Below are 288,358 nucleotides of genomic sequence, written 5' to 3'. Positions count from 1 at the left end.
CTTTAAAATCTGTCCTGAATCTGTCTACCTGTCTTCACTTTCACCGTGTTACCAATACAGATACTACATCTCTCATCTACACCATTGCAAGGGGCTCTTAACTACCTTCCCTGGCCAATTCTTCCCCTACTGTCTGTCCTCCATAGATCAGAAGTCTGGAAGAGAACAAGCTTTGAAGTAGAGATAACCAGCCTAGGATGCACTTCCCTTTACTCGTAAAGGCTTTGCCAAGTCCTCTGAGCATTTCTCGTTGCCTCAGTCTGGCCCAGAGAGATGGATGGTCATTGGACCCTCCGCTTCATAAGGCAGTTAGATAGAGGGCTGGCCATTACTGAAATGGGACTGTCCCTCAGGTTCTAAGCTACCTGAGCACAAGCAATCTGTCGATCCTATTAAAATACGTGACTTAGGAGCTCCTGGTTGGCTCCGTTGGTAGAGCATGGGACTCTTGATCTCAGGGTTGTAAGTTCGAGGCCCATGTTGGGTGTAGTGATCACTTCAAAATAAAATCTTTAAAAATAAAATGCATGACTTACATTCAAGTGTACCATTACATTCCAAACACAGAATTATCTTCTAAATTCAAACTGCCCTATTATAGTCAAGTTTTATAAGTCTGGTTTTGAAGAGAAGCTCATGACCAAAAATGTTATCATGAAGTAACATGGGATTAGAAAGTCTCTGTCTCTACAGAGCAAACTGTCCTGGCAATCCTTCACCAAGGTAGCCTTCTAGTTCATTCTATAGTTCAAGAACTTGGCTCACATTGACCATTTTGCCTTTTTCACCCTGATCACTTCAGATAGGATGCTCAGACAGGGCTCTCCATGGCCCCAGGGACCCAACCCCTAGTTCTGGTTCACCTCTTTGCCCCACTTGCCCAACCCAACATGAGCAGTAAGAGAAAAACCATTTGATTAATTTTCACAAATTAATTTCTCCAAGTTTGACCAAATGAATAAGCACTGATGGCCCTTTAACTCCTTCCAGATACATTCACATTTGTTAAAATGATGATCTTTACAATTAGCTGGACCTTAGAAAACATGACAACCCTTCCGACCATGTATAGAAACCTGTCTGGCCAAAGAGACTAAGACCCAGACAGCTTAGCTCTGCTTAGAAGTCTGGCCCTGAAGTTAGATCTGCTGTGCTGTTTTCTGCTTTATCTTCTGAATCCAGAGTACATGATGCCTGTAATTCACTTCATCATAAGGTTTTGGGTGCGGATTAGTTTAAGCTGTAACTTTGGGCACAATCACTTGCCTTCCTTAGCTATTTACCTAATAGTGGTGAGGTAGTGTTTCATTTAAAAGGCTGAACTTCATAGAAAATTATTGCCGGTAGCTCAGCTATCATTATTGTCCATTAATGTCAAAAGTTCTGCTGATTAGTACAATAAATTCTAAAAAATTTTTAACGTTTACTTATTTTGAGAGAGAGAGAGACAAACAGAGAGAGAGAGAGCAAGGGAGGGGCAGAGAGAGAGGGAGACCGAGAATCCAAGGCAGGCTCCAGGCTCTGAGCTGTCAGTACAGAGCCCGACGTGGGGCTCGAACCCACGAACTGTGAGATCATGACTTGGGCTGAAGTCAGACGCTTAACTCACTGAGCCACCCAAGTGTAATAAATTCTAGAAACAGATTTTAATTGGTGAAATATGAGATTTCAGTTAGCTTAACAGATGTTAGTAATAGGTTGCTATTGGTGAAAGTGGCGCTCCAAACATCTGGATTGTCTGTAATATTCTGAAGATACTCCCCCCTCACTTGTATGAAGTAAAATATAAGGATCTAGTGAGACCTGTAGCCTGTGTGCCCTAGATAGTCCTGTGTTGAGCTATTTGTTTGGAAAATTCTGGTTGCCTGATGCCAACTATAATCCTGCCTCCAGAATATTGTTGTTGTGGTCAAATCATCTGAAAGAACAGAGGCTGGATCTTGAATGGGATTACAGAGTAGGTTTTATGAACCATTGCACCTGCTTGCTAATAGATGTTTACTTAATACAATAAACGTGTACATTCACAGTAGAATTTGGTCTACTTGTTCGCTTCCCTTGTGATCTAGCGGCAAGATTATTGGGACAGAGGTAACCTCAACTCTCTCTAATGATGAATGCCCACTATTCATGACCCAATCGGCTTAGATGAGTAAGCAACATAGAAAGCTTGTGAATATTTGATGTGAGTCCTCACACCCCAGCCTCACGACAGCAAAGCACATCCGGGCAGCAGCAAGAGTTCAGGAAACACAGCCCACTCATGGTAGTGGGCTGGAGGGTCATACGATAATTTGTTAGTCAGGGATTGTCATAAGGGGAGAAGTTAGTGAAGGGCGGGGAGAGGATGGGCTGGCTAAAGCTGATGGTAGAGCAGAGGCAGAAAGGAGGAAAATGTGGGGAATAAAGCTCGAGGTAGCCCTCTTTCTATATGTTCTGGGAACAGGGGCTGCTGCTCAGCTGGGGGGGTTAAGTATATCAGAAGGGTCTCGTTAAAAGGGTACATCCCAGTCACACACAGCACTTGTTCAATCAGCCATCCCTGAGGTGGGGGTCTCAATGATACCCATGCAGGCAGTGGCTGTTCCATTCAGAAAAGCAATAATATGGGATGTGTTGTGTTTTCCAAAGTGTAAAGAGCAGGTACAGATGTGCACATGCATGCACACGCGTGCACGCGCGCGCGCACACACACACACACACACACACACACACACTACTGATGCTGACATTGTCAGAGTATGTGCATGGGTCTGTGCAAGTAAAGTTTTTTGGAAGCCTGGAGACCCCTTCCCGCTGAAGACTTAAAACACAACAAAGAGCTTCACCAAGACCTTAAACTGATGAATCAATTCCATCTGCATTCCCTGCCCCTGCCCCCGTCATAGCAAGATTCTCATATCCTGAGATATTCGAGATGATAGAGCAGGGTTTTTGGTTAGCAGGTGCAATTATCCCTGTATTTCACCCTCCGCTACACAATCAGTCTCCATGGCAGCCTCGAATCAGAATCTCGTAGGGGTAAGGTGGGAAATGGGAATTCATAAAAACTCCCCCAAATGATTCAACACGATAAAGTTTAAGAGCTGGGGTTTCTGTGTATGCCTGGGGCATGGTCTTGGGTTCTCTTCTGAAAGTCTTGGGGGTGGAGTCAATCAACCTTCTCTCTCTTAGGCCCTTCCCTCCACAGAGAGAAAACAGAGCTGTGCATGGATTGCCGTGTTCATAGGAGCCCCAAGGGGTGTTTGCAGCCAGGTCCGTCCACTTGCTCTGGCAGAATCAGAGCAGCCACCGAGGAGCTCCTGCTGCCAGACAGATGAAAAGATGTGCATTAGGGAAGAAGTACGAGAACGGGTGTGAATGGAGTTTGGCAGTAGAGAGAAAAGAGAATCTGTGAAAAGCTGAAAACATTTCTGCTTCCATAAAGTGAGGAACCGAATCCACCTCTTATCGGCACTCTGTTCCTTTGTAGAGGAGAATAACCCAAAGGGGCCCTTTAGGTGTATGAGTTGAACTGGAAATGTGACTATATAGTAAGGATGATGTCTGGAAAATACTGCTGACTATTAGTGGCTGGGTTTTTTAGTGGATTCCAACATACATATTGGACATCAAGTATTTAGACAATGTTTTAAGCATGCAAAACTTAACTTCATATTTTATAAAGTCAACCTCAAACATGCCCCAAGCTTTTATCCCTGGTCAAGTGGAGGGTATTTTTTATTTAAGTGGAAGGGAGAAGCATACAGATTTTGCATTAAGACCCATCGCTACTGCAAGCTCCTCACAGTGTATTCCCCAGGCTTTCACAGATCAAGGTGGAATACACGGGAGAGAAACTCCTTAGTAATCGATCAGAGCTTCAGATGTGGTTAGAGATAGTCTGTGTATTTCAAAATGGTCCCTACTGAAATTGGAAGATGAACGAGGCAGAACTTTAATGGGGGGGGGGGGGGGCGGCGTGAAGGGAAGAATAGGGAGGAGAAGGGGAGGGAGGAGAAAGAGGTCTTTTGGTGTCTTGATTACTAACGTACAAAATTATAAATTGTAGACTAAATTAGAAAGTAACAGGACCAATCTGGAGAGTGTTGCACATCATACTCAGAAATCTGAATATTGCTGGGTGGAGGGGGGCGGTTATCAAAATGGTTTCAAATAGGGACATATGACAGATCAGATTTATGGTTTGGGTTGATCACATGGCTTGCCATGTAGAGGACATCTCAATTCATGAGAAAAACATTTGGGTCATAAGAACTATTATAGTCTATTTACTGTTTAATTAATGACACAATTATGTGTGTAAGCACACCCACGTGTTTGTGTTTGTAAAATTTACTGTGTCGTATAAGTACTTTGCGGTTTGTTAACATCGATTAGCACAAGGAGTCTGTGATGTAGGCAGGCCTTATTATCTCCATTTGACAGATAAGAAAACTAAACCTGAAGAGATTAACAACTTGCCAGAGATCACATAAACAACGAGGGCTGAAGTCAGGTCTCTAGACCAGATCTCTTCACTCCCCGTCTTATATTTTTCTATGACTCTATATTTTCAAGAGTGCAGTCTTCCAATATGTTCTACTAAATCCTTTAAAATTTCACAGGATCAGAAGCATGATAGGGAATTGCTTTGTTTCATCACAGGGAAAAATGGTTGGGAAACATATCAAGTTTTCCTGGCTACCTGGGCAGAATGAGCAGGGACCTCCAAACCTCCATGCTTTGAATGCGCTGTTCCTCTGCCTGGAACACCTTCCTTCCTCAATTCTTTTCCTGTCCTCCCTCCATTTCCACACCACACGGTCGTCCCTTCCTCTGGAAAGCCTTCCCAGATTCCCAATGCTGGGAACATGCTCTTCCTCTGCGTTCTAATACAATTCAAGGGTCACTATCACAGCGTGTACACCATATTTAGTCTTATTCACTGCTTTGTCTTTCCTACTAGGACCGTGAGCTCCCAAACATAAGAAATGTTCCTCTTTCACTCCTGTATCTCCAATTCCTGGCACAAGGCCTTGACAGGCACACTCTTGGTACTCAAAAACCGGTTGTTGGTTTCAATTGGCTGAATAACGTTTGCTGAAAGAGCCACATGCAACCCACCAAGGTTAGAAATAGAATCTATTCCCCCCCCACACACACAATTCCCTGCGCCTTGCACCAATCCTATCTCTTCCAAGCTCTAATCTCCCCTGCACGATTTATCACCAGAGCAACTGTCTGAAAATGCTTTTTCCTTATCTCACAGGGCCATAATAAAAGCTCATTTACTTTAAGCAAATGACATTTTTTTTAACTCCTGTTCTTTTTTTTCTTGCTCTTTGATCCCCTTCTATTTACTTATCTCCTGGCGGCAAGAAAAGAAAAATGACTCTGATCTCTATTTAGATATTTGATATACAAAGTGTTTAGATAGGGATAGCTAAAAAATGCTAGCTAGGCACAGTGTGAATATCTCGAAACTGTTTGTTCTATTTTGGATTCCATGATGCCAGAGAAAAGAAGGGGGAAAACACACACACACACACACACACACACACACACACACACACCACATAGGAGTAGACTTAAGGGTCCAAATGTTTATTATTTCCAAAGCAATGGGTGAGTTCCTGGTCAGTATCAACCACTGAAAGAAATGCATCTTCCCCCCAAGAAAACTGGAAATCAGCAGCCATCTTCAGAATTCAACCTAATTAGCTTTGGTTGAGCACTCGTTCATCTCAGCCACTAAGTGGCTTTGCGAGCCTAGGCCAGCTGCTCTCTGTGCCTCAGTTTTGACACTTGTAGGAGGAGTTGGGTCTAAATAAGACCTTGAAAGATCTAATTCCATCGATTTCTCGCAGAATTCATCCCAGCATGTCTATACAGTCTGCTGTGTCATGACGTGATTTTCTGGAACCACACGTTGAGTGACCGGGCACATCCGATCTCTCTCTGCCAGAGACATATGTCCTCCTTACCTGGAAAGACTCTGTCACTGTTCCCAACATGAATGTGCCTGCTTCCATCTTTGCCTTTTTTTTTTCTTAATAAAGTTGAATATTGGCGTCTTATAAATAACCTAATCTATTCTGCATCAACTACTTCCTAATCACAGAAGAGCACATCTTAAGAAATGCCTTTCCAGGGGCACCTGGGTGACTCAGTCGGTTGAGCGTCCAACGTCAGTCATGATCTAGTGCTTGGGGGTTCAAGCCCCACATCAGGCTCTGTGCTGATAGCTCAGAGCCTGGAGCCTGCTTCCGATTCTGTGTCTCCCTCTCTCTCTGCCTCTCCCCGCTCACACTCTGCCTCTGTCTCTCAGAATTGGATAAATGCTAAAAAAAACATTTTTTTAAAGAAATTCCTTTCCAAAGTTGTAAATCAAATTGGTTATTGCTTTAAAAAAAAATTCTTGGGGCGCCTGGATGGCGCAGTCGGTTAAGCGTCCGACTTCAGCCAGGTCACAATCTCGCGGTCCGGGAGTTCGAGCCCCGCGTCGGGCTCTGGGCTGATGGCTCAGAGCCTGGAGCCTGTTTCCGATTCTGTGTCTCCCTCTCCCTCTCTCTCTGCCCCTCCCCCGTTCATGCTCTGTCTCTCTCTGTCCCAAAAATAAATAAATGTTGAAAAAAAAATTTTTTTTTTAAAATTCTTTGAAACAACAGTCTCTCTCAGTGCATTTAAAACATTTGATTTTAAAAAGCTGTTTGACTTGAGACATTTGGTTTTCACACTTCCCCAGAAACACAGGCGATGCAGTCTAACACTGACTTCGCCGAGTCCTCCAAGATTTCCGTTCCCAAAAGATAAATAGGTTCTGGAGAGCTGAACAGATATTAAGCAGTTCCAAAGCTTTTCTCCACGCCCTCACTTAGTCATTCAAAAACGTTCCTTGACCTTCCATTATCAGTAGAATGAAGGCCAACTCCTTAGCTCTCCTCTACCATCTGGCCTTAACTTACTTTCCAGATACATCTTCCCCCAATGCCTTCTCCTTCTAATTAACCCGTGTGCCTCAGTTTCTTTGTGTACTTGTTCCTTCCCATCTCCCATTTTGCCTACATACCGTTCCTGCCAGTCCCTGTCCCCAGTTCCGCAGACATAGAAATGACATAATGCGTATGCCCCGTGTCAGCCCAGTGCTTGGGCTAACGTAAGAGGCTCTCAGCACGTGATGGTCCTGAATGCACACATTCATTCATCCTTGATGCATTGATGCGTGGTTTGCCTACATTGTAGACCAAGCTGGGCCCCGGTTACACTAGGATAGATAAGAACAGAACTGACGACATCAATTGTTATGCTGTTAAGAGTGAGGCCTTTGCTTTAAAATTATGAAGAATCTCAAGACAGGGACCACAGTGTATTAGAAGCGTAGGGTCCTTCCGAGTCTGGAGCCCTGTATGGCCAAACAGGTTGCAAACCCATAGGCTGGCCCTGAATAAGACACAGCCTCTTGGGGCACCTGGATGGCTCAGTTGGTTAAGCGTCCAGCTCTTGGTTTCAGCTCGGATCATGGTCATACAATCTGTGACTTGGAGCCCCGTGTGGGGCTCTGTGTTGACAGCTTGCTAGGGATTCTTTCTCTCTCTCTCTCCCCCTCTGTCTGCCCCTCCCCTGCACCCTCAGGCTCCCTCACTAATAAATAAATGGGCCTCTGGCCCCAAGAAGCTCATTAGGATAGAAAGTGACAGGTGACTAAAAACAATTCTATCTGATGGTAAGTGCTGTGAAATGCGGAAGCACTGAGGGCCGTGGTAGGGGGTGGAGCTCTCAACCCACACTAGCTAGGAGATGGAGAGTAAGTAGGAGGGGGTCAGGAAAGTCTTATGGAAAGAGGCAGTGCCTAGACGGAGTTCTGCAGCTCAAATCAGTGTTGGGAAGGCAAGAAAGAGAGGATAGTAACAGAAGAGTGGCTCAAGACATGAAAATAGCTCAGTGCAAAGGACAAAAAAACCATATTCAAATCCACTCATCTCTTAAGGCAAGGACTTTCAGACTTCTTTTGACCATGAACCACAATAAGAAATGCATGTTTTGACCTAGTGCACGCATTGAAACAAAAATTGAAACAAAAAGAATACTTAATTCTTTCTTACTAGGTACAGTTTCTTGTTTCTTTCCCATTCTTAATAAATTGACAACCCACAATCCGAAGGACTTGCGTTAAGGACTATCTCCAATGTTCCCTTCTTGGCAAAGCTCCCTAAGCCATCCAGCCCTGTGCCACCCGAACTCCTACACTGCTTCCCTTTGGCATTTTGCTTTCTCGTGCCTGTGATGTGCCCACATCTCCTGTTAGCCCATAACTTGAAGGCAACTTCAAATGCCTTGTCCCTAATACATATTTGTTAAGGTCCAATAAATGCTTATTGAGTGACAATGCAAACAACCCATTCTCTTCCTCAGTCCTGACCTGACATCCTCCTTGGGACCGTCCGTGCTTTGTCTTGACCTCATTTCCCACCAGTTTAACTAACTTTTTCTTGTGCAAGAATGAAAGACGAATCCCTGGGCTCAAGTCATTGCTTGGTCCACTTGGTGATTGACATCAAACCTGTCTCATCTGTGCCTTCCATTGCTTTTTGGTTAATCTAATACTGAATCCCATTCTATGGAATCCTGACTTCATGGTGCCCACACAGTCTCTGTGACAGGCCCTCTTTACTTTAAGAGTAATGGCTCTTGACTTGAGAGGTTTGTAACTATTCCAATGATGGTACAGAATTTAACCCTGATTTTTGGTAACCACCAAGTTCCACAAACTTTCACGTATATTTTATTATGAAATCCTTAAATCAACCTCTGAAAACAGTATCATTAGGAGTAGTTTCTACTTTACAAATTCACACAGACGTAAGGGTTGATACCTTGTGTGGTCCAAAAACCACATTCTCTGCACGATGCTAATCAAATTAAAACAGTGACAAAGTTATCAACGGATTCACCTTTGGCCAACAAAACCAACTGAACACAGCAGCCAGAAGTGCGATTCCAGGCAGAATGTAAATTTGCCAGAAGTCTGTGGCAAAACCACAGCTTCTTACTGTCTGTGTTCCGTGTGCGACACAACTTCCTGCCTTCCCCCCAGAGCTTCGCACTGGTGGCCTGGCCCTCCTGTGGGTCGTGAGCACCGGGCTCTTTCCAAGCCTACAGTGGTTCTGTCATGTCAGATTCTAAAGGTTAGCATTCTATTTCTGTCACCCCGGTCTGTTGCTTTGTGGAGTTGGTTTTCTTGTTGTTTTATTTCCCCTTTGGCGACAGGAGCAAGAAAGTACTGTACTTCCTTATTTTCCTACAAGGTATGCAGAGGATTTAACGTGAGTTACAGCTGAATCCGGGGTGCCTGGGGGGCTCAGTCGGTTGAGCCTCCGATTTCAGCTTAGGTCATGATCTCACAGTTCGTGGGTTCGAGCCCCGAGTCGGGTTCTGTGCTGACAGCTCGGAGCCTGGAGCCTGCTTCAGATTCTGTGTGTGTCTCTCTCTCAAAAATAAATAATAAAACATTAAAAATAAATAAATAAGTAAATAAGCATTTAAAAATTAAAAAAAATAATAAAGCAAGGGGGTGCCTGGGTGGCTTAGTTGGTTGGGCATCTGACCAGCTCAGGTCATGATCTCACACTCTGTGAGTTCGAACCCCGTGTCGGCTCTGTGCTGACAGCTCAGAGCCTGGGGCCTGCTTCAGATTCTGTGTCTCCCTCTCTCTCTGCCCCTCCCCTGCTCATGCTCTCTGTCTCAAAAATAAATTAAAAAAAAAATTAAAAAGAAGAACAACAACAACAAAAACAACTGAGTCCAAATAACAACAACAACTGAGTCCAAATGTGCTCAGGGATGTCCCCTGGCGCACTGACTTACACCTGCTTCTAGGGAAAGGAGGATCACTTCCCATCCCAGAGGTCAAGTCACTCGCTGCCTGGGCCTGCAGAAGCAGGGACACCTCTTGGATGTCTCCGCCCCACCTAGACACTCGCAAAAGGTGTATCCCAGAGAGTAAACCCAGCTCGAGAAACAATCCCAAGCTGGTTTGTGATTGGTAGTGAACCTCACTTCCCATCTGTAAATAAGGAAATCTGTGCCAGAACGCAGCGTGGGGAAGTGGAAGGAGCCTGAACCGGAAGCAGAAGCCTGGTTTCAACAGCTACAGAATGAAGCATCATGTGTGAAGGTAACACCACCAGAATCATGGCTTCTTTTTGACTCTTGATACTGAAAGGTAACTGGGGGAATCAGCTGGTTTGACTGTCTCTTTGGGAAGCTGGGACTAGGAGAAGGGTGCCCAGAGGGTCATAGGTGCCCAAGGCCAAGGCAGAATTGCAGCACAGACCTTCTGGGTAGGCTTCCCACGATGCCCATTGTCCGTTGCACGTTACTCACGCGCAGCTCACATCTCCCAGGTCACATCCGTTGCTATTCAACTAAGGAACTCATGTTAAATTGAAAACTGCACTGAATTCAAGCCACTGTACAGATATTTGGGACTCTAATCCTAAGAGAACTTGATGTTAGGGGCACCTGGGTGACTCAACTGGTGAAGCGTCTCTTGATTCTGGTTCAGGTCATGGACTCACAGTTTGTGAGATTGAGCCCCACTTCAGGCTCTGTGCTGGGCATGGGGCCTGCTTAAGACTCTCTCCCTCTCCCTCTGCCCCTCTCCCCCACTCGTGTTCTCTCTCTCTCTCTCATTAGAGAGCTTGATGTTGGCAAGGTCATTCCCAAGCTCTCAGGTGAGAGTCATGTCTACCTCCTCTGTAGGCAAAGGACCACAAAGACCCATGTATTTTCTAGGCACCACAGAGTCCTCGGGTCCTCCCTGCCGATGCCCCCATGATGCCAACAGCTCCATATCTCTTCCCAGTGCCCTGCCTCAGCAAATACCAGCTCCGGTGGGAAGAACCCCAGGATTATTCTCCATGTTACAACCTACAGGATGACCAAAAGCAGCTTTTTTTCTTCCACAGTGAGTGCTTCCTCCACAGAATAACTGAAACTAAGCCAGGAGGATCACAGTGGCCAACCTCACATGGAACCCAGGCGGGCTTCATGGACGCAACACCCGCACCCGCCCTCAGAGGACCCTGTGCCTGGCTTCATGCTCTGCTGTTGCCATCTTGAAATCCTTGATACTTTTTCAACAAGGGGCCCTGCCTTTTCTTTTTGCGCCAGACTCCTCAAATTACATAGGTGGTCTTCGTGGAGCTAAGACTATAAAGTATTCTTTTTTTAAGGATTTAAGGATTTAAGGATTTGAGAGAGAGAGAGAGAGGGAGAACAAGTGGGGGAGGGGGGAGAGAGAGGAAGAGAGAGAATCCCAGCCAGGCTCCACGCCATCAGCACAGAGCCTGAGGCGGGGCTCAAGTTCCGGAACCATGAGATCATGAGCTGAATGGAGATGAAGAGTCAGATGCTTAACTTACTGAGCCACCCAGGCGCCCCAGAAACAATCCTGTATTCCGAAAATGCCACACACACAAACTCTGGCTTCCCTCTGTTCCCCCATTGCCTGCATTTGCCTCCTGAAAACAACTTCATGCGTGTGGATTGAGGTGGGGGTGGAGATAACCACACGAAGCTCTCACATTCTTTCTTCTGTGTCTTGGGAACTTTCAGACAAATGAGCATCATTAATGGAAAATATGCAGAGAGGACACCAAGTATTCATCCTGGATTAAATATGAATTATTAATGTTGCATTTTCTAAATAATTCATTACATTCACTAACTCATGGATTGTAATTCAGACAGAGTGCACGAGTGTCCACTATCTGTCTGGTCTTTTGCATGAATTTCTTCTTCTCCAGAATTACTAAAGTTCCAGTTATAAACACCATCGTTTTAGTCATTCAACAATTACCAGTGCCGGGGATTTTTCTGGGTTTCTGCAGATATAGCAATGAACAAGAGGGACAAAATCATTAACAGATGTTATGTAAAGACCCTTGTTAGGCATATGAGTACAAAATAAAAAAGATACAGCTTCTATCCTCAAGGAGGCACAGATTCTTACAGGTGAAACTGATGAAAATTATGTAAAATGTACAGATTCATAAGTACCCAAAATCAGAGATGACAAAGGGGGTGGGTTTCAGGGGAGAAAGAAAGTCACTAACCTGTTTCTTATTGGATAGAAAAACAATCGATCCCTGCATACACGTTTGATATTGAAGATCTCCACAACTGATACAGAAAGATGCCAATTAAAATGGGAGCCGGATCAAAGTTTCAGATATGGAATTTGCCATAAGCATTTGAATCATGAAAACACACCCTTACGGAAGTTTAGGTTGGAAATGCTGCTCTCCAAAGACAATCTATGGGGTCCGTTAAACAGGTGGATAATTCAAGAGATGGCAATCCTGGGAACAGGCAAACAGAAAACACTGGATTATAAACAAATTATCAGCCCTGTTTTGAGAAAACAACTCATCCGTATGAGTGAGATGTTGGAGATTTGACACTGGAAAGTACGCAGAACTCCGATGTAAACTTCATTTGTCATGAGGCTGTACCAGCTGGGTGTCCCACAATTCAACTCAATTTGGGCACTGCCTACCCACAGACAGCATCAGATTCCACAGGTTAGGGGTTCAGATGCCACTTCAGATGCCAGTGACACCCCACGCTGTACGTTGTTCTTATAACTGACTGGCTGTAAATCAGAGGCTCCTACGACCTCTTCCAGTTCAGAAGTCCAGCTTGTACTCCTTACTTCTGACCAACTGGCTGGGCTCCAAAGACACCCCCACCCCACCTCGGGTTCAATTAATTTCTCAGGGTGGCTCACAGAACTCAGAGAAACATTTCCCTTACTCGATCACTGGTTTATTACAAAAGGCTATACCTCAAGAATAGCCAGGTAGAAGAGACTCACGGGGCAAGGCATGGGGGAAGTGCGCCGAGCTTTCCTGCCCCCTCCAGGCAGGCCACCCTCCCTGCACCTCCACGTGTTCACCAACCTGGAAGCTTTTCTGACCTCGTCCTTTTGGGTTTTCTTGGAGCCTCCATCGCACAGTCATGATTGATTAAATCGTTGACCGTCATATCCTCAGCTGAAAAATGGGGAGGGAGATAATTAAGCCTTATTTCCAGGAGTTTGTGGGGAAATTTTAATTAGAGGATGTCTGTAAAGTGCTGAGCAGGAAGCAGGGAATTAGACAATCGGTCTTGGGAAGGCAAGCTGCTCTGTCCTCGCTCTGGATGTGGCCAATTTGTTCTTCATTGGCACCTCGGTCTATACAAATGTGGTGTTCCCGAAGGAAAGAGAACACTTATTCTATGTGCAGTTGTTGCAAATTTATAAGTCACCATCAATTATTTATTCTCAGCTCCAACTGCTACCATTCTAAAGCTCAGGATCATGCAAATCAAGAACTTCTAGAAGATAATCTCCCAACAAAATATAATCTCAGAAATTGCCTACTGTAATTTTTTAGTTTTTGTGTCGGTTGGTTTCTGTTTTTATGACTTGGGCATGATTATAACAATCCATCTTTGAATGAGTGCTGAGTAAATTTCCCCTGAACAGAATTTTTTTTTAAGTTTTTTTCTTTATTTATTTTGAGAGAGAGAGAGTGCAGTGAGGGGCAATGAGAGGGAGAGAGAGAATCCCAAGCAGGCTCCACACTGTCAGCACGGAGTCCAACACTCCCCTTATGTCAAGCAGTGATGTAGCTTCTCGAATTTATATCTGTAGACACAGACATGGGGTCTTTGATGGGATAAATCTGAGTGGCTTTCTTTAAAACATCATTAGAATGTTCTAGCAATAAGCAAACAAGAAGGGAAAGTAAGAACCCATGAACCCTGAGATCATGACCTGAGCTGAAATCAAGAGTCAGATGCTTAACCAACTGAGCCATCCAGGTGTCCCTTCCCTGAATAGGAATTTTAAACCTAACAACTCCTTGCTGTAGAGGAACCCAGAACTTTCGCTATTGAACACAGTTAAGTCCACTCACAGGTAGTATTCAGAAATGCTCTGTAAACTCTAAAGTGTTTTATTACTATTAGTGTTATTAGTAGTAACCAAAATCTAGTCAAAAATGGTTTGGCGGGGCGCCTGGGTGGCTCAGTCGGTTGAGCAACTGACTTCGGCTCAAGTCATGATCTCACAGTTCGTGGGTTCAAGCCCCATGTCAGACTCTGTACAGCTCAGAGCCTGGCGCCTGCTTTGGATTCTGTGTCTCCCTCTCTCTCTCCACCCCTCCCCTTCTCATGCTCTCTTTCTCTCTCCAAAATAAGTAAACGTTAAAAAAATTTTTTAAAATGGTTTGGCATGTCTTGAGGACATATGAATAGATGAGAACACACACACACACACACACACACACACACACACACACACCCCAGAAAGAAATCACAGGGTAGAAGCATTTCTCAAAGAGAACAAGGAAAAAATGCAAGACTTCTTTCCAGAGGGTGAAGTTTGTGCAAGAGGGAATGACAGGAAATGTCAAAATAAAAGGGCAACACAGTGAGGAGGTCAGAGTGGGGTCGCAGGAAGATGGCTCATGGTCCACTTGGGGAACCTTCCGCTAGGATGGCACATGGGCTCAGAAGCTACATCACATGGCGAGTGACAAAGACTTTACACAGGAGTTGATCCCTCATGAAAGAAAAGCTCCCTCTGGCAGCCAGAAGGTGCGACACTGGGACCGGTGTTGCTTGCAGACATGAGGGATGTCCTATGTGCCCTGGACTTGGAGGGGAGGTAAGGGCATCAAAGAGAGGAAGGAGGTCACTAAAGGCCATGATTTAAATCAAAAGGAAGCATACAGTAAACCCAGAAGGAAGTCTTACTACTTTGAGGGGGTCTAAGTCGAAATGTCAGTGTCTTTCTGAACCAGGAACTGAAGCAAAAGTTTGTGGCATGGCCTTTTTAACTGTTGTGTATGTGCACACACACAATGCCAGCCTCGTGAAACAGTACTTGAAGCTGGTGCTATTGAATTACAAGGCCTTCTTTTCTTCATTCTCCCATTTACCTTCTGAGAGAGTCTGGCTTACCCACTGCGACCTACATGCCCATTACACATGCCTCTTGCAGAAAAGAGGCTACATCCGTCCACTACCCTGGTGTCCATGGCATGAACTAAGCTAACCGCCACCTCCCTGCCTTCCATTAGGCCTTCAACAACCGCCACAAGTAAACAAACCCAAAATAATTCTACGGGCTTCGGCAGGCATTTTGTCACTGTCTTTTGTTGTACCTGGAACAGGGGTCCTTGTGCCGGGTCCTTCTGGGGCCTGTTCCTACTCAAGGTAGACACACAAAGAGGGCTGCTATAGAGAGCCAACCTGGAGAATTCTGTTTACAAATTCAATAGACGGTGTCCTGGGTTTATCCCATCAGTATATAGCCTAGAGCAAATAGCCTTTTCTTTAGACAGAATTTGAGTCATTGTATGTGCACCCAAGAGCCATAAAGATTTGACCCAAGGAGACCAGAATTTAACTGCCTCTTGCTAAAAGACACATTTTCATTCTTTGTAAGCAGCTTCCTTCCTTCTTGTGAGTGAATCACAGTTATTTCAAAGAGAATTTGGCAGTTGGCCCAGTAACGATTTTGGATTGGCACCCAGGACTTGGTTGCTCTCGCTTTCTGCCTAACCCACCTTGGGTAGGCACATCTTAAAAAAAAAAAAAAAGTGATGTGGTCTATAGAAAAAATGGGGTCATCATAACCAGATGGACTTAAGTCCTCCTTTCTCCACTGGCCAGTGGGTGCCTTTGGGCAAGTTACTTAATCTCTTGGCCTCAAGTTCTCATCTGTGAAATGGGGATGAAAGAAAAATGCAGCACTGTGATGGGTATTGCTTGCAGACACGAGGGAGGTCCTGTATGTCCTGACTTGGAGGGAAGTTAAGAACATCAAATAAGGGAAAAGGTTACTAAAGGATCTTTGGGAGGATTCTAAATAATCTAATTAAAGATACAGTGGCTAAGAATTTTAATCTGCCAAATGAAGAGTGTTTGAATGCAACTTTTTCTATAATTCAATCTAAAATCTACAGATGCATCCCTAATCTGCAAAGAGGCAGAGACTTTAGCTCAGTTTGGTGACCAGCATCCTCCCACCTCCACCAACCAATATCCTCAGGGTTTGATTTCCTGGGAGATAGTACATTGGGCTGAACAAGGGTTTAGGGGGGCAGATCAGGTTCAAGGGGAAGTCAGAGGAGCACCTAGTCTGGGCTGCTACCCTTCTAGACAGGCACCTGCCTCCTGGTTTTGTTCCTAACCAGTCTTTAGTTCCATGGGGGTCACTGCTGAATCACCCATCATTCTCAACCCAAGATCCACTTTGTTGGTGTCCTCTCAGAGAGCTCCAATGTCCCACTCTGGGACTGATGTACTGTTGTTTCCATGTCACATGGGTTGCCCATCATCCTGCACCAAATACATGCTCCTCTCGGGCTTTTTGGCTCCCACATCACAATGAACAGTGCAGGCTGTTAGACCCTCCCAGGCCTAGCACACTAGACGTTCCATATACCTCCTTCTGTTCTGGAGTATCGCTGCCTCACTGGCACCCATCCAAGAAGAAAGGAACTGTGAGTCCTCTCTGCAGCTGGATCTCCAAATTCATCTTATAAACCAACATATCTACTTATTTCGAGCTTCTTCTGTGACGTTCACCTCCTTCATTCCAGCCCACTGCCCCATCTACTCCAGTAAACCTTAAATCTTTGGGGAAAATGAGAAACGGATCTGATTCATTTTGCATTTTCTTTTCTCTGTGTCTTCTCAGAGCCCAGGCTTCTGAAATTTCAAACCCCCTTTCTGCTTCTAGTGTCTATGTGTTAAGGTACATGATCTAACTACCTAAATGAGGGAAGAATGCTAAGATGATTGGAAACACTGAGAGAAAAGAACACCGTATTTCAGAATACTATTCCATTGTATTACTTATTATAATAACAATATAACACTAATAATATTCATATTAATAATGCTCACCAGAATTCCTAAGAAGGAACAGTGTTTGGATGACTTCAGGCTCTGGCAAGAAGAGAATAAGAAATTGAGGGGGGGAAATGTACAAACGTTAAATGGGAAAGATCTTAGAGATCATCGGTTGACACTTTGGTTCCAAACTTTTCATCACCAAGAATTCCTCAGAAGTCTTTTCTATGAAGTAGACACTTTGTTCTGAAAAGTCCTATGTGTCCAGTATTATGTGCTATCAGTTGCTTGATTTCCTCATTCTTGATTGATCAGAAAGTCTGTCTGGCCTATTGGTCTCTTGATTCATTGTGAGACAGCCTTTTAGGGCTAGACTCAGACCCCACATGAACGGGATACTAGTTGGGGTGCCTGGGTGGCTCAATCAGTTGAGTGTCTGACTTTTTTTTTTGTTTATTTATTTTGAGAAAGAGAGAAAGAGCGTGAGTGGGAGAGGAGGAGAGAGAGAGAGAGAGAGAGAGGGAGAGAATCCCAAGCAGGCTCTACACTGTCTACAGATCCTGATGAGGGGCTCGATCTCACAAATCATGAGATGATGACCTGAGCCAAAACCAAGTCAGATGCTCAACCGAGTGAACCACTCAGGTGCCCCAAGGGTCCAACTCTTGATTTCAGTTCAGGTCATGATCCCAATGTCATGGGATTGAGCTGCATGCCGAATGTGGATTCTCTCTTTCTCTCTCTGTCCCTCCCTGAATCATGAGCGCTCTCTCTCAGGAAGGAAGGAAGGAAGGAAGGAAGGATGGATAGAGAATACAAGTCAGAGCTGATGGTCTAAGAGAGACAGATGCTGTTCTCATCCCCACTCACGCCATACATGGCCCCATTTCCATATCAACTACTCTGTACATCTTTGCAGATCCCTACCTGCCCAGCCCATCCAGCATTAGCATTGAGTTTTTCTGCTCTTTGGTGTATAGTTTGAGACCTTCCTCTGGCAGGTGCAGTAGATCTTCCTGTAAGCATCTTCGTGGCTGGGGCCCTATGCCCTCTCTTCCCTGACTAGCTGTCTTGGGCTGATTCACTCTTCTCTCTGGCCTGGGCCCCTGAGCCAAGGCCCAGCTCTGTGTCTCTCTTCAACGAGAGTTGATACTTCAGTAGAACATGGTAGGCGATTCTCAGCTTCAGAATAACTGGCTCACTTAATATCTCTCCAGTAATGCTGTACAGGTTCCCAGTTGCATAGCTTTGCTTCCTGCATCCAATTTTCTCAGAATCCTCTTACCTGTGCTCTCAACATCCTCCGTGAACTCTTGTACTTGAACTCGGTGTCTCTTGTACTCAGGAGATATTTTTGCCTTCCAATGAACTGTCACACCACCAAATGCTACTCACCTGGCACCTGTCGTTGAGTCTATCAGGAGGACTTGTGGTGCAGGAGGGCGTGACTGTGGAGTCCAGCAAGTCTGCATTCGTATGTCAAAGTCACCCCACCCTAGGACTGTGATTGCCAGCAAGATACTGAACCACTCTGTATGGACATCTCTTTATCTGCAAAACGTTGATAATAACGCTTATTGCACAACGTTGTGGTGAGGAGAATTTGAGAATCTTGTCTGTCGTGGCCTCTCTGATGCTTGCTCTCTATAATGGAGACACTGTGACATTTTCAAAATTAGCTCTTTATTGGTGAGAACAGAATTGTATAGTGGCAAACCAAAGTCCTCTACCCTCGTCCCAGCTCTGCTTTAACTGGTTTTACTAACTTGGGTAAACCTTCCCTGTTAGAGGATTGGGTGGTAGTAAGACACTTCCCCCTCGACACACACATTCTTGATGTTTTTTTTCTGGGTGCAGGGAGGGTAAGAGGCATAACCTTCTTGGCTTCCTTCCCACCCACTCGTTCATCCTTATCCATGGAGAGTGAAGGTTGGTCTGCCCATCCCTTTACTCTTCCATTCCTTTTTTAAATTTTTTTTTTACTTTTTTTTTTAAATTTTCTTCATGTTTATTTATTTTTGAGAGAGAGAGAGAGACAAAGTGCGGGCGAGGGGCAGAGAGAGACTGCTGATAGCACAGAGCCCAACGTGGGGCTCGAACTCATGAACCAGGAGATCTTGACCTGAGCCAACGTTGGATGCTTAACCGACTAAGCCCCCCAGGCGCCCCGTGCTCTTCCACTTGTTTTATGAGCTACTGTCCACAGGGAACGTGTTCTGCTCTACTCCTGTGCAGGGGGACTCTTCCCATGAGGACGGCTTCCTTCACTTCAGCGTAGCTGAGTGAGTTGATCGACTTAAACACTGAGGTTCAGTATCGAGATTATTTGTTCACAGATAAAAACCACATGATCCAGGAACACGGCGTATCAGCAATATAGGTAATATTTAGGCTGTATCTAATTTATTGCCTTTTTTTTTTTTAATTGAGAGGGGTATAGAGTTCACTGGTGCCCCTGCATTCCAGCATCTTCACCTTTCTGGACCTCAGATTACTCATCCATAAATTGAGCCAGGTGCTTGCCATGGTCACTTCCAGTTCTGAAAATCTGCGATCTGGGGGAGATGACGGTATCTCCCACAATGTATGGCACATAGTAAGTTTGCAACAAATGGTAATGTTTTCAGCTTATGCGTAGCGATACGGAGATGAGTTCAAGGCTAAAAGTCTTCTTTGCTTGTATAAGAGGACGGATGCATGCGTGGTGCACGGCCTCTCAAACACCTCGGTCTGTGCAGAACTTCAAAAACCAGCGAAAGCGGTGTTTCTAGCCCACTCACATTGTCAGCATTTCCCAAGGTCCTAAAAGAGCAAGCCTCGGAAAAAAAAATTAACCTAGTTCCAGGATATTCCCCGTAAAGGCCATCGGGACTTTAATGGGATAGTTAACTAGGGAATAGTTATCTATGTATTTATCCATATTTTATGAAGCTTTCAAAATAGCAACGTCTGGGGTGTGTATGTGGCAGGGAGAGGGGTGTCTTGTCCTGGCGAAGGTGACTACTAGCCTGGAAATCCCACAGATGCCTTTTGACTTCGGACGGGTGGCCACACTGGGGTTTTGATGGCTAAACAGCACTGCATTTAGCCCTCCCCTCCCCCACTTGCCGCTGACGGCCGATGCATACAAGGGATTATAACAAGAGACAGAATAAAATACTGGCTTAGTTGACCTGGGAAGGGCTTAATATTCCAATGCAAACTTTTTTGGTCAAAGCTAGCCTAGAGCGTGTAGCTAGGAGACCTAAAGTGTCTTCCTTCGCCCCCACAAGACCTCTGCCTACTTTATTCCTGAGTCCCAGAGAGTGGTTCTAGACAGCATAGCTTAGAAATAGTAGAGCGAGGATTAGAACAGGGGAACTCTGGCTGCAGAGTCCTTGAGTTTGACAACTTTTCAACAGAGGATGTTCTACGATACTCCAAATAATATAATATGAATTCCCACTTATTACTAAGGTCCAATATAGAAATTAGAATTCAAAATTGAAAAAAGTTAAAATTAAATTGACTTTCCTTCCCTGGGTAAAAAAAAAAAAAAAAATACTGATGGGGGCAGCTGTCTGGCTAAGCTGGTAGAGCATGGGACTCTTGGTCCCAGGGTTGTGAGTTCAAGCCCCACATTGGACACAGAGATATTTTAAAATGCTGATGGTATCTAAAAAAAAAAATAAAGTCTAAAATTCTCCATTCAGGGGCACCTGGGTGGCTCAATTGGTTAAGCATCTGACTTCAACTCAGGTCACGATCTCATGGTTTCATGGGTTCAAGCCCATCGTCAGGCTCTGCACTGACAGCTCAGAGCCTGGAGCCTGCGTCGGATTCTGTGTCTCCCCCTGTCTCTGCCCCTCCCCTGCTCATCCTCTGTCTCTCACCCCAAAATAAATAAAGATTAAAAAAAATTGTTTTAGATTCTCCATTCATTCATTTCTTATTCTGTTTGGTCTTAGCCACAACTGTATGAATTTCTCCTCTCTCCCCAGCCCTCCAAGTGTTTTTGCATTTCACTTTGACCTTCTTCCCTGTGGCCCTTTCTCCACTCTCCTCACTCCTCCAGCTCTGCTCTTCCTAATGCGGACAATCCCATGTGCATTGCCCAAATCTTCAACGGAATGTATTTCAAATATGTAGAAATATAAATTGTGTGACAATACTAGCAAAAAGGAGTAGGAATGGAATGGAGCTATGTATAGTGTATACTGTTGTAATTAAATTGGTAAAGTAGAATATGAGAAATTAAATTGTTCATGGAAATCCCAGGACAATCACTTAAGAAAACAACTCAAAAAATCAGTAAGACAAGTGACAAGGAAATTAAAATGGTACCTGAAAAAGCATCTATTTAACAGAAAAGAAGCTATAATGGAGGAATAGAGGAAGGAAAAAAAAGACATGTAGAAAACAATTACATAATGGCAGAATGAGCCTTATTTTACCAGTAATTACATTAAGCCATCATTCCAATGAAGAGACAGAGATTGGCATAATGGATTTTTTTTTTAAGCGTTTCAACTATATATTGTCTACAAAACATGCTTTAGACTCAAAGACACAAATGGATTGAAAGTTAAAGGCTGGAAAAAGATGTGCCATGCTGACAATAACCGAGAGAGACTGGAGTGCAGCCACAAACACCAGACAAAACAGACTTTACGACAAAAATTGTTACTAGAGACAAAAAAGGACACCTGACTTGGGGGCAATTCAACAAGAGATAACAATTATAAACATATATGCAACATCAGAGGCCCAAAATACATGAAGCAAAAGCTGACTGAATTGAAGGGACAAACAGGAAATTCAACGATAATAATGGAGCTTTGACTACTCGCTGTGAGTAATGGAGAGAGCAAGTAGACATGAGATCAACAAGGAAAGAAAAGGCTCGGACAGCAATATAAACCAACGTCCAGCAACGGCAGAGTACATATCCTTCTCAAGTGTGCACGGAACATTATTCAGGGTGGCCCACGGACCATACGTATATTGGGCCATAAAACAAGTCTCAACAAACTTAAAAGTACTGAAATCATACGAAGCATCTTCTCTGACCACACAGAATGAAATTATAAATCATGCGAGGCTTGGAGGTGTATTTATTCCAAAAGACCATCCAGAGTTTACAGATTATGTTATCGCGGGGAATAAGGGGACAGATCTTGTGGGGACACGTCTCCATCTGTGCCAAATAGGGCTGTTGTGGGGAACATAGAGAATGATACAGGAGCAAGACTTTTGTCATTCATAAACCGTTATACAGTGAGTCATCGTTCTTGCTCCCTGGTCAGGTTGGCAGGGATGCCAGGCACCTCCAAGGCTGACTCAACCTGTCACTGAACAAACATTTAAAAAAAAAATAGTTGTTTTATTGAATTCAGCATTTACTGGCCAAGACTGCAGACTCTCAGGGCAGGTACCGAGGAGTTTTTCTCCACAAAGTTTAATAGGGGATAGCTTCTTGCTGCCAATAAGCTACGCTGAAACCCAGGTCCTGTGGCCACTGGCTTCCTGGGAGCGGGGACTCAACCTATAACAGGTACCGTTGTGGGGACTGCCAAGCCCTTGGCAATTTGAATAGTCCCTAGATGCTTTTTCTCTCTGCTGACCTTATTCTTACTGAACACAGTCATGATTTCTGATTTCACTTTGTGTGAAAGAGAAGCAGGGACTACAGTGATGGAACTGAATGAACCCAAGTCCCCAGGCTCTTGAGTTGCAGAGATTGGAACATATCCTCAGGCTCTCATCTTAGACCCAGGCCATCAGACTTGAGTCAACTAGTGATAAAACACTCCTTTCTCCCCATTCTGGCATCCACCCATCTCTGTTCACAGAGGGGCTAAAACAACCTCATGGCAATATCACAGTCTAAAACACTTCCTGTATGTTGGAGAAGGGATACAAAATAAATATCGTGCTCCCTCCCAGAATTATCCCATTCGGGCATTCTGTATTAAAGTAAATCATAATACAGGAGTGCCTGGGTAGCTCAGTTGGTTAACGTCCAACTCGAGCTCAGGTCATGATCGGTTGAGTTCAGGCCCCTCATCAGACTTGCTGCTGTCAGCACAGAGCCTGCTTTGGATCCTCTGTCTCTCCCTCTCTCTGCTCCTCCCCACTCGTATTCTCTCTCTCTCGCTCTTGCTCTCTCTCTGTATAAAAAAATAAGTAAACATTTAGGGAAACTTGGGTGGCTCAGTTGGTTAAGCCTCTGACTTCAGCTCAGGTCATGATCTCACGGTTCATGGGTTCGAGCTCCACCTCGGGCTCTGTGCTGACAGGTCACAGCCTGGAGCCTGCTTTGGATTCTGTGTCTCCCCTTCTCTCTGCCCCTTCCCTGCTCATGCCCTCCATCTCTCTCTCTCTCTCAAAAATTAATAAACATTAAAAAAAATTTTTTTTAAAGATTCATGTTGAAATACTTAAAAGTTTTGCCTAAAGACAGAATCATGGGGCACTCCCACCAGGGCCTTGTGCTGATTATCTGGGAGAGAGCACATCTCATTCATCCATTTTGTTCACTAATGTGTCCCAAGTGCCTGGCACAGTGCTGAACACACGGTAGATACCACATGATTATTTTGGGTGTGATTAATATCTTTGAGGGATCTCATTTGTCAGATCTTTTTATTCCAGCCAATAATGTGTCTGATATCACAAAATAAAATATTTAATGAGAGCTCTCATTGATTGAGTACCTATCTTGTGCTGGGCATATAAATATATTTCAACTCTAAGAGATTGGGCGGGGGGGACATCTATCTTTTACAGAGAATGAAAATGGGTTCAGAGGATTAAGTAACTCACTCCAGGTTACATAATTAGGAGGAAGCCTGTCCAAAACAAATGCTTTCCACTAGACCTCACTGACTCCCACTCTCAGAAGGCATCGCTCTAGGGGCGCCTGGGTGACTCCGTCGGTTCAGCATCCAACTCTTGATTTCAACTTACGTCATGATCTCACAGTTCATGAGATCGGACCTTGAGTCAGGCTCTATGCTGAAAGCACAGAGTCTGCTTGGGATTCTCTCTCTTCCTCTCATCTGCCCCTCCCCCATACACATGAGCTCGCTCGCTCTCACACTCTCTCAAAATAAATAAATAAACAGTAAAAAAAAGAAGAAGAAGAAGAAGAGGAAGGCTCCACTTGAAAGGCCAGTGACACAGAGATCCTTTGCCCATGTGAGATATATTGAGAATTATATACATGGCTTGATCCAAACTGGTTTTGGAATTTGGGTGGCTAATACCTGGTCTGGTCTCCCTGGGACTCATCCTTAGTTTCATTAATATCGTTCTACACTATCCAGTGCAGTAACCACTAACCCATGCATGGCTACAGAGCACCTAAAATGTGGCTAATCCCAATCGAGATATACTATAAATGTGAAACACCCATCAGATTTTTTGAAGACTTGGTATGAAAAGAGTAATGCCAAATATTTCGATATATTTTATATCGATTACACGTGGAAATGACAATATATTATTAAGATCAGTTTTTTCACTGTTTCTTCTCCCTTGTTGTAATGTAGCTCCTAGAAAATTCAGAAAAGTTAGATGGGTGGCTTGCGTTATGTTTCCACTGGATAGCGCTGGTATGGTTTCCCGGATACAAACTGAACCACTTCGGGAGAGACTGAAGAAAAAGGCGGGTCACTGCCAGCTCAACGTGGCAGGTTTAATGAGCAAGGGAACTTGTGCAGGAGGCTGGTCTTGTGCGGAGGCAAACCCGAACGTGTCTGCACCCACCTGCCAAATCTCAAAAGTTTCTATAGAAGCCACAGCTGGGTCTCAGAATGTGTCAACACCAAGTCACTATCTCGAGGCTGTGTCCTTGGGGCAACTGCTGGGAGCAGGAAAGACAAGCACAATGCACGTTCCAAGGACAGGGGAGGTGGGAGGAGCCTCACGGTTTCCACTGGCGGTCACGTTCCTTCGATGACGTCCCCCTGCAGACAGCTGGCTGTTCGGCTCAGTTCCCACCACGCTAGACATGAGGAGTGCGTGAAAAACAGGTGAGCACAATCCCTGCTTCTCAGGAACCGGCTGTCAGGTCAGAGAAATGGGCACACACACACCCCCAGCGGTGACCAGGGAGGCCCCAGAAGCTGCCACCGCGAGATAGACCAGCGATGCCCTGAGAGCCCTGCCCCCTTCTCCGGTGAGTGCTCTCTCCCTTCGACACATGAAACAGCATCACTGGGGCTCAGAGTGTGTGATTTAGAACCACAAAACCAGGATCCAAATCCTGGCCCCTACTCACTAGCTTGGTGGCTTTGGCTCAGTGGTTCTCAGATGTGATTTTAAAATACAAACAAAAATAACTGCTCTACCTACCTCACGGGGTTGTTACAAAGGTGGGATGGCCTAGGGGGACCAATCTCACAGGACCTGTTAAAGATTAAATGAGTTAACGCAGGTAAAGCCCTTAGCATGCCCTGGCACACAGGAGACACTGTTTCTAAACAAGTACTCCTGGGGGCACCTGGGGAGGCTCAGCCCTTGAGCGGCTGACTTTGGCTCAAGTCATGATCTCACGGTTTGTGAGTTCGAGCCCTGCTCAGGACCTGGAGCCTGCTTCCAATTCGGTGCCTCCTTCTCTCTCTATCCCTCCCCCACTTGTTCTCTCTCTCGCTCTCTCTCTCAAAAATAAACATTTTTTTTTAATTTTTAATAAATAAATAAGTATTCCAGTGTTTTTTTCCTAGGCGGAGTTTATCACAATCCCTTACTACCTCACGAATTTACTTGCTACTTGTTTGTTGTTGATTTCCTCCCCACCCCCAGAAGGTAAGTTCCACAGAGATAAGGAACACCACGAAATTTTCTACACCTAGTCAAGAGTACACGCGGTAGGCTTTCAATAAATATTTGTTGAATGATTCATTGCCCTTAAAAGCTGTAAACACAGGATGGAGATTCTAACAAGGACAGAAAACGGCAAATTGAACACCAGAGTGAGTTTGAGATTTTAACAAAATCCTGTTTTCGCAGTAGTGGATTATCCACTGCCTGCCCCCAAGAAGAGAACTGTTTGGGGGATGATTATTTTGGCAAGTGGGGCTGGATTCTGCTTTGCTCTCTTTCTCTGAAGGCAGAGGTTCTAAACTGAATAGGTTAGAGGCAGTGGAGAAATTTAAAAAATGGAATGAGAGGGCGCCTGGGTGGCTCAGTCAGTTAGGTGTCTGCCTCTTGCTTTTGGCTCAGGTCGAGTTCTCATGGTTCATGGGATCGACCCCCGCATCAGGCCCCACACTGACATCAAGGAGCCTGCTTGGGATTCTTTCTCCCTCTCTCCCTCTCTCTCTGCCCCTCCCATGCTTGTGCTCAGTCTCTCGCTCTCTCTCTCTCAAAAGAAAGAAAGAAACTTTTAAAAAATGGGATGAGACAGGTGTCATCCAGAAATGATTTGGGGCCCAAAGTAACATCTAAGCAGAATATTTAGAACGCCTCATTGTACAGTGCACAGGTAGATATTCTTTATAACATCCGACGTAGCTCCACTAAAGCCATGGTGAACTCATTCCTTGCTAACGCAGAATGGCTCGGGCTGTTTTCAAGAATATGATGAACCCCTGGGTCTATCCTCAAGATGGAAATGCAGTGGGGCAGGGTCCCACCGGACAACTGGGGGGGGGCTCAACTGGAATTTTTCCCTCGTTGAGAGGACAAGGAGACGGCGTTCCTCAAATCAGACAAAAGGGAAAGAAACAGAGCCCCCGATGCCCATGAGGTAAAAGAGAGGGCACGTAGGTGTCTCACTGGGGTGGAAGCAATATCCCAATAAGGGGGCAGAACAGTGACCAGGGATCCATCCGAGCAGCTGTGGCCCTAATGAGCTGCCTGGTTGACAGTGAGGCTGCTGTCCCGACCAAAGACAGAGAACAAGATTGGATCCCGACCTAGGTCTCTAGGAAGATACACACAAGCCCAGGCCAGCTGGTTCAACAATGGAATTGGTGGGGGCTCAGGCAGAGATCACTGGGAGTTTCTTGCAAATACAGGTTAAAATTTGGCCAAAAGTGAGAATCTTGAACATCTCCCCAAAGTAACTCCTTTCCTCTAGGCTGAGGTTGGGCACGAGGTACAACATCAGACCACAGCAGGACCGTAGGGTTTCAGGGCCTGCTTGCAGGGGTGGCCAGCTCACGCTGGAAAGAAAGGAGGTGACTATGGCCTCACTGCTCTTGGCCACAAAGAAACAGTTGGTGTTTGCCCAACACACCAGGCTGTGGCTGCTTTAACCCTTCATGGCTTTGTACTTGCCTAAAATGTTCTTCTTGGGCTTGACCACCTGCCCTGACCTCCAGGGAGGCCTCACTCTCTGTCCTGTCATGCCCACGGTCTCCCTTAGCCTCTCTCCATTTTAGCCTCTGATACACCATTTGTCTCTTCTTTTTGAGTCTGTCTCTGCCAACATGGTGAGCCACTTGAGGACAGGGATGTGTCTCACCGTATTAAGAGCTCCTGGCCTAAGGCCTGACTCATATTTGTTAAACTTAATGAAATCATATTGGGAGTTGACGCAGCCTTTCCGGGAATATTCCGTGACTCCCATTTCTTCCCCTCATCGCTCCCTCCCCAAAAGCTCAGTTCCTGTACCTTCCCTTACACAGATATCAGGTATTTTGAGGAATCCCCAAAGCACAAGAACTTCTCCGAACTGAAAAATTCCCAGTTGTAAGGTAATCAAGGGCCACTAGAGAGAGCCAGCCCTGATGGAGGGTGACAGGAAAACTGGTTTCCAGTCCCCAGGCAGCCCTCATGGGCTGTGACACAGAGCAAGTCACTTCACTCTCCTCTGCAAACTGAAGTGAGGTCACCAGAATTTCTGAATTTACTAAAGAATAAAAATCCACTTTCGATCAATGAGCCAAAAATGACCTCTACCATGCGCGTTAAGATGGTCTTGAGCAAAATATTCTTTGTGAGGGGCACCTGGGTGGCTCAGTCGGTTAAGCATCCGACTTCGGCTCAGGTCATGATCTCACAGTTCGTGGGTTCGAACCCCGCATCGGGGCTCTGTGCTGACAGTTTGGAGCCCAGAGCCCACTTCAGATTCTGGGTCTCCCTCTCTCTCTGCCCCTCCCCTGCTCACACTCTGTCTCTATATATCAAAATAAATTAATATTTAAAAAGTTGTTAAAATACTTTTTGTGAATAAAATCTCAGTAAGCACAGAAATACTCAACGAAACAACAAACGCCACGTCAGAGTAACTGTTTCCAGAGAAGAACAAAGAGGGAACTCATCTAAAAGGAAATATAAAAAGCAGGTGACAGCCCTTTGCATAGACCAGTGATGACAATTTCCGTAAATTAAGGTGTATCTACCCCTCTGCACGTGAAGTCAAAAGTGGGGGGGTGGTTATCGTGTATAAGAATTACTTGGGCCACATTGACTAAAGAAGGAACAGGCTGGGAGCAGGGATTGTGACATGTGGGCAACAGGTGGGGTCAGGAAGGCACACAACTCATCTCCAGAAAATTACAGGATGAGGAACATGAGGCACAAGGAAGGGAAAAGTCCCGCTCAGTCTATTCTATTGTCTCCAGACTATCGGTCCAGCCCCCTTTTCCCCAGTCCTTGCTAAAAGGCAAAAGGACCCTTCTAGAAAGCTTTCTCCGACTTTACATAATGAGACATTATGTAAAGGGTGAACTGAATTTAGACACTGGTTGACCAGAACAAACAGCAATCGAGCAGAAATGATTAAAAACACGTCCATCACATTTATCCCGCAGAACTCACAGTGTGTACACAGCCTCTCGATCCGCTATGTTACCCCAGCCACCAGACCCGCCAACCTGGCCTCTTGCTGTCGGAAAACAGCATAAGGTCTAAGGAGCCTCTGGATCTCTGAAGGAACTTCTGTCACCACACTACCATGTGCCTCCGATATCTGTTCGTTTTGCAGGTCATGAAAGAACGATAATGAACAATTACCCTGACATGCTTCTGCCGATGAGCCCTGCTCTGGACCGAAGTGTGTTCCCCGCCCCCTCCCAAAATTCATAGATTGAGTCTCAGGCTCCAGTCCATCAGAATGTGACCAGATTTGGAAATGCCATTTGTGCAGATGGAATTCGTTAAGATGAGGTCATACTGGAGTTGGGTGGGTTCCTAAGACAGTAAGACTAGTGTGCTTATGAAAAGGGGGGATTTGGACACACACACACAGAAAGAACACCACATGAAGATAAAGGCTGAGGCTGGGGTGATGTTTCTACAGACCAGGGAACACCATAGATTATCAGAAGCTGGGGAGAGACATGGAACGAATTCTCCCTCACAGCCTCTGAAGGAACCAACACAGACAGCACCTTGATCTCAGACCTCTAGCCTCCAGACTGTGACACTATACAATTCCGTGGTTTAAGCCACTTGCTTTGTGGTACTTTGTTGCAGAAGCCCTAGCAAACAAGCCCATGATTCAATGAATAAAAAATAACACGTGACACTGGCTGCAATGTATAATGACCAGAGCTTGGGCTCTCTGCTTAAGAACCAGGCTGTGTTTATTTCCCTTACCTCTGGAGACATGTCAAGTAAGAAGTTGCTGCGGCCAAGGTCATAGAGGTTTTTGTCTGCTTTCTCCTCCAGGATTTTGATGGCTTCCTGTCTTACATTGAGGTCTTTCATCCATTTTGAGTTTGTTTTTGTGTCTGGTGTAAGAAAGTGGTCCGGGTTCATTCTTCTGCATGTCGCTGTCCAGTTTTCCCAGCACCACTTGCTGAAGAGACTGTCTTTATTCCACTGGATATTCTTTCCTGCTTTGTCAAAGATTAGTTGGCCATACATTTGTGGGTCCATTTCTGGGTTCTCTATTCTGTTCCATTGATCTGAGTGTCCGTTCTTGTGCCAGTACCATACTGTCTTGATGATTACAGCTTTGTAGTATAGCTTGAAGTCTGGGATTGTGATGCCTGCTTTGGTTTTCTTTTTCAAGATCGCTTTGGCTATTCAGGGTCTTTTCTGGTTCCATACAAATTTTAGGATTATTTGTTATAGCTCTGTGCAGAATGATGGTGTTATTTTGATAGGGATTGCATTGAATATGTAGATTGCTTTGGGTAGTATCGACATTTTAACAATATTTGTTCTTCCTATCCAGAAGCATGGAATCTTTTTCCATTTTTTTTTTTTTTGTGTCTTCTTCAATTTCTTTCATAAGCTTTCTATAGTTTTCAGTGTATAGATTTTTCACCTCTTTGGTTAGATTTATTCCTGGGTATTTTACAGGTGTGTGTGTGTGTGCAACTGTAAATGGGATCTGTAAAAGGGGGGGAAGGGGGGAAGGGGAGGAAGGGGGGAAGGGGGGAAGGGGGGAAGGGGAGGAAGGGGGAAGGGGAGGAAGGGGGGAAGGGGAGGAGGGGGGAAGGGGGGAGGGGGAAGGGGAGGAGGGGAGGAGGGGGAAGGGGAGGAGGGGGGGAAGGGGGGGAAGGGGAAGGGGAGGAAGGGAGAAGTCCACTGCAAATCAACTGGCCATCAAGGGATTCATTGGTTTCCTCAAGAAATGGTGCCACATCAGGGGCTCAGCTTGCTCTCAATTTTCTCCGGTCCTCTGCAACCCTTATAATTAAGTCCTGAACCTTATTCTCTGTTCTTTCTATAACAAGGAAGATCCTCTGTCTTTCATAATTGACTTTAAATTGGTGATTGGTTGCCTTCAGCCTTTCAATCTTTCTCCCGTGCATTAAAGACACCCAAAGTAGTCAACTGATTCCATAGTGTTTATAATTACTATTTCTCCCCGAATCACTCAAAAACCTGAAATCAGACCCCTCTCAGGGCATCATTCCCTGTCAAATGGTCTGATCAGGAACTCAGCTGCCCTTTCTAGACTGGCAGGTACCTTAGTGGAAAATGGGGGCTTATTCCTCCACAACTCCATATTCTCCCAAATCTTGCCTGGGAGATTCAATACTTGATAAGTCTTCCTACTATATTTACATAGATTTTCTACCTAAAGCAAGATAGTGAGTCTAAGTACCTAGCCTGCTATTACCAAAAACATAAATCCCATTTTTCTAATGCATAGGTCATCTCTTATTTTCTTAATGATTTAGATGGTGTCCTTGTAAATTACGAATATTAGTTAGCTGTCATATGTGCTACAAATATTTTTCTCTTGGTCTGTGGTTTGACGTTTGACATTATTTGAAGCATTTCTTTTTGCCAGATAGATTTTTTTTAAATTTCTTTGGCAGTCAAATTTATCTCTCATTTTCTATGTGACTTCTGGATTTTCTCTCTTGATTAGAGGCATTCCAGGATTTCCAATTTATCAGCTGGCACTTTCATTTGCAAATTTTATGAGTTATTTTTATGTTTAAATCTTTAAACCATCTGTAATGCCAATTTTATTTTCCACAGGAAGAATAAGGGAGAATGTTGGAAAAGATTCTGAAAATATTTTGCATTTCATTACATCGGAAAGTACCAGATACACTTTCTACTTTTTCCATTTTTTACATAATATTTTCTTTTTTAAAGTTTACTTATTTATTTGTTTAGAGAGAGAGAAAGAGAGAGCACACGTGCGTGCACGTGTTGGGGAGGGGCAGAGAGGGAGGGAGAGAGAGAACCCCAAGCAGACCCTGCACTGTTAGCACAGAACCTGACATGGGACTTGAACCCACAAACCATAATAAGATCATGACCTGAGCCAAAATCAAAAGTTGGACACATCCAGGCTCCCTCATGATATTTTCTAATTAGAAAACAAACACATCTTTTGTGGTAGAAAACATGGAAAATGCAGAAAAGTAAAAGAAAGAAAATAAAAACATCAATAGTAAACCAGTAGTCACAGATCATCCTTGTTAGTATTTTGGTTTATTTATTTTAGGCATTTGAAGCACAGCCAACATTTTTATAAAACTGATCATACATTATAGACTTAGATCTATATAGATTTAGATTTGATTCCCGATTTTGAATTTAATATTGAACCATCAGATTTTAGCTCTGTATCATTAGATAGTCTTCAAAAACATCATGAATGTGAAATTAATTAGTTGGAGACTTGTACATGCTAGAAATATTTTCCAGTGACTCTTCTGATAAGTAATACTGACTTCTACTTCTGCCCCCTGTGTTTAAGAGCACTCACCTTTGCATTGGATATTTTATTTGGAAGGTGACAGATGGTTTGTTTATTTTTAAATGTTTATTTAATCTTGAGATAGAGACAGAACATGAATGGGGAGGGGCAGAGAGAGAGGGAGACACAGAATCCAAAGCAGGCTCCAGGCTCTGAACTGTCAGCACAGAGCCTGATGCAGGGCTGGAACCCATGAACTGTGAGATCATGACCTGAGCTGAAGTCAAATACTTAACCAACTGAGCCACCCAGGCTCCCCAGTGACAGACGGTTTATTGTTAGGGGCCTTTTATATACTATGTGACTTTCTGGAAATGCAGTCTGCACAGAAGGAATGTCCTAGGACAAATTAAAGGAGAGCCCTGAAAGTCCTCAAGTCCTCACCTGTTCCAATTCTGAGGAATGTAAAACTCTCCTCCCAAATTCCCATGTGAACCCAGAACCCAAAGCAGGAAGTCACTGCCTCCCCTCTCGACAGGACTAAAGCCTCATCCAGCACAAAAGGCCCATCACTGGTTGGGCTGCTGGGACTCAGAGAAGTCATATATTCCTTAGTCCTGTCTCCTGACTAGAGAACCTACCTTAGATCCAGACAAAGGTGGGATCTCCAGGGTAAATCAGGAGGAAAGGAAAGAATAAAAGGGAGGAAGAAAAGGAGAAGAAAATGTTTGCTGGGCCTCACCTCTGACTATCGTTTGTCCAGATACGTTTGTGGAAACCCAATGGCAGATGCTTGCCCTGGGCCCCACATGAAATCCTAAGGCATGGGATCTCAGTAAGGGAGTGGCTGTTTGTCAAGGAGTCATATGGTGTCTCCACTGTGAATAGCAGCAAGGGAACAGCCATGAGGCTCAGTGGACGGGATAGAGGAGGGACACCAAGCCTGTTTCCAGGCCTTCCCAGTGAGTGCATTCTTGCTGTAAGCTGTTGGAGAAGCTACTGAGCATCGCCCGTCTCAGAGGCTTTCTTTGTAAGCAAACTGGAAGAGAGACAGGGGAAGGCAACAAAAACAGCATTTGACAATGACTTTGTTCAAAAAAAACAAGGGCTTTGTATACGTGAATCACTGTTCTCTTATTTGATCTTCACAACAACCCTATTGGATGTTTTTCATTCTCATTTTACGGTTGAAAAACCGAGGCACAGAGAAGTTCCAAACCCGAGGTGGTTACGCATCTGGGAAGTCAGTGGTAGAGCCAGGACTTCAATGCCAATGTCTGATTCCAGGGCACGTGCTCAGGCCACAGAATTCTGGCTCTATCCTGAGCAGAGCACTTGCCTTCTGAAAACGTGACCATCCTCTTTTTAATGTGGAAGAAGCAGAAGTAATCATGCAAAGTTATCAGAGGCAGGCACGTCCTACCGTGACCTAAAACATACGAAGTTATCTGTAAATCTGATCACAGGATGCTTATGTGTTTGCAGCCTCAACATGAGAGAGTCTGTGACTCAACATTTAATTTATTCCTACGATAACCTATTTATATCACAGGCAGTCAGCATGCTCTATAAATAGAGAGTAATGAAATCTTATTTTTAAAATTCATAAATTTAAATTTAATCATTGCCTAAATATGCTCATGTCCCCATCAACGATCAACTATTTAGTTAAAAACTATGCAAGTCTGATCCAGCACCAGAGGTAGACCCACCGCAAAATTCTCACGAGGGCAAAGAAAGCTGACAGTGTCCCCCTTTGCTGTCTCTGCCCTCTTGCCATGTGTCCACTGAGCTCTCTCTTTTCCTCTATTCCTCAAAACCCACTCTCAAGAGTCCTAGCATCAGGTATCTACAATTTAAGATAAACTTTAAGCATTGTGCTGCTGGGTATTTAAATTATTCATTGCTTAGCTTAGCTGCAGGAGGTACAGGAGCAGAGGAGAGGGGCAGGTGGGCAAGAGAGAGGATGTCAGGCTCAGTCCTTCATGCTGAGAGGGACACTGTCATCACATCAGCCCCCGGTACTGAGAAAGAGACGGAAAGAGGGGGGAAAGACAAGCATTTCTTCTCTCTCTACACAGTGATCACAGACATTGTTCAGTAATGTGGGCACAGGGTCACCTGGGTGGCTCAGTCGGTTAATCTTCCAACTCTTGATTTAGGCTCAGGTCATGATCTCACAGTTTCATGGGTTCGAGCCCCACATCGGGCTCTGTGCTGACAGCTCAGAGCCTGGAGCCTGCTTCGGATTCTGTGTCTCCCTCTTTCCTGCCCCTCCCCACCCCCGCCCCCCCCACGCTCTGTCTCTGTCTCTGAAAAGTGAATAAACCTTTAAAAAAAAAGTTGTTTTAATTTATAAACAAGAAAAATGTGGATGGAAACAATGCATGAAATGGGAAAAACACTGGCCTTCAAGCCCTCAGGCCTGAGATTTAGCTTCCCTGCCACTCTCCAGCATCAAACTTCAGGTGGATCACTCTTCCTCTCTGGACCTCTATTTCTCCAACTACAAATTTAGAAGCTTGAAGTATCCACTCCTAAGGACCTTTTGACATTGAGTTTCTATGATGCTAATAGTTGAGCATTCTTGAAATCACAACATGTGGGTTAATGACCACAATGCTTAAAGTTTACAAATAAGCAGGTTTACACAAGAAGATTCTCATCCCCAAACTCCAAAAGCATACTTCCCCTCCCCTGGTACAGGGAATAAGTCCCCACATGCTGAGATCGAATCATCATTGGTTTTCACCCAAACTCCTACCAGCACGTGCCATTTCCACCACAACTTGGGACCCCTCCTGCTGCCCACATGGCCCCCTTCCCCCCATCCCAGGACCACCCTCCTCTCTCCACTGAGCCCAGACCTCTTGGCTACCCTGTAGTGTGTGCTAATCCCCAGGCAAACCATGTAGGAAGAAATAAGCCTCCTTCAGGCTGAGAAACCCAAAGCATCACCCTCTTCGCGACACATGGTCACAAACAGTCCCTGCCAGCCCTCAAAGTGCCCTAACTCCTTCTGAGAAATCCCTCCTCTGAATTCCCCTTCTTCCCCATACCCCTCCCAGGCCTCCCCTCTCTTTCTCCCCCACTCATTCTCCTCCCTGCCGTGTCCAGGATGCCCCCCACCACAGCTGGGAAAGTACAGGCTGCTGAGGACAGGGCATGACTTGGCTCCTCTCCCAAAGCAAACAATTAGGAAGCATTAACTTCCCTTAATGGGCAAAGCAACATTAAGCAGATGGAAGTCAGACCCGGGTCACTTTGCACGGAGCCCAGGCTGTGATGGGGCCGCCAGTGTTCGTATGTGACCTCTAAATTGAAACTTAATCGGCCATTAATGGAATTCATCCAATTAAAAACACTTGTAATTAAGCATGAATAAGAAAAACAGCATGAATAAGAAAAACAGCCTGAATTGGGGACTTGGAGAAAGCAGAACTACATTTGATATGGTCAATAAACCCATACTTAAGAGCATATTCAATTGTTTCCTGTCTCCTCTCATGCAGTGCGTGATTATACCACGTAAGAAAGCCCACGATAGTGCCGTCCGCTCCCTGGCTTCACCCCTCACAATCCAGAAACTTCAGGACAGTTGGCAATAGGAGGTGTGGTAGCTCTGTGGTGTCCCCCAGCATGGAAGACAGGAACAATACGGAAAAACTTTAGAAACTGTAAGAAACTACGGCAATACTTTGGAACAGATCGATGTGCCCCGTTTGGAACCCCAGAGTTTAAGAGGTCCTCCAAGATAAGAACAGAGTTTCACAAACTTATTTTTTGTGCATTTCAAAAATGCAAATATAAATAGCACATTGACCTCCAAGGAGGAGGCAAACCGAAGAAAATAGATTCTCAGAGAGGTTAAGTCACTTGCCCGATGTCACAGATCAGAACATAGCAGAGCGAAGGCTTTCTAGTCATCCTTCCTTCCCTCTCTCAGGGAAGGCTGGGTCATCAGAAGGCTGCAGTGAGGTTACATATGTGAAACCTATATAACCTGTAAGTATCGGGTAGGGAACTAGTAGGTCCAATTGTACCTACTTGGAAAGAAACAATGGCGGCCCAAGCCCATAACATCCCAATACAACCCCTGATGTGTACTCAGAACACTTAGCCCGGGGCATGTAGAACAAGGTCACCAGTAGCTCCTCTCCCAGCTCAAGCAGAGAGCCAAGATGCTCGTATAATCCCAGGAGGGGGGGAGGGGTAGAAGGCTCCAACGCTGCCCCGGATGCCAGAACAAGCCATCTCTGCGCTGCTCTTCCTGCAAGAGCGGCCACTCAAAGCCGGTGGCCTCGCGCTACCCCGGGCTGGCCTATCTGAACCACCCATTCCGTGCCTTGTGACATCGGAGGAGAGAAGACTGCTCCCTCCGGACCGCACCATCCCAAGCACAGCCTGAACTCATGGAACCTCATCCCCCCCACTGGATGAGGGAAGCCATTCTGAGACCCCCAGTGAATGCCTGAAACTGTGGATGTACCAAACCCCGTATATACTATGCTCTGTCCTACACACGCACACCTATGCTCGAGTTTAATTTATACTTTAGGCACCGTAAGAGATGAGCAATGATAACTAACAACTAATAATAAAATGGAACGATTACAACAACACACTGGGATAGAAGTTATGTGAATGTGGTCTCTCTCTCTCTCAAAATACGTCACTATGCTGGACTCACCCTTCCTCTGCTGAGGACGGGAGATGATAAAATGCCCACGTCATGAGACGAGAGCAGGGGAATGATGAAGGCATCGTGACACAGCTTTAGGCTACTATTGATGCTACATCAGAAGGAGGAACCTCTGGGGCGCCTGGGTGGCTTAGTCGGTTAATCATCAGATTCTTGATTTCAGCTCAGATCCTGATCTCACAGTCATGGGATCGAGCCCTGCATCAGGCTCTGCTTCCAGATAGTGGTTGAGCACGAGTAACTGAAACCTTGGAAGGCAAACCCACAGATAAGAGGCACAACTATAACATAAGCTTAGACCTGCACGAGAGTCCCTTAGTGGACTCAGCCTGTCTTTGTCAGCCTACCACGCGGTGGGAGCCAGTACAGGCTTCGTGATACCCTAGCATCCGGGTCTTGTCTACTTCTGGCCCAGATGGAGGCCTATTCCCATCTGAAGACTAAACCCTGCCAGGACCAACTTCACTGGCATGTGACTGATGCAGAAGGGCTCCGTGCTTGGGGCTCTGTGGTGACCATCTTGAAATTCTTAATAATTTTATCTTTGAATTTATGTTATATAAGTGAAGTCCAACAAGACTATGGAGCATGTGCTGTGACCTCCCCAGCTCCATGGGACAAGCTCTTAGCCTCCCTCTCCTCACCCCTTGCCCCATGACTGCTATTGTCCTCTGCTCGGGATGACTGCTTCATCTAGATGGGGGTGGGGTGGTCCTGGGTATGATGTCATCTGAATGAGGGTGGGGTGGTCCGAATATGACATCATCTGGATGAGGGTGGGGTGGTCGTAGGTATGACGTCATCTGGATGGGGGTGGGGTGGTCCTAGGTATGACGTCACCTGGATGGGGGTGGGGTGGTCGTAGGTATGACGTCATCTGAATGGGGATGGGGTGGTCCTAGGTATGACATCATCTGGATGGGGATGGGGTGGTCCTAGGTATGACGTCACCTGGATGGGGGTGGGGTGGTCGTAGGTATGACGTCATCTGGATGGGGGTGAGGGTGGTCGTGGGTACGACAGGAGAGTAGGGGCAGGTGTCCCAGCCAGGGCAATAGGCATCCCTCCATACCAGGCTGGCAGCACCAAAGAGCATTTGGCAGCAAAAAGGAGTGACAGGCAGGGCCTTGGTGGGGAGCTCTTGCCAAGTGTCTGCACCAATGTTGCGATCCCTTGACATCCTCCTGTCCGCCAGGGTTTGGGGCAGTGGGGGCCGTGGAAAGGGCGGACTGATTGCCCCATCCCTGCCCAGGGCCCACATTTTCATTCTGCACAGGTCAGCAAATTATGCTGTGAGCCCCAACGCTTTGTAGGATGTTTGGCCATGTAATACCAATCACCTTTCTGGAAAACCCCATTTCTTCCACAGAAATATGGTCAGACTCCATGACCCCAACAAGCCAGGGTTCTTAGATGTTATCTGTGATTACTTATAACAGATACCATGCCAATATGAAATCACGCTATACCACAGGATTTTGTGCATTATTAAATTCCAAAACGTTGCCCTAAAGGTGTCCATCCTTTCAGGGCTCCTTTGGGATAATAATAGTAATGGTAGGCAGACCTGAGACCCATGAACGGTCTTGATTTGCTACACAATTGGAAGCAATGAGAGGAAATATTTGTTCAGGAATGTTCTAATGAAAGCAAGGGCTGAGAATACCAAGGTAGGACTTGGTAATGTAACAAATCACACAGAGCCTTAGGAAAACAGGAGAATCATTTTCTAAACACAAAATTAACTTCATCAAAGCCAACTTAGGGAGTCATTTCTTTGGCCATAATGTGTCAGAAGCAGCTGGTAGAGCCACGGGGGCATCACCTTCTATTCAGGAAAATAAACATGACTCAAGACCGTGTCTCATCTCACCTAACTCCCCAAAGCTCCCCTGTAGATATTAAGGCTCCTGTTGCCACATGGGACACCTCCATCTAAAAATGTCCGTGGCGGGGGGCACCTGGGTGGCTCGGTCAGTTGAGCATCCCAGTTTGGCTCAGGTGATGATCTCATAGTTTGTGAGTTCAAGCCCCACATCGGGCTCTGTGCTGACAGAGCAGAACCTGCTTGGGATTCTCTCTCTCCCCCCCCCCCCACTTGTGCTCACTCTCTCTCTCTCTCTCTCTCTCTCAAAATAAGTAAATAAACTTTAAAAAAAAAAATGAAAATGTCTGTGAACAAAGGTAGCCGTCCCCAACAGGAGGGGACAATTGGAGAGGTTTCTAAGGAATCTTGTGCTTTCCTAAGAGAATTGTGACTCAAACCAGACCATCTCATCCCACTTGTTCCCACTCACCCAAGAGGTAAATATTATTACTGGTTACGCAGAAGCAAATAACTCCCATGATGCTTGCAATGGTCTTTAATCTAGCTATCCCAGTGTTTATACGTTGTCCCTTTTACATAATTGTCAAGTCTTTGATGAGGTGAAGTGGCCACCTGCATTATTTATCCACTTTTTCGGTAGCTCTTGGCCACCCCTGAATTTCCTACGGACCAACCATGTGACTCGGGCAGAAAGGCAATGGCTGAATGGTGAGAACGCTGTCAGGAGCTGGGACAAACAGCAAGGACATTGGTGAGTAGACCTAAATGGTGGCTTTTCCTGTTCTACCGTGGCCACCCCTCCAAAAAAAGGTTCCCAAATTCCACCTAGAAAGCAGCTGAAGTCCTAATCTTCCTCAAGAGATTGTGGTTCCGATTCACCTGTGGGCCCAACTATGTGCCCTTCAAGGGTAGGAAGTGCATCTGGTCCACGTCTTAATCTCCAGGATGTGGCCCAGTGTTGACATACATTAGGTGCGGGGAACATGTGGAAGGAAGGAACGATCACACCAGCCATCATAAGACAGTAAAGAATGTGGGGTTTTTCCTCCGCTACTTGTGTGGAATCCTCTGGAAATGTATTTTGAGCACAGAGATAAGCATGGTAATAACTGAAAGCTGTGAACCTCTTCAGGTCCAGCATGTTTAGAATTTCACTGCTGAGTGTGGTGCCAGATATGTAGGGGAGTCAAGAATCACTTGTAAATTGAAAATGTGCCACTTTCTGTGACTGCACTGCGTCAGGTCAGGCCACCAGCCCCTCTTACTTTTTTACATATATAAACTTTAAGTTTATTAATATTTTTTGAGAGAGAGAGAGGGGAAGGGGCAGAGAGAGAGAATCCCAAGCAGGCTCCATACTATCAGTGCAGAGTCTGACTTGGGGCTCGAACTTTGAACCATGAGATCATGACCTGAGCTGAAATCAAGAGTTGGATGCTTAACCGACTGAGCCACCTAGGCACCCCCCACCAGCCCCTCTTTTTTTTTTTAATTTTTTTAACGTTTTATTTATTTTTGAGACAGAGAGAGACAGAGCATGAATGGGGGAGGGGCAGAGATAGAGGGAGACACAGAATCAGAAGCAGGCTCCAGGCTCTGAGCCATCAGCCCAGAGCCCGACGCGGGGCTCGAACTCACGGACCGCGAGATCGTGACCTGAGCTGAAGTCGGACGCTTAACCGACTGAGCCACCCAGGCGCCCCCCACCAGCCCCTTTATCACAACTGGACTTCATTGTTTGTCCACAATTTTGGATGCAGGACAAAGACCAAATCACAGAGCTTTCATGAAGGTCAGAGACTGGGGGGCTCCGTCTGCCTACCCCATCTGGAACTCCACAGGGCTCCCCACGTTGGGGAACCTTGCAGACCCCTCCCCTTCTTGCCAGCTGAATGACAGCGAGAAGTGCTCACAAACCAGTCAGGACTCACCTGTGTGGAGCAGGGGCCAGAGAACCCAGCAATCTCCCTCAACCACTTACTTCCCACTCTCTCCTTGCCCTGGGGCCTGAATTGCAAGGTCAGAGGAAGTTAAACAACATAATGATGTGCTGTGCACAGCATGAAGGACACCTGGCAACCGTTCATCTCTGCAAATCCCTAATCAGGAAAGGCTCTATTGATCAAGCTGGTTAGCTTGGCCCAGCGGATGCCTGTTTGCAGAAACTCTCCCGATCTGAACCCACGAAGGGCAGCTGCCTGGTAGAATTTCGTTCTGGCCTGTTGGAGAAAAACACAGAGCTGCCCCCCCCCCCCAACATTTGGGGCTGGATCATTCCTATCACCAGCAGGCCAAGATTGGAAGATGGATACGATCAGTCTGACCTGCTCTGTTTGCAAGAAATACCAAAATAGAAACAAGAAAAGAGCAGGGTCCAGGTGAACCCGAATCCCTCCCCCACACGATTCTGGCACCGGAACAGAACTGTTGTGGTTAAACTTCCATTAGACCCTGATGGATGGCTCCCTCCACCCACCACCACTGAGAGAGAGAAACACGGCTCCCACCCAGGAAAAATCCAGCCATAAAACATTTCAAGGTTCCAGAAAACATAACAAGACATCTAGTTTTAGAAAATACGAACATTTTCCTCAGCACAGACGCATCATTGTTGTGTAAGGGGCAATAAACCGGGTGTTGGAAACACCAGCCTGGAACACCGACACTTGACAGATCTCTTGCCTCTAGGGGAAAATGCGCCCGAGATGGAAAAGCTCATTTCTAAGTTTTTCAATGTCATGTTTTTCCTTTAAGGGGCATGTGTACTTGTTACTGCCTCACGGATATAGAATAGGTAAGAGGTATGACTAATTGGTTTTGTTTTTGCAAAAATATTCACCAGGCAAAAGGCATAAGGATCAAAAGGCATCAATTCAAGGCAGGGCTCGTTCATCAACTTCTGATAACAACAATGTTAGAAACAACAAGGGCCATTGCTTTTGATGTACAGAGTAGCTCAGTGGTCCTCAAATTGTGGCCCCCAGATCAAAATCAGTATCACCTGAGAGCTTGTTAGAAATGCAAATTTCTGGGGACACCTGGGTGGCTCAGCAGGTTAAGCGTCCCAGTCTTGATTTCAGCTCAGGTCATGGTCTCACAGTTTGAGTTCGAGCCCTGCATCGGACACTGCGCTGATAGCGTGCAGCCTGCTTGGGATATTCTCTCTCTCCTTCTCTCTCTGCCCCTCCTCTGCTCTCTCTCTCTCTCTCAAATATAAATAAACTTTAAAAAAATGCAGATTTCTGGGCCTTGCCCCAAACCCACTGAATTAGAAATTCTGAGGGTGAGACTCAGCCATCCGTGTTTGAACAATCCCTCTAGGGGGATACCCCTAGGGATATTCAATTTAATTGGTATAGGCTGTGATGGGGAGTTTTTAAAACTCCCCAGGTGATCCCAATGTGTGGCAAAGTGTGGGAACCACCAAGCTAAAAGTCGAAAATCGATCCCTACCCAGTCTCTGAGAATTCCTCTGTGTCTGGCATTTACAGCCACTTCAGTTTTGAAGAAGAACTTTTCAAGGAGTTACTCGCCTTTCAAAACGTTGATGGAAAAACCTAGATAGGTAGGCTGCCACCAGGTGAGAGCACTTTCCCATGGTCCCACGTTCCTCGACAGCCTCACTTACTGAGTCTGGTGCGCCCCTGTGTTCAAACGCTGCAGTTAGGTTCCCGTGAACCTTTTTAAAAAATAAAAACACGTTTATCAAACCAGGTAAAATCAACAAAGATTAAGCACCCATCAGTTTTAAAAGCAATGGTTTAGAACAAAGTTTACAAGTGTTTGGTATGCAACAGTAACTTTCCCAATGATATTTCACTCTTGTCAACTCATCCCATATCATTGTAGGATTGACAACTGTCTTAGTAATTTAACTTTAGCTTCCAGGTAGCTCAGCCTGAAAGTGACCACCCTGTTGCTTGTTTCTAAGGATACTTGTATACCTGGCTTCAGTGAGAGGCAATCCAGTTCGTGGCTTATATGCCTTGAGTTCCAGAAGGGATGTCCCACTTGGGCATGGGTAGTGGCAAAATGGAAACCTCTAGGAGACACTGGACCTGGGAGTTAGATGGCCCCAGAGGAGTAGAGGGTCACAGGATGAGTGCAGAGGCAGAAGGCAACACAGAGCCAGTAAGTCTGGATCAGGATATGGGGAACCATGCAGGGCCAGTCAGTGATATGAACCAGGGATCTAGATTATACACTAAATTGGAGAAAATGTAAACAGTGGATGGGAGCACAGGCATCCGCAGAGTAACAGGAGTCAAGAACTTAGAAACAGGCCAAATCCAAACACCGAATGACAGCAAGACATAAATGTTTGTAGTATAAATGCCCCTGATCCTGATTCTGTTTGAAACCAGATGCGGCTTATACCAGGACAAGGAGACGGCAGGGAACCAAGTTCCAGAGCCCAGTCCACCAGGGTAGCAGAGGACCGCAAACAATAGATATTCAATCAGGTTTATCGAGTGAATAGAGTTGCAAACTCATTCCTGGTTGTATTTGCATAGTTTTCTCTACCAGTGACCGTGTGTGCCTACCACAGCCTGCCCTCACTCTCTGTTAGAAATGAATCTATCAAGGGGCACCTGGGCAGCTCAGTAGGTTAGGTCCAACTCTTGATTTCAGCTCAGGTCATGATCTCACAGCAGTTCGTGATTTCGAACCCCGGCATCGAGCTCTGCGTTGACAGCACAGAGCCTGCTTGGGATTCTGTCTCCTTCCCTCTCTACCCCTCCCCCTCTCGCTCTTGCTCTCTCTCTCTCTCTCTCAAAATAAACAAAAATAAACTTAAAAAAAAAAAAAGAAATGAATCTATCATGGCCGCTGGAGGGCAGAACGTAAGTTTAGGTGTGCTTTGGGTAGAAAACACCAAGCTATGGGCTAGGAAATCTAGATTTGGACCCTAGCTCTGCTTCTAACTGTGTGGCTTCAGGCAAGTTGTTTTCTGCCTCTGCATCTCAGATCCCCTCGTAGACAATGAGGCAAGGAGGAAGGAAATATCTACTCCATGATCTCTAAAGCATGTCTCAACCCTCAAAACCTGTGGCCCCGCACAGCAGCGACATTCCTAAAAACCCATATCGAGACTGATCTGCCAGGTCAGCTTACATAGGGCACCTGCCTCTTACTGGCTCCCCATGGCTGGTGATCTTCCGGACATTCTCAAGGCCTCCACAGTCAACGGGAAGTAAATCTGACCTTTCGGGGGTGTTCATGCGGCCAAAGGGCAACCCTGTGGATATACTGATGCCAGCCTTAGAGGGCTTTTCTTGGCTCCGTTTAACTGGAAGTTCTGCAGGGTTTCCCTGAGGAAAGCCCTTGTATTCAGGGCAGGGAAGCAGAAATCAGAGGCGCGGAACCAGACATCTGGTATTAGCTCTGGTCTTTGTGCGCTGGGGTCAGAGGTCGGGGTGGGAACCAGCAGGGCAGTGGAGAAAAGTATCCCAGACACATGGAGAGTGTTCTTCCCCCCTTCACATCCTCCGGAGGGCCCGGCCCGCACCCGGGGCCGCTACGTGCTCCGCAGCACTCTTAGTCAGATGCGGGTTGGCCCGAAGGCCAGCCATCTGGACTGGAAAGCCAATTATAGCCATAACAGGCAGCTGATGCTAGTTATACACGACAGCCTCTCCCAGCCTGCATGTCTCAAGCTGGAAATCACACATTTAGGAAGCATCTGCTTGGGACACGAGACACCGCTCCCATGGGGACAGAGGGAGAAGAATGTGGGGCCATGGACACAGGCTCACAGGCTGCTGGTAGAAGCAGGTTCTGAGCAAGGTGTACAGGCTCCTTCCTGCCATCCCAGCCCTGATCTGTTATCTTCTCTCACCTCCCTGGAAGGAGCACGTACGTCCAGGACTGTCCAGCAAAGAGCACTGGGAATAGTCACATCCACAGACCGTCCAAGCCTTAGACAAGAGGAGGCTCTGCTGTGGGGCTGCTGAGGCCCTCGGTGGGGCCACCCAGAAAACCCGGTGCTTACCTCCACAACCCTTTCTCCACGAACCTCCGGAGGACCCCATGCGGTGTCCAAAGGCTGATGGCCATTCAGAAGGTGGGACGCACAACAGCAAATCCCACCTTCCTCTGCTCAGGTGCCCTGATGCCCTAATGTGCCTCCCTTCCCCAGGATGGGTCAGGGTCCCCCCTCAGCCCGTCAGCCTGATGTCCAAACTAGAAGACCAGAGCAGATGTCCTGAGAAGTCCTGAGAGCCCCAAGCCCCGGCCTCCCATGCCTGGCTGTGTCCCACCACAGCTAACTGGGCTTTTGTGAAGACCACCCCTCCCCCACCCTGTGTTCTCCTGCCTCCATGACCGCACAGCCTGAGCTCTCTTTCTGGAATGTCGTCCTGCTCCACCCCACCTCTTCAACATACAGGAAGCAGAAGAGGGGGCAAGAACACCACCTCTGAGTGCCAGCTGTCCTGGGTTCAGAACCTAGCTGGGCCACCCTTAGTAGATGCCTCCCTGGCCTCTCTGTCCCTTACTTTCCTTTCCCAGAGCGTGAGGATGACGACTACCCAGTAGTTACTTCACATGGCTGCTTTGACAATTAATCGAGCCAGGGCACCTGGCCGACTCAGTGGGTGGAGCGTGTGACTCTTGATCTCAGGGTTGGGATTTCGAGTCCCACATTGGGTGTAGCGATTAAAATAAATCTTTAAAAAAAGATTAAAAAAATAAATCTTAAAAAAAAACAGATTTAAATAAGCTAATACTTATAAAAGATTTTTTTTAGTTTATTTATTTATTTTTGAAAGAGAGAGAGAGAGCACATGCTAGCAGAGGAGTGGCAGAGAGAGAGAGAGAGAGAGAGAGAGAGAGAGAGCGCGAGCATGCGCAGGCTCCACATTGTCAGTGCAGAGTGCAATGCAGGGCTCAATCTCAGGAACCATGAGATCATGACCTGAGCTGAAATCAAGAGCCGGATGCTTAGCCAACAGAACCACCCAGGCACCCCCTGGGAAAGGTTTAAAACAACACCTGCTCCATAGGAAACACAGGATGGCTGCTGGTCTTTTTCCAGGAACACCCTCCTGACTCTCCCCGTCCTCTCTCACTGCTTTCCCCAACGATTCCTAAGTAGAGCGCTCACACTGTTTCTCCATTATTAGTTCGGATGCCTATCTGCTGCTCTAGGAGTTTCTCAAGGAAAGAGATGGGGACTTATTTGTATTCCCATCTCCAGGACGAAGTGATGGGCATCAGGCAGGGATTTGAAAGGACGCGTCTTGAGTTAAATTGGATGGGAAACTACTAGTAATGCCTTTCATTCAATGGGCGGAACCCACACGCAGGACGTGTTGCTAAGGAGTTTATTTGTATTAATAAGTAGTTTCTTTCAATTCCATTTCTCAAGTTCTCAGAGCTCACAAGTTGGGCTTTAAGAAGCGTGACGACACATTGCTACTATAAACCAAAATTTGAGGACTTAAGGGAAAAGAACTGGAGAAGTAGAGATAAAGACATGGGGCACCCGGGTGGCTCAGTTGGTGAAGCAACTGACTTCAGCTCAGGTCATGATCTCCCAGTTTGTGAGTTCGAGTCCCGCGTCGGGCTCTGTGCTGACAGCTTGGAGACTGGAGCCTGCTTCGGATTCTGTGTCTCCCTCTCTCTGCCCCTCCCCCACTCACACTTTGTCTCTGTCTCAAAAATAAACATTAAAAAAATTAAAAAAAAAAAACCAGACAGACACACAGTGACCTCTTCGGAGAGAGATACAGCAGAACTGTCACCTTGGAGTCTTCAGCACAAAAAAGGAGATCCTCTGTGGCCAAATGAGCTCTCAGGAAAGCAGACTTAAGTCCAGAAAAAACAAATATATAATCAGACATATGTCTAAAAATATATAACAGAAAATTACATAGAAATAATTCAAAATAATAGAAAAATGGGGCACCTGGGTGGCTCAGTCGGTTAAGAGTCCGACTTCAGCTCAGGTCATGATCTCGTGGTCCATGAGTTTGAGCCTCACATCGGGCTCTGTGCTGACAGCTCAGAGCCTGGGAGCTGCTTCAGATTCTGTGTCTCCCTCTCTTTCTGCCCCTCCCCTGCTCATGTTGTCTCTCTCTGTCCCCAAAATAAATAAAAACAAAAACAAAACAAAACAAATAATAGAAAAGTAAGTTCAGGGGATCTGCATAAAGCAAACCAAAGTAGATGAATGGGAGGTTCTCTATATTATACACACACACACACACACACACACACACAACACGTCCTTGTATATATTATATGCATGGCTATATATTATGTAATATACATTATATTAATTGTTGTAGTGCTACAATAATATATATTATATAATCTTAATTATACCAATATGCTATGTAGTAAATAGAAATAGAATGATATATTATACACACATAAAATAATAATATAAAATAAGGAGCCACAAAATGGAAGTAGCTCAGTCTGCACCCACTGAGGGTGGCCTGGGGCTGTGAGGACAGGTGTCAGAGAGGCAAACTTCTGGAGTGAACCGGGCAGGAGAAAAAGGCTTAGAGAACAAAGGAGATTCTTCTCTGAGGTGGAACAGGTGCTCAGCCAGTGTTCAGATGAACAGAAAAGAGGGAGCCGCCTCTTAGGAAGGGCGCTGTCTGGGTGGATGATGGGGACTGTGTGCATCCCTCTCCTGGGAGGACAAGCATCGGCCAGTTAGGAACTGGGGAAGAAATGATGACCAAAATAAGTGAAATGATAATAACAAAGTCCTCAGCGATGCAAAAGAACCTCTTGCCCAGGCAAAATTTTATAATGACAATCATCATTTTATGGTTTTTAAAAAGTCCTTTCTGCTATTTGATGAATTTAACTTCAAAATGGCTTAGGTGCTTCAGGATGAAGAGTTGATGTGGTTCTTTGGGCAGGGCCCTGCAAAATAATTCTTGGACGCAGAAGAGTCGTCTTAATTTCACTCACACCAAAGATGGAATCAACTCACGTGGCATAGTTTTACCATTTAAAAAAAGGTATTTTGGGGGCGCCTGGTTGGCCCAGTCGGTTGAGCGTCCGACTTCGGCTCAGGTCATGATCTCACCGTTTGTGAGTTCGAGCCCCGCGTCGGGCTCTGTGCTGACAGCTCAGAGCCTGGAGCCTGCTTCAGATTCTGTGTCTCCCTCTCTCTCTGCCCCTTCCCTGCTCTTGCTCTGTCTCTCAAAAACGAATAAACGTTAAAAAAATTTTTTTAGTAAATAAATAATAAAAAAAGGTATTTTTTAAATGTATCCCAAATTCTATCGTGAAAAAAACATTGCCGCAGCATAAGTCCCATTAAAAGAATAACCCCCCTCCCCGCCAAAAAAAAAATGAAAACCCCATTTCACAAAACGGGATCTGGAGGACTGGAAGACCGGCAAATGTTCAATGTGAGGAAAAGGCAGAGGGAGGGTCCCCTTGTTGGTGGAAACCCGGCTCAGCCCCCCTCTCACCTCCACCCCCCCCCTCCCGCCTGCATTTCCCGCTCCCAGTGCAGCGCAGAGGCCTGAACGCCAAGCAAGTGGTTTAGCAGCGCCACCCGGTGCCAGATTCACAAACCACAACAAGTTTTCACCTGAAAGGCTGTAACTGGAGGCCTCCTTCTGAAATTCGGCGCAGGCACAAACTTCTTGCCTGGGGTTATTTCTGGAGCCCAAGAAACCTAATTCCAGCACACTTTTAAGAGTTCTATACAGGAGAGGAGCCAAGATGGAGGAACATCATGGAAGTTTTTTGTGTGTCTCCCGTCCGTGAAATGCAGCCAGACCGACACGAAACCATCCTACACACCTAGACAACTGATCGGAGGATGAACACAACAATCTGCACAACCCGAACCACAGCATTCAGCAGGTACGTGGCGCAGAAAGGTGAATTTGGGGAGCGAGAAGCCGCTGAGGATAGGGAACCGCTTTTGCGGGCGGAGAGAGGACGGAGACTGGGGAGGGGGGGAGAATTCGGGAAAAGCACCCCTCCCCAAAAGCAGCTGGAGAGAAAGTGGAAAATTGGAAACGGCCACAGGGACTAAACTAAGAGGGGAGAAAGGAGAGGGTTTCAATTCCATTAAGACCGTAAACAAGGGGAGCCAAAGGCTGCAACTCCGCAGCTCCCTACCTGGCGGTGCTCTGGTGGGAAGGGCGAATCCCCAGGAGCAGAGTGGGGGCCGGGAGGTTCTCGGGCCACAAGGGGAGAAGCGGTTCCACTGCCGGAGGGACATTTGGTGGAGACTGTTGAAGCCACCTGGTCCCGGCAGCCCCCAGAAAACGGCCACATTCGCTGGTGCTGGAAGAGGGTCGTTGGGGGTGGACCCTGGTGCCAGATGTGTTGTGATTTCCCATCATCCCTGAAACGCTGCTGCTGCACTAGCTCGCGAAGTTTTTCTGGGCCGGGCTGGCACCTCGGCGCAGTCTCGGGGCACCAGCAGCAGCAGCAGGGTCCAGCGGGCGTCCCTGGGTGCAGCCGACATTCGGCCATTGATCATTTGGCCATTGCTCCGGGAGACCCTCCGCAGAGGGGCGGAGCGGGTCAAGGCCGCAGTCCTTCGGCAGTAAGGGGCCGGGGAAAACAGCCGCGTCTGAGACAAAACTCGGGAGAGAGCTGCTGCCTGGGGCCTGGTCACGGAGAGCGAAGAAGCGGGGAGTGGACGAGAGCTGAAGACGGAGGACGGGTGCGCGACTGCTGATCTGGGAGAACAGACCAGGTGACGCCATTTTTACCGCTCCCGCGCAGGCGCATACGCACCTATGAGCGCCGCAACACTCCACCCCAGTAGGCTAGCAGCGCCATCTAGTGGAGACGGGAGCCATTACACTGACCCCCTCCCAACTGGGTCAACCTCGCTCTTCAAGGACACAAATCGCACCGCCGGCTTAGTTTATGGACTATAAAGAGCTTCATGATCTGACTTCTAGGGGAAAACGAAGTAATTTCAGTCGTATTTCAGTCTGTTAGCAGGTCCATCTATTCAATTTTCTTTCTTTTTTCTCTCTTTTACACTACTTTTTCTTGAATACAGAAAGAAAAAATTCATTTTTATTTTCAATTTTTATTAAAATATTTTTCGTTAATTTTTTTTACCATATTTTTTACTTTTGTGTAAATTTTTTCAAACTCCATCCTACTTCCATCATTTTATTTTAGTCTACCTCACTGTACTCACCTTTTCAAATTTTCAAACAATTTCCTTTTTTTTCTTTTTTCTCTTTTTCATTTCTTTTCTTTTTCTTGAATGCAGAAAGAGAAAAACTTCATTTTTACTTTCAATTCCTATTAAAAATATTTTCTTTAATTTTTCTACTATATTTTTTGCTTTTGTATAAATTTTTTCAAATTCTATTTTACTTCCATCATTATGTTAGTCTACTACAGTGTATTCACTTTTTCAAATTTTCAATTTCTTTTTTCTCTTTTTCCTCTTTTTTGTTTCTTTTCTTTTTCCTGAATACAGAAAGAGAAAAATTCATTTTTATTTTTAATTTTTATTAAAAATATTTTTCTTTAATTTTTTTCTACTATATTCTTTACTTTTGTGTAAATTTTTTCAAATTCTACTTTACTCCCATCATCTCACTTTAGTCTACTTCAGTGTATTCATTTTTTCAAATTCTCAAACGATTTCCTTCCCCCCCACTTTTTTTGTCTAATCTGGCAAACCACTTTCAACACCCAGACCAAAACACACCTAGGATCTAGCATCATTTATTAGATTTTGTGTGTGTTGTGTGTAATTTTTAATTTTAATATTTTTTTATTTTAATTTTTTTTAATTTTAATATTTCTACCTCATTAATTCCTTTTCTACCTTCAAAATGACAAAACAAATGAATTCAGCCCAAAAGAAAGACCACAAAGAAACGACAGCCAGGGATTTAACCAACACAGATACAATCAAGATGTCTGAACCAGAATTTAGAATCACAATAATAAGAATACTAGCTGGATGGGGTGTCTGAGTGACTCAGTCGGTTGAGCGTCCGACTTCGGCTCAGGTCATGATCTCGCAGGCTGTGAGTTCGAGCCCTGCATCAGGCTCTGTGCTGACAGCTCACAGCCTGGAGCCTGCTTCAGATTCTGTGTCTTCCTCTCTCTCTCTGCCCCTCCCCCACTCATGCTCGCTCTCTCTCTCTCTCTTTCTCTGTCAAAAATAAATAAACATTGGGGCGCCTGGGTAGCACAGTAGGTTAAGCGTCCGACTTCAGCCAGGTCACGATCTTGCGGTCCGGGAGTTCGAGCCCCGCGTCAGGCTCTGGGCTGATGGCTGAGAGCCTGGAGCCTGTTTCTGATTCTGTGTCTCCCTCTCTCTCTCTGCCCCTCCCCCGTTCATGCTCTGTCTCTCTCTGTCCCAAAAATAAATAAACTTTGAAAAAAAAATTAAAAAAAATAATAATAAAATAAATAAATAAACATTAAAAAAAATACTAGCTGGAGTCAAAAATAGATTAGAATCCCTTTCTGCAGAGATACAATAAGTAAAAAATAGAATGAAATTAAAAATGCTATGACTGAGCTGCAGTCACGGGTGGATGCAGCAGCAGCAAGGATGGATGAGGCAGAACAGAGAATCAGCCATATAGAGGACAAACTTATAGAGAATAATGGAGCAGAAAAAAAAGAGGGAGATTAAGGCAAAAGAGCACAATTTAAGAATTAGAGAAATCTGTGACTCATTAAAAAGGAACATCAGAATCTTAGGGGTTCCAGAAGAGGAAGAGAGAGAAATAGGGGTAGAAGGGTTATGTGAGCAAAGCATAGCGGAAAACTTTCCTAACCTGGGGAAAGACACAGACATCAAGATCCAGGAAGCACAGAGGACCCCCATTAGATTCAACAAAAACCGACCATCAACAAGGCATGTCATAGTCAATTTCACAAAATACTCAGGCAAGGAGAGAATCATGAAAGCAGCAAGGGGGAAAAAAGTCCCTAACCTACAAGGGAAGACAGATCGGGTCTGCAGCAGACCTGTCCACAGAAACTTGGCAGGCCAGAAAGGAGTGACAGGATATATTCAGTGTGCTGAATCAGAAAAATATGCAGCCAAGAATTATTTAGCCAGCAAGGCTGTCATTCAAAATAGAAGGAGAGATAAAAAGTTTCCCAGACCAACAAAAACTAAAGGAGTTTGTGACCACTAAACCAGCCCTTCAAGAAATTTTAAGGGGACTCTCTGAGGGAAGAAAAGATGAAATATATATATATATATATATATCAAAGGCAACAACGATTAGAAAGGACCAGAAAACGCCACCAGAAACTCCAACTCTACAAGCATGATAATGGCAATAAATTCATATCTTTCAGTACTCACTCTAAATGTCAATGGACTCAGTGCTCCAATCAAAAGACACAGGGTAACAGAATGGATGAGAAAACAAGATCCATCTATATACTGTTTACAAGAGACCCACTTTAGACCTAAAGACACCTTCAGATTGAGAATAAGGGGATGGAGAAACATCTATCATGCTAATGGTCAACAAAAGAAAGCCGGAGTAGCCATACTTATATCAGACAATCTAGACTTTAAAACAAAGACTGTATCAAGAGATGCAGAAGGGCATTATATCATAATCAAAGGGTCTATCCACCAAGAAGACCTAACAATTGTAAACATTTATGTGCCAAATGTGGAACAGCCAAGTATATAAATCAATTAATCACAAACATAAAGAAACTCATCGATAGTAATACCATAATAGTAGGAGACTTCAACACCCTGCTCATAGCAATGGACAGATCATCTAATCAAAAAATCAACGAGGACACAATGGCTTTGAATAACACACTGGACCAGATGGACTTAACAGATATATTCAGAACATTTCACCCTAAAGCAGCAGAATATACATTCTTCTCCAGTGCACTTGGAACGTTCTCCAGAATAGACCATATACTGGGACACAAATCAGCCCTAAGTAAATACAAAAATATCGAGATCATACCGTGCATATTTTTAGATCACAACACTATGAAACTCGAAATCAACCACAAGAAAAAAATCGGAAAAGTAACAAATACTTGGAGACTGAAGAACATCCTATTAAAGAATAAATGGGCTAACCAAGCAGTTAAAGAGGACATTAAAAAGTATATGGAAGTCAATGAAAATGATAACACCACAACCCAAAACCTCTGGGACACAGCAAAGGTGGTCATAAGAGGAAAGAATATAGCAATCCAGGCCTTCCTAAAGAAGGAAGAAACATCTCAGATACACAACCTAACCTTGCGCCTTAAGGAACTGGAAAAACAACAGCAAATAAAACCCAAAACCAGCAGAGGACAGGACATAATAAAGATTAGAGCAGAAAGTAATGCTATCAAAACAAAACAGACAAAACAAAACAGGAGAACAGATCAGTGAAACCAGAAGCTGGTTCTTTGAAAGTATTAACAAAATTGATAAACCACTAGCCAGTTTGATCAAAAAGAAAAAGCAAAGGACCCAAATAAATAAAATCAAAAATGGAAGAGAAGAGATCACAACCAACACAGCAGAAATAAAAACAATAATAGGAGAATATTATGAGCAATTATATGCCAATAAAATGGGCAATCTGGAAGAAATGGACAAACTCCTAGAAACATATACACTACCAAAACTGAAACAGGAAGAAATAGAAAAGAACAGACCCATAACCGGTAAGGAAATTGAATTAGTAATCAAAAATCTGCCAAAAAACAAGAGTCCAGGGCCAGATGGCTTTCCAGGGGAATTCTACCAAACATTGAAGGGAAGAGTTAACACCTATTCTCTTGAAGCTGTTCCAAAAAATAGAAATGGAAGGAAAACTTCCAAACTCTTTCCATAGAGCCAACATTACCCTGATTCCAAAACCAGACAGAGACCCCACTAAAAAGGAGAACTATAGACCAATTTCCCTGATGAACATGGATGCAAAAATCCTCAACAAGATATTAGCCAACCGGATCCAATAATACATTAAAAAAAATATTCACCACGACCAAGTGGGATTTATACCTGGGATGCAGGATTGGTTCAATATCTGCAAAACAATTAACGTGATTCATCACATCAATAAAAGAAAGGACAAGAACCATATGATCCTCTCAATAGATGCAGAGAAAGCATTGGACAAAATACAGCATCCTTTCTTGATAAAAACCCTCCAGAAAGTAGGGATAGAAGGAACATACCTCGAGATCATAAAAGCCATATATGAACAACCCAAAGCTAATATCATCCTCAATGGGGAAAAATTGAGAGCTTTCCCCCTAAGGTCAGGAACAAGACAGGGATGTCCACTCTTGCCACTGTTATTCAACACAGTATTGCAAGTCTTAGCCTCTGCAATCAGACAACACAAAAGAATAAAAGGCATCCAAACCAGCCAGAAGGAGGTCACACTTTCACTCTTCGCAGATGACATGATACTCTATATGGAAAACCCAAAAGATTCCACCAAAAACCCGCTAGAATTGATTCATGAATTCAGCAAAGTTGCAGGATATAAAATCAATGCACAGAAATCAGTTGCATTCCTATACAACAGCAATGAAGTCACAGAAAGAGAAATCAAGGAATCGATCCCATTTACAGTTGCACACACACACACACACACACACACACACCTGTAAAATACCCAGGAATAAATCTAACCAAAGAGGTGAAAAATCTATACACTGAAAACTATAGAAAGCTTATGAAAGAAATTGAAGAAGACACACAAAAAAAAAAATGGAAAAAGATTCCATGCTTCTGGATAGGAAGAACAAATATTGTTAAAATGTCGATACTACCCAAAGCAATCTACATATTCAATGCAATCCCTATCAAAATAACACCATCATTCTGCACAGAGCTATAACAAATAATCCTAATATTTGTATGGAACCAGAAAAGACCCTGAATAGCCAAAGCGATCTTGAAAAAGAAAACCAAAGCAGGCATCACAATCCCAGACTTCAAGCTATACTACAAAGCTGTAATCATCAAGACAGTATGGTACTGGCACAAGAACGGACACTCAGATCAATGGAACAGAATAGAGAACCCAGAAATGGACCCACAAATGTATGGCCAACTAATCTTTGACAAAGCAGGAAAGAATATCCAGTGGAATAAAGACAGTCTCTTCAGCAAGTGGTGCTGGGAAAACTGGACAGCGACATGCGGAAGAATGAACCCGGACCACTTTCTTACACCAGACACAAAAATAAACTCAAAATGGATGAAAGACCTCAATGTAAGACAGGAAGCCATCAAAATCCTGGAGGAGACAGCAGGCAAAAACCTCTTTGATCTTGGCCGCAGCAACTTCTTACTCAACACGTCTCCGGAGGCAAGGGAAACAAAAGCAAAAATGAATTACTGGGACCTCTTCAAAATAAAAAGCTTCTGCACAGCAAAGGAAACAATCAGCAAAACGAAAAGGCAACTGACAGAATGGGAGAAGATATTTGCAAATGACATATCAGATAAAGGGTTAGTATCCAATATCTATAAAGAACTTATCAAACACAACACCCAAAAACAATACAGTGAAGAAATGGGAAAAAGACATGAATAGACACTTCTCCAAAGAAGACATCCAGGTGGCCAACCGACGCATGAAAAAATGCTCAACTTCATTCATCATCAGGGAAATGCAAATCAAAACCACAAAGAGGTACCACCTTACACCTGTCAGAATGGCTAACATTAACAACTCAGGCAACAACAGATGTTGGCGAGGATTCGGAGAAAGAGGATCTCTTTTGCATTGTTGGTGGGAATGCAAGCTGGTGCAGCCACTCTGGAAAACAGTATGGAGGTTCTTCAGAAAACTAAAAATAGAACCGCCCTATGACTCAGCAATTGCACTACTAGGCTTTTATCCAAGGGACACAGGTGTGCTGTTTTGAAGGGGCACATGCACCCCAATGTTTATAGCAGCACTATCAACAATAGCCAAAGTATGGAAAGAGCCCAAATGATGTCCATCAATGGATGAATGGATAAAGAAAATGTATATATATATATGTATATGTATATATATATGTATATGTATATATATGTATATATGTGTATATATATACATGTATATATATAAATGTATATATATACACATTTGTATATATGTATATATGTATAAATGTATATATATATACACACACACACACACACACAATGGAGTATTACTGTGCAATCAAAAAGAATGAAATCTTGCCATTTGCAACTACGTGGATGGAACTGGAGGGTATTATGCTAAGTGAAATTAGTCAGAGAAAGACAAAAATCACATGACTTCACTCATATGAAGACTTTAAGAGACAAAACAGATGAACATAAGGGAAGGGAAACAAAAATAATATAAAAACAGGAAGGGGGACAAAACAGAAGAGACTCATAAATCTGGAGAACAAACTGAGGGTTACAGGAGGGGTTGAGGAAGGGGGGTTGGGCTAAATGGGTAAGGGGCTCTAAGGAATCTACTCCTGAAATCATTGTTGCACTATATGCTAACTAATTTGGATGTAAATTTAAAACAAGTTTAAAAAAAAAGAGTTCTATATAGGATGATTCACGCACTGTCTGAAGGCCAAATAGGGACCGGATATATATCATCACCATCATCGTCACTGATCACTAAGTACTCCCTTGACCATGTGGGCACGTGCCCTAAAGATTCAGGTGTTTCCAAGTGGAAGCCCTCCCCTTTGCTGAGTGTGTTAATGCCCTTGAGTCTCTTCTTCAAACCGCCCCACCTTTACACCCTACACCTGAGGGAATAACCAAGCCTCACCCCAAACCCTTCTTGTGTCTTGAAAATTCTGCCACCTCAGACATCAGTTCAATCTCCAAGACGTTCTTTTTGGTCCAAATTTTGCTGAATTTGGAATCAGGAAAGGATGTGCCTTGGTTTTAGGGATGGAAAAAGGAAGTAGAAAATGGATTAGGGCATGTGGGTGGGCAGGTGGGCCGGGGCACGGGGCAGGTGGGACAGAGCCTGGAGAGAAAAACAGGTGCTTTAGCTTCAAGGCACCCCTCCATCGTATTCCCCCCCTAATTCACCTACAATGTTAACACACTTGGTGCCTCAGAACTTAATTTTCTCCCAATGATCATATAGATCAACCTATACATTCCTTGTAAAAACAAAAAGTCCTTAGCTCTACTTGCAAAATAGTAACCCTGACCTCATTGTGTTAAAAGTAAATCTGACTTCTTCTTTTCTTGGTTTTAATTAGCAATGGTCCCCACATTAACTCAGATGCTTCTGCTGATTCCAGAACAGATGGCCTTTTATTGAAGTCATTTCTCTCTGGTCGTAATTTTCCCAAACATGTGACCTGTTTTTGTACAGACAATACCTTAAAAAGGGGAACAAACTCAATTTTGGAATCTCTTCATCTTTCTACCCACTAGTTCCCCTCAACCTGCTTTTCACTTCCTCGAAGCAAGAATTATTTTTACCTTCTCCACAGCTCTCCAACTACTGAGCACAGCGTAACTCTCAGTGCACGTGTGTGTTGAACTCACCCGCAAAGAATGACAGTTGATGTGGAGGAAACTTCTTGATAGTGGCAGTGACAGAATTTCAGAATGGGCGGCCATGGGCAGGAACAGAATCCCTGGCTCTGGGGCTCCTTAAGAAGGGAGTGGATGTGAGGGCAAGAAGCTCCAAATCTCAAGAAAGGACTCTAGCTTCTCAAACAGTAACCGCTTTGGATAAATAACCCAGCCTGTGAACCGCCATCCAGTGCAAAGATGGAGGAAATGAGGAGGGGATGGGAGTAGAGGGAGAGACGTACAGGGAAGAGCCTGAAAGGAATGTCCGTCTTCTGCATGTGAGGAGACACTGATACTCTTCCGTGGTCGTTTCCACTCTCCTCCGGGAGCTTCCAGTTCAATTGTTTGCATCCGCGAAGCCATTCCCAGGTTTCTCTTCTTAATGAAGGGGAAGTCGAATGGATCTTGGAAGCCAAGGGTGTCTTTAATTTGTCCATTTCAGGGACGAGGTCAGATGGGATCATACAAAGAGGGACATCAGCCTCTCTGCACGGGTAGTTGAGTTCAAAGTGGAACTCGTCTTCCTAGAAGCAAGAAGGCAGGTCAGAATGTTCAGAGATGCCTGTGGGTCTCCATGGAGAGTGGCCAGAACCGTCCTCTCTCGTGCTCTTGCCCCCCACTCTTGAAGATCTCCTCTGGGAAGGTTCCCCGGGTGCTGCTGGTTTGCAATCGCCTTACTTCCTTTCTCTCCAGCAGGTGGCGCAATAAGATTCAAGATGCTTTGGAAAATCCTCAAGACCCCAATTCCTCTGAAGCTTGGTTTGGGGAGAAGAAGCCTCAACTCAGCTCCTAGACATAAGAAAAGAACGTGTGGAAAACATTGAACATGGAATAAGCATGTATTGGCTAAGTTAAAATAGTCTGAGACTGAAGAGGTAGGGATAATAAGAGGGGTAAGGAGGTCTGTGGTGGCCTGGAGAGAGACTACACATTCATTAGACATTCATTAAACCGCCCTCATTAGACACTTTTCCTCCTTAAAGACTAGACAGAAGCATTTCAAAATGTTAATAGGTTGATGAGCCCACAGAACGTTTTTCCACTATTTTACCGACAAAATTTTCCAAATTTTCTGCACAAAGTAGATCTTCATTTCATACCTACCAAGTATTAAATATTATTACAAAAATCTCTTTTATATCAATATTCAATATCTAAGTTATACTGGTTCTATTATCTCTGTTTGTAAGTAGTGAGTGACAAAATCTGACTTCTCTTGGATGATTGGGCATGTTGGAGATCATTGTGCTCGTTGCTGTGGATATTATGTGTCCTGATGCCATATCGGTAAGACATACAGAACATGAACCCTTCTATCACCCACGCTATAGAGTTGTTTCCATGTCAAGCTTCCAGTTCTCCCAAGTTAAAGCATTTCTCTCATTCACCAAAGACATATTCTAGAAAAGTTTTAAACAATGGGGTTACATGAGTACTAATCCAATGGTATGAGGAGAGACCAAGGTTGGGAAATCAGTTAGGAGTCCGTTATCATGGTTTAGGAGTCAAAAGCATGATGGCAGTATTAAGGAAGAAATGGAAGCAAGAGGTATTCTAATGGATGGGTACAGAGGGTTTAGTAATGGATAAGCAGTTCAAGGGGAAAAGAGGAATCAGTAATGGGGACAAGGCCAAGCATCTGGAAACATTCGAGTACTGGTGACAGAAATAAGTAAGTCAAATGGCGAAGATGGTGCATTAAGACGTGTCATGTTACTGGAAGTTTTGAAATAGACTGGGGCGCCTGGGTGGCTCAGTCGGTTAAGTGTCTGACTTCGGCTCAGGTTACGATCTCCTGGCTCAGGAGTTCGAGCCCCGCGTCGGGCTCTGTGCTGACAGCTCAGAGCCTGGAGCCTGCTTAGGATTCTGTGTCTCCTCTCTCTGCCCCTCCCCTGCTTGTGCTCTGTCTCACTCTGTCTCTCAAAAATAAATAAATGTAAAAAAATTTTTTTAATAGATTAACAGGATATGTTGGGTCATTAAAATAGCGTAACACCTATTAGTGAATATAGTAAATGTTAATATTACAGCAATTTTGGGGGGCGCCTTGGTGGCTCAGTCGGTTAAGCATCTGACTGGCTCAGGTCATGATCTCACGGCTCATGAGTTCAAGCCCTGCATCAGGCTCTGTGCTGACAGCTGGGAGGCCAGAGCCTGCTTTGGATTCTGTCGCCCTCTCTCTCTCTGCCCCTCCCTCGCTCACACTTTGTCTCTCTCTCCTTCAAAAATAAACATTAAACAAAAATTTTTTAATGACAGCAATGCCTTTATTTTAAAAAACATAAAGGGCACCTGGATGGCTCAGTTGGTTAAGCGTCTGACTCTTGATTTCACCTCAGCTCATGATCTCACCATTCATGAGTTCGAGCCCACATCAGGCTCTGCAGTGACAACACAGGTCCTGCTTGGGATTCTCTGTCTCTATCTCTCTGCCTCTCTATCTCTCTCTCAAAAATAAATAAATAAACATTTTAAAACTATACATATACAAATTATCTATTTGCAAAAATTAGAACTAAAAAATTAAGGGAACTCAAAAGAAAGGGTTCCATAGGATTTCCCTGGTCCCTGTGAATGTGACCTTACTTCAAAATAGGGTCTCTGCAGACGTAATCAATTTAAAATGATGAGTTCACACAGAATCAGGTGGGCCCTAATCCATTGTGACCAGAGTCCTTTTAAGACAAGAAAAAACATCGGGGCACCTGGGTGGCTCAGTCAGTCAAGTGTCCGGCTTCGGCTCAGGTCGTGATCTCACACTCTGTGAGTTCGAGCCCTGGGTATAGGGCTCTGTGCTGACAGCTCGGAGCCTGGAGCCTGCTTCGGGTTCTGTGTCTCCCTCTCTCTCTGCCCCTGCCCTGCTCATGCTCTGTCTCTCTCTGTCTCAAAAATAAGTAGTCCTTTAAAAAAGAATACAAAAAGACAAGAACAGACATAAAAACAGACACAGAAGGGAGACAGCCAGGAGAGGATGGAGGCAGAGAGCAGCAGCATGCTGCCACAAGTCAAGTCCAGAGCTACCAGAAGCTGGGAGACTCCTCCTCCAGAAGCATAGGAGACAACACGTCCTGTCTACACCTTGATTTCAGACTTGTAGCCTCCAGAGCTACGAGGGAATACATTTCTGTTGTTTTAAACTGCCCACTTTGCTATGGCAGGACTGGAGACTAATACAGTCCCTCTTGAACACTCAGAGCACACGAGGAGAGGTAGATGTTTAGTTTTGAAGGTGGGGTGGATATTACAGGATTATGTCACTATGGAGAGCCACACGCCATGTAAAGTTACCCATGAAACAGATGGGGAGATTAGGAGCCTGTTGGTCCAATAACTCTGTGTACTTTTTCCTTGATAAGGGTGGCTGCTGCCCTTATCACTGTGTGATGAAGGCTGAAGCCTCGTCACCAGAAACAAAGAGGTGTTTGGCCAGCCCACTGTCCTAGCACACCCCATCCCCACCAAAGAAACACGTCCTAGGCACCTCAGTGTACCCCTTCCTCCCTGGTGAAGGCTGCTGGTGCTTGGAAGGCCAACAAGCTCACAGAATGTTCGAACATAACACGGGAAAACAAAAGACAAGAAGCTCATCTATAAATTGAGAATGAGCCAGCTGTGGAGACAAAAGGGGAAAAGGAATCAAGTTTTAATAATATGAGATAACCATGACAAGCACGGATGTGCCCCGTAGGCTACAGTCTTCCCCACTCGAAATGCTAGTGAGACATTTGGCATTCTCTTACAAAAAAACACTCTCCCCTTTTCAGTGTGGTAAGAGAAGCCCCAACATCCTCTTGGTTATTAATTAACAGGAAAATTTGAAGGTTGAGTTGTGTAAGTTTCCAGGGGAGATTAACTTGCTGAGTATTTTTTTCCTAAGGAAGTTTTAATTCAGCAAACACGCATTGAACACTTACCTGCTGAAGAGACCAAGAACTTTTTTCAAGTCTCTTCTCTCAAGGAGTATGCACACGAGTGGGAGAGACAGACAAAGAAATAAATAGCTAGAGGATACTGACGTTTTAAAAAATTGCAGTACAATAACGGTCCCTGTTGGGGGTTGTGATAATAATAACATAGTGGTAATAATGTCGAATGTACTATATGTTTTACATACGTTAAGGGAGCAGAGAGAAAAGTGTGCCCAGCTCCCTCTGGGGTGATAAGGGTGCCCGTCTGTCCCATTGGCAAGCTCCTATTCCTCCAAAGAGCCAAGGGAGGGAGAAAAGGGCCAGCAAGAGACCTGGAGCCTTAGGAATTCATGTAGTCTTTGCAGAAATGCCAACAGCCCAGGAGAGATGTGGGAGAGCGGGACACGAGGCCGGGGCCGTATCTTGAAAATCTGTGTGTGAGCCTCATTCCCTGACCCAGGTGTTTCCAGACTGGTGTCCATAAACACATGGAGGGATTTTGAACTTCTCTGTAAGAACGCATGCATGCATGTGATGGTGCCTTGTTTCAAATATCATCTAAAAAACATCATATTAACATATTCTGACCATCTGGATAAACCACCTTGTAAGAGAGCACTGCCAGTGATTTTAGGCTTTGCATTTGCATTTAGAACAACGTTTGCCCCAAGCAGTGCTTATTTGATTGTAGCTTGTCACATACTAAGTGTGGTGAACATTCAGGAACTCTTAGCTGTCTGTGTCTGTGTACTAGTAGGATCTGGGGCAGAGACTACTGGTTGTCTCCTAATACAAGTTTCTCCTTTTTTCAAAGTCATGAAACCCCAAAGACTTAGGCAGGCACATAGCTGTCCAGAAAAAAACAAAACAAAACAAAACAAAACAAAACAAACCCCAGACAGACAAAAGCCACATTGCCCAGTCTTTTTTGAAGCTAGCTCAAGTTCAAGTCAACAAGTCAGGTATAAGCAGAAGTACCTTGTGACAGCTTCCAGGAAATTTTCTTTAAAAAAAAAAAAAAAAGATGTCTTTATGTGTTTATTTATTTTGAGACAGAAAGCGCGAGCCACTGGGGGAGGGGCAAAGAGAGAAGGAGAGAGAGAATCCCAGGCAGGCTTTGCAGTGACAGCACAGAGCCTGACGTGGGGCTCAATCCCACGAACGAAGAGATCATGACCTGAGCCAAAATCAAGAGTCAGATGCTTTACTCACTGGTCCACCCAGGCACCCCAGGGAACCTTTCTTAACAGCAAGGTGATTTTCTCTATATGTTCATAAGGTGAAGTTTACCACTGTGTTGTTCAAATGCCCCATGTCCTTATTGATTCTTAACTGATTCTGTTAATTACTGATACAGGCGAATTAACCTTTTCCACTGTGATTCCGGGTGTCTGTTTTTTTCTTATACCTATTTCAATTTTCACCTTATAAGTATCAAGTTCATGTTCGGGGGAACAATATGAAAATATTTGGATCATCTTAGTAACCATCATTTAATAGAGAAATTTCACATGATTTCCTCATTTCCATTTCTAGATTTATAACCATTTCCGTGCCAGTAGTGTTCTTTAAAAAAAAAACAAAAACAAAACTCAGTCTTTTAATTAGAGCATTTAGTCATTTGTATACACAATTCCTGATATATGTTTGGACTTAAATTTCCACCTTATTTTATACATTCTTCTTTCCCCATCTTTCTCTCTCCCTTTTTAGACTGTTTTTTTCCACTGGCATTCTTATCCTGTACCGGTTTGTAAATCATACTCTCTTATTTAATCCTTTTAGTAGTTATCCCAGACATGGTAACATGAATCTTAGTTTACAGGTATGTAATGTTAATAAGTGTTTTTATTCTTCTCTTGGACAATGGAAGAAATTCAGGACATGTCACCACCCTCCTCCTTTGAAAGCCCCATACTTTACTACTGCACATATCTTATTTTCCAAATCTCAGGTTTATAGAGCCTGCATTCATTTAGATGTACCCACATATTCATACTCTGCCCTTCATTCCTTCCTGAATCTTGGCCCTACATCTAGGAACATTTCCTTCTGCCTCAAGTATATCCTTTAGAATCTTATTTAGTGCAGAACAAATTCTCTGTTTTGTTCGTCTGAAAATATCTTACTGTGTATAGAATTTTAGGCTGAGGGTGCCTGGGTGGCTCAGTCGTTAAGCATCTGACTTTGGCTCAGGTCATGATCTCACAGTTGGTGAGTTCGAGTCCCACATCGGGTGAGCACGATCCCCGCTTTGAGTAAAAACACGAGACCCAGGTGAGCCCCGCCTCTCTCTCTCTCTCTCTCTCTCTCTCTCTCTCTCTCTCTCTCTCTATCCCCAGCTCACTTGTGCCCTCTCTCTTAAAAAAAAAATAATAATTTCAGATTGATAATGTTCTCTTTCAGGATATTGAAGATATCCCACGGTTTTCTGATTTCCGTTATTGCTGTTTAAAACTCAGCTAAAAGTGTACCTATCACTCCTTTGAATATAGTCAGTCTTCCCCTCAATCTGGCTGCCTCAAAAAAAAAAAAATGTAACTACTTGTTATGGAAATTTTAAAACATGTTCATAGTTAGAAAGACTCATCTAATAAACCCTTTCATGCCCACATCCCAGCTTCAATAATTATCAACATTTTTGCCACTTTTGTGTTAGCTCTTCCCACATATGCACACACTTAGGCACTAGTTTTAGGATTTTATTTTTACTGGTGTATTTTAGAACAGATACAAAATATTATCTCATGTCTTTTCATCTGTAAAGCCTTCAATATGCACCTCGAACTGATAAGGACTTTATTAACATAAGAGCCAAGCCATTATCACAACCAGTCAAATCAGCAAAACCCCTTAACTCTTCTAATACCCATTTTCTGTTCACATTTCCTGCTTGTCCCACAGGGGCTTTTCACAGCTGGTTGGTGGGAATCAGGATCTAAAGAAGTCCACATATCGCCTTGGTTGTTATTTCCCTTAAGATGATTTTGTTAGAAGCGGCCCTTTCTTGATTTTTTCTCCCCTTGCTATACGTTTGTCAGAAAAACAAAACAAAACAGGTAATTCTTTAGAAAGACCCACATTCTAGAGATTTGGTTTTCTCTAGTTGTTGGTTAATTTCTTCACATTGCTATGAATTGTCAGTCAGACCTAGAGGTTTGATTGGGTTTGAGTTCAGAATATTTGAGGCAAGTGAATTTTTTCAGCGTATTCATGATGAATAAAAGGTTTGCTTTTCCCTGTTTAGCAGCTCTAAGATTAAACAATGGTTTCAAAGTGTGTCAGCTGATGCCTCCATTATGAAGTCCCCCCTCGACCTTCCACCCAAGGTTTTAGAACCACTGAGGACTGTTGCCTAGATTTGTGACTTCAACAGAGACTTAAAAGCAATGGTTTTCTTACTGCTCCCATTCCTTCTGAGCAAGTAGCTGCAAACCTTCTAGAAAACCTCTCCTCCATCTACTCTTTCAGTGTCCTAAAAATACAGTTTGTACAGGAAAGACAGCATAGATGCTGGATCCTTTCCCTCTTAATTTTCAGGACAGAAAATTAAGGTGCTTAAGCCACCTCCAAACACAGTTGGTCCATAGAGCCTTTTCAGAAGGATTCTTGTGGCTTTCTTCTTCTTCTTCTTCTTCTTTTTGGAAAAATCAGCTTTACTTGAATGTTCATCCAATAAAATTCACCTATGTTGAGTATACAGTTTGAGGAGTTCTGATGAATGAAATATTTATGCAAACACATCACAGTCAGGATTAGAACATCTCGGGATGCTGGCGGTTAAGCATCTGACTCTTGATTTCGACTCAGGTCATGGTCTCACGGTTCGTGGGATCGAGCCCCGTGTCAGGATCCATAGGGACAGCACAGAGGCTGCTTGGGATTCTCTTTCTCCCTCTCTCTCTGCCCCTCCCCCGCTCTCTCTCTTTTTAAATCAATCAATCAATATTTTTTAAAAGATTAGAACATCTCCAGGACCCCCCAAAAACTTTTCTCTTGTCCTTTCAAGTCAATCTGTGCTCCCCACCCTGTCTCCAAGCAGCCTCTGTCTGCTTTCTATCACATTGTCTACATTTCCTAGAATGTTCTATAAGTGAAATCACCCAGATTTAGTCTTTTCTATGGGCGTCTTTCTCTTAGCATAATGTTTTTGAGATTAATCTATGCTGTTTCATGTGTTGGTAGTTCTTTTTATATGAATATACCCCATTTTATTTATTAATCCACAGTTTTGTTGGACATTTTATCCTTGCATAAGTAGATCAATACTCTGCCAAAGACTCGAAGGGACCCCTCTGCAGATTTCTGGACCTCCTACCCCCTCCCGTGTATTTACGTCCTGTTTGGTACTCTGTTCTGTACCTTCACCCTCTGCAGCCTGCCCAAACCCCATTGTCTGGATGCTCAACTCAAAGGGACAGTTGGGCTCTGTCTTGGTTGCCCCTTCCTGCACCACAGCCTGAAAACTTCTTCTAGGCACTAATTTAGGGCAGGTACAGAGCTCACCTTGTTTGTATCTTATCTCAGGGGGATCACAAACATGCATTGTCTGTCCAATGTCTGAAAACAGTCACTTTATATATTTTGTTCAGTCTTCCAGGTTTTTAAGGGAGAAGGGCAATTCCTGTAGAATTCAACCCTTCATGGTGGAAGCAGAAGCCTCCTGAATCTTTTTGACAAGTTGAAATTCGTTATTTTTTCAATCAACTTTACTGAGGTATAATCTATATACTTTAAAATTCACAGTTGATGTCTCCAGGTTGTTGATTTTGACAAATGCATGCAGCATATACTCACCTCTATCTCCCCCGGAAAGTTCCCTCATTCCTTTTGGCCATCAGTCTTCATCCACACCTCTCAACCTGGGCAACCACTTATCTACTCTCTGTCACTACAGAGTAATTGCATCTGTCCTGATATTTTAAATATATAGAATCATTTTGTCTTTTGTAACTGGCTTCCTTCACCAGTATCATGTCTGAAGATTTATTCACGTCATTGTATATAACAATGTTTCGGCTTTTTTATTTCTGGGTACACGCTTTCATTCCTTTTGGTTAAATACCTAGGAGTAGAATTGCTGGCTCTTATGTAAGTATATGCTAAATTTTATGAGAAATTGCCAAACTCTTTTCCAAAATGGTTACACAATTTTACATTTCCAGCAGCAAGGCCTAAAAGTTTCAATTGCTCTGTATTATCACCAAGAATGGTTTTGCCGCTTTTTAAAACTTCAATTTAATCTAAATACTGAATATAAGTGGTGAAGGTAGACATCTTTGCTTGGTCTGTGATCTTATGAGAAAGAATTCAATCTTTCACAATTAAGCACGATTGCTAGCTATCAGCTTTTCATAGCTATCCTTTATGAGACTGAATAAGTTCCCTCTCAGTCTTGGTTTGCTAACAGATTTTACCAAGAAGGAATTTTGGATTTTGTCATCCTTTTTCTTTATTGAGGGAGCTAATTATATACTTTTCTTTATTCGTCTGTTAATATGATGATTCACATTGATTTATTTTCCAATGTTAATCACCCTTCCATTCTTGGGATAACCACATTTGGTCATAATGAATTATCCTTTTTATATATTTGATATATTTGATAAGACAGACCTTTACATTTATGATCACAAAGAATGTTGGGGCACCTGGGTGGCTCAGTCAGTTAGGTGTCCAACTTCAACTCAGGCCAGGATCTCACACTCCGTGAGTTCGAGCCCCACGTCAGGCTCTGTGCTGACAGCTCGGAGCCTGGAGCCTGCTTCAGATTCTGTGTCTCCCTCTCTCTCTGCCCCTCCCCTGCTCATGCTCTGTGCCTCTCTCTCTCTCTCTCCCTCTCTCTCTCTCTCTCTCTCTCTCTCAAAAAAGGAATAAACAATTAAAAAAATTTTTTTAAAGAATGTTGTTCTATAGTATTCATTTTTCTTGTAATGTCTTTTTCTGGTTGTGGTATCCAGGTTAGGCTAACCTCATAAAAATAATGCCTCCTTTTCAATTTTCTGGGAGAGTTTCTGTAAAATTGGTATTAGTTTCTCCTCAAATGTTTGGTAGAATTGCCCAGTTTACTGTGCGGGAAGGTTTAAACTACAAATTCTGTTTGTTTCATCTGTATGAGGGTATTTAGTTGATCAATGTCTTTGAATGATCTTTGGCATTTTATGTCTTTCAAGGAAGTTGTCTTTTTCATCTAGTTTGTCAGGTTGTTGGTGTAAACTTACTTATAATACTCTAATAGCTTTTTACTATCTATCGAGTCTGTAGTGATGTCCCCTCTGTTATTTCTGATATTGGTAAATGTTGTCTTCTCTCTTTCTTTATTACTTTTTTTTTTTTTAGCAGTTAGATTTTGCATATTTTGGAGTCATTCTATTCGTGTTTCTTTTGCTTGGGATTCATTGAGCTTCTTGAATTTGGTACTCCTCCCTGCTGATCCTAGCTGCCTTGCTTTACTGGACTTCTAGCTCTGTCTCCTCAACTCAGGGAATCCACTGCCTGTCTGCCCATTCCTATGATGTGGCCTACAAACTCTTTCCAGCAGTAAGCTTGGCAATAATAAAGATCCCTGGCTTGTTTCTGCTCTCTCAGGGACTGCCATCCTATCTGTCTGATGTCCAATGGAACAAAAAAATCATTTCATGAATTTTGTCTGATTTTTACATTGTTTCATAGAGAAGAGTAAATCTAGTTCCTGCTACTCCATCTTTGCTGGAAACCAGGAACTAACTTCTACTGAATATCTACTATGCACAAACACTTTTCATTTCTTCTTTCAATCAATTCTATTAGAAGTCCTATGATGAACGTACACTATTAATCCTTTTCACAGATGAGGAAACCAGGGAATATGACAAATTAATGAACAAAGTCATACATTGTATTAAATGACAGAACTAGGGGCAACTGGATGCCTTGGTAAGTTAAGCATCTGACTCTTAATTTCAGTTCAGGTCATGATCTCATGATTCGTGTGACTGAGCCCCGTGTCGGACTCTGAGCTGACAGCACAGAGCCTGCTTGGAATTCTCTCTCTCCTTCTCTCTTGGCACCTCCCCTGCTTGTGATTTCTCTCCCTCTCAAAATAAATACATAAACTTATAAATAAATAAATAAATAAATAAATAAATAAATAAATAAATAAATAACAGAATTATTTGATCACAGATGTATTTTACTACAAAAGGATGCTACCTCCACATAAAGCAGAGAGATAGAAAAGTGCATGAATGCAAATAAATAAAATCCACTCTGTAAAATTTATTTTAATCATAACTATTTAAATGATCAGTTGAAACTGCTCCTTTTTCTAGTGGTGATAGCAAGATGTGATCTGGGAACGACAATTTTACATTTCCAATGACTATCTTTGTTGATTTTCCTTTCTTGCCCTTTAATGGTATCATGAGCAGATTCTCCACATTTCTGGCCACTTTGGCTATAAAAGGTCCAGTCCACTTTGAAGTTCCAATCCCATATGCAATCTAAACCCTTCCCTCACTAGACTCCAAGGGACTTGGAGAGAATTTACCAGTCTTCCTTCTCCAACCCCTGGGGTGGCACGAGGAACATGGTCTTGTTTTGTATACTTCCCCTCCCTGTCTTCTCAATATCTGACCCCTCTGAGGTTGAGGGGTCAAAGGGGAACAGAAGAGGCAGAGCTCTTCCTGTATAACTGCTGCTTGGGTGGTGCTGAGGCACTACTAGTCTTTTCCTGACCTGTGAGGTTCCTCTTTTCCTGCTGTGCTCTGCTCTTAAGATGTATTTTCATGAGGAAGCCACCTTCAGTCAGCTCTCTCTGTCCCTGCTCCTTTGGCCCTGCGTGTGGTTCTATACCTGCTCTAGTGAAGTATTACCTTATTTAACCTAGAGTCTTCCATGGTTTCTGCCTCCTTCTATAACCCCTCTGCCCCTTCACGTGGAGCCAGGAAGCTGCCGAGGGGCACTCTCAAAGGACCAAGGGGAGCTAGGATCGGTTTGGCCACCATTCCCTTCCACACTCACCACACTAAGGCTCATTCCTGTCCTCCAGCCTTGGATTATCTCTCCAAGCCTCCCTTCTCAGCTCTCTCTCAAGATGACATGGAGTAACCAGCTTTTCTACGAAATCCCTCACCATCATCAGCCCTGGCGGCAGGGAAGGGGAATATTTCTGAGGTTCTGTGGGTCATCGAGTCCCTCTGGGGAGCGAGCTGCCAGTCTCTTCCCCTGTTGGCACTCTAAGCTCTAGGTTGGTATTCTTGGAACCCCCAGCGCCTTCATTTAAATTCTGGAGGTGAGAGAATTACCTCATGGGAAGGGATGGGAAGGGAATTACCTCCTGCTGAGAGAATAATGCCTTTCCCCTTTCCCTCCCCCTGTCCCCAGTAATCTCTTCATAATAGCTTGTTTGCTAGGTGATGACTGTGGGTAATAGGGCTGTTTTCGTTCCTTTCAGCAAGCTCTGGGGGGGTGGGGAGGGGGGGAAGGGGGGATGGACAGGTCCCAGGACTGGCAGTCCTCTTTAGACTGACACAGGAGTGCCTCTTGTTTTCCAGCAAAGCCCCCCCCCCCAACAGTAAAAATCCCACTTAATATCCTGTTCTACAACCCATAGTTCAACTGGCCTTCTGCCACAGCTCTCCAAACTCTGATGACAAAAGTCAACTTCGAGTTCAGTTTGCCTAATTCTGTGGTCACAGCTGAAAATCTCAAGAAGCTATGAAGTACACAAGACGGGTAGAAGCCCGAGAAAAGTCAGCAGGGTGTGCAACAATGCAGAAAGAAACAATTTGCGACCCTCCCCACAAAATGTGCACAATCTGACCAAGGCAAAAGCCAAAACCAAAACCGGGTGCCTTCTCTGGGAGCGTGATTCCCAAGAGGCAGGAAGCAGTGTAGTGGGTGGGGGGAGGGGAGGGTATGGCAAACCAGGAGGAAAAAGAGAGGGGGGGCGGGGAAGGAGAGAGACTGTGAGTACAGCAAGACACTCTCTGCTTTCATTCTTGGTTCCCATAGACACAACCCAGAGGAGCGCTGTGGGCCCCGCTCTGGGAGGGCTGGAAGCTGGCAGGCTTCCTTAACTCACAGAGCTATTTAGAGCACTGGGATTGGTGCCCGTGTCCAGGGAGTTAGCATGCCTGTGTAGGGGAGGTGGCATGGGAGAGAGCTTAAAGCGTATTCAAACATTCTCCCCCCCCCCCCCCCGGCCTCTCCCTCCTCGCTCCTCAACACCAAACTCCTAAATTTTCTGAAGGAAAACAAGTGCATTAACCCAGTCTCAGCCTGACGCCGCAAAAGATACAAGCAGCATTCTCCCGGTGAGCAACCTGGCTTTGTAGGTAAGTGCCACTCACCTGTCCTTTGTTTAAAGTTCAGTCTACACTTAGACTATAAAGCGAGCTGTCTTAACGCGTCCTTCCTGGGCCCTGGCCTTATCCTCCCTTTCAACACCAAGCTTTCTCCTGCATTATTACCACCAAAGCTCCATTGATAGCGATGCATTTATATCCTGGGCACATATTGTGCTCTTAGCGCTGAATATGTTATTGCAAAGGACTCCAAGACCAGGAAGGCGTGTCCAGCCTGTGTGTGCGATAGAGTTCCCCAGAGGACGAAGCCAGCTTGGGCTTGGGGATCGGGGGACAAGAAGGGCAGAGACCACGGGGCTCTGAAAAGACGGGTGAGGGCGTCCCACCCAAGCTGTCTCACCAGTGCCGCCCAGACTGCTGGTCTGGGATGCCTGCACCGTTTTGTGACCAGTAGGTCCCGACCCTTCCATATTCGAAATGTTGATTGTTCAGATTTGGTGTGGATCCTTGGATTCCACAGCCACAAGTCTGAAAGCCCCCTTGGGAGTAGACACTGTGACTCAGTCACCACCACCCTCAGCACTTAGAATAGCACCTAGCACCTGGTAGGCTAACAGGCTGCGTGGACCCATGCATGTGTGAATGAATGAACAGAAGGGGCCCCAGAATGTCTCCGCCTAAGTCCCAGATCCTCTCTAGACCCCTGAGCAGGCTTTTTGGGGAGGCTTCAAGGAATAGAAGGATCTCTTTTATTGGGTGCATCATGCCTTAGAGATGTAAAGTGTTTCTATTTTTTTCCCAAAGAGTTACTCGTATGCTTGATCTTCACGGCAGTGTGACTGGGGCCCTGGGGGACCCTATCATCTATCGCTATCTTATTGACAAGGACACTGAGCCTCAGAGCAATGATTTTGCCCTCAATCTGGGAATCCATTAGGATAGGGCAAAATTTCCCAATGGTGTGACTTCATCAAACGCTGAAACCTGATTGAAAGCCAGGGGTCTGGGTCCCCATCTTGCTCTATCGGGTGAATCGCGGGGCCTGGGAGAATCTTGTTTTACTGCCCCTAGATCGGGAAGAGGATGGAGAGGCACATGGTCGGGGGGCCTCTGCATAAGCACTTCGATTTGGAGAGGAAGAACGCCAGGCAGGCCGACGCCAGGCTCAGCCAAAGACTGCAGAGACTGGAGCGGGTCTGCCTCTACCACATGAAGTTGCTGACCCGCCAGCAGAGACAGCTCCAGAAAGAACTGAAGAGGCTGCAGGAAGGTGAGGCCTCCGGCTCTGGGGAAAGGCAGGGCGGCGAGCCATCGGGCTGAGGCCAGAGTGACACCGTCACCTCCTAGGAGGGCTCTCTCAGAGGCCTGAATTCCAAGGAAGCAAGACCCTGACCCGACCTGGATTTCAGGCTGCCCTCCCTTCCACAGCCCTCCTTCCTCATGTACACAGCTCGCTGGAGAGGCTCACACAACAAGCCTTTTTGAGCTAATACCTCTCAGGCTTCCAGTCACTTCTGTGTTTCAGATGAGCTCTGCCTCGCTTAAGTTCTTCATTTCCTTCTTTCTTATGTCTCCTTCCGCTGTCCTTTCACTACATCTGGGTGGATTTGGTTTCACCTCTTTTTTTTTTTTTTTTTTTACACCTGGTCAACAACCATGGATTGAGCAACTGTTAATGCGCAAGCCGCCTTAGGAAAGGGAAGTGAAAACAGCCAAAAAAAGACCCCCGGGCTTAGCGAACACAGAGCAGTTATCCTCGAACTGATGGCCACCCTCCGAGACGGCTGAGGACAGAGCATTCCGCCATTTTCAACACTCTCCAATGTTGGAGACACGGAGGGCCTCCTTGCCTTCTGGGCAAAAGGAACTTCTCGACCACCCTTCTTGGGCTTTAACGTGTGTTCCCACTAGAGCCTCCAGATCTGGCTTCGATTAGAAAATTTCAAATAAGCCATCGTCGTGTATTGGTACTGTGTTTTCTTTGACTCCATAAGCCAAGGGGCAAATATTTCTGTCATTTTCCCAAAGAGGCCTCTTTACCTATAAGCTGTGTGCTCCCATTCTTGATAACATTGTTCTTCCAAAACACCCCCAGTCTCCACAGAATAACCCTTTCCAAATATATACGTCACTTAGAAGGCTATCTGGTTCCCAGAGACTATAGCGTTAAGTAGTGATAACAAAAATAATGTAACTAACTTCAAAAACTAGTTTCTAGTTCGTAGCTACTGGTCATCCCAGAACGAAGGACTACACAGTGGTGTCCAGAATCTCGGACTTTCCAAAGCTGTCTATACCATTCAGTAAAAATTGAGAAGGAGAACTCCCTTCTCAATGATCCCATTAAAACATGGTGGCTTGGGGCATCTGGGTGGCTCAGTCAGTTAAGCGTCTGACTCTTGATTTTGGCTCAGGTCACGATCTCACAGTTTGTGAGTTTGGGCCCCCCCTTGGGCTCTGTGCTGACAGCACAGAGCCTGTTTGGGATTCTGTCTCCCTCTTTCTGCCCCTCCCCCTCTTGTTCTTTCTCTCTCTCTCAAAATAAATAAAAATAAATTAAAAAAAAAAAACATGGTGGCTAAGAACATAGACTCTGGACCCAGACTGTCAGGGTTGAAACACTGACTCTGTCACTTACTAGCAGTGAGGCCTTGGGTGGCCTGCTGGACCTGTCTGTGCCTCAGTTTCCTCACATGTAAAATGGGAAAGATGTTCCCTACCTTGTGAAGTTATCTGAGGATTCAGCAAGCACTTGGAACAGCACCTAAACACACAATCAGTGTCATATAAGTGTTTTCTCCTAGGCCTTAATCAATCAGTCAATAAAAGATGATTACAGGATTAAACCTTGCTACTGCTTTGTTGAAAATTGCCACCGTTGTGTAGTTTATACAAATCGCATCCATCCTTGAAATAATTAGGTTGTGATATTACTTCAAAATTCAGCATGCATGGGGGAGGGGAAGGAAAAAAAAAGTTAGAGAGGGAGGGAGCCAAACCATAAGAGACTCTTAAAAAAAACCTGAGAATAAACTGAAGGTTGATGGGGGGGGGGGGGAGGGAGGGGAAAGGGGATGATGGGCATTGAGGAGGGCACCTGGGGGGATGAGCACTGGGGGTTGTATGGAAACCAATTTGACAATAAATTTCATTAAAAAAAAAAATTCAGCACGGAAAGGATCCACCCCAGCTCAGCAAAACTACGGCCCTTCTCACTGAAGGCAGGTGCCGGAACTCAGAAGCTCTGAAAATGCTGCAGCATGTTCCAGAGGAAAACCTGGCATCGTGAATCAATGTAAACGTGTTTAGGTCTACACAGCTAATATGTGGACATAGGAGTGAAGAGCAATGTCCAAACACCTGGTCTGGGGATTATTTCTAACCCAGGTTGGGTCTGAAAGATGACTCAGAGCAAGTAGCTGAACTTCTCTGCTTTCCATTTCCCTGTCTTAAATGGTTACAACAAACTAGACTAAGAGCTCACACGCTGGCAAAGAATCTTCGAAGCCATCTGGCTGAATCCCACTTCCATTCTCAGAAAGGACACTGAAGGCCATATACCTATTTTCAGGGAGGGGGCGCTGGTCATGCAAAAGGCCAGGCCCCGAGGTAGGTGGCTGTGCTGGCTGAGTAGAGAGTTTGCCCCAGCGGCAGGGGGTGTGGGGAAAATCTGGACCAGGAGGCAGAAAACTGATTCAGGGGCCTCCAACTCTACGTCCTTCAGAAAGTTATATCCTCTCTAACCCTCAGACTTTTAGATGGTAAAGTTAAGGGAAAGGGGAAGAAATAATATATATTAAGTCTCAGTATTTATCAGGCACTGTACTAGGCGGTGTTTTCCCATGATTCACTCACCAAAATTGTTACTGAGATTCAACTATATGCCAGGTGATGGACTGTCTAAAGTGCATATTCCCAGCCCTCATCTGTAGAGATTTGGATCGGCAGGTTGGGAATCAGGCTCAAAAATCTACATTCGCAACTGAGGTGGTACTAAGGCAGATTATTCTGGGACAGGTATTTCGTGGACCGGACTTTACAAAGCACTGTGACAGCTACTCCCATAGATGAAGGAATGGAAATGTGAAAAAAACAAAACAAAACAAAAAACCATGGTCTGTGCCCCCTTCGATGGTCACATTTGATTTGGAAGGTAGCGGAGCTTGTGAAAAAATTATGATACAAGATACTAATTACTAAATTAGAGTTATTTGCATAGTAGGGCACGAGTATAAGAAGATTCCTGTGTCTGTCAAAGGAACTGAGGTGAGATCTCCCCCAAAGAGGCAGAGTGTAAGCAGAATCTTAGAGGAGGGGAAGAATGAAGGGGTGGGGGGGGGTGTGGTTTGTCATGAGCACATGTGGAGTGAGGCTGCTCCTGCGAGAAGGAAGAGCACGTACAAACGCGTGTGCATGAGTGCACAAGGCTTGCTACAAACAGCCCGGTACTGAGGAGGCTAAGGGGCGAGGAGAAGATGAGGGAGGCGCTGTGTAGATGCAAAGCGGTGTAGACAGTGTCTCTGATCATGAAGAGGGTGATGGGTCTTCCAAAAGAGTTTAGATTTCACCCTATCGCGAGTGGGGAGATGACACATTCCCTCTGGCTGCAATGTTTAGGAGAATTCCAAAGCCCAGGCCTAAACTAGGGAATCAGCCAAGTGAGGAAAAGAAGTATTTTGCGATATCCAGAAAGTGGAATTGTCAGAGCTTTGTGATTAATTATGCGTCCAGGAGGAACTAAAACCAGAGTCAAGAGTCTATTGCCTGGCACAGGGCAGGCATCCAAACAGCCTTGTGAGTTGGATAGCTGGATGCGTACAGGTGGCATGCCTCCCCAGGAGAACCCTGGAGAAAGATCAAGTTTTGGAGAAAAGATACATTCATTTCTGAGCCTGTTGGCCCAACAGGGCTAAACTGCAGACGAATGGCCTGGGCGGGAGAAGTAGCTTAAAATCTCCTGGCTTATAGGAAATAGATGCAGTTCTTACATGGTTCAGACCTACACACATACAGGCAGGCACGCACACACTCAAGCAGGTGACGGAGGAAGAAGGGCTCACAAAAGACTGTCTCTTGTCTCGACTACCTTCTAAGGCAATGATCGGATGAAACAGTGTTAGGAGATGAATGTGAATTCTAGTCCCCTCATCTGGACATGTTCCCTCTGCCCGGTGCCTGCTAACCCCAGTGCAGGTTCAGGGAACCCACTCCCATTAAAGCAAACCAGTGCAAGACTTCCAACCCCAAGTGAGCGACTCATGAGGTGTCTTGAAAACTAACTGGGTCCTCCACAGCGACCATGACTACAAGATGCCGAAACATTTACTGCAAGAGTGAAAAACCCACTTAATCATAGCCAGCAGTTGCCGCTCGTGGTTTGGGCGAGAAGGAGGTCACATAATTGAGGTGAATGAAACAATAGGGCGCCATCTCTGGGTATCGCTCACACCTAGTTATTTTGCCTTGAAAACACCAGGCTTGCCAAATACAACATTCAAAAGCAAACCCTCCACGGGCCTCACAGCCGGTTTAAACCTCTGATCTCAGTGTTTCTAAATCCTTATTAACATGTTGTAGGTCACGCCACACTGGGGAATAGCTGTAAGGTTTTCTGTCTTCATCCATCATGGCAGATCAGCCTTATGTGTATGTGGTCAGAGGGTATTCACGTGCTCCTTCTTTGCCCAGAGACCAGCATCCTTTCCCTTCTTCTCTTATTAGATTAGTTTTTAGGGCTTCCATAAGAGAGAACCACTAACTGGGTGACTTATTTATTGTCACATGGTTCTGGAGGCTACAAGTCCAAGATCAAGGTGTCTGGAAGGTTGATTCCTTCTGAGGCTGTGTGGGAAGGACTTCTTCTAGGCCTCTCTCCTTACAGTGTCGATGGCTGTCTTTCCCCTACATCTCTTCACACTGTCTTCCCTCTGTCTGTGTCTGTGTCCAAATTTCCCCTTTTTATAAGGCTACCAGTCCTATGGATTAGGGCTCCCCCTAATGACCTCATCTTAACTTGACTATCTCTGCAAAGGCCCTATTTCCAAATAAGATCACATTCTGAGGTGCTGTGGGGATTAGGACTTCAACATGTGACATTTGGGGAAGACACAATCAACCCATAACACTTATTCATTAACTCAAAGCAGATATTGTCAAGAAAAAGCTCTCCTCTGATTTGCGGAATGGAATTCAGAAGAGACCAGAAGACATCCTTGTGTCCTCACCACCAAGAGGGAAGAAGCATGGAGGTCCACACACTAATAACGTTAGGTAAGAAAATGCTTGCTAAACTCATGGAGACGTCATTGAATCCCTCTTCCCAACTGACCTCCCAAAGTGATCCTCTCCCTGAGAAAATGCTGCCTTTTCTCCTTAAGCAACAAGACACTTCCCCATTCTGTGACCACCCCCTTCTCAGCCACTTCATTACCTCAGCCGATACCAACTGAAGGGGACCATGGTCTGACAACTGGAAAACTCAAAATATAGGCCTTCTTGTTGTTTTTCACAGACCTTTCTTCTTTTTACCTCCTTCCCCAGAGTGCTGGCCACCAACATGACCCAAGAAATGTACAGAACTAAGTCCCAGATGCCTCTTTTCCATCACGCTGGCTTCAAAGACGCCACGAAAAGCAAAGAGCAGTCGCTATCTCAAAATTACAGAGCTTCTCACTTCACAGCCGAGAAGCCACAAGCCCAAGAAAAAGATTTTATGAGCCCACCAAAAGGCAAAGACTCCAACAAGGGCATCTCTATTCTGTGTCAACGTCAAGGTGTCTCCATCAACACCCTAGACCAAGGCCCTGGTTCCAGCCCAGTTTGTGAAAGTGGAACAGCACACATGGATGAGACCAGACCAAAGGATGCCAGCCTAAAGCCAGACCCCAATGCTGGGAAACAAAGTCCCTTGAATCCCATGGAATGTGCAAGAAACTTGAAAGGCGAGTCCATAACACCTACCTTCTTAGAGCTGTTTGCTAAGGTCAGAAATGCCCACTACCTCCGGCACAGGGTCCCCCCGGAGTCTGAGAGATTGCTTAGCATTGGGGAGATATTCGGGCACAAGGAATCCTTACAGCCCAGAACAGGACAGGAGTGTAAGAACAGGGTGAGCATCTAATTTCCTTCCTCTCTAACCACCTAGTGTAACCTCACAATAACTTGCTAAAAAGATGTATTCCTCAAGTAATTGTATATATACATACACATATATAGGTACGTACACACACACACACACACACACACACACATATACATACATGTCAATTTTATTTTAAACCCTCAGGTTTTTCTTTTTTTTCCTTTTACAGGGATATAATCTCTCACTGAATGAGCAATACAAGTATACAAAAAAGGAGGGGAGAGATGAATCTTCTGACAACACTTTAAGGGATGCGCATATGTTGCGGATGTCATCAAAAATATGAATCTACATCGACGACTAGACTTTTTTCGAAAGGAAAAATATGAAGGGTCCTGCTTACGTTGGCCACCCTTTTCTTATAGGAAGTTCTTATGGTGCCACCTTCTGGCACAATGACATAGCTCTTCTCTTCCAGTTCACATCTAACATCCATGCGGCGAGAGGGACTCAGTTGGAAACAGTTACCATCACGCGGTCTATAATTAAAACCTGCTCTCTCCTGCCACAGCCCTGGGCTCATGGAAAGTCCTTGCCTCACCTCTTTCCTTTCCACGTGGCTCCATTTTAGCTTTCTCATTCTCGTTTCCACGTGCTCATATCACGCTTTCTGGATCCTAATAACAGAATAATACACAATTTACAACATTTCCTCTAACATCTGACGTCTCTCTCAAGAAGCAAAGCAACAGAGGAAGGCGGGCCGGGGCGACAAAACCGATTCATGGATACTGAATGTATTCACACTGGCCCGTGACCAAGCTAGCAGGTACAGGGTCACATAGTTTACAGAACCCCTCTGCAAAGTGCCCCCAGCCCTTTCTTTCACGTCCTTCCTTCGTTCTTCCTCCTTGTCTTCTGCTTAAACCCCATCTGTCTCCATTACAATCACCCTCCAAGGGTGAATTTCCAAAAATGATTTACCCTACTTCTACGTGAGCCTTTTCTCTGGCTCAGCCACTGGAGGACGGGCCATCACCAAGGCAGCCGGGACCGTGGCCCCAGCCTGAGCCTCTGCTCCACATGCCATCAAATCCTCCACTCCAAGGACACCTCCGTCTTGTGAGCTCGAGAAATAAACATTCTGCACATGCCTCCTCCTAACTGTGCTTGTGTCTTCATAGACCTGACGGGCCTGGATCTGTCTGTGCTTCTAACGCCAGTATTTTGGACACGCTACTTTGAATGACATGTGATGCATTGCCACAAAATTGTGCATTTCCAGGGTGGCTTAGTTGGTTAAGCGTCCCACTTCGGCTCAGGTCATGATCTCACGATTTGTGAGTTCCAGCCCCACATCGGGCTCTGTGCTGACAGCTCAGAGCCTGGAGCCCGCTTCGGATTCTGTGTCTCCCTCTCTCTCTCTGACCCTCCCCTGCTTGTACTCTGTGTCTCTCTCTCTCTCAAAAATAAATAAAAAACATTTTTTAAGAAAAGAAGGAGGAGGAGGAAGAGAAGGGGAAGAGCAGTTGAAATCCCTGGGCTTCACAAGGCACATCAAGCTCCAGGATGGCTTGTACCCAGTCATCCTGAAGTCACTCATTCATACCCTGGTCTCAGCTGGGGATACACGTGCTCCCCAAAAGACATTCGGCAGTGTCCAGAGACAATTCTAGTTGTCACAACCCAGGCAAGGGGTTTAAGAAACGCCAATCTATATACCGTTGCATTAAATCTTTGCAAAACCCTCTGAAGGGTAGGAAATCCGTGAGATGACTGCTTCTGTTTTACAGAAAAGAAAATCGAGCCTCATGATAAGCCAAGCGACTCTCTCCGTTCCAGAGTGTGACTGAGGCACAAAGGTCAGGACGCTGCTCCTGTCCTAAGTTCTCTCTCAAAAAGGGGGTGGCGGGGGGAGGGTCGTGGCACAGTTGTCCAATGGCTTGTGTCCTCATTTTCACTTTGAAATACTTTCTCCCTATAAATAAAAATCTTAAACAATCAAATTAGAAAGAAATGGTGAAAAGGAAAACTGAGTACTTCAATTTTGAGGGAATATGACACTTTTTACTACATCCATTCATGTATTTAGAGATATATTGAGGAGAATGTCTTCTCCATTTAGCCCCCCTGCCCATGAGGAAAAGGGGGCTTTCACCTTGATACATGAACCCATCCAATGGGCAGGGGATCCATGCTTCACCTGTAGGCAGAGGCACCTGGAAACTCTGAGGTGATTGCTCAGCCTCTTACCCAGGGTCCCGAAGTTCTGGAGGCTGTTGAGAGGGACCCCAAAGGTTCCCACAACCTGCAGTGATTAGGTAAATTGCTACCAGTAACTCTGGAGCAGCAGCCCCCCTGAGGGTGAAAGCCCCAAAGGCAAGGCGAAGGGAGGAGAACTTGGAGGGCGTCGCCCCCACACCAAGAACCCCAGGAGAGCAGAGGCTCAGTCCAACCAAACAGAAGTCAATGGTCCCACATCACCAGCAACAGCCACCAGCATAGCAAGAACTGCTGAAAAACAAAGGAAAGCCAGGACGCCTGGGTGGCTCAGTCGGTTGAGCATCTGACTCTTGATTTCGGTTCAGGTCATGATCCCGGGGTCATTGGATCGAGCCCTGCCTCAGGCTCCACGCTGAGCATGGAGCTTGCTTGAGATTCTCCCTTTCCCCCACTCATGAGCGCGCTCTCTCTCTCTCTAAAATACATTTTTTAAAAAATTAAAAAACAAAGGGAAGACAGGGATGTGTGAGCCAAGTCCTTCCCTCGCCCGACCCGACCCGACCCCAGCCCTGTGCAGGCGTTGGGACACTGAGGGCAGAAGGAGGGAGACAGAGGAGGTCCAACCTCACACTTGTGCTGAGCCCAAGCTGCACTGGGGTGGGGAAGAAAGACTTTAAACCGGACGAGGACCCAAAGTGATAATATCTAATGTGGTCGAAGAATGTCTACCAGAGATGAAACTTGTAAACCAGAAGTGACCGGAAGTTGTCAGATCAGACTGAGGTCGGATTAAGCCAAGCTGGTAGCAGTTACCGGGAGAAGAGCCCCCCCACCCCACCCCATCCCGTGGTTACACATCATCGAGCTGGGATTTCTCAGTCTACTCTACGTGGAACAGCATCGTGCTGAGACACATTCAGCAAGGAACACACGTGCTTATTACACAACCTCGTCTCAGATGGGGCTGGGGATGTGGCTCACCTGAGACTTATAGGAGAAAATTTCCTTAATTAGATGTTGTATGAACTAGGCACCCCTAGTCCTCCCATCGTCCTGCCCCTGCTGTGAACGTGCTCTGGGTCCCAACAGCTGCGTCACTTAGAAACTGTGGATGAGATGTAATGTAATCAGTTCAATTACTTTGAATTGCTCAAGTTTGATTCCCTTCGAGTTGCACCACGAAGCTGGGCCAGGAAGAACCCTTCCCAGGAAAAGGAAAGCACGTGCAACTATACACATAAAGACTCCAAACACACTCAACACACGTTGCTTGGAATCAAACCCAACGTTAGCATGGGGCTTCTCAACTCAAAACTATTTGTAATAAAATATTATTCCAAAAGTGTGTGACAAAGAGAAAATGTAGGCAAGCTATCGATAAACATGTCTAATTCTGCAATTCACTGCTGGGAATTTGTTTTCATGTTTATTTAGTCTTGAGAGAGAGGAGGAGGAGGAGGAGGGGCAGAGAGCAAGGAGGACAGGGGATCCGAAGAGAGCTCTGCGCTGACAGCAGCGAGCCCGATGTGGGGCTCGAACTCACGAACCGTGAGGTCATGACCTGAGCCAAAGTTGGAAACTCAACCGGATGGGCCACCCAGGCGCCCCACTACTCGGAAATTTTGAACACTCTTGCTGAGGACTATTTGTGCATGTTGAGGCAAAAGAAATGAGACAACAGACAGTATGTTCAAAAGCAAAGGATAAAAGCTAAGACTGCAGGAGGAGGTCTGACAGTGCGGGAGAAGCCACCGGAAGTGGGAAGTAGGCTCCTACATGGCCATCATTGGGGCCTCAGCCTATTCCCCACTTCCGGCTAAGCCCTAGCAAATAGGATGGTATGAGCAGAACAATGAGCGATTCCAACAGTTGTCTTAACATCATTACGTAAAACGTTAGGTCGAATGTTGTAGAATATGTGCAAGCATTCATATTTGAAAGATAATTTCCCTAAAGACTTTTCCTTCATTTTCTTAGGGGGTACGCACTCACACAAACACTCACACACAACACTCTTCTAACCTGGCCGTGAAAGCCAGGTGCCCCATGGTCTCAGGGCGCCTGGGCTGGTTCACTACAAATGCTCCCACTAACAACATGGCAGCTCTCGGCATGTGGGTGGGAGGTGGTGGTGTTTCAGGGGGCTTCATCCTCAGTTTCAGATATGAGATGTGAACAGTCGACCTAATACGCGTTTCACATTCTAGCAAATTTGGTAAAAATTTTCAGCAGTGTCTTCATCCAGGTCCATCTGGAAGCGAAAGCAAAAATAGATATAATTTGGTCTTAAAATTAAAGGAAAACGAGATTAATAGAATTTGGATTAAAATGGGTGGTATTTAACATGTATAGGAAGGGTGGAAAGCTATAAATTGGAAAGAGACCAGCGAGTTGGGCTCCTCTAGGAATTACTGGCAGACTGAAGACATGTGATCTCCTGGTCCCAACCCTGTCCCTTACCAGGTCAGCTGGGACCCTCAGGAGCAGCAAAGCTGACAGATCTGAGCTTTGCTGCCCATAACGCCCTTGTTTTGGGGCAGAAGCTAACTACTGGTGCCACGACCCAAGAAGAGACAAGCCCCTATATTAAAAACACAACAGGGACCTCAATTCTGAACTCAAGACTCATTCATAATTATCTGAGCAACTAAAAGTATAAACTTTTTTCCTATTACAACTGATTCTCAACAGACATTCCTTCAGTATAGAAAATAAGCAATAATCGTTGGGGTACCTGGGTGGCTCAGTTGGTTACGTGTCTGACTCTTGATTTTGGCTCAGGTCATGATCTCACTCTTGGATCTCATGGTTTGTGAGTTTGAGCCCCATGTCGGGCTCTGGGCTGACAGGGAGGGACTTGCTTGGGATTCTCTCTCTCCCCCTCTCTCTGCCCCTCCCCCACTCATCCCCCCCTCCTCAAAACAAATAAATAAACATTAAAAAACAGAGAACAAGCAATAATTGTTCAACCATATCTACTATACTTTTGCCCCAGAGGCAGCCCAGCAGAGGCTGTAAATGATCCACACTCAGGAAATAATTCACACTCTCTGAAATCCGACTTAGAGTGATCAGAACCCCTAGGGTGAAGGGTCCTACAGCTCACCCCCACGTTACTGTTTAAACCTAAATATCACTAAAAAAAAAAGAAAGAAAGAAAAGAAGGCTATGTTTGATAAAATAGAAATAACCATCTTATTTATACTCATCTTGGAGTTTTTCATAGGATATTGGGGTTGGGAAAGGCTTTGGGCATGAAGCAGTTCAAGCTCAGTTCCATGGCGTAAGATGACTTCTTCAAAACAAACAGAAAATGAAAATACTCGCCTTCAGTGACTCTCCCACCAATAACCTGGGTCTAGAGTTGTTCTAGAGTTTTGGCCTGGAGTCTGGTCTAGAGTCTAAAGAGTCTAGACTCCATGTACACCAATGACCTTCCCTCGTGAGGAAGATGGGAGGTCTGAGCACCTAACCTTGAGAACCAGGGGTTTAGTTATTAGACTGATATGATTCCCTAGAAGGCATTCCCAGAGATGTTGCTGAGTGCCAGAGGAAAAAAAAGACTCTGGGCTAAAATAAGTTTGGGGGGATACGGGTTAAACAATAAAGACAAGAGTCTCTCTCCAAAGGGACCTAAGTCTCTAACGTGCTAACGTTATGATGAATGTCTGAGGGGAAATTATGTTCCCCTAAATGACACAATCGTGAAATTTTTTGTGCATAAATCATCTTCGGGTGCTGTGGTAATTTGCTAGCTGCACTTTAGAAACATTGTCTTGGAATAAAAACTAGATTAGGAGAGGTTTTTTTTTTCCTCAGGTCAGTCTAAGAGTCAACCAAGAGCTTACAAATTCCAGACGACAGTAGCACGAATGACACTTTTTGTAGAAACTATTTTCCTTTCAGGTGTCCCTGCTTGCGCACGCGCGCACACACACACGCACACAAACGTGACAATGGCCTCACTCAAAAAATGTCTTCGGGCAAAATGACAAAAATGGTAAGAAGGCGAGGCAATATTTGTGGCTGTTTCAGCCACTTTATATAGGTTACATGTGTTGGGCAGTAATCTTTGCTTCATTTCACAGGTGAGAAATCTGAATTCTGGATCCTGCATAGGCAGTAAACACAGAACCGGGATCAAGCCTCTTGATCATTCAGGAAAGGGCATGTGACTCGATCCTTGCCAATCAGACATGAGGAGAAGTCAGCCAAGGGCTCTGGAACAGGTCTCCCCAGTCCCAAGAAAGCAACACGGAGAAAACAGTTGTGCTCGTCTTTTAGACACTGTCGTACCTGCATGTGATTCCCTGAACGGCTGCAATCGTCCTGCTTGAGACTGAGGAGGCAGCCCAGGCAGTGAGGAGCAGAAGGCAGAGCTGGGCAAGTGGGTGGGAGGCAGATCATACAAGGCTTTATGTGTTGGGTGACTATATAATTTACCACCCAACCCAGAGCACTTCTGAGAGTGCGCTCGGGGATGCTACTAATAAATATGCTGAGCTAACAGGCACAAAAGGGACAGATCTTCTTGCATCCGATGCCAAGGAGTGTGGGCTTTGCCTGGGTCTGGGCACTTCCCAGCTTTTAAGGAAAGGAAGGCAGCTTAGTTACACCTTTCTGGCCACAGTGGGGAGAAGAGGTTCACGGAACAGGCCAAGAATTGGGATAAGGCTGGAGGCATGGTCCATAGTAGAGAGGTGGAAGGACTGACCATGGGCATGTCGTCGAGATGAAAAGGATGAAAAGTGTTTAGAAGGAACATAACTGGGAGAACCTGGAGGCTGAGTAGCTCTGAAGGAAGAAGATGGGATTCTGAGGATGGAATCCAGTTCCTGGCATGGACGTCTACATGAAAGATGGTGTCACTTCCCAGGACTGGGGCCACATGAAGGCCACAGTCCTCACCTCACCCTGGGGAAGGCCTCAGTGACCAAACTCTGAAGACTGGGGTAGGCTGAGCTCCCCTGGACCCGCTGAAGAGGCTTGTGTGTGAGATGGCATCTTGAAGGGATTCGTAGAAAGTAAATTAGGGGTGGGGGGAAATTGTTTGTTCTGACAAAGATTAAGAATGAGAGAAAAATGTGAGGGACAAGAATCAGTTAGTGGCTCATCTATCAGACTGTCAACAAGAAAAGACTGAGGGCAACATATTGTGACGTGTTTGAGGCCCAGGACACATCAAGGAGACAAAGTCTCACTTCGTGCCTGGATTTTAGATCACATGCATGCTGTGACTCTGTTCAAATCATTCCCTTTCTCCCCCAGATCAATCTGTCTCTCCCTCATTTCCTCTCCTTGTTGTCTTATCAGTTTTACTACCACTAGGGGGCCCAACTTTTATTACGCATTCCAATGCCCGGCCGAGGCAATGTACGCAATGTGGTGTTACTGGCCGGGGGGATAAAATGCCCACTGCCTTATTGCTTGGGAATTCATTAACTCATTCATTTAACAAATACCTCTACTGAACACCATTATGTGATAGGTCTGTCCTTTCATCACAGAGAACAGAAAACAAGGCATGATCAGTGCATGTCCGGCCAACTTCCAGGCTGTTTGTTCATGCCTGTAATCTAATCCAATAAGGACATCTGATAGGCTGGTGTTTGTCCAGAAAACACGCCGCTCTCTCTCCTCCCAATTTCCCTTCCAAATCGATGACCTTACGACGCACTCTACAAGAGCCACAGAGAAAAACATAAAGAGGCTAACTGAAGTTGGCCTTGAGTGTGACCACGATCAAATAATACACAGTTTCTGTAGGCCAACGATGAGTTTTCTCTTTTCCTATTATAGCTCATCTTGCAAAAAGACCCTTCGGAGCCTAAGAAGACCTTCCCTCTTTCTGTATTCTGTCGTCAGTGCCTTCAAAACCACAGCGTCTATCGCCAACCCTCATGGTTGGTGGTGCTCAAAGCGAGAGCGGCCTTAGGATGACTCAAAAATTGTTCACCTCTTAAGGGAAAACTCCTTTCAGTTAATGAGAGCTCCCCTATTTGGTCATTCATTCAGTGTGTTTTCTATTGGCTTCTCTCTATAAAGTCCCCGTCCCAGGTGTTGGGGACACAGAAAACACCCATAAATAACCCTCCCTCTTGGAGCTTTTACTCTGGCAGGGACATCAAACAGTAAGACAGTAATTATTCAATTAATGTTTTAATCACGATTATGATGAGTGCTAGGAAGGAGTACAGGGGCTAAGAAAGCCTGGAACAGGGGACCTGACCTCATCCGGAGAGATAAGGAAGACTTCCCAGAGGGAAAGGAGATGTCGCCAAGGGAAAAGGGGAGGTGAGTTTCTAGAAGGAAGATGAACCTGAGATAAGGGCCTTAGATGAGAAGAAGCATGGGGTTAGGGGGTCCCGAAGGAAGAGCAGTGTGGCTGGCACTTAGAGAGAAGAAGCAGAGAAAGGTCTGGAAAAGTTGTAGAGGAGGCAGTTTTCAGTTAAACAATGTTCACGTGACTTACAGTTGACCCTCGAACCGCACAGGTTTGAATTGCGTAGGTCCACCTATAAGGGGATTTTCTGCGATAAATAAGGTACAGTACTGTACATGGATTTTCTCTTCCTTTTGATTTTCTTAACGTTTCCTTTTCTCTAGCTTGCTTTATTGTAGGAAGACAGCATGTAATACATATAACATACCAAATGTGTGTTAATCTACTGTTTATTTTATGGGTAGGGCTTCCGGCCAACAGTAGGCTATTAGTGGTTAAGTTTTGGAGGGAGTCTAAAGTTAAATGTGGAATTTCAACTGCTTGAGGGGTCAATGCCCCAACCCCCGCGTCGTTGCTCAAGGGTCAACAGTACTTTGGGGAGATTCATACCACTGCTTCGAAGGCCTGCGATAATGGTGAGTGGACCAGGAGACTCAGACTTTTGCTGGAACGGGCACAACCAGAAAAGAAACAGGAATGTGTATGACTCATTCCTACTGAAGCCAAGGGAGGGAGTCTCTGGTGCTGCTCACCTAGTACCTGACAGTGAACAACCTCACAAGACCCTTATTCTTATATTTGTCATCTCTCTGGTGATTGCATGTACCTGGAAAATAAGCCAGAGGAAGGAAGTAGGACCAACTGATGAGCAGTGTCCTCGCAAGTTACTTCAGGGGAAAAAAGTTCCATCACGGCTGTCTCCTGCCCTCGGGCTTATGGAATATAACTTAGCACAGCCTGTGTCAACACAAGACACAAATCCCTAATCTCCTGGGACTTGAAAATGGGCTGGGAAGACATGGATCTAAACAGACCCCTCAACCATAACTAATTCAACATGTGTTATAGACACCGCTTAGCATAATTATTCTGCTAGTTTTCCGAGTAAAAATGGAGACCAGTCACATCCAAAAGGCAGGTTAGACAGATAATAAAGGGCTAAGCCTCATGCCTACTAGAGCACCTCATCCTTTCCAAATTACCAGAGGACAGCAAACTACATCCCTAACACAAGCTCAAACGTTGATGTGAGTAGAGATATACATATGCACAAGCATGTACATTTATACATATGGAAATAGGCACATAAATATTCATTGCCATATTTCATCTGACCCAGGATACCATATTTTATGACATGAACCATTATTTTCTAGTAAGAAAGAAAAAAAATGCTGCCAATTAAACTGACATCCTGTTGACTGGAAGACCCATCACAATTTCCAAGAAGTTAAAACATGAAAATGTAAGTGTTAGAATTGAAGAAACGAGGTCTATCTGAGGGTGTATATTGGGTGCGTGGCACACACCTAGTTTTTTTCAGGTCTGTGAACCTGTCCACAACCAAACATCATGTTAGAACATAGTCTTGGGTGATTGTCTCCTGTTGCCCAAATCATAAGAGATCGGAAAAAGATCACATCGGCACATTTCGATTGTGCTGACATCCCTTTATTCCCGCTGAAGTCCCACCGGATGCATGAAGCCTTTCCCGACGGATGGCCCTTCCCATCACTGCTGGAAGACCTGCGTTCGTGCTACGCGATCCCAAACTCGATATAGAAAGTCTGATTTTCACCTCTCACCATTTCTGTTTCCAATGGTGTTCCGGCATCAGGAATAAAGGTTCTTGCAAGTGTGTGTGTGTGTGTGTGTGTGTGTGTGTGTGTGTGTGTGTGTGTGTGTTGTGTGTACGAGGGGGAGGGATTACTGGGGACCACACTTTCTATCTATCCCAAGGAGTTTTAGCAAGTACATCCGTAAATCCCCATGCTCTTGACTTGTTCTCCCCCCAGCACTCTAAAATGCAAAGTGTGAACGCTCCCACTAGGTTGCTTATTAGCGTTACTGGCTCTTTTCAAAAAGAGAAAGCCTCATAAGAAAATCGATGCAAGGTTTGTCACTCGGACGACAAATCTCCCCTTTGGTAAATCCTTTACTTGGTTTGAATCCAGCCACCAATTATGTTTTTATTTATTTTTGAGACAGAGAGAGACAGAGCATGAGCAGGGGAGGGGCAGAGAGAGAGGGAGACAGAATCGGAAGCAGGCTCCGGGCTCCGAGCTGTCAGCCCAGAGCCCAACGTGGGGCTCGAACTCACGGACCGTGAGATGATGACCTGAGCCGAAGTCGGACGCTTAACCGACTGAGCCACCCGGGCGCCCCTCCAGCCACCAGCTATGAAGTATTAGTTAGGAGTAGGCACTACCGAGGTAATGGCAGAGATGCAAAGAGAAGAGTGACACTGCTCTTGGACCCCCTCCCCGGGCCAGATGAGGGCTGGAGGCTGCTCACAGAGAGGCTGTGGGGGGCAGACACCCCAACGTGCAAGCATAATGCCCTGTGATACAAGACACATATGTCACAATGCACGTGACCCAAGAAAGGTTTGGGCCATAATGGTAGCTGCTTCGGGGTGACGGTGTTGAAAAGGGTTCTGAGGCCCTAGAACTCACCCACCGATCTGTGCCACCGGAAGGCATGGCTGGGAAGGAATTCACAAACAGCACAGCTGAGCAAAGAGTGACAGGTCACTTATTAACAACTTGCAACATTTTGGTCGTTGGGCCAGGGTCACGGAGAGGCAACACGGTTACTATGCTAGCGTGTTTCTTGCCAGTTTGTTTGTAAGCATCCTCAAAAAGGAGAAACAGTACGACAACAATAAATATACAGGAAGGACAGCAGTCTCCAGAGTGTATTCACAGGGCATTCTCGCCACAAGATGCTCTCAAAAAGGGGATCTGCGATCAAATGCATTTGGGGTGCACCGCATCGTGGGGTGGGGGGAGGGACCGCCGTAACATGGGATTAGCATAACAAAGATCCTGGAGGTTTCACGGTAAAGAATTCCCATGGAAATTTCCCTTTTTTTGTTACTGTCTACCTTCCCTCCTTCCTTCCTTCCTTCCTTCTTTCCTTCCTTCCTCCCTCCCTCCCTTCCTTCTTTCCTTCCTTCCTTCCTCCCTTCCTTCCTTCCTTCCTCCCTCCCTTCCTTCCTTCTTCCATCCCTTCCTTCCTTCCTCCCTTCCTTCCTTCCTTCTTTCCTTCCCTCCTTCCTCCCTTCCTTCCTTCCTCCCTCCCTTCCTTCCTTCTTCCATCCCTTCCTTCCTTCCTCCCTCCCTTCCTTCCTTCTTTCCTTCCTTCCTTCTTTCCTTCTTTCCTTCTTTCCTCCCTCCCTCCCTTCCTTCTTCCATCCCTTCCTTCCTTCCTCCCTTCCTTCCTTTCTTCCTTCTTTCCTTCCTTCCTCCCTCCCTCCCTTCCTTCCTTCTTCCATCCCTTCCTTCCTTCCTCCCTTCCTTCCTCCCTTCCTTTCTTCCTTCCTTCCTTCCTCCCTTCCTTCCTTCCTCCCTCCCTCCCTTCCTTCTTCCATCCCTTCCTCCCTTCCTTCTTTCCTTCCTTCCTTCCTCCCTTCCTTCCTTCCTTCCTCCCTCCCTTCCTTCCTTCTTCCATCCCTTCCTTCCTTCCTCCCTTCCTTCCTTCCTTCTTTCCTTCCTTCCTTCCTCCCTTCCTTCCTTCCTCCCTCCCTTCCTTCCTTCTTCCATCCCTTCCTTCCTTCCTCCCTTCCTTCCTTCCTTCTTTCCTTCTTTCCTTCCTTCCTTCTTTCCTTCTTTCCTTCCTCCCTCCCTCCCTTCCTTCCTTCTTCCATCCCTTCCTTCCTTCCTCCCTCCCTTCCTTCCTTCTTCCATCCCTTCCTTCCTTCCTCCCTTCCTTCCTTCCTTCTTTCCTTCTTTCCTTCCTTCCTTCTTTCCTTCTTTCCTTCCTCCCTCCCTCCCTTCCTTCCTTCTTCCATCCCTTCCTTCCTTCCTCCCTTCCTTCCTTCCTTCTTTCCTTCTTTCCTTCCTTCCTCCCTCCCTCCCTCCCTCCCTTCCTTCTTCCATCCCTTCCTTTCTTCCTTCCTTCCTTAGTTCCTTCCTTCCTTCCTTCCTTCCTCCCTCCCTCCCTTCCCTCCTTCCTTCCTTCCTTCCCTCCTTCCTTCTTCCCACCCTCTCCCTCTCCTCTCTCCTCTCCTTCCTTTCTTTCCGCCCTACTTGCTTTTATTACCAGCCAGCATTTTGCAGCAGAGTAACATTCCTACAGGACACGCTGGGGAAATAGTTTCTCCGTTGATGTTCCCTCATCCCCACATTTATATGTTCCCCTGAGCCAAGCAACCAACATGAGGGAAGCAGGCCGTTCTCGTAAGTGCTAAGTGCTTGCGACGGTAAATGCTAAGAGGCTCGCGTCGCGCGTGGAATGCTAGCTTGGAAAATCCTGCGTGGGTGGGACTAGACTGTCAGACAAAACCCTACTGGGCAGGACCCACTGGAATGGGTAGGAGAAAGGCAAAGTAAACTCTGAAAACTCTTAAAACTTTCAAGTTACATAAATATCCGCTATCTTCATTTCCCAGACCTGAAATGCATCTTCTATGATCCACAGTGAATGCACTTTTATACGTAAAACATACTCCTTATTTGCCAACAGTATGATGGGCCCCAGCAGCAGCCGCATGAAAGGAAACTGGACTCCAAATGTGGACCCCTGCACCACGGGAATAAAGGCCCTGAGGGCAGGGGGGCAGGCGCTGTGAGCATCTGGAGTCATCGGATACCCACTAAGTCATCAATATCTGCAAGTTACCGCCCTAAGGAAACGTTCTCTTATTGCTCCTCGGCCTTTTGGCTAAGATCAAGTGTAGGAAACGTTCTCTTAATTTTCTGTGAAACCGAACGTCGGGTTTGACCACCACGTACTGCGTGTCCACTCTGTGAAGGGAGGCTGCAAATTGAAAGAAAGGCTCTAATCCCCGGAATCTTCTAGTATGAAAACACTGGCAGCTATCCGGTGCCTTTACCTAGGAAATGGCTGGGGGATGGGCCGTGTCCCCAGAAGGGGGAACTTCTGGCCCCAGAGAAGCCTCAAAGTGAGACGCTTAGCCAAGGTCCCCTCGCTCCAGAAAATTCTGCCCCTATAATGAAGAGCATAGCATTTTGTGTGCATAGCCACTTACTGTATTTCATATAAAGGCTTGATCTTCAGTGATACCCACAGCCAAATTGCTCTACTGTTTTATCTAGTTTAATCGTGGGTGGTTTATCTTCATTACTGATCATGTATCTTTGAAACTTATGTACTACTTGTCACCTTGGTTTCCATTCATTTTAAACCTAAATTTTGATCTATTTTTCATAAGCACGATAATAATCCTGTTACATAATTACAGACCATATGGTTATACATAATTACGTGATATGATTATAACTATCATATATAACCTTACCGTAATTATTTTCAGTAACAAAGTATGCTAGTCTTCATCGTCTTAACCTTAATTCTTTTCCTTGAAGTGAGGAATAGAAAATGCTGACGTTTGTGAGCTAGCCCGTGTTTGGCCTCCGCCCCGAATAAAAGAAGTCCGAGGCCTTTCTTCTTCCCTAGTCAGCGGGACAGAAGTCTGTGATCCCTTAAAGCACAACCCCTATTGAGTTCCTTGGGTTGTTTTGTTTTTTTTTGTTTTTTGGGGTTTTTTTTTTGGCTTTCAGGCTATCACAATGTCCCCATCAGGGCAGAATTCATAAAGGAAATCTAGTTCCTTCTGTGGTTAAATGAGAAGCCCCTAATATCCTCTGGGGAAGGTCAGGTAAATAGCCTTAGACTCACCATCACGGCCCTTGGCAACTCATTATTTATTTTTTACTTATTTATTTTAATAAACACTAATATAGCAGTAGCTGCTGTATGCCAGATACTGTTCTAAGCATTTTATAAATACTGACCCAGAACTTCCCCCCAAAAGAGTAATGAGCCCCACCTCAAGGAGCGCTCAGAAGAGCTGAGAGAGCTATGTTGCCATCTTATTTTTAGAACATGCGCTAAGTCCCTCGGCAAGGAAATCTCAGAACAAAAACTCAGAGTCCCCAACACATAAATCAGTATTAGAAAAAGAACAAGAGCAGAAAGTCACAGCCTCGCGGGCCCCTCCCTCATTATAATTTCATTGCACTCGCTGTTCTGACCCCTTCCAGAACTTTCTGGGAGCAAAAGTTTACCTGATGAACCCAGGGGAAACACCAAGAAGCAGTAGTTGGTGCTGGAACAATGGTTCCTGAAGTGTGATCCAGGAAACTCGGGCAGAGGGCCCACGAGGTCAAAACTACTTCCACAGCAATACATTACTGCCTTTCCACTCTTTTCTCTCACAAGTATATATAGACCCAAAGTTTCCAAAAGCTCCATGACGTGTGGCTCCACGACATCGCCCAGAAGCTGCCGGACCTCCGGCCACCTCTGCCGGTCCGCCCTGTGGGATGCCGGGTGACTCACACATGACATGAAACAAAGGGAATGAGCGGACACACTGAGCTCACCCAGAGCTGGCCTGCCCCCAGGCCGTGCAAATTCTCTTTCCTGCGCCCGTAAGGCAGGCTCTGCCACCAGAGCGAAGGCTGACGACATGCATCCGTGCAGGGTGATCTCAGTTCACAGAGAAAGGACTAGCAAAATCTACTCTGAGCCTCAGGCCCAGCTTGCCGGAAATAAAGCCTATCCGGTAATCCCTGTGTGACATGACTCAAATAGTGCCCACGTGGGAAGGGAAAGGGTAGCAGTGGGTTATTTATTGACCTTAGGTAAGTAGAGTCTCCTCTGTACCTTAGTCACCCCCTCTGGAATATGGAGACATCACAGGTGCCTCGCAGGCTTGTGAGCTAATACAGATAGTCTGGTACAGTGCCAGAACAGATAGCCGCTGCTTTATTACCATTCGTTAGATACATGAGAGGCCCCAGCGAGCTTCAGAGTGTGCAAGAATGAGCTCCCTGTCAGTGGAAGGCCACGAACCCCCATTCACCGCTCTAGAATGTTCCCTCATGCCACCTAGCAACACTCGGGTTCTACCTCGTCCTCCCGGCAATCTTGCTCAAGTGGCTGCAATGTACTTTGTGAAACGATGGTGGTTATCGGGTGGTCAGTCTCATCATCAGGAATTAAATGGTAATAAAGAGACTCTTTTGCTGCGATTTCCACATCACCGAAACAGGCCTCCCCTGTGGGCTGAAGCCACACTCAGAAAGTCAGCGGAGTATATGGAAGAGCTGGAAGGTTCCTGGCCTATGCTGCGCTGCCTGTCCTCAAGACTGAAATGAGATTTTGAGGCACCGCAGGATGACGTCCAGATGAGCTGAGGTGGATGGTCAGAGTGACAAAGGGCACACAAGAAACAAAACTTTTCTTTTAATGTTTATTTTTGAGAGAGAGAGACAGACAGAGTGCAAGCAGGGGAAGGGCAAGAAGAGACGGGGACACAGATCTGAAGCAGGCTCCAGGCCCTGAGCTGTCAGCACAGAGTCCAATGCAGGACTCGAACTCACGAACCTGACCCGAAGGCAGATGCTTAACCTACTAAGCCATCCAGGCGCCCCCAGAACTGGACCTTGAAAACCAGCTCACTTTTTGGACATGTTATGGTGATACTGTGATTAATAATAAGAAATACACATTTGGTCTTCGTCCCCCATTCCTGGCACAGAGCTCCTAAAATCCTCAGAATTTCCTAAGTGAAAGGCAAAAAGAAACAAGAGACGCCAGAATCCAAAGAGAGCTGTGGCTGTGGCTGTAGCTATAAGAGGGCACCTGCTGAGGCTGTGGCCTTCAGTAAAACATAGCCTCTTCCCAACTTTGGCCCAGCAGGGAGGGACCCAAGGAAGTAAATACTCCAATCCTCCTTTTCTCCCATCTTGCCATCTCACCTCCTCCTTCCAATGGCTAAAACCAACTGGAAGCCAGATGGCGGGGGGCTCTGGTAGATCGTTTATAATGACAGCATCTCTAGCCACACAGCAGCGTGGACCAAGGGGCCGGGTGGATCTGGAGGTGTATACAAAGAACAAGGACGAAGAACTGCACCCCAGAGAACCCCAACATTTAGACGTCAAAGGGAAAAGGAACTTGTGAAGGAATCACTGGCAAGGTAGAAGGACCATCAGGAAAGCACCGAGTCCTGGAAGCTAAGTGAGAAAGGGTTTTGCTAAAGTAGAAGTGATCCACGGAGTCAAACGCTGCGGAAGGCTCCAGAAGATAGACTCCATGCCAAGACGCAGTGAAGGTCATTGTTGAGGTGGTTAAGAGCTGTTTGGGTAGAGGGGTGAGAGTGAAAGTCTGAAGTGGATTTAAGAGAGGAAGGGAGGAGAGGCATTGAAGACAGACATTCAAGACAGGTCTTCTGAATGTTGCTACAAGAAGAGCAAAACACTGGAGTAGTAAGTTGCCTGGGTGAATGGAGTAAAGAGGTTTTGGTTTGACTGATTTTTGTAAAGAAGGAAAATGCTGACACATTGATTCATTCGTTCCAAGTATTACTAATTGCCTATTCCAGCCTGAAAAAAATCCAACTTTTGTAGTATCCTGAGACTTTGAATCCTATTAAAACATCCATGCCCAGCAGCATTTCTCATCATAGAAATGTTCCTTTCATAATATGCAATACCCATTCCTCCCCCATTCACCCTATTCCACCTCCCCTCGTGTTTTGCCACCACGATTTCGTACTTCAAGGACAAAACGAGGCAGAAAAGTGAAGACTTTCACTCCAAGGATACATCTAGACTATAGAAGTTACCTTGAAAAGAGGCCAGAGAAAAATGCTTTCCTGTCCAGCGGAGGATCAAGCAGGATTCCAGCATTTAGTTGCGCATAGTGTAATCTCCAAGTCGTAAATGGAGCACAAACGTGGTATTGTTAGCTGCAACTAGTAACATTAGGCCCCTCCTCCCAAACAAGGGAAACGCACTATTCTTTTCCAAGGAAAAGTAGAGGGCGTGGTGTCCAGTATCCCCAGGTTCAACTGTCTACCTTCTATGCAGATACATTTGCTCTATCTTGCGGAAGGGACCTCCCCTGAAGGGAAATTGCGTATAGCGTGCTGCCCTGAGAGATTTAATGTAGGAGTTAGAAGTACAGAATCTGGAAACTAGACTGGCCGGGGTGGAACCCTGACTCTATTGCTTACCAGCTCTATACCTTGGGCAAGTTACCCTCTGCCTCGTGCGTAATACGTGAATAATGATGGTGCCTACCCCATAGCGTTAAAATCACCAGAAAAATACACATCGCATACTTAGAGCTGTACCCAGTACCTGGTTAATGTTATTTAATTGTTTAACATAGCTTTCTCCAAGACTGTCTCTGAGCTTATGGGCACCATTTAGGGGCCGCTGGGTGGAAGGCAGTGTTTCTTCCCGGAGGTTGGGGTGCCTGGAAGGCTGAGGATTCACTGGGTGTGGCCAAGGTGCTCTCAAGCACTAAAGAGCTGTTCTAGTTAATACAGAGTATAGGGAAATACTGTCAGTGCTGTGTAATTTTAATTAAACCCGTTAAATCTAGCACCAGCATAGACTGTAAGTGCCGGCTTCCAAAAGTAACAAAATGTATCGGTTAATGTCTAAAGCCTTGCCTCTTCGTGGGCCTGCGCTGGAAAGGCAAATGAGCCAAACATCCAGAAACAGAGTCAACAGGATGAGGCACTGGAGTTCTGGTGGTTTGATCCCGTCCATATTCGAAAGGTAAATGATTCTTCCCTCCAATCGGTTAGTCGCCCAGCAAGAACTGACAGAAGCCAGCCAGTGCGCTCCACAAGCTCCCTCCCCCCAGTTCCTGTCCCACTTGATCATTAGATCTAAATAGAAGATAATCAGATCTTCTCTCCGCGGAGAGAAGGGTACACGGCACACAACTGGAAACCATCCCGGATCCCCGGGGTCAGGACCGCCGGCTCCCGTTCTGAGCGGGGTCAGAGCTGGTCGTGCCCATCACGCCTGGATCACTGCTTGGATCTGCGTGGCGGCGGGACTCCGGTTGCTACTGAATCTGGTTGATTCAACTGCACGTTCGCTGAGCCCTCTCCCCCCACCCCCCGCGGGGCGCCATGGGGCGGGGAGGGGGGGGTGCGGCGAGCTTAGGGGATCGGGTCGCCACCGCCCCGGGTGGAGCCGGCAGGTGCCTCCGGTGGGGTCCGCGGGAGGGCGCTCACCCGCTCGCCCCTTGACCAAGACCACCCTCCTCCTCCGCGCGGCGGGCAGAAGAGCGAGCACCCAGCGGGGGGACCACAGATTCCCAGAGTTGATTTCCACCCGCGACGACCCCTGTGGCCCGGCCCACCGCGCAGCCCCGGGTCCCCGGCACGCTCGCTCTCCGTGCCCCGCGCCACTCCCGGCGGGAGGGCGACCCCTACTGGCCGAGACGCACGGCGGGGCCCCTTGGGCCACCAGGCTCCCGGGCTGCACCTGTGCGTCCCCCCCACCCCCAACAGGCTCCAGCTGTTCCAGAGCTTCCCCCCCCCCCCCCCCGAGCTAACATTTTGAATCGTTGTTTCACTTGTTCTTTCGCTTCCTTTTGAATGTAAAAATCGAGCCTGTGTATCATTTTCGAGTTCATGTTCCAATCCCTCCATTGCCACGACACTCCTAATTTCAGTTGCCTTCCAGAAAACTCTCCATTTGTCTTTCTTTGTTTCCAGGCGGAAGGGGCAAGTAATCTGGGTTTTGGTAAGGAATTATATGTACTATGACAGGATATGTAATTTCATGATGTAGAAGAGGTGATCCCCTTCTACCGCCTGTGGTTAAAACTGAACGTCTATAAAATATTTCAATTTCTTCCCGTCAATTTTTCTCTGCTACTCAGGGCCGTCTTCCCAAATATCCACTCTCAGAGAGGTGGCAAGGGCCGTGTTGGATACCTGGGGACAGAGAAATCTGAGCCAACCATTTAATATCCTCGAGATTTTTTTTTCTTTTTGAGTAATACATGTTGGCAATTAAAGATAAAATATATAAACTACAAAGTCAGTGCAAGAGAAATGCAGAGAAAAGCCCGTCTAGTTCAACTTCCCAGAAAAACCAGTCACTGTCACAAAATCCTGGTTTCTTTCTGTCCTTCGAGATTCTGTGTGTGTGTGTGCATGTGTGTGTGTGCGCGTGCGTGTAACACAAATGGAAGCAAAATATACACACTTCACAGCATCTTTTTATTCACTTAATAACATCAACCCATATATACCTCCTTACAGTCTTTTTACTTGAGGATTTTTAATAATTTTATTACTTTAAATATTTTCATTACATTTTTATGGCTATGACATCGTTCTTTACCCAGTACCCTCGTGGCTAGATAAAGATGTTTAAGTTGTTTCTACTCTTTTGCTGTTACAGGACCAAAAAAAATATGCTGCAATGAATGTTCTTGTCTAAAATCCTTGTCTGCAATTCCGAAGCCCGAACAGCTTTAAAAAATGCAAGTCTCTTCAAATTTTTGGCACACTCATTTGGCAGCTAAACTATAGCTTGAACCAATGTAAGCCTATTTATACTCTTTATACTACTTAATGTGAATTCATATATCTTTTTGCTGACATGTTACTGGGTTTCATTACAGGTTGTTATCCCAACTCCCACTGGAGTTGTTGCAAAAAAAAAATACTGTGTTGTATGCACAGACTTATCTTTCTAAAATGCAGGCAATTTTAAGTTCTAAAGCACATTCAGCACTAACAGTTTTAGAGCGGTGATGGTAGCCCTGTATAGATATCTTGGTACATACTTATGAGTTTGTATCTTCAGGATACATTTGCAAAAGTAGACTTGCTAATGATATGTGCATTTGAAATTTTGACTGACTGTCAAATTGTTCTTCAAAGGAGCAAACGATTTACATCACAAACAGGATTAAATAAAAATGCCTGTTCTTTCACCCCCATACAAAACCTTTCCGATATTTGCTAATGTGATCAGTGAAAAGATAGTAACTTGCATAGTTTTGAGTTCATTTTATTATGGGTGAGATTAAGCATCTTTAGAATTCACCCTGATTTTATGTACATTCTTTAAGTATTAGGTTAATTACACCATTGACTCTCAACCTGTGTGCCAAATATTTTTTTCCCAGTTTGTGTTTTCGTTTGGTTTTATGATAACTTATTGTACAGATGTAATTTATTTTGTAATTATATTTACTCATCACTGCTCCAACTGGAATTTAATTTGATGTAAGGAATTGTTTACATGCCATAACAAATTGTCACAAAGTTAGCAGTTTAAGAAATGTATTGTCTCTCGATTGTGTAGACCAGAAGTCCAGCATGGCTGATATTAGAATCAGCACAGCCTGGGGGCACCTGGGTGGCTCAGTCGGTTAGGCAACCAACTTCAGCTCAGGTTATGATCTTGCAGTTCGTGAGTTCGAGCCCTGCGTCGGGCTCTGTGCTGACAGCTCAAAGCCTGGAGCCTGCTTCAGATTCTGTGTCTCCCTCTCTCTCAAAAATAAATGAATATTTTTAAAAAATTTAAAAAAACCCAGCACAGCCTGATTCAGAGTCTCACTGGGATGAAATCAAAGTATTGGCAGGCAGGATTCTAGCTCCTTGCACAGGAGGTCTGAAGTCCTTCTTTTCCTGGTGTTTGTCCGGTAGGGGACCAACCTCGGCTTCTACAAGACACCTATCCTCTCCGGTCACATGGCCCTTCCCACAATATGATGGTTTGTTTCTTGAGCAGCCACAGACTCCCATCTACTCTAGCTTCGGTCTGACTTGAGCTCTATTTCTCTTCTGCTTATAAAGGCTCGTGTGTTTACACTGGGCCCACTTCAAAATTCTGGGATCATCTCCCTATCTGAAGGTCAACTGTGCCCAAAGACAACACAACCATGAGAGTCACTCTGGGCAAAGATCATGGGGCACATTTTGAATTCTGCCTACCACAAGCAATGCAGAACTCCAAAACAACTCCAACTTCTTTCGATTGTTAGGCAGTTGTCCCCAGATTATCTTGAAGAAACCACCGACACCAATTTGTTTGGTTGTTCGAAATTCGGAGGTCTGGACAATTCAGGAATTCGATGATCTGAGTGGAACTCAGCCCATACCTTTCGGCCACCTCAACTCCTCTAGGAGCAAGAGATCAGTGTTTGTCAATTCTAAAACTCCCGGAAGTCAGAATAGTCCCATTCTGGGGCCAGTCCCGCAGACTCCAGATGAAAGGTCCAGGGCTCAGTGGTGCCACGTGAGGGAAGAAAGAGTGGAAACTCAGGTGTGTGGCTGTTCCATGAAGAGCTCACCCCTGTAGAGATGAGGGAAGGGTCTGGATCTTGTAGGTTCAGTGCTCATTAGACTCTGGGAGTGACAGCCAGAGAAAATTGAGCCCCGGGGGCTTCAAGGCATTGGAGCACTGCTGGCAGCCCCCCCCCGCCCCCCCCCATCTACCCCCCCACCCCGCACCCTGCGGGAAAGACCTAGTTGCCTGTATTTCCAGAGACTTGGCTTCAACTTCAACTTGGCCTCCACTGAAAAAGTGACCTTCAAGCGGCTGCAGACTTTGAACGGCTGAGCAGTTAAAAATGACAGAGAAGCCAGGACAGCATTTGGGAGGATCGCAATGTCATTTACTCAAGCTGTTAAATTGTTGTATTTTGTAAAGGATAGTTGTCATCACATCGTCCTTCTGTCCACATCTCCATGTGTGCTTCCAAGAACTCCAGTGCTCTAGGCTTGGCTTTTGTTTTGTTGTGGTGGATAGTTTGGTTTCTGGACACTCGGCAGGACAGCCTGGTCGTGATAACCCTATTCCTGTACAGTCTTTGATCCAGTCCCTTACTAACAATCTGCCAGCTCTCTCCCTGGCTGGCTATTTGCTATTTTCCTCATCCATGTCTACTCTGAACTTTAAAATCCAGCTCTGATCCCCTCCTTGTGCCGGAATTGTCGTAGATGACCAAGAATGAAACGACTTGCCCTTAACTCGTTATAACAGATTTCTCTGTAAATCTCTCTGGAATGAGCTTGCCTCCAGTTGTAAGCAGGGAAAAAATAAGTACTGTCTTGAAATCAAATACTCCCTCCTTTCTTTTCCTTCCCTCCTATTCCTCGTAGCTATTCTTTTCAAATCCCCACGCATCCAGCCAGGCTCAGAACTAAAGCATGTGATGGGATTTTTTGTATTGTTTTTTATTTATTGGGTTTTTTAAAATATCTTATAATCTTACTCATAGGCCACAAATAAAAAACCATTTTCCCTTTCTAAAAGTCTCAGAAATGAGAAAATACATGCTTGTGAATATGCTTTCTTTTCAATTACAGAATGTAAATGTTAGTTACAAATGGAGATCCTTTTGTAATCAAAGACATAGAGAATATAGCATCAGTCCACTTGTTAAATAGAATGGGATAGAGTTACTTCCTAGCCTAAGGAAGAAAGAAATCTGTGTATAGCCTATATCTAAAGTTGTACCTATGACACCTATCCACAGGTAAACTCATTTATGAATCACTACAACAACAACAAATGTGGTTCTTAAACATCAAGAGTCTCTGGGACTTTTCTTTCCCACTACAAACCCTCTATAAAACTTCCCAGAATTCCTGTCCTTGAAGCAGGAGTCAAACTGGATAGCAAGGAATAACCCCCAGGGAGACTGAGATGGGCCCTCTCTAATCCAGTATTCTACGGGCCATCATCAACAGACCCTTGTCTGTATTTCATAGCGATAAAAAACATGATTTATCAGATAATGGAAATAACTCAGATTTTCAGGTGCCAGATAAGAAACATGCATTTTGGGGGGTAGGGGAGGTGGGGTGGGGTTTCATTACTAGGAATAGAGCTCACTCTGCACTCAAGTTGTTCTTACTACTTTTTAATTCTTTTGCACAAAAAGGAATCATATCGCACAAAGTGATTTTGAAGGTGGCAGTAACAGCAGAGAGAACCTCCGTAAATTCTGGCTTGGTACTCCCAACACCATTCCACAGTAAAAGAGTGAAACCAAGGAGCGCCTGGGTGGCTCAGGCAGTTAAACGTCCGATTCTTGATTTCGGCTCAGGTCATGATCTCGCGCCTGGTGGGATCACCCCGTGTCAGGCTCCTTGCTGACAGCATTAAGCCCGCTTGGGATTCTCTCTCCCTCTCTCTGCCAGTCCCCCACTCACGCTCTTTCACTCTCTCTCAAAATAAATAAAAAACATTTAAAAAATCTTTAAAGAAGAAAAGAGTGTGAAATTGTCATATAGTTCGTTTCTTTTTTAATATGGCTACAATAAAACAGTTGATTAAGGCTATAACACAGAAATAGCAAGGAGCAGGATATTTTTATCCAAATAAATGTTTGTTTAATCAATTGTTTATATATTTACTTATGTGACAAGTACTTATCAAGAGCCCACTATGTGCCAGGCACTGATTTAGTGTTGGGCATACAACAAGGAACAAGAACAAAAAGTCCCCCAACCCTCCTGGAGCTTATACTTTGATAGGGTTAAAAGGCAACAAACAAGACAAATAAGTAAAATACATATGATAGGTAGTAATGAGTGGTAAAGAAGAAAAAAGGGGAAGGTGAGAAAACTTGTCAGGCATGATGAGATTTCAGACGAGATCAGAAAGGAGCCCACTGAGAATCAGGGCAGAAAACAAAATGACAAGCAAAACCCATGAACTAAGCACCCCAATTACCTCCCTCCCCCGCACAACCCCAAGGAAACAACTGCAGGAGAGGAGCACACACAATACACAACCTTGAACTATGTACATGTGCACACAATCTAGTTTAGGAAATATATAGACACCGATGCAAAACCCATGCTGTGCTCACTTTCAAAAGTAACCAGTATCCTTAACTTGATGTAACATTCGCTTTCTACATATGAACGTGTTCTTAAACTATGAGTGGAACCAAACTGTATACATCCTTCCGAAGTTTGTCTTTATTCAATATTACATATTTGTAGATGTATCCCTTTTGACACAAATATCTGCAGGTCATTAGCTTTGAAGTGCTCTGCAGAATTTTATCGTCTAACTACTCTCTTGCTAATAGTCATGTAACTTTCTGACGAGCAGGAATGCAAGTGGCTTTTTAAAAAAATTAATTTGTACCCCTCTTTTGTTGATCCTTTTGATTTCTACGTCTGCAAAGATGTGGCTACTTTGCTTCTTGCTTTCTGATCCTTACACATTATTTCTTTGTCTTATTTTATAGTCTGGCTCAAACTTCCAGTACCGCGTTGAAAAGAAATGGGCAGAGTAGACATATGTACTTTGTGCCTGTCTTTTAAAAAAATGCTCTCCATTATTTCATTGGATGTGGCATTATGGGTACTTGCCATGTCCGGATATGAAAGTTCCTTTCTTATTACTGATCTCTTCAGATGTTTTTATTATGCATGAGTGTTGACATATTAAATCTATTTCTGCATCTACCAAGAGGAGCATATTACTTTTCCTCCTTATTCTTTTAACATCATAAATTATTAACTCTTCTGGTGCTCAGCTATCCTGTATTTTCGTGTAAAGACAACTTGGTCACATTTAGTTTTGTTTATTAATATATTGCTGTATTCAGTTACAACATCTTTGTAACCATGTTAAATGAATTCAGCCTACGATTTTCCTTCAAAGTATTGCACTTGTCTGGGTTTAGTAAAGGTGTTCTGCTGGCTTCATAAAATGGTCTTGGAAACAAGAGTTAAAGTGAACCACAATCTCTTCTTCTGAACGGTATCTTGAATATCTGTAATTGATTCTTGCAGCTCGCCAATTTCTACCTAGACTTCTTTCCTCCTGAAACTAGCCAGTTTTATTATTGTTTGATAACGTCGGTGTTTAAGGCTTTATCTACATGCTTGCAAATATCTTCACTCATTACTCCTTGGCGCATCTCACTTTTGCCTTGTGGGATTCAATTTTCTGCCTCAAATACACCTTTTAGGAATCTTTTCCAAAAACGGGATGTTAGAGGTAAAGGCTTTCGTGAAGGGTTAGAGATCAACTTGCAACTTTTGTCTTCAAATTTTATTTCAGCCTCACTCCTGAGTTACAGTTCAGATGGGTCTAATGTCACTCAGTGCTTACTATTTTCCTGTCTTCTCGAACATAACCCTGGAAGAAATCTGCTGTCAGTCTCATGAACTCTCATTGGTAATCTCTTTTCTCTGATTGGCAAGCCAGCTTCTCGGGGTCTCTCCGGTTTACTGTGTCTAAGTTTGTTTGGGTTTGAGACTTGTCATTTCCCCCCAGTCTCCTGTGATCACGGCTGCCATCAATTCTGACGAATGCTCAGCTCTTCTCTCTTCAAATATTGCCTTTTTCCCATTTCTCAATTCCTTCTGTTGGGAACACCTATTAAATGCATTTGGGAATCCCCATTCTATCGCCCACATGCTCACTTTACATCCTCAAAACCCAACAGGGCCTGGGGCAGAGCCAGCGCCCCAAACATACCTGCACCATGAATGAACTACTCATGTTGAACCCGTCATGGAAATCGGAATAAATGCACCAGTCCACAGAAATCTGATCAGCCATTTAGAAGAGGAAGCTCAGGCATCTCCTGGAGCCCAACTTCCCAGTAGTTGAATCTTCTTCAATCTAGTAGCCACGTTCAGATACAGAGACAGTGAAATCTGAGACGATTTAATGACAAGAACCAATTGTTGAGGTATGCCACTTGGGGTATGTACTTGGTGGGGGCCAGGGGAGCCGTGATTTGTTCTCTGTTTCAAAGAAACCTGATAAAATGGCTCAGAAAATATGCAGAGCCCCAACCCACTGACGCATCATAAATGGCAGGATACCGGGATTTAGTTCATATTTCAAGTCTCCTCTGGGGCACTTCCTGTAGAACAGAAATAAATAATAGTTTGTGCTGACTGTGCATCTACTAGGATATAGTCTGACAATCCTTCGAGGTCACACTGGTAGCAATATTAAATATTTTGTAGTTAAATCCAGGTATAAATGGAAGAGATTTGCCCTAAGTCGTTAAGTTAGCTAATGACTGAACCCAAATTTGATCCAGTGTCCGCCCAGCCCCAGAATCCACACTCTTCCCCTGGTACCATCCTGCTGGTCTGGATGCTGCCAACCAATTCTCAGTCAGATGGGACACGGACAGTCATCACGGTACGCGGCACCATTTGAACCAGGATGTTCCGGCCTGTTCATCTCTGATAAAAACTGTATGGTTGGGGCGCCCGGGTGGCTCAGTCGGTTGAGCATCCGACTCTTGATTCTGGCTCAGGTCATGACCTCACAGTTTGAGTTCGAGCCCCACGTGGAGGCTGCCTGGGATTCTCCCTCCCCTCTCCCCTTCTCCTCCGCTCACATTCTTTCTCCATCTCTCTCTCTCTCAAAATAAACATTAAAAAAAAACATACTGTCACCATTCTCAAAAAATGCTCTTTATTCATTCCCATGTGTTATTGCATTTAATGTCCCTCCACACCCGTGACCACAGGAAGCAGGACGCTAACTACTCCACTTCCCTGATGTGGAGCCCGAGATCCACAATAAAGTGCTTCCTGCAAACTTGCAGTGGGAGTGGCTGCGAGAGTTCAACCCAGCCTGCCCTCCACTCTCCAACCCCAAAGACACTGGGGGGCGGGCAGAACCATTCGGTCCTTCTCTTCACGCACAGAATGTTCAACGGCATCAACGGCATCTCTAGCAACAAAATTAGAGAAACCATAACCAAAATCCGTACTGAGAATGTATAGAAATGACATTTCTAGAACCTGTTTTGCTTTTATTAAGTCATTCAAACTTTTGCTCGCTATATTACAATCCAGGTAGGGTGCTGGTTGTATTCGGGGCAAAAACACCTAGGCGTCTCATAGCATTTTGTCTTCACATCACGCAAACTTGAGTCCTAACTACTTCCAGCTGCTGCTGACACCAGCAGATAGCTCACCGGCAATTATTCAATTGGAAAATTTGAAACAACTTGAGTAAATCACGTTTTGCTGCAAGTGTGCCTACGCTAAAATATAAGCACGAACACAGGTTGGTCAGTAATGAACCAATTTGCAAATGGTGCTAAGGGTCGGGCGCGGTATTAACACAGGCCACCTCAACATCAGTAAAAGACACTTTCAAAAGAAGACAGGATTCAAGTGGTGCAAACACAAAGACACTTCTGTTCCTGCGATGAACCACATGGGTATCTGTATTAGGACTGTTAGGATTCTAACGACGTCAGGATTTTTAGAAGCAGCATGTGGAGGAAGAAATCGGGTACAAGACCTAAGAAAACTATTCACAAGAAAAGGGACAGAGCTCAGATTACCGCTCAGAGGGTGACCAGTACTTTCTCCTGCTCGAGCAGGCCAAGTGGAAGACCAGCGAGTGCCTGTGTCACGGCTACTCGGGTCCACACCTCATCCCACGCCATGGGCCTTGGGCTCCAGTTGGCAGAACCAATGAGCACATACTTGGTTGGGTGACCCTCGCACAATTTTGCTGTGACACCATCCTGGAGACTATCTAACTGATATTTTACTTACCCATCTTTTTCTCATGGGTACACACACACGCACACACGCGCGCACGCACACACACACACACACACACACACACACACACACAGTCTTAGAATCCTGAAAGGAAGGAAAAGAGACCCTTCTAGTTCATGGTCTCCCAAAAGTGCACATCATCCAACTCAACGGAAGTCCAGAATGCACAGAAGGCACACAGTGTTTCTGAGGGGATAACGGTCAGCTCTGATGATTTCTTTTTTGAATGGTGGCCCTAACGTGCTTTTCCAGTTCCAGTAAGTTTTGGTAAAATTTTTCAGCGGTGTCTTCATCTAGGTCCATCTAGAAAAGAAGCGAAGACAGCGATGACCAGAGAGGAAAAATGAAACACATGGGCTCTGTGTAAAAGGAAGGCCTTTAACATACATTAGAGAACCGGAAACAAGAGAACAGGGCCGGGAGGACAGGGCTGGGGTTTCCGACTCTGAGATCCTGAGGACGTGTTAAGACCAAACTCCAACACGCACCAAACCTACCGACGCTGCCCTTGCCCAGCAAGACTGAAAGGTCTGGTTTTTCTCTCCCCGCTAACCCCTGTGCATCCAGTAACAGAAGACATCAACCGACTATCATATAAGGACAAAACAGAAAGATCAAAAGATTTTTTTTGAACTCAAACCGCCATCTACCCAATGTCCACCTTCTTTCATACGGAGCCCGAGTTTCAGCTGCGTGCACTGCCCTCCAGATAAAAGCCCACATGTCCAGGCTCCATTGAAGACGCTGGGTGCCATGCATTCACGCTTTGGCCAGCGAGGTCTGAGTGGAAGCATGTCGTACTGCCCAGGAGTCTCCTTTACAGGCATGGGCATCCCTTCCTTTCTCCCTGCTTCTGTACTGCTCTCTTGAGCCATAAGAATGAACGTCACACCTTATGGACGGTAGAGGGGTGACGGAAGGACCCTGGGGACCTGACAGTTTGGGGGGTGCCATACCGGCCCAACACTACCTCTCTCCAAAACTGCTTTTACGCGCAAGAAATCTAAGCTTTCATCTTGTTTAACCTGCTGTTATTTCACACTCTTCTGTTTTAAGTGATACACTGTATGTAAAAGCAAGCTTTCACCCCCTATAAAATAAAGTGGTGTCTCTTTTCAGGTCAACACCGAGCCTAAACTTCGGAAAAAAAAACAGTCTCTTTCTTCCCAGAGCTGAGAGGCTGAAAATCAAAGAAAACCTAACATTCTGGAAATAACATTTACATTCATTTTAAACCCTGTCAAGCATTTTTCCATATTGGAACTGTTAGAGGTGTTCGAGATCTCCTTCAACCCCACCTCTGAACAGAGGAGAAAGCTGACTTCTCTGAATTAATCAACATTTAAAACACTTTCTTCAATGCATTTCAATGAAATGCCAGTAAAATATTTTGGTGTATGGAATTAAACATTTTCTCCCCGTTCATAAACAAGGCATTCCCTCTAAGGGCCTTTTTAAAAGGAAGCTTATTGGAGCGCCTGGGTGGCTCGGTCGGTTAAGCATCCAACTTCAGCTCAGGTCATGATCTCGTGGCTCGTGGGTTCGAGCCCCGTGTGGGGCACTGAAGCTGACAACTCGGAGCCTGGAGCCTGCTTTGGACTCTGTGTCTCCCTCTCTCTCTCTGCTCCTCCCCTGCTCATGTTCTGCCTCTCAAAACTGAACAAATGTTAAAGAAAACAAAAATTTGTAAACAAGGAAGCTTACTAACTTACAATAGAATTCCCAAGGATTTCTTCTTCAGGATACTATGAAGTGTTACATAAAATTTGAAGGGAAAAATAAGTCATAGAGTCAGGAAACAGAAACAGCAGGATGAGACATCACACACACACACACACACACACACACACACACGAACTGCAGCAACTTCTCAGAGCCTGTCCTGGGCCAGTGTGCATCGTGGAGGCCTCGGAAAAGGGGGAATAAAATACAAGGCATTTCTCAAACTTGGCTGACAAACTGCTTTTTGCAAATCTTCTCAAGGAACCAGAATCCCACAGGGCATATTTTGGAAAACGCTGGAGGTTCAGAGGTTCATTGTTAGTAAACAGACACCATGGGAAGCGAGAGCACAGTCCCCTCAGGCCTCATGTTCCTCACACAGACAAGACCACTGCCGATTATGCGACGTCGTCGCTGGGGTAACTGGTTTGCCTCCATCTCATTTTATTTTATGCCAATGCCTCCCACGTAAATGAGGCAGTGGGAAATGGGAGGCTGGAATAAACCTTGCTAACAGGGACAAAAATACAACAAAAATAGTTCTGTAAGTTCAGAAGAAATTTCCCTATTTTCTCATATGTCACTCCATGTGTGACTTCTTTCTGGAAGACTATACGGAGTCTAAAAAACAGCACTCTGGGTTTTTTTTCCCACAGTTCATCCCGTGCCTCCTGAAAATACCAATGCACGGAAGCCAGTAACTGTCGCGAGCAGAACTGAACACCCAAAGGGAAGTTAACTTCACTCAGACGCTTCATGTTTCACCCAAGTTGCAGCACATCTATTGAGCACCTATCACATGCGAGGCAACGTGCTCGAAAAGGGGGTATAATCCTCCTGCTCACAGAGCTTACAGTTGGACAGAGAAGTCCGACGTTGAATGAATCCTACACAGAAGAGGTATGAGATGTCAAGAGAGCCTACGACGGAGGCACTGGACCTGGTCTACCGGGTCACACAGGGCTGAGGGACAAGCCGAGGTCTCAAGCGTAAGCAGAAATTGTCCGTCAGTTGAAAGAAGAGGTAGACATTCAGGCAGAGGACATGCAAAGGCCCGGAGGCAGGAGGCAGGAGGCAGGAGGGAGCAGATGGAAAGGAAAACAGGCCAGTGAGATGCCAGTGACCAGAACGGGAAACGAGGGAAGGGAAGCCGGGACGCCGTGAGGGCCAGTTCGGCAGCCGAGCCACAGTGTAAACACATTTACCTTCTGGGTCATTACGTAATTGCTTCCAAAGCCAGTGGTGGCGCTCAGGTATTTGGTCAGGGGATTGAGAGACTCGGGCTTTTGGTGGAAAAGCCATACCTAGGAAGGAAGAGGGTGTCCATGATTCTTTTCTTCTTCTGCCCGACATGAGTGAGGCTGGTGGGGATTGATAATCAGCACTTTACCAAGCTCCAAACAAACTCTAAACCTTCTCTTGAATATCATCAGCGAACTGTAACGTCTTCATGAACCACTACTGTACCCTGAAGGAAGTAGGGCCATCTGCTTAATGGTCCTCTTTGAAAATTTATTTAAAGCAAAAACCCCTTGTGTTTTAGCCATCTCTCCCCTTAATCCCAAATTGAAGTTCACAGCATAGAGACAGGCTTTTTCAGAGTTGATACTCGGCTCATGCCACGGTAAGTACACGATATATTGTTACGTTATTTCACGTTCTTAATAGGCCTGAACGTGAACACCACTCAGGAGATGTACTGGTAAAAAGTAAGTCTCCCTACCTTCACAATTTTCCAGCCACCTAGCTCTCCCCTCTGGAAGCAAGCTAGTATCTTACATATTCCTCCAAAGAAAAGGTATTTGCTTAAAAGCTTGTATATTCTTTTCCCTTACTCAAATGGAAGCCAAATGTATACTATTCGATACTTTGCCATTTTGATTTGAACAATAGGCCCTTTGAGATATTTTCAACTCGGTAAATAGAGAGCTGTTTCATTCTTTTTTAAAGAAACAGTGTTCTATCTCATGGATGGAAATTGACACAATCAATCAAGGATGTAATGTACACAATCAATTTCCAAAGGATGGACATACACGCGGTCTCCAGCCTCTGCTAGTACAAACCACGCTGTAGCGAATGATCTAAGTCTGAGAACATCTGTAAGATAAATACCAATGATGGAATTTCTGGGTCAAGGGGACGTGCGTGTGTTATTTTGAATGATCTTGCCCAACAGTCCTTGATCCAGGCTACGTCAGTCAACCCTCCCCCTGGCTAGATGGGACAACGCTCTCTCTCTACGCCCCTGACAGGACAGTGCGGTACCAAACTTTCTAATCTTTGCTGATCAGAGTTGAGAAACCATCTCATTACAGCCTTAAGGGGGCTGCCTCCTAGTATGAGTAAGGTCGAGCACCTTTCCGTGCGATTAAGACAGTTTAAGAACTCTCTGTTTACACCTTTTGCCCACTGTTCCAATAGGTTGTTGTTTCTCTGGACTGTTGAAGCTCCTTAACCAGGAAGAAACTTAACCTGTTACTGTGATATGAGTGCCAGGTACCTTTTCTTGGGCATCGTGGTTAGTCTTTGGAGTAGATTTACAGTGAGGATTTGGGTCACACAAAATTTGGTTACTTTTATTTAATCAAAATGTTCAGTCTGTTCCTGGGAGTAAGGACGCCCCCACACTCTTAGACGATTTAGAAACGTCCCCCATATTTCCTTCTAGTCATTATATATTTTAACTCCGTCGTGTGTAAATCTTTGAATTTATCTAGAGTTTTATTTGGGTGTGAGGTATGAAGATCCTATTCTATTTTTTGGCACAATTTCCAGAATAACCCCTCTCTCCCACTAATTTGGAAGGCCATCGTTGCCATATACTAGATGCCTGTGTGCTGGGGGCCTGTCCTGAATTTCCTATTCTACTCCACTGACCTGTCCATGCACCTGCCAGAACTATACTGTTTTCATTAGGACAGTTTTCTTTGAAATCGTTAACGCTGAAACACACAAAACCCTTTATAGTAAAGCGTCCTCTCGTCCGTGCCTGGAATTCCTGTTTTGCAGATAATGATAAAAGCAAATGAAAACATGTGCCCCGGCGTTCGCAGCCAGAAACCGGAGACGTGGGATCTGAAGAGAATCCGTAGAATTCCAGAGTCCATGCCCTCAACCACTGTGCTTTCGGCCACTCCGGCTTAGCCCACGTAAGGAGGTGAATCTCACCTGAGATCCTTCCTGCACGTGCGCTGTACCCAAATCCCCATCCATCCACATCCACCAGCATCTACAACCATCACTAAATGGCAGTCAGGGGGATAGTGACTCATCCATCGACATTTTAGGAAAAAACAGCAGGGTCACAACAGATTTCTTTAAACTGTGACGTGGGTCACGCTGTCCTATCCAGAGCCAACTTATCCCTCAGAGCCCAGACCAAGGAAGCAAAGCCTGCTTCAACCAGCCTGGCTCCCACTGATCCCCCGGTGATTAGTCCGAGGACTTACCACCCGATGACAGAACGTCTTATTTTCTCGCCTATTTTTATTTTCGACATTCTCTTTTTTTCCAAATACGACTCTAAGTGCCTTAGTACCTGGAGGTTTTGTCTTCTAAGTGTTCCTTGCACCGCCGACGCTCAGTATATACTTGACCGCCACACCTGATTTTCAGTATCTGGGATGTGAATGAGTAATCACATTGTCTCTAATGCTTTGGCAAATATATTAAGGACTCATTAAAAGTGGCTTAAAAGCACTTGCTTCTACAATCAACTTGCGTCCCTATAATAAATGCATTCATTTCTGCAACGTTTACCAAAACAAGGGTGGCAACCAATTTCTTTCATGTTTTCCTTGGTTAATTTCAACTCAGCCAAGATTTAAGAGGCTGCTAAGTACAAGCACTACAGTGACAGAGGACAGATAAGCTTCATCTCGTGTGACAATTCGGATCCGTTAGCAGAGGGCACCCTTGGGCCCTGGGTTGACACACCCTCAGAGACAGCACTTGCGTAGTTAATCATGTCTCCCACACGGGATCCACTTGTCACGTGTGATTTAAGGAAATGCACTGGTTTTCTAACAAGCAACAAACCGATTCTCTAATATTTAAACAGAGGAAAGAGAATCTTCGTATAAGGAAACGGGAGTTGGACTGTGTCGCCTGTACTCTTGGCCTGCAAGATGACCTTCTCCATGGAACCGAGGGCCCAGCGACCATCCTGCTCTGCCTGCCCCTGTAGTATTCCGCTGCTCTGCTCTCTAGCTGTTGGCGGACTTTGCTTGCTGTCCCCACAACCATGGTATCCAGGGCTACGGTGGATACTAAACTTAAACTTCACTCCTAATACTCTGCACTCGGCCTTATGGTCCCCCTTAGTCCAAAACAGGACGCTGATGATTTACACAGCCTGTCGTTCCTGTTGAGATTGTTTCCACTATCAGTGAGCTGCAATTTATATCCGCTCTGGGGCACCTGAGTGGCTCAGTCGGTTGAACATCCGACTTTGGCTCAGGCCGCGATCTCACGGTGCGTGAGTTCGAGCCCCACATCGGGCTCTCTGCTGTCAGCACGGAACCCGCTTCGGATCCTCTGTCCCTCCTCTCTCTGCTCCTCCCCCGCTCGCACTCCTTCTCTCTTAAAAATAAGTAAACATTTAAAACACGTACGTAAATACATTTGTATCTGCTTAGCGACTGTCCAAGTCCAAGCTACTGCAACTCTAGTGACCTACCAGGGCTTCTGTTCCATTGTACGGTGTCAGAGTGAAAGCATTTGCAAAAAAGCGAAGCTGAGGAAAAGAAAACGACAGTCATTTTGTGGTGGTTTAGAAGAGTCACCAAAGCATTATTCATTCACATACTGAAAAAGGTTAACTTGCATTTCGTACCACTGAACACTTAAGTATCACAAGTCTAGAAGAGAAATATCACATAATCGCCATCACTCTGAGCCAGCCGCTTTTAACACGGAGGCGTAGTTCCTTCTCATCTTTTCCCCTTGCCTGCCACAACAGAGGGACGTTTTCTGCCAGAGCTCTGCGAGAGAGAAACCTTTCCTGTAAGCAAGCATTTTCTAACGTGAGCTGTGGAAGCTCTGGTCCTGCCACATGCCCAAAGCACAAAACAAAAACAAATGAGCAAAAACGTGGTTCCGTGGTCACACAATGCACAGCCATTCCCTTCTTGTGGGAACTTTCAATGCATTGACGGCTCAGAGAAATCCACTTTAACGTCACCTAACACAGATTTCCCCAAATTATGCCATCCCAGAACTCTTGGGAGCTACGATGCATGATCAAGGGCTCATTCCCTTAAAGACAAGGGGCCATTCAGATGGGTGGTGCTGCGGGAGACGTAGAGCTTCCTTACTAAGGAACCTCCGACGACGTGAAACCCTGCCACCTTCCGGTTCAACTGCTTAGATCATTTCCCAACCCTTAAACACACCTTTTGGGTCCCAAGTCGAAGGGAAAGTAGGAGCAGAAGCGTCTGTCACTCACCAGCCATATGATTGGCGTCAGCAGTGTCCACACACAGGGAGGGAGAATTCCACACGTCATATTGGTCACCATGGTACCCGGGCACACCACACTGGAATACAGACCCTGGGAGCAGAGACAGGAGCAGTCGTAAGACTCAAATTCCGTGCATACCAACGCAGCCCATCTACATGCTCCTGAATCAGGAGAGACACCAATGAGCCAGGAAGCCAGGGCGCGGAGGGTTTGTGCTCTGAGCTGCCCTCGAAGGTGGGCAAGCCATTCCGGCGTAAGAATCACGTGCGGAGAGCTCGCTACGGAGAGGCACTTCTCTGCTCTCAAGAAACTCCCAGTACAAAGAACAGCCACACTAGAGGCCATTACCCGAGAAAAGCAGGATCTGGTTACCCGAGTCTGTGACGTGTTGGCGTCATCGAAGGCCAGTTTATTGATCGTAGTAAGTCCTGAAGATGAAGACATTTCCAGTACGGTGTCTGCCTTCAAGAAGTTTCTGATCTACACGTCACAGACAGCCAAACCTAAAAGCCTGGGTCTGCCCCCCGCAGGCACAGAAGAAGCACACCTCTAGCTCGAGGGGGGAGCTCGTGCCGTGAGAGGGGAATGGAGGGTTGCGTGTGGCGCCACAAAGACACCCCTCGCACAGCCAGCCCTCCATCAGCTCCCTAGCCCGGCACCTGTCATTTTAGAAAGATCTGCCCTAAGAAGAGAGCCCAGCTACCAGGAAGGGCCCTGTGCGGCCTTTACTAATCCCTGGAGCACTGGGATTCGTCTTGCTAGTTTATTCAGGTCAATTTTTACTACATTTTACCTCACGTAGCTGCTGACCATTTTAACTCCTACTTTTCTCGCTTGTAATTTTATGTTTTCTTTTAAAAGGAAATAGGACACATCAGTGTACCACCAGCTGGTCAGTGGACAGAAAGCGCCCTGGGTAACAGAAGCTAGAGTTTTGCTTTCTTTATTCAGAGCGGCAGAGGTCTGATGGCGCCTGACACAGACAATCCAATGCCCGGGGATCCTGTGGTCCACCAAAGGTCCCCTGAAAACAGTTAAGAGTCTGGACTCATCAGCGACCCTAAATTCTTCCCAGGAAAGTAACATAGCTTCCCCCCCCCCCGCAGATAGCTGAGGAGGATTTCTTATTCTGGCAACTAGCTAGGAAGTCAGGGCCTACTCAGTCCTAAGCGAAGAAACCTGTGAACTGAAACCCAAGGTCCCTGAGACACGTGATGTTCTAACGTTGAGCAACAAAAGAAACAAACAAGGAGGCAGCCTCGTCCAAGAACACGGTCCCCCCACACATCACAGGGAATCAGCTGTGAGGACCTGAGTGGTTCGCAGACTCGTGTGACGGGTCATTAATGAACGATTAAACTCTACCAGGTAGCCTGCACGAACCCGCCAGCATTTCCAGTGCTACAAGCCTTTAAAAGGATGGAGTTCTTCCGGGGCGCCTGGGTGGCTCCGTCGGTCAAGCGTCCGACTTCGGCTCAGGTCATGATCTCGCGGTCCGTGGGTTCGAGCCACGCATCGGGCTCTGTGCTGACAGCTCGGAGCATGGAGCCTGCTTCAGATTCTGGGTCTCCCCTCTCTCTGCCCCTCCCCCACTTATGCTCTGTCTCTCTCTGTCTCTCAAAAATAAATAAATGTATATATAAAAAAAAAGGAAAACCAATCATACAGACGTTAGAAGGCAGCAGCATTAGCCAAAACTCCCTTTCTTGTAAAAGATGAAATCCCAAAGCTTACTGGACAATTAAAACATACGCAAAATCCCAGAGCCTTTTACGAAAAGAGCAGCTAATCCACTCTGACCTTGTCCCCAAAAGGGGCTGCCAGAAACAAGCAGTTGTGACAACTTTTTAAACACCTCAAGGAACCTCAGAAGGGGGCCAACAACTAGACCAACACACGAACTCAAGAAATAAGAATAACAATAATAATCCTGATGATGATGGCCACACAAACACGTACCAGCACAGGTGCACACACATAGACCACACGCCTTCTGTACACCCGGGGCACCTCCACACGTGCACACACCACCTACACGATCACATTCACATCTGCACACACCTGCAAACCCGACAGGTGCGTGTGGGCAGGCACACCCTCGTGTGCACACACGTGCAGACGCGCGCACGCACAAGCGCATTCAGAGACCACAGCTGCGACTGCATCACATCCGGCCCCTCTTCAACCCTCCTAACGAATCTGTGAAGCAGGCACTGTTTTTCAGATGAGGAAACTGAGGCACGGGGAGATGAGATAATTTGTCCAAGGATTCCAATCCAGTTCTAGGGGAATGTTCTCAGCTTCGACTCTTCACTGAGAGGCACGGTTCTAGGACCCGGACCACAGAAGAGAGAGCTCCACCTGACAAGGTGTCCATTCCAGAATAAACCAGGTCTAGACTATCACAGAAGGCCCAGACTATGGGGGCGCCTGGGTGGCTCAGTCGGTTAACTGGCTGACTCTTGATTTCGGCTCAGGTCACGATCTCAGAGTTCACGAGTTCGAGCCCTGCATCAGGCTCTGCGCTGACGGTGCGGAGCCTGCTTCGGATCCTGTCTCCCTCTCTCTGCCTCTCTCCTGCGTGTGCTCTCTCTCAGAAATAAATAAATTAAAAAAAAAAAAAAGTCTTAGACTATTTCTGACGTATCATCAGAGAAGGTCCGGCAAGGGCAGACAGCTCCTTGGTTATCTTTTTCTCTCTCCTTTCTCTGCAACCCTAAGCCTGGCCCAGTGCCCTACACGCGGTAGGTCTTTTGTAAATATTAGTGGAATTAAATTTCCCCACAGTCCCACACTCAAACAGCAGAGTCAAAGCAAACAAAGGAAAATGCCATGGGAAAGACTGGAGATTTTCAGTTAAGATTTTAGACCCGAACAAGAGAGACATTCAGAGCAGCAGTGAGTTCCAGACCACAGAGGCCACAAGGAGCCAGCGAGACTGACAAGGGTTGCCTTCTGCAAAGACACACCCCCTAAACCCAGCGTCCTCATAAAGACAGAGCTCTGGAGCGTCACCCAAGCCCACTGTGCAGAAGGCTTTGTCACCCCTGGCTGTCCTGTAGCACCTGATATGGCAGACACTGGGACACAGCATGGTTTAGTGGGAAAATTCCACCCTACAGTCACACGGCCCTGGGCTCAACTCTGAGCTCTACCATTAGTAACGAGTTGTGCGTGACGGCTGGGGGCAATCACCTAACCCTCATCTGAAGATGGGGATACTCAGACCTACTGTCCGCACTGTCCCTGGGACAGGAAAGGCATTGAATGACACACACAGGTAAAGATACACCACCTGAAACGCAGCAGGTGCTTCATAGTAGGTACTCGCATCATTCGTGGGTCCCGCTCTGCTGCGGAAGCCAGAGCTGCTGAGGAGCTACGGGACGGCGAATGAATGCCCGTGTACCCAAGGCCAGGAGCTAATTATCTCTGCCCTAAAACTTTGACACGCACCACCTGTCACTCCTATTCATGTCTTCTCTTGTCTTCACGGCAATCCTGCTCAAGAAACAGTACCGCATCTTCTAACAGAAAGCCAAGGTGACCAGAAAATCAACTGTAGTTCAGAAATCGCCACCCTGCCATTTCTGCGTCACGGAGACAGGACTCACCCGCGAGTTGAAGTTCCTGTTCACAGCCACGCTGAGCAGGTCAACCGCGTACTTGGAGGAGCTGTAGGGCTCCTGGCCTCTGCTGTGTTGGATGTCCTCGAGGCAGAAATTCGATTTCCTCGCATTGCGAGACGATGTCCAGATAAGCTGGGAAGGACTGTCACTGTGACAGAGGAGAGGTGCCAGTTCCTGAATCTGAAGGAGATTTAAAAAAGAACAAAAAAGGAACAAAAAATGGATCAAAATCTACCGGAGGCATACAGGGTAACAACCGGGAAACTACTATAAATGTATGCTGCGACTGAACAGGTAGGTCGTTGCCGGGGCGGCTCTTACAGACACGCGAGAGAGGAGGCCAGAATGATCCATGTGGAAATGAGTTCGAGACATCAGATGAACTGATGTTTAGCTTCATAAAGACACAGATGGTTACATATAAAAATATTTATAACATATACTATAACATCACTATAATATATACTAACATATACATGGGTTACTATGCACGGATTCTCTCCCTGCTCCATCAGCCTAGAAGCTACTGATGCATCAATAGCAACGAGCCCTCGAATCTTGGTTTCTAATACCAGTGTCCAGCAAGAGGAACCAGATCTCCTTAGAGAAAAGGCGGATTCTAGGTCTGGGGCAGAAAATGTACCCGATGAGCCCACAGCATCGTGTAGTGCCAGAACGGGCATGCTCAAAACATAAACGGGAAACCATGACAATGAGGCTACGTCAAAGACATGCAGGATCCAACAGAGAGCACCCCCAATGGCCCAAAGGGACACAACTTGAGCAAATCATTTTTTTTGCACAAAATACGGTATTTACAACTCAAAGTAGGAAATGAGTATCCGCAAGCCCACGTGAATATAATGAATGATTTTTTTTAGCTTTTTTGAGATCAAATCGACCAAGAAATGATTGAATAAAGAATTAAATGGGGCGGGGGGCACCCGGATGGCTCAGTTGGTGAAGCATCCAACTTCAGCTCAGGTCATGATCTCATGATTCATGAGTTCAAGCCTCGCATCAGGCTCTGTGCTGACAGCTCAGAGCCTGAAGCCTGCTTCAAATTCTGTGTCTCCCTCTCTCTCTCTCTGCCCCGACCCTACTCACTCTCTCTCAAAACTAAATAAATGTTTAAAAAAAAAAATTAAAAAAAAAAAAGAATTAAACGGGGAACAGACAAATCTTTCTTGCAGAAAGCTTCCAGATAATTTAGGTAGCTAATCGACCCTTCAGGGGGTCAAACACAACCTCTTAAGTGTGAGCTACACACACTAACTCTCTTCCAAAGAGTACAATATGGAAAAGGAGAGAAAAACCAGAGAGGAACTTGACAATGAGAAACCTGACCGACACTACCTTGAGCCAGGGGATTGAAGAGAACATCAATGCTGATAAGCCACGTTGACAGTTCACACCCTTGATATTATGTGACGAGAATGGTACTTAACCTCTGTGGTCCTCCTCCCACACATGACTCAAGTCTAACCACGAGAAAAACTTCAGACAAATCCCAACTGAGGGCTGCCTACAAAATACCTCAGCAGTGATCCTCAAAACTGTCAAGGTCACCAAAACCAAGGGCAGTCTGAACAACTGTCACAACCAAGGGGAACCTAAGGGGACAGCTACTAAATGTACTGTGGTATCCAAGATGGGATCTTAGAAAATTGAAGAAATCTGAATGAAGTTTGGACTCCCGCTAATAACAAGGTTGGTTCTCAGATTGCAACAAATGTACTACATCAAGGAAAGGTGTTAAATGAGACAGAAAACTGGGGGTCCAGGAACTCTCTGTACTATATTTGCAGTAATTCTGTAAATCAAACTATTGGAAAACAAACAAAAAACTTACTAAAGAAAAACCTAGGAAAGTTTCCAGATGCACTCCATCCACATTTGTGATGAATAAATCAAATGCAAGCAAGAAAACTCAAAAACACGAGATTAAATCAAGTTAACTGGTACCACTCTGTGCTTGGAACTTCACGGAAATTGCCTCTATGTAACGATCCTAAAAGTTTGGTCATGTTGCATATGGATCAAACTTGGGATGGATCCATTTATAAAAGGCACTGACACCTGGAACCTAGAATGCAAGTTTGTGTTCCATAGAAAGTGGTAAGATTCTTAAACCTATTTGAAGAGAGTGGGAAGCATTCTAAGCCTCCTGATTATTTTATTAGACAAATCAATTCCCAAACTCCAGCTGCCTTGCCCACCTGTCAAAGGATCCACAGGCTGGGTTGTGTCACCAGGACACCTATGCTAACTCTGCCCACGGCCACCACTCTCCTCACCCAGATGACCCCAATGCTTGATCTTCGGAACAACCTAATTTTTAAACACTAGATTCATCAAAAAACTCACAGAGTCGTAATAGCAATAATTATCTTCTATCATTATCGATTAATTTAATAATTCAAGAAGAGGGCAAAGAACGAGTATTATAAAAAGATACAGGAAATACTAGATAACTGATCTGTGCAAAGGTATAAAAACAAAGACCAGACAAGAATTCAATCCCGTTCTGACTTTACGTTCTAACGAACTTTTGCCATTGAAAAAGTAACACCACATCGCATTAAATAAACAGCACTAAAGGTTATAGACTGAAACATGAAAGTCCCCCTCCTTGCTGATACCCTGGTACCCGAGTTCATCAAGGTGACCAGTGCTCCCAGCTTCCTCTGTATCATTCTGGAAATATTATACACATTTATCTACACTCTGTGAGGATACATCTTCTCCTGTGTGTTTACATACACGAGACCACACTATACGCATTATGCCTCGCTAGCCCTTCTTTACGATAAAATGCTAGAAGCTGTCCCACAGAAGTGCAAAATATTTATCACATGTCTTTGAACGGGTCCATACTGTTCCAGAGTTTGGCTACACCTTCATTTATTGCAAATACAGGCTGGTGCTGAAAGAGGTCCAATTTTAAGGGAAATTAGGCTTCAGGTGGAGACAGGTGGCGGCGAATAAAAAGGTGTCAGAAATGCAGGTTCTGCGCTGGCCAACCAGCATCAGAAGGAGTCCCTCCAACACCAAGGAATTACAGGCAACCAGCAACGTGGTCTGGCATTACTTCATGCAGACAGTAAAGCTGTCCCATGGGGTCGAGCCTGAGGCAAGAGCCCTGAACAAGCCAGGCAAACTGCACATCTCCTGCTTAGCTCCACGCGCGTGCCTGGAACTGTAATGCAGTATAGACACCCAAGAATCCGCAATCACACCCAAGAAACCCAATCAATAAAAGATCGGGTATGAATTCCCATTTAACAACGGCTTGCCCACCACCCCATCCTATCTGATGCCAAGCCCAGTGTCAAAGAACATTCAGAACAGGACTGGTATGCTTTCTCACAGTTCTGCGCACACGTGCACGCACGCACGCACGCGCGCGCACACACACACACACACACACGCCGTGTGCCTCTTCCACACTTCTCCCTCCACTCTCTAGAGCCAATGTCAAAAGAAAAAATTAATGTATCGATACACTGCTTTAGGGAAGCAATGTTTTCAGAGAGTACAGCGATCATCCTGTTTAAGTACTCAACGACTTAATGCTGGCCAGGAATTTGTGAGCTGAACAAAGAGCCCTGGGCTGCAGCCATGTGAGCCTTCAAGGTTGCAACACTAATGGGAGCCAAATGAGCCTCAAGTCTTTTTACCAGGATGAAGTGGCCAAAGACGTTGGTCTCAAACACCTCCTGGAGCCCGTCGGCAGTGATTTGATCTTCCTGGGTCAGCAATCCTTCAGCTGTGGAGAACATATGAATCACTTTTCTGAAACAGGAGAAGAAAATTGTATGACTTTTAAAAGCTTCTTTAACTGAAGATCCTGAAAACCGCTCCCTGCTGCCCCTCCCCTGCCCCAAAACTACATTTTCCTTGATCCTATAACATCAGGAATAAAAACACGTGGGGTGCTCGGGTGGCTCCGCTGGTTAAGCAGCCGACTCGATCTCGGCCCCAGTCATGATCTCACGGTTTGTGAGTTTGAGCCCCGGGTCGGGCTCTGTGCTGACAGCATGCAGGGCCTGCTTGGGATGCTCTCTCTCCTTCTCTCTCTGCCCCTCCCCCACTCTGTCTCTCACAAAATAAGTAAACATTTTTTTAAGGCTTTTTTTTTAACGTTTTATTTATTTTTGAGAGCAAGAGAGACAGAGCACAAGCTGGGGAGGGGCAGAGAGAGAGGGATACACAGAATCCGAACAGGCTCCAGGCTCTGAGCTGTCAGCACAGAGCCCGACGCGGGGCTTGATCTCACGAACCGTGAGATGGTGACCTGAGCCAAAGTCGGATGTTTAACCGACTGAGCCACCCAGGCGCCCTAAAGGTTTTTTTAAAAAGAATAAAAATGTCGATTTCTCAGACTGTGTCACTGTGAGTACATAATAAGATGCAAAAATGCTTCCTTTCTCCCAATTCAGAGACATATTTACATACCTCTAACTCCTACCACCAACAGGAACCTGACACAAAAAACCTGCTGCTAAAAGTCTCTTCACCTTTTCCCGCATTGGGGTGCAGGTGAACCTCTGTGGGGAAATAACAGCCATGCCAAGGGGAAAATGTCTCACCCCAGCACAAACTGATGTTTAAGTGCGAAAGTTACACAGGTTACTTTTCTACGGGGAATTCCTGAAGCACCCAACATATTAACACGGTGATTTGCCACGAGATCAACTTATTAGGTCAAGACCAGCGTGTGTGTGTGTGATGGAAGAGAAGTAAAATAAAAGTAGCAACGTAGTAAGGAGCATGCAAAAAGAGTATGAATATCTATTTATAAGTACACGAGGTCACAAAATAAGGTATATTTCTTACTACAGGTCACGGTCAAACACTTCTGGAGCCACTGTGCTACTCCGTATGGAGAATCTCCCAGGGACACCTTTAGCTGGGCGCGCTCCCCAGCTCACCAGGCAAAGCACCTGCCACAGAGCTGGGAGATACTTCCAAAGCAGGTCTCATGGATACTGGAGTCTCGCGGACAATGCTGCCTGATTCTGAAATGTTCTTGCTGCTAATCACACTCAGGCAGACTAGAAATGCACCTTCTGAAACATCCAGCCGTTTGGAATGTCCTGGAGACCTAGAACACCCTGAGATCCAGGACTTCCAGCCTCTCCCACAAAAGACGGATGCTTTTCTTTCATGATGCGGCTGCAACACTTCCTGTCTCGACTCTTGTCCACCGCCCCTCAGCCCCCTAACTTAACCTGCTGAGGGCAAAACGAGGCAAAAAAAGGAACGGGTTCCTTCCACTCGGTTCATCCAGAAATTGAACATTACCTTGAAAAGAGGCCAGAGAAAAGCGCTTTGATATTCAGCTGTGGGTTGGGCATGATCCCAGCGTTCAGATAGACATAGTCTAATCTCTGAAACCTGCAAGGAAAACACCACGATAAGACGGTTCATTATCCCGAGAGCAACTGGAATAAAGAAAGCCTATGAGGGACAGAAAACACTTTCTGAACCAAAAAAAGCGGCCACAGCCAGGTGAAGGGAATGTACAACACATCACACATTACACCCACTTCTTTCTCAACGGTTTCTCTTTAGCCACAAGAAATATCTGAGTATTCTTTTTTTTTTTTTTTTTTGACGGTGGCTGCAAACAGAATTTGGGGAGCTAGGCTGGGTTTTGAAGTTACATCTCAGATCAACACTCCTTCCACCTCTGTCCTCCCAATTAGGATCTGCACACGGCCACCCTCGGTCTACTAAACCAACTCTCCTTCTGGTCTTAGAAACATTTTGCCTTTTTTTTTTTTTTTTTAAAGAGTCACGGGGGCGCCTGGGTGGCTCAGTCGGTTAAGCGGCTGACTTCAGCTCAGGTCATGATCTCACGGTCCATGAGTTCGAGCCCCGCGTTGGGCTCTGTGCTGACAGCTCGGAGCCTGGAGCCTGCTTCGGATTCTGTGTCTCTCTCTGCCCCTCCCCCGTTCATGCTCTGTCTCTCTCTGTCTCAAAAATAAATAAACATTAAAAAAAAAATTAAAAAAAAAAGAGTCACATCTTCCCTGTTGATAGGTAAAATTTATATCATATTGATAATCGCCCAATCTGATCCATTAATGCTGGAACCTGAATGCCAAGATATCTACTAAAGCAAAAGATGCATGTGGAAACCTGTCACTGTTCGTGGCCGGCTCCTCTGTATCACAAGATGAGGGGGGCTCATAAGAATACAAGGAGATTACGGAAGCTGAATGGGGGGAAGGCACATGTCATGGAACCCATCATGGAGAGAACAGTGAAATGTGGACTAGAGGGAGCACTTTCATATTGAAACCCCATGTAAGACTTAATGTAGTGCACTCCTCGAGCTAGGGGCAAGCCTGCCCTCGTGACACTCACAGACATCATGAATATTCAGAATATCCCCTAGACTTCTGCGCATTACACGGTCTCCGTGCCCTCTTGTGTGCAGCCCAAGACAACACGGGCCGTAGCTACTAAAGCTGGGACCTTAAAATACATCCACGCTCACCAATTCAGATCCCACACAAACATTTCTTGATCAGTCTACAAGTAATGAACAGCCAAATGACTCTAATTACTAAATTTACTGTTTAAAATACTGACGTGGAAGGGGTGCCTGGGTGGCTCAGTCGGTTGAGCATCCGACTTTGGCTCAGGTCAGGACCTCACGGTTCGTGAGTTCGAGCCCCGCGTCGGGCTCTGTGCGGACAGTCCGGAGCCTGCTTCGGGTTCTGTGTCTCCCTCTCTCTCTCTGGCCCTCCCTTGTTCACCCTCTGTCTGTCTCTCTCTCTCTCAAAAATAAAAAAGTTATAAAAGTTTTTAAACATGCTGACGTGGATACTACTGGACCATCCACATAAGCACCAGTCATGTGGGCCCATCTATTGTTGGATGTTCCGTTACCTAATTTGCAAACTTCCATCTAAGAACATGAACACATCTTGCTAGGAATGGAAAGGAAATGTTTAGCAAAGGGTGGAAATTGCACCAGAATGCCAGATTCAGGTCTGGCTTCAGTAAAATGGCATACTTACCACTCTCAAAGATTAAGTGACGGAACATTAAGTGCTCTAGTCTGGATAAAATGGAACTACAATTTCTTACTGGTTTTCCTCTGCACGTAGCTTACAGAAGAGAGTCTCGCGGCCAGAAAACCCAGGTGTCAGGAATGGTGCTGAATTAGCCAACGGAAGGGACCTTCCCAAGCTCTCTTTGGCTTGAATTTACCTCGGGTCTACCATCATGGACAACCATTTGAGGCCATTAAGTGCAGGGCATCCTTTTTTTTTAAGATTATTTATTTATTTTGAGAGACAGACAGACAGATATGAGCAGGGTCGGGGCAGAGATAGGATCCCAAGTGGGCTCCACCCTGTCAGCGCAGAGCCCAGTGTGGGGCTCGAACTCATGAACCGTGAGATCATGACCTGAGCTGAAGTCGGACACTCAACCGACTGAGCCACCCGGGCGCCCCAGGAGATTCTTGACATAGTAGTGGATATGTCTGGACACGAGCACACATCCCCAAATTTGTGACTCTTACTACAACTATCATTTCCTAACTTTGGGAGACACCACCCAGCTCAGCAAGAGCTGTTCTGCTGATGAAATAAATACATCAAAGCTGCACAAAATGCTGACGGCAGACACGTATTACCTTCGTGCTCCCTTCCACCTTACTGCCCTGTGGCCTCAAATCCCTGCGAAACCACTACAACTCACACTAAATGCTAAGTCACTAAGCTTGTGATAACTAAACATCTTGAAACTTTGAAGGCAACTGAGAAAAGTCAATACTATGAACGTTACAACTTAAAATCTCGAAAGTCAACTGTACTAGCACGGGCTACTCTTAACTGAGGACAAAGGCTCTTCTCTGCTAAGTGAGGAAACACCACGAAATCTCTACAAAACAGAAAAGACACGCTGGCTGAGAAGGTTTGGGGAAAACGATGCCTGAAACCTGATTTGAGCTTGAAACGTCTGTCCTGACGCTAGGGTTTTTAAATACCTTTATTGTGCGGTTTCACAGACTTGGAAAGTCAAAGTTATGGAAGAGCAGGGGATAGGAAATGTAGATATTCTTAGTTTTTTAGAAGGATGATGTGGCAGGAAATTCCAGGAGCTCAGGACTAGTGAGAAGTGAGATTTCCCAACAGGGTGAGGCTGCACCCAGAAGAGCTGGGTGAAGAAGGCCGGCTTCCACCTTCACCCTGTCCCTTGTGTCTTTGGAACAGGGACAGGCAAATGGCCAGCAATTCCCACACGCAAAACACAAAGTTGCATTCTTCAGTAGATGCCTTTACCAAGAAGGCCTTCCTCGTTTTTACTGGACATCATTTTACTGTCCACGGAAACAAAGTGGCTTAAGGACCTCGAGGACAGGGGCGCCTGGGTGCCTCAGCCCACTGAGCGTCTGGCTTTGGCTCAGGTCATGATCTCACAGTTCGTGGGTTTGAGCCCTGCGTCGGGCTCTGTGCTGACAGATCAGAGCCTGGATTCTGTGTGCCCCTCCCCTGCTACTGCTCTGTCTCTCTTTGTCCCTCGAAAATGAATAAATGTTTAAAAAAAAACTTAAAAAAAAAAAGGACCTCAAGGACAAAAATGTTTGAAAATTAAGTATTCCACATATCTCCGGGGCTCAGTACGGACCAGTGCAGGGCTCCTGACCTTTTTGGATCATAAATTCTTCCTAGAATTTAAAATTTACAAAAAAAACAAACAACAAAACAAAAGCATGCCTTCTTTCCCCAGAAAACAAATGCACTGTGCACCTGTATGCGATTTTGTGCACACTTTCTAGGGAGTTATACGTCCAAGGACCCTATTCCTTCATACACGAAATATTTCTCAGATACCTGTTATACGCCAATTACTGTGTCGATGTGAACAAATCTTTATGGACCTGTGGGGGAAAAAATCTCCGAAGAAATAGGATGTAGACGTGGGCTCTAAGGCCAACCCAACCGACAGGAAGTCCAACCACCTTCTCAGCCACATTCCTCTTATCTCTGCGTCTCAGGCTCTTCACCTGGTAAATGTCAACACCTGTCCAACCTACTTCATGCAGGTGTGACACAGAGGAGAGATACAAAAACTGCATTCAGAAAGGAATCACCTTGCTGCCCATGCAACTGACCACACATCAAGGCGTCCTCATAAATTCATCCCCGTGAGATAATCACAATTGCGATTGAGAACGAAGGTGCGATGAGTCGCTCCATACGGATCGCCCCAGCACGACTACGGCTTGCGCCGCGCCTTTTTCTTTGTAGGTTTCCCTACCCTTTCATATTCTGTTCGCCGCTGTGTGACGCAATCAGGTGAGAGAAAACCCATCAGCAAGAGGCGTACCTTTGCTTGAGCTCCCCGGAAGCCCGGAACACCGACTGCAGGTCGCTGACATCCACCTGCACGATGCTGACCTCGGCGAGGGGGTGAGAGGCCAGCAGAGCCTCGCGGACCGCTTCCGCTTTGCTCCTGTTCCTGCAGGCCAGACACAGGTGCAGCTCGTGGTCCTCCTCCAGCAGCCGCTTGCAGAGGGCGAGGCCAACGCCGCTGGGGGTCAGTTCGGACACGGAACATGTGTTAATTCAGGCGGTGCCACAGAGGCCTTTCCCCCCGGTTCAGAGAGCCGACCTTGTCAACGTGAGCTCCGATGAGGGGCCCGGGCGGGGAGAAAAGACTCAAAAACTATGAAAAGAAAGGAACCCCCTACCCCAACTGAACAGTCAGTCCCTCTCTCAGGATGCTGTCCCGTTTGCTTCTCTCATTCTGCAAACGCTGTCACCCACAAATAACTGCACTGCAAATGAGAGCTGTCTTTCAATGCAGCGATTAACCTGCGGGCAGGGTTCCTTCTGTACTTGTTACGACACTCATGAACATGATTCAGAGCATGGCCAGCAAGAGCTGAAAAGAGCATCATATGAGCTGTTTCCCGTGTGCATGTTTGACTTTGCTGTCTAGGTCACTCAAGGGCAAGGGCTCCACGCCCCGTTGGTATGGTGGCCACTATCAGGGGCAAGAGCAGCTCCCGATAAGGACTTTCACTACCGCGGCAGGAGGCAGGTTCCTCTCAACTACTACGAGTTCGAATAACCACTAGGAGAGAAAAAACTCAACGTGATTAAGTAGAAGGTAGGAAGAGGAAATACAAGATGGGCACCAGGAAAGAGGGCGAGTCAAGGACAGATAAACTCCTTAGAAAAGGCATTTGAAACTGCACAGTAGGTGGGAAGAGTACTCAGACCAGCCTGGCTGGGGGCGGCCGGAGCCTGGGCTTTGCCAACAGAGCATCAGGTGTATTTACACTTGTTCCTCCTCACTTGAGAATAGCAGGTCTTTACGATAATTATCCAATTGCATCCATCACAACGTATGCAAAAGAAGCAAACATACAAAATCAACTCTGGGTCACTTCAAGGACAGCTTGGGAAGCCCCGAATCCGTTGTTAGGGCACTGAGGAGAGGACACGCTAAACCAGGCCACTCACAGACACCTGCCACGCTGGCTTAGCTAATAGGGATGCGGCTAGGTAGCCCCGAGTGGACGGATTTTAGATGACATTGGACATATCCCCCGCCTTCATCCCTCCCCACTGCAACGGGCAGGAGAGTGGCTGGGGGGGTGTCGCCTCCACACATTCTTCACATTAGTGCAAAGAGAAAGCAGAGGGGGCGGAGTCCACGCGGGCAACCCTGGAATAACTAGAAACGGGCGGTGACGGTGCTGTGAGCGCCTCCCGGGAATTTGCAGAAGACGGTTAGCTTTGTAACAGTGTGTGCAGGCGTCCAGCTCCGTGCTGGATGGAATGACACACCCCACCCCCACCCCGTCCTCCTGCTCACGGGTGTCGACACATATCCGGGGTGCAGCGTCCTGCACAGACAGGACACCGGGACTACAAGACGGACCAGGTGCAGGAGGCGGGGGTCGGCGTGGAGAGCGCCCCTGTCCCGGACACCAACAGGACCCCCGCGACACCCCCAGGCTGCTTTTCCGCCGTCACGTTCAATTCCGGCACCGGCTACCGAGCCCCCTGCGCGGCCGGACGCCGGGACGTCGCGCGCCGGGGACCCGGGAACAGCGAGGCAGGTGCTCGCGCGAGGTCCCACCGCGCAAGGCCGGGGACGCGCGCTCCCGGGGGCGGTCGCCAGCGGTTGCCCGCCCCGTACTTCCTGCTCCCTGAGACCCCTGACCCGCCGCTGCCGCCGCCGCGACCGCCGAGGACGCCTCACCTGCTCGCCCCGGTGACCAACACCGCTTTCCGCATGGTCTCCCACCCCGCCGCCCTGCCGCGGAGCCGGCACCCGCCACTGCCTCGCGAGCGGTGGAAACCAGAAGCCCTCCTCGGCCACGCCCACGCCGCTGCTGTCCAATCAGGACCCGACGGTGCTCCCCTCGCGTCATCGGCTCTTCTCCAATCGCGGCCGGCGGTGCGCTCTAGGCGCCGGGCCCCGGGTGGGGTGAGGTAGGCCGAGGGGCGGAGCCGCACCCGAGCCAATCCGGACGCTCGTCGTCCCTCCGTAGCTCAGGTGTCCCGCGGGACCCACCCGGCTCCTGCTGCACCTGCCCTTTGCTGGGTCGGGCTTTCCCCCAGCAGAGCACTGGGGCGCGGGATGAGTGGCACGCACGGCATCTGTACCCTGGTGCCCCCGCCTGGCCTCTATTGCAGGAAGGCCTCAGGATGTTTGCACCAGAACTCCTTGTTTTAGAGAAAAGATTTGGGTCTAGGAGTTAAAGTTTGGGTACTGTCATCTACTTCGTTTTCTACTCCTTTTGGGATGTGTAGATCCAGGCACTGTGCCACTTTACAGACAAGCTTCTGGTCCCAGACCTGCTGTTCCTCTAAAAAAAAATCCTCTTTGGAAAAATGAACATTGATTTCCTTTAAAATTTTTTATACAATCATGGATGAGTTGCCAGTTTTCAAAAGTTGGAACATCTATGAACCTGAGAACCTAAGAACTTCATAGGACATTATCAGTGGTGTACTATAAACTCCTACTTCAGTGCTTCTCAAACTCCGTGATAAACAACCCCTTTTGTTTTTCCCAGCCATCCCAGATGGGTACTCCTGAAAAATACGAGAGCAATGAGTCATGAGAAAAATGAAATAAAAAGCAAAGGATGCAAAATTCAAGCCCGGATTTTTTTATTATTAGATTTAACACATAAAAGAGTCTTCTGCCCAAGTGCTATAAAAGTTTCTAATGCTTAATCCAGGTTTCTATATTTATCGTGCATTGGTAACAAGGTGACCATCACTGGTCCGGGTTCACGCTAAGAAACTCCCCACATCATGTATCTAACTCTAGGGAACTCGCTTTAATCTACTTCATGGCCTCTGTAACAGTTTCAATTATTTATACACAGCAATGATCCCCGAGCAATATGAGACTGATATAATCTATACTGTCTTTTGAAATCATAGAGGTCTTGATTAATTTGATATTGTAACAGCACTCCAACCGGTTGTAAGAGTTAAGTCGCTTCAAGTGTATGTGCCTCTGGCCTTAGGGAGTAAAGAACCAAACTTCCCCAGAAGATAAGACCGGACTACATTCGAAAACGGGTGCCACGGAGGCCAGCACGTCTGTGCAGGGTCATGTTGACACATAACTAACTGCCTGGACGCCTGCTTCTCCTGCACACGGCCCCCCTCCCTTCTCCCATGCCTTCTCCTTTAAAACGCTCCAGCTTCACCTGGATGGGGAGATGGTCTTTGAGAAGTTACTCTACGATCTTCCCAGGTCGCCGGCTTCCTTGAATAAAGCATCCTTTGTTTCCCACCATCACTTGATTCTCGAGTGTTGATTTCGAGTGGGGAGCAGCTGAACCCGAGTTCAGAACTGGTTCTCTGTCCACTGATAATATCAGCTAGTTTAGAAATCCCTAATCTTATACCAATAAAATTATATTAAAAATAAATCCTATTATTTAAATATTGGATTCCTAAATAATCACAGTTTTTTTCAATTTTTTAGAGAGAGAGTGGGGGGAGGAAGAGGGGCAGAGAGAGAGAGAGAGAGAAAGTGATAGAGAGAATCCCAAGCAGGCTCCATGCTCAGTGCAGAGCCCAACTCGGTCCTTGACCCCATGACCCTATGATCCTGACCTAAGCCAAAATCAAGAGTTGGTTGCTTAACTGACTGAGCTGCCCAGGGCCCCAAAACTTCGTTATTGTTCTCTGGATGGAACTCAGCTCCTACCCTTACCCCATGTTTCAACCATTCTAAAGAGACCGCACTTTAACAATATTTTCTGGGAGTCCTAAGACTAAAGTTAACCCCAATCTTTACAGTCTAGACCCAAAGGCTCCTTTTAAAGTGTCCTAGGACTCAGAAGTGACATGTAAAGGGAATACAACTCCATGTTTGTCCTGTGGCAAACTCATTCCTACGAGGGCAGGTGTGGGGGGGGGGGTGCAGATTCTGGAGAGTCAGCATCACCACAATCTGGGGATGACAAGAGTACAGGACTATGAGTTAAGTGAAGGCAGGAAAAGCAGAGTCAGACGGGCAGTCTCCTACTAGCGTGATGTCCGTCCCATCCAAGGGGGGAAACCTTGGTCTCTGCTTCCTTCTTTCATTTGAAGTTGGGGCTTTCAAAGTTCTTTAACATTCACGGGATGGGCTGAACCACTAGAGGGGCCAGAGAGACTAAGAAAACGGAAATCTGTTGACAACACGTCATTGAATTTTGTATTTTAAAAAATATTTTATCACGTGTAGCACACAGCTCAGTAAAAGTTATAATATATAGTTTACTGATAGGTGAGTTAGTATGACTTTCATCTTCCCAAACGAGTCATCTTGAGTTTGTATTGTTTGTGAGCTGTTTTCCTGGAAACCAGAAGAACCTGGTACACAATGACTGATCCCATTTACCCCTGGCAAACCTTGGCCCCTTGATCAGAATAGTAAATTGACTATTTACTGCCTTATAAAATAAATTTTGCTCTACCCTGAACCCTGAAACCGATCTTTGGTTTCTTTTATGATACCTGAAACAGTCCTCAGGTAGACAAAGATCAGTAAAGTTACCTTTAGCACCCATGACAGAGCTCTATTCTGGGTCCTCAGAAACCTCTCCAGAACTAACTTGTCTCTGGTTTGCAAACAGGGTCAGAAAAAAACAAAACAAAACAAACAAACAAACAAAACAGCTACCGTGGGGCCATGTAGCATTTCTTGTGGGTGTCTTTTATCTGTCTCCTCTTCCAATCACTGTACATCCAGCCTGGACCAAACCTGCTTTAAGAGTGGGATTTTACCCATTTCCTCAGGTAGCAAGAGGTAATATGTCTTATTATAAGACATATAATCCGTAAGGAGTTATTGTTCAGTGTGATTCAAGGACCAGAAGATGAGTGTGTATACTTCTTTTTCAAATACGAAATGAATATAAAATTGTAAGTGGCGACAAATCAGTTTGTAGTGCTCAATACTAAGCAAAATAGAGTCCCCGAAGTTGTTAGTTAAAACGTAAAAGAGCAGGGGCGCCTGCGTGGCTCAGTCGGTTGAGCGTCCGGCTTCGGCTCAGGTCATGATCTCACGGTCCGTGAGTTCGGGCCCCATGTCGGGCTCTGTGCTGACAGCTCAGAGCCTGGAGCCTGCTTCGGATTCTGTGTCTCCCTCTCTCTGCCCCTCCCCTGTTCATGCTCTGTCTCTCTCCGTCTCAAAAATAAACATTAAAAAACATTTTTTTACATAAATGAAACATAAAAGAGCAGACTTAATATGTGTCCTCAGAACAAATTACATACTCAGATACATGCACAGCATATACCTATGCTGTATCACTCACACCCACCTTTAAAGCTTGGCGACAGGTGTTGACCATGGAATTGGACCTCTTTGAACATCTCTGCTCTGTCTGTTACTTTTTTTTCTCCTTTGCCTCCGACCCACTCCCACCACACAGATATTTGCATCCCCGGGCCTTTGGCACTGAAATCAAACTAGATACTTTGGGGGTCAGAGTGTGCGTTCCTGAATTATTATTGTCCTCTGAGAATTTTTATCCATTCTCTATCATGGCCATCGCTGAAAAAACATATAATTCTTCAGAAAATTCAAAGTATAAATTTATTCTTCAGAGACCAAGAAACATGTTGTGGGGGTGGCTGGGGGGGGGGGGAGGTTCATCTTAATGTGTCGTATGAAGACTCGTTCTGTATTCTGTTCATAGTTTTTGTCGCTTTTTGTATGCGTGGTCTGTCTCGAGCCAGACGATCTTTGGATTTGGGAGGGATTTCTATGTATCAGGCAAGACAACTTTGTAACAACAATAAAGCATCCTCAATTAATTCTGGACTGGACTCTCCGGAGCTGGGCTAATGGGACGACACAAAACTCCAGGTCTCTAGTACGTTTGGATGTGCCAGAGACCCAGACCCTTTCCTTCCCGTACACAGTCAAGGAATAGGAGACAGGCTTGCGCAAGAGACCCCCTACCGACCCCACGCACCCCGCGAACCCCACGCACACCCTTGGCTCTGCCCCCTTGCCCCCTCACTACTCCAGAAAGACTGTAAGGAGTGAAGATCGCAAAGCCAGGAGCCGGCGCTATTTGCACAGAAGAAGGATCCGTCAGTAGCGTATTTCTTTAATCATTGTTATTTACAATTTATCATCTGACAGACTTACAGAGAATAAATAAAGAAAATATACAATTGGTATCTTGTTTCCTTTTCTAATACAGAGAACTTTTACCTATTCTGTTTCGGAATGACTAGGATAGTTTTAAGCAGAAATCAATCAGTTTGCTCTTTGCCCCTTGACAAGACACATCATCCTCCAAAGCCCGCAAAATGAGGCTCAGATATTCCCTCCTCGTAGGAAGAGTGAGCCGTGTTGATTCAGAAACTCAACCCTTAGGAAGTTACCGGACAACAGGGTAGAAAAAATGGGATATCATGAGAAGTAAAGGGCATAAAATGAATAGGCTAGATTACAAACTCTTGGTGTGTTTGCAGGAATCCTCCCCAATTTCAACTATCTCCAAGCCTCTTTGCAAGAAAACAGGTAATTGCCTTATCACATTATGCTTTCCCAGTAAGTCTTTGTGCAAAGTCTCCCCTTATATGCAATTGTGAATGTGGGTAAGCACAGGCCTGCTTGGGACTTTGACCTTTCTCCTTTACAAGTTCTCGACCGGGTGTCTGCAGGAGAAACCAAAGAGCTTCAACTGGGCTGGGTTTGGGGCTCTTGCCGGGGTGCATCGCAGAGAACTGTCTTGAACTGCTGTCTAAACACCGCAAGGAATGAGGTATTTCCATAGATCGGTGTCGTCGTTAGAAAATATACAAACTGAGAATGAACTTCACCAGGCACAAGTCTGCGCACTCTTTTTTCTGTCTTCGTTTGAAAATAAACCCTCTACGATATAGCAAAGTGATTCTCCCTAAACCCACCCCAGTTACGCTGAATGACAAGTTTCGGTTTCTATCTTTTATTCATTCGAAAAACAACACTCGGCAAATATTTGCTGAGTGCTCACTACATGCTTGGACCTTTACAGGACACAGGCTAAGCAGTGTGAACACGGTTACCACCTTGTGACCCTTAAATAGGGCACGTTAAAGATGCCATCACAAAACTCACAGCTGCGATCCGCAAACCCAGAGTTTCAACTGCCCCCAAAGTTGCTTCTGTGTTTACATTTAATTTGGTCCAATGTACCTGCCATTCCGTTTAAGCATTGGTATGTAGGCAAATTAAATGTCTGCACTACTCTGAAAATTGTGTTCCTCACACGTTAGGGGACCCTATGCCACCGTACTCTGTTCCTTCCACAAGCCAGCCCTGGTGCCATCAACTAAGTGCCACCTAGCTCTTGACCAAAAGACCCATCTACCCTAAGTCCCCTGCTTGCCACCATTACAAATCTTACCACTTGTAGGAACTGCAGGAACCATCTAGAACGTCCTACAACTGATTCTCTAGCCAGCAAACTACGTGCGGGTCTCACTGTCTTTTGTGTTTCCAAATCCTTCTGAGTTGTTTTTGGGTTGCTCCAGAGGCTAAACAGCAAAACTAGTCAGAAAATGTGGAAGCGGTCTAGGCAGGATCTTTCTTATTGACAAAGGAACACATTAATTTGTTGTATTCTGTCTAGAATTTTGTAGGATTGTAGTGTGTTCCCTGCCGCATCCCACGCGGGGCCAGGTTACAAATCAGAAAGGGATAAAGTATCCAGAAACTAAATAAATACATGTAAAAAAAACTGGTGACATCTGAGTGAGGTCTGCAGTTTAATGAATAGAATTACAAATGTCAATTTTCTGGTTTTGAGAATAGACTACGGTCACAGGTGATGTTATCAATGGGAAAGCCTGGTGTTAGGGTAAGGCCGCTCTACTTTTTTATAACTTCTTGTGAGTCTTAAAGTATTTCAAAATAACAAGTTTTTAAATAAAAGATACACCAAGTAAATAATTACCCACCACTTGTCTGCCATCAAGCAATGCAGCTAATCGTGCCAGAGAACTAAAAATGCCAGAAATCCAATCACCATTGACCATTCTGGTCTCTTTCCGTATTGATTCAGCATTCCAAGGCATTTACCAAGTGGAAAAGGCGTTCATCTGTTTCTATAAAAATGTTAACTTTCAACTCAAGAAGGACTTCCCAGCATAGATCAGAATCTGCAATCAGTATTCCAGAAACTTTTAGGGACCTACCGTATACACAGCCAGAGGTCAGAGATCTTACTGAAAAGGCCAAGACGGCAGGTACATAAATTCCAGTTAGGAGCAAAGACTTATTAACCATATGCTGGAAGTGATCTGGGCCCTGGCTGTAATTTTCTTCATTTTCTTTTCAGTTTTGGGCAAAACAAGATGCTGTTCTGCTTTGGAATATTTCCTTGGAATATCTTCATCTCTCCCTCTTGCAGACACTCCCCCTCTTCTGTTCCCCTTTACTCAAAACATATGGCTCAGCCCCACATCATGGCTTCCTCGTGGGAAGTCTGGATGGGACTAGAGAAACACTTGGTTCCAACGTGGCGTATACCTCTCTGCATAGATATCAAGTGAGATTTGGTCTTGTCTAACTTCGGCCTATTATTTCAGTGTTTCCCTGTGGCTTTTCTGGGCACAGCAGTGATGGGCATTATTTTAAATGGATTTGATCAACAGAAGCGAGGGAAGGGAAACAACGCCCCGTGAACTGCCATAAATCATTTCCAAAGCAGCACTTGGGAAACACAGTCCAGTTCAAGCAAAGGAACGATCTCTTCCCACCACCGTTTACCCAGCACCTGCAGGGCCCAGAATACACTTCGACGGGGTGCCCCCTCACCCACCCCCGTCTGAAATTAGATCATTCCTTGACGGTTGCTTATGTGTTTTTATAAGGACCTTCCCTTTCCCAAAACTCTGAAAAGCTCCCTTCCTTTTCATACACAGCACCTGACTTTTCATTTTTTAATAAATACTTTTATCATCTCTGTCATCCAGAATTTCTTTCCCTACACATATTTACCTTTTATCTCCAATAACACTTACATTTTCTGCCCTCTCTCGGATCTCTCTTCTGAGATTTGCTTTCATGCTTCGGCATGGATTCTCACCTGCCCCACCTGTTTCTGCCTTGCCGCCCTGACTCGCCCAGGGTCCTTCCCCTGCACTCTCCCTTACCTTTTTTTGTGTAGCCTTCTTTCTAGTCCCCACCCGCCTCCCCACTCAGGCACATGCACATTCATTTATTCTTTTTCTTTGTTTGTTACTCCTTTTCCATATAATGCTCTTCCTCATACTGTCTTGTGTACTTGTACGTGATCTTTCCACAGCATCAAGACCACACTTTCCCCTCTGTGCCTCCTTCCATTCCAGATCCCTTCTGATCACACAGGCGTCTGGACAGCACATCCAGATTTGGACCTAGTTAGCAGCACATTCACCAGCAAAAGTACAACGTGAAATCTGACGATCCCCAAACACAATCTGGATATGAAGTAGCTCATATCTATCACGAAGGGGATGACTCACTACGAAGGTTAACAAGGCCTCCGTGGTTCGCTGTCCCCTTTCCTATCTCCTTTTCTCAAAGCTCCCAGCTACGTTCTTCTCATCGAAGTTTGAGCTACTTTGAAATTCTACGTACTAAGCCTTCTTCACCATGTCCTGCTATTGGGTTTCTTTGGTCCGTGCAGCGAGGCTCTGCGGGCATGGCCGGGCTAGGAGCTAGAGCAGGGTCTCTAAGGTAGGAGTCTCAGTGCCAGAAAGCTTCCTCCTCCTTCTTCCTCCGTTCCTCCTGAACGGGCTTGGGAGCCACATGAAACCAATTACTCTGTGGCTCAAGGCCAGGAAAATCCAGACACGTTCAGTTTATCTCCAGTATGATTTTCTTTTTATACGGGGCATCATGGAATGTGTGCGGTGGTTTGAGGCAGAAATGTGAAAAGAAAGAAGTGGAGAGATTAGGCAAAGACGGGAAGATGATGTTATTCTCTCTGGCCACATAAGAAGCCGCGGGCGCGGGCTGCCTGTGGGTCTACCAGAGGCAGGTGCAAAATGGAGGATAGGCCGTAGGCCTGGATTTCACCTGCAGCGAGGTGATGAAATTTCCGTGTCAATGTGCCCAGATGAAACAGGGTTTCTGGGTGCCTCTGTGAGGGTGTTTCCAGAGGACTTCAGCATCTGAATTGGTGCACTGAGTGAAAAGGACTGCCCTCTCTGGTGTGGGCCGCTCAGGAAAAGATGCAAAAGACAGAGGAGGGGAGTCTGCTCTCTCTGCCTGACTGCTGAACTTGAACGTCCGTCTTCTGTCCTCCGTTTTCCCGGAACTGGGCCCCCCACCCACTTCCCTGGGTTTGCAGCTGCAGGGGACAGCTTGTGAGACTTTTGAGCCTCCTAATCACATGGGCCAAATCCTTATAATAAATTTGTGTGTGTGTGTGTGTGTGTGTGTGTGTGTGTGTGTGTGTGTGTGTATACATATATATCCTATTGGTTCTGTTTCTCTAGAGAGCTCTCGGATACATGAAGTTAACACTGGTCTTGAAAGCAGTGTGACAGGTCCTGGGACGTAGGAGAATGTGTCTGGCCCTGCACATGTCAGATGAGATAATGTCTATGGAAATGCCTGATGAACTTGAAAGCGCTGTACAAGTGGCCGCTGTTACTATGACTATGACAGTGCGTTCCCCGCATCATTGCTTTTGCTGACCGCGATCGGCAGAGCAGGACAACCACGTGACCAGATGACAGACTCTGCGTCAACTCTAGATGCAATTACCCAGCCAGCACTGAACCTATCAGAACTGGGCGAGGTTTCAAGGCCGTCTAACCCCATCCCCTCACTTGACGGCTAGGGAAAGTAAAGTCCGGAAAGGTGAAGTGATTCCAGAAAGTGTGAAGAATAACACACTTGGCTTGAGGCAGAAGTAGGATCAGAGCTCCAAGCCAACGCTCTCCTGACCCCCACGCCAATGATCTCGGCAGAGTTAGCCCTGGCAGGGACTGGAGCCCAGAGTCGAAGGGCAGCTATGGGAGAAGGTGTCTGCTCGGGTCACAAGACCGTCTGGGGGACTTGGGCACTTGGCTTCTGCGGTAGCCTGGAGAGATGTTAAAGGCCGAACCAGGGAGGACAGTCAAGTCCCTGAGCGACTGTGCACAGGGGGCCGGGTGAGAGCTAGGGAAGCAGACCCAAGATCTCAAGACTATTTCTTACACTTGGGAAGCGTATTCTGTAACCTTTTCTTGTTGCTCCCTCGGAGGGAATGGAGGGGCACCTTTTCCTGCTTCTCATGAAGTCTGAGGCCTCGTGGAGGAGAGAGCTCATCATCTGTTCCAAGGGGACTCTTACTAAATAGTGTATCAGTTTCCGTGGCTTCTGAACCCAGAACCCCAGGATTTCTTTCCTGCTGGCCGCACCATCCGCTGGGGTAAGAGCCTCCACACGAAGCAGGAGCAGTGAGGGACTTCTCTCTCACGCTCACCCTGTGCCTCTCTGCAATCAAGGACTCGGAGGGTCAACCATCTCATACAACCATTTACCTTGGGTTTCAAAGCCTCTCTCTTTCTTGCCTGGCTCCTCAGCCTGCATCTGAAACTCTTCGGCAACAAAGGACTCCCCCCGACCTCTGGAGATGACCCGTTCACCCTCGTGTGTTCTGTTGGTTATGCTCGCTCTAATAAGGAGTGGAAAGCTATCTCTTTGCGACTTTCCCTCGTTGGCCCTAGGTCAACATTTTGGAAACACTCAGAACAGACCTACTCCCTACTCCACAGGGCCTTCAGGTATTCGTGCCAGAGAAATTCACACACACACCCCAGCCCACGGGTCCCCTAGGGGAGGCACCTAATAAAAGAGCTGAAAGACTTGGAAAAGACGAACCAAAGGACCCATGGTCCAGATATCAAAACACCAGTCTCTACTGATTCAACACCAGGCTCTCACTGAAACACGTGCCTGAAAATATCTGAGCAAGTGGGAGACCCTCAGCAGAAATCACAAGGGAATAGTCCACGTGTACCTGCCCTCCATAGACTTCTTTTCCTATGTCCATTCTCTGTTCAGGAACCCTTCCACGCACAAGGTACTTTTTTGGCAAATGACGATTCCCCTTCACACGGCCTTGCGGTACGCTTTCTCCTACACACACTCTCTGTATTTCCTATGCATCTAGACCTCCCCCTTGACCCCGCCCACAAAATGAACAAAACACCCATTCTGAGAACCTGGGGTTTTTCAAGCATGTATCATCCACTTTGACAGGAGAAGGAAAGGCAGAGGGTAGGACGTGTCCAGAGGCCACATTAGGAAACTCAGAAATCTCTGATCAGTTACCGAATACCAACCATCTCATCGGATTCTCCACGCTTACCGAGTGTCTTCCCTAAGCTTAATCCCACGTTTCCTAAGATATCAGTATTCTTCAAGTTTTTTCTTTCTGAAGATACATTTTGAAAGGTGACATGGAAAAAATATTGTATCATCTGCACATTTATAAACATAGCATATTTAACCTTTATAAATTATCTAAATTGTCTAGCTTGCTATCCAACACTTTGGTATATTAAGTAAGATTTCTTTACTAGATTTTATCTTTCCTAGGATTTTTTTTTTCTTTTTGACTTCTTTAATGTAAAAAAAAAAAAAAAGAGTATATATGGGTCAGGGGTAGAGAGTGGGGGAGTGGAGTGAAGGCAGGCCAGGGACAGAGACAGAGAAGTGAATAAGCCTCCGTCTCCCGGGCCCATTCAACGTCCGGATGGAGTGGCTTAGGCGTGGGTGAGTGGTAGGTCTCGTGAGAAGGACCTGGGCCATCGGAATGTCGCCAGGCAGTGATAGCGTCACTCGTCCCCTTGCTGAAGGAGCAGAAGGTGGATCTCCTGGAACGAAGGACGATGCTTGGTGTCTCTTCTCCAGCAACTGAGCATCAGCTTGTACACAGAGTCAGGGCAGATGGCAGGCTGGGGGAGGTAGGTCTTTGAAAACAAAGGTGAACAGAAAACAAGGATGTTAAGAAGCGGGGGTGGGGGGGAAGGAAGTGTGGTTGCATTATAGTTTTGTCTGCCTCCCTCCCTGCTTGAACTTGAAAACTAAAACAGGTGTGGTGTCTGTTCTTCCCGCTCACATCTCGGCCCCCGTCCCTTCGCTTGTCTTGCCTAGTTGTTTGCAGCAGCGTTTCCTGATGAACCATTCTGAGGTCCCCACTGTCATACAAAAGACGAAACTCTAGCCAAAAAGAGGTCTCAGACTGAAAAGCAAGTTGTTAGAACACCAAGTCCTCTGGTTACGGCCCAAGTGTTGAGGTTTATCTTGGCGGAGCCCATCACGGCAGGGGCAGAAAGTGAATTAGGTGGTCTCAGCTCCTCTACCAGAATAGGACCCCAGCCGGATGCAGACACCGGAATGCTGGAAATATCCGTGTTGCTCCTCCCATAATGTTCTCTGGGACCCCCTGCCCCGGATTGGGCCACGCAGAGGAGTCTGCTGACCTCAGAGTCCACCTTGCAGCTGACAGTATTGAGAAACTGCTGTCCCTACACTCCAATGTCAAACTTAAAATTTGAATACGGACATTTTAGGAATAAAATTTAAAGTAATGAAATTTTGTAGACTACAATAAAATTTAACTTTGACAAGTTATGTTTAGTGATTAAGGGGCTAAATGTAATACATTTTTATCGAAAATTACAACTTTTGCTTATAGGGGAGAAGTTCACTGAGCATATAATGGTAATACCTGATTTTGACCTCAGCTTCATTCAATAACTTAACTTTGCTATTTGACCCCTTGGTAGTGGGTGAAAATACATTTGGCTCACTACTAGTAGTGAAGATGAACTGGGGGACCCTTTTAAGCTGAGTATTTAAAAATAAATAAGAAAAATAAAATCCTGGGCATTGTTAGAAATTAAAACTAGAATAGGTCAGCCTCGTGTCATGATGTATTAGTCCAGTAGAAAAATCACTTTTTTCCTTGGTCCGCTCACTTGGCCTTGGTCCACTGCACACAAGGGTGAATTTGCCCTTTGTCATGGTATGAACACAATTATTTTACAACCAGGACAGGTCATTTGGATCCCCTGCTCCCAAAAGATCTACAGAGCAGCAAGACAAAGTGAAATCCCAGGCCCTCTTCCTCTTGCTTTCAACCTGCATATTGTCTTATCTCTTCTTATCTTTTGCTTATCTTTCTTATCTTTTGCTTACTTCGATGTATTTAAGGATTTAAGTTCTTCTTTTCTTTTCTTTTCTTCCCCCACCCCCCCAATGTGGGGCTCGAACTCACGAACCGTGAGACCATGACCTGAGCTGAAGTCGGACCCTTAACCAACCGAGTCACCCAGGCGCCCCTACGTTTTCATTTTCTGCAGGCCTTCTCCCTCTCACTAGCTGGCTTCAACTGCCACCCTCCAGGGTGCTGTGGCCAGGCCACTTTGGGGAGGCTCAGTGCTCCAGCCACATCAGCAAGCTCCAAATCCTACAGGTCACGGGGTCTTTACAAACCGAGTCACTAAAGAAATGTTAGAGTATCCTGACTGGGAATTGGGACCCTCGTCAGCGTGGGACCCCGCTGTTCCCCGAGTTCTGGACACATCTGCTCATCTCCTGGCACAACAATCCAGAAACATTGCTAGATATGTAGTCCAAACCGAGTTTTTAGGTACTGCCAATGAATCCCTTATTCATTTTTTAAACTTATATTTTTGTTCTTAGTGTTTCAACCAGGAAGATGAACCATACGGTCCACAGCAAGAAATAGGGCAAACGTGAGAGAGCGGATTTGATTTCCTGCTGTCTTCGAGTCGCGGAGGCACCTGGCGGAACGGATCCCTGCCATGTGGATCGGGCAGGGTGTATGGCTGGCAGGGGTGGTGGGGGGCGGACCTCAGTCTTTCACGTTCTCTGGATAATTAGTGACCAAAGACTGCCATCCACGTAGCCCATCCCCCGGCTCCGGCTATCCTGCTAAATCAGGACTTTCTTCTTCTCGCCTTGTGAAGCACCCAGGTGCACACCCTCCCACCCCCAGCAGTTCTCACCTGCCTCCCTTGGTCCCGGAAGAACTCTCCGGTATTCTCAATGACCTGCTCATCAGACAGCTGGGAATAGGGCTGCTCCTGGCAAAAGGTGAACGTCTCCCACAGAGTCACCCCAAAGGCCCACACGTCACTCGCTGTCGTGAATTTGCCCTGTTCACGTAAGGAAGAGAAGAGGAAACCAGGATAGCCGGTGCATGATATGCGCGGGTGAGATCTGCATGCCCTGGTCACCCCCTTCCACGCCCCAGGGCAAGGAAGACTGGGACTGCCAAGATGTGCATGGAGAATCTAAAATGACAAAATGGGGCGCCTGGGTGGCTCAGTCAGTTGAGCGGCTGACTCTTGGTTTCAGGTCAGGTCACGATCTCACAGTTCGTGACATGGAGCCCCGTGATGGGCTCTGCACTGATAGCGTGGAGCCTGCCTGGGATTCTCTCTCTCCCTCTCTCTCTGCCCCTCCCCCACTCGTGCACTTGCACACTCTCTCTCTCTCTCTCAAAATAAACAAATAAACTTAAAACAACAACAACAACAAAATGAAGTTGCTTGGGCCTCAAGCTGCAGATCATTATCTTGTCCCCCGTGGCCTCAGCTTAGACCTGCTTCCCTTGGGGATGAGATCCCAGGGCTGAAAGAGGTGCAGCCGTAAGCCACCTGACTCTCCCACCAAGTGTCAGAAGCTCAAACTTCAGGCTGTAGGGTAGCCTTGGGAAAATGCCCATGGGAATGGCAAAATTAGAATGGAAAGTCAATCGCCTTTACGTTAGAGACAGAGAAATCTAGTTTAGGTGCCCAAAGTCCCTGGGAGAATGCAGGACCCTTGCTTCCCAGGTCAGTGAGAGTCCCAGTCTTGAAGGGTAGACTAACACGTGACAGCAATGGGATTCAGATGTAATCAGCATGCATTAAATACGTGCACATTTTCTATTCAATAAGTACAACCCTCAAGTAGATGAGGTTATTTACCCTTATTTATTTGGGTCAGAAAAGTGAGACAAGAGATGTTTACTAAAAATCTCCTAGATAGCAAGACCATTAGTCATGGAAAAACTGAGATTTGGAACAGGACCCTCTGAATCTCAGACTAATAATCTTTTACAACACTCTATAATACCTCCAAAGAGAGCACTGCTCAATAATCACATCAGAAATGGGAAAAATGTGTGCATCACGTGTAGATGGTAAAGATCCTTGTAAGGACTTACGTAATCTGGTGTATACAGGCAGCATTCATAATAGTGGGAATCAGAAAAACACTGACATCTCAAATTACAGAGATATCATTAAATTATCGGCTATACACACACCATAGGGTATGATGCAGCCATTAAAGTCACATTTTTGTAAATGTTTTATTTATTTTTGAGAGAGAGAGAGGCAGAGAGAGAAGGAGACAGAATGTGAAGGAGGCTCCGAGCTATCAGCACAGAGCCTGACCCAGGGCTCGAACTCGTGAACCGTGAGATCATGACCTGAGCCGAAGTTGGATGCTTAACCGGCTGAGCCACCCAGGCGCCCCTAAAATCATATTTTTGAAGAACGTTTAACGACATAGGAAATGCTAACGTTGTAGAGTTATATGTGCATCGTATCGTCCCAATTATGGAATGTAATTATCTGTACACAGGAGTCCCCCTTATCTGTAGTTGCACTTTCCACGATTTCAGCTGCCCACGGTCAACCGCAATCCAGAAGCCAAGAACGCTCTGCCCACGCTACGTGGTAGCCTAACGCCACTTCACGACACCTACACAATTCACCTACTTCATCTCCTCATGTAGGCATTGTATCATCCTACATCATCACAAGAGGAAGGGGGAGCATAGTACGATATTTTGGAGACAGAGAGAGAGAGAGAGAGACCATGTTTGCGTAACTTTGATGACAGTATCTTGTTATAAACAGAATCTTGTTATACAATATAATATAACAATACTATTATTGTTTTTACCCTGTTACTGTGCCAAATTTATACATTAAGCTTTATTATAGGTATGTATGTATGGGGGGAAAACATAGTATATATAGTGGTTTCAGGCATCCACTGGAGGGTCTTGGAACATCTCCCCCGCAAATAAAGGGAGGCTACTGTGTATATATATACATATATACATATACATATATATATACACGTATATATACACACACATACACACACACATCTATATATACACAGAAATGTGTGTACAGAAAACAATCCTCAAAGGAAATATGCCAAACTACTAATAATGGATATCTTGGTGAGAGAAAGGAAATGGCTATATATATTTTTTCATTTCAAATTTAATTAATGAATCCTTTAAGAATATGAAAGAGGAATAAACAGATTAACTATAAACAAGGAAAGCTAGATTGCTCCCAGGCTTTTCTCAGTGATATTAATTTAGCCAATTAAGACGAAATTACCTGTGTGCAGCATGGCAGGAAGTAAATGTTTAAAGTCTAAAAATTCCACAAATCAGCTAAGTGGTATAAAACCAACAATAAAATATTTCAAACATACACGGTCAGAAAATACACCTCCAAAAGAGACATTTGAAAAACTATTCACTCATGGTCCAGAATACCAAGCGTTGAATAAAAATTATAAAGTGGAGGCACCTGGCTGGCTCAGTCGTTTGGGCATCCGACTCCTGGTCTGACTCAGGTCACGATCTTGCGGTTCGTGAGTTCAAGCCCTGACACGGGCTCTGTGCTCACAGTGTGGAGCCTGCTTGGGATTCTCTCTCTCTCTCTCTCTCTCTCTCTCTCTCTCTGCCCCTCTCCTGCTCATGTTCTCTCTCTTTCTCTTCCTCTCAAAATAAATAAATAAACTTAAAAGTGGGTCCCTATGCGCCATATGCACCTGCCTCCACGTCAGTCGCTAAGGTAGGGCTTACAGACGTGAGGGACTCACCAGTAAGATGCTCTCCCAAGACATCCAGCGGATAGGGAGGACTGCCCGGCCCTGGATCCGGTAGTAGTCACCGCTGTACAGGTTTCTGCTCATCCCAAAGTCAGCTATCTTGATGGTATAGTTCTTACCCACCAAGCAGTTTCGTGTGGCCAGGTCTCGGTGGACAAAATTAAGAGAGGAAAGGTACTTCATACCAGAGGCTATCTGGGTAGCCATAAACTTCAGGTTGGCATAACTGAGGGAATAAAAAGGAAGAGAGAAAGTAGCCTGCGGAAAGAGGGAGCCGTGAAAGGCATGCGTTCCCTGGGTGCTTCCTACGAACTGGAGTTTCGACCTCAGCATCCCTTCTCTGCTCTCCGTCAATCTCCTTGCTTTCCCCCCGCAGGACAGTTGCTCCATTATTCCCTGCATACTAACCTCCCTGCCATCCCAGAACACCAAGGTACTTTCAAGTTCACCGCTCCGCTTCTTCAGAGCCCAGGTTTGTCTCAGGAACACACAGAAGGGACAGACGAGCTGGCTTGCTTACCTGACAGTGGGTGCGTTGCTGGAGGCAGAACTGGGGGGCTCGTGGCGGGAAAGAAACTGATTGAGATCTCCATTCTCCATGTACTCAGTGATCATGCACAGAGGGTCCTCGGTGATGCACACAGCTAAGAGGCGGATGATGTTTGGGTCCTTGAGCCGGGACATGATCTTTATCTCCTTAAGAAAATCGTTCCTTTGGAGGACACAGACACGGGTAAACCCAGAGGTTGCCAGGGTTAGAAACAGGAAGGGGAAGAAGACACGGCAAAGCCTTGTCCCGCCCATTATTCCAAGTCTTGCCTCCCTTTGGATAACCTTTGAGAGGACAGAGAAGTTGGCACCCGGAAACTGTCTCATTCTATTCACCCTGGAATCGGATGCACCCTCTTCGACTGAAATCTTTTGGAGAACATGAACCATGATCTGCTCACATTTGAATCCCTAGAACCTGACAGAAGGCCCACCACGTAGAAAATGATTACCACTTGCTGAATCGGATACACGCTGCTAACAACGAGTCTGCGAAATGAAACTTTTCACTGGTAAGCGTATCTTAAGTGCCCTGGGGATTTACCTTTTTAAAAAGCCAGGGAGTCACTCTATGAATAAAGCAAAGAAATCTTTTATAAAGTGAATAATTATCCTCTGGTTTATCTGATCATTCTTTTATTTTTCCCCCCTCATACTGGCTTTTCCTGATACAGGGCACACCAGCAGTCAGTCACAACACACACTGAGTAGCCCGTTCAAAACAGAGCTGTTGAAAGCTCAGGGTGGTAATGTGGGGTCATTTCAAAAACAGCACTCGTGTGGCCAAGACCGTTAACTGATTGAGTACTTAGTGACAACCACCCTTGAGTCACAAAGTGGGCTATCACCTTCCCAGTAACAATAGCTGCGTTAGTGAGACCACTGGCCCACATTCTGGAAACTATCGGAGCAGAGGAGTCATCTCCAGTGAGTTTTCTAGGAACCTGGACTGGCAGTCATATCGTGTTAATATGACACCCTTGAAATCAATGTAGTCGTGATGTGAAACCTGCCCTCTTGGATTCCCCCTCCATTCCAAACCAGGGGTTTCCACGGCTTTGGGGGGCGGGGCGGAGTCTACGTCACCCATCACTGCTAAAGTGCAGTGGGTACAGGAGGAGAAACACCAAACCTCGCCAACCAAAACAATGGGCAAAGGCTTTGTCACATCCTACGCTTTCTTCCTCTTGCCACTCTCTCCAATCATGTGCTAAGGCCAATATAAAGAATATTCCATCTCTCTAAGGGAGGCAGAGGATGTCATCAGTGCATACTGATGTCCTTAACATTGAAATTCTCAGGGGCGCCTGGGTGGCTCAGTCCGTTGAGCATCTGACTTCGGCTCAGATCATGATCTCACGGCTCGTGAATTCAAGCTGCGTGTGGGGTTCTGTGCTGACAGCTCAGAGCCTGGAGCCTGCTTTGGATTCTGTGTCTCCCTCTCTCTCTGTCCCTCCCCTGCTTGCTCTCTCTCTCTCTCTCTCTCTCTGTCTCTCTCAAGAATAAACATTAAAAAAAAAAAAGATTGAAATTCTCACAGTTGAAATTCCAGTTTTGTTCCCTCACCTTTCTTCATTCCACATCCTGTCCATTGCAACACTTTTAGTGAAACTCTACCACCACTCGTGGAATTGACAATAATTTGGGGAATAGGAATAGTAAGTTTTCTCTCACTGTGAGTATCAGTGAGACTAATCGAGTCAACACAAATGGGAAAATACATACGTTACCCAGATGTGCAGACTTCTCTGAGACACAGACAACCAGCTTTCAACCAGCACGCCTCCCTGGGTGAGGATTAACTCACCATTACTGTAATGGAAAGGCTGTCAGACAACGGAGTATGGCTGGAAACTGCAATTTATGTGGCAAAGGATCCAAGAGACTATTAGCCAGTTTGGGAAACAGCTAAAAGGACTGTGGATCCTTTTGCTTTGAGGTCCATGGATACTTTTCCAAGTAGAGGTAGCTTCTCATTTGGGGGGTTGCTGGACACAGAAGAGAAGAAGCATAAAAGTGAAAAAAAAGGGATGAGAAAGTAAGTAGAGATGCGAAAAAAGGAGAACGGAAGAGACTCAGCAAGAGAGATGTGTGTGAACGTGGAAGTCTGCCAAGACGTGGTAATGACATTCAGGAGTATGTCTGTGCATAACCATGGCAGGAGCAAATATTCAGGCTGTTGTGTGTGTTGGGAAGTACAGCTCTGTGCAGAAGGAGTTAGGAGGTAGATAGGTAGCTAATTCGATGGATGGTGGGCATTTGCGTCTGCCAGGGATGGAGGGGAGAGGAGACGAGGGCGACAGCCCATCAGAAAAATAAAGCGTAACAGTGACAGGTGAGGCAGCTCACAGACCTTCCCATCTCAAAAGAAAAAATTGCTCAAAGGTTTCCAGGGGTGTTCCTGATCCCGAAGGTGAAATACATAAAGGAGAATTCAAAATGCAGACCACAGACCTGGCATTCTTGTTGGCATCTGCTCGGAGCATTTTCACGGCCACCAGGACAGGCTGGTTGGCACTGACATCTAGGGCAAAATCTTTGTCTTTGAACTTTTCCATCCCCTCCACTTCACAGAGATGAACCTAGACAAAAGTCACCTACTTTCAGCATCATCGTTTCTCCTGAAGACGCCTCAGTGCTCTTGCTGGGCATTTCCTGGAGACAAGCTAACTCTTAACTCCAGTAAAAATCATCAAGAGACTGTTAAGATACGTGTGACACACCTTTAATTCAAGTGGTTGACACACACAACGGTAAAGTACCCAGCTGATATGATACGTTACTGCTTTGTTAAAGAAACATACATTGATTGGAACATTAAAATATGTCAACGAATCTACAACATGGTATTTTATTACATCATAGTCCATTATAAAATGTCACTTGGCATAAATGCTCCAACTTTGACTCAAGGGAGTTTAGTTAGCGGATCATACAAAACACATGGCAATCTCCTCTCTAAGTCATCCTTTGGTATGGCATCAGCAATGTAAGTAACCCCGATGTATTATCAACAGAGTAACGAGCCTGTGCTTTCAACCCAGGGGACAGAATGAGTACCTACAACATCACAAACAGATGCCATGGACCCTTCTACCCCCACCAACACCAAACCTACCCAAGGGTAGAGCGCCACCCATACTGAAAACCAATAACACATTCTTATATTTCATTTAGAGTTCAGATGGCACTGTTGAAGTGCCTATTGCCACTTAAATCATGGCTTGGAATTCTCAGAAGGTTCATGTGACCGATGGAAGAGTGCAAAGTCACTATTACGTGCATCACTCGGAGGGCAATTGGGAAGAGTGCTCCTCCTCATCTCAGTTGGCAGTCCATTCCCTGGTGGCTGATTCTGGGACTAAAGTCAGGGGCGAGGTTGTTTTTGACCACTTTACACATAACTCCCATTGAAAGGAAGAAAACAAAGTGCCTATCAAGCAGCAAGATGTTCTTGGACAGTTTATAAAAGATGATCACATCTTATGGGTCCCCACCCTCTGTAACCTATCGTAAAAGTTGCTGAAAATATTGAATGTTTTTCAGGATATCTGAAGTCCAGTGACTTTCTGGCTTAAAGAACAAACTGAGGGTTGATGGGGGGTGGGAGGGTGGGTGATGGGTACTGAGGAGGGCACCTATTGGGGTGAGCACTGGGTGTTGTATGGAAACCAATTTGAGAATAAATATCATATTTAAAAAATAAAATAAAATAAAATAAAATAAAATAAAATAAAATAAAATAAAATAAAATAAAATAAAAAACATTAAAAAAAAACCTCCTACACAGAAATCAGAAGACCCAGGGTCTCTGTTATTTCGCAGAGATGAGGTTGACCCAACACCAGCCTTCTGGAAGACAAGGTGAGGAGAGATAAGTGAAGGAGACATTCTAGTATGAATCCACTTTGGAAAGGGGTCCTATGCTCTACTGGACAGTTTTGAGATACCAAGAACTGGAGACCCCAATGGAAGACTCAACTCACCTCCCCAAACTGGCCTTCTCCTAGCTTCTCCTTGAACGTTAGGAGTTTCCTGGGGAACTCTTCCACAGCCACGTCTTTTCCTGAAAGCAAGTCCATGGTAACAGCAGGCACTGAATAGGTGTTGCCTCCGGTTACCCCCTGCAGGTTCACAATGTCAGCCTCCGCGTAGTGGGGCGCCCCCTCGGGCCCGCTGGGCTGGGTCGGCTTTGCAACACCACTGCAGCCTGGGAAGACATGGGCGATGAATCTTACTCCAAGGGGCATCTTGACAGGAAGACTGGGAGGCGCCCCCAAGATCACCCACCATACCCCATGCCATTGTCATTTGGAGAATGGCTCCTCTAGAGACTCTTTCTTAGGGCCTTTGGAATGTAGACCATCATTTTCTCTCTTATTCTTTTCAAACTGCATGATCACCAACAACCTCCTTGGCTAATCTTATGGGATTGTGGTGAAGCTATAGGCCACTTCATGCACTGTAAGGGCAGGAGTATTAAAGTTTGAAGATTTAATCACATTTCTTTAATTTTAAGACACCATCATTGATTTAATAACCTATATTAGGGATTTAAAAAACTTTCTGATTATATGATCTAGTTTAAGATATATCCTTCTTTAAAAAATAAGCATTACAGGACACCTGGGTGGCTCAGTGGGTTGAGCGTCCGACTCTTGATTTTGGTTCAGACAGTGATCTCATGGTTCATGAGATCGAGCCTGTTAGGCTCCACACTGCTTGGAATGCTCTCTCTTTCCCTCTCTCTCCACCTCTCCTTCTCACTCACTAGCTCATTCTTTCTCTCTCTCCCAAAATAAATAAACTTTAAAAAATTAAAAATAAACATTAAAACATGAGGGGGGAGATGTTTTAAGACTTTGGAAAATACATAAATTACTTTAGTTCAACCTAGGAAATAAATTCGTTTATATCCCTTATTCTTGCTATCTCTGTAAAATTGCCTGAGTTCAATGTACTCCTTCAATGTTTGCTGTCTGCGGAATGATAAATACATGCTAGTTTCCTTCCTTCCTTTGAAAAGTGCCCTTGAAAAGCCTATGCACCCCAGTTAGTCCTGTCTACTTCTCTATCCAGCTCTTCCTGCCCCCCCCCCCCCAGTTCTTCTACTAACTTGGATCACTCTTCAGTTGCTGACCTTATGGAGAAGCTACTTTGAGCCCCAGCGATGACCCCAGAATCCCTTCTGATGTCACTCTGAAACACGTTAAAAAAAAACCTGGATGTGAATCAATTGGCACAGTTTTACCAAAGCAATGCTTTTACTGAAGAAAGGCAAGAAATATTTGCTGTCATAAAAATTTTTTGTATTATTCTAATAAACTTTCACCAAAGATAAATCAACAAAAATTAGATAAACTCTATTATCTAGATGGCCAAAAAAATTGGGAATTCTAGGATGTCTTTAGCTTCATGTATTTGTTTTCTCCAGGGGAAGTGCTAGCCTTGAATTTACCACGAATGATGTTTAGTAGTGGGTGAGTACCCTATCTGGGCTTCCTCATCTTCTTCCTATGGAAAATGAGGAGATCAGACTAGTTGGACTGCTTTGAGTCTTCTGGTGTTAACACTTAGGGGACACCTTTCCTCTTCTGACCTGGGGGTCCCTTCAAACACCGGCTATGTGCAGTAGTGAAGGAGAGGTGCTCAGATTAGGGTAGGAGAAGCAGCAGATCAATCTAGAAAAAGGGTGTGAACTTCTCAGGAGAATGTGGACCTCTCTCGATCAAACCAAGATTTGGTTGAGTAGGAGCAAAGCATCACACCTTCATTATCCCTGTCAAGACGTCTCCCTCATTCTGTGCCACTGGGTCATCCTCACCTGACTCTTCCTCCCCCGGTGCAAATTCTGGGAGTTTTCGTATCAGCCTCGATGGCTCCTGGTAGTCAGGGCGAAGGGGAAAGATGCGATCATAAGTGGAATTGGACTCCTGCTCACTTGGCGATGAAGAGCGGTTGTTGTTGAACATGCTGGACTCACTGGGCAGGGACAGGCTGACTGTCATTTCATCATCCAGCATCCTCCTGGAAGCCTGAAGGAGAAGGATGGGGAAGGCAAGTTGGCAGAAGGGGGATCATCACTTCCTTCTCTCCTCAAACCCAGCTCTTTCACTCAGCTGAGATACCTCTCTGTTACTCTTAAACTCTGGAAGCACCACAGGTGACAGGATAAGGCACAGTCTGGTTCCACAAATGCCTGTGTCATAGAAATTTAGAATAATCCTTCATTGTGTCAAGGCAGAATCTGACATCCGAACTTCCATGCTGCCAACATTCATTAGCTTTCACTGAAGCACTTAGAAGCGTTATTTACGTGACACTAGAAGAACCCCTCAGTAGCCAATCAAAGATCTTCTCAATCTTGCAGAGTTTTTGATGTTCTATTAAATAATAGATTTTTGCAGACTTATCCTTCAACTGGTTTGATTTTGCGTAGACATACACTAAAATGCTCATTCAGTCAACAAACGTGCTGCAACATGATGGGTTTGCAGTCCACCTGATCACTCTGACCCTGTAGGTTAGGATAATATGTCCTCAATCCTTCATTTTTACTAGCCAAAAATAAAATGGCTACAGAATGGGAAAGAAAAGCCCTGAGGATACTGAGGTGAATTACACCTGGTAAAGAAAGAGGAAGATGAAAATAACAAATTGTTTTGGCATCCTGTTCAATGTGACCTACCTGCTCCTTCCAAAGGAAAATGCCAGAATCTGAATTATGTAACTATTTGGATCTGAACATGTAAAATGTTCCACTCCACTCCAACAAACACACTTTGGTTGCTCAGGAGAAACTTAGATGTCTGCTTCATCCCCTAGACTGAAAAGTCCTTTGTTGCAGTAACATCCTCGATACTGCATGGGATCTAGCACATAGTAGGTACTCAGTAAATATGGGTTAACTCTCTCAAAGAAAAAATGACACCACCAAAAGTATCCTACAAGTAATGCTTAGTCTAAAGCTATTTTGAGTAATGTTTCTTGGAATATACGTGCATGCTTAAGGGTTTTACACACACACACACACACACACACACACACACACACACACACACACACAAATTCTGTCCCCAGGAAGAAATCTTGGGTCATTCAAGAGCATCCAGAGTTATCTTACTAGGATATACAGGGTTAGAAAGGATTTCTTGAAGGACCAAGTTAAATATTCCAGGGCAAAATTTTTCCTCTCGCTTTTACTTAAAGAGTCTCCAATCTGACAGTCATCTTCCAACCCATGAACATATTCCAATTAGACTCAGAAGAAAGACCCAGAGAAGTCCAGTAAATTCTGGTTCCAATAAAGAAAGAAATAGCTCATAGAGTATAGAACACAGACTCCCTCTTCCCAAAGAAAATGCAGTCATAACAAATTACTCAAGGACATACAGTAGCTTCCAGCTGTCCCATGAATCTCTAGTCCACCAGCTTCTACTACCACCAGTACTCTTTGCTGCCCCTCATCCTGAATCTAGACACCCAGTAGGTTCCAGCATTCTAGAAGAAAGAAGGTTTTAACATTGCCTCATCATGCCTCACAGCTCAGAACTTCTACAACATCTCACGGTCCACATCCCTTTGAACTCATTGATCAAGTGAAGACGTCCACGGCCAAATGTAGACATATGTAATCATCAGCAGACCCCAAGAGCATCAGATGCTTAGCAGGAGTGCCCAGAAAGCTGCTATCTGGCCTTAGGAAACCAAAGAAAGTCATAGATATTCCATCTTTGGTGGAATGTACATATTTTGGAAGAAAAACGTCAACAAATTTCAAGATGGGAATGAGCATAGAAAATAGGATACCAGTTGTATGACCTTGAGCACGTCACATTTTCTCAACAGAAAAACAGTTCAATATAACTACTCTGCCCAGCTCACTGGAAGTATTCATTGAGGTTCAAGTAAAATAATACATGTGAAAAAAGTCCTTGCAGACTGTCAAGTATTAGACAAATGTATAAAAAATTACTCAGATAATTTAGACTGGACGAAACAAATCTGAGGAGGGACTCAGAAAGATGCGTCATCATAACTTCCAAGTACACAAAGAAGTAGGAATAAGATTACAAGAAACTTGGCTTGGATATTAATGAGGCTGAATGTTTTTCTGCACATACACACACACACATGCATGTGTGTGCGTGCGTGCACACACACACGCACACACACAAATGTAAACTGTAACGGAAGAGAAGGAATAGCATTATCAGAAGTTTCGGCTAGGTTTTTTTAATTCAAAAATTAAAAATATATATACAGATTCCTGCACTCCTCCCTGCCAAACCCAGTGAATCAAAACCTTCAAGGGAGATGCTTGAGTTGAGATTCAATGTATTAGGAAGAGTTTTCTGAGTTTTCTAGGGAGGTTCCAAACTCTCCATTCCAAATATGAGAAAATGGACTTAGCTTGTTCTTTTCTGACTCCTTTCAATAACAAGCTTCGCCACTCCCAGGCTTCTTAGTAGCCCCAGTTAAAGCTCTAAGCATTTATAAGTTCTTATACTTTGCCATTTTCTCCTAGGGCAACAGTGGCTTAGGCAAGGGTGGGGTAGGTTCCTATCCCATGACTGTTCTGCATTTCCTCACCTTCTCCAGCATCTTCTGCCAGAACTGCCTCCAGAGGATGATGACAATGATGGCCAGGAGGATGAAGATAATGGCCACCAAGCAGCCGATCAGGATCCGAGTGTTGCTGTCATCGACTTTAAGCATTGGATCTGGCATCAGGAAAAGAAAGATGGAGAACACCATCATCTTATGGGGCAAGGCAAGGCATGAAGGACTGGACCAGAGACAGGGAGGTAGAAACTCTTCCTTCAGGATAATTCTGCAAGATGCCACCTCAACGCTTCTGCTTCGTTTGGGTCTTGCTACTCACGTAGTACTTCGCTTCTACACTGTACAGGCCTCCTCCTTGGGACAGTAGCCTTCTCCTCCTCACCTATCAGACTGGATAATGGAGAGGTTTTGCATTCATCCTCAAATTTTGTTCCTTTATTACCATTGCCTGGATCTACTGGCCCCCAATCATACCTTGTGAAAAACAGATGAAGAGCCAGTTTCACCCTTCTCATTCTGTGAAGCACGCCGAGGTAGCTGAGAGTTCTCTTTGGAGACACTCAATCACCTGTATTTCCCAGATTGCTACTCATATGACCGGTGACCATCTGAGGTGCTGGACACGCTTTTGCATGTATCTCCAATTAGAGAGACTAGCATTTTGTTTAATGACTTCCATCCATTCACTGAGATCCCCACTATGGGTCTTACTCAGAAATGTCCCTTCCTGTGTTTCTGTTCCAAGCAACCTGAACTTTCATGAAGCAACTGGAGCAACTCCAGACTCTCCTTTAGCTGAAGAGTCACATGGAACAGCAGTGAGAAGAGTGAGTTGGGGGTCCTTTACTTTGGAGGTGGACTGGCCTACCTTCCCAGAGCTACTCTTCATCCAAAGCCACCTGGTATAAAGCCTCCTACGCAGACAGTTAGGCCCTTGCGAATCTCTGCCCATCTCCATCCTCTGAAGACACCCTCAGTTGACCTTTTGTAACTAGAGATCACACATACCATAGGTTGTGGGCGCCACAGGTGAGGTAGGCAGGGCTCCAGAGTTGTTGTACATGGCCGCATCTGTTACAAAAGAAGGGTGAGTCAGAGCAGGGGAGAAGACAGTGAAGTAGTGATTTTTCTGGAGGTAGATTGTGACCTAGCACATGGTGAAATCCATTTAGTGGGTTGCCACCGGGCTTTCTCAAAAATGAAATCATATAATATTCTAAATTTAAAAACCACCACTCATCTATATAGTAAGGGCAACTCTTGTTTTGTGAAATGTTTGTTGCAGTGACACTGGCTGCCATGGTACAAAAAAGTTTAAGGAATAGTGGTTCAGAGGGCTGTGACCACACATTATCATAAAGCACGCACAGGAATTCAGACCCAAATTCAGCAAGATGTGGAGAGAATACGGTGGGTGAGTGGGCATGGGGTAGACAGTGCTAAGAGGCTCTTTCCTTCAAGGAAACTGTTTGCAATTGATTAAACATATTGAATTTATAAAAATGCAACGAGTGCATAATGATACCAAAAAAAAAAAAAACAACTATGAAAAACAAAACTCATTAGACATTATTAGAAGTTGCTAGGGCATCAACTCTGAAAAGAGAAAAAATTAATCGTGTATCCTGTCCTTCCAATGTAAACTGTATTTCAGGGTAAGCAAGTTCATGAGGAACAGTTCTACTAATCTGAAGAAATTCAGCTAATAAATGCCGAAGGAATGCAAGAATTAGAATCCCTAATGAAATAAATAATTCAAGCAGTGGTCATCAGTTCATGGAGACAACCTGAGCGCAGAAATTAATCTTAGCACCACTAAAGGTGAGAGAATCTAATATTACATCCCCATGATGGGGTTGAACGTAAAGGACACAACCCTATCTATGACAAATTCTTGAGAAAAAGAAATATCGAACTTGAATCAAATTAGCCTGTAGATATCACCTCCAGTCTATTGGAATGACAAAAGATAGAAGCTCTGGAAAATGACATCAAAGAAAGCAATCAGTCAAACCAGAATGGATGTTTTTAAAAGGACTGTTTTATATTAAAAGAGGCACTTAGGAACATAATAAAGAAAATCTTCCAAGAGGACCTTATTTGGATCCTAATTCAATCAAGCCAGCTGTAGTTGCAGACAACATTAGACGTATCTATGATTGTCTATTAGATAATACTAACAAATTAGATTATATTAGATAATATTAAGGACTTACATACTAAGAAATGCTGTTAGATGTTATAATGCTCTAAGCTTACAAGGCATCATGTTTAAAAAGACGATGTTATTTTCTTTGACGTATTCTCAAATGTTTAGTAATGAAATCAAATAATATCTCAGATTTGCTTAAAATATGACAGCAAAAGGGAGAGACAGATAAAACAAGCATGGAAAAACATCAGTGGTTAGTATGGCTGAGTGACTGACCAGTGGGGTTCACTGTTCTCTTTACTTCTGTGTATATTTAGAAATTCTTACTTAAATGTTTTAAGAGTGTGCTTCCCCTTAGCTGGCTTGATTGATATAGCTTTAACACATTGGACTCTCACGCTTTAATGCTTTATTTTACATGCTTCTTAGACAATATGGGAGAGCCCAGTAAATATTCTAGTCACACAGAAGATTCTTCTGTCTGTCGATGAGGAGCCGCCGTGCAACCCTCTTTCTCAGAGACCCGCCGCCCTCCTCCATCACCACCCGACCCCCATGTCCACAGGAGAACCCCCGCCCCCCCCGCCCCCCCGCCAGCTCCCAACCTGATTGGAAGGTGATCTCACTGAACATCATCCAGGTGTCAGCAAAATGGTACTGGCACTTGATGGCGCTGGCCATGCGGTGGTGGAGGGGCACCGTGACAAAGCGAGCGCTGGGGTTGACGTCGTCCAGGACAAGGGGGAAGGACACGGCGTTAGGTTCCCACTCATTGGCTTCAGAGCGGAAGTAGCACTGCACCTCCTTGAAAATCTTCACACCTTTAGCAAACATGTTGTTGCAGTGCACCTGACAGGGAAAGAGGCCCGTGAGTGACAGGCTGGCTCCAATAAGTGGCATGGGGACAACCTAACCCAACAAAATCCTAGCCCCGCCGGTTTCTCTGAGCACTGCCCTTGGTGGATAGTTGGTGCTCTGCTGTCTTTTGGATCTCCAAAAGAAGGTCCCTCCAGGAACTTCAGAGCGTATGGCATATCGGTCTGCTCCTCCAACACCACGGTGGCTCCCCAGTCACCTCTCTGCACCTGTGTGCCCCTGACCACCTCATTTCCTGTTGCCTCATCTGTTAAATGAGGGCTGGACTAGCCTCCCCTTGGGTCCTTCCTTGCCCTTAACACCCCCAAGTCTCTAATCCTCTCCAGCCCACTTGTCGTCCACCCAGAATCAAGCTATTCTGAACTGAGGTGAGGGGAGCCCGCCCTCCTCCTTCCTCCCAGTTACATGCTAAAGCCAGTCCACTCCTTCTAACAGGTAGTTGAGAAAGAAATAAGACGCAGTGCGAAACAAGTTCAGCTTTCTCTTTAGAAATCTCATGTCAAGTGCCACGTATTTATTAGCAGTTTTCAGCCAGGGACACAAGACTTAATTATCTATTGTAATTAAATTCAGTTTAGGGAAAGCCATTCCGATGAGGGCATGGAACTTCCTCACAGATATTTTCTGAGACGAGAAAAGAAGGCCTTTTGGGAAGCAGCTTGTATCCTCTTGCCCTGCTGTTGTGACTCTTTCACCGGGATATTTGTATGGCTTTCAAAAGGTCATAAACAAAGATCCCACAACAGTTCCTCTGGAGCACCTTGCTGTGTCTAACGTCCCTTAAAAATGGGATATGCATATTTGTAACTAGGTCAGGTCTCTTGTGACAGTTCAGTGACATTTCCTCTGGCTCAGTCACATGTGGAAAATGGAGCCCTTCTGGTCACTGTCCCCTTAATTAAAAGACCTTATAGGTCTGGGGCGCCTGGGTGACTCAGTCAGTTAAGCGTCCAACTTCGGCTCAGGTCATGATCTCACGGCTTGAGTTCGAGCCCCACATCGGGCTCTGTGCTGACAGCTCAGAGCCTGGAGCCTGCTTCTGATTCTGTCTCCCTCTCTCTCTCCCCCTCCCCTGCTCGCACTCTGTCTCTGTCTCTCTCTCTCAAAACTAAATAAACATTACAAAAATAATAAAAAAATACAAGGCTTCATAGGTTGGAAAAGTATCATTGGCATTCTGGGAATATATTTGCTGTTTGCATTTTCATGTCTCGCTCAGGCCCCGAATTGCAACCCTTCAACTGTCTTTGACACCCTCCTCTGCATTCTGGGTGGCAAATACAGGACTGCCGTTCAGAGTTTATTTTCAGCTGAAGCAGCAGCAGCAATGATTATAGAAATTGTATGATCAAAGAAATGAGCAGAGATGCTCTGAAAGAATAGAATAGAATCACCTACTTGGACTTTTTATGTCCCAGTGAGCTAGAGCTCAGCTAGGTTTGACCTGCCAGTGGCCAGTCAACAACAGAATGGAGTCTAGAACCCTAAATGCCTCGTCCAGTGCTCTTGCCAATAGCATGTCACACAGCAGTGGAACAAGGTGCCCCAACTTTTCCATTTGGACTTTCCTGTAAATGTTATAATGATGAAAACATCTGTTAGTACCTTCCTTGGGATGCATTAACCATTCCAGTTTATGGAGCACAAGTCAATGGAGCAAAACTAAGAAAAAAAATACCAACTACAGCTTGAATAGATTTTTCAGATCTTTTTTTTTTTTTTTAAATCTGCAGAGTGTTAGCGGCATCTGGGTGGCTCAGTCGGTTAAGCGTCCGGCTTTGGCTCAGGTCCTGATCTCACAGTTGGTGGGTTCGAGCCCCATGTCGGGCTCTGTGCTGACAGCTCAGAGCCTGGAGCCTGCTTTGGATTCTGCATCTCTCTCTCCCTCTGCCTCTCTCTCTCTCAAAAATGAATAAACATTGAAATCTGCCAAGTGTTGGGTAAGAAGCCTGCAGGGGAGGTAATGATATATCCCACAGATGTTTGGGGAATTCTCCTAGAATGCCAATAAATAGTATAGAATTTCATTCCCCTATGGACTTACATATTTGTTTAATAAACACAAGACATTTTAAAAGTATATCAATATATGTCAATGGTATATCTTGACTACACTTCAGGGGTGGGGAAAATGAGCAGTAATTTGCCGAGAAAGCAGTAACTACTCTCTAGATGTTAGTGACCTAAAAGTCATCGTTTACATTTGATTTGTCTCAGAAAAATTAAAATATGCTAGAGACCTGTTTGGCCTAGACAGGACTGACCCTGAGTTAGCTCCTTAGAAGTTCCTGGCACCTGCTTAATGCAGAATACGCTTCTGAGTAATTTTGAAGTGTGATAAATTAGTTACACAGGAGCTATGGGGGGCTCAGGAAGATCAAAGTCTATCGACTGAATATTATAACTTCATGGAGAGTTTAAAATACATTTTATTAATTGTGAGACAAAAAAACTATCCCAATGGTACATTTTTGTGAATTGATACGCATGTTCATAGGTGCACGTGGATATATCATTATTCAGCAATATAAATAAATTTTCCCTTGAGGTATATCTTTGTTACTGTGCATATGCACACCCCCCTCTCCCAGAAGAACCTGTGAAGAATAATGCGTTACACACAGTTGCACACGGTTATGTTTTATAACCGCCAAGGAGCCATCCTTCGACAATATCCAGGCAGATGGGTGAATGTTGCTCCTTCTGTTCTCATCTTAAATGTTTGTCCATTTAACTAATGGCTAGTAATCCAGTTAGGAGATATTATCACATTAATATGTGAGAGTAAACATAATAGAGTAATATAATAGAGAGGAATATAATATTATAATTATATAATAGAATAGTATTAGAATAGACAGTACATAATAGAGTAATATAATAGTAATATAAGGAATCCATTTTATTTTTATTTCTTTTTTATATAAATTCTATATCTTTTTGACTCCGAGTTTGTGCCAAGAATAACACATTTTGATTTACTAGGGGCCCTTAATGATGACACAGATTTCCTTCTTCTGGGTCCCCATGTTGTCCTACATACCTCCTTTTGCAAATAAATAGTGCCTTCTCCCACTGAACTGCAAACCATCCCAAGGCCAGGACCACTTCTTATTCATCCGCTTACCCCCAGAACTTAGCACAGAGCTACGTATACTTCAAATACTGTTGCTACATTAAGAACAAAGAAGAATGAATGAATTTAGGAAACAAATATTGAAATAGAGGCAGAGTTACCAATTTGTTGGCCATTAATATTCTGTACCCAGCTATTAATAGGGGAAATAACAGATAAACAGAATCCATGTGTGAGGTCAAATTCACTTGCCCACTCTCTTTCTTGGGCCTCATACTGGAATTCCTCTAAGGCTCCTTCACAGACCAGTAAGAGTTATACGTGAACCACAAAAATTTCAGGGGTCTCTCTTACATTTAACAAAAGGATTTTCTACTGCTAAGCCCCAGTTTTACTCAAGCTTAGAGTTCAGGTCAAAGGAGCTTGAAATCTAGTAAGACAACCAGACAGATGTGTTGTTGCCACAGACAAGGAAACAAAGAACTCTGGAGACAGAGAGAAAGGAGGCTTCTAGAATGATTTCTCAGGGTTGCATGGGTAGAGGAAACAGAGTAGGGGTAGAAAATGATTCCAAAGACAAAGTACAAAATACTCAATTCTCCCATTGAGAATCAGAGCTGCAATGAGCCAGCTTTACTGATAAAAGTATGTCTTGTCCCTGGGGAGCCCTAGGCAGAGCCATAAAATGATTTTCACGGGCTCTGGTTACTTTTGCTTTTGTGGGCCCTCCCTCCATAAAAAAAAAATCAAAATCGTATTTTAAAACCGTGTTGTGAAGTAGATGAAAATAATTTTTGACCCTATAAGTTCTTTTTTTACCCCTGATGTTAAAAGAAGTTAAAACATTTCCACAGGGCTTCAAAGTATTGTGGGCTCTAGACGCTGGACCCACCGTGCCTAATGGTACCTAGATGCTGATGCTGGAACAACGACACAAAACATTGAGAAACAGCGACCTAGTCTAAGCCCCCTTTTCACAAACGAAGCAGGAAGCCCACAGAGATGAAGTGACTTGTCAGGCGCATGTAGCTAGTTGGTAGCAGAACACCCATTTGAATCCAGTTCTGCTGGCAACACCCAGGGATCTTTCTAGCATGCCTTTTCTCACTGCCATTGTTTTGGCTTCCACCACCCCTAACTCCACTGACCTTCATGGCGGTGAAATTCCTGATGCGGTCAAATTCAAACATGATCTCGATGTAACCACTGGGGGCACTCTCGTTCCTCCAGCCCACGTAGTCATAGCCTGGCCACACGTGGTATTCATGGGTCTGAGTGAAGTCGTCTAGGCCCGACACCCCATCTGTCAGCTGGCCCAACCCTTCGGTCATGCTGCTTAGGCCAGAGGAAGAGAAGGGAAAAGGGAGAAATGAGCCTGGAATTAATTACACATTCGTGGAAGAGCCTTTACCCAGCTTCTTCACCCCGGGGTTTTGTAAGAGTTGATTATCTTGAAGGTTCGAGGATTGTGAAAAACCCAGTATATTTTATAGTATTGACTCATTTATCCTGCATCAATGGAGAGCAAAGAATTTCATATCAATGAATTTTACAAAATACTTAATGCTTACTCCTTCATTAGGAAAGCTTTGAAACAGTATTTTATCATTTTCTAAGAAAAGCTTCCTATAATCTATTGTATCCTTACCTATTCTTGCATACTTTTTTTTCTATAAGTTTTTCTATAATAACTCAACATTATCAAATGCATTTGATTAATCCATTAACAAGTAAATGAGGGAATGGATGGATCAATGCATAGAGTGAACACTACAGTAGACGGTAGCATTTGACCATCACTAAACAGTCCCAGAGCTTGTTGGAAATTTTTCTGACTCTCCTTTGACTGTATGTTGTCATTTTTCAGTGAATCAATTCCAGATAAGCCAGTCATGCTCTCTTCTACCCCACATCCAACAACCCAATTTGAGTCCAACTAAAGGCGGGGGGGAAAGGTGATCAATCCCAAATTTAAATACTAATTTATATGTAATTTTAATTAAATTGGTAGAATACTAGACTCATGGAATAAAAGGCATTATTTACATGAGGGTCTCAGGCATTGGATTTAGTCTTGTTTTCTAGCTTGGCAGTCTTTCCACTTCTGATTGTAAGGCTTTGCTTGATTGGTATATGGGATGATTGTGTATTTATGTCAGATTGACTATTTCAGGAACACAGAGACCTTCTTCCTTCTTTATGAAAGACAGAGCAAGGAACTTCTGGAACTTCTCTCTCCTCAAGCTCTGCCTTTCAAGATTTAAACAATGAATCAGGAGTCTCCCAAGTGAAGAAACTGGGATACTCACCCTCAAGCGATAATGCATGCACCCCTTGAGGTTATATAAAAGTTGTGAATTTACAAAAAAATAATTGAGTGATTACGCCAGCCTTACAGATACGCTTTGTTTGTTCATTGAAAAATGTTTGGCAAATTATAAAATTTGACTGGCCTTATCCACAGTGACCAGAGCTTGGGTGTCCCTTCCAAGGATTTGCCATCTTTTTCTTCTCTCTACAGATCAGAAGGCTGGGAGAACATAAGTTTACTTGCAATAAATATATTTCCCATTGTCCCCAGAGTAATAAATCCCCATGAAACTCTTATGAAAAGCAACACAAATTAAAAATTAATTTCTCGCAGTCAAAATTAAATCAAATGGGGATGGGATAAGCAGAGAAACTTTCCCTGCCATATCCTTTAGAATTGTTAGAATTCCTATAACAAGCATATACTACTTCTATAATTTTTTTAGTTTTTAGAAAAGGAACTTTTGCTCCTAAAACTATCTATTCTTGAGACTCTGAATTAGATGACTTTAATACCTCACCACTCAGGCACACTCCAAAGAGATACCTCACTACCTCAGTTACCAAGTGGAGGCAGTCTGTATCCAAATCTTATTCTTGATCTTTCCTTCTGTTACCAGTTACCTGCCTTATCTATTTGAATGTCTTGCCAGTCCCTTAAACTTACGTCCCAAACTAACCCCATCATTGCCCTTTTTCTAAACTAAATCCATTTGCATTTCTGCCCATTCTACTTTTCCTTCACGCTCAGTGAAGGTGCCTGGTGTACCGGAAGCACCAAGATATACCTGTTGAATGAATAAATGCCACCCCCACTGTTTGATCTACTTCTCCTCACCCTACTGTCTCGCCCCTACACCCAGTCAGATTGCAAACGGTCCCCACATGGATGGCTGCTCCTCTTCTGTTCCCACAGTCACCATTACAGCCCTGGGCCCACACGCTTTTTACCTGATAGTGTTTGCAACGAGAAAATGTCCCTCATCACCTCCTCTTTCCCGTCACATCTAACCTTTGCGACCTGCTTGATTAATCTGTCTAAAGCACCGTGCCAATCGTGTCCTTCCCCAAGTTTAAAAATCTTCAGTGATGTGTTCTATCAATGATTATGCTGATGAAGAGAAAGTCAACTCCTCCTCCCCTTCCTCCTGGCCCTGACATTCAAGGTCCTCCAAAATCTGATGTAATCTGCCCTATAGTGCTTCTCATCTACTATTTTGCTGCAGAAATACGGCTGGTGGTTCACTAAACTATTGATCTTTACCAGGCATTCCCCTAAACTTTACAGGGTCGTCCTTTTGTCCCCATGCTATTGACTCTGCCTGAAATGCCATTTCAAGATTGTTTACCTGTGAAAGCTCCACCCATCCTTTGGAGCCTGCTTCAGATTTCATCTTATTCCATCATGTCTTTGCTGGTTTCCCAATCAGATACAAACTTATATGTATTTAGCACTTTACCTTTACAGAATGCTTTTCTTATACATTTTTATCACTTAAGCAAACAGAACTAACTTTTATTATGTGAATCCAGGTGTTTTCACTCCCAGTGCTGTGCTTTCTCCTACCTTGGCTTGCTCTTTCCCTTGATCCCCAGAGCACTCCTACGATCTCTTACTCCAGGGCTTATATCACAGCAATTTATATCCTGGCTTAGTCCCCATTCCTAACGGTGAGCTTCTTAAAGGTAGGATCAAGGACTTCCTTATGTTTGAATACCTACCAAGTCTGGCCAAATTCCTTGCAGGTAGTAACGGAGGATCAGCAAAGATTTATTGAACTAAACTGAATTCAACTGATCTCTGATTTCCTCTATGCCTCAAGCATATGCCAGTTGGGGTGTGGCTGAGTGAAATGATGCCCAGATAATTTAAGCGAATGGGGAAGAACGGTGACTAAGCACATGGAAAGGATGTAGCTGGAAATTGAATACTGGATGAGTCAGGTCTTCACTCAGGGATGGCAGCTGGTGGGGCAGGAATTTATTCTTCACAACTAAGACAATGGAAGTGCTATAATCCCTCACTCCCCTTCCTGAGATTAATCTCTCCCTCTCTCAACCACTAGAAACCTCCATCATCTGGTCTGGACCTAACCTCTCTCCCAGGCTCAATCTTTGCAGGCAAAGACCAAGCTAAGAGAGAGAAAAGTGTGGAAGTGGACTAGAAGAAAAATGGCAAGGCTCAGAGTGAAGTGAGATAGGGAGGAAAAGCTCTCATCCAACCCTAAATTCCCACTGTGTCTGATCATACTCTTCCACCATGGCCCTTCCTAGGTCCACTTCAGGACTACCCATTGGTCCCTCCTGCTGTTCCCGGATCAAGCTTCTGCTGCAGTCAGGCCACTCTTGTCCTCAGCCCTGCTTTCTTTCCTCCGCTCCCTGCTACCTGCCTCCCCTGCCCTAATTATCATCTCATCACGGAAACTCTCCTTGTTTACTGTAAGTCTTATGGGTGTCCTTTTCATAATTTCTAAAGTATTTCTATTTATGGGGTTCATTCTTCCCGAACTTCTTGACCTGTCCAATTTATTATACTTATAACTTCAATTCTTCTGGCCCTTTGTCTCCATAAGTAGGCCATTATTTGTGTCAGACCGCATGTCCTATTTTAAGAGTCAAAAAAATATGGCTATCGTACCTAGAGCCATACTACAATTTTAGCTCTTGTTTTGTGTAATTTATTGTTTCCCTTGTCTTCCCAAACCAGGCATACGTTCCTTGCAGATAAAGACTCCATGTTTTACTTCATCTAAATTATCTCACAATGCCTAGTACAGGGCCTAAAGAAAAAAACACTAGTTGGTTGACCAGTTGATTGATTATTGATCCCAAGCCATAATAAAATATTATCTCTTCTAGTGGCCACTTTCCCATTCTGATGACCAAAGTTTCCCAGGATTTACCTGTATCCAACGGCTCCATCATAGACAGAATCATTCAGATAAATGATAGAGCCTCCAGGGAGTACAAATTGCTGTCCAGCTGGAGCATTATAAGACACCAAGCCATCTGCCAAAGGAAACACAGATGTGTCAGTGCCTTTGGGAAGGAAGTGTACCTATGGCCCAGACCAACTACCCCAGGGAGCTCCATGTGACTTCAAAGGTACACTTGTTCAGTGTATCCACATAGGACTCAATCTGGGTACACAGGGAGCACTGCTGAGGAGCACTCCTCACTAGCAGTCAGTGAAGTGACTCAGAATGCATTATTCCAGGAATGGAATGAAGCCTTGGGTGGAGGAACAATGTCCTTTCTTGACTCTAACCTACACGGAATCACTTCACCCCAGAGATTACTAATCCCATACTTTTCTGACTTAATTGCCTTTATGTTCCAGGAGTTGGAGGTTTTAATAAGGTCCATACGCTCTGTCTCTAGAGACCTACCTAGCCAGACACAGCCATAAAGCTCCACTCGCATGCACACATTCATGGAGTGGTCAGTGACTGGAATGAAGCGGACAAATCTGGCCACAATGGGTGGCTCTAAGTCCTTTAGGAAAATGTCATAGGGGTTACTGTTCCCATCCAGCACCTGAGGAGACAGAAGAGAAATAGTGGGGAGATGCTGTGAGGTTATGCTGAGTCTTCTTCATAGCCTCTTTCATGGACCCTCTCTTTTTAATTGAAGGAGCAGAATGTATCCACTCAGCTTTCCCAGCAGCCTTGATATTCCTCCTGGTGCTCCCTCCCCACCCTCCCTCCTCCTCAGTCACACATTTACAAGGGCATGCCAGGTCTGTGGATGCACATACCTACAAGACAGCCTGTGTACTTCCTCTTCTAGCCTAAGTCAAAATATGGTCCTGGACATCTCAGGGTCTGGATGTCTCTTCTTCCTACCTGTTTTCCATGCCGGTTCCGCCAAGAGATCCAGCGAGTGCCATCCCGACTGTAATTGATCTTGTACATGGGGGCAAACTCAATGCCATGGCCCCCAGCATGGCGCCCTTGGGTCCCCACCAGAGTGATAAAGTGCAGGGTGTGCAAGTCAATCTGTAGGAATTCCTTCAGGTCATCAGGTTCCACTGGAATCTCAGGGCACCAGGCTCCGTCCCCTTCTTCTGAGTCCAGCCTTTTGACACAAGGGGTGGGAGACAGAGAGGAACCATGGAACTAGAGTTGTTTACCAATCCAGAGCAAGCAGCTGCTCTGTCCTGAGGGGAGAAAATGTATCCAACCCAAGACTCAGTCTAAAAAGTTGGAACCCCAGTCTAAAAAGATTCTTTGGGTCTCCCCTCAAGCCTGACAGTCTTCTGTCCCTGGGGCACCATGAAACCCAGATAGACCATCACCACCAGGGCTAGAGTCCTTCAAATCAGATGTAGCCTTTATTTCTCACCCTGATTTAAAGACCACAAGGGAAATGAAACTCTTTCTACCCTCTACTCCCCCATGAGTCATTTTACCTCCCCGTTCCACTTTCAGTCCCAGCATAACAAGGGTGGCCACCCCTTGCTTGGATATCAAGTTATAGGAAGGAGGAGGGAAGGATCATAAGATCTCCAGTGTGGGTTATGTAATGCAGTGGAATTTTAACCAACAGGATGGGCATGGCAGCCCAGCAAAACGCCATGGGAACTCATGATGAGAGTGAGGGGTAGGAGCATGTCAGGAGAGTAGGAAATAATCTGGTTTCATTTTATTACCTCCAAGCTAAGCTACCAGTGAGCAAGATTGTGAAATCAGTGGAAGGTTTCTTTTTGGGAACGTCTTACCACTTTCCCTCTTCCCTGGAATGTTCCTTTTCTCACAGATGTCAACCTACTCATTGCCGTTCTCTTCCAACCCCACCAACCATCACTCTCGTCTTTCACATACTCAGAAATTATGGAGAAGGTTTACTAAGGTTGCTTTTCTCGTGGGTGATTCCATTTGAACAGAAATCAACACTTTAGACCAAAAAAATCAGATCCCAGGAGAAGGATTAGACCCTCACCAGCGGAGTAGCTTTTGACAAGGGAGTTCGTTGCTTTGGAGGACCCCTGGTACTAGGCCACTAGGAACCCACCATACTCTTTGTGGGTGAGGATGGCCCTTCAATGAGAGAAGGGAAGACTTTTCTGGAGCCCTCAGTGTCTGCTCAAAGCCTTGATGCTTTGCACCGTGAATAATGTTTCACAGACACCCACTGACAAGAGGATGGGGTGTCCTCGCTTCCAGTGTCCTACCCCATCTGCGCCTTCCCCAGTCCACTACGGTAGTCAGCTTCCTGTAATTTCTCACACTGAGAAGGTGAAGTAAAGCAAACCCACTGCATATCCATGAACCCATCTGCTGTGGGCAGGGTGGCTCAAGGCCCTGTGATTGGGAAGGGGTGGCCAGACCAGCACATGCTGCCAAACCCTGAATTTTCTCCCCAAAAACATACAGGACAGGCCTCCCCCGTGCCTACCAGCTCCCACCCTTCTTCCCCAGCCCCTTGAGCCAGAAAGTGCATCCAGCCCATGGCTTGGGCTTTCTTGGGGCATCTGTCCTCACCTTCCGTATTTGGCAGCTGTGGATTCTGACCACTGACTGGAAGCTGTGATGTCCTCATCTGGAATGTGGCCTCCTGACATACCCAGAGGATAGCGGCATATGGCTGGACCAAGAGACACCGAAGGGAAAAAGAGAGGAAATACTTTTCTTTTTATTTCCATGGATGCCCCACCCCCTTCTAGGAAGAATGTGATTGACTATTGGACAGGAAAACAGAGGCTTACATCTTCCTAAGGCTTTCTATGACCCCAGTTTGATCACCTTGACTCTCTCAGCCTTTCTCCCTGGGCCTGCCTCCAAACTTAGTAGTGTTCAATCCCCCAAGCACGGACCTTCAGCCACATCTATCTTTCAGTCCCAGACCCAAGTAATGTAATGTGATGCAATGTGCTGATTTATTCTTTTATTTGGTAATAAGCCCATGGCCCATCCCCATTACCTTATCAGCAGATGTGTACTACTAACCAGTTTCCCAAAGGTGCTGAGTCATCCTCACGGCCACCAGGTACCACCTGATCCAAAGCATTCGTTTTTCTAGGTAGCTGATTGCACAAAACTACAGGGCAAAGCCAACTGTCCTATGAAAGTACTGGACACACAGCTTTGGCCCCCATCAGCACCATGTTTTCGCCTCTGGCTATAAACAATGGCCTCTGGGGAAGGACTTCCACCTCCAGCCAAGATAGAGTAACAAGGACCAGATTGACTCTCCTGGGTGAAACAACCAAAGAATGGACAAAGTATTCAAATCATTGAGTTTCAAACAATGAATACCGAATAACAAAGGCCAACAATCCCTGAGAGGGGACAAAGAAGATGAGTCCTACAGTGGCACCAGCTTACTGCTGTGGCAGAGTCCACAGTGAGTGAGAACAAGGCAGAGTTTGGAGGGCTCCCAATCAAGGAGACAAGGATAAGAGTCTGGAGAGGTCGGGGGAATCTAGGGTTGCCAGAGAAATACAGGATTCCTAGCTAAACTTAAATTTCAGATAAACAATGAAGAATTTTTTAGTATAAATATGTACAATGATGGCAGGCATATAAAGAAGCAGAGAAATAGAACCTATAATGAGAAAAACAATCAATCAATGGAATTGATTCAGAATATAGAAGAGGGGCGCCTGGGTGGCTCAGGTGGCTGAGCGTCCAACTCGTCTCAGGTCATGATCTCACAGTTTGTGAGTTCCAGCCCTACATGGCCTTCTCTGCTGTCAGTGCAGAGCCCGCTTCGGATCCAATGTCCCCCTCTTTTTCTGCCTTTCCTCCTCTTGTGCTGTCTCTCTCTCTCTCTCTCTCTCTCTCTCAAAAACAAAAACATTAAAAAAAAGAATTTAAAAAGAACATTAAACCAATTATAATTATATTGTTATAAGGTCAGCCACTGTGGAAAACACTATGGAGTTTCCTCAAAAACATTTTTAAAAAGAATTACCATATGATCCAGTAATTCCACTATTGGGTATTTACTCAAAGAATACAAAAACAGTAATTTGAAGGGATTACTAAGTTTTTAAAAATTTTTTTAATGTTTATTTTTGAGAGAGAGAGAGAGAGAAAGCAGAGGAGGGGCAGAGAGAGAGGGAGACCCAGAATCCGAAGTGGGCTCCAGGCTCTGAGCTGTCATCAGAGCCCAATGCAGGGCTCAAACTCACGAACTGTGAGATCATGACCTGAGCCAAAGTCAGACACTTAACCGACTGAGCCACCCAGGCATCCCTGTACCCCATGTTAATTGCAGCATTAATTATAATAGACAAGATATGGAAGCAATCCAAGTATCCATCCATAAGACTTAATCGATAGGATCAAGGATATGTGGTATATATTGGAATATAATGGAATATTAGTCATAAAAAAGAATGAAATCTTGCCATTTACAACAATGTGGATGGACCTAGAGGGTATAATGCTAAGTGGAATAAATCAGTCAGAGAAAGGCAAATATCATACGATTTCACTCATAAAATGCATTTAAGAAACAAAACAAATGAACAAATAAATCAAAACAAGAGACGACAAACCAAAAATCCAGTCGCTTAAATACAGAGAACTGGTGGTTGCCAGAGGGGAGGTAGGTGAGGAGGGTGTGGGAAATAGACAAAGGGGAACAAAAGTACAGTTATCTTGATGAGCACTGAGAAATGTTGAATTGTTGAATCATTATATTGTACACCTGAAACTAATATAACACTGTGTGATAATTATACTTTAATTAAAAAAATAATAAATATATATAAGGAGAGCTAAGTGAGATAGGGAAGGATATAAATAAAATTTCTAGAGATGAAACTTGACTATATGAGAAAATACATTGAATAAGATTAAAGGAAGATTATACATTAAAGAAAAGATTGGTGAACTTAAAGACAGCAATAGAAATTATCCAAAATGAAACAATGACAGAAATTCATCAAATCACTCAAATAATCAATCAGACAAAAAGATAGAACCTAAGTTAAGTTGTGAAACAATTGCAAATATCCTATTATACATGTAAATAGATTCCTTAAAGAAGAACAGAGAGGAATCAAAAAATTATTTGAATAAAACATGGTGGAAATTCTTTTCAAATTTGATGAAATTATAAACCCGAGAGGCTCAGTGACTTGAACCATAAGAAACATGAAGAAAACTATACTACAGGACATCATAATTCAACTGCTTAAAACAAGTGATAAGGAGAAAAGTTTTTAAGCAGCCAGAGAAAAGGATACATTATGAACAGAGGACCAAAGATAAAAATGATTACAAATGTCCCTTTGGAAATGGTAATTACATCATAAATATATAAGATGAGTTTTCATGTTATTTACATCTCTTTAAATGGTGATTGACTATTTAGATTAAGACGATTTTTCATGTTATTTAAATCTCTTTAAATGGTAATTGACTATTTATATAAAAACAGTAACAATATACCGTGGGGTTTATAATATGTACAAAACTAAAATGCATGAAAACAATACCATGAGGGCTGAAAAGGGGAAAACGGAAGGCATCCTGTTCGAAGATTTTTTAAATGTTTATTTTTGAAAAAGAGAGAGAGTGCACAAGCAGGGGAGGGGCAGAGAGAGAGGGAGACACAGAATCTGAAGCAGGCTCCAGGTTCGAAGCTGTCGGCACAGAACCCAACACAGGGCCTAAACTCACGAACCTCAAGATCTTGACCTGAGCCAAAGTCGGACACTTAACCGACTGAGCCACCCAGACATCCCTCTTGTCAGATTTTTATACTGTATGTGAAGTGATATACTATCACTTACAAGATAGACTTTATTTAATTAAAGATGTACATGACAAACCCTAAAGCAAGCACTAAAATAATATTTTCAAAAAGGTTCATGGCTAATAAATCAACAAAAGATAAAACTGAATCATAAAAAGTTCAATTCACTGAAAGGAAAGCAGAAAACCACAGGTAAGTTTACACATAAAAGGATGCGAAAAGATATACCACGAAAATGTAATTAAAAAAAAAAAAAACTGGAGTGGTTATATTAATACCAGACACAACAGATTTTAAGACAAGAAATAGCGATGGTATTTCACAATGATAAAGGGGTTAGCTCATCAAGAACACATGACAGTCCTAAATGTTTATTCATGTAACAGAGCTTTACAAAACAAAACAAAACAAAACAAAACAAAACAAAACAAAACAAGGCTGCAGGGAAAAATGAACAAAACCACACGTCGTTGAAGATTTCAATACTTACGTCTCAATAATTGGTAAAACAATTAGACAAAAAATCAGTAAGTATACGGAAGATATGAACATTATCCACTGGTTTTGCCTAGCTTGACATTTATAGAATTCTACTGAAAAACATAGAGTATTCATTCTTTTGAAGTGCACCTGTGATATGTACCAAGATAGACCATATTCTGAATCATGAAACAAGTCCCAATAAATTTTAAATATTCAAGTCATACAAAGTATGTTCTCTGTCATAATGCAATTACTAGTTAGAAAAAATACATAATAGAAAGATATCTGGAAAATCCCCAAATATTTTCAAACTAGCATAACACTTTCCTAAATATGCCATGGGTCAAAGAAAAAAGGAAAATTAGAAGAAATTAGAAAACAAATTAGAAAGTATTAGAAAAGTATTAGTATTAGAAAGTATTCTGTACTGCAAGATAATGAAAATATAACAAAATGTGTGGATACCACTTGACAAGTACTTATGGAGAAAATCACCACAGTAAAATCCTCCATTAGAAAAGAGCAAAGATCTCTAAATAATAACTTCAGTCTTCACCTTAAGAAACTAGAAAAAGTAGAGCAAATAAAATACAAAGTAATTACAAGAAAGGAAATAATAGATTATTAGTGGAAATCAGTGAAATAGAAAACAGAAAAACAATAGAGAAACTCTAAAAAACCAAAAGCTGGTTCTTTGACAAGACTTAAAAAAAAAAAGGCAAAAAGAATCTCTAGCCAGATTGGGAGAGAAAAAAGAAAACACTACAAACATCAGGAATGAAGGAAGTTTCCTTGTTACAGAAATTAAAGATATTAAATGCATAATAAGAGAATCTTATAAACAATGTTATGCCAATAATTTCAACAACTTAGATAAAATAATCAAATTTTTGAAAGATACAAACCACTAAAGCTCATTTATAAAGAGATAGATAAAAACCTGAGTATCATTTATGTTCTAAAAAATTTAAACATATAGTCAACAACCTTCCTACAAAGAAAACCCCAGGACAAGATGGCTTTACTGTTGAATTCTGCCAAATGTTTCAGAAAGAAAAATTACCAAGCACTCACAAACTCTTCCAGAAAATTAAAGAGGAGAAGATAGAAGGGGATATTTCCTGATTCATTTTATGAAATCCTATTACTCTAATACAAAAACCAAACAGAAAACTATAGACCAATAACTCTCATGAACATAGATACGAAAACTCTAAACACAATTTTAGTAAACTGAATCAAAGAATATATAAAAAGAATAATACACCATGATCAAGTAGGATTTATTCTAGGAATGCAAGGTTGGTTTGACATTCAGAAATCATTCAATGTAATTCACCACAGATTTAGAAAGTGAAACTGTATCGTCACTTCAAAAGACACAGAAAAAGCATTTGCTGAAATCAAACATCATTTCCTGATAACAATTCTCAGCAAACTAGAAGTAGAAAGGAATTTTCTCAATATAAACAATTGTAACCGAATATTATGAAAACCTAAATGCCAACAAATTGGACAACTTAGGGGAAATGGATAAATTCCTAGAAACATAAATTACCAAAACTGAATCAGGAAGAAATAGAAAATTTGAAGAGACCAATCACCAGCAATGAAATTGACTCAGTAATCAAAAACCTCCCAAAAAACACAAGTCTAGGACCAGACAGCTTCACTGGCAAATTCTACCAAACATTTAAAGAAGAGTTAATACCTATTCTTCTCAAACTATTCCAAAAAATACAAGAGGAAGGAATCATCCTGATACCAAAACCAGATCAAGACACCACAAAACAAAAGAAGTACAGGCCAATATCTCTTACGAATATAGATGCAAAAATCCTCAACAAAATATTAGCAAACTGAATCCAACAATATATTTAAAAAATCATGCACCACAATCAAATGGAATTTATTCCCAGGATGCAAGCGTAGTTTAATATTTGCAAAACAATCAACATGCTATGTCACATCAACAAGAGAAAGGATAAACACCATATGATCATTTCAATAGATGCAGAAAAAGCATTTGACAACGCGCAACATGCATGATGTCATCTGATACTTCCAGGAACAGTACGATGAAACAAAACCAGACTCAGCCACTTTGGCAAGAATCATGGCCATATACACCACCGAAACACTTCCATGTTCCTGTCCCCTGCATTTTCCAAGTCAAATTTAAATCAAGAGATGAACATGGGATCTAGTATCATTTTGCCTATTCTTGTCAAATGTATAACTTCTGCATCTGGGGTGACAGGTTCTACAAATAATCATTATGTTTGAATCTCGAGTGTAATTCTGGGCTGTTCAGGAATGAAGCATCAAGTTCTCAAATTCTAAACCCTCTGGAATGTGAAATTGAAGGGAGGAGTAAGGATGAGGAAATACTGATACAGAATGCCAGTGGGGCCCAAATTACCAGTGAGTGAGGTCAATGAACATTTCAGAAATCACTCACAGGGTGCGCCCTCTCTTGTGCTCCACCCCCTTATGCAGTGGAGGCCATGCCCTGCCTCAAGGCCTCCTCCGGCCCCCTCCCAGATGCTTGTCCTGCATGTTTTTGGGTGTGCTAAACGTTTTCGCACTGCTGCTTAGTGTCCCTCAGTACCAGTGGCTCAATGGGCCAGGAGAAGCTTCTGGACACCTTTATCTCACAGGCTACATGCCCCAGTCCAGGTTACCAGAACCCTTGCCTTGGCATTTGTGACCCAAGCCAGCTACTAATAAAGTAACTTTGCTTTCCCATTGTTACTGCTCTCTGCGTGTATATATCCCTCAACGATCTTCTGGGGAGGGGACCTGGCCGGCCAAGGTAGATGGTCCTTGCACCTTTGGCTATCATTCATGTCGTGGTGCCCCCAGTTGCTATCTTGACTCCTAAAATACAGTTCATTCTTCACAGTTTTCAAAGTGTTGTCCCATTGTTTTCATCTTGTTTACCCTTATGATAACCCTGTGTGGTAGGCGGGGCATGTATTATTATTCTCAAATTACACGTGAGAAAACCAGTTAGAGCCCCATGGCTATGAAGGGGTCCTAATCCAAAGTTAGTCCAATGTACCAGACTGCCACTCTCTGCTCTAACCAAAGGAATGGCAAGATGTAAGCTGTTTCTCCCAACACACCAGGCTGCAGGCAGAAGCATTGCAGATTCGTAAGACAGCTGGCCTCTGGCACCTTCTTTCCCTTCAGAAACCAAAGCTTTATTCATGGACCCAGTCCTATCTCCATTCCCAGTGTGGTAATCAACTTATTGCTCTCCAAATCCATAGGGTTTTTAAGCTCCTATTTTTATTAATTCATTCATTCAATGATTTTTTTTTTGAGCCCCGTGGGAATATAGGCATAAACAGAACAAAGTACCCTTTGCCAGAGTTTACATTCTAGTATGGGGAAAAAGACAAGAGGCAAATAAATATATAAGATGAGAAAAAGTGGCAAGTGTTGTGAAGAAAAGAACACAGGGAAAGGAAATAGCTGCTCCTTCATGTTAAGAGATAAGGAAGGTCTCTTGGATAAGGTGTCTCTGAGCAGAGATCTGAGTGAAGGAAGACAGCCAGGTGACTCTTGGAGGGCGGAATGTTTCATGGAAAGGGAACAGAAGTCAAGAAAATAGCCTTCTTAGTGGCTTCGGGTACAGCAAGGAGGTTCGTACACCTGAAGTGGAAAGACTAGCTTAAGTTAGTATCTAGCACTGTCCCTTTGCAATGTAATGAACTTGGTTGCAACCAAAGCAAGTGTTTTTTAAAGAAGGAATAGTACCAATTTCGGTAAATTTCTCCTTACTCCGATGTCCGACATTTTTAGTATCTGTTTTATAGCCTTCGGTACATAGTGCTTTGTCATATAATTGTCTGTGTGTGAGTCTCATCTCTCCTACAGATGGCAAACTTTTGGGGGGAAAAACGGCGTAGGCGGGGAGACTAGATCTTATCCAATTTTATTTCTCAGGGCACGTCTGGGGAGACAACAGGTGCTCAAAAATATTGACTGAAAACAGAGGTAGACATAGATTAGGAGTTAGAATAAAGTGGAGTTAAATATGTCACCCTGCAAACCTTACCCCCAGTCTGTTCCATTTCAACCAACTCCACTCTTCCAATTACTTGAGCCAAAAATCTTGAGGCCACCCTTGACTCCTTTCATATTCCATATCCAGCCCAACAGCCGATGAGGAAATCCCATTAGCCACCCTAAAGAATTCCCATAACCCACCTCCTTTCCACATATGCCACTACCATTCTAGGTCGATCCTGGAATAAAACAATAATCTCCTAACCAGACGTCCTTTTGTCCACTTTGTCCCATTTATCTATGAAAATGTAAGTCAGACCACGTAACTCTTTTGCCCAGCACCCTCTAGGGAGTTCCCACCTCACTCATGATAACATTGAAAATGCATGCGTGGTCTCCAGGGTCCTGCAGAGCTGATCCCGGGCTATCCTGGACCTCACGTCCAGCGCACTCCCCCCTCCAGTCACGCTGGCCTCCTGGCTGCTCCTCAAGCACACTAAGTATGCTTCTTCTTCAGACATTTAACTACTTAATTCAATAATGGTAGTAATCTGTGCTGGGTTGGGGAAAGAGAAGTGGAAGACTGTATCTCCCATTATTTTCCACGCACTAACATATCTGAAATCTGAACGCATTTCACAAGCAAATGGTGAGTCATAGCTGGGGTTTTTTTCTTAGAGTGACACAGTAGAATCAGTAGAATCAGTACAGTAGAATCAGCAGGCTCTTCAATTTGATGATATACTGTAATAATGGTAACCACTTATAAATAGCACTTATCAAATGTCAGACGATATGGTATTTTTGTCACTCATTACTTCCTGTTTCTCACGAATCCCCCATCTACAGGTAAGACATTAAATAACTGCCTAAGGCCACTCGTGGAGTAAATACTAACTCACTTTAGATTCGGACTCTAAAGACGGCTCTCTCTAAGCTACACAACCTCTGAAGGAAAAAAAAAGAGATTTCAAATCCACTCCAGGATCTGAGCAAAGTTCACATCCTTTCTGGGTCTCAGTTTTCTCCTGTGGAAATCAGGGGAGCTGGATTAGATGTTTTCTAAGGCAGTGATTCCCAAAAGCCAGTCCATGGACCGACTGCTTTAGAATTGCTTGGGAAGGTTGTAGAAAATACGTTTGTGAGCCCTGTCTTAAGAGATTTTTCTTCGGTAGGTCTGAAACTGTGCCCAGGAACCTACATTTTTTTTTTTTAATTTTTTTTTTCAACGTTTATTTATTTTTGGGACAGAGAGAGACAGAGCATGAACGGGGGAGGGGCAGAGAGAGAGGGAGACACAGAATCGGAAACAGGCTCCAGGCTCTGAGCCATCAGCACAGAGCCCGACGCGGGGCTCGAACCCACGGACCGCGAGATCGTGACCTGGCTGAAGTCGGACGCTTAACCGACTGCGCCACCCAGGCGCCCCCTTTTTTTTTTTTTTTTTTTAATTTCCCAGGTGATTCTGCTATGCAGCCACACTTGGAAACCATGCTTCCAGGTCCCTTCCAGCCTGGACACATGATCATTCTCTGGGGCCATTCCAAAGTCCAGGGACATCCACATTCACAGTCCCACTGGGCTTGCATTCCTGGCTATCATGAATCTCTAGTCACTGGGCCATGAGTGTAACGAGAACTTCTGTTTCTCGGAACATCTAAAGTAAACCAGAAATGGGGAAAGAGGGTCGCATGGGGTGAGTCATGATATTGTTGCAAATAACTTCCCCACCAAGGCACTGCTTGTCCTGGGAACAGCAACCAGGGAGTTTTAACACAGCTGCCTTAGCTGCAGCTGCCTGTATGAAGCATGTTGATATTTCCTGGGCTTAGGAACCCTATCTATTTTGTGTTCCAATTATGCCTATATAGGTACTTTCCATATTTAACAAAGAAAGGGAGAGAAAAACCGAGAGACAGAGAGAGAGAGAGATCCCACCTAGGATACTCTGTTTGGTGTCCAAGGGGGGCCAGTTGCCTGGCTGAGGCTCTTTGCTCCCCTTCATTACTGGGCTAAGGTTTTGATCCTCAAAGTGGTCTCCCAGGACCGGCAGCCCCCAATACTATCTGAGAAGTTGTTAGAAATGGAAGTTCTCTGACATGTCATTTGCCAATACCTTCCCCAATTCCACTGTGGGGGGAGGGGTGAAATGGGTGATGGGCATTAAGGAGGGCACTTTTGGGGATGAGCACTGGGTGTCATACGTAAGAGATGAGTCACTGGGTTCTACTCCTGAAGCCAAGACTACACTGCCTGTTAACTAACTTGAATTTTTAAAAAAATTGGGGGGTGCCTGGGTGGCTCAGTCGGTTAAGCATCCGACTTCAGCTCAGGTCACATTTTGTGGGTTCGAGCCCCGTGTCGGGCTTTGCGCTTACAGCTGGGAGCCTGGAGCCTGCTTCCGATTCTGTGTCTCCCTCGCTCTCTGCCCCTCCCCCACTCGTGTTCTGTCTCTCTCTCTCAAAAATACATAAACATTGAAAAAATTGCTTTGATAAATAAATAATAAAATAAATTTTTAAAGAAAGAAAAGAAATGCAAATTCTCAGTCCCCACCCTAGACCTACTGAATCACTCTGAAGGCGGAGCCCAGCCAACCAGGTTTTCACCAGCCCTCCAGGTGACTCTGCGGCTGCTCAGGTTTGATAACTGGAAGAACCGGGGGATGAAACGAGGCTGCAGTTTGTCCACATCAAAAAAGAAAATTCTAAATGTGTCAGTGCGCCCCTCCTCCTCATCCCCTCCAGTGCTTCCCTCGCACGGAAGGGTGTAAGCCAACCACGTGTGGACAGCTGTGGCAACAACATGTCGAGAACTGGAAGGCCTCCCTGAGCCGCGGCACACGCGGCCCTGAACCCGGACCAGTACAGGACTCTGGGACAGGAAGAGTTCTGGAATGACACGTGACACGTTCATTTCTGCTTTAGGAGCAGTGGAGGAGTGGGAAGTAAACCTGTCCTTCGGGAGTCAGCTGCTCTATTAGCAAAGCCTACTGCTCGTATGGATGGGGTTTCGGAGTGATAGGGGTCCAGAGCCGATGGCCAAGAAAGAATTCTTGAGATGTCTTTGGTGCAAAAGGGTGGCTTTATTAAAGCACAGGGACAGGACCCGTGGGCAGGAAGTGCTGCACTGGGCTTGTAAAGAGTGACTGCTTATGTACTATGGAGTTGGGGGAGAGAAAGGCCAAAGGGAAGCCTCCAGAAGGACTTTCATCTGCTAAAGAGGACTCATAGGATGCCACAGCCTTGCTAGGGTCAAGCTAAGGTTATTTTCCCTCTAGGAAGCCATTGACATTAAGACAGTAGGGGGTTCCTGGAGAAATGTTATACTTTGTATTTGCCTCAGGTATTTGTCAATGGGCTGCAGGTCACACGGAAATTTAATTTTACCTGCCATTTTCTTCTTGCCTTTGTCCCCACATCACTATGGAGGGTGATGTTGGGGCTCCAGGAAACTGAGTCTACAGGTTTCTGGAGATCAGGCTATTGATAAAATTGCCTTTTTCTTATAATTTACTAAGACATTTGTAACCTGAAGGAGACTCATGTCCCGCATGACTGTGATCTCTATCACAGTTAACCATTTGTTTTCTTTCCTTTCCTTTGTTCTTGGGTGGCCAGGAGAGCCTGAGGAACGTGGCACAGATCCCACTTGGGTGGGGGAGGGGCGTGTGCTGGCTTGTGCTGTGCCCTCAGCTTGCCTTATGGTCCCTCATCACTACGTCCCGCAAATTGCTTGAGTCCAGCTGTCTCTCTCCTTCTCCACTCCTCCCATGCAGGGCCCAGCCTCTGCCACCTCACATCTGAATGACAATAATGCCTTCTAGCTCTTCCTCCGGTTCCTCTACCTGTCCTTCCCCACACAGCAGCCCAAGCGAGCTTCCTAGAATCTTATTCTGACATAATCTTCTAACAGCTGTCCAGTCTTCCTGGGAGAGTGTGGCCCATGATGCCTGCGGGATCGGGCCCAGCCTACCTCTCCGGCCTCACCTTGGGCTTTCTGCACATCTCTGCTGGCTCTCATCCTGACTTCGTAAGTGCACAAAGTACCTTCCAGCCTCAGGGTCTCCCTGCATGTCATGTTCCGTGTACCTGGAATGTTCTTCCCCTCCCCTCCCTTACCTGCTGACTCCTGCTCATCCTCCAGCTCTTAGAGAATTCCTCCGAGCCTTTGGGGAAATTAGGAATTTCTGTTACATGCTCTTACAGTGCGCTGCTTTCCTTTTTAGCACTTTTCACACTTGTAAAACAAATAATTGTTTGTTTCAATACAAGTAATTGTTTCATTTTGGTCTCTCCACTAACTATTCAGTGTCATATGGCCAGAGATCTTGTCTATCTTTCTCTCCGTTGTTTGCCTCATTTCTAGTAGGGTGTCTGGGTATTAACTGAGTGTTCAATAAATATCTGTTGAAATGGTGATAAAAGAAGAGTTTTCTGTTGTTCCTAATTAGGAGGCTTAAAAAAAAAGACGTGGGAAGTCAGGAAAGGGTAGCCCTGACTAATGATGCTTAACCAGGCAGCAGACATATAAGACTTCTTTGTAATTCTGGGGCATTACATATCTATTGCAACCCATCTTTTTGTTCATGTATTTATTTAACAAATATATTTACTTAACATTAATGTTAATTTATTTAATGCTTATGAATTTATCTAACAAATCAGTTCCTGCTGTGAAGATACAGTAGTGAACAGGACAGATAAAATGACTTAGCCCACGGATTCTACATTCTGGTAGAGGAGAAAGACAAGAGGCAGTAGATTTTTGATTCTCAAATAGGCAATCAAATTGTCTGACAATAGCTATTATGAATTGTTACTATTTCAGATAGTATGACAAAACTACGGAAAACTCTAAAATATGATAGGGGGATAAAAGAGATGGGTGGGGGGTTCTTTTAGGTAACAACCTTCACCAGAGATTTTCTAGTTCACTCATGCTTGTTTACCTCCTTAGTGAAACTGTAAGCAATTTTGAGAATAGTAATCATGTCAGATTCTTCCTTTTCCCGCTGGGCAGCTGCCAACCCATGGTACCCATTAGATGCTCAATACACATTTGGCAAATAAATAAGTAAGCAAAAGGGTAGAAGGCAGGTGGATGGATGGATGAACCCAAGGCTGGATGAATGGAGAGTTCACCATGTGTTGAACTCTTGAGGGCAGGTTCTGTAATTGATTCATTTCTCTAGGATTGTTTCATTTCTCAGCAATCACCAAAGGACACCAAGTTTCAGGGATGTGCTTTGAAGGGCTTTGTGGGCATTTGCATGAGAGGAAGAGAAGCTTTAGCATGAATTGTAGTCAATGGACACTGGATAAAGGTCCAAGAAGCTGCACTAAGGAGGGGTCCCCAAGCTTTGGTGAGGGAAAGAGCTCGGAGTCTCACTCTATGCCTTGATGAAGATCTCCAGCTCAATGCCAGAGCAAGGCTCTGAGCCAGAGATATTACAAAGCTTCTTGAGACAATTGGAGTGGGTCTTGAGGTCTAGATGTTGGAACCAAAGATAATAAGGATGAGGATAGGGAATTCAGAGATAAGAGCCAGAAAAGCAGCCAGTAGGCAAAGTTTCTTGGTGAATCAATATTCCCAGGGGCCTCAGAGAAAGGGCAGAGGAAAAAAGACAAGCTGATCTTGGATGGCCTTCCTCATCCTAGTGGGTCTTTGGAACCAGGATAAGCCTTGGCCCAGGGCAACCAACGTGGCACTTTTCAGCGGTACCAGTGCGGTTTTCCTAGTGAATATGCCTATTTTTGGTAAACTCCTGTGGAAGGGACCCCAGCCAATAGCAAAGACTCAGAGTGCCAAATCCTAAATGTCAGGCCCCTGTGCTTTTCCCCAAGCCCACTTCATTTTTTTTTTTTTTTATCAGATCCCATCCATCCATCTCTGAACTCCACATTATGAAAGATCAGGAAGCATGGAAAGGCAGAGGACAGCAAGGGACAGCGAGGGACCCAGAGACCCAGCAGCAAAGAAGGGCGTCCTGATTTTGCTTGCTGAGTTGTTCTTGGTGGTTCTTGACACTTCCACTACCCACCAATCTCCTGGACAGAGAAGCCAATTCACTTTCCAGTTTCCCAGAGTGGAAAACTACCAGTGCCGGCCACCGCATGCCCAGGCAGAGCTCGATCTGTCCTGAGCTCTGGTAGGGCCTGGCAGGCAGGCAGAGGAGAAGCAGGCAGCTGCCACCAGACTCCAGCTTCCCAAGAATTATTTTCATACTATGCTGCCAAGGTTGAGAGCCTGAAAGGGCAGCTTGTTCCGTGATGTTTACCATCTCCCTGCTAGTTCCAGACCACAAGCTTACCCATCAATGAGTGTCCTATATGCAGCTTCCAGGAAAACACACGCATGGCACACGTGAGTCCTGAAGCATGGAGAGCTGACACCTGGGCCTCTCTGGGTACAAGGAAGACCAGACTGACCAGGAGGGGGGACACTGGGGTCAACCAGGGGACCCAAGACGGTCTCTGGTCTAAAAGAACATCTGCAATCATAAACTTTAGAGCTAAGAAGGGGCTTCAGAAAACCAACCCCTCCAATGGCTCCATATCAAATATTAGTTAGAACCTCTGAGCCCCCAAAAGGTGTGCATCCCCTTAGTCAAGGACGCACAGCTGATGAGGACTGAAATTCCTGCACAGGACTGAGACTCACTTCTCCTGATCCCTGGGTCCGCTTTCTTCAACCCCAGGCTACCATGATCAAGTTCTTCCAATTCCAGAAAGGACAAGGTGGTCCCATTAGAGAAGCTGTCACTTGGGTCCCTGTTCCCCCAAGCTCCACATTGGCTGCTACTCCAGACTGGTTCATTATTCAGGTAAATATCTATACAGCGGGATGCTACTAGAGGCCAACAAAGATTATTTGGGTTCCTCTAGGCACATAGGGTGATTCTGCCAACACCCCTTTTGCCCAAGTTGAGGTTCCCCTTGGGATTAGCCCTTTAGAATTGCAGCCTTCCTGGAAGCCCCAAATACTTTCCAGAAACAATTATTGCAGAGCTCTGGAAGAGGAGTCCCCAGGCTGTACTGGATTCCAGGGTATCAAAGTGAGGGTCAGTCAACATACACTCTTCTTCCTGGCTGCCAAAGTTAGTGAAGGTTTCATAGTAGAATAGTATGTCCTTCCTTCCAATAAGAAGGTGAGTTGAAGGGATGCCTGAGTGACTCAGTCGGTTAAACATCCGACTTCAGCTCAGGTCATGATCTCACGGCTTGTGAGTTTGAGCCCCACGTCGGGCTCTGTGCTGACAGCTTGGATGGAACCTGGAGCCTGCTTTGGATTCTGTGTCTCCCTCTCTCTCTACCCTCCCCCACTTGCATGCTGTCTCTCTCTCTCCCTTTCAAAAATAAATAATAAACTTTTTTTTTTAATTAAAAAAAAAATGAAGGTGAGTTGAAGAGACCGCAGGTCAGGAACTGAGAAGAAAACTGGAGCCATGGTCTGGAAGCTTAAAACTGGATTCTGCCACTTCCAAATCATGGGACTTCAAGACAAGTTAGTAAACCTCTCTGAACCTGAATTTCCTCATCTTTAACAGTATTGCCAAGAGGGCTGTTGTGGAGATTTGACATAATGAATACAAAGAATTTAGCATGCTTCATGAAATACAATAGGGTTCCAGATATGACACTCAGAAGGAGGAAGAGAGAGGATTATTTGTTTTAAATGTTACATTCACTCTAAAGCAATTTGGAGGTTTTATGGTCTTGGGAAGGTTACTTAACTTTCAGCCTCTCAGCTTAATGGTAATAATAGTATTTGTTTATAAGAATGCTATCAGGAAGCATGAGTTAAGATATATCAAGTACTTAGTGATGTTTAAAGCAGAATAATGCTTGGGGCGCCTGGGTGGCTCAGTCGGTTAAGTGTCCGACTTCGGCTCAGGTCCTGATTTTATGGTTTGTGAGTTCGAACTCCACATCGGGCTCTGTGCTGATGGCTCAGAGCCTGGAGCCTGCTTCGGATTCTGTGTCTCCTTCTCTCTCTGCCCCTCCCCCAACTTGTGCTCTGTCTCTCAAAAAGAAATAAATGTAAAAAAAAAAAATTTAAAGCAGAATAATGCTTAAAACCGGATAGATGTTATTTATAGATGTTATTTATATTTTAACTATTTTTACCCTGACTCATTCTAAAACAGAGATTGGAATTGGCTTCCCAAATGGTATAAAATAATTAATAAATGAATAAACGTATGTGTGTTCAGGGGAAAGAGAATAGGGAAAAAAAGGATAAGCTAAAGAGCTAAGGTTGATATCCAAAAGATACTGCATGTGGGTCTATATACCTTTGCTGGTGATGGGCCTCACATTTGGCTCTGAGCTTCCCGCTAGCCAATTCAAAAAGCAAGACACCATCAGTTAACATAATCTGGCAATAAGGTAAAAGTTAACTTTCTATTTCTGTTTCCAGGTGGAATGGAGTAGCTTACAGTAACCAGTGCTCCCCCCTGCATTTGAAAGATGCAGATAAAACTTATAAATCATCTATTTGAAAGCATCTGACTGCTCTGAGGTTTAAAAAAAAGTTAAAAATGGGCAAAACATCCAAATAGAAGTTTTTTTCTCCGAACAGATCGTTAGAACAGGGGACTAGAACTTCAAAGAAGGGAGAATCTGAGAGGGGATATACCTCCTGCAGCCCCTTTCAGCCGTCCCTCAGTTTGGAGCAGGGGCACGGGGCTGGCTCTGGGCTTTGCGCAGGTAGAGAAGCTTCGCTATGGGGCAAAACCCCAGAGCTTCTGAAGGAGACGGGTGATCGCTGTAGCCAGCAGCATCTTTCTCACTCTGCACATTTGCCAAATGCATAGTTATCAATCACAGCTGAGCAAGTTTCTCAGTAAGAAAGCTACTACAGAGTCCTGAATATTGGTCTAACCTACTAAAAGCAAATAAATTAAAATTATAGCTTTCCAAAGGTGGACTTACCCACCCCCTCCCCTCTTCTCCCCATAGCTGGGGCTCCTCCTGTACCAGGATGAATCATTTCTTGTTAGCTATGCTTGTATATGTAGAGAAAATACACTTCATGGTTGGGCTTTTTTTTTTTGAGAGAGACAGAGCACAAGCAGGGGAGGGGCAGAGAGAGAGAGAGGGAGACACAGAATCGGAAGCAGGCTCCAGGCTCTGAGCTGTCAGCACAGAGCCCGATGCGGGACTCGAACCCACGGACTGCGAGATCGTGACCTGAGCTGAAGTCGGACATGCAACCCACTGAGCCACCCAGGCGCCCCCAAAGGGTTGATATTCTTATGAACTCCTTCTCAGCTTCCTAACATCTTTGTGAGACCAAACCTCAAATGGCATAATTTAGATGCTTTTTTTGAAGAAAAATACAGAGAAGCCTGGGAGGCCCTTGACTCCCTTCCTTCTTGTCTTCTCCTTATTCCTCAGGCACTTATCGATTGTCTATATAAGACAGGTACTGTCCTAGGTATTGGCCATGAATACACAAGAGATCATTGCCACAGGAAATAAGACAAAGACCAAAGTCATAAGTGTCTGTGCAGCGGGGGGGAAAGTTGCATATTTTTTAACAACTCATCACCTCCTACTTAAGCCCCCCCCAAAACCTCACTGTTTTGAATGTCTTAACTTTTACTTTACTTCACTGTGTATGTGTCCAAACCATGAAAAATTCTGGGAGGCCTATCTTGCCACATCCATGCTCTTCAGAGGCCTGCTGGCTAGGACCAAAAGCTAAGCCAACAATCACACTGTTCTCCTCAGAAAAATACACTGCCATGGATAAGCTCTCCTGGGCACAGGGCCCTGCATCCCCTTGGAGTTAGGATGGCCAGAGTTCAGGGTTGTTAGAAGCCCCCACTTCCCAAAGGTAACTTGAGTCTCTCTTGGAGACCACAAGGGACCATAATGGTCACTAATGAACTCTTTTTCTCTTTCCTCCCCCACCGTCTACTACATAGAAACCATTGTTTTATGGTATTTGGTTTATTTTATTTTTCTCTTCTTCCAAAAGGAACAAATCACAACCCTCAATATTTGCATATCACTTTCGAAAGCCCACTGACTTCTGTTATCTCATTTGGTCCACCTATCGTAGCCACGTGAGGTGCAGAAGGCAGAGTTCATTTTCCCCCGTTGTGTCAGTGAGCAAAGTGAGATACGGAGCTTTACCTAAAGTCACAAAGCTAGATAGTGACAGAGGTGGAACCAGGCTCGAGGTCTCTTGATTTCCATCACCCGGTCTCTTCACCAAACCACATTGGCATCACACGATATGTCTGCACTCACTCTCCACACTATAATGAGACCTCAGGGTCAAGAAGAACCACCGATTCAGGGAACAATCCGGACAGAGGACCCGGGAAGGCTTACTGCCTGTCTAATTTCTTGGAACATCTTCGTCTCAGATTTGCTGAAATATGATAGCAAAAGGACATACTGCATCCTGGTTATGGGATGTAAAATCAATACGCAAAAAAAAAAACGGTTGCATTTCTATACGTTGATAATTAAGTACCAGAAAGAGAAATTAAAAAAAAAAATCCCGTTTTATAATTGCATAAAAATAATAAAATACCCAGGAATACATTTAACCAAGGAGGTGAAAGACCTGCATATCGAAAAGTATAAAACATTAATACAAGAAACCAAAGAAAATACAAATAAATAGAAACCTATTCCATGCTGATGGATGAAAGAATCAATATTGTTAAAATGTCCATATTATCCAAAGAATCTACAGAGCCAAAGCAAGCTCGATCCAAATTCCAATGGTGTTTTTCTAATAATCCTAAACAAATGATGGAGATAGAACGAATAATCCTAAAATTGGTATGGAACCACAAAAAATTCTGAATAGCCAAACCAATCTTGAGAAAGAAGAACAAAGCTGGAGGCATCATGTCCCCCAATTACTAGATATATGACAAAGCTATAGTAATTAAAACAGTATGGTATTGGAATACAAAATAGAGACCCTAGAAATAAATCTACACGTACATGGTCAGTTAATTTATGACAAAGGAGCCAAGAACACACAATGGGAAAAGGACTATCTCTTCAATAAATGGTGCTGGGAAAATGGGACAGCCACATGCAAAAGAATGAAACCTGACCACTACCTTATACCATGCACAAAAATTAATTCAAAATCAATTAAAGACATGAATGGGAGACCTGAAACCATAGAACTCCTAGAAGAAAACATAGGCAGTAAGGCTCCTGACATGGGTTTTGGCAACGATTTTTTGAATCTGACACCATAACCAAAAGCAACAAAAGAAAAACATAGAGAAGCGGGAATACATCATACTAAAAAGCTTGTGCACAGCAAAGGAAACCACCAACAAATAAAAAGGCAACCCGCTGAACGGGAGAAAATATTTGCAAATCATGTATCTGATAAGGGACTAATATCCAAAATATACACAGAACTCCTACAACTCAATAGCACAAAACCAAAAGGTCCAATTAAAAAACAGGCAGAAGATGCAAACAGGCATTTTCCAAGGCAGACATACAGGTGATCGGCAGGTACATGAAAAAAAAAGGTTCAGCATCACTCATCATCAGGGCAAGCCACATCACAACGATGAGATATCGCCTCAAACCTCTTAAAATGGCTACTGTCAAAAAGGCAAGAGATAATAAGTGTCGGCGAGGCTGTGGAGAAAAAGAAATCCTTCTGCACTTAGGGAAGACAGTGTGGAGTCTCTACAAGACATTAAAAATAGAACTGCCATGTGACCCAGCAGTCCCACTTTTGGGTGTTCATCTGAAGAAAATGAAACACTAACTCAAAAAGATATGTGCACACACACACCCCCTGTTCACTGCAGCATTATTTACAATAGGCAAGATACAGAAACAACCAAAGTGTCCACCAGTGGATGGATGGATAAGGAAATTGTGGTATATGTATACAGTGGAATATCGGTCATGAGAAAAAAGGAAATCCTGCCATTTGTGACAACGAATAAAACCTGAGGGCATTACACTAACTGAAATAAGTCAGACAGAGGTCTCTCTTATATGTGGGATCTAAAAATATATATATAAGGGACGCTTGGGTGATTCAGTCGGTTAAGTGTCTGACTTTGGCTCAGGTCATGACCTCATGGCTCAAACGGGCTCTGTGCTGACACCTCAGAGCCTGGAACCTGCTTCGGATTCTGTGTCTCCCTCTCTCTCTGCCCCTCCCCCACTCACGCTCTGTCTCTCTCTCTCAAAAATGAACAAAAACATTAAATTTTTTTTTTTTAAAAAGCTCACAGATACAGAGAACAGACCGGTGGTTACCTGAGGCAGGGGGCAGAGGGTGGAAAAAACGGGTGAAGGCGATTTAAATTTATTAAAAAGTAAAATAAGGAATCTAACTGTGGGTGGGGGGAGGCAGTGGAAAGAACTCGCAACCTGGGAGGAAGGACATGGCATCCTATTTTGTTATCACCGGGTGAGGACAAAGCCTCTGATGGGAAAGTATCTGTCACATACTGGGGATCCCAAAGTTAGGTGGCTCCTGTTTCTGGTACGACCCTAACCTCACTGTTGCCCTTATGACCCCTCAGTGACAACCATCTCTACACTCTTACTTTCCTATTTGTGCCTCTGAGCCTTTTCTTAGCTCAAATGCTCTCCTTTCCTCTTTCCACCTAGCCTGGCAAATTCCTCTATGTCTGGCCCACATTCATACCCTCAGTATTTCAACCACTCAGACCCTGGGGAGCTGACCTGGTTGGGTAGTACGTGAGCATCCTGTGCGTCTGACAATCCAGGAGCACAGAGGTCAAGAGCACGCTTGCTGGTCAAGAGCGCCTCTTAGCTCCGTCACTTAGCTAGCTCTGCAAACTTCAGTGAGTTACCTAAGGTTTCTGGGCCTCAGTTTCTCCTGTGAAGCTGGAAAGACAATACTACCTACTTCATAAGATTACTGCAAAGATTAAATTTGCTGACGCCCACTTTGAATGGCACCAGGAATATATTAAGTGCTGGTTGAGTGTTAGTTGGTATTCCCCTTTGAACTCTGCATTCTCTTTTTCCCTATTTGGCACAACAGAGGGTGTTTAAGGGGCAGATGAGCTTCGGTTGTCCCCAGAGAAAGATCCTTTTACTGGCAGGAAGGATACCAAAGGCCACCCTCAGGCTAGACTCGACAAACAAACATACAAGCAAGAAAGAGCCAATCTGGGCAGCATCAGGCATTGCTTGCTTAAGAGAATTCAAGCAGGGAGGTCCCTTCGCAGCCTTTTTATCTCCCTCTGAGGGCCCTGCTCAGTCTGAATAAAGCAAACAAGCAATCTCTCTCTGTCTCTGTCTCTGTCTCTGTCTCTCTCTCTCTCTCTCTCTCTCTCTCTCTCTCGCGCGCACACACACACACACACACACACACACACACACACACAGAGCCCTAGCATCTCGGGTCTGGTTTCAGAAATCTGAAACCAGTGCCACATTCTCATTAGATGAAGCCCCACAAACCTTCTCACACGTCTCTAGGGACATGAAGGATGAGAGCCCAGGATTTTCCAATTTGGAAATGTGTGTAAGTAAAGTTACATGTACCAGCTTTGGCGGTAGACAAGGGGGTGAGGAGAAGGGGACAACGCTGTGCAGAAGGGAACCAGGGTATCTCTGGAGCTTTGGTATCTTTGCGAGGCTGAGTCAGTACCAAAGGGCTTCTAGACCCTTGCTTGCTGGTCATGCTAATGAGACCAAGTTTCCCAGAGCGAGCTCTGCATGATCCTCTGAGTCTTTTCTATTCCTTTGCCTCAGGCCATCCCTCAAACCCCAATTACCTCTCACCCCCTTAAATGCACACTGGCGGTCACAGAAAAGTAGACATCAGGCTGCCCAGCTATTACATGATTATTGGAGAAAGGTCATTTCCTCACCGGCTCCCTGAGGGGCTGAGTGGTTTTGGTGGAATGACCTTGGAGCTGGGAGACGGGAGTCGTGGGCTCCTGTTCTACCATTCGCTAGATGTGTGCTCGTGGACAAACCTCTCACTCCCTTTGACATCACTTCCTTTACCTGTAAAATGGGGAAGAGGGACTTGGGTATCGTTAAGGTTCACTGCAACTCAAATAGCCTAGGACTCTAGTTGCCTAGGTCCAAAGAACTCACTGGGATGTAGGATTGATGTTGGAAACAACAAAACCACAGTGATGAACCTAAAACTACAGGAGTCTATAGGAGAAGAAATTCCTCCTCTCAGAATCCCAACCCTTTAATGTCTTTGTCCCTCCCCCAAAAGTAGGAACATTCTAGACACCAAAGGAGGACTCCCCCACCCCAGGGTTCTGAATTGCTAGTAAGCTTCCGGCCGCCTATGAAGAGAAAATGCGGAACGGAAACAGGAAGCCCCAACACTGCCCTGCCCTGGCTCTGTCCTGTGCATCCTGAATGCCTGGGTTGCCTGTTAGGGAAAAGAGCTGTTTCTCCCTCTTCCAAGTAAAACCACTTCTCACAGGCCAAGTCAGAGGGTGGGGCCGACTGCCTTTGTGCTCCTCACAGACAGCAACTGTCTGGTTGGTTGGATGGGTCTTCAGGACCTCAGACCCCTGGGCTTGGTGTCCAGGATAATCAGGTCACTTCTACTCGTCCTCCTCCCTCGAAATCCCTAAGATCCTGGGCCCTGACTGACCACTGAAGGAGAAGCCTGGAGGCGTCTAACCTGGCCAGGTGATCAAACCACTATTAATAACCCAGACTATTCTTATACTTCATTGTGGCGTCTAGAGATGTCCCTGTGTCCTGGAGGTACTCTCAGGCTCTCCTGTTAAGTCCAGTCGCCCCGCCCAAGGATCTACAAGAGGATGAAAAGGCTGCCCCTTTGGGTCTCTCACTCAGCACCCTCCACCAGGCAGCCCCCCATGTTCCTCCCCGTCCCTTCTGGCCATTGCATACGTGCTATTTCTTCTTCCTGAAAGGCTTCTTCTTAGACCCACCTCCAGAGGAAAAAAATTGCCCAACAAAAAGCTTCTTGTACTATGAAACTCCTACAGATTAGGCTGGGGCAGGTTTTGTGTACCCAACCTGTCGCTAGGGGGCATTTTAGGGTACGTGTGTGTGTGTGTGTGTGTGTGTGTGTATACACACTGATATGTATATATCAGCTATCTTCTTTGTGTTTAACCTCAAAGGCGAGGTTCTTCCAAAGTTCAGATTTTAGAACCCCAAGCCTGAGAAGTGCCAGGGAGCTGGGGACAAGTGGATTTTCTTACAAAGAAGAGCCATGCAAGATCAGGGACCCTGCTTCCAAGTCCAAAGCCCATCCATATCTTCCAGTATAGGTGGTAAAGCTCCCACACCATAAAATCACAGTAAGTTTGTGACAAAAAGGCTCTCACAGATCACCTAATCCAACATCACCTAACTACAGGTAAAAGGATTAAGGAAATACAAAGAGAAATACAATGGCAGGCGTAATGTCACATAACTAATTAAAGACCAAGCCAGGATCATAACCAGGTTTTTCCTCAGAATCACTCACTTTCTAAGTGAGTTAAATACCATTTTCTTGTCTTTCTTTTTTCTTTTATTTGAGAGAGAGCATGAGCAGGGGAGGGGCAGAGGGAAAGGGAGAAAGAGAATGTTAAGCAGGCTCCACACCCAGCATGGAGCCCAGTGCAGGCTCGATCCCATGACCCTGGGCTCATGACCTGAGCCAAAATCAAGAGTCAGATATTCAACTGATTAAGCCACCTGGGCACCCCAATGAGTTAAATACTATTTTCTAAGTAAACTGCAAATCATTCGGCAGAATATTCTAACAATGTCCACATCATTTGTTAATTTGTAGAAATGTTTTTCACAAATTGTTGGTATGATCGTTTGATGGAGACTAGCTAACTGATCTCCTGAGCCATGATTGTGACAGAGGAAACTGCCTCAACCTCTTCCAATGACCTTCCATTGAATCGACAGTCATCCGGACCCTGTCCCTGGTGCACGGTTACAATGGGAAGCTGGTGAGGCATGCTGTGCACACTTCAGAACTGTGTACATACTCCTGCATGTCAGTATTTCCTGGGTGGACCCGTAGAGCCTACACTGCAGCCCCCAGTGACAACGCCACCTTGAAGCCTGCCATTACTGGAAATGCCACTATTACTCCCTGTCTCACTACCTGCTTGGCTGCCGCTGTCAAAGCTCTGGTGCTTTAGAGCAGGGAGCCAACGGCCTCCCTGCCATCGTGTCATGACCTACTACCTATATCACACTAGTACTACCCGGGAGCCTCCATGGTGTGACACCAGCAGCCATGATGAAATCTCCACAACGGGCTTAAACTAATGAGCTGGTTGTAGACTTTATATTAATTAAATTTAATGTTTAGCCCAGTTGCTATTTGCCAGCCAATATTTTATATCAAATACTCTATTAAAATATGTGTCGATATTTTAAGATCTGTTTACAACCCAGTTCTCCCGACTTACATCCAAGATGGCATCTATTTATACCATGGGACCAACCTGTGGGGAAAACCTACCTGGCCAAGAATTTTTGTCTTTCAGTAGAAACCAATAAGGACTTCTGAAAAGTCACCCATAAATCAACATGCGTTTATTATGTATCTACTCTACATTCATCAGTGTGCAGGCCCTAGGACTCCACAAACCCCAAGATTTGTGCCTCGATCCTTTAACACTGATTACCGTTTCTCGTTGCTGGTCTCTAGCTTAACTTTGTAAAACAGAAGAAATGGTAGAGAGAAGGATTAGTTCTTCAACATACCTCAAATATTCTATGTTCTATAAAGATCTTTGCAAGTCAAGACATTTCTTCCTTTCTCCCTGGGAGAAAGAGGCAACAGAAGGGGCACTTGGGTGGCTCAGTTGGTTAAGTCTCTGACTTTTGATTTCGGCTTAGGTCATGATCTCACAGTTCACGAGTCCAAACCCTGCGTAGGGCTCTGTGCTGATGGTGTGGAGCATGCTTGGGATTCTCTCCCTCTCTCTCTCTCTCTCTCTCTCTCTCTCTCTCTCTCCCTTTCTCTCTGGTTCTCTCTCTCTCTCTCCCAAAATAAATTAAAAAACTTAAAAAAAAAGAGCCAACAGAAATGATTGGCACCAGGAATATGGGGAAAATGTTTTAATGATAACTGCTTTCTGTCTTCACACAGCTCATTTCCTGCCACAGGGCTATAACAATGCTCTTGAACACAGAACACTAGCTCTTTTGGTTCATTCATCAAAATGTCCTCATATCATCCTAGTCTCTGTGAATGTGCCTGGAACCAAAACACGCTACCATTCTGTGCACACATAGTGACCCTTCCTTGGAGACCAAATCAGGGAGATGACCATTTGCTTGTTCAATGTAGCAGGAAGCAACCACACTTCAACGGGGTGGGAGGAATACAGAGGAGAGAAATGAAGGAATGGTGTTCAAGTTCAGATCTGAGGTGAACCAACTAAACTTATTACAAGAAAGTAATAAGGCACTGGGTTTATTAAAACAAGAAATCCTTGATTTTAAGGTGTTTTGATTATATTTCCTTTTCAGGTATAAAGAATATTGCACAGAGACAGAATTCTAGTTAGGAGAAGAGGGTGAGGATTTTCACAATGTACCCTCATGCTATATGAAGAGGACAAAAGAAAAATGTCCTCAAAAATCCATATACAACACGGAGCAACAGAACTTTCATACATTACCGTGGGATGGGCAAATTGGTCAAATCTCTTTGGAAAACTCTGGTAATGTGTAGAAAAACATACTGTATGTAACATATAACTCAGTAACTCCACTTCCAGGTATATGCCCCCAAAAAGCTGAATACACACTTCTACCAAAAGACCTTTACAAGAATGATTATAGCAGGTTTATTCATGATGGGCCCAAACTGGAAACGATCCCAATTCCCATCCACAGTAGACTGGACAAATAAAATATTCAAACAAAGTAATATCACACAACAATGAAAACAAACAGTTGCCAACTGCATGCAGAAGGGTGGATGAATATCATGAACAAAATATTGAATGAAAGAAGCCAGATGCGAAATAGTATTTATGCATCATTTGCTTCCATTTATATACAGTATAAAAACAGGCAAAATTAATCTATATTGTTATAAAGCAGGATAATGATTACCCTTGGAGTGAGGGTGAGAAGAAGTGAATGAAAAGAAGCATGAGGTGAGCTTCTGAAATCTGGTAAACCTCTGTTTCTTAATCTGGATGCTGCTTAGATGGATGTATTCAGTTTGTAAAATTCATCACATTGAGCACTTATACTAAGTATAAGGATATATGTATACTTTCCTATATTTATATTTGTGCCAACATGGAAAAAAAAATGACTCCAATCCTTTACCCTTCCCTGTATTCAGGCCATCCCCATGTGATTTTTTTTATGCCATCCCACTCTGACTCAGGGCTTGGCCATGTGACTTGCTTTGGCCAATGAGATCTCAGCGAATGTGACTAAAGCATTGGCTTGGAAAATGCTGCACATTTCTGCTTCTGCTATTGCTCCTGTGCAATTTCCATTAAAACATATCCATGCTAGTCTGCTAGAGGAGAGGACAGCCAAGTTGCCCAGTCGTCAGAGCCAAGGCCATCCTAGATGAACCAATAACCAGCTGACTCCCAGATAGGTGCATGAAACCAGAGATCAGAAGAATACTTCAACCAAGCCCAGATTGGATCACCAACTTTACGTAAGTTGTTAAGAGGCATTACTCTGGTAATAGACAAGTGATAAAATTGTGTACTTCAATTTAAAGTTAAAATATACATGCAATTTTCCCCAATGTTTATATCAGCACTATCGACAATAGCCAAAGTATGGAAACATCCCAAACGTCCATTGACGGATGAATGGATAAAGAAGGTGTGGCTTATAGATACAATGGAGTATTACTCGGCAATCAAAAAGAATGAAATCTTGCCATTTGCAACCACATGGATGTAACCGGAGGGCATTATGCTAAGTGAAATTAGTCAGAGAAAGACAAATATCATATGACTTCACTCATATGAGGAATTTAAGATACAAACAGATGAACAGAAGGGAAGGGAAGCAAAGATAATATAAAAACAGGGAGGGGGACAAGACAGAAGAGACTCTTAAATATGGAGAATAAACAGAGGGTTGCTGGAGGGGGTGTGGGAGGGGGATGGGCTAAATGGGTAAGGGGCATTAAGGATCTACTCCTGAAATCACTGTTGTACTATGTGCTAACTAACTTGGATGTAAATTTAAAAATTAAGTAATTAATTAATTTAAAAAATAAAAATAAAATAAAATATATATAGAGAGACACACATACAAATTGTTTTAAAAAGTTGGGGAGAACTAAAAGATTTCTCTGGACACATCTATATTTGAGTATGGCCACACCTGATAGGAAAGAAAGACTGCCTGAGATCACATAAGACCAGGGTCCCAGAAGCACAACATGACATCCAAGTAAAACATAGGCCTAAACCAGCCAAAAAATAACTGGAAACCCAACCTGTGGAAGTTCTCCAAGTCATCTAAAAATTCTTTCCTGTTTCCAAGAAGATGCAGAAGTAAACAGATGCTTCCTCTGCCTCCCATTTTTTAAAATTCCCATTTACTCCACTCTAGTTTATATCAAGAGCCCTTTCACAACAGCCAAGATGTCATATAGACAGAGGATATTAGTTTCTGTTTCTGCTTTAGACAAGTTTCATCATGAAAGGGAAGGAAGGAAGGAAGGAAGGAAGGAAGGAAGGAAGGAAGGAAGGAAGGAGGGGAGAGAGGGAGGGAGGGAGGGAGGGAGGGAGGGAGGGAGGGAGGGAGGAAGGAAGGAAGGAAGGAAGGAAGGAAGGAAGGAAGGAAGGAATAAGGGGAAAAGATGACCCTTTGGATACCCTTGGCAGGGCCTTTGCCAAGATGAACATTGATGGACTTGAGTGTTCGGCTGGTCTTCTAGCATGTGGCTGAGCAATGGCCGTGTTACCTGGATTAACCTGAGCTTTTGCAGAACTCAAGATGGACAGCAGCAGGAGTAGCATCAAGGGTATTCTGGGAATCGAAGTCATCTCAGAAGATGGTGTCGGAACTGGAGCCTGCAGCCCACCAAAATGCAAGCAAACGAGAAAGAGAAGGAGAGGAGAGGAGTGAGACAGATACTATCAAAATGAATGGATACAATTTGCACTATTATGTTTGGGTTCTTACAGCCTTTGTTTCTATATTTAGGACTTCAAGTCACAGACTTGGAGAGTCTTGTGGGACATTCAATAATCACATAATGTAAGAATTTCCAAACTCAGATCATGAAATTACAATTACCGAAACTATAGGCAAGTAACAAAGTTTTACTAAGATTAATACTTACCCACATTGTGAACGGTGATAATCTAAAACTTACATTTATGAAGTCCTCACAATTTTGATATTGATTCCAATATTAAACCAAGAAAAAAAATATATATATAGGGAATATTTACAGATACATACATATATACAGGTTAGTATACACACATGCATCTCTTTGCTGTATCAGCTGAGAGGGCCTAAAAGCCAAACACCACAATAGCAACAAGTATGCCTAGTGCCCAGATCTTGGTTTTTAATACCATTCTCCAATAAAAGGAGTCAGAGTTCCTTGGAGAAGTGGCTGATCCCAGGCCTGGGGCAGGATATATACAATATGAGCCTGGAGAATCTTTTAGTGGCAGAAATCAAGAAAGTATACATCCCCCCAAGTGATGGGGATATATCAACGGGACACAGGAACCAACTGAAAGAGTTCTCAGTGGTCAAAGCTGGAAGAATTTGAGCAACAGAATAAATAAAGTAGTATTAGACTACAACCCAAGGAATAAAATAAATATCTACAAGTCCATGTTGATATAAATAAATGACTGAATAAGCAAAAGGGGGAGAACAGAAAATCTTCCCATTCGAAAGAATTCTAAATAATTTATGTAGATACTCTGCTTTTAAGGAGGTGGCACATAATCCCTCCCCTTAGGGTGAACTGCACACAGTGACCTTCTCCCAAATAGTCCAGTATGGAAATGGAGGAAGTAGTTTTTCAGTGGAGGAACTTGACAAATGCTACCTCAAGCCAGGTGATGGAGGTTAACATCACCTTTGATAAGTCATACTGTTAATATATACCCTGGATATGATATGATGAGAATGGCACAGGATAGCCTCTGTGGTCTTCCTCCTAAAAATCATTACCTCAGACTAATCATGAGAAAAACATCAGTTCAGTCCCATTTTAGGGACATTCTACAAAATTCCTATTGAATAATCCTCTAAGCTATCAAGATCACAAAAGACAAGAAAGTCTAAGAAACTGTCACAGCCAAGGGAGCCTAAGGAGGCATGACAACTAACTGTAAAGTGGCATCCTGGATGATGATCCTGGAATAGATAAAGGACATAGGGGAAAACTGAGGAAATCTGAATGAAGTATAGACTTTAGTTCATTATAATGTATCAACACTGGTTCATTAACTATGACAAAGCTACTGTACTAATGTAGGATGTTAATAATAGGGGAAACTGGGTATTGGGTAAACAGGAATTCTATGTACTATCTTTGCATTGACTCTGCAAGTATGAAACTGTTCTAGAATAAAAATTGTACTAAAAAGTTTCTGCCAGGTAACACTAATCATCAACCAAACCAACAATGGACCCATTGTTATAAAGAATATGCAATACATAATTACAAAGGAAGACAAAATCCCATTAAGCTGGGGTGATTACAGAAGGCTTCATGGAGAAATCTGACCTGATCAGGCTCTTGAATGATGAGTAGGATTTTAATGGGCTATAATGGGAATGGAGTAAATAAAGGGGGAACATAGCCAAGACACCTGTTGAGGAAGCAGAAACTTTCTATGATGTTTTCTAGGTGATAGAACTCTCACCTGCCCTCCTCAATAAACAAGTAGGAGAAAGAAAGAAAGAAAGAAAGAAAGAAAGAAAGAAAGAAAGAAAGAAAGAAAGAAAGAAAGAAAGGGGGAAGGAAAGGCAGATATTCAAATGCTTGAAGAGGATGAAGCCAAAACGAATCAAGGACAAAAGACTAAAGTGGCCTTCTGGTGGGGGTCAGGGGTGGGTGATCCACAGACCACAAAATGGTGATAAGCGTGGTTTCATGAAATTGATTTGGATAGGGTAAAATATGTGTCTCAGTGTGCATAGTCACTGCCAGCAGCAGAAACATTGTGTTTTCATAAAGGAGTCCCCAAACTAATATGCCCAGAGAAAGGAAGACATGGGCAGATCTTGGAGACATTGGTCATAGCTATAATCTAGCACTAGCCATGACCATGGTCCAGGATGTCCTTCCACAAAGACCCAAGCTTCTTGTGCACAACCACTCAGCCTTGTCAGCACTGCCTTGACTAACCACTCTCTCCTTTGGTAGAAGAGTCCCACAATTCTCTCTTGGGACACCCTTCTCATGAGTTGTTGGCCATAACCTCTCCCCTCTATAACCTTCCCCAGCAGTTCCCTCTACAAGGAATGTCTTATACCTCATTCCCTTAACCAAAACACACGCTGATTTTGCCTCTATTAGATCCTCCATGGCATAGTTATAAAAAAAATCCATTTAGTCATTACCTTCAAAATGGCTCATTCTTGTATCTCCAAAAGAATACTTTCCATTTTGTACAAAGCATGCACTCAAAAATGGTTTTCAACTGAACTCCGCAGCACTTACTAGATGCTCAAAACTATCTGACTGACTTTCCTTTTGGAAACTGTTACTTGAGGGTTTCAGGCTGTGAATCTCCAAAACAAGTGATTATTTCTACTTTGCTGGCTTCAAATTAGGGTGTCAGCAGCTAACGAACACAGAAGAACCATTAACAAACTCAGAGGTATGGTAACTACAGTGTGTATATCTAACGTGAGCCAAAGATGCTCTCATGTAATATTCACAGTAACCCAATGAGGTTGTTTTTCATCAACAAGGTAACTGAGCGGGAAGAGAGTAAAACTGATCTGATTACACAGTTGACAGGTGCTCACGTGAACCCAGAGTTTGTATCACTCCAACATCCACATGGGTTTTGTTGTTACTGTTTGTTTTGTCTTTGTTTGTCATTATACTGCACTCCCCTTTGATCTGGCCTCGCCTACAAGACCCAAGCTATTCTCCTGCTTCTGCCTCACAGCCTCTGCCGGGATACTTCAGGCTCTCTTTGTCCAGATCAACCCTCTGTTCAACGGTCACTTCCTCTGTGGAAACCTCTCTGGCCCTCTTGTTACATGCTCTGAAAGCTTTTCATTATTTGTCTACATAGAAGTGATCCCAGTTTCTGATCATATATATTCATTGCTGTAGGGTCTTCCCCATCCCCTCCATAAACTCGATGTTTATTTTACTCGCCATTGCGTTCTGAACACCCACCAGAGTGCTGGGTAAATATTTGCAGAGGAAATTAATGATTGCCTTGAGCCATGTATTCAGTGATTACATCTGGCCACACTCAATTCCACACCCTAAACGGAAATGTACCCAAGGCTTATTATAAGCCTACATCACCCTATTCTGCACCTTTGAATGAGTTTCTCCAAGGGTTCCGGATTTAAGCAATGTGACATGTGAACAGAACCCACAAACATACAGAGAAGAACTTCAAGGAGGTAGAAAGGCCCTTTCCTATCCATTTCTTTGGTTGATAGTACAAATTCCCCTGACAATTTATTCAATCTTTGAAAAGGAAGCTCAAAATGCAAATATCTCTGGCCAAGCAGTATTCTTTCATTCGTTTTTTTCAGTAACTACTCTCTATGTGTCTACTAGGTGTGGTTCCACGTGCTGTAAAAGGCAGCTTGGAGCTGTCATCATGGAGCTTGTAATGCACAAGCAGACAAGTAAAGAAATAAGAAATCCAAAGAGATGTATGTGTCATGAAGAAAATAAAATGGGGTGATGCGACAGAGAGTGAATGCGGGCTATTTCAGGCAAGGTGGTCAGGAAAGGCCTCTCTGAGTATGGGATTGGCACAGAAACATATGAGGAGAACAATGAAGAGACAACCCAGAAAAGACTCATATGAATGGGAACTTACTATTTTATAAAAGGGGCACTTAAAATCAATGAAACAGGGGTGCCTGGGTGGCTCAGTCAGTGAAGTGTCCAACTTTGACTCAGGTCATGAACCCACAGTCTGTGAGTTCGAGTGCCGCGTCCAGCTCTATGCCAACAGCTCAGAGCCTGGAGCCTGCTGCAGATTCTGTGTCTCCCTCTCTGCCTCTTCCCTGCTCATGCTCTGTCTCTCTCTGTCTCTCAAAAATAAATGTTAAAAAAAATTTTTTTAATAAAATAAAATCAGTGAAACAGTTCATTTGTTTTCAAAAACAAATAAAAGTATATCCACAGCCTACACACGAGAAAAGAGAATTCCCAAAATGCAAAAAGAGAACTATCAAAGTATTTCAAGAAAATATAAGAGCATTTGCTAGGAGTTAAAGGTAAGGAAGGACTGCACAAGTGAGATGTAGAAAACAAAATCCAAAAATGATAAAATTTTCCATAAAAATTTTAAATGCCTTTGAGACCAAAAGCATCAACAGATAAACAATAGGCTAAGATAAATTTTGGAGTTTTATAACAACATAGTTTCTGGTATAAATATAGATCTATAGATCATTTTTTGAAAACCACTATAAAAGTGGGCCAGGGCGCCTGGGTGGCGCAGTCGGTTAAGCATCCGACTTCAGCCAGGTCACGATCTCGCGGTCCGTGAGTTCGAGCCCCGCGTCGGGCTCTGGGCTGATGGCTCAGAGCCTGGAGCCTGTTCCGATTCTGTGTCTCCCTCTCTCTCTGCCCCTCCCCCGTTCATGCTCTGTCTCTCTCTGTCCCAAAAATAAATAAAAACGTTGAAAAAAAAAATTAAAAAAAAAAAAAAAAGTGGGCCAAGCAGGGCCACCTAGGTGGCTCAGTCAGTTAAGCATCAGACTTCGGCTCAGGTCATGATCTCCCAGTTGGTGAGTTTGAACCCCATGTCGGGCTTGCTACTATCAACACAGAGTCCACTTCTGATCCTCTGTCCCTCTCGCTCTCTGCCCCACCCCCCGCAGAAGTCAATAAACATTAAAAAATAAATAAAATAAAAAATTGTTTTAAAAAATGCATATACCTTATGATCCTTATATTTCCCTTATTATTAGTTACCCTAGAGAAAGACCTAGGTATCTGCCTAACGAGGTACGCACAAAGAAGTGCTTTGCAATATTTCCTCAAATTTTATTTTATTGGGGTAAGAACACTTCACAGAAGATCTACTCTCTTAACAAATTTTTAAGTATTCAATCCATTATTGTTGACTGTGGGTACAATGTTGGGCATCGAATTTCTAGAACTTATTCATCTTGCTCAACCTTAACTTTATTTCCCCCTCCCCTCATCCCCTGGCAACCACCATTGCACTCTTTCATTAGATAAATGTGACTATTTTAGGTACCTAATATAGTGGAATTAGGCAGTATTTGTCCTTCTGTGACTGGTTTATTTCGCTTAACATAATGTCCTCAAGGTTCCTCGATGTTGACTATTACAGAATGTCCTTCTTTTCAAAGGATGAATAATATTCCACTGTGTACATATACCACATTTTTCTATTCATTCACATATGTATGGATAGATATCTAGATTGTTTCCACATCTAGTGCTGCAATGAACATGGGAGAGCTAATTCCTCTTCAAGACCCTGATTTCAATTCTTTGGAGGAAATACCTAGAAGTGGATTATATGGTAGTCCTATTTTTAATTTTTTACTGAACCCCTATGCTATTTTCCGTAGAGGTTGTGGCTAACTTATCTTCGAGAAGGATGCCAAGAATACACAGAGGGGAAAGGATAGTCTCTTCAACAAATGGCATTGGGAAAACCAGACACCCATATGTCAAAGAATGGAATTGGACCATTATCTTACATCACACACAAAGATCAACTCAAAATGGATTAAAGACTTGAATGTAAGACCTGAAACTTTAAGACTCCTCGAAGAAAACATACAGGAAAAGCTTCAGGACATTGGTCTTGACAATGATTTCACAGATATGACAAATGCGCAGGGAACAACAACAGAAACAAACAAGCAGGATTACACCAAACTAAAAAGCTTCTGCACGGTAAAGGAAGCCATCAACAGAGTGAAAAGACAACCTATACAATGGGAGAAAATATTTGTCAGCCATACATCTGATAAAGGATTCACATTCAAAATATATAAGAAACTACTACAACTCAATAACAAAAAACCAATAACCTGATTTTAAAATGGGTTAAGGACTTGAATAGACATTTCTCCAAAGAAGACATACAAATGGTCAACAGATATATGGGGTGCGGGGGGGATGCTTAACATCACTAATCATCAGGGGAATGCAAATCAAAACCACAATGAGGTATCACTTCACACCTGTCAGGTGGCTATTATCAAAAAACAAAAACAAAAACAAGGACAAGTGTTGGCAAGGATGTGAAGACACTGTTGGCGCTACATATTTTTTTTTATTAACAAAAACTTGGGGAAATTTCTATGAATAGGAGAATGCTATAGATGATGGTATACTCCTACTGTGAAATACTATGCAAGACTTTAAAAGTCTGAGCTGGATAGGCGTCCATGACTACTTTTGGATGAACAAACAGGTTGTAAGATTTATGTAAAGCATGCTATGTATCTTTGTGGATAAGTGCACACACACACACACACACACATACATGTGTATATTACACAAAAGATTGAGAAGGGTAAATACCGTGCTAATAACAAGCTTCACTCTAGGGCTCGCTCTGGTGCTCAGATAAGAGGGTGAGTGGGGACAGAGCAAGGGGCTTCAGGAGACAAGGCTGGTAACAGTAGTTCCCTCAGAGATTGGACTGCTTGGCAGAGGAGACCAGGAATGGTGATCAAAAGGAAACTCTAGTCTTGTTTGTTGTGTTGATTCTTAACAAGGAAAATATGTTCCTTGTTACTGCCTTTTACATTGGTTTTTCTGACAAAAACCAATTTCCTGGGGGCAGTCTATCAGAAGCTGGAGGATGCTTTCCAACCAACTGTGCATAACCCAGAGGTTAGAGGTACATGGAGAACTTGTCTTGTACCTGAAGAATCACTTGTGGGATTGAGACATACTATCGGTTGGTACATCTTATACATGAATAAAGTAGGCAAACAACAACAACAGTAGCAGTTGAGAATTGCCGCTTAGACATTATTTTGTTGTTTTAGAACACTTGTACTTCAGTGGATGCTTATGGATGCATTACTAGTGGGCCTTACAACAATTCTAAGGAGAAAGATTACCACCGCCTTTACGAAGAAGGAAAGTTAGGACCTAAGTCACTTTACCCACAACCTACGTAGACTTACATGCTCTGAGTTGGCACGTTGACCCATCTGTCATGCTGGACCCTGAGTCATTTAAGGTCAAAATATATAAGTCATTTAACGTCAAAGACCTTGTTTATCTCTATATCAAAATCAGGTTCACTCTGACTTGCCTGGGTCACAAAACTAGAAAGAGTTAAGAATCAATTCCAGTTGCTCTGACTCTAAGGCCAGTGTTTCTTCACTCACAACCCAATATTTTTCCAAGGAATATCAATGGACAGGTAGCCCAGAGAGAATGTGTCCCTTGTAATAAAAAAGCCACACTTCCCTCTTCTCAGTGAAAATCCCCTCCCCAGGCCAAGCTGGATGAAACTCCAAACTGACTGCAACAAGAGCCGTGGCTCAGGACTTCCCGGGCCTGCTAGGAGATGGGTAGCTGTCCATCTCAGGACCACCCACATCAGGATCTGGACAGGCTGTGGGTCAAAGCCATCAGGAAAACCAGCAAGTAAATGGAGGGCAGATGGGAGTGCGGCAGCCACAACTAGAAATAAGCAAGAATTAAAAAAAAACAAAAACAAGAATCTAGAAGGTCAAATGTCTTACAAATTATCTGGGTAATTGAGCAAATTGAGGCTTCCTAAAGCCTCTTTCTGAAACGTAGTCTGGGCCACACCATGGTGGCAAAGCAAGTCGCACTTGCTGCCTGACACCATCCCATCCTGCGACGGTTCACACACTGAGGGCTCACTCCTGGTCAGCCCCAAGTCTCCTGTGGCTCTAGGTCATACACACCTGAGGACGACCACACTCCCCTTCTCCAACTGCCTTGAATATCAGACTGTTTCCCTAGTAACAGGCTCTACTCTAGTGTCCAAATAGGATGGTAGGTGAGGGTGGGGTGTGGAAATGATTTGGGGGCTGCTGAGTGAGAAAGGGTGGGAGCAAGTTCAACTCTCTCCCTCCACACTGGTGGCACAACAGCCTTTCAGGGCTCCAGAGCACGAGCCCTACACCGTGTCTCTTTTTTTACTACAGAAATGAAAACACATGATAGGTAGGTAGGTAGGTAGGTAGATAGATAGATAGATAGATAGATAGATAGATAGATAGATGATTGATAGGTAGATAGATATATAGATGGATGATAGATAGATAATAGATGATAGATGATAGACATCAAAATTTAGATGACACATATTTAGATATAAACTGAAACACTTTTAGAAATGTAGCTATAATAGTTCACTGAATTTATTTGGGGGAAAAAGTACCATCATTTCCTGTGATGATATGGAAAGTACGCAGAGCAAGCATCCGTTGGGACCTCTTGCTCTAACTAGTTGGACGCTTCGAGTGCCTCTGACGAGACCATCGCTCACAGAGAGTAGAGCTCTCTTTGTCTCCCAAGTCTGAATATGAGCACAAACCATCTTTTTCTCTGACGCAGAACTAGAGGTACACCCCACTTTAAGAAATGCCTGTAGTTGCCAAACTCACACATTGTGAAATGTCCATCCGCATTACAGAAGAATTCTTTGCACCACCCCAAAGTGCCAGGTACCTTTGAATAACAAGTTTCCGTGTGGCACGATTAAAATAACATTCAGCACACAGGAATGTTCCATCTACTTAACTGGACTCATAAATCACTGAGGAGGGGTCCACATCACAAACTAGTTCTTCACTTTGTACAATGATCCAGTGCCCGGGTCCTTCGAGTAGCGAATCTTTCTGGGACATTCAACCTATGATTCGATATACTTGAATCCAGGTCATAATCAAGTGTTCAGGGATACGGCCTGAGCACAGAGCAAGAAGGGTCATTCTTCCCAGACAGTCCGTCCTCCCAGATCCCAAAGCTGGAGACAATCTGAGGTGACCGCCCCTCTGGCGAAAAATAAAAAGTCACAGATTTCCGGCAGACATCTTCACACTGAGTCCGTGACAGGGTCCAACAAGGAAGTGCCTGCCTTCCTGGAAAGTTATCTGCAGACTCCAGCCTTGGCCTCTCTACCTAAAGACAGGACTTCCCTTCCGGAAAGGGTGGGCGTCTGACAAGGCAGAGACAGGAATGGGAAGTGAGATAAAAGCACTCGGTCGAGTGGGAGCAGACACACGAGGCGTGGTGTGGGCCCAGTGTGCTCGGTTCTTGCACCTGCGTGTGTTGAAGACCAGGGCCTGGCAGGGAGACGAAAACCCACTTGCTTTAGGGCCGTCCATTTTCACTCGGGGGCCCCTCAGGGCCCTGGATCCTCCCTGCTGACTCATTTTCATTTCAGATTCAACAAATGGAAAGAGCAATCTTCGCACTGTTTAATACTCAGCAAACAAAGATGCAGAAATGAGCTTGGTTTTGGCAAGAGATGGGCCCCCAAACACACGCGCGTGCGCACACACACACACACACACACCCACCCTGGCCAACCTGGCATTATCTGGCTCCCCAAGACTTGCTAGAGTCGTTCTCACTCCCACCCTTTCCTCTGGGAGTCCCCACCTCGTGCTTCTCCAAATGCATCCCCGCAGTGCTAAGCCAAAGGCCCCCCAGTGGCCCGATCCGTGTTTACACACGGGACATGCTCCAGACGACCCGAGGTAACCCTCACGGCTCGCAGGCCACGCTCCTGCCTTTGTTAGAAGAGCGCTGTGCTCCCTTCCAGCTCACTCCTTGGGTCGTAAAACAGAGACAACTTGAGTCTGTCGTAGGGTAGAGGTGGAGGGGGAAAGGCCAGGTGGCCATCTCATCCTTTCTCCCCACCTCCCCCTACCCCCCTCCCCCTCACACCTGGGGAGAGGAGAGCTGCCAGGGACGGAGTGGGGCACAGGACACTGACGTGTGCCATCACTTGATTTCACTTTCTATATCATTAGCACGAGGGATGTCAGATCGAATGCCTTCACGCCATCAGCAGGAGGAAGGAGAGTAAATACAGAGTGAAGGCAGGGCATTTTCCAAACACAGAAAGACCCATGAGAGGCTCTAAAACCCCGTACCCCTGGGCCTGCTGAGTCCTTGGGCAGCTGGCCCAGCCTCTGAGCTCCAGCAATCCCTGGCTCTTCATTTAGATAGATCACGGGTACCCTCGGCTTCCATGGTCCTGCACTTGAACATCTTTCCCACCCAGCCTCCAATTCTTTCCCCAGCCCACCCTCTGTCCCAGGCTCCTCACGGCCTCAGCTCACATGCCGGGGAGCAGAGGGCAGCCTGTACACGTTCCTGGGCACAGGAAAGTCGGCAGGAGGGACTCGGATCACAGGGGGTTGGAAGTTATGAAAGAAAGGCACTAGTCCTCAAAATTACACATGCACAACAGTAGAAGCTTAGGGGACCGGAGAGCTCACCCATCTCAAACTCTCTGGTTAAAGGTGAGGAAAGTAAGGTAGCCTGAACAGCCGAGCAACCTCGTCACAGGCAAACGCTGGTCGGAGGCTGTGCCCGGGGCCCTGGCCCTCCACACTGGCTCTGTTCTGTCACACAGCCTCTCCTGGCCCTACGTCCTGTTTTTCCTTCCTAAAACTCTGAGCACACACACCTTCCTCAGGCCCGGTCTGTCCCGGATAACTGGTCTCCTTAAACCAGAGTGAAGTTACTGGGAAAATCTCTGCGGTGGCTTTGCCACCGTCTCCCAGTGAGGGCTGGTAGCTTATCTCCCATCTCTTGAACGGGCTCGGGCGAGTGTCTTGCCTCCAACAAAGTGAATGCAGGAAAAATGATAGTTATGGAGCTTCAGAGCTTGGTCCACAAAGGGGATACGCCACCACTTGGCTCCCTCTCTCTTAGAGCCCTTGCCCTGGGAAGCCCAGGCCACACAGAGAAGCCACAACCTTCTGGTATCCAGGCTGCCCGTCCTAGCTGAGGTCCCAGCAGACAGCAGGGTCAGCTCGCAGAGTGAGCGAGGAGGGCTGGCAGGTGACTCAAGCCCCAGCTACTGTCTGCTGCAAACACAGGAGAGACCCGGAGCCAGAACAGCCCAGCTGAGCCTCGTCCCCTCGGGGGCACGAGCGATAATAACGATACCGTGGCGGTCCGTCTGAGCTGTGAGGTGACTACGCAGTAAGAAGTGACTAGAACAACCTCCCTGAGTAAGGCCTCGCCTCCCACAAACGTTAAGTACTGGTTTGGGAACGTGGCCTGGTTTTTACTTGTTACCCATCTTTCCATTGCCTCCCATGCCTACAGTGAAGAGTTGGGCCACATAGTAAAGGGGTCACATGGGGAATAACGGTAAACAAGAGATACATCCCTCTCCTTAATCCCAGAAGTCAAGTTCAAGAGGTTAAAACCCTCGAGGGCTCAACGGTGAATCTGGGAGCAGCACCTGAGTCAGTGGGTCACCCCTTCCTGTGGCCCCTGGGCCCCTGAGAACCCCAGCTCTGCCTCCAACCTCCCTGGTGGCTCCTTCTGAGTCACCTTGTCAAGGCCACTCTTGCTGAGTCTACATCCTGTCTCCTCCTCCACCGGCTGTGTGGACCTGGCCCCACACCTGAGCCCTGGCGCCCGTTTCCTCAGCTGCAAGATGAGGGTAAGCATGTCACCCAAAGAGGGACGTGTGGATGGAATGAGTTATCGCCAAGAAGTGCGTAGAACAGGGCCCGGCTCCAAAATGTTCATGGTTATCTGTATTTCTGTCTTACTCTTGCTGTGCCTATGCATCGTCTCCTCAATAAATCTGCAAGTTAGAGGCAAAAAGCATACCTCCCTCATCCACACCTTTATTTGGGGATCAAGCAGCACCTGTGCAGCAGGTGCTCAGAGGACGCTGTAGGTTGACTGACGGGCCATCTCAATGGTAATAAAATAAAATAGGCAAGAACAACAACATGAAGTCCTTGCTTTTTTTTTTTTATCAAATTTTTCTAAATGTTTATTTATTATTGAGAGACAGAGAGACAGAGCATGAGTTGGGGAGGGGCAGAGAGAGAGAGGGAGACACAGAATCAGAAGCAGACTCCAGGCTCTGAACTGCCAGCACAGAGACTGACATGGGGCTTGAACTCACAAACTGTGAGATGGTGACCTGAGCCAAAGTCGACGCTCAACCGACTGAGCCACCCAGGCACCCCTATTCTATTCTATTTTAAAGTACGCTCTACACCCAGCAAGGGGCTTGAACTCACAAGCCCAAGATCAAGAATCATGTGCTCTACTGATGGAGCCAGCCAGGCACCCCAGGTCAGACCCTTTTAACAGACAGATACTAAGTAATCTCTGGGCTGAAGGGCACTTTTCTAGATTAGGGAAGTGTGAGATGTGGGTAGAGGTGGAAAATGATGTCGTTGTTATAACTCAACAAGATGGTGCCTATAAAGGGCTTACAGCAGGGTGCCTGGGAGACAGTCGGCGCTTATTAGCATTTCGGTATTATTTAGTGGTGGTTTTATGAATGGGATGGTGCATAAGAAGAACACAAGGTCAACAGTCAAGGTGACAAGTGGGCATCTGGTGTGAGCCCGGCACAGGCTGGGTCACCTGGAGACGTTACAACAGAAAGCATCGGTCTTGGTTCCTGGCGGGAGATGCACAGGACTGGCACATACAGACATTTGGAAAAACAAACAAGACAGCGGCTGAGCAAGTTCCCATCTTGCTCTGACTCCGGGGCTGGCAGGGCAAAGTGGAACGTTGGGTGTCACACAACTGCGGGTCCAGGGACATACAGACACCAAGGCTCACGGGCCCCGCCGCCTTGGACAAACACGGCCCAAGAGTTTCTGCCCAAATCGCAGAGCTCGAAAGCCTCATTCGGCAGCTGGGTTTGAACCAAGTGTCTGAGATTCCTTTCCGGGTCCCTACCCCTTCCTTCAAGCAAGTCACTTCCTCAGTACCTGCAGCTTCCGCCATCCCGGCCAAAACAGTAATGGCCTCCATCAAGAGAAATCAGCTTCTCACACTTTCCATTTCACACTTCCTTCACATTGCTGACTGGACCTTCCCTTCTTGTTACTTTCACTGGCAGCCTCTGAAGCAAGTGGTGCAGAAAATACAAGTTTATTTAAGGGTATGAGACATCTGCAGAGTCCATCTGCCTTCAGGAAGTTCCCCATTGAGTCACCAGAGCCTGGCGCTCACCCCTGATGTCTGAAGAGTACCCTCCCCAGTCCGCCAGGCCCACTCACTGCCCCCAACTTCCCTTCCCAGCCCAGCTCAAAGATACCACATCACCAGGGCCAAGTGTGGAACCAAGGACCTGCCCCATCCTGGCCTTGGAGATGCTTCAATCTCAGTCTCAGAACACTCTGATTTAGAGCAACTGACCCCACCCCTCCGGCAGAAGGCTCACACCCACCAGCTTCTTCCAACAGGAGCTCATGGCTTTGAGTTGCCCCCCCTTCACCAAGTAGATCCCTACTTTCTTTGAAACTGGTTCTGAGCTTCCGACCCACCCCATCCCACTTTGGGCTCAGATGACTGGTTTCGGGACATAAGTAGATATGCATATAACATTTGTTAGCTGTAATATTTCTATATTTCTATCTGTGAATATATATCTATCTATATTTCTCTCTGGCTAGGCTGTGAGCTCCTGGAGGGATGGACCTTGTCAAGGTCTTCTCCAAATTCCCAGTGCAGAGCAGAGTCTGGAGATACGTAGTGAAGGTGCTGGGGTGGTTGAATGGGTGACCTGAGGGGTCTGCAGTGTCCAGGAATGTCCAGGAGTCCCAGTTCACCTGCTACCAGCTGAGAAGACGGAGCACCAGGCTTCTTCTCTTTGGCACTTCTTCTGAGTCTAAAGGAGTCTCCTCCTTCGACTCCATTGCATTGATACTCCTTACCTTAGCAGATGACAGGAAGGAGCTTCTACACTCCCTACCTGTGCTTGCATATGGTGTGAAAATCTTATCTCCTCAATAAGACTATGAGCTCCTGAAGGGCAGGAATGTTTTGCACCTCAGGGCTTATGACAGTATGATAAGCATTTATGGAACACATATGAGATGCCGGAGAGTATGCTAAGTTTTACCTGAATCTTCTCACGTGGTCCTCAGAACACCTCTCTGAGGCTATCACTATTATATCCTCGTTGTACAAACAAAAAGACTGAGAAGAGACAATTTGCCCAAGATCACACAGGTAGCAAGTGTGATGGCAATCCATCGATGGTCACTTATAGGACGGTTACGATGGTTCCAAAGCTGTGCCATGCCACACCTTCCACAGCCACCCCTACTATCAGGCTAATGGGACACTCTCATCTGGCACAAAAGGTATGGTCGACTCCATTCTTGCAAGATTTCGGTCATACCGCCAGCATGACTCTGACTTTGGGAGGGAATTCCCACCTGACTCCAACATGGCACCTGCTGTCTCCCACTGACTGACCTGAGCCTCTCAGGCGCCTGACCCCGGAGCTGGGTTTGGCGTCACAGCATCAGGACAGCTCAGTGTTCACACCTGCCTGTTCTGCTCACACCCAAACTCACACACACGGTCGATTCGGGGCAGTAGAAAGTTCTCGTCAGCGGTAGCTGTTTCTATGGCTCTTGAAGCTCAGACAATTTGAAAGGCCTACTTCGTTAAGAAATGGAACATAAACTTACAGATACAAAGTTAGGCTCAGGGCCTCAAAGGATCTTCAACAAGTAAGGAGGGCAGAGGCAGAAGCTTCACCACCTGACCGCAAATCTGCCTCGGGATCTGAGTTCTAGTCCCTGCTCTGCTTCTCACCACCGTCACCTGAGTGGCAATCCCTTTCCCTGATCGGGCTCAGCCTCCCCCTTGTTCAAGTGAGGGGCTGGGAAGGGTAAGAATGGAGTGTGGCTCCAAGGCCCCCCTCAGCCCTGACGCGCTGACTTCCATCAGGCCCGGGGCCAAACACGTCCCCAGGCTCACCACAACCGAACAGAACCGCCTGCTGATCCAGGGGGGATTCTGCTCCTCCCTCCAGCCCAGGCACATACTGTATTACAGTAATGAGAGCTTTGGTGGCTTTAAATATCACGAAACAAAAACAACGGGCAGCCTGCGTCCATCATCATTCCAGGTCCAGACCACAGAGGAGAGCGCCGCCAGACCAAGGCCAGAGTAGAGATGGCGACAGAAGCCCACGTTGTCCCTTTCAGGAATCCATTGGCTCGTATCTGGAATGAAAATCACCGACGCCAGGGGCCGTGAAGAGGCAGTCAGAGAGCAAGCCCGCGAGGTCACTCTGGGACAGAGAGGCCCTAGCCATAGCGAGATTGGAGACCTGGGTCCTGGATCCCCCAGAGACGAGTTGGTGCCAAGCCTGAGGCCGCAGGAACCACCGCCTCTCACCTCTGGGAGAGGCAGAGAAGTCCAGCCAAAGGTCTCCACAGAAATGAGGCGAGCCTCCCCCTGGGTCCTGGGAGGCGCCCGCAGAGCAGGACGCAAGCATTCACCAGCCGAGAAGGAGCGGGTGCACAGCGTGGGGAGGCCTGGAGCCCAACGCTCCGTCCCTCGGGACCCCGCCAAAGCCACAGGGCCAATCTACAGGGGATCCAGGTCGAGAGGCAAGAGCCATGCTGTTCAGCTCACCATAGAAGGGTCCCCAGGAAACTCATATTCTGTAAAACGACCTGCGTCTGTGCAGAGGCCTTATCACGCAGTATGTGGTGTTGGTCAGACCCGATCAGGACAAAGGGCGGGTACACCGAGCGGTCCTCCACCAGCCAGTGGACAGGGCCACATGCGCCCTCATCCCGCAAACCTGGCCCCTCCGCCCCCTGCCTCTCTCTGGCTGTCTGGCCCCCCGCCACTCCAAGGCAGTCCCTAGTGATGAGGGAAAGTGGCCGGCGTTTATGTCGGGACAGACAGGGGTTGGGGGCAGACGGCTGCTCTTTCTGCACCATGCCAGTCCAGGCCCTGCCCCCCTCGCACACGGTGCCCCCCCCCCAGAAAAGGAAGTTGAGAGGCGATTTGCCAAAAATGTGTGTTTGACAGTAAACACCCATGGGCTGCTCTTTCCCGAGCTTTAGGTTCTTTGCAGGATAAGTCTCTTCAACAGTCATGGCAGTCAGATATTTTAAAAGGGTCTCCAAAGCCAAATGAAAGACTGAACTTCTGTGGCCAGGATCCCGGCCAGAAGTTACTGCAGGAATGTGCATCACCTATCTCGTGGGGATCCCTGCGTGCTTGCAGAGGATAGGACTAGGCCACAGGAAGTTAGAGAGTCTTCAGAAAAGGCTGGGGTTGGATGGGGGGGTGGGGTGGGGAGGAAGCTACTGCAAAATCCATTGAAGACGAAAACCAGGACCTGGGATGTCTGGTTCCTACCAAATGGACTGGCCTGCACTTGAATTTAGGCTCCATGAAGGCAGAGACCTTTCCCTGTTGACCGTTGCTGAATGCCCAACACCAAACACAGCACCCGCCATGGAGCAGGTGCTCAGGACATATCTGTTGACTGATGTACAGTAGGTGTTCACTAAACCTTCGTTCCCTTTCCATCACTCCCAGTGTCTTCCAGGAGCTTAAGTGGACTGTGGGTTGGCGGCCCTTTTGCCACCTGTGGCTGGTACTGAATGGACAAGACTGTTCTAGAGCACCTGTTTCTCATTTTCCATCTGGCCTCCCTCCCGCCTCACGCTCACCACCTTCCACTGAGAACAACGACACAATAGCAAGCTCTCCATCGTCTTCCCTTCTCTGAACTCCTCACTGATGTTGATTATCTTCTGCCTTGATCTGCAAGTTAATTTTTTTCATATGATTCAGTCTTGTCTCTATTTTTATCCCATTTATATAGGGTCAACTATATTTATTTCATTATAAACTCACGGAGATCAGGGACTGACATATATGGCCTTTGTAGGCACCCTGGCACCCAGCACAAAGCTTTAGATGTTTCCAAACAAACTCCACAGTCTCCCAAGCCTTGACTTCCCTGGTTATACTGTATTCCCCATCACTCATTCCACTCCTTTTCCCTTAGATGCATTCCCCAATTTTTATTTATTTATTTTATTTATTTATTTTGAGAGAGAGAGAGAGAGAGAGAGAGAGAGAGAATAAGCAGGGGAGGGCCAGAGAGAACAAGCAGGGGAGGGCCAGAGAGAGGGGGGGAGGGAGAGAGGGAGAGGGAGAGGGAGAGGGAGAGGGAGAGGGAGAGAGAGAGAGAGAGAGAGGGAGAGAGAGAGAATCCCAAGCAGGCTCCTCAGTGACGGCACAGAGCCCGATGAGGGGCTCAAACTCAGGAACCATGAGATCATGACCTAAGCCAAAACCAAGAGTTGGACGCTTCACCGATGGAGCCACCCAGGTGCCCTGCATTCCCAACTTTTAAAAGGAAAAAAGGCTCTAAACATTCCCTAACCTACCTTTGACAACTTTATCAAATACCAGACAATGCGCTAGGTGGGACAGAGGAAAAGCTGTATACAGGCATACCTTACAGATACTGAGAGTTCCGTTCCAGACCACCACAAAAAAGCTAATATCGTAATCAATGAATCAAATGAATTTGTTGGTTTCCCAGTGCATATAAAAGCTATATTTACACTATACTGTAGTCTAGTAAGTGTACAACAGCATTGTGTCTTTAAAAAGCACATACCTTGGGGCACCTGCGTGGCTCAGTCAGTTAAGCGTCCAACTCTTGGTTTCAGCTCAGGTCAGGATCTCACGGTTTCGTGAATTCAAGCTCCACGTTGGGCTCTGTGCTGACAGTACAGTGCCTACTTGGGATTCTCTCTCTCCCTCTCTCTCTGGCCCTCCCCCACTCGAGCTGTCTCTGTCTCTCTCAAAATAAACTCAGGGGCAGCTGGGTGGCTCAGTTGGTTAGGCGTCCGACTTCAGCTCAGGTCATGATGTCTTGGTTTACGAGTTTGAGCCCCACGTTGGGCTCTGTGCTCACAGCTCAGAGCCTGGAACCTGCTTCAGATTCTGTGTCTCCCTCTCTCTCTGAATGCCACCCCCCCCCCCCCGCTCACTCTCTGTCTCTGTCTCAAAAATAAATAAACATTAAAAAAAGGTTTTAAATGAATAAATTTAAAAACATTTTTAAAAAGTACATACCTCAATTAAAACTAATTTATTCCTAAAAAATGCTAACCATCACCTGAGCTCTCAGTGAGTCACAACCACTGATCACAGACCAACATGACAAATATAACGATGGAAAAGTCTGGAATAATGCGAGAACTACCAAAATGTGGCACAGAGACACAAAGTGAGCAAAACCTATTGGAAGAATGGTGCCAACACTTGTCCCACGCGGGGGTGCCACAGACCTTCAATCTGTAAAAAACGCACCTGCGAAGTATAATAAAGCAAAGCACAACAAAACAAGGTATGCCTGGGTGGACACACACGCACACACGCACACACAATGTAAATCAGAGATGCCACAGTTTAAGTCTGTTCTCTACAAAAGCCAATAGAGTTAGCCAGCTGAGTGGTTCAGTGGAAATGGCGCCTGGCCCGCTGCTCAACTAATGGTGTAACCTTGGACGAGCCCCATACTCTCCCTGAGATTCTGTCTCTTAATCTGAAAAACAAAGGACATGCCAAGGACACGTCCTCTCTCACGTTCCGTGCCTTGTGGACAAGGAGCAGGACCAAAGTTCATGCGATTACAATCTGTAGTAGAGAAGAAAGGAGCTGCAGCTCTGAGAGGAGGATGAGAGTCATGAGGTTGAAATAGTTAGGAGACAAAACCTAAACTGTGTGCAGAAGCAGCTACTTCTGAAACTGAGTTAGAGTCGACATACGGTGGCTGTCAGTTTCGGGTGTGCAACCTAATGACTCAACCCTTCTGCACCCTACTCAGTGCTCACCACGACAAGTGTCATCTCCACCTGCCAGCAGACAACATCATTACCCTATTGACTCTATTGCCTGTGCTGTACTTATCATCCCTGTGACTTATTTATTTTATAACTAGAAGTTTGCGGCTCCTCATCTTCTTCACCTATTACGCCTGTCCCCCCACCCACCTCCCCTCCGGCAACCACCAGTCTGTTCCATGTTTGAGAGTCTGGCTCTTCCCTGGGTGTTGTATGGAAACCAATCTGACAGTAAATTTCATATTAAAAAAAAGAGTCTGGCTTTTTTGTTCGTCTCTTTTTCTCCTTGTTCATTTGTTTTGTTTCTTAAATTCCACCCATGAGTGAATTCATGTAGTTATTTATATTTCTCTGACTTACTTCACTTAGCACAATTCTCTCCAGTGCCATCCTTATTGTTGCAAATGGCAAGATTTCATTCTTTTATGGCTGAGAATATCCCATTACATATATATGCCACGTTTTCTTTATCCATTCATCTATCAATGGTCACGGGATGCTTCCATATCTTGGCTATGTTTACAATAGCCAATTTATTTACAATAAAGCTGCAATAAACACAGGGGAGCATATATCTTTTTGAATTCATGTTTTTGTCTTCTCCGAGTAAATATCCAGGAGTAGAATTACTGGGTTATATGGTATTACTATTTTTAATTTTTTGAGGAACCTCCTTACTGTTTTCCACAGTGGCTGTGCACCAATCTGCATTCCCACCAACAGTGCACAAGGGTTCCTTTTTTCCCACATCCTCACCAACACTTGTTGTTTCTTGTCTTTTTGATTCTAGCCATTCTGAAGGGTATAAGGTGATAGCTCACTGTGGTTTTGATTTGCATTTCCCTGATGATTAACAATATTGATCTTTTCATGTGTCTGTTGGCCATCTGGATGTCTTCTTTGGAAAAATGCCTATTCAGCCACTCTGCCCATTTTTTTAATCGTATTATTTGTTTTTGTTGTTGTTGTTTTTTTGGGTTTTTTTTCTTGGTGTGGAGTTGTATAAGTTCTTTACGTATTTTGGATACTAACCCCTCATTGGATATATCATTTGCAAATATATTCTCCCATTCAGCAGCTTGCCTTTTTGTTTTATTGATGGTTTCCTTTGCTATGCAAAAGCTTTTTATTTTGGTGTAGTCCCAATAGTTTATTTTTGCTTCTGTTTCCCTTGCCTGAGGAGACATATCTAAAAAAAAAAATGCTTCTGTGGCTAGAAGCAGCTACTTTTAAGCCCACATCAACAAACTCCATACCCAGAGACTTCAGGACCGACAGACATTCAGTGAATATTCTATACGCAAAGTCACACTTGTGAATCCAGTTGGGTAGCCAACTTCTATGCAGAACAAGAGCGAATATAAGACTTTATATTGTTTTTGGTGTTTTTGAAATCATCGGTTCCATGGGCCGTTAATACAATCTGGTTTTATAGCTGGTGGAGAGAGAAAAGGACCTAACAGAGTATCTCTCTTTGTTCCTGCTGATGGGAGAGGTGAACATTTTTCAAAGGAAAATGGAAGAAATAATGCAACAAGGAAGCAGGGAAGAGTGCCAGTATTTACAAAGAAGCAAAAGTGAGGAATGTGATTCCGTACTTTGTGCACAATAATGTCTGTGGTGAGGATGCTGGGAAGAAAATAAGAAAAGAGGAGAAAGAGAAGAACTCCAGATTGTACAGCTGGAACCATAAGAAGAATGAGACTTTCCTCAGGGAGGGTGTATTGGACCCTGTGATAAGGGCATAGAATCCCCAGAGTCCACAGGTTCAAGTGGGAAGAGGTAAGTTGTTTCTCTATAAAGAAAACAAGAAGATTCGCTGGAGGACCTTGGAATGTTTTACCAGACCAAAAAAATCAATCAATAAATCAATCAATAAATCAATAAGAAAGATTCCACTAGGAGTTGTTGGTCTTCAAAAATGTGATGCACTTTCCGAACATACAACAGAGCTTCAGAGTCATAACTAAGGAAATTGCAGAGAGGCAGATCTCAACCCAAAATAAGGGGGGAATGTCCTAAAAATTAGAGTCATCCAAAATGTGGGTGTGTTTCTTTGTGGATATATGAGGTCCCCATTCCTGGAAGCGTTCAAGGGGAGGCTGACTAATCATCTTATTTAGAAGACCAGGGAAGAGTCCTTCTCTGTGCAAGAGACTTGGCTAGCTAACTTCTAAAATCCCTTCCAATATTAATAATCCATGTGTCTGTTTGTCACAGCCAAACACAGGGTAAGCTGACACCAGTCCAATACAGAGGACAGGGAGGCATATATGAGCTGAAAGATTCTTTTTTGTGCCGATGCAGATTTGAAGCTTCACACAATGATGACTTATGGCCCAAAAGCCATATGTTTGTAGACATAGGGACACTCACATGCTCACACCATGTACACGAGCAGACACAACTGCTCATTAGGCACATGCCATCTGGCCCAGATTCTGTGGCAAAGGTGACTTATCGGGACTTTGCTCTACTACAGCTAAATTACTTAAAGTAACTTTGAGCTTCAGTTAGAAGTGAGATCTGGAGAGTAGTATTGATCACTTTTCCAAGAAAATGTGGTCAACGTATTTAATGCCACCTAATAGTTGTTAAGAATGATTAGATCTACTGCGGTCAGTCATAAAATCCCAGTTAGTCAAGGGTTTGAATCTATAAACAGACACTGGTAAATTACCTCTGTTTTTCAGTTCCTCCTCTCGTGTCCTGATCTCCCCAGACCCTAAATTATTTATCAGCGTCTTAAATACCACTGAAATATAAGCCAGCACCGTTCAGTATTTCTCTTATTTCGTTTCACTACCACAACACACGTGGAAGACAGAATATGGGAAAGACAGCACTGGTTTGGACCACACAGCATAGGGTTTCCTTTTCTGTCTCAGCAGCTCTAAGCAGTTCGGGGGCCTGGACTCTGCCGTGTCCCCATAGTGCCCTGCAGGTGATTAATGACTGAGCCACACCTCATACCTGCAGCTCCCCAGAACCATCTCCTCTAACGGCTTGTCATGGCCTCAAATCCCAAAATTAGAGTCCCAGGGCTTCCAAATTTTTGCTTTGAATGCACATTTTAACAAACATACATATTTAATGTCCATTTAATGGAAGAATGACCCAACCCCAGCATACCAATCCTCTTATGTAAACACTTCCTCTGTGTAGAAGTCTGCATGTACACCAGGGTCCCAAGGCTGAAACACGTGATAAAAATTCTGAAAGTTCAACACCAGGCAGGTAATTTGGAGTCCCTGGGTCTCAGGCTGCCCAGGGACAAAACACTCTCCTGGGTACGAATCTCCAATATGGCGCTCAAAAGAGTTGCAGGAGATCTTGGGCTTAGCTCCCAGAAAAGGAACACGACAGACAAAAGTATCTAGGTCATGGCCGCGGGCTCCATGAGAGCCTAAGAGGCATAGCATTCATGAGGCCCCAAGCCGGAGGGTCCCAAGCCTGATCCAGGGCTGATAAGAAGGAGCACATTCACTCATACTGGCAGGGGGAAGCCAGGGCAATGCTGCTGAACATCGGGTGAGCTAAGGCTGAAAACGGGAGCACGAATCATCAGGTTAGAGTCCTACAATTCTGGAAACAAAAAATGTGCTGAGAGAGTCTCAGGGAAAAGTCAGGGTCACTGCGAATGTGCTGGACGCCCACCTCTGTGTGGCCCGTGGCAGTTTAAAGAAGCTCTCTCATGAGTAACAACATTGATTCAAAAACGCGTACGCTTACAGTCAGGGCGCGCGTGGGCTCTCACCTCCCCAACTAATTTAGCCACGTGTCTCTCGAGACAAGAGGGTAGATGAGAATAGAAGTTAATTAGGAAGAAGAGATCTTTCTGAGCATTATGTGAACGGTTTGTTTGCAAATCCAAAGATCCTGGCATTTATGCCTCAGAATGTTCCCAGGGAGCCTCGGCTTTTATTCTTATTTCCGGGGTGTCATAAGCTAAAACCGGGTTTTCACTTGGATAAAGTTGATGGCATTTGTAGAAATAAGGAGTGTGAAAAAAAATAAAACAGAAAGAAAAAAAGGAGTGCGTCTTACAGAAAGGAAATGAAAACAAACTTAAACTGAATACATTGAGAGAGCCCACATTTTGCTTTTAGTTTTGCATGCTTTGAACGAACCAAACAAGAAACAGAGGATGGCACAAGAGTGTCCAGCCGCCTGCAGGGCGGCTCGTGGGGACCAGATCACAGGACCACATCAGGCCGCAAACCATCGCTAACAGTGTTCCATGCCCTTCAAAACCAAAGCTTCTAAAAGGGAGCAGTCCCCAAATAGGGCAACTACCACAGTCAGGTTTTCAGAAAAATCTGGATGTGCAGTGCAGGACAGAGCAAATGAGTGATATTGGGAAAGTAGAAGGGTCCAGAACAAATGCAGAATGGGAACAACAGTATAAAAGGAGGAGGAGGAGGAACGAGCACAGATCTTACGAAGGCAACCGTTGTTAAATCATTAACGGCCCAGCTAGGCCAGCACTTAGAATTCTAATGCCAGCAAGACACGTTTCAATTCAATTCAGCACTCACTTTCTGAGGCAGGCTTGAGAAATCCACATGCCTAAAGGCAGTTCCCCAAATCTCCTTGCTCCCTCGCCCTGTCCACAGGCATCACGGTGCAGTGACATAAGTTAACAGTCCAGGCCTGCCCTCTACGGCAGGTCCGGGGTAAATAAGGACCTGAAGAGCCCCCAGGGGCCATCCTCACAGCACAGAAAACCCCAAAGGGATTACAGATTGAAAACTCCTCACCCTGTTCACCAAACAGAGCAATTTCAGGCCTAGGTAAGCCTACTATCTCGCCTCCTTTTCCTCTGAAAACCCCCAGGACAGCCTTTAAAAATAAAGCACATTCAGGGGGACTGGGTGGCTGCGTCGTTAAGCTTCTGGCTCCAGCTCAGGTCATGATCTCACAGTTTGTGAGTTTGAGCCCCGCATATGGTGAGCTCGAGCCCCGTTCCTCTCTCTCTCTCTCTCTCTCTCTCTCTCTCTCTGTCCCTCTCTCAAAAAAAAGAAAAAAAGAAAAGAAAAGAAAGAAAAAGAAAGAGAAAAGAAATGAAGCACATTCTTAAGAGACCTTGAATTGTACGAGAAACCCTCTAAAGCTAGCAAAGGGACAAGTAGGGAGGAAACTCTAAACGACTCCTCAGAGTTTCCTTACGGCTCAAAAGGGAGCTGAGTGGGTCAGGGCGCCTGTGACGTTCCCAGGCATCAGCTTCAGCAGGTGGGAATGTTCCTGACCTCGACCTTCTCCCAGCCCTGAAGGAGCCGTGCCCACACAGCAGGAGGCAGGAGAGAGGCAGCCCTAATCATGGGGCTGGATCTCAACCCCGCTCAAGAGGTAACATCCCTCCCTATTTCCTGAAAAATAATCTCCATGGCACATCCAGAGTGTAAATAAAGGACAAGAAAGGGTGAATGAAACATATTCTCTGGGGCGCCTGGGTGGCTCAGTCAGTTAAGTGTTTGACTCTTAATCTTGGCTCAGATGAGTTCAAGCCCCATGTCAGGCTCTGTGCTAAGAGGGCAGAGCCTGCTTGGGATTCTCTCTCTCCCCCTCTCTGATCCTTCCCTGATCTCACTCTCTCAAAATACATAAATAACCTTAAAAAACCAAACCATATTCTCTGTACCAGACAGGCCTAAAGGGGCAGCAGGATTAGGCATCTTGCATGAGTCTCAGACTGTGGCTCTCCTGATGCTTTGAACAAGCACGCCCACAAGCATGCCCACAGCAAGGGGCTGATGCCCTCTGGTAAGCAGAGTGTCTACCTGGACAGCTTCTGAGACACGGATCCCTGGCCTGCTGTGCGTGAACACGGCGCCCCACAGAGCTTGCAAATTTATCTGCTCTCCCTGTCTCTCAACTATCCCACCCACCTTCCCAGTTTCCCCCCCACGGTCAGCTGCCCCAGTGTTCAGTGTCGCTCAGCACAGCGTTCTAAGACAGTTCGCGTGTGCAAGGACGAGAAGATAACATCGCAAATACGAGGCACCAAGAAATTAGTAGGTTCTATTCCAGAAGATACATCGCAAATATGAGGCACCAAGAAATTAGCAGGTTCTATATTCTCTATCACCGTCAGAGAGGGTTTACTTAATTGGCAGCTGTCTCTGTTATCAGTGAGTATAGATTCCTGGGGTTAGTAATGGATGACCCTGGTCCGATCAATGCTACAACCGCCGAAACCCGAGCGGGCCGCACAGCTCAGCAGGGAGCTCCAGAATGGGTGTCTTTATTTTTTTTAATTTTTGTTTTAATGTCTTATTTATTTTTGACAGAGAGAGAGAGACAGAGCATGAGCTGGGGAGGGGCAGAGAGACAGGGAGACACAGAATCCGAAGCAGGCTCCAGGCTCTGAGCTGTCAGCCCAGAGCCCAACGCGGGGCTCGAACCCACGGACCGCGAGATCACGACCAGAGCCGAAGTCGGACGCTCAGCCGACTGAGCCACCCAGGCGCCCCAGAATGGGTGTCTTTAAATCTCAACACTGACCGTCACACTAGCTGTGTGATTTTAAGCGCGTTACATAGCACTCACGCCTCAGTGTCCCCATCTAAAAGATGGGTGCCAACAGCAGTCCTGCCCAAAAGGATCATCACGAGGAATAAATGAGGTAACACTTAGAACAGGCCTTAGCCTCAAGTCTTAGCTATGATTATCACAACCGGGGGTGTGGAAACAACTGGAGTTTGTCTCATTTCGCAGTAAATATATTTGACTCCCCCTGGTACCCGGCTTGGGCTCATACATATTAAATAACCATGACACGACAACAAGTTGGCAGTGAAAACAAACATACCAGGAACAAACAGCCCCACCTCTTTTGTTCTAAAAAGAAGCAGTCCAGGTTCACGTGCAAAATTGTCGGATTCCACCTCCCCCTGGAATGCGTGTCTCCGAGTATGTCCTAATGCTCTAAATTATAGACTTCGGGGGGAAGGGGAATACTTCAGCTCCCAGCAAATGACTGCTTGAGATCCTGCACTTTCCACTTCTCCTTGCCAGGGGGTTCTTAGGACCTGGATTTTATGACCTACCCAGGAGGCTACTTTGGCTCTGGTTGTTTGAGCTGCTCTGTGGTCCTTGGTTCTTGGTTCTTGGTCCTTGGTTCTTCTTAAAAACTATGTTGAGGGGCTCCTGGGTGGCTCAGTCGGTTAAGCGTCCAACTCTGACTCAGGTAATGATCTCACGGGTCGTGAGTTCGAGCTCCAAGTCGGGCTCTGCGCTGACAGCTCGGAGGCTGGAGCCTCCTTCGGATTCTGTCTCCCTCTCTCTCTGCCCCTCCCCTGCTCACGCTCTGTGTCTCTCTCCTTCAAAAATAAATAAACATTAAAAGCAAAACGATCTTGAATTCCTTCTCTTGCAAGAGGCACACACTGTAACCAATAATCCTGTTCCGTGAATTCCATGAAGTCAATGAACAAATGAACGGAGAAAGTCACTCCTAGAGGGGTCCTTACTTCTCCAGTGCGCTCTCCCCCTAAGATGACAACCAGACTCCGGACGCATGTGTCTCCCCTCCCCCCAGGGGTGCCAGGAGGCTCTGCAAAAGCAGGAGCAGATGCCCAAGGAGCGGGCGCTGGTTCACTTGGAAACCTCAGCCGGGAAGTGGAGATTCTGGCCCGCTAAGTACAGGGACTCGAGATCCAGAGTTTGGGAAGGGAATTCTGGAACCTCAGACAAGTGGGGACTTTCCGTCAGAGGAGACTAGCGACGGGTAGAGGGCATGGCCGGGAAGAAGGCTGTGGGGCGCATGGCCCAGCTCTGATTTCAGCAGTAAGAGCAGGGCAAGCGGCAAGGGTGTGGGTGGGGAGCAGAGAGGAAAGGGGCCTCTCTTAATAAGGCAGTGGTTTGGGTCCCAACCAGGAGGGTGTCACTATCCGTTTTATTTGGGGCTAGGGATTGGTGAGGTCCTCGTCCAGCAGTCGCCCCCACCAAATGTGCATCCAATCGGTGTCGTTTGGCAAACCCTGCCTCAGCTTTGGCCGAGGATCAGTGATTAAAGCTGGAGGCTCAGGCTGAAACAGGCAGGGGCCTGGAGCTCTTGAAACACGACACCGACACCGAGAGAGGGAAACTGAAGGAAAAGAATCACAGCCAAACAAACCCGCCCTTGGCCAGAGCTGAGCCCAGGGTGGTGGGGGGGGGGGGGCCAGAGAGGGAAGGAGGGCCAGCCTATTCTCTCCCTCACCCCCTCCAGGATCACAATTTCCCCAGAGGAGGGACCCTTTTTGTTCAAGGACTACATTTATCCACCCCGCCTACAATTTAAAGATCTTCTTGGGGTGCCTGGGTGGCTCAGTCGGTTAAAGCACCCGACTTCGGTTCAGGTCATGATCTCACAGTTCGTGGGTTTGAGCCCCGCGTCAGGCTCTGTAGGGACAGCTCGGAGCCTGGGGCCTGCTTCTGATTCTGTGTCTCCCTCTCTCTCTCTGCCCCTTCCCTGCTCATGCTCTGTCTCTGTCTCAAAAATAAATAAAACATTAAAAAATTAAAAAATAAATAAATAAAATAAAGCTCTTTTATGAACCCTTGCTTAGTGAAGCTTATTTTGTGGTTACTGGATGAAAAAGGATGTTAAGAGTCTTCTGTAGGTCAGATCCCCACATTTGCAAGGAATTTGCTATCCAGGCTCTCCTATCCTTTAACCAGTACTGGAACATAATGGGTAGATGATGCCATGGATAATCCACAGTAATAGATACCCTAAGGTAAGATGCATTTAGCTCCAAAATTAGTCAGTTGGTTTACTGTCCAATATGGGAGGCAGTGCAGCCTTGATTAGAAAGAGGGAATGATAAAGGAAATTGAAGAAGACACAAAGAAATGGAAAGACATCCCATGTTGATGGACTGGAAGAACAAATATTGCTAAAATGTCTATTCTACCCAAAGCGATCTACACATTCAATGTAATCCCTATCAAAATACCAACAGCATTTTTCACAGAACCAGAACAAAAAATTCTAAAATTTGTATGGAACCACAAAAGACCCTGAGTAGCCAAAGCAATCTTGAAAAAGCAAAGCAAAGCTGGAGGTACCATAATCCTGACTTTAAATTATATTACAAAGCTCCAGTAATCAAAATAGTCTGGTACTGGCACAAAAATAGACACATCAATCAATAGAACAGAATAGAATCTCCAGAAATAAAACCACAATTAATCTTTGACAAAGCAGGAAGGACTATCCAGTGGGGGGAAAAAGACAGTTTTCTTCAACAAATGGCTTTGGGAAAACTGGTCAGCTACACTCAAAAGAATGAAACTGGACCACTTTCTCACATCATACACACACATAAATTCAAAATGGATTAAAGACCTAAATATGAGACAGGAAACCATTAAAATGCTTGAAGAGAGCACAGGCAATAAGGTCTCTGACATGGGCCCTAGTAACATTTTTCTAGATAGGTCCCCCAAGGCAAGGGGAAAAAGCCAAAAATAAACTATTGGGACAACATCAAAATAAAAAGCTTCTGCACAGCAAAGGAAACAATTAACAAAACCAAAAGGCAGCCTACAGAATGGGAGACGACATTTGCAAATGACGTATCCAATAAAGGATTACTATCTAAAATATAGAAAGAACTTCTACAACTCAACACCAAAAAACAAACAGCCCAATTAAAAAATGGGCAGAAGACATGAACAGACCTTTCTCCAAAGAAGACATCCAGATGCCCAACAGACACCTGAAAAAAAATACGCAACATCACTCATCGTCTGGGAAATGCAAATCAAAACTACAATGAAATATACCTCATACCAGTCAGAATGGCTAACATTAACAACACAGGAAATAATAGGTGCTGGAGAGGATGTAGAGAAAGGGAAAATCTTGTGCATTCTTTGTGGCAATGCAAACCGGTGCAGCCACTCTGGAAAACAGTGTGGAGTTTCCTCAAAAAGTTAAAAATAGAACTACCCTATGATCTAGTAGTCATGCCCTGTAGGGCATTTACACAAAAAATACAAAAACACTAATTCAGAGGGATATATGCACCCCTATGTCTACAGCAGCATTATTGACAGTAGCCAAAATATGGGAGCAGTCCATTCATCGGTAGATGGACGAATAAAGAAGATGCGGTATATACATACAATGGAATATTATTCAGCTATAAAAAGAATTAAAATTGCATTTGCAGCAACATGGATGGATCTAGAGAGTACAATGCTAACTAAAAGTCAGAGAAAGACAAATACCATATGATTTCACTCATATGTGGAATTTAAGAAACAAACAAAATGAGTGAAGGAAAAGAAGAGAGAGAGAGAGCGATAAGCCAAGAAACAGACTCTTAACTATGGAGAACAAACTGATGGTTACCAGAGAGGAAGGGGTGGGGGGGAGTAGGTGAAACAGGTGATGGGGATGAAGGAGTGCACTTGTCATGATAAGCACTGGGTGAGGCGTGGAACTGTTGAATCACTATATTGTACACCTGAAACTAATATAACATGCATGTGAACTACGCTGGAATTAATAAGATAAGTGAAATGAAATGAAATGAAATGAAATGAAATGAAATGAAATGAAATGAAATGAAATGAAAAAGGGAATGGGCTCAGAGCTCAATACTACCACAGATCTGCTGTGTGACCTAGGGCAAATCACTGAACCTATCTGGGCTTTACTTCCTCATCTGCAAAACGGGGATATAATGGTTTTGATCCCATATGACTATTAAAATTAAATAGGATTGTCTATTTAAAGCAGTTACAGCATCTGCCACCAGCAAGGGCTCAACAGACAGGAGCTCTAGGTATACCTGATGCTCACACATTTATAATTTTTCAAATCATCCTGTTGAAACTGTTTTTAAAAGTCAACTTGAGAGACTTGGCACAGTGCCCCATGCCCATTTCGAGTCCCTGCTCCAATCTCTTCTGATCCTCGTGCCAAGCAGGGATCAGTAACCTCCCATCTCACCGGGGTACAAACCATGGGCATAAGAAGGGTTACCAGATCTTTCTTCCCGTGTCTCCCACTCTGTCATCATGTTAAAAGCTTTCATTTCCATATGAAGGAGCCATGATAAATTGGAAAGAACATCCACCTAGCGTGCCCCAAACCTGACAAAACGAATAAGGTTTAACTCTGATTTCTTTTTCTAGAAATTTAAGTTTCAACTCTAGAAATAAGTCACAATAATGATATCGCTCTGCTGCCTGAGCAAAACATTTGGATCTCTACATTTGAACGCTTTCACAGATCCCAGGTTCTCTGAATGGACGTTTTAAGTAGGACTGAGTGAAATAAGGTAACATTAAAATTTGTGGGATAATATTTATGTGTTGGAGAAATTATGGAACACAAAACGACCAGGCATGAGAATTTAAACCCAGCAGACCTGGCTTTTTGTGAACCGATGAATATTGTTTTGAGCGTAAAACAGTTCCATTGGGTACCCATAAAAACGTTACTAGACTCTTGTCATATCAGAGGGATCTAAGTCAACATGCATTCATTCGTTTAATATTTTTTGTGCAATTTCTAAACGTCAGGAACTGTGGTAAGCACAGAGGCACAAACCACAGTTCCTTGCCACCTGAGTCTTTGAGTTTGGTGGGGAGCTCAGAAAGATCAACGGCCATCACAGAATGGCCTAAGACAGTGACGATGGGGAGACACCCCTGGGAGTGACACCTGACGAGGGTTAAAGGGCAGGAAAACCTTCCCAGAATCAACTACATCTAAGTTGAGACTTCTGGGATGTGCAAAGCCTAGAATGAGCAGGTGGGGAGAAGAAGGTTTGCTACGAGTAGGGGCACCCTCGTGGAGAAAGGCCCAGAGACCAGAGGGCTCAGAGGGAAGCTGAGGAATGTTGTCACTTTGGCGTGACCTGAGCATGGGACGTAAGGCACAAGCAGGAAGAAATGAGACCAGAGAGGACAGCAGAAGTCTTGTGGGGCATTTAATCTGAGCATAAAGGGGGCCCCTGTCAGAGGACAAAAAAATTTTAAAAAAGGTAAACTGTTTCCCAAAGAGACAACGACAGATGGAGAAAAAGTAGAAAGAGCATGGAGGTATCTAGGTATGGATCCAATGGATTGGCAATCTGGTTTGCGTATGAGGGGGAAGGAGAGAGAGACAAGCCAAGAATGAGGCCTAAGTTTCTGGCGTGGGAAACTGGGGAATCCCACCACAGGACCTTTGCATGTACTGTTCTCTCTGCATGCAATGCTCTTTCCCCGCATACCTGTTGGGCTCACTCTGCCACCTCATTCAGGTCCCTGCTCAAATGCTGCCTTATCAGAGAGACTTCTTCAACCACTCGATATAAAATGACACCTAATCAGTGCCCAAATCTTCACCCCAGCTCATGACTCCCTATCCTCCTACCCTCTATACTCGTTCATAGCACTCATCACCCTCTCACATTTTATAGATTTGCCTTCCTCTCCCCACGGGAATGGGGGTTCCATGAGAGCCGCAAGTTTTTCCATTTTGTTTCCTGTTTTATCCTCAGTATCTAACATAGTTCCTGGCATACAGTCACTCTCAATATATTTTGTCTGAAGATTAAATTCATAAAAATAGAAAACGCTAAAAGAGAAAACACAAGAGTGGTCCAGAAAAACACACGCTGACCTCTATTTCTAACATTTTCATTCAGAAGCTCCTCTGTTTTTCGGTTAATGAAAATGTAAGATGAACGGGGAGGTAGACAACAAATCATACATGGATAGCTCAGGGGATTATAACAAAACAAACACACTCCTCACCACTCAGGGAAAGAAAGAAAACGCCATCAGAGGTTTCCAATGTGACCCTCCCACCCACCACCCACCTTGCTCCTCCCCAGAGGTACCCTGGAAGCTGACTTCTAATCCCATAAATAGTTTTGCCTGGTTTTGAACCTTATATAAATGGAATAATTCCATTTGTATTCTTTAGTGCCTGGCCCTTTTCATTCAATATTACATTTATGAGCGTCGTGTCTGTTATGGGGAGACACACTTCATTGTTTTTTGGGGGCTGTATAGGATTCCACCCCACGAGTGGAATCACAACTTATTTTCTACTATTGATGAACATCTGGGTATTTCTTTTTTATTTCTTTTTATTTTTTTAACGTTTTTTTAAATTTATTTTTGAGAGAGAGAGAGACAGAAAGAGTACGAGCAGGGGCGTGGGGGGGGCGGGGCAGAGAGAGAGGGAGACAGAATCTGAATCAGGCTCCAGGTATCAAGCTGTTGGCACAGAGCCCGACGTGGGGCTCAAGCCCACAAACCACGAGACCATGACCTGGGACGAAGTTGCACACTCAACGGACGGAGCCACCCAGGCACCCCTGGGTAGTTCTAATTTGGAGCCATTATTACTGATGCTGCTATGATCATTCCAGGACACGCCTGCAGGTGAACCACATATGTGCTTTTGGGCTATGTTTCTAGGAGAGTAATTACTGAGTCACAGTAATATGCCCAATTTTAGTAAATACCGCCAAAAAACGTTTTCGCAACGATTGTAGCAATTTCGACCCTCGCCTGCAACATGTGTTACTTTCCATTGTTCCAAATCAGCAGTAGGGTGGTGGTGCAAGTCTGTTTAGTTTTGGCCATTGGGGTGGGTAGGCAGGGGTGTCTCACCTCCCGGGGACTGACTAGCACAGATAAGCATCTTTTCATCCATGCCACCTGGACACCTGCTCTGGTGAGTTCCTGCACAAGTCTCCCCTCCCCATTTCCGTCTTTCTCTTTCTGCCCCACGAGCTCTCTCTCTCTCTGTGTGTTCTCAGCGCAAGCCCTTGGGTGCTCATAAAAGCTGCAACTATGTTTTCTGACTCTGCTGTCTGCCTTTCACCTTCTAACAGTGACCTTGGATGAACATATATTCTTCACTTTGACGGGCCCCACTCGGTCCACCTTTTATCCCTTCTGGCTCGTGCTTTCTGTGATCCGGAAGAGCTGGTGAAGGGGCACGAGGAAGTAGGAAGACGGGGACCCAGGACTTTCCAAACGCGGAGACTGGTGTGAACCGAGGCAAGGTTGCGTTCCCAAGACGGGGCTGGACCGGCTGGAGGTAAAGTTTGTGCGGGTCAATGCAGGAGAAAAGGTTATCCCGCTAGAGGTGACCCGAGGACGTGAGGGACCTCCCCGTAGACCAAGGCACTTCCCCCTTGACCTGAAGACATGGGAGGTGCCCCCAAGGTCCCCAGCTCACCGTGTGGATGTGCCCACCACAAAACTGAATCACTCCCCGCCCCCATGATGCCTTCCTGCCTTGTCTACACTCCACCTGTGCTCTCCTCCAGCCGCACTGTATTTTATCCACGTTGGAGTCGAAACTGACAACTTTTTGAAAACAGTGGCAGTAGACCACGGGACGAGCTTGCCTAGCCTGATGAGAGCTGTTAAAAGTTCGAGAATTCCGCAAGCCCGTTTGACACCATGTCGGTAGTTGGAAATCGACCTCGGTGAGAATATGGAAATCAGCAAACCTGTCACCCTCTCCCACAGAGCCTGTTGTCAAACGGTTGGCCAGCACAGCATGAGACGCCGGGCTCCTTCATGTCTAATGACAGCACCGAGCCTAGTGCCTGCACTGATGTCATTGAATTAAGTTGCATTTTTCCTGCCCCCCCCACCCCCCCCCCCGGGCGGCTCAGTTAGTTAAGCGGCCGACTTCGGCTCAGGTCATGATCTCCAGTTTTGTGAGTTCGAGCCCCGCATCAGGCTCTGTGCTGACAGCTCGGAGCCGGGAGCCTGCTTTGGATTCTGGGCCTCCTTTTCTCTCTGCCCCTCCCCGGTTCATGCTCTGTCTTTCTCTCTCTCAAAAATAAGTCAACATTTAAAAAACATTTAAATTGCATTTTCCCCCACCTACCATTCCTTCTGGAACACAAGGAAGCAGATTCTTCCCGTTGTAACTGACACCATGCTAACTGAAACAAGCCAAACACAGGAAGGCAAGTACTGCATGATTCCGCTTATATGAGAAATCTCAAATAGTCAAATTCATAAAGTCAAAGGCTGGGATGATTTCCAGGGGGCTGGTGGGGGAAGAGGGAAAATGGGGAGTTACTGTCAATACGCATAAAGTTTCAGCTAACATGAACACACTCCAGAGATCTGCTTCCAACATTGCACCTACAGTCAACAACAACGTAGCCTACACTCAAAATGTGTTCAAGAGGATAGTTCTCATGTTACGTGTTCTTATCAAAATAAAAAAATTGAAGGGGGGAGTTGCACCTGGGTGGCTCAGTCAGTTGAGTGTCCGACTTCGGCTCAGGTCACGGTCTCAGTTTGCGAGCTCGAGCCCAGCATGGGGCTTGCGGCTGTCAGCACAGAGCCCGCTTTGGATTCCCTGTTCCTCTCTCTCTCTCAAAAATAAATAAAACATTAAAAAAATTTTTTTTAATAAAATTAAAAAATGTTTAAAGAATCCTGTTCTCTACTCCTCCGACCAACCGGCACGTGGTGCTCATTTACTCAGCGAAGTGCCACCATCCCCAGAGACCTTCCGCATCCAGGAAGCAACAAAACAACCCGGGGGCGAGAGCAGGGTCAAGGGCAAGGAGGTCTGTTTGAGAAGCCCAAGCCTCAGGGGGCATCGATGAGCCAGTTGGTGTTCCTAAGAGCTCTGGGAAGCCTGGTTTCCCAGGCAAATCCCAATAAAAACAGCCCAGATGCTTCCCAGAGCCCAAAGCTCATGCAACTCACAGGGTCCCTAAATGAGGAGGGAACCCTGGGCCCCTATGTCAGCCACAAGGACATGTCCCTTGTTGTTCCCTCCATAAACAGGATGAGGGAACGTCAGTTGGTGAACGAATTCATGACTCACAACAGTGCCTGGTGGGGGTAAGGGGTTTTCAGTAAAAGGAATGAGCAAAGTTTTATTTGCCACACACACCCAGGAGCCACAAATTAGCAAAAGAATGAATACAAATTAAAAAGACAAAACCCAGGCATTTCAAAGCAATTAAAAGACGAACTGTAGGTCCCTTTGTTGTTGGATTGGAAACACCAACCCTAGGATTGTCAACGGAAGGACAGCCCAGGGCTGGGGGGGCCAATGCATCAGACTCACCCTCGGGGTATGGAGGAGGGCCAGTGTAATTCAAACAAAAATTACTCAATTTTATAATTGATTTAACTTATTTTTAGTCATGGTAATTCACTAGGAAATTTCAAAGAACACTAGGGAAGGAGGAACCGTTTTACAGTTATAAAAAAAGGCATGTGTTTTCAAAGGGATGAGCAATGTTTTTAACATGTTTTAATTCTCATCTTTTACAAACAAGAAAACGAAAATTCAACTGTAAGGCCTACCCCAGCACGGACCAGGTCTGTCTTACTCACCGGGACGTGCCCGGTGCCAACAATGCCCGGCACACGGTAGGTACGCAATGAGTAGTTGTTGAATGAATGAACGAGAACCAGAGAAAAGACGTGACTTGGCCGGCATTATGCCCGTTGACATTTTGGCAGAGCCGGTGTGAGTGACCTAACCCCAAACCCAGTGATCTTTCTACCCTGGAGTGGTGGTTAATTAGGAACATGGGGCTCTGGAGCCAGGCTGCCCGGATTCCTGAGCCAGGCCTACAGCTTACTAACGGTGTGACTATAAGCAGGTTATATAACATCCTCGAAACTCAATTTCCCCTTCCATAAAATGGGGATAATCATGGTCTACTTCCCAAGGGCAATTATGAGCATCAGGTGAGGAAATATACGTAAATCATTTAGAAAATGCCCAACTCACAGGATGTGTTCGGAATTCAAGGCCATTATTCTTATACCACAGATAAGATGGGACTAAATGATCTTCGTTCCTAATGGTTCAGCGTTGTCTTCTGTGCTCTTGGTAAGTGAGCCCTTTGAAGAATTAGCTTGAGACAAAACTTGAAGTATTACTTGTAAATGACACTTCACATTTTTTCCGGAAGTCCATCAACTTAAAGTAAACCCCCAAACTAGCAAAAACCTAAGTCGATGAGACAGTCTTGGAGGGAAGGTCCTACGTTATTCATCACTTTAACCCCTAGAAAGCCTAGCCTAGGAGAGGTGGGATGGCCTTGGCAGTCAAGAGCACGGATGAGGGTCCTTAGTTGCAGAAGTTTCTATTCTACTTCCTCCACTTGTTTACCGGATGACCTGGGGCAAGTGATTTACTCTCTGTGCCGACGTTTCTTCAATTTACAATGAGTTTAACAACCGCACCTCCCGACAGGGTTGTTTGTGGTGAGGGCTCTTCAGGCACTTGGACCGGCCATTGCCACGCGCAGTGGGCACGCATGTGGATTCATGTGCAAAGTCATGAATTCAGCTACATGACAGTGCATGATTATCTTTCCATTCACTGTCCTTGCAGCGGTTAACCACACTGCAACTGGCCCCAGAGCCACGGTCCCAGCCCACGGGGCAGCCCTGACGCCAGCCTGAAAAGATGCACAGAACAGCACACGAAGCCAGCACCGATGACTAGAACAAAGTCCAGTCCGTCGGACTGAATTTAAAAACCGGGGTCATGCAATAAAAGTGGGGGGGGGGTGCAGTTTTCTGGCAGTACATTGTGAGCGGACCCCAGGGTTTGGGTCTCCATCATCAGTGGACAGACACAAAGCCACCAGGGTATCAGTCCGCGGACAAGAGTCTGAGGATAGCCAGCATCACCAAGCTGGTTCTCGGCCAGCACCAGCCGAATTTCGAGGGCTGGGTGCCAGGGATACTCTCAGCTTACCTTCTACCCCTTTGTCCTTCCCTGGACCTTCTCCAGCCGGGGTTCTGGAAGCCCCAGCATCTCAGGTCAAACCAGGACAGCTCTTGGATGATCGTCTCTACTGACGCACTGCCCCCCCCCCCCCGCCCCCGGACACCCCTCCTCCGTGAGTCAGGGCAGAGTCTTTCTTAACACACGCACAGCTCAGAACACACTGGTAGATTTTATAGAGACACCGCAGGGTTGTAGTTATGAGTCTAGATTCTAGAGCCAGGAGCTGCCTGAGTTCAAATCTTGACTGAAGCACTCATTTACCGTGGGTGAGACACTTAACCTGTCTGTGCCTCGGTTGCCCTATCAGTAAAAATATAACAACTGTACCTACTGCACACGGCTTTGGAGGGAACGTGTGTGAAACAGTTAGGAAGTATCTGATAAATTGTAGGCGCCACGCACAGCTGGCTAGTATAGCATACCCCTCACACTAGGGCGGAAAGGTATCAGTGTAAAGGAGACAAAAGAAGATGCGAAGAAGTCTCGGGCTGAACGGGACAAAGGACTGTGCCCACTTGTGTGTGCTGGTGTTTGGACTGGAGAAATATGCTGGTCTCCTGGTTTCCCTCTTGACCCCTGCTCAAGTAATCCCCTTGGTAAAAGTCACTTAGAATGAGTCCAAAGCAAAGGCTCTTTCAAGTGCCCCCATCGCTCTAATTGCATAACATTGAACTTGCCCCAACCAATCTCATTCAAATTTTCCAAAACAATCACCTTTGCACTGAGTCAGCCTGGAAAGTTTTAGTAGATATGGTTGCCCGTTCAAAAACTGTGAGGAAAACACCAGAGGCTCCCCTACGTCATGCTTTGCTTCTCTGATCGCACCAAAATATGAAAGGGTACCCGCAAAAACGACCCATCCTACTACCTCATTAGTGCTTGGCATGTGTACCCCGAAATACGCATCGTTCGCGATGGGATGAGGTGTGTAACTGCAATTTAGCCAGAATCGATGAGGTCGAGGTCTTAGAATTCAACCTCTCCCCATCCCCACCATGGCCCAGGCAGCGTCACCTCTGTTTCAGTGCATGAGGCACTTGCTCCATCACCACCAGAAATCTGGGTCACGAGAGAACATGGGTCAGAGTATCATCATAGTATCACACTCAGTTAAAACCAGAACTGGGACAAGAACACCCAGGGCAACTGGCTGCTAGGATCAGAGCTCTTTTCCTGGGGTAGCTGCGAAAACATCTCTGATTTATGTCCTTTCAACGGTACACAGAACTAACAACATGAAATAAAATGAATAAAGCAAAATTTAAGGAAAAACGCAAAACAAAGCAACATTGCTCTTCGACCATGATCACTCTCAGAAATCATAAGTGGGCTCTCACATTGTGAGGGAAAGTCTACATCATCAGCACCAAACTCACAGAGGCAGGGGAAAGGATAGTGAGCAGTGGTGCCATTTTATGGCCATGGTGGCCACACTTGTTCTTAGGCTTAGGACAAGTGTGCTAGGTGCACGGGAAAGAGCAAACCCTTGTCAGTATTCCTGGTCTAGGTAATGACCGGCCTCTGCTTCCTTCTACCATATTCAGGGCAGTTGGAGGGACATCAGAGAGGTGCAACTCTGTCTCATAGGAACCCAGCAAGACCACCTTACCAGTCATGAAATGAAGACAATGGCAGGCAGAGGAGAGGCCAGAAGAGCCCAGAGCGTGGCAGCCTCACGGCCTTCCTCGTGCTCTGGATTTTCCCACTTTCCACCCTGTCAGGATCCTTCCTGGGCCCTTAAGCAGAACCTTCCCCTTACGTGGATAACATTAACAAGAGAAAACGGAGCTTAACACCATCAGCTTTGCTACACTCTTCGCAACACAGGAGGCTGCAATCAATAGAAGTCAACAAATGTTGACTTCATCAGCAGCAGCAGCAGCAGCATCAATAAGAACGATGTATGTTTACTGAGGACCTATACAAAGCTGTGTGGCAAACAAGACAGAGGACACAGTCTCTCCTCTTTAGTAGTTGTCTAGCACTGTCTGGTGATGAATTGAAGGTCCAGGATATAGATCCTATACCATATGGATAGGAAGCCCAGCTTTGCCACTAATAGCCACGTGACCTGAGGCAAATTGCAGCCTCTCTCTGCCTCAGTTTCCTTATCTGCAAAATAGGAATAATAACAAAGCCTTCTTCATAGGATGCTTCAAGGGTTAAATGGGTCAAAGGGTTAAAAAGAGTGGCTAAGAATTCCACAGTATTCATTTTGGTAAGACAGTCTCTTCACCTGTGGAGCACGCTGTCTCTTCAGATATAAGACCTGGAAAGGACTTCAGCGAGCATACAGTTCCACCTCCTCAGTGTGCAGGTAACTATGAGGCTGTGGGACACCAGTGGACTTGTCTGAAAACCCACATCTTGTTAAAGGAGCCTTGGCATTAGACCCAGGCCCCTCACCCAGATCTGCAAACTGACTCCCAGTCTAATAAGCTAGTTTATAAATAATTCTGCTGACCCTCCACATAACATATTTGTATTTTAGTGACTCAAATGAAGAAATGGAAAATGGTAGCAGTATTGTGGTAACCACACCATGATAAGATACATGGAGAAACGACTTTAAGGCAGTGGGCCCCCAATTATCCCATTGCATTTGTACATTATATGAAAGACCACAACTATTTCTGCTTCACTCTATTCTAATATATAGTTTGAGAAGGAAAAGTTCTGTGACCCAGTTCAAGGTTAGGTGTTATCAACATCATATATGCTTAAAAATGTTTTGCTTGGTTTTAACCATGAATATTTATGGTAATAATCACATAAGGTGGCATTAGTCTGTGTGTGTGTGTGCATGTGTGTGTGCGTGCATGTGTGTATCTGTGTGTCTGTATTCCATGTATATGGCTTGCAAAGCTCCCGGTACCCACACCCCATGAATTTACATAAAATCCTCTTCAAGTGGTTAGTTGTTGGTTGGTTGAATCATTTCAAGATTGTTCTGCCCACACAAGCAGAATTGGTCTACTGGGAACCATATCATCTCTCTCTGAACCTCTCTTAAACAACTATAAAATCTCTTATTCACAGACATTCTCAAGAGCTCACATAACCAAGTCTGGAACTTTGGGACTTAGAGAACCCTAAACATAGCTCCTCAAAAATGAGTCCTATTCCTTGTGCTTCTTAAGAAGTCCAAATGAAGAATTGATGGTGTTAGATGGGAAGAAAGAAACCACATTAACAACACATTACACTAATGTTCTTGGCATTTGGCTTCAGGTGCACAGAGTAGAGTTCTCATGGTGTGGAGGTGTATTATTGACAACAATCAAGGTAGCAAATCTTTCAGCTTGTAGAATTCTTTATACAAAAAATAGAAAGGTATTTTGTCATCCCTGGTCAAACAGAAGGCTATAAGGAAGAGACGGCAGGTTGTCCCCATTAAATAGAACAGGAAACTGAGACAGAAAAAGTTAAGTGATGTAGACCCAGAGAATCAAAGACTTATAACTGGAAGAAGTCATTCATTCAAGGGCATGCAGCAAGTGAATACTAGTCCTGCGACCTAAACTTGGGTCTCCTGAATCTGAGTCTAGAGCTTTTTCGCAAAATAAAGCCACACAGAGGCATTTTCTCTATTGTGTTCTTTTGATCTATGTGCCTACTCTTCTGCCAGTACCACGGATTACTGTGGTGATCTGTCAGGACAGTCTTGATTACTATAGCTGATTCCTCCCACTTTATTCTTTTTTTTTTTTTCAAAATTATTCTAGTTATTATAGTTCCTTGCCCTTTTCATCTAAATTTTAAGATAATCTAGTTTATATTCATTTTAAAAATTGCTAAAATTCTGGGCATCTGGGTGGCTCCATCAGTTGAGCATCCAACTTTGGCTCAGGTGTTGATCTCATGGTTGGTGAGTTTGAGCCCCATATCTGGCTCTGTGCTGACAGCTAGCTCAGAGCCTGGAGCCTGCTTCAGATTCTGTGTCCTTGTCTCTCTCTCTGACCCTCCCCTGCTCGTGCTCTGTCTCTCTCTTTCAATAATAAATAAACATTAAAAATTTTTTAAAAATTGCTAAAATTCTGATAGAAGTTGTGTTAAACCTGTATATCAGTTTGGGGAAAATTGGGATCTTTGCTACATCGAATTTTCTAATCCATGAACATAGTATGTCTCTCCATTTATTTAGTTCTTTTGATTCTTTCCTTGTGCTTTACAAATTTCAGCATATAAGTTCTTTTATATATAGTGTTTATTTTGAGAGAGAGAGAGAGAGACAGAGAAACAGAGCATGAGCAGGGGAGGGGCAGAGAGAGACAGAGACACAGAATCAGAAGCAGGCTCCAAGCTCTGAGCTATCAGAGAATGAGCCCCGATGCAGGGCTCTAACCCATGAAGTGGGAGATCATGACCTGAGCCAAAGTCAGACACTTAACCAACTGAGACACCTAGGTGTCCTCAGCATACAAGTTCTGTGCAAGTTTTATTAGATTTACACTTCAGTGTTTTTGAGTGATTATAAATGTCATCGTCTTGGGGAAAAAGCAGTTGGTCTTTCACAATTGAGTGTGCTATTAACTGTAGACTTTTTCTAAATGCTCGTTATCAAGTTGAGGTAACTCACTTCTATTGCTAACTTGCTTAGAGTGCTTATCATGAGTGGGTTTTGGATTTTGTAAGTGCTATTTCCATATCAATTAATATGATCCTATGATTTTCCATACTGAACCATCTTTACATACCTGGAATAAATCCCACTTGGTCATAGTATACAATTCTTTTTTACATTATTGTATTCTATTCGCTAATTTTTTGTTAAGGATTTTCACATCTATTAATACAGCCATTCCTGTTCTCTTTGGGTTAATATTTGCATAATATAACTTTTTTTCATCCTTTTTCTTTCAACATGGCTTTATCATTACATTTGAAGTGCGTTTCTGGCAAATAGCACATAGTTGAGCCATGTTTTTAGAGCACTCTGCTATCTTTGTTACATTATAGATTCAAAACAGTTAAAACGTCAGCAATTACATGTGTTTCAATCTAATATATTAGTTTGTTTAATCCTTAACATGATAATAGCCCTACGCTTCACCAGCCTGGGCTAGTCAGCAAACAGGCCACCTAGTTCTGGTCCCTGGAGTTGTTTGTCACAGGCTGTACATATTCTAACAAGTCCACCTGCTCAGGGAGCCTTCCCCGCTAGGGAAAGAAGGAAAGTTCCAGGTCACTGGCTAGACCTTTGGTCTGATAGTTCTTGCAACCATGCATGCCACTCATAACTGACTGCTGCTGGGTTGGGGCAGACAGAGGGAAATATGCTCTCCTTATGATCCCCAAGGGTCTGAGCAGCAGGGGCCAAAATCACTGGCAGACCAAGTGCCTGGGGGAGAGTCCCTAGCCAATTAAAAAAGGAGAAGCATACTTCAGCCTGAGCCAACAAAGCAGCAGTGTCCAGCTCAAGTGAGGTCCACCAAGATAAACATTGACCCTCCCCACCCTCCACCCTCACTGTGGATAAGACACAGGGCAGAACCTTGGGTCTGGTCCAAAGCAGACACACAGACACATCAGGGGCCTCATGAGGTTATAGCTCAAGGCTATTCTGAATATGGCAAGAGTCCCCTGAATGTTCCAAAGAGGACCCAAAATTAAATTTCCTCCCTTAAAAATGAAGCAGCTAATCAGATGACTCAGGGCAGAGAAGCAGAGTTCCGCACACAAGTCATGGCTCCCTTCAGCTGTGAACATCCCTGGGCTGGAAACGTTCACTCTCCCACCACCCCCACCATCCATGCAGGGTCTCCTGGGATCTAGGCGGGTTTGGATGGTTTGATTAATAAAAACAGAAGGATATAATGGTCTGCTAAGTACCCCTGTCACCATGGAGAGAAGAGGACCTGGGGAGCCAGCATAAAGAAAAACAACAAAGATTCTCAATCAACCCACAACTGTAAATTGGCATAAGTCAATCAACCAAACTGCAGCTGAAGACCATATAGATGAGATGTTTTCTCGCATGAGGCCCTGGAAACCTTTCGCCTTCGTCGAGGCTGGGCACAGTACACATTCAACAATATATGCGACCTCTGTGTGGCAGTAATCTATTTTATAAAGGCTAGAAAACAGATCCAGAAAGGTTAAGACACTTTCTCAAGGTCATCCAACAAATGGGGAAGCAGAGCTCAGGCTTAAATTCTGGTTTCAATCCAGACCTTTAGGCTCCAGAGTATACTTTCTCCATTCTACCACACTCCATCGCAGAAGCGGATGCCAACCCTCAATGTAAGGATGCAGTGCTCTCCAGACTGACCTCCCTGAGAAAAGTCAGCAAGTCCCTGACTGAACCAAGAACAGGACTTGGGTTTTCTTAGAAATGTTTAGCTCTGTAGTTTCAATTTTATAAGACTTGGCGTTTATAGAAAAAAGACTGGAATGCGTTCAAGCTGATAGGATGTTGAGTAAAGCTCTCTCCCCCAGAAAGGAAACTTTCTCCAAGATTTGGTTGTCTTATTTTTACACTTTTTTTTCAAAGGAGTCCGGTTTTCCTGATGTCGGTCTAATTATATCTGAGGCCAATGAACTGAGGCCGAAAGAAAGAAAGAAAGAAAGAAAGAGAAAGAAAGAAAGAAGCTAGGAAGTGTTGCTCTTGTTAAGAACGTGCCTCAGCATTGCAGAAAGCATCATGACAACATTTTACCCAAGTCTTTGATTTAAAAATAAGATGTCCATTGACATCTTTGAGAATTTTTACATTTCTCATTCCATGTCAAATTGCCCCAAGGCCTCTCCTTTACCCATGGGTCTCCCAGTCTCTCAGACTCCACTGAGCTCCCCTCACCGAAACCAAGCTGGAGGCCAGTGGCTAGGCAGTTTCTTCACTTCACTGGGGTTTTTGAACACAACCTACCTCGTTATCTGAGAGACTCTAATAGAAATTGGAAGTGTACAAGTGGTTGTCGGGAGATGGATTTACAGGGAGACGTGAGGTACACCTGGAGGGTGGCCAGCTTTGTGAGAAATGCGTCCTGGGCAGCAGACTGGACGCTCTTTTCTCATGCCTCAGTCACTCACTCTGTGACCCGGGGCCTACATTTCCTCATCTACAAAAGAGATGTTTGGATTAGACAACCTCTAAAGTTCCTCCCACCCTAACTTTCTGCAGGCGTAGGTTCCTAATGCTAAATCCCAGAGGATTTATTTGACAAAGGTTGACACACCAGGTAGGACAGACCTTTAGCAACCAAGTATTAACAATAGCTTTTTAATGAGGGTTTACTATGTGTCATGTACTATTTTTAGTGTTCTATATCTATTGCTTCATTGAACGCTGACAGCGACCCTGTGAGGTTAGGAATTACGATCATCGCTAATTTACGTATGAGTAAATTAAGGCTCAAACAAGTTACTTAACCTACCCAAGGTCACACAACTAGTAGGTAGGAGAGTTGATTCTTGAACTCACTCACAGTTTGGATTCAGAGCCATGTTCTTTAGTGCTATCCTCTGTGGACAGATCTGTGCAGAACTCAGTGTCTCCCCAGAAGAGTGACCTTTACTGACTTCAGGTTTCACCAAATTCATGCCCTGCTTCCCCTACAAGTTGCCCAAAACTCTGTGACCTGGGGCCTACGAAAGAGGTGTCTGAGGATTTCCCGTCGATAGAAATTTCTTAAAAACAAACAACAACAACAACCACAAAACCTTTGCCAAAGCCCCGGCACATCAATAATATGAAATGAGAGAGGTGACAAACAGCGTATCTAGAGATCTGAGCCCAAAGCTGAGAGAATAAAAATAATATCCAGGAAGTGACTTCAGAAGTAGGATACCTTCCAGGAGCCCTGAAATCACTGACTTCCCCCAAATTTATACCCCCATGTTGGCTTCTGCCTGGTTCCCACAGCAGAAGGCTGCCTGGGAGGTGCCCTTCAGCCCCAAGACGCTAAATGGAAAGTCTGTGTGGATGAGTCATCCAAGCTGGAGAGTGTAGAAAAGTCAGGAAGGAAGGAACTGGCTAGAAGACTTCCCTCGGATGCTCCCACCTGTCTCTGCTGTAAGCCCCTCTGTGCTTCTTCTGCCTCCCTGGGTTACCCCTGACAATGAGAAACCCACCTGGAAAAGAGCTGAGGAGACTGCAAAGATGAACCGCGATTTATCCATGAATGGAGACTTGCAAAGAGTAACTAGCCAATGAGAACCCATCAACAAATAGAATATTAATAGAATACCAACTATATATGCGAGGCAATCCGGAGATAGAAACTCCTCACCCTTTTGTCTAAATCCACCAAAGCAACCAACACAGGGTTGGAAACAGGAAACCCACAATAAATTTGAAGTCTTCAACCCAGTAACAGTAGAATTGGGAAGTGGCTCCCCAGGGGGTAGGAAACATCCTGTCCAGATCCTTGGGGAAGAAAAGAAAAAGCCAAACATTTGAGGGAAAGGGAATCTCTAGCCTCATCCCGCCGCCATGAGCTTGGATCTCAACTGAACGATTATCATTCTTCCTGCACTCCTGGGAACCAGCCCACAGCATCCAGAGCTGGCGCTAACCCAGACTGGCCATGTCTCTGGGATAATATTGTTTTTGGTTCCCTTTCTGTGATTGGCCAAACCTCCTTTTGAGCACAGAGGAAACACTGTTGCCCTTTGACCAAATTAAACCCTTTTATTCCTTACAGGAAAAGGAGCAACTTTTCCCATTGTGCGGGGAAGAGAGAGCTGGGGATAGGGCACCGCGGGGAACAGCAGGATGGAGAGCACACGAATTAAGGCCACAGGCTTTGGTTCCGGCTGTATCTATTTTCCAACCGTGATCTGGCAAGTTACTTCACCTAAAAGAGCCTACCTGTGTCATCTGTAGAAGGCACTTGATAATATTTACCTCCTAGGATTTTTGAACCTCGGGGGACTTTAAAAAACACCGTACATGAGAGATGTCTGGAGGGCTCAGTCGGTTAAGCATCCGACTCTTGATTTCGGCTCAGGTCATGATCTCACGGTGGTGGGATCGAGCTCCGCATCAGGCTCTGCACTGAGTGGAACCTGCTTGATTCTCTCTCCCCCGCCTACTCTCTCTCTCTCTCTCTCTCTCCCTCTCTGCTCCTTCCCCTCCCCCACCCCACCCCACCGGCTCTCAAAATAAATAAATATTTTTTTTTAAAAAACACTGCACGGGGCGCCTGGGTGGTGCAGTCGGTTAAGCGTCCGACTTCAGCCAGGTCACGATCTCGCGGTCCGTGAGTTCGAGCCCCGCGTCGGGCTCTGGGCTGATGGCTCGGAGCCTGGAGCCTGCTTCTGATTCTGTGTCTCCCTCTCTCTCTGCCCCTCCCCCGTTCATGCTCTGTCTCTGTCCCAAAAATAAGTAAACGTTGAAAAAAAAAATTTTTAAAAAACACTGCACATAATGTACCTGGCATTGTAATTAGCACGTAGTAGGTTCTTAAAAATTGGTAACCATTATTACTGTTGTTTCCTAAGTCCAGGAGGCAATAATGAGATTTGCTAAGTAACCAGCCAATTTTGGCTAAATAAGTTACAAAACAGCTGCTTTTCCTTTAGTTTGTTAACAAACATTAGCTGAGAACCTACTATGTGCCCGAAAAGGCTTTGGGGACAGAAAGAGAAATGACACACTTTTCCGTCCTTAGGGATTTCACAGGCTAGCAAGGGGAAAGTATTACATAAACCCTTAAGAACAGTGGTGTGACAAGTGTTATAGAGCAAAGGGCTGTGTGAGCACGAAGAGGGAGCAGTTAATTAACTTGGCTGGAAGCGGCTTAGCGTGAGTCAGGACGGAATCACTGGTCTGAGCTGTTCTGCCCATTTCTGCATGTGACTTGGAGCATGTGATCGGAAGTAAGGCACAAGGATAACTTCATGAGCCTTCAGGCCAAATAAATGAGTCTTAGTAGAAAGCATTCCTCACCGCTCACTCGCATTTACGCATGTTTGTGCACATGCACACACACACGCTCCACTGCACTAACATATAGGGCATTCCAGCGCACGTGCACACACTCCAAATCACTTGCACATACACACACATTCCAACTTACTCCCCCAAACATACACATACACATACACTCCCCCAAACATACACATACGTATTCCAACTCAAGTGTGCGCACACACACACACACACACACACACACACACAACTTTCTCCAACACATGCATTCAACACATGCAAGCACATGGAACGTGCTTACACGTTCCAATCAGCGCTCAGGTGGTGGCGTTTCACCTGCCTGTCTCTCCCTCTGCACTGCTTAGAGAAATCCCCTGGGGCTACCTCTCCATGCCACCGCGGTCCCCAGCAAGGCACACAAGGCCCTCCATGATCTTGCCCCTCTCTCGAAGTCTCAAGCCCACCCCCCAGGCCATTGTGACCCACTCATTTATTTACTAAACATTAACTGAGTGCCTACTATGTGAAAGTCTTTGGGCCAGGCATATTCTCCTTGTACCTCCTGCTTCAGCGGGCCAAAGCGTGGCTCCCTGAAAGCCCCAGCCTTTCTCTAGCCTTCAGGCCTTTGCTCACGGGTTCATTCTGCCGGGTAAACACCCCACCAACATGACATGACCACCAGCCTTCCCTTCCCACCATCATCACCCCACAGAACTGACCGCACGCCTCTGAGATCCCATCCAACCTGTGGCAAGAGTGGCACAGCAAACGCGTCCCTTTCTTCCAGTCGTCGTCTACCTGCCCCCGTCCGCTAGCCCCTGATCTCTCTACTACACACTTCTTCATGTGCGGCGTCCAGCACGGGCCCTGGACCACGAGGAGTTCTCGGGAAGGGTTTGCAGAGTGAAGCAGTGTTTCTGCTCAGTTCCCAATTGTGAAAATGGTTTGTACCATTTATCCCTCCCCATTAAAGTGCTCCTAGAAAGGACAACTCTACATGGGTCTCTGACATTGATACTCACTTTATTAACAATAATTACAAGGATGCCTGGGTGGCTCAGTCGGTTAAGCATCCGACTCTTGGTTTTGGCCCAGGTCATGATCTCACGGTCCATGGAATCAGGCCCCATGTCAGGCTCTGCACTGTTTGGGATCCTCTCTCTCAGTTTCTCTCTGCTCCTCCCCAGCTCATGCTCACGCGCTCTCGCTCTCTCTCTCTCTCTCTCTCTCAAAAATAAATAAATAAACTTAAAAAAAAACCCAAAAGAACAATAATTACAATGTCATTAGCAGATGACAGATAAGCTTTGTACGGTGTTCTGCACCACTCACATTCAGTCTCTTGACTGAACTGTGTGTTCACAGCAAAAGGGAAGAAGCATAACGTCATAAGCCTGGAGACCAAGTAGATGAGTCTTAGTAGAAAGCATTTTTGACAGAGACAGAAAGTAGAATGACAGTAGCCAAGGGCTGGGCAGGAGAGGAAAAGGGGGGCTCCTGCCTAATGGGTGGAGAGTTTCGGTCTTACAAGACGAAAGCGCCGTGAGGAGAGAAGGCGGTAATGGTTGCATGTTACGAATACAGTTGCCCCTTGAGCATGAGTTTGAACTGCATGGGTCCACTTCTGTATGGACTTTTCCCCCATGAACACAGTACAATACTGCCAATGCATTTTCTCTTCCTTATGATTTTCTTAGTGACATTTCCCTTTCTCTCGCTCATTTGGTTGTAGCCATACAGTATGCAATACATGTAACAAACAAAATCTGTGACTCAACTCTTCATGTCCTCACTAAGGCTTCCAGTCGACAGTGGGCTATTAGTAGTTAAGATGGGGGGGCGTCAAAAGTTATGCACAGATCTTTGACCGTTCAGGGGGTCAATGTCTCACAACCCTGTGCTGTTCAAGGGTCCGCTGTATATTTAATGTAACGAAACTGTGTTCTTAAAAATGGTTAACATGGTATTCTTATGTTACATGTATTTTACCGTGATGAAAAAAAATTGGAGGAAAAAGGGGAGATTTGTTGGTGAAACAGTACATACAGCGAAGGGGTGGTCCACTCCCATCAAAAGATAAATGTCACACTTTGCCCCGTTCACTGATCACCTGTGAAAGAGGGTTAATCCTGCTCTGAGTTATTAACTCCTAGCAGGGCACAGTCCCTGTTGCTGGTTCATTCATTCTTCGGCGTCTGTCACTGAGTATCTAACATGTTTCCGGTTCTGTGTTACGTGCTGGATACCCTATCAGCGAGTTAAGGGTCTACGTTATTGGGGTATGCTGAATCCTGTGACAGAAACGACCAGCCCACAGTGACTGAGAATGCGAAGGGTCTCTGCAGGTGGGGACACCCTCCCTGAGATGACTCCCAGACCTGAAGAATGAGAAGGAGCCACCAGGAGAAAGGTCTGGTGAAGCTGGGTACTCCATGCAAATAAAATAGCCTGCAAGAAAGGCCTCAGCAGAAAAGGGTTTTGGCCCATTCAAAACAAAAAGAAACCTGAGTGGCTGGGTTGGAGACGACCAGAGTGGGTGGAGAGCCCCATGCCACAGTGACGTGCTGTGATCTGAATTGTCCCCCCTCCCTGCCAAATGCCTACCTTGGAGCCCTAACCTCTGCTGTGACTGTATAGGGAGACAGGGCCTATAGGGAGGTAATTAAGGCTAAATAAGGTCATAAGGGTGGGGGTGGATCCTATAGGATCCCATAGGATTAACATTCTTGTAAGAAGAGAAACCAGAGAGGTCAAGGGCTCTCCCTCTGTGCCCTGTGGGGACCCGGCAAGAAGGTGGCCAGCGGTCGACAGCCAGGAAGGTGGCTCTCACCAGAAGCTAAACCTTTCCCAATCTTAATCTTGGACCTGCTAGCCTCCAGAGCTATGAGGAAGTAAGTTTCAGTTGGGTAAGCCATGCAGTCTATGGCATTGTGTTACGGCAGCTGGTGAAGAGGTTTGAGTTTTATGCAAAGGAAATCAATGAGAAAGCTTAAACAAGGGAGTGACATCAACTAATACGTATATTTTTTCAGGCCACTGTGTTTGCTGGCACTGGGAGGAAAGGTGGGGACAGACAAGCACTGGAGGTGGAAACAAAGAGCTACCGTGGTCATGGTCACGAGGCAGGCCGTGATGGCAGCCAGAACCAGGGCAACGGCGGGAGCCCGGCAGACCTGCTTTGCTCTGGAGCGCAAAACACGGCTTGCTAGCGGCTCATGGGTGGAAAAAGGAACGATCAAGGATGACTGAGCGTTCTGGCCTGACTGGCTAAGTGCATGTGTCACCACTGGTTGAGTTTGGGAAGAAAAGAGCAAAGAGTTTAGAGGAAAAGCCAATTCGGTTTGGGACACACGAAGCTTCAAGTGCCTATGAGTCATCCGAGAGGAAATATCAAGAGCTCTGATTGTTATCTGTGTCCGGAACTAAGAGGAAAGGCCGGGGCTGGAGACAGGAAGTTGAGGGACAGAAGCATATAGACAGCACATGAAGTCGGAGACTGGCACAATCACGCAGTGTATTTGAGTAATGGAGACGAGAAAGGGGCCAGAACCCCGAGTGAGGCTCTTTCTACTCTACCACATTGCCTCTTTTTGCCTAGATTTATCAATGGGGGCAAGTAGGTAAGTATGTAGAATAAATAGAATAAAATGGGCATAGCATAAGCCACTGGTTAAAACTCGGGAGTTAGTCTTTTTTTTTTTTAAGAGTGCTATAGATGGAGGAAAAATGGAGACCTGACTTGTTGACAATACTTACAAAATGAATTCTAGTTTAATTAAGGTTTGCGGTGGTATCTTTTTAAAAGTAAAGCAACTTCTCTCCTTCCCTCTCTCTCTCTCTCTCTGATAATGATAGATATAGATAGATAGATAGATAGATAGATAGATAGATAGATAGGTGATAGATAGATTGATAGATAATAGGTGATAGATGATAGACACATAAATACACAGATAAATATGATAAATAGATAATCTGCTGCCCATACATAAATAAAAATACAAATTTCATGAAACTAAAATGCCTCATATTCTCATCTTGAATAAGTCACGAGAGAAACAGAAAGCCAGAGCTGCCGTAACATGAGTTCTTTCCTCTCCCATGACTCAGTAAGCATTGGTGTCACCTTTAAATTTTCTAGTCAAGAAAAATTGTCTCTATATGAGTCAAAAGGGTTCTTCACTGTTCTGGACCCGGCATGATGCCTCCAACACGAAGCTGCTATGTGGAATCGGGCCCCGTGGGGGTCTATGGGGGACACAGGCAGGATAATGCCTCCATATCCCTCCTGAACCAGGGACCACTGGCTCCCAAAAGGTGCCCTCTGCGAGGCTCCTTCCACGCACAAGCCTTCTAATGATGTATTAATGTTCTTTAAAAGGCAGGGTAGGGGAAAGAATCTGGAAGGACATTTGAGTTGATTATAATATCTACAAAATTAACGTCTTTATATCTAATTACAGAACTAAAATGGACAATTAGAGCCCATAATTAAAGGACGCACATAATGATGAATTACAGTGTGCAATGAGTCGGGAAAACTCCTAATTATACTCTGGGAACCTGAAGTCCCCGGCACTAGCTCGCATTGCTATTTTCATCACAGGAAAGTACCTCCATGAGCTCATCTCAGAAGTTTTCCGTGTCTCTGAGCGGGTCTGTTTCATAGGGACAGAGAGTCCCTGAGAACTTGCTCCTGAGAAACTTTTCCTGAAACCAGTCAGCACCGTCCACCCTTACCAGAAAGATGGGAACACTGGCAAATAGGCGAATCTCATCATTAGTGTGATGAAAAGCCAGCCTCTGGATAGTTTTGAAAAATGACTCTTATACTGTCACACGATGGGTAGAGATTTGCCCAAGTAAGACTTTTTAATTTAGAAGCATCATCAGAACAGTGAGTCCATTAATTAAAAAAACACAGAAGAGAGTATATGTGAATCTATATGTATATGTGTGTGTGTATATAGTCTACCGTATGTGCACAGGGGTGTATATATATAGTCTTCAGCGGGATGTGAAGAAAGACAAATATATCATATATCCATGTAGGTCCAGCCACTAGTGCGTGGACTAGTTTGCAAACAACGATTCTGGCATATGACACACAATGAGAGTTAGAAAAACGCTGAAGTCCAGGCATAAGAGAGAAAACATGGAGGAACGTGGGTCCAGAGGATCTACCCGGATGGAATGCTCCCAGGACATCAGGCACTTTTACAAGCACTGTCCGTGCAGACTGACCCATTTAAGCAGATCACAACTGTATGAGATGGGCATGACTCTTTTGCAGGGGACGCAGCGCAGCACAGGGTGGGCAATCGCTTGCCCAAGCTCACCCGGCTGGTTTAAGTGGCAGGGTCGGGCTTAGAAGCCCAGCGTCTGGCCGCAGAGCCCACCAGCGATCCACTGAAGGCTTCCCAGTAAGAGTGACCCCGCCAGGTCTGTCAGGAACATGAGCTCTGGTAGCTCTGGAAAGGACGGACTACCACGGAGGGAAACCTGCCATATGGAGGTTGTCGGGAAAAGTGGCCCAGACGGGGTGACAAATAAAGAGGGAAGAGACTTGAGGGAACAGAAAGGGTGGGGGCTAATGACTGGCAGGCATGATAGGGAGGGTAGGTCAAAGATGACGAAGTTTTTGACCCAAATGGAAAAAATAATAATAATAAAGCAAAAAGAATCGTGACAAACTTATCAGAGACAGGAAAGGGAAGGAAGAATATAATGGAAACGTTAAGTTCTTGCACAGATGCTGCGCTTTTGAAATGTCTACTAGAGGTTTCCACCAGGGGTTTTCCACCAGGCAGCTGGAGATTCAAGACAAGGGCTTGGGCAAAGGTCAGGCTGGAGAGACTCGATGGACAGAGGTCTCTGAGGAGGGGAGGCCCAGGCGGGCGGAGACCCAGGCCGCCCAACACAGCCGAGGGAGGGGACTCACAGGACAGGAAAAGAGGGTCAGACGAAGGGTGTGACTCCAGGCAGGAAAGGCATTAATAATCAATCGTCTCCTTCCAGAGGCTCCCCGCCCCTAAGCCACACTAACCCCCGACGTCCGCATGCATAACCCACACCCTTGGGAAACGATAACCTTCAGGAAATAGTAAAGCTATGACCATTCTTCCATCTACAGAATGCGTAAGCTGCGGAGAGGAGAGGTGCAGCACCGGGACCACAAGGGCCCTGCCGTAGCGCTGCATGGTGACAGTGGGCAGCCGCACTCACGGTGGGCACGGCCGAGCGTGTAGAGGTCTCCAATCACTGTGCTGTGCACCAGAACCTGATGGAATGTTGTGTGCCCACTACTCTTCAATGAAAGCCACAAATAAAGACGTGATCGTTACTACTCATTGGAACTGCTCAACAGGAAGCTCGGGAGGGGACGAGGGGTAGGGACCGTCTTGCTCACCACTCAATCCTAAAAGCCTACTGCTTAGCCTGGCACTGTCCGTATCAGGACATGTTGACCATGGACCTCACCGGTGAGAAGTTAGCAGCAGGGGCTCATTCCCAGTCCAGTGCTGTTTCTAACACTCCCCGCCGCCCCCCACCCCCAGACCGCCGCCTGTGGTCTCTCGGGGCGGCCCCCATGTCACAGGGCATGTGTGTGTGCTGACAGCGCGCAGAGGCCAGACCGCACCCCTAATTTACTGTGAACCTCCTGGCCCACGAATAAAAGATCCAGTCCAGAATTTCAACCACCATAACAAGCAGAGAATGTTTACTGGGGCCAACGCAAAAAACATCCTCCTACCCTCTGGCCCCACAGAACTTGCACCAGAGTCAAATCTCTGAAATTAATGCTCCGGCTCCTCAGCTAACATAACCGCTTGCTTCTGGCAAATCAGAGCGGAGCCACTTATCCTTCCAGACCGTGTGAGCCTTTGGGTATCCGACCCGACACAGGCAGCTCAGGGTCAGAGGCAGCAGCAGAGCCGAATTCAGTCAATATCGTCGGAAATATTCAGGCTGATATTAGCTACGTGGTCGATGCCCGAGAGAAAACTAGAGGGCAACGGTTTCTTTAATCATGGGGGCCATAGTCTTGGGTCTGTCAACTACTAGGCTCTAGTCCCCAGCTATTCAAACACTAATCTAGGGGTTAGCGTGAACTTGTTTTTCTAGATGTGGCTAAAGTGCATCATCTGATGACGTAATATAAGAGATCATCCTAGATAATCTGGATGGAACCGATTTGATCCGTTGAAAGGCCGCAAAAGCAGAGCTGAGCCTTCCCTGCAGAAGAAGTTCTACTGGGGACAGCAGCTTCAGCCCAGCACCAAGATCCCCAGCCTGCCCTCCCTGGTGGCCTGCCCTGTGGGTTGGGCACGGGCCGAGGCAGCCCCCGCGGTCACGTACGCCAAGTCCTTGCAATAACCTCCCGACGTATATCTCCTACCGGTTCTGCTTCCCTGGTTGAACACTGAATGATGCCATCCGGGGTAGCCCTTGAAAAGATGCATCCAGTCAGTAAATATTCGTTGAGTGTCAGCCGGATGCCATGCCCTGTTCTAGATGGCAGAGATGCCAGAGAGTAGAGCAAAGACAGGTAGAGGGGCTGCTGTGGGCGCCTTGTGACGTACGAGTGCCAGAATGCCTGCTGCGCCGGGTGCTCCCCCTGTAGCAGTATGAACCCCCAGTTTTAGGTACACAGAGATATAGAGACACACACAGGGAAGAAGGCTATGTGACCACAGAGGCAGGGGTTGGAGTGACTGCAGGAGCCCCGGAAGTAGAAGAGGCAAGGAAGGACGCTTCCGTAGAGCCTCCAGAGGGACCCCGACCCTGCGGACACCTTGATTTTGGACTCCTAGCCTCCAGGACTGTGAGACAATAGATTTCTATTGTCTTAAGCCACCCAGTTTATGGCAATGTGTTAAGGCAGCTCCAGGCAACTAACAAAAATAGTCAAATTCATTCATTCTTTTTCCTCAGCAGTATTCGTCCCATAAATCGGAGACTAAGGTCTGATGTGTCTAACGTCCACATGCTTAGCCAGGGTTTCCGTGTGTCAGAGAATTAGTGTGGAGGCCCCCTGCTGCTCAGCGCCCACTCCCAGGGGCTTTCCAACTCAACCGTGTTCACAAACAGGCCACCAGCCCATGGGTTAGTTTGCCAAATTGACTATTTTAATACTGTATTAAAATTGTACTCATCTTGGTCACCGGATCTTCTTTTTTTTTTTAATTTTTAAAACTTCTTCTTTTAATGTTTATTTATTTTTGAGAGAGATACACACAGAGTGCCAGCAGGAGAGGGACAGAGAGAGAGGGAGACACAGAATCCACTTGGAGCTGTCAGCACAGAGCCCGATACGGGGCTCAAACTCCCAACCCGTGAGATCGTGACCCGAGCCGAAGTCGGATGCTCAACCAACTAAGCCACCCAGGCGCCCCGGTCACAGGGTCTTCTCTACAGTTGTCCTTTACATTTGTCACCAGAGGGAAGGGCCTCACTGTCTCAGCCCAGGCCCTGCCCCGTTCCCTACAGACTTTTCAAGTTCTTTGCATCAGTTTGCATTTTTCCAGGCTGAATTGTTCTCCTTCCGGCCAGCCTCTCTCCAATTCTATGAAATAATTCTTGGTCTCCAGTAACTGCCTATCAATGCAGCTGTTTTTATATCTTTTTAAAAATATTTTAATAAAAGCTGGTATTTCCTGCAGATAATTGAGGAAGATGTCCATTAATGCCAATCTTAACGAGGTGCCCACAGGCCCCTTTCAGACACTGCCCTGGGGTAGGGTGGGGGGTCACTGTCATTGTTGGGGTGTCCTTTGTAACTCTCGGGCCACATGTAGCACCTAAGCCAGCCTCAGCACTGGGATATCATCTTGAGAACATTGCAAAAGCGGTGGTAGCTAGAGGGTCGTCTGGGTGGCTCAGTCGGTTGAGTGTCTGACTTCGGCCCCGGTCATGATCTCACGGTTCATGGGTTCGAGCCCCGCGTTGGGCTCTGTGCTGACAGCTCAGAGCCTGGAGCCTGCTTCAGATTCTGTGTCTCCCTCTCTCTGTGTTCCTCCCCGACTTGTGCTCTGTTTCTCTCTCTCTCTCCCTCTCTCAAAAATAAATAAACATTACTTGTGCTCTGTTTCTCTCCCTCTCAAAAATAAACATTAAAAAAATTTTAATATATATTAAAAATTGTTTTAAGTAACTGACTTAGAGATGATAGATGATAGGTAGGTGGGGAGATAGATAGATAATTGATAGACAAATAGATGTGACTAGTTCCATTTGGAAATGTGGGTATGTGTGCATATAGGTAAGCCTGTGCAACTTTGGAAAAATATCAGGAAGAATAAGCATAAAACCTTGAATGTTAAGGAAAGCAGTTATCTCTGGGGAATTAAAAGAAATGGCTGGAAAGGGAAACTTTACTTCTCATTTTATATGATTCTTAAATGCTGAGATTATTGAGTTATGTTTATTTGATGATTTTCAGGTTCCTTTAATTTTACAAATGTTTAAGGGGAAAAAAGTGTTACATAAATGCCTACTCTTCAACTGCAACCCTATGCCAGACGATTTTACATACACGCTCCCAAAGGTACACATTTTCGATCACCAGCCACTTCACACACACACACACACACACACACACACACACACACACACACACGCATGCACACTTTTTCAACAGCTGGGGGAACTCATCCCACAGTGATGAAGAGGCGTGCTCAAGGTTACATAACAAGTCAGTCAGAGCAAGGGCCCGTGGTCCACCCTGGCTATCACCCTGAGCTCTCCACAGTTCACACTGCCCCCAGGGCCATCAGAGTATGTCTGTCCTTTGTGTGTTCATTCATCCAGTCCACTAATACGAAGGCCTCCCCTCGGTTTAGCACTATACTTGGTTCTAGAAAGAGCTACAAAGATGAACAAGGCAAGTTTTCTGCCCTTAAGCAGCTCACAGTCTCTTGTGCTGTTAATATGAAACAGAAGGAAACAGAATGCTCCATGGGCAGAGACAGAGTAAACAGCCGGGGACTGCCCAGCTGCCCTGGCTGTTCTTGTGAGGTTGAGTCAGAAGATGACTCTGATCCCCTTCTTCTTGAGTGGCCTTTGGGCTGGAACATGGCAACGATGCCCTCTACGTTCTGGTACATCTCAGTTAGCTCAACCAACCTCTTCGTTTTGTCCCATGTGGACGTATGGGTAGTAGAGAGAGAGGAGGGGAGGTAGGTGTTTGTAGAAATCTGAAGGGAGAGAAGGGCTCTGGTCACGGTAGGAGTTACCCACGAGCTGAAGGTCAAACCAGTGGTTGGCAGAAGGGCGGGCTGTGAGTTCACATTTATGTGCTGGCTAAAAAAGAAAAAAAATTCCTCTGACTCAAAATAAACAGACTTGCTGTGGGGCCCACGTGTGATTTTTCTTAGGATTTTAGGGAATATTGTAAATGATCTATATGCCCCTCTCCCCCAAGGTATGTGGGGATCACAAGCTGGGCTCTATTTGGACCATAAACAAAGGATCTAGAGAAGAACGCACTTCATCCCAGAAGCTCACTTAATTTGTTTTCTTCCCTGTGGAGTTGAATTTTTATGCAGATGGGAGTATCTGTTATATCCTTGACCCGAGCCATGGTTTTGAGAAGACATAGTACGTATGAGGGGCCAAAGGGCCAATACACGTGTTGTTCATCGGAACCCCAAGGGACACGTCATGAAGGAAAAGGGACAAGAGCTAGGAAGTGCAGGGTTTGACAGGTGGAGAGAGGGAGGGACACTTAAGGGAAGCAGTTACAACGTGGGGCAAGGAACAGACAGCTGTCCCCTCCTGGGACACTGAGGTAACACGGCTCGCCTGGCTTTGAAGCTGCAAGGAAGCTTGGCAACCATCCACTACCTCCCTCATGTCACAGGTGCGCCATGTGAGAATCAGAGTGGTGAGATGGGCTGGCCAGGACCACACAGCACGACCAATCCCCTGGCCTGCTTGGCCGCGTTTTGTACTCGCTCTATGAACATGCTGTTCCCTGAATAAGCAGAGGTTCAGAAATGGGAAGGTGGGGACACACACAAGAAATAGCAAGTCTGAGAGGGGATTTGATCTGAGGAGAAAATACACATAGAAAATACACACAAACTGGAAAAGGCGAGTTGGGATTTGCTTCTGGAAGATGTCGAATAGGAGACCAAGGGGTTTGGGTCTTTTTTCCATGTAGATGACAGAGAACAGCTATGTGTGTGAGAGCAGAGCTCAGGTAGCAAACTTGCTGTTTTCTGTCCCCAGGCACACATGAGGACATCCGATTGGGAGCGAGGAAAGACCTTCAGAGTCCCAGGGAAGGAAAGAGCCCACCTTGATTTTTCATATTTTCTCTCTGAAAACTACAATTACTCCTTCATAATATCATTCCTCTTCAAAAAAACTTACACAGCTTCTTTTCTTTCTTTTCTAATAGAGAAGCCATGCATGCTTATTTATGAACTTTCAATCTTATGAAGAACCAAAATGGCTCCTATGAGCTCCTCAGCTAATAAAAAATCAAACTCAGTTACTATTTTGACACATTTTCCTCAGAGTTTTTGTTCTGTGGATTTTACATCGTTATTTAATACCTTTATGTAACTTTGAAACTTCTAATTTCACTTGATATAAAACCATAAATTCTGAAATTATCTACAGTTCTCAAAATGAGGGGCATCTGGGTGACTCAGTCAAACGTCCAACTTCGGCTCAGGTCATGATCTCACCGCTCGTGAGTTCGAGCCCCGCATCAGGCTCTGTGCTAACAGCTCCAAGCCTGGAGCCTGCTTCAGATTCTGTGTCTCCCTCTCTCTCTGTCCCTCTTCTGTTCATGTGCTCTCTCTCTCTCTCAAAAATAAACATTAAGAATTGTTTTTATTTCTCAAAACCATCATTCTAAAGGCTTATACCCTGTATATTTAACCATACCCTCAGTGCTGGGCCTTTAGATCATTTCTTTTTCCTACCTAATGCTACCTACCTTGTTGTGTGTAACTTTTGTCCCCTTCAGAGTATTTCCTTAGAATAGATTCATAAATGGGAAATTCCTACATCAAATAGTATAGACGGTTTTTAAGGTCATTCACACACCTCATCGAATTGATTTACAATGCTGGGGGCATTACAATATGTATAAATAACATGTAACTCTAAAAACCAGAGTTTTTATCGAATGAAAGTAGTTTCTTTGTTTTAATGACTTTTCTTTAATTTCGAAAATATTTCATATCTTAGGGTGCCTGGGTGGCTCAGTCAGTCAAGCATCCATCTCTTTTTTGTGTTACTTTTTTCATGTTTATTTATTTATTTTTGAGAGAGAGAGAGAGAGAGAGAGAGTGAGCAGAGAAGGGCAGAGAGAGAGTGAGACAGAATCCCAAGCAGGCTCCGAGCTGTCAGCACAGCGCCCAATGCAGGGCTCGAACCCATGAACCATGAGATCATGACCTGAGGTAAAACCAAGAATCAGATGCTTAACTGACTGAGCCACCCAGGTGCCCTTTAAGCATCCAACTCTTGATCTCGGCTCAGGTCATGATCTCACAGTTTGTGACTTGAAGCCCCATGCTGGGCTCTGTGCTGCTTGGAATTCTCTCTCCCTCTCTCTGCCCCTACCCCACTTGTGCTGTCTCTCTCTCTCTCAAAATAAATAAACTGGAAAAAAATTTTTTTAATTTCATATTTGAGGAAAAAATTCTCCATAAAATTAGACTGGGGGTGGGGGGTGGGGAGAGAAATACAGCTTCTATGAAATTCAAGGTCTACTCACCCCGGACCACTTTTCCTTTCCCCTGTCTTCTGACCAGTGCTCCGCCCCTCCCTTTCCTCACTACCCACCCCACCCCATCCTCTCCCAGCCTCTCCGATTCCAGGATGTTGTCTCTTCTGTGCTTATTAAGGGGGATTCCATCTTGTATTTCCTAGTAAAGGGCCCGAGTCCGCACACACAGGCTTCTGCACCCTCTCCCAGGGCTCTGGAGAGTAGTTTGCAATGAAAAGATTAATGGTGCTTTCCTGATCTTCATGGCCTGTGTGTTTCTCATCATCTCCCTCTGGATGCAGTCGCTGGCTCTCATTCCAAAGCCACACATAGCTGGTCCTTCCTCCTCCCAGAGCAAGGAGACTTGCTAGGGCTGATGCTATGGAGCCAGCCAAGTCACCAGTCTCTTGCATAGTCAGAACCCCCCTCTTCTCTTTTCCTCCTGGTACAGCTCTGCTCAGACTCCTTCACTGCCCACCTGCCCTTTTGCTGGCCTCCTAACAAGCTTCCCCACCTCTGCCTCCTTCCCTTACAATCTTTCTTGTACACTGCAGCAAAATCGAGTCTTCCTGGGGCAAAATTTATATCGTCTTATAGCTCTGCTCAAGCATCTGCAGCAGATCTTTATTACGTGGGAAGCCCCATATCTTAGAGTGGACAAGTAAATATGCACCAGGTCCTTTTTAATGGGTACACATTAAGTGCCACAGAGGCTATACCATGAGCTCTGGGTCTAGTTTGGGGAACTAACCCAGACATGTGAAACGTCACAAGGCTCCAGCCCCCACCTCCTTCCAGCTCTCCAGTCCTGCGTGTGTGACAGGCAGATCTCACACTCGACGTGTTTCAAACTGAATTTACTCTCTTCTCCCCAAATCTATGTTTTTTACATAATGGTTCCACTCTCCAGGCTCTCAAGACAAGATAGATGCACGTCACGAACATGGGGAGATTTGATGGGTGGAAGATTTTGGTCTTGTACTGTCCATCAAAATCCAACTGTCTAATTACTCACTTTCTTGGTTGTACTTAAGAATATAAAGGGACACAGAAACAAATAAGACATGCCCCCACTGCTGTGAGCGTATAATGTTCCGGGGGAGACACAGAGCTGCTTGTCCATTGTCAACTCATCCACCCAAGCTGTGCCTCACAAGCCTGGGTCTCCAGATCCAACCTCCCCCCAACCCCCTCAACCATTCACTTCAGGAAAAGTGGACTAGGACGTCTCCAGGTACTTTCATGATTCTCCAGTACTTGTCATCTACCAAATCCCAACTGATCCATTTAGCAGAATCACCATAATATCCAGGTGTATCGGGAGCTAAGGGTAAAAACTATTAACAGAGATCCCTGCCATGGATGACTTTAAAATGTGGGGAGAGAGGCTGACACCTGAACAGATGATTTCCCGATCATACTGTACGCAGCCAGACTATGGGGCTACAACAAACACAAAGAGAAGGGATCTTCCGGCCCGACCGAAGATTCAGAGAGATGTGGGGAAAGTGGGGTGAGGAAGGAGGAAACCTGCCAACTGGAACGGGAGTGGGGAGTGGGGGGCTTACAGTGGAGAAACCAGAATTTGCACCCAGGTTTGTCTGACTCTCCAGTTCATGCTTTTCCCACCATCCTGTTACATGGTAGGCTTTCAATGGATATCCACCCTCTGGATGAAAGAAGAAATAACAATACAGGAGGCGCCAATTCACTCCTACAACCTCTCAGAATAGTTTGGAGGTAAAATAAAGTCTGGAATTGAGAGGGGACTCCTCACTCTTGTCTACACCTCCTCAAAAAAACCCTGCTAGTGTCCCGGGCTATGCAGACAATGGGAAAAGAAACAAAGGAAGCGTAGAGCTCCAAGGGCTACAGCAAAGAATCCCATAGAATCCCACGCTAAATCACGCTGGCCCCGGAAAACCCCTGGACAAGGAAAAGGGATCCTAATTCTCCTATACCCATCTCCTCTGAAATTTGGTTCTGGAAGGAGAGCCAGGGGATCAGAGCTGCGCGCCCACATCCTCGAGCGATTACATGGGGCTGCCTTCTCTCCGCCCACAACCCCCCTGCTCCACTGTGTTTGCAGAGCAGATGCCTCGGGCCAGCAGCCCCCCTTTCTGTACTTCCTGCTCCTTGGCCCCAGCCTCTGTCTTCCGTCTCTGTATGCTTGGCATACACGCAGCAAGCCTGGAGCCGGAGTGTGCCATCATTTCACAATTCACAAACCCCAAATAAGAGACAGGTGGTGGGATTCTCCCAGGGAATGGAAAGAAGGACTCCGAGCCCACACTGTCTGAGTCTGGCTGCCCAGGGAACATCCCAGAGGTGGGCTGGGCTGAGGCTACTGTTTCAGGAGATTCTACCCAACCCTTTCCAGGCTGTTTGATTCCTTGGTCCCGGACATTTCTCCTCAGGATTTCCTCTTGGATCCTCCCAGTTCTTGGGGAAAGTCAAAACTCACTTTGAACAGTTCATGGAATCGATTTGTGGAAGAAGGAGTCAGCTCAATAAAATTACAATCATTTCTTTAGAGGAGGTTGTTATAAAATGGGCCTTGGAAAGTCACAGACTCCTTGGTACTGATATCTGGATCGATTTGGGGCTCAAGACACTTCATTGCCCACTAGGGAATTGTTTTACGATTTAGCTTCTCCATGATAGATTAAGACGGGCTTGCAAATTTTGCCACTGGGGCAAAAGACTACAACTATTTCCTTTACCTCAAGGAAATATTTTGGGTTCATCTCATCAGCCACTACCGGCAAACTTTTTTAAAATTTTCTGTAAAGGCCCAGATAGTAAGTATTTTAGGCTTTGTGGGCCATAAGGTCTCTGTCATAACTATTCACCTTGTCCTATGTAGCACAAAAGAAGCCATCGGCACTAGGCAAATAAATGAGCAGAGCTGTGTGCTAATAAAACTTTATTTACAAAAACAGGCAGCAGGCTGGATTTCGACCACAGGCCGTCGTGTGCCAAACCCTGACAAAAACCCTGTGTTCTGTGCAGGAGTATCAGTTTGAGGAGCGAATGATGTTCACTGACACCCTTAGGAAGGAAGTTGCTGCTTTGGTATGAGAAAACTTTGAGGTCTACTTGTCTACTATTACCTAAGGAACCTAAAATAATATCAGAAGCTGCATGTTAACACAATCCTCAGGTGCTTTGTACACATTACATCTGGGGACCAGTGTGTCTCAAACACCGATCAAATTACGGGGTGCCCAGGGGGCTCAGTCAGCTGAGCATCCGACTCTTGATTTTGGCTCAGGTCACAATCCCAGGATCATGGGACTGAGCCCCTCATTGGGCTCTGCACGGAGCGTGGAGCCTGCTTAAGATTCTCTCTCCCTCTCTCTCTCTCTCTCTCTCTCTCTCTCCCTCCCTCCCTCCCTCTGCCCCTCTCCCCCACTTACATGCTCTATATGTATATCCCCCCCAAAAAAACTAAAAACAAAAAAAATTACAGACTCTGAGGTCTAAGGCATGCAACTCTGTCTTCAACAAGCTCCTAGCTGAAACCGATGCTATCAGTGAATGAGGCTTCGATTAGCAAACATCTGCTCTGGACCATCCTCTATAAAACCCAGTTCCAGGGTGAAACATGGGAGCAGATGGGTTCCAGCTGCCCACCACCACCAACCCTGTTTCTCAACCCCCAACAGATAATGCATGTGGAATACTACGCTAGATGTTACACAAAAGCAAAACCACCTGACAAAAAGACTCAGACCTTGGCTAAGAGGTTCTCGCAGTCTTTTTTTTTGGTGGGGGAGGGGTGGGGGAGGAGGAGCTCATACACATAAAGAAATTAATCAGTGTAAGAGGTCACATGAATGTCTAAGACAATAAGACAGCAGTGAAAAATCCTGACAAAGACTATGAATGTCTAGAAGGGATACCCCAACCCCTCTCATCCATCACAAGGGGAGGAACCCGAAGCTCCATGCCCCAGGAAGCAAGAATTTTGAATAGGTTCAAGCTCAGAAAGAAATTCAGGAAATGTTGCCAGCCAGGAACACTTAACATCATTCCTGCAGCCCACAATCTCAGGCTAAAATAATTAATATAATATGAGAAATTATAAGGCAATGAAAATGGAAACAATGGAAATAAGATTCTTGCTAGCAGCCCTCGATGTACCCTGAGGGCGATGCAGTCTGTGGCTGACCCTCAAATCTCTTATAAGCCGTGAAGATCAAAGCAAAACCAAGAGACTGACACCTTAGAACGTGCTGCCTCCACGTGTTTCACGCATATATATTCTTAGGCGTCTGAATATTTCCTCCCTAAATCTGGCTCAGAACTGCACCCCCACTCAGCAAGAGGGGCATTTGAAATTGGCATCCTCAAAAGCAAAGTCACTCCTAGGGCACGTCCCACGCAGATGCTGAATCCCTAAGATGGCGTCCAGATGTCACAGACCAGCCAGCAGTCAGAGCTCTCCCCAGTCTGGCAGCCACCCTCCTTTCCAGCTCTCTCTTCCACCACCCCTCGGTCCTAACCCTCTGCTCCCCACAGATTGCCATCTGCCCCCTCCCCTCCATTCCCACGTCCAGTGCCATCTTTGTCCACTGCTCACTCCTCGTCCTCACTGCTGAGGTCAGCCCCACTGCTAGTGACCAACCCATACCTCGCCCTCTGCATACTGCACCGCTGCCTGGCACCCCCATGCTTGGCCCCAGCCCCACCCCTTCCACAGTCGGGGACCCCCCCAGCCACAAGTGCCATCCCCTACCATCACCACTCACCACCCTCTGGGCACCTCCTTGAGCACGGCTCTCTTTTTTGTTTCTTCCCTTTCTTGTTGGCCATGAGCACTTGGGCTGGAATGATCCCCCACTCCTATCCGTATGCTTTCAAATCACTTGTGGAGTCCCTCACACATCACAGGTGCCCCGTAACAGTTACTATTTTTGTAAGTAAAGCCGTTACCCAAAGTCCTTGGGTCCCACACTGCTCTCCAGCCCCACGGTTCCTTGTACATCACCACCGTCCATTCGCAGTTCATGCTTTTCAGAACATTGTTGAGCCCATTTCATCTAGAAACGTCTAAGCCAGCTGCACACCTGGCCTCCCTTCCCCTGGGCAGGCATGTCCCTCAGTTTCTAACCAGTCTCTTCTCTCCTCACCTCGTGGCACACCCACAATAGCTGTGGCTCTCTGATTAGTTAGACACCGATCCTGACCTTGTCCTTCCTGTAATGATCCTGGCAGAGCCAAACTCCAAAATCTCAGACGCCTAGGTTTATGTAGCAGTGTGGTCACGGTGCCTCATTTATCTCAACCGTAACGTGCTCTGTAACAAGCAGATGCCTCCCAGGTTTGTCCCGGTCACTGCTCCGAATGCCACCCGTCCCCACGCCACCCCCACGTGCAACCCCCCAGGCTGTGCGGTCGCCATGCCCTGGAAAACATGTCCTCTGGGACACCTGAAACCAGAACCTCCCACCCAAGACACTCATGAGAAACAGACCAGCCCTCGGCCACTTGCAATGGGAGAAAGACAGCTTCTAAGTCACGAGGGAGAATCAAGCTCCGGTTGGAAATACAAACTTTTCCTTTAAAGGAGAAGCTAACGTTGGCAGTACTACTCTTTTGAGCTGCTCTCCAGCAAAGCTGGAAGAGCCATTTTGGGAGAGAGAGGGAAAGGAAGACAGTGTGAGTGACAAATGGAGAGAAGGAGACAAAAAGAGAAAAGTGAGAGGAGGGAGGCGCGGAGGGGGGAGGAGGTGGGGGAGGGGCAGAGTGAAGGAATGTAGACCCAAAGGGGAAGGAGCAGAGGGGGAGGGCAGAGGAGGGGACGAAGAGGGAGGAAAAGGCAGAGAAGACAGGCTGTGCTATGCTGGCTCACAAACACGGGCCACCAGTTCTGTGGTGAGTTTGATGGTGTCCCCTGGGAGCTCTAACATCCATGAGGGGACAGGGTCTCCATGGGCTTGTATAACACTGGGCTGGGCTGGGTGGACCCCAGAGCCCCCTGGGGCCCAAAACAAACAACCAAACAGAATTGGAGGAGTTGATCTCCAAAGGCTATTGTTAACCTCTGCTCTCAGTATTTGCGACTGATGCCAGATCTTGACCGTACGTTGGGATCAGCCCCATGTTTTAGAGCATCTATTAATAACACTGCCTTTCCCTTGCAAGTGTTCCATTTAGATGTTACATTACTTGGTCCTCCTATTAATAGGAGACACAGGAAACTGAGACTGAAGTCTCTGGACAGAATGAAATACTTAATGTCGTCATTCTCAGAAAAGGAGGAAGCCGATGTTGGTCACCGGAAAAGACCAGAAGGATTCTGTCTTGGGGGAGCAGGACTTGAAATAGTTCTCGGTGTAACATGATAGTGGAGGTGGGGGGAGGCAGCCGGACGGGGCTTCACAAGACAAGGCTGTAGGTTGCACACGCCGTGGATACTGAAATAGTAATTTCTGGAAACAGTCACTTAAGATCGGGTGGCAGGGGAAGAAAAGTCCACAGTGATAGCTTCTGAAAGGTAAAGCGGAATGATCCACAGATGAATCATGTTTGAGGAATCTCGTGTAATAGAGAAAATCTGCAATAACTTCTGGTTAGTGGTTAAACGTAGCTATGAATTATTCATTCTCAACTGCACATCATGAAGGCTCCAGTGAAGACCTTTTAGCTCTTCCAGTATCAAGAGTCTACTTGAAGTCTATTGGAAGGGAGGGAGGGAGGGAGGGAGGGAGGAAGGAAGGAAGGAAGGAAGGAAGGAAGGAAGGAAGGAAATACATTAGTTTCAAGGAGATCTGTGGGAAGAAACGGACCCAAGATATTTTCTCACCACAAGGAGGTGAAGGAGAAATGGGGAAGAGGTTTAGTCCTTACATAATAAATGGCAAGGAGTGTATAATCCAATGAGCATCCTGACAGTGAGAAGAAATCTCCTGGAAAATGTGAGAAAATACCACTTGTCCCTCCTGCCCTCATCCTTCACTCCCGAGGACTCACGGGTCCATATTATTTACTCAGCCATCCATTCATTCAGTGAGTTCTACAGAAGCCATATGGATGGAAGTCAGTAGGTTCTCCCCGAGCATCTTCTGTGAGCCAGACCCCATGCTGGAGGCCAGAGATGCTGGCGTGAAGGAAACATGGCTTGTGCCTTTGGTGAGCTCCAGGCTGAAAAGGTCTCAGACTCATAGAATTACTAGAATTTTAGACTCATTAATGGGATCTGAATCCGCTAAAGGATGAACTGAGAAGTCCCATGGAGACCAAGATTCACCCAGAGCAGACACCTTGAGGTGGGTGAATGCTTCCTAGTTTGCTCGTGGATGCTCTGAGATGTCCCACACATCTCTTTCTGCCTTGCGTCCCAGGGCTAAGGGTTGCATTTATCTACAGTAAGTACCCCAGGCCGGCTTTTCTCATATATTTAGCTCCTCCAAAGCTTATTATAGGACTCTGAGTCAATGACCCTGATTTTAGTAGCTCTCTGAATTATTATTTTTCTCTAAGCCACCTCAAATTATTGCTGGAAGAAGGCAACTTACAAAAAAATAAATAAATGAATGTAATCGGAGTGTTGGGAGAGACCCGGATCGACGTAGGAACCCCGAGATTCCAGTGGGTCCTGTCGGGACAGGGAAGACCAAGATACCCTGGGCCACTCAGAGTTGGGGAAGACACCCCAGGATCAGCTGCGAACCTGGCGCGAGCCACATCTGGATCAGCGAAGTCTGAGGAGTGAGCTGACATTCAACATCAGCTTTCCTATACAATCCAACACATGGTCTCCGCTGACACCAGCTCTCGGCACAGAACCCGCGTGCTCCACATTCCCTGTGACACCAGCCAGGTAAGTGAGGGGCTCCAGGGAGGCCACACTGGCAGCAGGTGGTTTCCCCTCCTACCCTCGCCCCCGGCCTCATGGGGTGACAGCTTCAGCGACTGGCCTTACTTACATCCATGGGTGCAGAACATTCTCTGAGGAACGAGGTCCTCGACGACAGCTGGCTTCTGCGTGTCTTCAGTTGTCACAACGTCTTTGCTTCAAGCCACAGGACTTGGAACTTTCTAGAGCACTGAACCCCAGACCTCTTGTAGATATCCCTTTATGGGGGGGGGGGAGGGAGAGCAATGTTGCATTACAAACTTTTTATTTATTTATTTATTTTTAATCTTTATTTTTGAGAGAGAGAGAGACAGCGTGTGAGCAGGGGAAGAGCAGAGAGAGAGGGAGACACAGAATCCAAAGCAGGCTCCAGGCTCTGAGCTGTCAGCACAGAGCCCAACCCAGGGCTCAAACTCACGAACCGTGAGATCATGATCCGAGCCGAAGGTGGACACTCAACTGACTAAACCACCCAGCGCCCCAGCATTACAAACTTTTGCATCACTCGCACTTTCTTTCCAACTTGACACCTCCTAAGTACCCCAGGCACTGAAGGGATCTCAAAGAGAGTCTGCTTAGGAGGGCTACACCTATTGATATCTATCAATCTAGAAATTTAAACAGAATGTTACATTTACTATTTATTTAAGATAATAATTACTCAATTTTATTATTAATGTTTAAGTTCTTAAAAATTATTGTTAAATTATTGTGATTATGTGTTAACATAATTTTTTAAGTAACAATAGCTATTTTCAAAAAAAATTCTTAGTGAGAACAGTGGCATTAGTTTACATTAAAAAAAACTCTCATTGAGGGGCACCTGGTGGGCTCAGTCAGTTGAGTGTCCAACTCTTGATTTCGGCTCAGGTCATGATCACAGGGTTATGGGATTGAGTCCTGTGTCGGGCTCCATGCTGGGCGTGGAACCTGCTTGGGATTCTCTCTCTCTCCCTCTCTGTCTCTGTCTCTGTCTCTGTCTCTCTCTCCCCCTCTCTCTGCCCTCTCCCCACTCTCAAAATAAATAAAATCTCTTCAATATCTGGCTTAATTGAACACAGATTCTCATATCCACTTCTGAATTCAATTTGTTGCAATATCACATATCATGCATCCTCTCGAAAATTCCACCATATAATCGTGGGAGGAGAGCGAAACAAAGCCAAACATCCTAGGATTATTGTGGAAATAGTTTTGCTCTCACAGATCCCCTGGGAGTGTCTCCAGAGCTACCAGGGCTGTCCAGATAGCTTACAATCAAAGTAGGTCTCACTTCCCCCTCAGACTATCGCCCCCATTCTTCAACGCTGCTAGTTATCAGTTACCTGAGCAGTCTTCTAGAACTATCGACACATAAATGTAAATATATGGATGTACAGTTTTTGCTAATGTTTTTTTAAATTAAGTATGAGCACACTCTACCTCTCACCTAGGGTTTTCTGTTCCACATGCTGGGGTGCTTGCATTCTAGCATGTGTCATTATGTCATTTCCATCTTTTCTGCCGGTCTCTTTCCTCCATTAGATGGTAAAACAATGTGTAACTCTGTGTGGTGCCACAGCGTCCAGGTGGGTTGCTGAACCGCTATTCTAAGTTGCCACTGTCTCCAGCAAAGGACACGGAACTTAATGGGAATAAAGTGGCCACGCGACAAGAACAGATGTCACCTATATTAGTCCAGCTCTCTTCTGCCTTCTAGTTCCCTAAGAAGGCAGGTAACTGAAGTATTCAACATTTGAGAAAAGATCCAAATTTTCACTGTATTACTGGGGCTTACCAAGTATTATACTTGGGGTTTATTCACTGGGGCAAAAAGACTTGTACTGAGCTACCCAGGGGATTCTCTCTCTCTCTCTCTCTGTGCCCCTCACTTTCGCTCGCTCTCTCTCTCTCAAAATAAGATAAATAAAAATATATATTTTTTAAAGCTGGAAACAGGTAAACACGCTGAGCAGACGGAAACTTGGGTCTGCCATTCAAGGGAGTTTGGTGCAACAGATACCTACTGAAACATCAAATACATAAAAGAAGTAAGAGAAGTCTTAGGCGGCTGAAATGATCTGGAAATTTAAAAAATGATCTGGGAATAAGGAAAAGAAAGACAATGAAGACAAAGCCTTGGGGCCTGTCTGCCTTGAGTGGCTGGAGGAAGAACATCTCCAGGTAAGTCCCGGGACTTAAAAACTTCACTCAAAAATAGTTCCTCGTCACACAACACCCGCAGCCCTTAATCTAACCCAACTCCTTTATCTCGCAGAGGAAGAAAACCCAAGCCCAGAGGGCTGATTTATCGAAGGCCTCACAACTGCTTAGTAGCAAAACTGAAACGAGATGGTTAAGTGATCGCTGGGGATTAGCACTGACTTAGCCACTTAACCTTGCAGGTGCACTGTATGATATGTTCACAGGAGCCTGAAAACAAACCAGAAACTTCATTGATCTCTGTCTGCTCCATCAGTCCAGCACTGTAACTGTGCCCGACCACACAATCAGCTCAGGGTTCAAACCATATCTTACTCATCTCGTTGTCACCGCCCCTCGGCCCCCACCACTGTCTCTGCCACCCGGCTTATTACAGAGTAGAAAAATCACAGCTGATGTTCTTTTTCTGAATGTGCACACGATTATAGATTCCTTCGGTTGAAAGAACTTACGAGTACATCTACTATTAGTGTGACCCCTGTGGCAACAGACCCAGGGAAGTTCAGTGACCAGATAAGCCGTTAGTAGGAGAATCAGACCAAAATTCCAGTCTCCTGTTTCTTTCCATTTCACTGCCAACCTTTAGTGCAGGAGTCTTATTCTAAAGACAAACTCCCTAGTCTCCAATTTCTCCAAATGAAGCCCTCTCCCCTTAAGACACTTCTTTATTTTCTGCTACGAAGCCCTCTCCCCTTAAGACACTTCTTTATTTTTTTTTAATATTTTAATGTTTATTTATTATTGAGAGACAGAGACACAGAGCATGAGCAGGGGAGGGATGGTGGGGGTGACACAGAATCGGAAGCAGGCTTGAGGCTCTGAGCCGTCAGCACAGAGCCCGACGCGGGGCTCGAACTCACAAACCGCGAGATCATGACCTGAGCCGAAGTCGGACGCTTGACCGACTGAGCCACCCAGGCGCCCCTAAGACACTTCTTTAAAAATGAGCTCCATGGTCCCGAAAGTTTGCGGAGTGCTATAAGCTACCCCTCTCTTGAACAGCTGAGATGCTTATGACCATATTAAAGACCTCGGCGACTCCTGCAACAAAGAAACCTGGGTCACTCTCTAAGAATATTTCTCAAACTTATTTGACCACGGAACGCAGGCTCTTGCCCTGCTCCTGCTGTTATCCATTCAAAACCCCGCAGGTTTCCAGGGATCACACTTTGGGAGATGCCACCTTTGTCTAATTAGCAAGATTTCCTTTGTCGGTCCCAAGCAGACGTGTCAAGACTGACGGGTCCTCAGTGTGGGAACCAGGTGGGGAAGTGACGAGAGCCAGAGGAGAGAGAAACGACAAACAGTCCCAGTCTGAGAGCCATCTGCTCTGCCAGCCACAAAGGCTGAAACAGCTATTTGGGAAATTTGGGGTCCTGGCCACAAGCGTTGGACACTGATCTCCAACCAAGACTTCTTGTGGGAAAATAGGCTCTTTGGGTGCTCACGGCCACACGTTGCTAGCACCGGGCGTCACTGGGCTTTGGGCACCATTACCAGCCATGTTCTCTCCTCGTGTCCTTCCAGGGACTTCCACAGCTGCTCAGGCTTCTCCTGGCTCACTTCACCACTTTGGCCCAAACCCAACCACATCTGGAACACTGACCACAGCCTTCTAATAAGTCTCCTGACCCAACCCCCTCTCCCCTGCCATTTACCTTACCCCCCAAAGGGACACTCATTTTCTTAAAATAATCCTTCACCTGCTTCAAGACACAAAAGAACATTCTGAACTCCACAGCATCCAAAGCTCCCCGTAACGTAAGAAAGCACAGCTATGCAACGTCCTTTCTTGGTGCTTCCCCGTGCAACTTCCACCACGCCGGGCTCACGTCCTCTGTGTCAACTGAGCCGGCCGGCCATAAGCAGTCTGACTGCCAAGTCTCCACCTTTGCTGCTCTTTGCCTCTTGCCCATCCAATCCTGTCCGGGCTCATGCAGCTCCCAGCTCCAGACCCTGGCTGTACAAACCCTTCCGCGACTTCTCGTGCTTGTAGACACTGGCCACCTAGCCCCACGTGCATTTGCACAGCTTTACTGTTTCCTGAATTTTCTGCTGGGTAATAAACTCAGGAAGAAAAAAAAAAAAAAGACTATGCCTTAACGACATTCAAGGCACTTAGGAAGCATTCAAAACAAACCCTCTTGCTGAATAAAGGAATTAATCTACATTTGACCTCAGAACTGTAAGTTAAGTAGAAAACTTCACGCCTATAACACGCTAGGGAAACTAACCTTATTCTGGCCCTCAAAGGCATTTAAGCTTTTCTAATTCGATTGATCTTGGTTTTCTTCAACCGGAAGAAGACGGATTGTGTCCCATCCCGGAGGACCCGGCGGGTTTTTGTTCTTTTTCTTCAAGACTTAGTTGTGCTTTCTGCTACCTTCTCGCAGGCTTCTTGCCATGGGCAGCCCCCAGAGGAGAGTCTAGACTGAGTATATTACATGATATTTAAGCACGTATCTCTAAATTTTCCAAAGGTCTGGCCAAAAGAGTGTTCTTCTCAAGAACGTATTTTCTGTCGACAATTGTTTCTTCATTCATTCTTTGAATTATTCAACACACGTTTAGCAAGCAAGTCCTTGAGATGCAGAGGTGGTTAGAAGCCATGAGGCACCCACAGTCGAAAACACTTTTGCTCAAAATGCATCAAAGGTATACACCTGCAACAAAATCACCTGAGGGAAGTGATTTAAAAAAAAAAATACAGGTTTCCCTGGACACTACAGAAAATTTCTTTAAAAAAAATTTTTTTAAGTTTATTCATTTTTGAGAGACAGAGAGAGAGCATGAGCGGGGGAGGGGCAGAGGGAGAGGGAGACACAGAATCCGAAGCAGGCTCCAGGCTCCGAGCTGTCGGCACAGAGCCCGACGCGGGGCTCGAACTCACAGACCGCGAGATCGTGACCTGAGCCGAAGTCGGACGCTTAACCGACTGAGCCACCCAGGCGCCCCAAAAATGTCTTATTCACTAAGTCTGTGGTGGAGCCTGGAATCTGCATTTTTAAAAAATCTCTCCAGGTAATTCTGACAGATACTCAAGTTTGAGACCCACTGGCCAGTGGAAAAGATAGGCCTAGAAGGAGCTCATTATAAACAGTGGTGCCTGCTTATGATGCAAGGGGAGTTCATGGTATGTAACTGAGGCTCACAGAGAGGAACAGAGTAGTGGTACAAAGTTAGGTGTGCTGATGAGAAAGACCTACATGCAAATTCTGACTCTGCCACCGACCTGCTGTGTGATTCACGCTGTGTGTCCTTCTATATAAAATAGGAAAAATACCCACTTCACACAGCTATCATTAGGTTTCAGTGAGATCATATTTATAAAAAGGGCTTCACATAAATCTTAGGACACAATAAACATCACTGAATTCAACACGACCGTTTAATTATATTTTCTCTATTTTTCTCTAAAGTTTATTTATTTAATTTGAGGAAGAGGGAGAAAAAGCAGGGGAGGGGAGGAGAGAGAGAGAGAGAGAGAGAGAGAGAGAGAGAGAGAGAGAGAGAGAATCCCAAGCAGGCCCCGTGCTGTCAGCGCAGAGCCCAATGTGAGGCTCAAACTCACCAACTGTGAGATCATGACCTGAGCTGAAGTCAAGAGTCAGAGGAGCTCAACCGACTGAGCTACCCAGGCGCCCTCTGGTCATTTAATTATTAAAATATTTAAAAGAGAGCACTCTCCCTCTCTCTTCCTCCCAAAAATAAATAAATAAAAATAAATAAACATTTAAAAGAGAGAGGGTGGATGAGAAAGTCTTTCCCGAGAAAACTGGAGTCTGAACTTAGTTTTAAAGCAGTATCTCCCAAGTGTAAGTGTTTTCTTGCAGCCCACAAGATTTGGAGAATTTTTAAAATTTTGTATCTACGATTCTATCATTTGAAACTCTTCATACAATACTCATGGGGACACGATACTGCCATGCACTTTCAGTGGCTGCCTTTTGTGTCCCTGACTGCACGGATGCCAGATGGGAGCCAGATCAAGTCAAGAGCCAATCACAAATGGGACATGGTGGGAGAGCCGAGTCACGGAACGGCTTGGCCTGTTCAGTCCGCTCGCCACAGACGTCAGTGCCACATTCGTGCTGCGAGCAGATGTGTGGAGCAGACTCTGACTCCCCACATCCCGACACCTACCGGTTCCTAAGCAGAAACCTGAGGCAGAAATACACAAAGCGGGATGGTTCCGTCTCTAACTCTGGTAGTAACTGCACGAGATACTCATCTGGAGCTATTTCAATGCCGCTGCAACGCTAAACTTGATCTTCAAGTGAATAGACAAGTTAGCAAATTATCAAATGATACCTCATTAAAACTGACATTTGACCATTTCCTACTCGCCAAGTTTGGTGAAGTATGAGATTCGATTTTCCTGGACTTATAAACCTTTGAGGCTATTATTAACACTTTGTTTAACATACTTATACCAATGGGCATTTTCTGCGTGCATATTAATTACATTTAAATAACAGACCCAGATTAGGGGCGCCTGGGTGGCTCAGTTGGTGACTTTTGGTTTTGGCTCAGGTCATGATCTCACAGTTTTGTGAGTTCGAGCCTCCAATCGGGGGGCTCTGTCCTGACAGTGTGGGGCCTGCTTGGGATTCTCTCTTTCCCTCTTTCTCTACCCCTCCCCAACTCGTGGGGTCTCTGTCTCTCTCAAAAATAAATAAACTTTAAAAAGTTAAATAGGAGTGCCTGGGTGGCTCAGTCAGTTAAGCATCCACCTTCGGCTCAGGTCATGATCTCATGGTTTGTGAGTTGGAGCCCCACGTTGAGCTCTGTGCTGACAGCTCAGAGCCTAGGACCTGCTTCGGATTCTGTGCCTCCCTCTCTCTCTCTGCCCCTCCCCTGCTCACACTGTGCTTCTCTCTCTCTCTCAAAAATATATAAACATTTAAAAAAATTTTTTTTATCAAATAAATAAATAAATAAATAAATAACCCAGATTAAACATAGAGCAGGCCCTGAGGCCACCTGGTTCCACCCTATCTTTACCCACCCCCCCACACTAGTGGTTAGTTTCAACCAACCACATCATTTGACACAGTAAAATAATGTTTTTAATTTATTTTGTTGAGTTTATAGTTATGTGTGATTTCATTTCTAAATCTGGTCCGGCTTTATGGTTGCAAAAGAACTATAAGCATAAGAAGCATAAACCTAGTTTTGTTTGTACATATTTTAATGATGTCCATATAATCAATTACCCTGAGAGGCTGCAAAAAATTTTTTTCCTATAAACTATGTCTATACACTGTTCAGGTTTGAGGAACATTGAATTGGATAATCCCAAGGGAAGACGTTTAGCGAGCTGAGTCTATCCGTCGGCACCTGTCTCCCATGAAAAGCTTTTCCACTCCCCCTTTTTCACCAAGGGTAAGCCGCGGAGAATCCGTTCCTTCCGAAATCCATGACCAAAGCCACCCCCCGCAGCATATCTGTTCCGCACAGCCTCCTGTGCCATTTCGTTAACTTTCCAAAGCACCCTACATCAGCATCAGCAAAAGTACTATTCTGGGGGGGTGGCGGGAGCAGCCGAGGTGGGGGGCGCTAGAGAATATCTTCTTTGAATGTGGAACACCATTTACCTTATACTTGAAGCCATATCGCTGGCCCTAAGAACTGTGGCTGGTGGTGTGGCCAGGAATTGCTGAGATGTGATCAGAAGAAATGACGTGGGTCTAGACGGCACTGTGCCTTGTCACCACGCTCACCTAACCCCTCATTTAATAAGGAGAATGTGTTTTAACACCTCGTGACCCGTGGGGTGGATGCGTACCACTTCCCTAATGCGTATCGCTGGATCACACAGTAGGAACTATAATAACGTCATCATGGGGATAGATTTGAATGTATTTCTGAATAGCATCACAGTACTTCTCCAACAGCCCCGAGGAACTGTGGCTGAATAAATTTGGGAACGAGTCGGCAATGACAATTATGATTTATGCTCCTACCAAGCACTGGAGCGAGACCTTTAGAGGCTCTGAGCACTGGAAGTATTGTGGCACCCTCCCCCTCTCACCCCACCAAGTACTTAGTTATAAAAAAGAAAAAACACCACTATAATATAGCAGTAAGTATAAGAACATTCAGTAAAGTTTCTTTTTTTTTTCACTTGTGATTTTTTCAGTACTTCCTTGGAAAACCAAGTATCAGCCTATTTCCAAAAGAAACTGGAAATGCCCCTGCTCGTGCCTTAATCACCTTTGTGCAAAGCAACATCGTAAGTGTATCTAGACTTTTCACACGCACCATCTCACTTGAGACCAGGACTCCTGTGTTCCATACAGTCTGCAGATAACAAATATGGGGCCATTTGTAATGTGTCGAACTCTTTTTTTTTTTTCTATTTACCTGCCCAAGAACTTCACCAGACTTTTCCTTGCCCTGCCCAACTCAAATGAGGATTTATATCTTAAACACTGAAATCCCTTTCAGGATTCGTACTCCTTGGGAGGTTAGGCCTGGAAATGAGACCTTCGGCCTGTTTCAGCATGCCTTCTGTCTCCCAGACTATTCTGCCCAAGGCCTGAAGCTCCGGGTGATAGGATCACCAGCGAGTGCAAAGTCTTTGCATCTCATTCATAGGATAACATTAGACTTTCGGAGTGTCTTTGATTGAATATGTTTCATAAATGCTGGCAACTATGTGATCAATTGGAAAATTAAAGTAGGGAGACCCGGGATCCTAGAACTGGAATTTTCTCCAACTAAGCATACAGCACAGCAGAGCGCCCCCCACCTTTTTCTGGAGGATGTGGGGTACCTGTGGAACCAGGAGAGGGGCCAAAGTTAGCACCATTGCTCATAAAAATGAGGAAGGCAAGTAAATATTGCAAAGTCATGAAGAGATAATAGTAAGACCATCAGTCACCTTCTATCCTGCAAAAACAAAGTTTGCCATCAAAAACACAGCAAAAGGATTAGAAAGTCACTTTTCACAGTCCTTTGGGGGATCCACGTAAGTCTAGAATTTACATCCTAACTTGACAGCCCTTTGGCAAGGAATGACTGAACGAAAGGTTTAAAAGTTTTTTCACCTCCAAACATGATATTAAACAACAGTTAATTCGCTTTTTACATGACACTTAATGTTCAAATGAGAGGGTTTGTTTTTTTTTTTTTATGATTCTTCTTACATGAGAGGGGTCTCAGAGAAGAGTGAACACTCAGTGTCGGAGAGGAGGGTAAAAGGTAAGGACTTGTTGTCTCAGAGGTTTGAGCAAACCCATGAGAGAAGAAGAGTGATCAGGAGAAAGACACCAGCTCTGCCCATCGTCAAACCAAGTTTGGGGTTATATCCTGATATCCGGATTGACTAGTCATCGGTCTCTGGGAATAACTATTCTCTACTTTCTGCTTTTTAAAAATTAGCCCTGCGTGTGTTTACATACCCAAAGTCCACCAAGTGTTCACGTGTGAGTTTACTCCTCTTCATTTGTATTCATGAAGACATTAGTTCCTTTCTTCAATGTTCATAGCTCATGAGAAGCAGGAACTGAGGCCAGTACTCCTCAGAGCAAGCCCAGTGCTTACACCATTTCTCGGTCACCTGCCTCTCTGGACATCCTGATCTCACAGAATAACCAAGCAAGAGAAATTTATTGAACTCCCTTACGTCCTCAAAGACGATAGTATATGAGGCTTCAATGACAGCCCTCTGAGAATGTTCTCAGCAACAAACAACACTGTGCTAGGCATATAATAAGACCTTAATAGAATATATATTGACAGGTCAGCAAACACTAATGGGTTAGGCTACACAGTGAGTTATAGAGATCACCTAAGACATGTTCCTTGCTAGACAAGGTGATTATGACCCAAAACATCAGGGATTCCAAGAAGTAAGATCTGAGGTGGCCAGAGGATCTGAAACTCAGGCTGGCCTTTAGAGACGGTGGCATTTAGCTAACATACGAGGACAGACGAAGATATTCAGAGTACATGGGATGGGGTGAAAACTTCAGTGGACACTGTAGCGATTGAAGACTTAGCCATAAAAGTGAAAATGGTGTGAGTGCTGACATGGACCGTGACTAACATTAATTGGACTAGAAGACATAGAAAATTTATATTGCCCTGTATAGATGAGAAAACTGAAATGCAGACAGGTTTAAAAAAGACTTGCACAAAATTGAACCGCTAACAGGTGGCAAAATTAAAATTAAAAACTCAACACCCCAAAAATGAATAATCCAATTAAAAAATGGACAGAAGACATAAATAGACATTTCTCCAAAGAAGACATCCAGATGGCCAACAGACACATGAAAAGATGCTCCACATCACTCATCATCAGGAAAATACAAATCAAAACCACAATGAGATACCACCTCACACCTGTCAGAATAGCTAAAGTCACCAACACAAGAAACAACAGGTTTTGACAAGGATGTGGAGAAAGGGGAACCCTCTGGCACTATTGGTGGGAGTGCAATCTGGTACAGCCGCTTTGAAGAACAATATGGAGGTTCCTCAAAAAGTTGAAATGGGGTGCCTGGGTGGCTCAGTCAGTTAAGCATCTGACTTCAGCTCAGGCCATGATTTCATGGTTCGTGAGTTCAAGCCCCGCATCAGGCTCCGTACTGACAGTGTAGAGCCTGGAGCCTGCTTCAGATTCTGCGTCTCCCTCTCTTTCTGCCCCTCCCCTGCTCACACTCTGTCTCTCTCTCTCTCTGTCTCAAAAATAAACATTTTTTTTAAAGTTAAAAATAGAACTGCCCTATGATCCAGCAATTGTACTTCTAAGTATTTACCCAAAGAATACAAAAATGCTGATTCAAAGGGATACATGCACCCCAATGTTGATAGCAGCAATAGCCAGACTATGGAAACAGCCCAAGTCTCCATCAATTGATTAATGGATAAAGAAGATGTGGTATATATATTCAGTGGAATATTACTCAGCTATAAAAAAGAATGAAATCTTGCCCTTTGCAACAACATGGATAGAACTAGAACGTATTATGCTAAGTGAAATAAGCCAGTCAGAGAAAGACAAATACCACATGATTTCACTCCTATGTAGAATTTGAGAAACAACACAAATGAGCCAAAGGAAAAGATAGAGAAAGAGAGAGAGAAACAAACCCAGAAACAGACTCAACTATCGAAAACAAACTGATGGTTACCAGAAGGGAGGTAGGTGGGGGGTAGGTGAAATAGGTGACGGGGATGAAGGAGGGCACTTGTCATGATGAGCACTGGGTGATGTATAGAAGTGTTCAATCACTATACTGTCACCCGAAACAAGTATTACACTGTATGTTAACTAACTGGACTTTAAATAAAAACGTAAAAATAAGAAGCTTACTCTTTTAACCTGGCCTATTCCACTCTTTCTACCATACTATGATTTTAAGTGAGAATATTTATATGTTGCGTTAATTAAAACAAATGACCGGGCGTCTAGGTGGCTCAGTCGGTTGAGCATCCCACTTCAGCTCAGGTCATGATCTCACAGTCCATGAGTTCGAGCCCCACGTGGGGCTCTGTGCTGACAGCTCAGAGTCTGGATCCTGCTTCAGATTCTGTGTCTCCCTCTCTCTGACCTCACTCCCCCATTCATGCTATGTCTCTCTCTGTCTCAAAAATAAATAAACATTAAAAAAAATTTTTTTTAAACAAATGACCAGAAAAACAAACAAAAACCATATGACTGTTATTTAAGGTGATAGCTATTACAATTTGAATGATGTGGCAAACAGATTTCCCAAATACCTGCTATTAACCCATTAGTCTTTATCAATAGTTTCAACCATTGATAGCAAGGGTTTTGCCTCCATTATCTTTATTAAATAAGATATTATTGAAGTTATGATGCAATAGCAATAGTTATCTGAAAAATACAATTAATAGCTTTTAAATAGAAACGTTCATCATTATAACTATAAAAAAAGGTCTGTCTTCAAATAAGAAAGTAGCCAGGAGGAAATCAGAGTGCTGGGAATTTGGGATTTGGGACTTTAGAACAGTTTTCAGTTCACGGAAAAACTGAGCAGAAGAAACTAGAGTGTTCTCCTGTATCAACCACCCTGGGCCCCCAACACACACCAAACCTCCACCGCGTCAACATCCTACAGCACAGTGGTACATCTCTTACAATCAGCGTGCTTACACTGATGTATCACTCTCACCCAAAGTCCAGCGTTCACATTAGGGTTCGCTCTTGGGGTGGTACATTGGGATGAAGTTATAATGACACGTGTTTACCATTTGGTATCGTGCAGAATAGTTTCAGTGCCTTAAAAATCCTGTACTCAGTGTATTCATCTCTCCCTTCCCACTAACACCCAGCAAACACCAATCTTGCTGCTGTCTCCAGACTTCTGCTCCTTTCTAGAATGTCAGAGTTGCAGACTGCAACCTTTTCAGATCAGCCATCTTTCACTTAGTAATAGGCATTCAGTCGTCTCAGGGCCTGATAGCTAACGTCTTTTTACCGCAGCATAATATTCCATTGGGTGTGCCACAGTTTATCTGTTCAGGTTATGCATTTGGCAATTACAAACAAAGCTGCTATAAACATCGCCAATACCTGAGGCAAGCTTCTGGATGAACATATGTTTTCAATTCATTTGGGCATTAAGGAGCATGAGTTTTTAATCATAGGGTAAGTGCATGTTTAGTTTTATTAAAAAACAGAAAAACAAAAAACAAAAAAACACCTACCAAACTATCTTCCAAACTGGCGGCACCATTTTGCATTCCCACCAGCAGCGAGTGAGAGTTCTTGTGGCTCCACCCACACCAGCATTTGGTGATGCAGGTGTTCTGGATTTTGGCCATTCTAACCGGTATGCAGTGGTAAAGCACTGCGATTTTCATGTGAGGTCTTCTAATGACGTATCATGTTGAACATCTTTTCATCTGCTTACTTGCTATGTGTGTTCTTCCTTGGGGGGAAGTCTGTTCAGGTCTTTGGCCCACTTTTTAATCAGACTGTTCCTTTTCTTATCATTGAATTTTAAGAGGTCTTGGCACATTTTGGATAACCATTCTCTATCAACTGAGTTTTTGCCCATAGTTTCTGCCTGTCTGTGGCTTGTATCCTCATTGTCTTGACATTGCCTTTCAAAGAGCAGGGGGTTCTCATTTTGATGAAGCCTAGCTTATCGATTCTTTCAAGAATCAGGTCTTTAATACGTGATGGGGATTAAGGAGTGAATTTGTTGTGAGGAGCACCAGGTGATGTATACAATTGTTGAATCACTATATTGCACACCTGAAACTAATATAACACTGCATGTTAACTACCTTGAATTAAATTAAAAAATTAAATTAAAAAAAAAAAAAGAAAGTATCATATCCCTAGTGTTGTGTCTAACAAGTCATTGCTATACCTGAGGTCACCTGAGGACACCTAGACTTTCTTCTAGATTGTTGTTCTGAAGGCTCTGTGTCTTGATTTATTTGTTTTCTTTTTGCACAAGGATGTCCAGTTGTCCCAGCACCATTTATTGAAAAGGCTGTCTTTTCTCCATCGTATCACCTTTGCTGCTTTGTCAAAGATCTGTTGACTGTATTAGTCTGGGCTCTCTATCCGGTCCCATTGGCCTATTTGTCTACACCTGCACCAACACCACACTGTCTGTGACTTTGGAGTAAGCCTTTGTCCTTCTTCTTCAATATTGGATTGGCTGTTCAGTGTCTCCCGCCTCTCCATATAAACTTTGGAATCATTTTGTCAGTATCTGAAAAATAACTTACTGGGATTTTTATTAGGATTAGGATTTCGTTTTGATTTCCTGTGATATCATCTTATCATTATTATCTCCATTTTAAAACTCTACATAATGCAAACATTCTAAAAATTAGAACTACCTCTGTCCCAGGAACAATTAACGACTCTTGAGTGAATTTGTCCCTCGCTGCTCTCTTCTTCGGATCAGCTTGTTCCCGGGTCTCAAGAGGCCACGTCCTCAAGGCCAAGTGCCAGCAGCCTTGGACCCTTCACCACTCCTCTTAAGCTTTGCGTGCCCCTGGGAAGTTACAGTCCTGCGAGATGCCCTGGCTGCACAGCCCCCGTGAGGGTTAAGGTGGTGCCCTTTTACCCGGCCTAAGTCCTTTTGCTCCTGGTGAGCAAAGGAATGGGCATGTATTGGGGTAGGGGCACTTTAAACCTACTACAATCACACACATACACACACTTCTCTGGCCTTACTGTGGGGATGTGGAAGTTTGCTTTTTAATGTTTGGTATTCAGACACATAATGGTGGCCAGAATTATGACAATAATGTGAAGACCATGGCACCAAAGACAATGGTGACCAGAAGGTGAGGAATACAATCCCAGTAAAGAAGCTGGGATGGTCACTGATTGCTTTATGCCTTATTTGCCTATACCAATGTGTCCTTTACTGAGATCCAATACTATTTTCTCTACTTTTGAAACGTTATCTAGTCCCTGTCATATGTGTCAGCTGTTTCCCAAGTTCTTAAGGACAGTGATTATGTCTTCTACTTCTGGATCTTTCGTTCTCGTTTTTCATATATTCGACAGCTATTCACTGAATGTCTGCTATGTCCAGGCACTGTACTAAACCTTAACCCTGAATCAGGCAGGCACCAAGTGCACAAGAAAAAATTTTTAATGAACAAGAGCCTCCAAATTGTAGATATGCAACATTATAAACAATTTGAGGGGCGTCAATATGATTTATTCATTTCTACCCCCATAATAACTGGTGTGGAACATACAACGGATGTTTAATAAATACGTAGTGAGTAACTGATTAAAAAAAGAAATGCTGGGGCGCCTGGGTGGCGCAGTCGGTTAAGTGTCTGACTTCAGCCAGGTCACGATCTCGCGGTCCGTGAGTTCGAGCCCCGCGTCGGGCTCTGGGCTGGTGGCTCAGAGCCTGGAGCCTGTTTCTGATTCTGTGTCTCCCTCTCTCTCTGCCCCTCCCCTGTTCATGCTCTGCCTCTCTCTGTCCCCAAAAAAAAAAAAAAAAAAAACGTTGAAAAAAGAAATGTAGGGGCACCTGCGTGGCTCAGTCGGTTGAGCATCTGACTTCAGCTCAGGTCATGATCTTGCAGTCCATGAGTTCGAGCCTTGCATCAGGCTCTGTGCTGATGGCTCAGAGCCTGGAGCCTGCTTCGGATTCTGTGTCTCCCTCTCTCTCTGCCCCTCCCCCACTTGTGCTCTGTCTCTGTCTCTGTCTCTCTCTCTCTGTGAAAAATAAATAAACTTAAAAATTTTTTAAAAAGAAAAAGGAAATGTAATAAGGCACCTGGATGACTCAGTCAGTTAAGTATCTGACTTTGGCTCAGGTCATGATCTCACAGTTTGTGAGTTTGAGTCCTGCATCAGGTGTGAGTCCTGCCTCTCTCTCTCTCTCTCTCCCTCTCTCTCTCTGCCCCTCACTCACTTGAACCCTCTCTCTCAAAAAAAAAAGAAAGAAAGAAAGAAAGAAATGTAATAATAATACAGGATGTTAATAGGGAAACTGTGTACAAAAGGAAAGCGAGTGTGTGGGAACTCTGGGCTTTCTTCTCAGTTTTCTGTGAAGCTAAAGCTGCTCTAGAACATAAGGTCTATTAATTTTTAAAAAAATAAATTATGAAGAATAAAATATTAAACTTTGGATCTTATTTTTTTGTATAACATCCAGCTCTGCTGACAATCACTGTGCAAGGACACTATTTTTGAATTACGGTTCAAATTTAAAAAGCAAAGTCTGGGGGCACCTGGCTGGCTCAGTCAGCTGAGTGTCCGACTTCAACTCAGATCATGATCTCACGGTTCCTGAGTTCGAGCCCCACATCAGGCTCGCCGCTGTCACACAGAACCTGCTTCAGATCCTGTCCCTCCTCCCTCTACCCCTTGCCCACTTATGCGCTCTCTCTCTCTCTCTCTCTCCCCCTCTCTCTCAAAAATAAATATACATTAAAAAATTAAAAAGTAAAATCTTATTAACCCAATCCTGGATACCAATTTTCCAAACTGAACTTTGTCTGTCCCCAGAAGGTAAAGTAGTGATTATCTAAAATAATGAATGAATGGTCCAGGCAGTTAAGCGTCCGACGTTGGCTCAGGTCATGATCTTGCAGTTTGTGGGTTCGAGTCCCACGTCAGGCTCTGTGCTGCCAGTTCCGAGCCTGGAGCCTGCTTTGGATTCTGTGTCTCCCTCTCTCTCTGCCCCTCCCCTGCTCACATTCTGTCTCTCTTTCTCTCTCTCTCTCTTAAAAATAAACAAACATTAAAAAATAATAAAGTAATGAGTGATCATAAACATCCATCATCTTGTTGGTATTTTTTTTTAATTTTTTTAATGTTTACTTATTTTTGAGAGAGAGAGAGAGAGAGAGAGAGAGAGAGAGAGCACAAGTAGGGGAGGAGCAGAGAGAGAGAGGGAGACACAGAATCTGAAGCAGGCTCCAGGCTCCGAACTGTCAGCACAGAGCCTGACCTGGGGCTCAAACCCACGAACCGCGAGATCACACCTGAGCCGAAGCCGGACGCTCAACCGATGGAGCCATCCAGGCGTCCCTAGTCTTCTTGATCACTAACACCTAGAGAAGCACCTGACAGAGAGCGAGCACACGATAATTATTGGCTAAGAAATAAATAAATGAATTCAGAAAAAACAAAGTTATGACAGAGCTTTCCAGAATGCTATAATATTCATAATGGATTAAAAATTTTGATTTTTTTTAAACCAGCACTATTGGTGTAAAGACATGAAATCAGGGAGAAACTACTTCTCTTGGACATGAAAGTTCACCAAGCCTTTAATTGTTTGATTTTTCTGAACTCCTACAGTGTTCAAAATTTTAAAAGAAAGAAATGAAAAAAAAAAAACTAGATTATTCATCCTTCTTTTTAATCTATCTCCCAGCTCAATGCATTTGTGGTTGCCTAAGCCCATAAGACCCTAAAGACAATCTTGTGTATGGTGAATTGTGCTGGATTGGCTCCCTGTGAAACGTGTCCGAAAGGGCACACAACCTACCTACCAACTTCATAGGCACAGCATGAGGACACTGAGGCCCAATGAGGATAAGAGACTTGTCTGAGGTTAAAAATCTTGAAAATGATGCGCTGGGACCAACACCTTACCACGCATTCTTTTCCCTCACTGCCTTTTGCACACAAGGCTCTATGCTTCACACACCCTCCCCTCTGGCCCCCACACCATGGAGCAGGTGGCATTAACCTCTGAGCAGTAGGTCATTTCCTCTAACACTTCTTTGGTATCTCTCTAGGCACAAAACACAATCCCTCCCCTGAGGGAGCCACTGCAGACCATGCCCAGGGTCCCAGAGAATCCCAGCTGAACCCAGGGGCTTCGGATTGAGTCTAAGCCCTTTGCCTTTTCAGCGCATCTCCAGGCCTCAGTGATACTTGCGCTGGGCCAGACCCGACCTTTCTCAGTGCCGGGAGACCAAGGTGAGATTCCAGCTAAAATGTATATACCCTACCAAATGCTGGGATTCGCCATTGCTTGGAGAATCACAGCAACTTGGAAACATCAGAGTTCCACGTTAAACAGAAAGGAAAGCAAAAATGAGAAAGGAAATCAAAATAAGAAGAGAATTATTTTCAACCAAGTCATGTCTGAATAACACTGGCTCTATCATAACAAATTCAAATGTATGCAAGTGAGATGAAAAGAGACAGAGAAAGTTTAGGGAGACCATCACTTTAGCCATTAGGTGATGGGTGTTCTGGTGAATGTTCCTGGAGAGACGACTGGACATCTTAATTCCTTTATTAAGCTATGGTTACTTAAAAATTTTAAACAGAGTGTCTTACACTAACAGGCAGTGAATAAATGCTTGCTGAATGGGATAAAACCAAATAAAATGGAACCCAGAACAACCAGAGATAAACAGATGGAAACTCCAGAGAAGTGTAGCACGATGGGGAAGGGAGGTAGGGACTTGGGAGTGAGGAGGAGGACAGAAAAACAGGTGAATGCGAACAAGGCAAGTCCACTTTGCCCCCCGTCCTCCAGCTTGGAGGCTTTGGTGGGACCAGTCTGATATTGGAGGGCGTATACAAAAGCACAAAACTTGAATTTCTCTTTTATTAACTCAGGTCTCCCTTTCCTGAATGCATTTTACGTTCAGTTACAACAGCAGTAGTAATTGTCACTCATACTTCTCATCATAATGGGGCTGTCTTTTCATTGTAATGGACCCAAAGTCTTGCCATTGTGGTGCGATTAGCCTGCCCAATGTACAACCTCTATGATCCCTTCTTCCCTACCTACCCCAAGTTGCCAATCCTTTTTCTCCTGGTGTTGTGCAGACCCCAAGCCAAGTAATCCACTCTTGTGATCAGTTCCCCATGAAGAGATGGTAGTAGGCGCAAGTGTGTGTCAGGTAATAAGGGAAATGTTGGGTAAAGGTGCATGTGGTGGGGGAAGGAGGAGGTGAGGGGAGGACATGACATGATAACTGTCTTTTCAAATCCCAAAGGGCCATTTTCCAAGAAATCACATCCATGATCTAGTCAAAGCGTTCAAATGAAAGGAATCAACCCAAGATATTAATCCCCAGGGTGCATACATGGTAGGCTTTTAGACCATAAGGAATCAATGGTTCCCTCAGAAAACTGAGAGGGACACCATTTACTGGGCATTTATTTATTCAAAACATCTGCCATGTGTGAGGGTTTTTGCTGGCCCCCCTGCATATCTAATGGCACCCATTTCTCATAACAAACCTATGAGATGAGAAAAAGGAGATTCGAAGAGGTTAGGTATCTTATCCAAGGTCACATGGTTAATAAGTGGGGGCTAAGCCAGAATTTAAGCCCATGTCCTTTCCGCTGCGAGAGCACTTTGGGTGGTATTCTCAGCAGAGGTGGCCTTGGGCAGGTGAATGTTGTTGCACTAAGAACCGGGCCGCGGGAAAACAGCTGGGCTGATGTTTTGTGCTTCAACAAGGGGACCAAGCAGGAACGCTGAACTAATAATAAAAATCATCTGCATTGACATCATCTATGAACTACACGAGCAACATCACGCTGAGTGCTCAGGGGTGGCATTTATGATGCGTGTTAGATGGGGATTATAGTCCTGATTTCGCAGGGTGGGAAACCAGGACTTAGGGGGGTTGAGCAGGTTGCCCCGGGTCCCAGAGCAGGTGAGCGCAGGCTGGGATTGGAACCCATGTCTGGCCGACTTCACACTGGAAGAGTCTGCGGCCTGCACAAGCTCCCACTTAAGGGGAAAAGGGAGGTCGTGCCCACCACGAGGAGGTCTGCATGAAGCTCAGAGAAGCCAACTAGAGGAGGGAGGTATGCCAACCAGAGAAGAGAGGCACTAAGAGTGAAATTCTTTATAGGACAACAGGAGAGGGGGACGTAGCCTGGGCTGGTTTCTCTCCCCTGCCCGCCCTTCATCCATGCTAAGGAGAGGCTGAGGCAACAGACATGGACATTTACCGGCAAAGGTTCACAATAAAATCACTTGGGGAACACTTCAAAGTACTGGTTCCCAACCCCCACTGCAGATACTCTGATGTAATTGGTCTGGAGGTCCTTAAGTTCCACCGAGGTTTCTAATTTACTGGGGAACAGCCCTCACGGTGGATGGTTGCTGAATTCAGAGACGCTCGGATGCCTGGGGATGTTGGGCACATTTCTGGACTGAGTCGTCATTGCTGGGAGAGAATCGATTCATATGGTGCACGGCTTCCAACAGGGGAAGGGGCATAAAGAACCCAGTGTGTCTGCACTGCACATGGTCACCATTTATGTGAGGTGGCACAGGACTTCAGCATGTCTGTGGAGGTCCGTCTTTAGACGGAGGTGAGCTATCTGGATGCCAGTGAGACGTGTGTTTGGGTTGCATGTTTGAGAGGTGGGCGATGTAAAGTGCCTGAAGGTGGATCATATAAAGGGGAGATTGGGAAGCATGTCTGAGAGTTATTAACACTAATTTAGAGTGATGTGATATTAACAAAAGGGGGTGGTCACTCTAATTTTTTAGCATGTCTATTAAAAATGCAATCAGAGGGAAAAGTCTGAACTACATCCCTTATGTGTGATAGGTCATTCATCCGACTTAAAGTCTGGGGAGTGACTCGATCAGAAGAGTAGAAGACAGGGGTGCCTGGGTGGCTCAATGATGGTTAAGCCTCTGACTTTGGCTCAGGTTATAATCTCATGGTTCATGAGTTCGAGCCCCACATCGGGCTCTGTGCTGACAGCTCAGAGCCTGGAGCCTGCTTCAGATTCGGTGTCTCCCTGCCTCTCCCCCACTCACACTCTCTCTGTCTCTCAAAAAATAAATAAATGTTAAAAAAAATTAAAAAAAAAAAAGAAGAGAAGAAGACAGTGACTTAACAGGCTAGAAGAGAGTGGTGGGTGATGAGGCTCCTTTGGGTGATGCTTCCACTCTGTGCTCAGACACTGTTTAGGAAAAACACTGTTTCCTCTCCTCACGCACTCCCAATATCTCTGACACCAGCTCTGTGGATTTTCCACAACCAGAAATTCTGACACTAAGTGCCTGAAGTTGGAGCAGACCCGACAGGTTGAGGGCTCAGTCCCACAAGACTATCCTCCTCCAGTGCAGACATCAATTGCAAATAGTAGGTCTGCAACTTCCAGCTGATGTGGCTACAAATCGGAGGTCCCCACGACCCCCTCCTCAGATTTGAGCTGCTCATCAAACAGCTCACAGGACTCAGGGAAACACATTCACCAGTTTATTACATAAAGAAGGATATGTCAACAGATACCGAAGAACAGCCAGAAGGAGAGATACATAGGGGTGGTCTGGGAGGGTCCCGAGGACAGGAGCCTCTGTCCCTGTGGGATTGGGGTGTGCCTCCCTCCCGGTTCATGACAGTGTTCACCCTCCTGGAAGCTCCCCAAACCACATACTTTGGGGGTTCTCATGGAAGCTGCATCAGATAGGCATGATGGATCACTAAGTCACTCTCTCCAGCCTCTCTCCCCTTCCTGGAGAGCAGGTGGGGCTGAAAATTCCAGGCTTCTAATCATGGCTCAGTCTTTCTGGTGACCAGTCCCCATCCAGGAGCCCACCAAGAGTCACTTCATTAGAACAAAAGGACATTCCCATCACCCAAGAAATTCTGAGGATTTTAGGAGCTCTGCATCAGGAACCAGAGTCAGAGACCAAGGACTCGAACAAAAATGCCCCAGTGCTCTTATCACTTAGGAAACTATGAGGACTTCAGGGCCTCTGTGCCAAGAACCAGGGGCAGAGACCAATACATATATTTTCTGTTATGCCACTGACACAGATACCATTGGAAGTTTCAATCTGAGGATTCTTGGTAAAAGATTCTGAAAATGCCTTCCCCACTTCCTTTACCTTTGGTGTTTATAAAGCAAACAGACCTTAACCAGAAGCAGAGGCAGGGGCCTCCCCACGGCCCCGCTGGCCCTCCAGCCCCACCCCCGGGAGCAGCTGTAGTCTTGCTGACTCCAGGCACAGAAGGGGGAACATGAGGTAAGAGACAGGGTGAGATGCGCCTGTGCCAATGACAAAAAATCTTGGGCCAAGGATCTATCCTCAGCTAGATACGAAGTTCCTCCAAAGCTGATCTCCTCTGAGGAGAAACCAATGAACTGATCCTGACTACACCCCTCGTGTTCAGAGGCAGTGCGGACAGAGGCAGAAGCAGGGGATGCTTGAACAACATGGTGTCCTTCTGCCCCCACTGCCTTCTTTGGGTGAGGAGTCATGGCCAGGCCGGGCCGCCAGAGGGGAGTTCCAGCTAGAAAACCTGGAGGGATTGCTTCCACCCAGGAGAGATGGACGCTAAGGACTGAGGCCTTCCTTGCAGAGTTACACGGCCACATACAGCCACCCTCCTGCTGGCCCCAGCACTGGCTGCCACAACAGCACAGGGACTGCCTCACAGTGGGTTCCAGTGTTGATAACGATTATCATTAGAAGAACGGGTATGGTCAAGCCCTTTATAGCCTTCCGAACACACGCGTGTCCAATAGCTCTGCAAACAACGATGCCAAAAAGTATGGCTGTTATTCCCATGGAGTAAGTACAGATGCCAAGGAAAAAGGAGAGCCAGAACCTGAACTTGGTTCTTCTGACTCTAAATCCCAGGCTCCTTGCATAACAAGGGTAAGTATTTACCAAGCACACAGAAATTAGCCCATCAAAGATGCCCACTTGCAGCCCCCTTCCCGTGTCCAGATAAATAGTCATCCACGTGCACAGAAATGGCCTCAGGAGAGGATCCGTACTGTCCCCGCAGCCTGGCACTGTCACTCGCAGTCACAGAAGGAAATGGGGACTTCACCTCCAAAAGTAACTAACTCTATGTGTGGAGGGGTAAGGGGTGCACTACAGCCTAGGGACTTGGATTTTAGTTCCTATCCCAAGAAAACAGTTTGGGGTCACCCAGTGAGGAGACAGATGGCAACTGGACTGACTGTGGTTCACTTCCTAATGCATACAAACATCCAGTCATTACAACCTCAATTAAAAGAAAATAAAATGTTGGGGCACCTGAGTGGCTCAGTCGGTTAAGCCTCCGACTCTTGATTTCAGGCTCAGGTCATGATCTTGCAGTTCGTGGGCTCGAGCCCCACGTCGGGCTCTATCCTGGTGGTGCGGAACCTGCTTGGGATTCTCTCTCTCTTTCTCTCTCTCTCTCTCTGCCCCGCCCTTACTTGTGCGCTCTTTTTCATAAAATGAACTTAAAAACATAAAAAAACAAAATGCAAATGATTTTTTTTAAAAAGCACAGGTTTTAGAGTCAGACCTACATGACTTTCAAACTCATTTGCTGCATTTCTTTGAGCAACTCCTTCCACTTTGCTAAGCCCTCATAGCCTTACCTCTAAAATAGGAACCATGTCATACAGAACTGTGAAAATCCATCAAATATTGCATAGAAAGCTCTGAACATGGAGTGTGGTGCACAGTCAACCCTCAGCGTTAGCTTCTTTATTTTCCATGCACACACACACCAAATAGAGTTGACCCTCGAAAAACATGGATTCGAACTGCACAGATCTGCTTACGCGGACTTTTTTCAGTAAATACAGTACAGTACTGCTCATGTATTTTCTCTTCCTTATGGTTTTCTCAATAAGAGTTTCTTTCCTCTCGCTTGCTTTATTGCATGAAGACAGTATATAATATATACACATATACGTACGTATAACATACACAGTATGTGCTGATCGACTGTTACGGGTAAGGCTTCTGGCCAACAGTAGGCTATTCGTAGTTAAGTTTTGGGGGAGCCCAAAGTTATACGTGAGTTTTCAATGCGCGGGGGGGGGGGGGGTCAATGCCCCGACCCTTGTTGTTCAAGGGGCAACCGTACAAGCACAGACACCACGAGCGGATGAACCACCGTTAGCATCCTCCCATCTGGTAACTAGGGTCCTTGTGGGGACTTGTTCATTAAAGTGCCTCCATCATCTCAGCCATGAAATGAAGAAGAAAGCAGAGGTAGGTGGCGGAAGGAGCCAGAGATCGGCAGCAAAGAAAGCCCCGACTTAATTTTCAGCCCCACGGCTGGAGCCCCACCACCACAAGCCCTACGTCCCTGAACATGTCAGTTCCTTGCTACTATTTCCGACATCCGTGAGATGAGGGGCCGGGTGGATCTCCAAGGCTCTTTCCAGAGCTCCAACTCCGTGCTCCTCAAGGGAAAGGGTGCAGAAAACGGTAGGCAAGATGGTGCTGCCCCCCCCACCCCCCCACTGGCTTGAACGGTGCGAGCTCCCGCCTCAAACTGCTGGCAGGAGAGTTTCAGCCACTTGGAAAAATTCTCTTTCTCCCCGGATGGGACTCTGGAACCTCGGCCAGGACACAGAGGTCCCAGCTGCAAACAGTCCCAAGTCATTTGATAACAAAGGGAAAGGCACCCCAGGCCAGCCAGGTGGGGTGAAAAGTGTCCTCTGCGCGCAGGCCCCCCTCCCGGCCACCCCAAACTTCGCCCTGAAGACGCCCCTCTGCCCAAGTGGCCCTTCTCACGATGAAGTCAACAGTGCTGCTGAGAAAACGAAAGTACAAAAAGCTGCCCTCTCCAAGGCTCGGGACTCTCAAGTCCACCACGAAATGCCTAAAACCTGGCTCCCCTGCTCCGCTTTCTCCCTGCCCGAACCAACTCTGCGATCGGCCTGTCTTGCCTGCCAACAATTTCAACTCTGCTAATGCTGTTTATTGTACCCTGCAGCTCTATGGATTCCTTCCTTTTGCTCCTGTCGTCTTTGGTTTAGTGTTCTTTATTCTTCCCTCCGTAAATATAAATCCAGGAACCCCACCACCACCAAAATGTGAGATCGTGGATTTCTCCAGTCTACGGTGCTCTATTCCTCTCCCTTCCCCGCCTGGCTTGAAACCCCCTCCTGCCTCCTTTTTACAACTTTTCCTGAGACATCAGAAGTACACTCTGAACTTTCGTTTTTAGAAAAGGGAAAAGAGGAAAGAAAAACAAAAAGACATAACTTACGTTCGTCCAGGAGGAGCACACAGATTTGGAAAGAAGAAAACAGAGTTATAATCCACCACGTTCCCCCAGCCCCCCCCAAAAACGAATCTGTTGTGAAATTCTTCTTTTTCCACTTTGCCGGCGAAGGAGCCCGGTGGCAGGCATACGTCCACAGGCTGATGCAAGATGCTTTGAGAGAAACCTCACATTCTGAGGATTCCTGGGAGAGCGCCAGGGATCCCAGCATCCAATATATTGCACATTTGGTTTCAATTAGGAAGGGGGTTGGGGAGGGAAAAAGGAAAGTCACCAATCAGAGCTGTTTTCTGTTTAGAGACTATGTCTTTTGACCCAAGGGACCGCGGGCAAAGCTATAATTTACAGCAAAACCCATTCATAGAAGAAAAAATATGTATAACCATAGGACAGAATTAAAGACACAGCTCCCTTCCGCCATGTCCCCACCACATGCGTCCCCAAGCCCTCCCCCACCACCTAAGACTTGGTCCCCACCCTGTGTCCCCCCCCCCCACCTCATTTTCTTACTTGGGCTGAAGTTATAAGCACAACTTAAGTTTTGGATTCTCTTCCAGTTGAAGTTTCCAGGACAGTTGGGTCACACACATGGAGTTGATCTTTGGTGTTTTATCCATGAAAGCCCAGAGCTGAGCCCTCCCCCAAAAATATTTTATTTAAGCCCTCCCCCGATTCCCTCTCCCACCAAAAAAACTGGACAGTTCATAGTTCTAGGATTCCTATTTTTTTCCACTCAATTCCCAGTTGGTTGTTGCTTCTGTGGGTCTATTGCTGTCCTGGATTCATGCTGCTAAATGAAAACACAAGCGTTTTTGTTTTTTTTTTTTTTCCTTTTTCCTCTTTTCTTTCCCTCCTATCCATGGCTGTGGCCAGAGACCATGTGAAAGGGGAGTGTAGGGGACATGGAAAAAGACCTTCCTCATTTCCCTGATACTTTTCTCCCATCCATCAAGGCCCCTGTCCTTAACCCTTCAGAGCGTGGATCATTCCTGACCAAGCACAGGCTTGGACTGTCCCAGGGGTCCTGATTCTCCATGAGTACAGGGAAGGCAAGGCAAGCTGAGACTCTAGGTCAGGAAATCCGGGGAGGACAGTAGATGGCAACAGAGAGGTTATAAACACCTAACCCAGCCTTGAGAGATGGCCTCCTCCTAAAGAGACCCCCTTCCTCTGGGCCTGTGCTATCACTGTCTCTTCTCTGCTTGCATTTTGACAGCCAACAGAGGATCGCACCGCCCCCAAGACAAGCAAGAAGAGACACAGGGCACACAGGAGAAGGACAGGAGAAGGGGACCATGGAAGGACATTCCCGTAGTAAGTCTGGAGCAGGAGATACTTCATAAGAGGACCAGGTGCCAAGGAGACCTCCAGCTGGAATGGCCATGAAGAGACATGCTGTCGGTGTTATATCCCCACAAGGCCCTTAAGCTCAGTCAGAAAGTGGCCTTTGGTGTCTATGCCTCATATAGAAGAGGACACAGAGAAGTTGGAGGCAGCTCAGAGGGCAGCCACAGAGAGGACCAAAGGTAGAAAACGAGACTAAGAAAAAACTAGAACCAGGGTTATTTTACAAAGAGAAGAGGTAAAACTCGTAAGAAAGCTCTTCAGTGAGAAAATCTGAAGTCAGGTCTGAGGCTGACTGAGGCCAGGACACTTGGCTTAAGGCAGTAAATGTATATTGAGCACCTGGAGGCCCTTGGCTGGGTGCTTGCCTGAGACAACTCCAGACGTCTGGTCCTGGGAAGGGTCCTAGAATCGTCCCCAAATATTGCGGTCTAGAGTAGTTTACCTATTGGGCACCACCATAAAGAATGCACCCAGAGGATAATAATTTCACAGATTTGGTGAGACTACAGGTCACATGTGGACAGCAGCGTAATAATTCCGTAAATCTAGAACCTAATAAAGAAGAGACACCTACAGGTATGTGTCTTCAATCACCAGTATTTAAGGTGGTTCTACTCCATAGGCTGCGTCAAAAGTAAGGAGGAGCTCTAAGAAAAATACCTTGTCTCTCACTCAAGTTAGTCTCAGCCAAATTTGGAGTCTGACCTTGAACTCTTAAGAAGACGCTACCAAAAAAAAAAAAAAAAAAAAAAAAAGGGCAAGGAAAAGCCAAGGTGATGTTTTACCAAAATATGTGAGTGGGCATTTAAAGAATCAAGAGGAATGATCAGATTGGAGCCCCCGTTTTGGAAAACCATCCAGGTTGGGGGAGTGGGCTATGTTTTCTCATGCTTGACAACAGCCATTGCTACAGGAAGCCACGGCTGGAAGGAAAGAAAAAGCAAGTGCCAC

At 45.3% G+C, this 288,358-nt stretch overlaps 3 protein-coding genes and 1 long non-coding RNA gene across 24 annotated transcripts; 1 reads left to right on the top strand and 3 right to left on the bottom strand.

Moving 5' to 3' along the window:
• Window positions 1-55,587: 55,587 nt before the first annotated feature.
• Window positions 55,588-127,428, bottom strand: HSD17B7 (hydroxysteroid 17-beta dehydrogenase 7). Of its 11 annotated transcripts, none has more exons than XR_008293373.1 (12): window positions 127,284-127,428; window positions 125,397-125,600; window positions 121,350-121,442; window positions 119,723-119,837; window positions 116,028-116,222; window positions 112,399-112,503; window positions 111,631-111,687; window positions 81,490-81,718; window positions 80,449-80,572; window positions 77,846-77,921; window positions 72,802-72,927; window positions 55,588-57,757 (listed from the first exon to the last, which is right to left on the bottom strand). XR_008293373.1 is itself a non-coding variant. In XM_027075052.2 (9 exons), the coding sequence occupies exons 1-9, from the start codon at window positions 127,316-127,318 to the stop codon at window positions 105,429-105,431; spliced, it is 1,005 nt and encodes a 334-aa protein (XP_026930853.1). In that variant the 5' UTR covers window positions 127,319-127,428; the 3' UTR covers window positions 104,102-105,428. The 11 variants fall into 11 exon arrangements, 4 of the variants coding, with proteins under 4 accessions (XP_026930853.1, XP_026930855.1, XP_026930859.1 ...); XR_008293375.1 differs by having other exon boundaries at window positions 55,589-57,757; window positions 72,884-72,927; XR_008293376.1 differs by lacking the exon at window positions 77,846-77,921 and having other exon boundaries at window positions 55,589-57,757.
• On the top strand, window positions 69,881-77,950 carry CCDC190 (coiled-coil domain containing 190). 2 transcript variants are annotated; one of them, XM_027075050.2, is made up of 5 exons: window positions 69,881-70,193; window positions 70,968-71,433; window positions 76,310-76,433; window positions 76,704-77,271; window positions 77,474-77,950. In XM_027075050.2, exons 2-5 carry the CDS (start codon window positions 71,247-71,249, stop codon window positions 77,588-77,590), a joined length of 996 nt encoding a protein of 331 aa, XP_026930851.1. In that variant the 5' UTR covers window positions 69,881-70,193; window positions 70,968-71,246; the 3' UTR covers window positions 77,591-77,950. The 2 variants fall into 2 exon arrangements, with proteins under 2 accessions (XP_026930851.1, XP_026930850.1); XM_027075049.2 differs by having other exon boundaries at window positions 69,884-70,193; window positions 71,235-71,433.
• Window positions 127,429-131,639: 4,211 nt separating the features above from the next.
• On the bottom strand, window positions 131,640-286,301 carry DDR2 (discoidin domain receptor tyrosine kinase 2). 10 transcript variants are annotated; one of them, XM_053209794.1, is made up of 17 exons: window positions 286,046-286,185; window positions 261,486-261,633; window positions 166,468-166,570; window positions 164,830-165,061; window positions 164,374-164,521; window positions 163,888-163,993; window positions 159,823-160,009; window positions 155,328-155,571; window positions 153,579-153,641; window positions 152,598-152,728; window positions 149,830-150,040; window positions 147,992-148,215; window positions 146,460-146,587; window positions 143,977-144,168; window positions 143,448-143,682; window positions 140,552-140,701; window positions 131,640-138,487 (listed from the first exon to the last, which is right to left on the bottom strand). In XM_053209794.1, the coding sequence occupies exons 2-17, from the start codon at window positions 261,502-261,504 to the stop codon at window positions 138,353-138,355; spliced, it is 2,508 nt and encodes an 835-aa protein (XP_053065769.1). In that variant the 5' UTR covers window positions 261,505-261,633; window positions 286,046-286,185; the 3' UTR covers window positions 131,640-138,352. The 10 variants fall into 10 exon arrangements, with proteins under 10 accessions (XP_053065769.1, XP_053065765.1, XP_053065763.1 ...); XM_053209790.1 differs by lacking the exon at window positions 261,486-261,633 and adding an exon at window positions 194,102-194,210 and having other exon boundaries at window positions 286,046-286,183; XM_053209788.1 differs by lacking the exon at window positions 286,046-286,185 and adding an exon at window positions 194,102-194,210.
• LOC128313122 (uncharacterized) lies at window positions 253,110-258,256 on the bottom strand. Its single transcript, XR_008293380.1, has 2 exons — window positions 253,346-258,256; window positions 253,110-253,238 (listed from the first exon to the last, which is right to left on the bottom strand). It is a non-coding gene; the product is annotated as an uncharacterized LOC128313122 (long non-coding RNA).
• Window positions 286,302-288,358: the final 2,057 nt, after the last annotated feature.

Source organism: Acinonyx jubatus, chromosome E4 (genome assembly GCF_027475565.1).
Source record: "Acinonyx jubatus isolate Ajub_Pintada_27869175 chromosome E4, VMU_Ajub_asm_v1.0, whole genome shotgun sequence".
Taxonomy (NCBI): domain Eukaryota; kingdom Metazoa; phylum Chordata; class Mammalia; order Carnivora; family Felidae; genus Acinonyx; species Acinonyx jubatus.
The sequence above is the reverse complement of the archived record's forward strand: the minus strand, read 5'-3'. Positions and strand labels throughout refer to the sequence as shown.

Excerpts from the sequence above, each read along its gene's own strand:
- CCDC190 (XM_027075050.2), top strand. The coding sequence starts at position 71,247 with ATGGAGAGGCACATGGTCGGGGGGCCTCTGCATAAGCACTTCGATTTG. Across the intron at positions 76,434-76,703 it reads CCACACACTAATAACGTTAG|AGTGCTGGCCACCAACATGA; the intron begins GTAAGAAAATGC and ends CTCCTTCCCCAG. Across the intron at positions 77,272-77,473 it reads GACAGGAGTGTAAGAACAGG|GGATATAATCTCTCACTGAA; the intron begins GTGAGCATCTAA and ends TTCCTTTTACAG.
- HSD17B7 (XM_027075052.2), bottom strand. The coding sequence starts at position 127,318 with ATGCGGAAAGCGGTGTTGGTCACCGGGGCGAGCAG. Across the intron at positions 116,223-119,722 it reads TCTTTGGCCACTTCATCCTG|ATTCAGGAACTGGCACCTCT; the intron begins GTAAAAAGACTT and ends AATCTCCTTCAG. Across the intron at positions 108,254-111,630 it reads ACAATGGAACAGAAGCCCTG|GTATGGCTTTTCCACCAAAA; the intron begins GTAGGTCACTAG and ends CTTCCTTCCTAG.
- DDR2 (XM_053209786.1), bottom strand. The coding sequence starts at position 286,271 with ATGCTGGGATCCCTGGCGCTCTCCCAGGAATCCTCAGAATGTGAGGTT. Across the intron at positions 164,522-164,829 it reads GGAACCGGCATGGAAAACAG|GTGCTGGATGGGAACAGTAA; the intron begins GTAGGAAGAAGA and ends CTGTCTCCTCAG. Across the intron at positions 138,488-140,551 it reads TCCGGGACCAAGGGAGGCAG|ACCTACCTCCCCCAGCCTGC; the intron begins GTGAGAACTGCT and ends TTGTTTTCAAAG.